The 274637-nt window shown below is 42.4% G+C and overlaps 17 protein-coding genes across 40 annotated transcripts in view; 14 read left to right on the top strand and 3 right to left on the bottom strand.

Annotated features, from left to right (window-relative positions):
• Positions 1-4142: 4142 nt before the first annotated feature.
• Positions 4143-40411, top strand: LOC109907594 (dyslexia-associated protein KIAA0319-like protein). Of its 4 annotated transcripts, XM_020505647.2 has the most exons (23): positions 11680-11786; positions 12396-12834; positions 20003-20180; positions 21368-21496; positions 28671-29047; positions 29339-29573; positions 29834-29932; positions 30196-30293; positions 30485-30572; positions 30903-30995; positions 31412-31544; positions 32053-32281; positions 32522-32645; positions 33060-33192; positions 33632-33780; positions 35843-35994; positions 36492-36630; positions 36923-37082; positions 37425-37567; positions 37983-38105; positions 38305-38395; positions 38555-38649; positions 38745-40411. In XM_020505647.2, the coding sequence occupies exons 4-23, from the start codon at positions 21388-21390 to the stop codon at positions 38939-38941; spliced, it is 2967 nt and encodes a 988-aa protein (XP_020361236.1). In that variant the 5' UTR covers positions 11680-11786; positions 12396-12834; positions 20003-20180; positions 21368-21387; the 3' UTR covers positions 38942-40411. The 4 variants fall into 4 exon arrangements, with proteins under 4 accessions (XP_031649613.1, XP_020361234.1, XP_020361236.1 ...); XM_031793753.1 differs by lacking the exons at positions 11680-11786; positions 12396-12834 and adding an exon at positions 4143-4216; XM_020505645.2 differs by lacking the exon at positions 12396-12834 and having other exon boundaries at positions 11667-11786.
• A 2230-nt stretch (positions 40412-42641) lies between these two features.
• On the top strand, positions 42642-54381 carry LOC109907592 (adenylyl cyclase-associated protein 1). Of its 2 annotated transcripts, none has more exons than XM_020505643.2 (13): positions 42642-43166; positions 48293-48412; positions 48657-48757; positions 48890-48967; positions 49304-49447; positions 49813-49898; positions 50203-50308; positions 50868-51042; positions 51399-51574; positions 52442-52565; positions 52648-52730; positions 53013-53156; positions 53261-54381. In XM_020505643.2, the coding sequence occupies exons 2-13, from the start codon at positions 48295-48297 to the stop codon at positions 53342-53344; spliced, it is 1419 nt and encodes a 472-aa protein (XP_020361232.1). In that variant the 5' UTR covers positions 42642-43166; positions 48293-48294; the 3' UTR covers positions 53345-54381. The 2 variants fall into 2 exon arrangements, with proteins under 2 accessions (XP_020361232.1, XP_031649612.1); XM_031793752.1 differs by lacking the exon at positions 42642-43166 and adding an exon at positions 43500-43580.
• Positions 54382-54660: 279 nt separating this feature from the next.
• On the bottom strand, positions 54661-61885 carry ppt1 (palmitoyl-protein thioesterase 1 (ceroid-lipofuscinosis, neuronal 1, infantile)). The gene is made up of 10 exons (XM_020505644.2): positions 61767-61885; positions 61046-61171; positions 60749-60858; positions 56279-56406; positions 55924-55994; positions 55720-55822; positions 55446-55536; positions 55240-55338; positions 55059-55130; positions 54661-54964 (listed from the first exon to the last, which is right to left on the bottom strand). Exons 2-10 carry the CDS (start codon positions 61161-61163, stop codon positions 54842-54844), a joined length of 915 nt encoding a protein of 304 aa, XP_020361233.1. The 5' UTR covers positions 61164-61171; positions 61767-61885; the 3' UTR covers positions 54661-54841.
• A 75-nt stretch (positions 61886-61960) lies between these two features.
• si:ch1073-513e17.1 (sialin) lies at positions 61961-71808 on the top strand. Of its 2 annotated transcripts, none has more exons than XM_020505641.2 (12): positions 61961-62162; positions 64326-64444; positions 65001-65177; positions 65504-65724; positions 65934-66167; positions 66372-66546; positions 67041-67159; positions 67275-67436; positions 68631-68763; positions 69215-69362; positions 69571-69661; positions 70020-71808. In XM_020505641.2, the coding sequence occupies exons 3-12, from the start codon at positions 65075-65077 to the stop codon at positions 70185-70187; spliced, it is 1554 nt and encodes a 517-aa protein (XP_020361230.1). In that variant the 5' UTR covers positions 61961-62162; positions 64326-64444; positions 65001-65074; the 3' UTR covers positions 70188-71808. The 2 variants fall into 2 exon arrangements, with proteins under 2 accessions (XP_020361230.1, XP_020361231.1); XM_020505642.2 differs by lacking the exon at positions 61961-62162 and adding an exon at positions 63917-64224 and having other exon boundaries at positions 70020-71313.
• A 17367-nt stretch (positions 71809-89175) lies between these two features.
• On the top strand, positions 89176-92772 carry LOC109907587 (elongation factor 1-alpha, oocyte form). Of its 2 annotated transcripts, XM_031793750.1 has the most exons (8): positions 89176-89327; positions 90069-90230; positions 90767-90946; positions 91047-91343; positions 91440-91590; positions 91679-91935; positions 92023-92257; positions 92358-92772. In XM_031793750.1, the coding sequence occupies exons 2-8, from the start codon at positions 90087-90089 to the stop codon at positions 92477-92479; spliced, it is 1386 nt and encodes a 461-aa protein (XP_031649610.1). In that variant the 5' UTR covers positions 89176-89327; positions 90069-90086; the 3' UTR covers positions 92480-92772. The 2 variants fall into 2 exon arrangements, with proteins under 2 accessions (XP_031649610.1, XP_031649609.1); XM_031793749.1 differs by having other exon boundaries at positions 89233-89327; positions 91679-92257.
• A 220-nt stretch (positions 92773-92992) lies between these two features.
• LOC109907589 (elongation factor 1-alpha) lies at positions 92993-96840 on the top strand. Its single transcript, XM_031793751.1, has 8 exons — positions 92993-93117; positions 93701-93853; positions 94370-94549; positions 94652-94948; positions 95128-95278; positions 95379-95635; positions 95818-96052; positions 96370-96840. Exons 2-8 carry the CDS (start codon positions 93710-93712, stop codon positions 96492-96494), a joined length of 1389 nt encoding a protein of 462 aa, XP_031649611.1. The 5' UTR covers positions 92993-93117; positions 93701-93709; the 3' UTR covers positions 96495-96840.
• A 391-nt stretch (positions 96841-97231) lies between these two features.
• LOC109906931 (cyclic GMP-AMP synthase) lies at positions 97232-101813 on the top strand. Of its 2 annotated transcripts, none has more exons than XM_031793748.1 (7): positions 97232-97461; positions 97874-98196; positions 99161-99393; positions 99807-100035; positions 100318-100602; positions 100749-100848; positions 100980-101813. In XM_031793748.1, the coding sequence occupies exons 2-7, from the start codon at positions 97881-97883 to the stop codon at positions 101536-101538; spliced, it is 1722 nt and encodes a 573-aa protein (XP_031649608.1). In that variant the 5' UTR covers positions 97232-97461; positions 97874-97880; the 3' UTR covers positions 101539-101813. The 2 variants fall into 2 exon arrangements, with proteins under 2 accessions (XP_031649608.1, XP_031649607.1); XM_031793747.1 differs by having other exon boundaries at positions 100315-100602.
• A 419-nt stretch (positions 101814-102232) lies between these two features.
• On the top strand, positions 102233-105062 carry rpl11 (ribosomal protein L11). 2 transcript variants are annotated; one of them, XM_020505639.2, is made up of 6 exons: positions 102233-102284; positions 103001-103151; positions 103281-103387; positions 103881-104012; positions 104130-104240; positions 104987-105062. In XM_020505639.2, exons 1-6 carry the CDS (start codon positions 102279-102281, stop codon positions 105014-105016), a joined length of 537 nt encoding a protein of 178 aa, XP_020361228.1. In that variant the 5' UTR covers positions 102233-102278; the 3' UTR covers positions 105017-105062. The 2 variants fall into 2 exon arrangements, with proteins under 2 accessions (XP_020361228.1, XP_031649606.1); XM_031793746.1 differs by lacking the exon at positions 102233-102284 and adding an exon at positions 102336-102717.
• Positions 105063-108641: 3579 nt separating this feature from the next.
• LOC109907585 (kelch-like protein 31) lies at positions 108642-121605 on the bottom strand. 2 transcript variants are annotated; one of them, XM_020505637.2, is made up of 6 exons: positions 121435-121605; positions 111349-112116; positions 110802-111148; positions 110147-110446; positions 109763-109938; positions 108642-109634 (listed from the first exon to the last, which is right to left on the bottom strand). In XM_020505637.2, the coding sequence occupies exons 2-6, from the start codon at positions 111788-111790 to the stop codon at positions 108854-108856; spliced, it is 2046 nt and encodes a 681-aa protein (XP_020361226.1). In that variant the 5' UTR covers positions 111791-112116; positions 121435-121605; the 3' UTR covers positions 108642-108853. The 2 variants fall into 2 exon arrangements, with proteins under 2 accessions (XP_020361226.1, XP_020361227.1); XM_020505638.2 differs by having other exon boundaries at positions 121455-121605.
• Positions 121606-125235: 3630 nt separating this feature from the next.
• On the top strand, positions 125236-134154 carry LOC109907584 (elongin-A-like). The gene is made up of 12 exons (XM_020505635.2): positions 125236-125556; positions 126838-126894; positions 127380-127495; positions 127614-128149; positions 128470-128801; positions 129019-129130; positions 129379-129534; positions 130022-130119; positions 130331-130511; positions 130657-130786; positions 131782-131927; positions 132103-134154. The coding sequence occupies exons 1-12, from the start codon at positions 125422-125424 to the stop codon at positions 132162-132164; spliced, it is 2061 nt and encodes a 686-aa protein (XP_020361224.1). The 5' UTR covers positions 125236-125421; the 3' UTR covers positions 132165-134154.
• A 557-nt stretch (positions 134155-134711) lies between these two features.
• On the top strand, positions 134712-137784 carry LOC109907583 (PITH (C-terminal proteasome-interacting domain of thioredoxin-like) domain containing 1). Its single transcript, XM_020505634.2, has 6 exons — positions 134712-135055; positions 135644-135687; positions 135805-135882; positions 136333-136437; positions 136628-136736; positions 136934-137784. Exons 1-6 carry the CDS (start codon positions 134864-134866, stop codon positions 137033-137035), a joined length of 630 nt encoding a protein of 209 aa, XP_020361223.1. The 5' UTR covers positions 134712-134863; the 3' UTR covers positions 137036-137784.
• A 188-nt stretch (positions 137785-137972) lies between these two features.
• Positions 137973-150290, top strand: LOC109907581 (lysophospholipase 2). 3 transcript variants are annotated; one of them, XM_020505632.2, is made up of 11 exons: positions 138055-138071; positions 139866-139873; positions 140327-140419; positions 142814-142845; positions 143469-143534; positions 143710-143757; positions 144597-144667; positions 147370-147443; positions 147623-147724; positions 147973-148149; positions 148288-150290. In XM_020505632.2, the coding sequence occupies exons 3-11, from the start codon at positions 140342-140344 to the stop codon at positions 148336-148338; spliced, it is 699 nt and encodes a 232-aa protein (XP_020361221.1). In that variant the 5' UTR covers positions 138055-138071; positions 139866-139873; positions 140327-140341; the 3' UTR covers positions 148339-150290. The 3 variants fall into 3 exon arrangements, with proteins under 3 accessions (XP_020361222.1, XP_020361221.1, XP_031649604.1); XM_020505633.2 differs by lacking the exon at positions 139866-139873 and having other exon boundaries at positions 137973-138071; XM_031793744.1 differs by lacking the exons at positions 138055-138071; positions 139866-139873 and adding an exon at positions 139028-139052.
• Positions 150291-156659: 6369 nt separating this feature from the next.
• On the top strand, positions 156660-185665 carry LOC109907580 (splicing factor, proline- and glutamine-rich). 2 transcript variants are annotated; one of them, XM_020505630.2, is made up of 12 exons: positions 156660-157520; positions 164026-164214; positions 164418-164719; positions 164829-164924; positions 166631-166827; positions 166922-167006; positions 167085-167199; positions 167288-167330; positions 167520-167614; positions 173487-184579; positions 184862-184966; positions 185538-185665. In XM_020505630.2, exons 1-10 carry the CDS (start codon positions 156828-156830, stop codon positions 173598-173600), a joined length of 1929 nt encoding a protein of 642 aa, XP_020361219.1. In that variant the 5' UTR covers positions 156660-156827; the 3' UTR covers positions 173601-184579; positions 184862-184966; positions 185538-185665. The 2 variants fall into 2 exon arrangements, with proteins under 2 accessions (XP_020361219.1, XP_031649603.1); XM_031793743.1 differs by having other exon boundaries at positions 156710-157520; positions 184528-184579; positions 185538-185556.
• A 1508-nt stretch (positions 185666-187173) lies between these two features.
• On the top strand, positions 187174-189949 carry LOC116354398 (uncharacterized). Its single transcript, XM_031793742.1, has 2 exons — positions 187174-187470; positions 188955-189949. Exons 1-2 carry the CDS (start codon positions 187247-187249, stop codon positions 189499-189501), a joined length of 771 nt encoding a protein of 256 aa, XP_031649602.1. The 5' UTR covers positions 187174-187246; the 3' UTR covers positions 189502-189949.
• Positions 189950-192421: 2472 nt separating this feature from the next.
• Positions 192422-215246, top strand: LOC109906930 (zinc finger MYM-type protein 4). 3 transcript variants are annotated; one of them, XM_031793740.1, is made up of 28 exons: positions 192422-192972; positions 193325-194933; positions 196003-196152; positions 196339-196400; positions 196590-196742; positions 198526-198577; positions 199224-199539; positions 199723-199912; positions 200173-200376; positions 200599-200749; positions 200898-201013; positions 201201-201371; positions 201567-201717; positions 202907-203079; positions 203415-203565; positions 204494-204628; positions 204889-204926; positions 207176-207311; positions 207627-207736; positions 208163-208364; positions 208734-208943; positions 209303-209427; positions 209589-209766; positions 210018-210169; positions 210250-210364; positions 210595-210852; positions 213401-213533; positions 213720-215246. In XM_031793740.1, the coding sequence occupies exons 1-28, from the start codon at positions 192940-192942 to the stop codon at positions 213952-213954; spliced, it is 5709 nt and encodes a 1902-aa protein (XP_031649600.1). In that variant the 5' UTR covers positions 192422-192939; the 3' UTR covers positions 213955-215246. The 3 variants fall into 3 exon arrangements, with proteins under 3 accessions (XP_031649600.1, XP_031649601.1, XP_031649599.1); XM_031793741.1 differs by having other exon boundaries at positions 192423-192972; positions 195991-196152; positions 199284-199539; XM_031793739.1 differs by having other exon boundaries at positions 192423-192972; positions 195991-196152.
• Positions 215247-227550: 12304 nt separating this feature from the next.
• Positions 227551-235810, top strand: LOC109907579 (CD209 antigen-like protein D). Of its 5 annotated transcripts, none has more exons than XM_020505627.2 (9): positions 227601-228053; positions 230792-230872; positions 232887-233009; positions 233357-233452; positions 233567-233638; positions 234085-234147; positions 234500-234663; positions 234779-234906; positions 235006-235810. In XM_020505627.2, the coding sequence occupies exons 1-9, from the start codon at positions 227984-227986 to the stop codon at positions 235172-235174; spliced, it is 966 nt and encodes a 321-aa protein (XP_020361216.2). In that variant the 5' UTR covers positions 227601-227983; the 3' UTR covers positions 235175-235810. The 5 variants fall into 5 exon arrangements, with proteins under 5 accessions (XP_020361218.2, XP_020361216.2, XP_020361215.2 ...); XM_020505626.2 differs by having other exon boundaries at positions 227633-228053; positions 230786-230872; XM_020505629.2 differs by lacking the exon at positions 232887-233009 and having other exon boundaries at positions 227551-228053; positions 230786-230872.
• A 16832-nt stretch (positions 235811-252642) lies between these two features.
• The window catches only part of LOC109907577 (C-type lectin domain family 4 member A), a 30908-nt gene continuing 8913 nt past the window's right edge, over positions 252643-274637 (bottom strand). The window contains exons 1-9 of one of the 6 annotated variants that reach the window (XM_031793732.1): positions 263207-263337; positions 257952-258038; positions 257604-257688; positions 255202-255324; positions 254779-254853; positions 254339-254401; positions 253823-253986; positions 253578-253705; positions 252643-253478 (exon numbers count right to left, since the gene is read on the bottom strand). In XM_031793732.1, the coding sequence (XP_031649592.1) occupies positions 253310-253478; positions 253578-253705; positions 253823-253986; positions 254339-254401; positions 254779-254853; positions 255202-255324; positions 257604-257688; positions 257952-258038; positions 263207-263212 (900 nt within the window). In that variant the 5' untranslated portion in view covers positions 263213-263337 and the 3' untranslated portion in view covers positions 252643-253309. Of the gene's footprint in view, positions 253479-253577; positions 253706-253822; positions 253987-254338; positions 254402-254778; positions 254854-255201; positions 255325-257603; positions 257689-257951; positions 258039-263206; positions 263393-274637 lie in introns of those variants that run through there. The other 5 variants (XM_031793733.1, XM_020505621.2, XM_020505622.2 and 2 more) reach the window with 5 other exon arrangements.

Raw genomic sequence — 274637 nt, 5'->3', positions numbered from 1 at the left:
CACAGATTCTCGATTGGATTCAGGTCTGGACTTTGACTTGGCCATTCTAACACCTGGATATGTTTATTTTTGAACCATTCCATTGTAGATTTTGCTTTATGTTTTGGATCATTGTCTTGTTGGAAGACAAATCTCCGTCCCAGTCTCAGGTCTTTTGCAGACTCCATCAGGTTTTCTTCCAGAATGGTCCTGTATTTGGCTCCATCCATCTTCCCATCAATTTTAACCATCTTCCCTTTCCCTGCTGAAGAAAAGCAGGCCCAAACCGTGTGTTCAGGGTGATGAGCTGTGTTGCTTTTATGCCAAACATAACGTTTTGCATTGTTGCCAAAAAGTTCAATTTTGGTTTCATCTGACCAGAGCGCCTTCTTCCACATGTTTGGTGTGTCTCCCAAACTTTAAACAACACTTTTTATGGATATCTTTAAGAAATGGCTTTCTTCTTGCCACTCTTCCATAAAGGCCAGATTTGTGTAATATACGACTGATTGTTGTCCTGTGGACAGAGTCTCCCACCTCAGCTGTAGATCTCTGCAGTTCATCCAGAGTGATCATGGGCCTCTTGGCTGCATCTCTGATCAGTCTTCTCCTTGTATGAGCTGAAAGTTTAGAGGGACGGCCAGGTCTTGGTAGATTTGCAGTGGTCTGATACTCCTTCCATTTCAATATTATCGCTTGCACAGTGCTCCTTGGGATGTTTAAAGCTTGGGAAATCTTTTTGTATCCAAATCCGGCTTTAAACTTCTTCACAACAGTATCTCGGACCTGCCTGGTGTGTTCCTTGTTCTTCATGATGCTCTCTGCGCTTTTAACGGACCTCTGAGACTATCACAGTGCAGGTGCATTTATACGGAGACTTGATTACACACAGGTGGATTGTATTTATCATCATTAGTCATTTAGGTCAACATTGGATCATTCAGAGATCCTCACTGAACTTCTGGAGAGAGTTTGCTGCACTGAAAGTAAAGGGGCTGAATAGTTTTGCACGCCCAATTTTTCATTTTTTGATTTGTTAAAAAAGTTTGAAATATCCAATAAATGTCGTTCCACTTTCATGATTGTGTCCCACTTGTTGTTGATTCTTCACAAAAAAATACAGTTTTATATCTTTATGTTTGAAGCCTGAAATGTGGCAAAAGGTCGCAAAGTTCAAGGGGGCCGAATACTTTCGCAAGGCACTGTATGTCTGAGTGTTGGAGTGTGCCCCTAGCAATCCACCTGGTTTGCTTAAAATAGGGAATTTGAAATGGTTTATACATTTACATTTGATACTTAAGTACATTTTAGCAATTCCATTTACTTTTAATAGTTAAGTATATTTAAAACCAAATACTTTTAGACTTTTACTCAAGTAGTATTTTACTGGGTGACTTTCACTTGAATCATTTTCTATTAGTAACCTGTAACATTCCTCGTTCAGTCTCCTCGGGACTTTAAATGGCCCCACAAACCGTGGACCCAGCTTCCGGCAGGGCAGGCGAGGGGCAGGTTTTGGTCGAGAGCCAGACCGCGAGCGCTTGAACCATTCGTACACCGCAGGAGTTTCGATCTGGCTCTGATGCCATGGTGCCAGAACCGGCTGATAACCCAGTATGCACTTGAAAGGAGAGAGGTTAATGGAAGAGGAGCTAGTTATGGGACATCTCTGCCCAGGGGATGAACGCCGCCCACTCCCCTGGCCGGTCCTGGCAATATGACCGCAGAAACCTACCCACATCCTGGTTGACTCTCTCTACCTGCCCATTACTCTCATGGGTGAAAACCTGCGGTGAGGCTGACCGAGAACCCCAGACGTTCCACGAACGCTCTCCAGACCCTGGACGTCTGGAGACCTCGATCAGAGACTGGGGACCTCGATCAGAGACTATGTCCTCAGGCACCCCGTAGTGCAGGAAGACATGAGTGAACAGGGCCTCTGCAGTGTGTAGGGCTGTAGGGAGACCGGACAAAGGGAGGAGACAACAGGACCTAGAAAACCGATCCACAGCGACCAGGATCGTGGTGTTGTCCTGTGAGGGAGGAAGATCCGTCAGGAAGTCCACCGACAGGCGCGATCACAGCCGTTGTAGAACAGGTAGGGGTTGTAATTTACCTCTGGGCAGGTGCCTGGGAGCCTTGCACTGGGCGCACACCGAGCAGGAGGGGGGGGGGGGGACATATGTTACCATAGCCACCGTCTCCTCCTGTGACAGGGGATACACGTGACTCCTGGGAAGTGCTGCGTCTAACAGGAGATTTATCGCACAATCCCCCCGTCGATGAGGTGGTAATTTAGTTGCCCTCTTCTTACAGAAGGCGAGAGCCAAATCGGCATATTCTGAGGGGATGCGCACGGTGGAGACCTGGTCTGGACTCTCCACCGTAGTCACACCGATGGAAACCCACCCACACCTCCCTAAGCACTCTTGGGACCACCCCTTGAGGGCACTCTGTTTCCACAAAATAGTGGGGTCATGACAGGCCAACCAGGGTAGGCCCAGCACCACGGAAAACACATCAGAATCAATAAGGAAGAGACTGATTCTCTCCTCATGACCCTCCTGCGTAACCATGTCAAGTGGAGCGGTGGCCTCCCTAATCAGTCCTGACCCTAGTGGTCAACTATCTAGGGCGTGCACAGGGAACAATCTAAATGGACCAAAAAGAGACAATAGAAAAAAATGTTAATGGCAATGTGAGAAAATTATGGTAACTAGTCAATCTAGTCTAGAGCCTCCAGTGTATGTGCAGCAGACAACGTTTGACGTCCGTACTTTTAAAGGAGGCTAACATTACCGTTACCCTATTCCTTAAGGTTCAAGGAACTTATATAATTTCAGAGGTAGACTGGCTCTGGCTGCCAAAACAGCCAAATACTCCATCTAAAAGTTAACTGATTCTCAATTGCGATATGGTTCTAGAAACATAAAGCACTTCACTTTCACAACACATCAAAATAATTTCACAAATGCAAAAGACACACTTACTGTACACCAGTAGTGGTGCCAGCTGCTGTTTACGATGAGGGAGGACACACAAAAAAAATTCATGAGCATGCCTTTTTTTTATTACAGGATATGGATCATTCATATTCCTTTCACCCAGATCAACGTAACATCGATAGGTTTAGGCTACCTCATGATATTCAAATTTTACCTGCACCCATTATGAGTTTGCTACAAACTAGCCTATGAATTCAAGTTTACAATGTAGGTGCACAGGTTAAGAGAAACATTTGAGTAATCAAGGTGACAGACAGTGACAAATTAAATACCACCTTGCACACTCTTGCCTGTATCTAGCTGATCTAGGGTGTAATCATTAATCCAACAGTTGTAAATGAGTTTTTATTGGACAATTTCAGGTATGTTTATCCCCGTTTCGTTCCATTTGCTTCTGTTTAAGAAATGTTTTCAACAGAATGGGTGGAATGAACACACGCAAACACAGTTCACTTTCATAGCAGCCACATACAAACAGCATGATCACTTTTCTCATTGTATAATTCCTTCTTACATATGCGCTCTCCTTCTCTCACCTTTTCCCTTCTGCTTGTGGACTTAAGTGCAGAACACATCAGCTGTCTGTGATCAGACGAAAAAAACACTTCTTGCACTTCTTCATTTTTTAAATAAATACATTTGTTCAAAACTGTTCATCTATTGTCTCTCTTTCTTTGAGTCAACTACTCATCACATTTTATGCACTGCAGTGCTAGATGAGCCTCTTAATTTTTTTAAATAGTCAATGTACCCAGAGAAGGATGGAAACTAGCTGTCCTCCAGCTACACCATGGTACTACCCTACCAAGTGCTGCTGAGGCTTCTGTTTCATTGCAAAACAGTGTGATTTAATCAATTATTTGGTGATGTGAATATATTTAGGTTAGCTTTATCTAAAAATATATATATATTAAGTTTCACTATTTTTACACTGCTGTACACTGTTTTAACCAACTTTATCGCAGTTGCAGCCAACAGTATTTTTCACAACAGGTTTCTGGTGGCCTTCTCCCTTTACACAGGTGTTAGGCGCATACACAGGTGTTAGGCGCATGCTAGATAGCTAATTAGCATAGGTGGTCTCTCTGTCTCCCATTAAAATACAGGCTGTAACAGGGATATATGGCCGTGTGGGAACACTAACCCTAAAAATGTGTGTATCAATTTAACGTTGTCTTTTGAAAATGATTTCTGACTGATATGAAAGATGAGGTCCTTATGCTTCCCAAACGGTACGTAAGCGATGAGTGGTAATGTTCAGCGGAGCGTTGGGGCTCTTCCCCTGCTCCATACAGAAGACCCATTTCATCACTTTAGTGTAATGGAAATGGAACTGAGAGTCATTCATGGTCTAGGGGCTAAGCTAACTCATATTGTTTACGTTCCGCGTACATATATTTTAGCATTTTATTTGGCATACATTAAAAACTACTGTGATAAAATAATACATGGAAATAGTGCAAGTAGCTACAAATATTCTCACATTTAGGCTAGCTGCGCTCTAGTTATTCATTCAACTTTCCGCACTGCACATGAGAATGAGATCTACGGTAGTCAGCTGTCAAAACAAAGATGGTTACAGCAACCAATCAACATTATGGTTAAAACAACAAATCAACATGATTAAAATATAATAATCGGTCAATCATGATTAGCTTCTTTGACATGTAAGGTCGACATTTTGGTTGGTATTCCGTTCGGGGGACGTTTATTGGCAAAGCGAAATTGCACATTATTTCCAATTTTAATATCCTTTGATAATATTGTGTTTTGTCATGGTAAAAATATATTACTCCAATCGTTTGCAATTACATGGCTGGGCGAGACGGAAATTATTGGATTAACCGTGTTCAGGTTTATTTCCGAGTGAAGGCGCAACCGCTGCAAACAAGACCTCTGAGAAGCCAGCAAGAATAAGCAAGACCTAGCAAGGCCGTGACTTCGGCGATTTTCCTTGAAAATAAAAGTCCCGCAATGAAGATGGTAATAAATTATACAAATGGTCGGAATTCATAACATTTATTTTGGAAATGTTAGCGGAATTTTGTTTAACCATATCAAAAAACGAAAAAAAGTTAATAGGTTTGATAGCACAAATCTTATTATAACAATAGCAATATTGTTAACACCATTAAAAGTAATGATTACTAGATAGTTATTATTGTAACATCAGCAATACAAATAACAAAACATTATTTATAATGCTAGTGTTAATAATAATATATTAGGCCTATAGGCCGCTAAGGTCATTAACAACATTTAATAATAATAATAATAATAATAGGCTAATAAATTAATATTATAATAACATTTAGAAACATTTAAATCCCATTGTTATTTAGCACATTCCTATTGCACGATGTTCAGTATGTAAAAAAAAAAAAAATTGACATGCATATTACACCGTACATAATTGCCTATATGTTGAGTCGTAGTAAAATTGGGGTCAATTCTACTCAGGAGCACTTTTAGTTTCCTAATACAGAGTTTACACTCCAATTAGCGTCGCTGCTCATTTTGCGCCCCTTAAAGAGTGGCCAATCAGTTTAAGAACAGAACGGTTTTTTTTCATATTGGACAGACATATTGCACTGTTCCGTGCCTGAACATTGTGTCGCCACCTTACACCCCGCTACCATCTAGAAGGCCGAGAGAGTACAGGTATATCAAAGTTGGGACCGAGACACTGAAAAGCTTCTATCTTCAGGCCATCAGACTGTTAAATAATCACCACTAGTCGACCTCTGCCCAGTATCCTGCCCTGAACTTGAGTCACTGTTACCACACGGCCCTATGTAGATAGTCATTGAACACTGGTCACTTTGATCATGTTTACACACTCTTTTACCCACTTCATATGGGCTCCCGAATGGCACAGCGGTCTAAGGTACTGCATTTCAGTGCCAAGAGGTGTCACTACAGTCCCTGGTTCAAATCCTATCTTTATCACATCTGGCTGTGATTGGAAGTCCCATAGGGCGTTTCACAATTGGCCCAGTGTCCGGGTTTGGCCGGGGTAGGCCGTCATTGTAAATAAGAATTTATTCTTAACTGACTTGCCTAGTTAAATAAAGATTAAATTAAATTTTAAATATATACATGTGTTTATAAAACTAAAATATGAACGCAACATGCATCCATTTCAACGATTTTACCGAGTTACAGTTCAGGAAATCAGCCAATTGAAATACATTCATTAGGCCATAATCTATGATTTTCACATAACTGGGCAGAGGCGCAAACATGGGTAGGCCTGGGAGGGCATAGGCCCACCCACCTGGGAGCCAAGCTTGTTTACTGCCTTTTAAAAAACCATGGCTGACTTGCTTAAACAAATGTGGTTTCTACTGACAATTGAGATGTACAAACTATGGCATAAGGGGACGACAAGCGGATAAGAGGCAATCCATAATTTCAATTAAGACATTAATGAGCGAGCTAGGACGGACGTAGTCAATATAACTATTTGTTCAGCACTTTAAATGTACAGTGACAGAATTCAGATAATGGGCCGTTCTTACAGTGTTCTTCCTGTACACCAAGTCAGAACCGTATGATAAATAAATCAAATCATATTTTATTAGTCACATGCGGCGAATACAGTGAACTTACGAGCCCCTAACCAACAATGAAGTTATAAAAAATATGGATAAGAATAAGAGATAAAAGTAACAAGTAATTAAAGAGCAGCAGTAAAATAACAATAGCGAGACAATATACAGGGAGGTACCGATACAGACTCAATGTGCAGGGGCACCGGTTAGTTGAGCTAGTATGTACATGTAGGTAGAGTTATTAAAGTGACTATGCATAGATGACAACAGAGTAGCAGTGGTGTAAAGAGGGGGTGACAGGTGGGGGGCACTGCAAATAGTCTGGCTAGTCATGTGACTTGATGTTCAGGAGTCTTATTGGTTGGGGGTAGAAGCTGTTTAGAAGCCTCTTTGACCTAGACATGGCGCTCCGGTTCCGTTTGCCGTGCGGTAGCAGAGAGAACAGTCAGTCACTAGGGTGGCTGAAGTCTTTGACAATTTTTAGGGCTTTCCTCTGACACCACCTGGTATAGAGTTCCTGGATGGCAGGAAGCTTGGCCGTTCACACTAACCTCTGTAGTGTCATGCGGTCGGAGGCCGAGCAGTTGACATACCAGGCAGTGATGCAACCAGTCAGGATGCTCTCAATGGTGCAGCTGTAGAGCCTTTTGAGGATCCGAGGACCCATGCCAAATATTTTCACTCTCCTGAGAGGGAATAAGTTTTGTCGTCCCCTCTTCACGACTGTCTTGGTGTGCTTGGACCATAATAGTTTGTTGGTGATGTGGACACCAAGGAACTTGAAGCTCTCAACCTGCTCCACTGCAGCCCCGTCGATGAGAATGGGGGCATGCTCTGTCCTCTTTTTCCTATAGTCCACAATCATCTCCTTTGTCTTGATCACGTTGAAGGAGAAGTTGTTGTCCTAGCACCACATGGCCAGGTCTCTGACCTCCTCCCTATAGGCTGTCTCATCGTTGTCGGTTATCAGGCCTACCACTGGTGTGTCATCGGTAAATTTTATGATGGTGTTGGAGTCGTGCCTGGCGATGCAGTCATGAGTGAACAGGGACTACAAGAGGGGACTGAGCACCTCATGGCTACAGACGTGAGTGCTACGGGTCAGTAGTTCTTTAGGCAGGTTACCTTAGTGTTTTTGAAGACAGGGACTGTGGTGGTCTGCTTAAAACATGCTGGTATTACAGACTCGGACAGAGAGAAGTTGAAAATGTCAGTGAAGACACTTGCCAGTTGGTCAGCGCATGCTCGCACTACACGTCCTGTTTAAATGTTGACCTGTTTAAAGTTCTTACTCACATCGGCTGCGGAGAGCGTGATCACACAGTCCTCCGGAACAGCTGGTGCTCTCATACATGTTTCAGTGTTATTTGCCTCGAAGTGAGCATAGAAGTAGTTTAGCTCGTCTGGTAGGCTCGTGTCACTGGGCAGCTCTCGGCTGTGATTCCCTTTGTAGTCTGTAATGGTTTGCAAGCCCTGCCACACCCGACGAGCGTCAGAGCCGGTGTAGTACAATTCGATCTTTGTCTTGTATTGATGCTTTGCCTGTTTGATGGTTCATCGGAGGGCGTAGTGGGATTTCTTATAAGATTCCGGGTTAGAGTCCCGCTCCTTGAAAGTGTCAGCTCTAGCCTTTAGCTCAGTGTGGATGCTGCCTGTAATCCATGGCTTCTGGTTGGGGTATGTACGCATGGTCACGGGAATCCTGGAACATATTCCAGTCTGTGCTAGCAAAACAGTCCTGTAGCTTAGCAACTTTTTTGCTGGTGCTTCCTGCTTTAATTTTTTGCTTGTAAGCAGGAATCAGGAGGATGGAATTATGGTCAGATTTGCCAAATGGAGGGCGAGGGAGAGGTTTGTATGTGTCTCCGTGTGTGGAGTGTAGGTGGTCCAGAGTTCTTTTCCCTCTGGTTGCACATTTAACATGCTGATAGAAATGTGTTAAAACGGATTGAAGTTTCCCTGCATTAAAGTCCCCGGCTACTAGGAGTGCCGCCTCTGGGTGAGCATTTTCTTGTTTGCTTATGGCGGAATACAGCTCATTCATTGCTATCTTAGTGCCAGCCTCTGACTGTGGTGGTATGTAAACCGCTACAAAGGACACAGATGAAAACTCTCTCGTAGGTAGTGTGGTCTATAGCTTATCATGAGATACTCTACCTCAGGCGAGCAATAGCTCGAGACGTCCTTAGATATCGTGCACCAGCTTATATGCTCCCTCATAAAGGGGTGCATATAAGCAGACAATGAAAATTCTTACAATATTCAATGATTACATTTCTCTAAAACAGGTTATAGGCTACATGTGCACCACAAAGTCAGAACAGTAGGCAAAATTAAGAGGTGAAAATAGACCAAATTATTAGGGTGAGGCACATGGGATACTGACAGCTTATTACACAACATACACTTAGTATTACTTTCTTAGCTACAGTATACATATCTCCCTGGCATATTACATAATTTATGCAGCAGTATACAAGACATTTTTGGACTCACCTTGTTGTGCTGTGCTCACTTGAACAGGAAGGTGGCGCGGCGGGCCTTCGTGGGTAAATTTTGTCATCAAAGGCTGGCATTTTCTGGATTTATGGTGCTTTCAAAATAACTGGGAACTCAGGAAGAAAAAAAAGGTTGAATCATGATGATGTCAGTGATCTTCAGGTCAAACTCTAGAAAGAGGCCAGAGTTCCCGATTTACAATTCCGAGTTGGATGAAAGTGCAAAACGTATTTTCCCAGTCGTAGCTCGTTTTTCCTAAAGTCAGATTTTGCAGTTCCGAGGTCTTGTTTTGAGCACGGCACAAATCATGCTTCATTGACAACATGACGAATGTTGAATGTTTATAATTTTAAACTAGGAAAAGAAACCCTTAATCTTAGACTTGGGACCACACAGCCACTCCACTGTATAGCAGGCTAATGATTGCAATGCTTGCATTTAGCCACTGTTGAATTAGCCATTTCCAACTTGTTGTGTAATGTTTATGTCCAATTGCCGATGAGCACCGATACGTTTTATTTATAATTTCTCTTCATTATTTCTCTTCACATGACAAGGATTAAAAAGGATTTGCCAGTAGATTGTCGACTTGATTCATTATGATGACTGCTAGCTAAAATTTTGAAGGTATGATGCTGACATGATCAGTCCAATCAAAGCTACAGTAGGTATAACGTGATTTGACGTAATTCTATCTGTGGCCAATGACCTTGAGCCTTCTTGGATGCGCACTTCTAATGTAACTCAATGGCAGCACCCAAGGGGTTTGAGTTTTCAAGATCTACCCTTAGGCTTGGTGGTGTCGTAGTGTCCCCATGAGTGACAGAACACTGAGCCAATCACGACACAACGCTCTGTATTTTCTGCTGGCTTGCCCCACCATCACAGAAAGCACTGAGCTAGGATGAAACACCTGCATTTTGGAGTTGCCTTACTCAAGAAAACAAAAAAGAGACCACTTTTGTATGCTGCTTTATTAACTCAATTATATATATATATTTTTTTACAATGTTTGCAAACTGATATGTGACACGTATTAATGCCCAAATAAAATGCAAAACAGGCAAGCTCCCACCAAAAAAAATCTAAATATTGTGGGGCTCAAAAATGGATTGGTCGCCACTGTACATATTCCAGACTCTGACATTGCTCGTTGTAATATTTTTACATTTCTTTATTCCTTTCTTTATATTTTGGGGGATTTGCGTGTATTGCTTTGTATTGTTTGGTAGCCTATTACTCCACTGTTGGAGATAGGAACATAAGCATTTCGCTACACCCAAAATAACATCTGCAAAGTATGTGTACACGATTAATAACAATTGATTTGATTTGATATAGCACTCTACAGGAAATCTCTTGATTGTTTGTCCAGATAACCAGGTTCCAGTATACTCACTAGAATATATAACAGGTGAGTTTGAACAAACACCTGCGTCATAGGATGCATTGCATTCCAAAATTGCTTAGAATGTAAAAGCCAAATATCTAAATTCTGGTGGACACTTTGGAAAATATACAACAAGTACATATTTTCAAAAAAGCATAATTTATTCAGAACAAATTATATCATGATGAAGTTAATAAATCAGACACTTTTAAAGAAATTGATCATGAACAGTAACACAGAAGTTGCAAATTATATGCAAGATCCTCTCTTGGTAGAGTCAGCCCACTGGGCACAAACTGGTTGAATCAACATTCTTTCCACGTCATTTTTTTTATGTGAATGGGTGATTCTTACATTTAGCAACATGATCTTACTGGGATACTGACTCAAAATATACATTTTATTTGTCTAGCCAAAACTCTTGACCTGATGCATGTTTTGGCACATAAAGCTGGCCTTGGGAAGATTTAAATGTGTAAAGTCCGCAGCCTGCTGATCATCATTAGAATAATGTAGGTTATTTACAGGTATGTCGGTCAGTTAACACTCCACCTACTGATCACATTGTTTGCTTCAGCAGTTAGCTTCTCACCCACATAATCACCTGCTAATAGTAGGAATTTGGCACCTCCATTATAGGGCAAGCCAAGAGTACAAGTCTGGATTGGATGGCGTTTTATTTCACACTGGAAGCAAACATTGAGTAAACTAAAATATTTAATGTATTCCTTTGTAATTAAAATATAGTCTTGAATTTGTCAATCCGTCAGCAGAGTGTTAAAGGGACAGTAGAAAAGTGCAGACTGCACCCTGGTGTTGAGGTTGGGTTTTATGGACACAATTGATAGTTTTTCCCTGTACAGTGTAATATTTGTACCATATTTGTTGGGTGTGCAGAAGCTCCACGCTAACATTTTGTTCAAACTCACTCTGTTTTGTAGGCTACGTACTCTTGTGAATAGGCTGGACCCTGGTTTTATGGACAAACCGATTATCTACTGTGCAATATCTGTCCAACACGAAAAAACTGTTGGATTTAAATTTATTGGCCAAACTTTAAGGGCCTCAAAATGAGCAGCAACGCTATTCGGGGTGTAAACTCTGGATTTGGAGTGCTCATTGGATTTAAGATGATTGGCAACAATAACCAATGTTCTATAATTGTAATTATTAATTGAGAAAGTATACAGGACTGGACTCTTATTCTGAAGGACTCCTAAAATCTGTGACCCGGAAATAGTCAGTTATTCTTGCCTGCTTCACAGCGGTGTCAGTAAGAGATGACCCATAGTGAACAGCGAGAAACTACGACGTATCCTAGCTCAAGCATAGGAACCGAAACATTTCATACAACGACTGGTGAGTTTATGCATATATATATTCCATACATGAAAACAGTGGCGTGACACGTCTTGCGATCGATAAACTGCGTGCATTCGATCAGTGAGTGGGCTAATAATGCCAGGTTCTAAAGCCAAACCATGATAAACTGCTGGTGCCTGGAAGGGGTGATCCATCCAGGATTATACCGAGATATGTCATTGTTACACCTGTCATGCTGAATATCAATAGCATATGTATCAGTATGATTATAATGGTAGAATTGTCTGTATTAGCCACAGATAATTGTCAGTGTCCACTGCGCAACCTTGGCTACTACTAATGTCGACTGTGAGGCAGGTTTTTAGAGATTAGTGGCTTGCTTTGCCTATGGCTAAATTCAGTTTGTAAAACAAAATTGCCTAACTTTCTTATGGGCCATAATTCTGGGCTTCTTCGTGTTTATTATACATTTTGTTTAATTTGCAGGGTTTGAAATGTATATTAATTATCTCAATGTGTCGTCATTTCAAACGAGGCAGCGCCAAAGACTTGGGGGAATTCTGTCATCTGAGAAAGTGCTCCTCTGAATTGTCTGTCTACAGCAGCCAATAGTGGATTTACGAGTGATTTTTTTTTCTTCATTAGCCTGGCTGAGAGAATGGGAGGAGGAAGAAGGAAAAGCCAGTGAAACCTTGCCCGGATCTAAAGTTGACCATCGCATAGATCCTTGTTTGCTTTTTTTCCTCATGAGAACTTGCGTCTAAAAAGTTGATGACAGAGGTGGCCTCCCAGTGACCGCGTCACATGGCAGAGGGAGAGTACCTCTGCAGGCACCACGTCACGACTGATCTCGAGCCACCGCGCTGCCAAAATGCAAATAAACAATTATTTAGAATATCTGATAGCTAAGTATTTTTTTACCTGTGGATTTTTGTGTTATATGAAAGCAACCTAGAAGATCTGGAACGAAGCCATTTGGACTTCTAAAGCCAGAAACAACTTCAAAAAGCCAGGCATTTGTGACAGCTGTCATCGCAGTTCGTTTCATTATCAGGATACAACTGTTGATAAGACTGAGGCGGATGTAAGTGTGGCAATGTCTGCATGCTGTAATGCTGATCCGAGAAATTACCAATATCATGTAGGTTTGCTTGTCATGTAAAGTGGGAGGTTGATATTAAATGACTTTCTAGCGCAGCAGTTGCCACATACTCTCAGTTCGATAATCAGTCAGAAAATGCTGTGTGTGTGTGAGAGCCTATGCTCCATGCCATTGGATTGCTTTCTACTCCAACCTGAACTAAATGTGCTCATGCTGCTCTCTGTTTTGTTTTTGTTTCTCTGAACTTCCTGTAAGAACTTGCTGAGGAATTGTGAAGGGAAAAAATAGTAGCCTACTGCTATTCTACTTGGGTTAGATTTTCAGCATGTGGCGAGCGTTCCACCTTTTCTAATTCTATAGGAGGATAATAGGCATACACTGAGTGTACAAAACATTAAGAACACCTGCTCTTTTTCCATGACAGACTGACCAGGTGAAAGCTATGATCCCTTATTGATGTCACTTGTTAAATCGACTTCAATCAGTGTAAACAAAGGGAAGGAGACCGGTTAAAGAAGGGTTTTTAAGCCTTGAGGCAATCTTTTCAACCTTTTTCTTTAACCACCAGATGACAGAAAGTGAAAGAAAACAGCTGAATTTAACAGTTTGTCAGTGGAAGGGAGAACAGTAGCAGGTGACTGCTATGTATCCAATTCAATTTGGTAACAGAATTTTAAGTTTTAATCACTTAATTCATAAAGAAGTTGATATCAGTAAAAACACTGATTTAATTGATAGGTATACATTTACATGTTACTTCTGTGAAATTTCATTTTCCACATGAGGGCGAGAAATATGAAAATATCTTGAAGAAATTTGTGATTTTGGTAACAGTAATTCAAGGCAATGTTTCCCACATTTACAGAAGGCGTATTTAAACAACAAAAAAATCCTAAACTGAACATAAGTGTTGATAGTAGTTGGCAGCAATGTTCCCTCTAAATTGCATGCAAGCCTTGTTCCAAAATGTTTTATTAGTTTTGGGCTGTTTTGTGGAAGGTGCACCCGATTCTGCTGCCCTGCGAACTGTTCCAATTTTGAAACATTCCATGTGACTGTAGGTCCAAATTCTACCTTCACGAGAGCCAATCAGGTGCACTGTAGGCCTACGGCTGGCCAGTCGGATGGCTCAGATTACCGTGTCTGCAGTAACGTAGCAAGCACAAGAAATCTACAGCAAAGTTGATACTGTGAGATTTCAAAACATGTAAAACCATGACTAGAGGGAGACTGTCAAGGAATACAGCAAAAAACTGCTGTTTTATGAGTGAGTTCATGTTCATTGCCACTCAGCGCTACAACAAGCAGTGCAGCAGTAATGAATGAGTAGGCAAGTGTATCTATAGGCTTGCGTTGTTATTATTAGCGACTTTTGTCTTTTTTTATATCAAGGAATATTTCACTTTCTCTGTTCACGGGAGTAACAACATGCATTTGTGCACGAGGCAGATATAATGCGGTGCGACTCAAGTTTCGCCATCCGCTGGAAGACAGTGTCCCTTTTTTGGTCAGTGTCAGAGGAGGAAAGTCAGAGCGGAGGGATGTTGAGAGACGGACCCTCAGTCTGCTGCTCTCTCCCTCCGCTGAGACTGACCATCAGATGCAGGCACCATCAGCCCAGTAAAATAGAAAGCAAATTATTTAAATGTATGCTCACTCAGGGGTGCTTCATAAGTAATACAACAACGGATCTATTACTGGTGTGTTCATATATCTCAAAACAATTTATATAATAAAAAAGTGTATTATTATTATTATTACTATAGTTTACTGCACAAATCTCATTGCTACAGTACTGTTTTTAATTGGTTGATGTTGCATAGGTTTACATTTTAACATTTTTTTTACATTCATGTCAACAACAAAAAATCTGAGTGGCAGATCTCAGCTTGCATTTTGACTCAAAAGTGATCTTGGTTGGTGACCACTGTTCTAGAGTTTTCCCTGTTAACACTATCAACTTTTCCCTTTACTGTGCCAATTGTGATTGCATCAACACAATATTAACCACTTTCAATGTAACATACTGACACAAAACAAACTTGTTTTAGGCAAAACGCATTGGAGTAGGATTGTATTGCATTGACATGCTTGACTCAGCCGTACTCTACACAGACCGGAGTGGCATAAACAATCAGAGCTGCAGGAGGCCTATATGCAAATAGACCATTGCCATATATGGATCTGTACCATTTACGTTTAACTGGACTGTGTTTACAGCATGAGCGGTTGTGAGTAGATGCACTTGTTTTGAGATCAAAGCGAGAGCTGCATGTAGGCATGGGTACATTTTGTTCTTCTCCTTTGCTAGTTTGTTAGTTATTAGCCAGTTATAGATCATTTGTAGTCAGCAATAGGGGAGTGATTGCTTCCAACAAGAGCACAAAATGTGTACATTTCTAGACACCTTTGAAAAGCTAGTCAGGTAAAGAGATATTTTTTTTTTAAACGTGCAGTGTTGTATTTTGTGGCGTTCAAAGTAGGCCTGCAATCCATGAGACTTTCCATGAGACTTTCAAAAACAAACATGCAGGGCTTGACATTAACCTGTTTATCCACTTGTCCTTCAGACAATGAGACTGAAAATGTTGTGTTTGATGCAAGGAACCACTTTACAAAATAAAATGTATTATTGCTCAATCTAATTCATGCTGATAAAAAAAGAAAGAATCCATAGGCCTAATGGATATGCTCAAACTCGCACACGTTTGATTGCCCCTTTAAGTGTATCTGTAGTTCTTACATAAATTTTTGGATTGACAAATGATTATTATTTACAAAGATATTATTATACGTAATAGAAAGCAATAGGTTATAAGAAGCCAACATAACCATACCATAAAGTAACATGTAACATCCATGTATGGCCATTAATGTAAACCTTAATATTGGTTAATCCTGCAGTAGATGCTGTTCAATTGGTAACATACATTTGGTCTTCTTCTAATGCCTCTAATGCCTTCTAATGCCTGTAATCTAAAAGTAACTGAATGTAATCAGATTACCTTACTGAGTTTTGGTAATTCAAAGGTTACGTTACTGATTGCAATTTTGGACAGGTAACGAACGGATTACATTTAGAAAGTAACCTACCCAACCCAGGTGTTTTGATGTATTTATAATACCTTTTTTAAAAGTGTCAATCAGCAGTTCAAAATAATAACAAAGTGGTCCCCGCCCCTGTTTCTATACAAATATGAGGGATTGGGCAGGGGAAATGTAACTACCTCAAATACTAAATGTATCTACCTCAAATACTTCATAGCCCTGCACATTGATGTGGTACTCGTACTCGCTGTATATAGTGCCTTCAGAAATTTATTCAGACCTCTTGACCTTTTACACATTTTGTTATGTTATGGCCTTATTCTAAAATGGATTAAATAAAAACATTTCCTCAGACAATACCCCATAATGACAAAGTGAAAACAGTTTTTTTTTAAACCCAGATACCTTATGTAAATAAGTATTCAGACCCTTTCCTATGAGACTCGAAATTGAGCTCAGGCGAATCCTGTTTCCATTGATCATCCTTGAGATGTTTCTTCAACTTGATTGGAGTCCACCTGTGGTAAATTCAATTGATTGGACATGATTTGGAAAGGCACACACCTGTCTTAAAAGGCCCCACAGTTGACAGTGCATGTCAGAGCAAAAACCAAGCCATAAGTTTGAAGGAATTGTCCGTAGACAGAGACAGGATTGTGTCGAGGCACAGATCTGGGGAAGGGTACCAGAAAATGTCTGCAGCATTGAAGGTCCCCAAGAACACAGTGGCCTCCATCATTCTTAAATGGAAGAAGTTTGGAACCACCAAGACTCTACCTAGAGCTGGCCGCCAGGCCAAACAGAGCAATCGGTGGAGAAGGGCGTTGGTCTGGGAGGTGACCAAGAACCCGATGGTCACTCTGACAGCGCTTTAGTGTTTCTCTGTGGAGATGGGAGAACCTTCCAGGAGGACAACCATCTTTGCAGCACTCATCATGCTGTGGGGATGTTTTTCAGCAGCACGGACTGGGAGACTAGTTAGGATCGAGGGAAAGATGAACAGCAAAGTACAGAGAGATCCTTGATGAAAACCTGTTCCAGAGCGCTCAGGACCTCAGGCTGGGGCAAAGGATCACCTTTCAACAGGACAACAACCCTAAGCACACACAGCCAAGACAACGCAGGAGTGGCTTCGGGACAAGTCTCTGAATGTCCTTGAGTGGCCCAGCCCGAGCCTGGACTTGAACCCGATCAAACATCTCTGGAGGGATCTGAAAATAGCTGTGCACTGACGGATCTGCAGAGAAGAATGGGAGAAACTCTCCAAATACAGGTGTGCCAAGCTGGAAGCGTCATACCCAAGAAGACTCGAGGCTGTAAGGTGCTTCAACAAAGTACTGAGTAAAGGGTCTGAATAAATTTGCAAACATTTCTAAAAATATTTTTTTGCTTTGTCATTATGCGGTATTGTGTGTAGATTGATTGAGGGTGAAAAAAACAATTTAATAAGGCTGTAATGTAACAAAATGTGGAAAAGGTTAAGGGGTCCGTATACTTTCCAAATCCACTGTATAGCTTAATTTGTATGTATTTTATTCCTCTTTAAATCAGCATCATTGGGAAGGGCTCATAAGCAAGCATTTCACGGTAAAGTCTACACCTGTTGTCTTCACTGAATGTGACAAATAAATGTCATGTGCAAAACAAGCTTATATTTTGGGTTCTGATGGAGTACAACAGTTGATCTAAGCTCATTAGGTATTTATGTTATATTCTTTTAGAATCAATGGGTTCATATCGTTAATTTATTAGTTAAAAAATGTATGTAGCAACTGCATTTTGGCCCTTTAAGACTTTTTCTGGGAGATGTTTTCTAAGACACCATTTTTCCATCTGTTTGACAAGAAATCTAAGCCTTTGCTCATTCCTAATTTTTAGGATGGAAAATGGTGGAAAAAATGTATATATGTCTTTAGTTTTCATTTGACTCCCTATTTGACATGTTCCTATGAACTTCACACGTTGGTGCTTATGGGCCCTTTTACCAGTTACAAAAACGGACTTCTTCAAGAGAAAAAATATTATTGTTGGAAACTCTCCACATGTTGATGTTGTTTTTGAAAGGCCTTTTTCATCATGCGTGTTTGGTACCTGCTGACATTTGATGTTTTCAGAATTAAAAAAATCTTATCGAGGATCGATACAGATAGTTTTCAGCATAAGGACTAATAACCGTTGTAAAATGCAGTCCACCTGCTGTTCTGCTGTCCCTTCAACATTAGAAATGTGCCTTAACCACATTCCATCAGCACCTCACCCTATATACTATAAACAATGTTCAGAAGGAGAGTGCATGGAAGTGAACGCTGAGGTCAGTGGGTGGAGAGACAACACCAACGACTCCTGTCAGGCAGATATTTAACCATGCTCATGATTCTCTCAAACAGAATTTCTGTTAACCCGAAGCCTGTTACAAGTGCTTATAGAACAGCCACTCGTTACTATGTTATAAAACATCTCCAGGAGAACCTCTTTCTTCCAGAGGTCGACCGATTAATCGGAATGGCCGATTTAATTAGGGCCGATTTCAAGTTTTCATAACAATCGGAAATTGGTATTTTTGGGCGCTGATTTCCGATTATTTTAAATTTTTATACCTTTTTATTTAACTAGGCAAGTCAGTTAAGAACACATTCTTATTTTCAATGACTGCCTTGGAACTGTGGGTTAACTGCCTTGTTCAGGGGCAGAACGACAGATTTTCACCTTGTCAGCTCAGGGGTTTCAATCTTGTAACCGCATAGTTAACTAGTGCAATGCTCTAACCATTGCACTCCACGAGTAGCCTGCCTGTTACGCGAATGCAGTAGAAGCCGAGGTAAATTGCTAGCTAGCATTAAACTTATCTTATATAAAACAATCAATCATAATCACTAGTTATAACTACTAATCCAGTTTAGCAGGCAATATTAACCAGGTGAAATTGTGTAATTTCTCTTGCGTTCATTGCACGCAGAGTCAGGGTATATGCAACAGTTTGGGCTGCCTGGCTCATTGCGAACTAATTTTCCAGAATTTTACGTAATTATGACTTACATTGAAGGTTGTGCAATGTAACAAGAATATTTAGACTTAGGGATGCCACCCGTTAGATAAAATACCGAACGGTTCCGTATTTCACTGAAATAATAAACGTTTTGTTTTCGAAATGATAGTTTCCGGATTCGATCATATTAATGACCAAAGGCTCGAATTTCTGTGTGTTATTATGTTATAATTAATTAAGTCTGATTTGATAGAGCAGTCTGACTGAGCAGCAGCAGGCACGTAATCATTAATTCAAACAGCACTTTCGTGCGTTTTGCCAGCAGCTCTTCGCAAGCACAGCGCTGTTTATGACTTCAAGCCTATCAGCCTAATGGCTGGTGTAACCAACGTGAAATGGTTAGCTGGGTGTGCGCTAATACTGGTTCAAACGTCACTCGATTTTAGATTTTGAGTAGTAATTCCCTTTGCGCTGCAAGGGCCGCGGCTTTTGTGGAGCGATGGGTAACGATGCTTTGAGTGTGGTTGTTGTCGATGTGTTCCTGGTTCGAGCCCAGGTAGGGGCGAGGAGGGGGACGGAAGCTATACTGTTACACTGGCAATGCTATAGTGCCTATAAGAACATCCAATAGTCAAAGGTATATGAAATACAAATGGTATAGAGAGAAATAGTCCTATAAATACTATATTAACTACAACCTAAAACCTCTTACCTTGGAATATTGAAGTTTCATGTTAAAAGGAACCACCAGCTTTCATATGTTCTCATGTTCTGAGCAAGGAACTGAAACGTTAGCTTTTTTACATGGCACACATTTTTACATGGCACATATTACTTTCTTCTCCAACACTTAGTTTTTTTATTATTTAAACCAAATTGAACATGTTTCATTATTTATTTGAGGCTAAATTGATTTTATTGATGTTTTATATTAAGTTAAAATAAGTGTTAATTCAGTATTGTTGTAAATGTCATTACAAATAAAAAATAATAAAAAATTGGCAGATTTTAATCGGTATCGGTCTTCTTGGACCTCCAATAAGCGGTATCGGTATCGGCGTTGAAACATCATAATCGGTCGACCTCTACTTTATTCCCCCTCTCCTCCTCCCCCAGGTTGTTCTCTCGTCTGCCAGGGCAGTAGAGGGTCAGAGGGAGTGTCATGTTGAAGCTGCTCTTCCACATAGTGCTGGTGTTGACCTGTCTTCACCCTTCACCTCACCTCCCTCCCCACATAAGCTAACTCCAGCTGCTCTCAGTCTCCACCCTCTTCCACCAATTGGCCAGGAGAAAGGTAAATATACTGTACTGTAAAAGATTGTGACCTTAACGCACGCAATTGTATTTGATCACCTGTCTGACTCTTTTTAATGTCCTGAAATGATACAATGTGTCCATTCGCCTTAGCTGGGATTTACAGAATTTTGCCTGGGGTAAGTGAACTAAATATTCACGCAAGTTGAGCCTGTTCTGAGATTGCTTCATTGGGCAGGTGATTATCTTTTTAAAGAAGTGAAAACCACCAAAATGCAAAGAATTCCAGTAGCCTAAAACTGATCTTTCTGGTTCCGCCCCATTTGTTTAAGTGAAAGACAGACAATTTATGGCAGTCAGAGCCTTTACAGAAAACAATCAAAATACAAAGACTTTCAGTACTGATCTTTCTGATTCCTCCCCTATGTGTAGGTGAAAGGCAGGCAGTATATGGTTCTTCTGTGTGGAAATAGCTCATTTACATTTTCGCAGAAGTGATCATAATTTTCGGGGCAACCAAAAATACTCATGAATTGTCTATCAGACTTTAAAAAATTAATTGACTTTTTACCACTTTTCTCCCAAATTCCGTGTTCTCCAATTGGTAGTTACAGTCTTGTCTCATCGCTGCAACTCCCGTACAGACTTAGGAGAGGCGAAGGTTGAGAGTAGTGCATAATCCGAAACACAACCCAGCCAAGCCACACTGCTTCTTGACACAATGCCTGCTTAACCTGGAAGCCAGCCGCACCAATGTGTTGATGGAAACACCGTACACCTGACGACCGTGTCAGCGTGCACTGCGCCCGGCCTGCCTGCCACAGGAGTCACTAGTGTGCAGTGGGACAAGGACATCCCTGCCGGGCCAAACCCTTCCCTAACCGCGACAATGCTCGGCCAATTGTGCGCCGCCCCATGTGTCTCCTGGTCACGGCCGGCTGCAACAGAGCCTGGACTTGAACCCAGAATCTCTAGTGGCACAGCTAGCACTGCGATGCAGTTTCTTAGACCACTTTACCACTCGGGAGGCCTCCTTTCAGATTTTAAATGTCAATCCCTGCTTAGCGCCTGGTTCGTGTCGGTGTTGAATTACATCAAGGTGGTGTAATGTTGTAGCCTGGAAATCCAGACTGAAGCATACTACGCTTCACTATTGAGAGGAATTTGGTCTGGATTTCCAGGCTAGTAATGTTGTACAATCCTGACAACTGTTTCTGTTCTGTCCAGGTCCTCGGTCCTCGTGGAAAATGTCCTATGCATATCAGAACCTGTTTAGCTGGAGTCGACCTCGATTGACACAGCCACATCTCCTCTTCCTATCACTGAGCTTCTTGTGCCGCTTAGTTGCTCCCGCAGGTAAAACGCACCAATACATTTATCTGGAATTATTTGCGATGTTATGATTGTCCAGGATGTCAGAATGAATGAGATCTATTCATTGAGTTGATTATTTTGTTATACTTACCATAGGCTTTATGGAATCTGAGACATTGCAACATAAATACCAGTGTCTAACAATAGATGCTTGTCTTTATTACATAGTTTGTGTCATAAGTCATAGTTTGCGTCCGCATGCTTCTCAGCCGAAACAGTTCGGTAGAGTTTGTGCATACATTATGAGGACATTTTGTGACGTTTTTGTACGTTTTGAACTTCGGTGAGGGTTATTTTAGCTCTTCGCAGTTTGGATGAAATGATTAAATAACATGTACAGTTAAAGTCTGAAGTTTACATACACTTAGATTGGAGTCATTAAAACTCATTTTTCATTTTTTAACGAACTATAGTTTTGGCAAGTCGGTTAGGACATCTACTTTGTGCATGACACAAGTCATTTTTCCAACAATTGTTCACAGACAAATTATTTCACTTATAATTCACTGTATCACAATTCCCGTGGGTCAGAAGTTTACATTCACTAAGTTTTCCAAAATTATGTCATGGCTTTAGATGCTTCTGATAGGTGACATCATTTGAGTCAATTGGAGGTGTACCTGTGGATATATTTCAACGCCTACCTTCAAACTCAGTGCCTCTGTGATTGACATCATGGGAAAATCAAAAGAAATCAGCCAAGACTTCAGAAAAACAATTGTAGACCTCCACAAGTTGTGTTCACCCTTGGGAGCAATTTCCAAATGCCTGACGGTACCATGTTCATCTGTACAAACAATAGTACGCAAGTATTAACACCATGGGACCACGCAGCCGTCATACCGCTCAGGTAGGAGACGTGTTCTGTCTCCTAGAGATGAATGTACTTTGGTGCGAAAAGTGCAAATCAATCCCAAAACAGCAAAGGACCTTGTGGAGATGCTGGAGGAAACGGGTACAAAAGTATCTATATCCACAGTAAAAACGAGTCCTATGTTGACATAACCTGAATGGTCGCTTAGCAAGGAAAAAGCCACTGCTCCAAAACCGCCATAAAAAAAGCCAGACTACGGTTTGCAACTGCACATGGGGACAAAGATTGTACTTTTTGGAGAACTGTTCTCTGGTCTGATGAAACAAAAATATAACTTTTTGGCCATAATGACCATAGTTATGTTTGGAGAAAAAGGGGGAGGCTTGCAAGCCGAAGAACACCATCCCAACCGTGAAGCATGGGGTGGCATCATATTGTAGGGGTGCTTTGCTGCAGGACTGGTGCGCTTCACAAAATAGATGGCATCATGTGGGAGGAAAATTATGTGGATATATTGAAGCAACATCTCAAGACATCAGTCAGGAAGTTAAAGCTTGGTCGCAAATTGGTCATCCAAATGGACAATGACCCCAAGCATACTTCCAAAGTTGTGGCAAAAGGGCTTAAGGACAACAAAGTCAAGGTATTGGAGTGTCCATCACAAAACCCTGACCTCAATCCTATAGAAACTTTGTGGGCAGAACTGAAAAGAGCGTGTGCGTGCAAGGAGGCCTACAAACCTGACTTAGTTACACCAGCTCTGTCAGGAGAAATGGGCCAAAATTCATCCAACTTATTGTGGGACGCTTGTGGAAGTCTACCCAAAACATTTGACCCAAGTTAAACAATTTAAAAGCAATGCTACCAAATACTAATTGAGTGTATGTAAACTTCAGACCCACTGGGAATGTGATGAAATAAATAAAAGATGAAATCATTCTCTCAACTATTATTCTGACAATTCACATTCTTAAAATAAAGTGGTGATCCTAACTGACCTAAGACAGGGAATTTTTACTCTGATTAAATGTCAGGAATTGTGAAACTGAGTTTAAATGTATTTGGCTAAGGTGTATGTAAACTTCCGACTTCAACTGTATGTATAAATGTATTTTGCAACGCTCGCGCACATAATGCCAGCGGTGAGGTCATCATGTAAGATCTCAGCAAAAATGTGTTGATGACAGATTGGTTGAGTTATCTTAAATTATTTAGGACTGTTATGAGGAATTATATACTGGCTATGGGGTCTCAAAATGGGCAAACGGTACAATTTTTTAAATTTATTTTTAATTTTTTCAAGCGAAGGTCTATTTAAGGGAGTATGCGAGCACACTTGTTTGGTTCGCCTAGCTGATTTCGGCTGGACACCAGTCGAACTGAAGCATACTGTGTGTTTATCGGGTTGTTAGTAATTGTTTGTACTGCCTGCTGGTTCTGAGGCGTGCATGCATATTTCAGTGGTAGTTCCAATCCGAATGGCTGTTTTTACAGTGTGGGTGAGTGATGCCACAAGGCCTGGGGGGAGGAAATGACTAAACAGAGACAAAAGGGCCCATTCTCTAAAAGAAAGCAGAAAGGCTCAATCGCTGCAAGCAGTTTTACAGGGAGTTCAAGTTACACCCACATCCCATAATATTTAGCTCTGGAGCGTCTGGAGCTATGACAACAATAGCCATGGGAATAGGTGCGCTTTCAGTGTCTGAGTTGATGGTTGGTGCCATGTCTTGTCTAGAGACACATCAAATCATATGTATCTATAAAGATCTTTTTAAATCTGCAGATGTCACAAAGTGCTTATACAGAAACCCAGCAATGCAGATGTACATTAGAAGCACGGTGGCTAGGGAAAACTCCTTAGAAAGGAAGAAACATGGAGAGGAACCAGGCTTTGGGGGGTGGCCAGGGGGGGGGGGAGATTATAAGAGTACCTGGCCAATAAGGCCAGATCGTTCTTCAAACGTTCATAGATGACCAGCAGGGTCAAATAAGGATCAGTGGTTGTGGAGGGTGCAACAGATCAGGAGTAAATGTCAGTTGGATTTTCGTAGCCGAGCATTCAGAGGTCGAGAGAGAGAGAGCCAAAGGAACTTAATAATATTAAGAAATGCTACAGAAGGAAGGAAAGTAGTGTGGAAACCCACCAAAAATCAATTAAGCAACAACAAATTCAATCTCTTTTAGACAACGTCCGAGACAACTTGGCAGTAGAAAACCTAAGCGGTATATTTTACCTCTCAGCTTCCCTATCAAATCTAAAAATGTCAAGCAGACAACCTAAGAAAATGAACAACAATGGCAAATAGTTTGATGAAGAATGCAAATGCCTAAGAAAGAAATTGAGAAACCTATCCAACCAAAAACAGAGACCCAGAACCTGAGCCCACGCCTTCACCATGGTGAATCACTAAAACAATAGAGAAATACACTACGGAAAAAGAGGAACAGCACCTCAGAAATCAGCTCAATGTAACTGAAGAATCCATAGACTCTAACCACTTCTAGGAACATTGGAACACACTGAACAAACACAGAGTTATCTATCCAAAATGGGGATATGGATAAACCATGACTCCAATCTTTTTGACCCAATAACAAAGAACAAACAGCAAAAAACATATACATGATCAAATACAAATCTTAGAATCAACTATTAAAGACTACCAGAACCCACTGGATTCTCCAAATCCATTGAATGAACTACAGGACAAAATACAAACCCTCCAACTCAAAAAGGCCTGTGGTGTTGATGGTATCCTAAATTAAATGATCAAATATACAGACTACAAAATTCCAATTGGCTATACTTAAACTCTTTTAACATCATCCTCAGCTCTGGCATCTGATCATCCCAATCCACAAAGTGGAGACAAATTTGACCCCAATAACTACTGCAAAAACACACATTTCTTTCCACTGGGCCGTGGGGTGAGACGGATGCAGCTTAAGCTACATCCTCTTAATCATATCTCAATGAATTGACGAGGGCACTAGAACAGTCTGCAGCACCCGGCCTCATCCTACTAGAATCTGAAGTCGATTGTTTACTGTTTGCTGATGATCTGGTGCTTCTATCCCCAACCAAGGAGGGCCTACAGCAGCACCTAGACCTACTGCACAGATTCTGTCAGACCTGGGCCCTGACAGTAAATCTCAGTAAGACAAAAATAATGTTGTTCCAAAAAATTTCCAGTTGCCAGGACCACAAATACAAATTCCATCTAGACGCCGTTGCCCTAGAGCACACAAAAAACTATACGTACCTCGGCCTAAACATCAGCGCCACAGGTAACTTCTACAAAGCTGTGAATGATCTGAGAGACAGGGCAAGAAGGGCCTTCTATGACATCAAAAATTAAATAAATGTAACATATTTGAATCAATTACAGAACCCATTGCCCTTTATGGTTGTGGTCTGGGGTCTGCTCACCAACCAATAATTCACAAATGGGGGCAAACAGAGCATGCTAGAATGCTATTTGGCCCCAAACATAGAGTAAACCTGACCACTGTGACTGACTCAAACTTAAGGAACACTTTGACGATGTACAGACTCAGTGAGCATAGACTTGCTATTGAGAAAGGCCTTCGTAGGCAGACATGGTTCTCAGGAGAAGACCGGTTATGTGCACACTGTCCACAAAATGAGGTGGAAACTGAGCTGCACTTCCTAACCTCCTGCCAAGTGTATGACCATATTTGAGTTACATATTTCCCTCAGACTACACAGATCCACAAAGAATTTGAAAACAACAAACCGATTTTGATGAAGTCCCTTCTCTATTGGGGGAAATACCACAGTGTGCCATCACAGCAGGGGGCAACCAGTGAATAACAAACACCATTGTAAATACAATCCATATTTTTGCTATTTATTTGCCCTTTTGTATTTTACCTATTTGCACATATGACATTTGAAATTTCTTTTATTATTTTGTAACTTCTGTGAGTGTAATATTTGCTGTAAAAAAAAAGGTTATTTCACTTTCAATAAAGCCCTTAAATTGAGGTAGAGAGAGAGACAGATAGATGGGGGGGACACTGTGACCCTGTCCGACAATAACCCCGGACAGGGCCAACCAGGCAGGATATAACCCCACCTACTTTGCCAAAGCACAGCCCCCACACAAGAGGTCGAGAGAGGTTGAGAGGGAGATAGACGGGTCGGGGGACACTGTGGCCCCATCCAACGATACCCTAAAAGGCCAGCATCCCAGAGTCGCTTAGTCACTGTTGACTTTGAGACTGGTGTTTTGCGGGTACTATTTAATGAAGCTGCCAGTTGAGGACCTGTGAGGCATCTGTTTCTCAAACTAGACACTACAATGTACTTGTCCTCTTGCTCAGTTGTGAACCGGGGCCTCCCACTCCTCTTTCTATTCTGGTTAGCGCCAATGTGCGCTGTTCTGTGAAGGGAGTAGTACACAGCGTTGTACAAGATCTTCAGTTTCTTGGCAATTTCTCGCAAGGAATAGCCTTCATTTCTCAGAACAAGAATAGACTGATGAGTTTCAGAAGAAAGATCTTTGTTTCTGGCCTTTTTGAGCCTGTAATCGAACCCACAAATGCTGATGCTCCAGATACTCAACTAGTCTAAAGAATGACAGTTTTATTGCTTCTTTAATCAGAGCAACAGTCTTCAGCTGTGCTAACATAATTGCAAAAGGGTTTTCTAATGATCAATTAGCCTTTTAAAATTATAAACTTGGATGAGCTAACACAACGTGCCATTGGAACACAGGAGTGGAGGTTACTGATAATGGGCCTCTGTACGCCTAATGTAGATATTCCATTAAAGATCAATCGTTTCCAACTACAATAGTCATTTACAGCATTAACAATGTCTACACTCTACTTCTGATCAATTTGATGTTATTTTAATGGACAAAAAGTTGCTTTTCTTTCGAAAACAAGGACATTTCTAAGTGACCCCAAACTTTTTCCAAAATAATGTGGTGATTGACGGTGTCAAAGGCAGCACTTAGGTTTAGGACAGACGCAGAGCCTTGGTCTGATGTCATGAAAAGTTCATTTACCACTTTCACGAGTGCCGTCTCAGAACTATGATGCGGTCTAAAACCAGACTGGAGCGTTTCGAATACATTATTTGTCTTCAGGAAGGCAGTGAGTTGCCGTGCAACAGCTTTTTAATTAAAAAAAAAAATAATTATTGGAGAGGAATGGGAGATTCCTCGATATAGGCCGATTTGAGTTTTTTACATTTTCTGGGTCAAGGTTTGGTTTTATCAAGAGAGGCTTTATTACTGCGACTTTTATTGAGTTTGGTACATATCTGGTGGATAGGGAGCCATTTATTATGTTCAACATAGGAGGCCCAAGCACAGGAAGCAGCTCTTTCAGTAGTTTAGTTGGAATAGGGTCCAGTATGCAGCTGGAAGGTTTAGAGGCCATGACTATTTTTGTGAATGTTTCGAGAGATACCGGATTAATAACCTTGAATGTCTCCATTTATCTTAGGTGCTGGCAGTTCTGTTTAGACTCAGGACAACTAAGTTTTGGAGAAAGACACAGATTCAAAGAGGAGTCCATAATTGGCTTTCTGATGGTCATGATCTTTCCGTCTAAGAAGTTCAGGAATCCATCATTGCTGAATTGAAGGCCGTCCTCTCTTGGGGGATACTGCAATTTTGGATTGTTTGTATCCTCCTCAATCAGGTTGTAAAAGAAGGGTGATCGAACAGCCGCAGGGGCTCTTCGATATTGCATGGTCCTGTCTTTCCAAGCTAGTCAGAAGACTTCCGGTTTGGTGGAGCGCCATTTCCGTTCCAGTTTTCTGGAAGCTTGCTTCGGGGCTCGGATATTTTCTGTATACTGCCTTTTTGTTTATGTTCTTGAGCCCCTGGTGATAGGACTTTTGACCTTGGTGATAATGTAGCCTAATCTCTGTCTTTTGTCAGGGAAAGGCCTCATTTCCCTTTTACCGCTGTGACTTGGTTGAGCAGTTGAGCTTCATGCATGTCTGGAGTGTTACTGTATGTTAAGAAATTGCGTTTGCAAGGTACATAATGGCTATAGAAAGATAACATGGTAAGCTAAACGCTTGTTTCAAGTTTAAAAATGGTATTGTTAAAAAACGCAACATCCATGCCTTAAATCTGTGGGGCGCAAAACCAGTGTCACCTGCTTTTCTCATCTGCCTAGCACATTAGTGTCACTGATTGCTCTGACTGCATGCAACTGGCTTCCCAGCGCTAAGCAAGAAGGAACTAAAAGCAACGCACTCAGGGGCCCATGTATCTGAAATTACCCATCCTTGACCCAGATGTCACTGATCACATCCTCTTTATACACACACTGTAACAACTCTCTTTCTCTCTCCAGGTGTATCTGCTGAGATCTGCAGGGTGACGGGGGGAGTGTTGGGGATCCACTGGAGCAGCGTGGTCGATTTAGGCTGGCGCCCCCTGGCCGTGGGGAGGGGCAGCGCCAGTTGCTGGGACTCCTGCTGCCTTGAGCCAGCCTGCAGCGCCGTCTGGAGCCTGGGGGGGCACTGTGTGCTGCTGAACTGTTCCAACATAGGAGTCTGTGAAGTCACATCTCTCCCCACAACCCCCCACATTGAGTCCCTGGGGCTCCTACAGCTATTTTCAAAGGGCACCACCACAGCTCGGAGGAGAAGGCTCAGGCGGGCACAAACAGGAAAGAGAAGTGAGGCCGTAAGCCAGAAACATGGGTCGGACCACAAACGTTCTAGCACTGTGAGTCAATGGAAAGTTACTGTTCTGTAGTTGAGTCATAAATGACGGTTTACCTCCGTTCTTCCTTCCAGGATCACTGGGACAGAGTAGATCAATACACATACTAAATACCTTCATATACATTTCTACATGCATGACAACCTTATTTCCCTGACTTGTGTGTTATTGAATATCATGCAATCTCTTAACTGCAGTGGTTGATGTCGTGAAGGCTATTGAAGCCTGAACAATGTAGCCAATGCCTTTAGTCCTCTTTCCATTCTCATCTGAAGTACATCCATGTCTTGGCAGGGAGTTTCCAAGGATGAAGAGCTTCCGGCTCCAACAGTCGGCGGCACCAGCGGAGGAGCTTTCCCTCAAACATCTGATAAGAATCACAGCCAGCTAACTGATGGAAGTGGAGAAGCGCAATCACCCTCACAGCAGAACTCTAAATCAGAGGACACCATAGGCCCAGCATCTTCCAACAGCAGCTCTGTGCTTCCCGCTAATGCTCCTACAATCACTACATCACCAACCCAGGCTGGTAAGGCAGTGGACACGGAAATCTTGACTTAGTATTCCTCAAAACCCACCCTCGGCAACTTTTGGGTTAATAACATACGAATCACAAAATGAATGTGTTGAGGTATGTATTCATGGCAGGTAAAGCATTTGCTCTAAACATAAACTCCCGCTCAGAAACTGGCACCTGCTGCAGATTTCTGTCTACTTTGAATTAACTGCTGTTTCCAGTTGCTCCGTCCTCCCTTTTAGTCCATGTCATGCCTCTGGTTTCCATGACAGTCCGGGAATTGGTGGTGTCGGCAGGCGAGAGTGTGGAGGTCACGCTGCCGCGCAACGAGGTAGAACTCAACGCCTTTGTGGTGCCAGCGGCCCAGCCAGGTACGACTACTCAACCTACCTGGACTTATTACTTTGTTTTACTGTATCATACACCTGTATTATACACACCCTCTGTAGTCCACGTCTCACCCCTAATTCTACATACGCTTATCTGTTGAAGTTGGCATGACGATGACAAAGGGGAGAGCTACTGCTAGAAAACAGCCTGGTACTAAGGATAGCTCTGTATCCCCGCGTGTCATTCCTCGTCGCTTAAATCCTCGGCTTTGACTCGCCCCTCTCTCTTTCTCACTTCTCGAAAGGGACCGACTATGCATTTGACTGGCGCTTGAGGACTCACCCCAAAGACTACAGTGGAGAGATGGAGGGGAAACACAGCGAGACGCTCAAACTCAGCAAGGTGCAGCTCCTTGAATTAGTTCAACCGTTATCTCTCTCTCTCTCTCTCTCTCTCTGTTCAAACCCCGGCCGCTTAACTGAAATTGAATTTGTGACTAGAGCCATTTATACAGTACTGTACTACAATGAGAAACAATTCCTATAGTATTCGCTCTAATTCAACCTTTCTTTGGCTCTTGTTCCTGTGTTCAGCTGACGGTGGGACTGTATGAGTTTGAGGTGACCGTGGACGGTGACGGAGCACACGGAGAGGGCTATGTCAACGTCACAGTCAAACCCGGTGGGGGTTAAACTAACATGACTCGTATTGACTGTGTTTGATATGCTCATTAGTAGGAACGTGCAAACTGTAACATATTAAAGGGCACCTCCCCTGACTCTCCCATTAATGGGCTTATACTGAACTGTCGACAATGACTCATACCTGGGTCATGTTCATTCGAACCAAATGGAAGGTGACAGACTGAAACAGTGATGGATTACCTGGAGTTGTCCAATAAGAAATGCTCATTTTAGTTTTCCATTGCAACAATGTTTTGCTACGCGTTCGCTAATGAACACAACCCAGCTGTACCATTCAGCCAATTAGCTAACCTCTTCCACTTCACAGAGCCACGGGTAAACAAGCTCCCCGTCGCTGTGGTTTCCCCAAAGTTCCAGGAGATATCCTTGCCAACCAGCTCCACCGTGATCGACGGCAGCCGTGAGTACACCTGGCTTTTTGGTCTCAATCAAATCATATAAACTAGAATTGCACCATCTGTTGATGATGTCAAAAGGGGTCTTATGTTGCATCTTGTCTAGTTGTTTCCTGACTAAAAAAAGACAGATTTGGTCAAGGGTGCCTTTATTTAGATTATAGCTTGACCAATTTAGGTCAAGAACCGATATTTGCCCTAGAATACTAATGTTGATCTTTAGCTTGGTGCAAAGGTCCTCCAAACAACACCCTGGGCAGTTTTTACATTATCACCTTACATAAAACAATGGAAGACAAACTTTAGTAGTCAGGGTTGAGACCGGGGCAAAAATATAGGCAGGGTGGCCTATACATTTAACCGGTTCTTTTCCCCTCTTCTTCCTCCTCTCTTCCTCCTCTCGCTGTGTGCGGTCCCTCAGAGAGCACAGACGATGACAAGGTGGTGGCGTGGCACTGGGAGGAGGTGAAGGGCCCGCTGAGGGAGGAGAAGGTCTCTGCAGACACCCAAATCCTCACCCTCACCGGCCTGGTCCCAGGGAACTACACATTCAGGCACAGTTACCTTGTCTTCTCAATGGGCAATGCGTCATCTTGTATATTCTCTACATATTGCTTTATATTCCTTGAGGTACTTCTTTCTATTTTTGTCCCTATGGGCATGCTCTACCTTGTATTCCCCTTCTATCTTTTACTTCAGATGTTTTCGTCATACCATATCACATGCATTCGCCCACGCCCCTCACCCCCTCTCCCCATTTCAGCTGTAGGTGAAGGCTACTGTGGGTCTTAGAAGCAAGGAGGACGTTAGGAATTTGTCTATCTGTCATAAACCGGACCTTCCTGCACGGTACTCAGATTAGCATCTCAGATTTACACATGCCTGGCACAGTACCAAGTAGTTAGAGATTAGGGGTTGGTTTAGAATTAAGCGTAAGTGTTCAGTCAAAAACATCCTCCCGCATCCTTCAATATCACACCTTTTTACTTCACCTCCAAACAAATGAGTTGGTGTGTTTTTGAGTTTGTAGTTTTTATCTGTCCCCTATTTTCTCCCCTTTAGTCTGACTGTTACGGACTCGGACGGGGCCCAGAACTCCACCCAGGCCACGCTGTCGGTCAACAAGGCCGTGGACTACCGGCCGGTGGCCAACGCCGGGCCCAACCAGGTTATCACGCTCCCGCGCAACGCTGTCACACTACATGGCAACCAGAGCACGGACGACCACGAGCCGCTGGCCTACGAGTGGTCGCTCAGCCCCGAGAGCAAGGGCAAGGTGGTGGAGATGCAGGTGAGAGAGGAGCACCAGGGGAAGCTTCAGTTTGTCAGAGACCATGCACAGGGCCTGTCTTAGCAATCAAGGGGATTCTGTCTTTTGTATTATTATTTAATTTTAACTTTATTTTCATGATAGCCTTATTGTGGCAATTGTTGTTTTGAAGGTGGACATTTCTTTGTTTTCGGGCACCAAAAAAAAGAAAAAGGTGAAATTCTTCTCTGCCGTCTTGATAGCATTCTCTTCGTTCGATAGGGCGTCCGGACTCCCGCTCTGCAGCTGTCTGCAATGCAGGAAGGAGACTATACCTTCCAGCTCACTGTCACAGACACAGCTGGACAGCAGGACACGGCACAGGTCACTGTTATCGTCCAGCCAGGTAAGCCAGCAGCATATGTATCATGTGTGTCTATGGCTAATGTCAATACCAATGCTATTGTGTCACTTATCTGAATGTGTGTTGGCTTAACCTTGTTGAGGCTTACATTGGGAATAGCATCAAAGAGAAATGAATGGAAAATGCTGTTACCTCCCTTGTGTGATCTTGCAGTTGCGTGAATATCATGCCTGATTTACATGAAATAAGCCACACATTTTCTCTAATTCTTTGCTATTATATAACATATCTGAATGGATGTTGGTTTACCCTTGATGAAACATACATTGAGAATAGAGACAGGCAAAACTAGCACGATTCTGTACGTGAAAATACACTTCTATATGGATATTGTCCTCCCAGCATGTCACCAAAATCTATGTTCTCCTGAGCCTGCTTGTGTTCCATCCTCCTCAGAGAACAATAAGCCCCCAGTAGCAGACGCCGGTCCAGAGAAGGAGCTGACCCTACCTGTGGACCGCACCACTCTGGACGGCAGCAAGAGCACGGACGACCAGAATATCTCCACCTACCACTGGAAACAGAGCAAGTCAGTATTCGCAGACAGACCAGACCAGACCAGACAGACAGACGACCAGACCAGACAGACGACCAGACCAGACAGACGACCAGACCAGACAGACAGACAGACAGACCCACCCACCCAACATGCACATAGACGCACACGCACTCAACCACATTCATGCTCACTTTCGCTCACGTACGCGCTCATATACGCACACACTCCCGAATAAACACAGAGCACCCTTTGGCAAATGACACACTCGCTGTTCTCTGTATATGAGATTGACACTTGGTTCAACTCACAGAGGCAATATGTTGAGTGGGAGAAGACTCTTTGGAGCTCTCTTCTATTCCATCTCTCATGATGTATGGCCCAGTTCAGTGCTATGTGCTGACAGCGGAGAGTGGAACTGCTGTTTCTCCACTTGTCTGACTCTGTGATGGTCTGTCTGTCTGTCTCTCAGGGGTCCGGACGGAGTGAAGATCGAGAACGCCGATGGCGCCGTTGCCACGGTGACGGGGCTGCAGGTGGGCGAGTACGAGTTCAGTCTGACCGTGACGGACGAGAGGAAGCTGGCGAGCACCGACACGGTCACGGTCATCGTCCGAGAGGGTAATTTTCCCGTTGTGTGTGTTTTGGTTTAAATTCTATTTCCTGATTTCGTAAGAGTAGGTTTTTCCTTAGCCTCTGATTTATTTCTGGGTGCTGAGATTCGTTTTTACCAGACAAACACAGTTATTATTTGAGTTTGCAAGAAAGGCATTTTACTGTACTTGTGACCTTAAAAACTTGAAACTTTATTTAATGTCGAATTGCCGACAAAGAAATGTGTCAGAGATGGAACTCTCTGAAGCTTTCAGAAACAGGCTAGACGAGGTCTCACACGAGACTCACTCAACTATTCAAAACCCCTTTGAAGTATAACTGAAGCATAACTCACACACCTACAGTGCCTTGCGAAAGTATTCGGCCCCCTTGAACTTTGCTACCTTTTGCCACATTTCAGGCTTCAAACATATAAAACTGTATTTTTTTGTGAAGAATCAACAACAAGTGGGACACAATCATGAAGTGGAACGACATTTATTGGATATTTCAAACTTTTTTAACATTTCAAAAACTGAAAAATTGGGCATGCAAAATTATTCAGCCCCCTTAAGTTAATACTTTGTAGCGCCACCTTTTGCTGCGATTACAGCTGTAAGTCGCTTGGGGTATGTCTCTATCAGTTTTGCACATTGAGAGACTGACATTTTTTCCCATTCCTCCTTACAAAACAGCTCAAGCTCAGTGAGGTTGGATGGAGAGCATTTGTGAACAGCAGTTTTCAGTTCTTTCCACAGATTCTCGATTGGATTCAGGTCTGGACTTTGACTTGGCCATTCTAACACCTGGATATGTTTATTTTTGAACCATTCCATTGTAGATTTTGCTTTATGTTTTGGATCATTGTCTTGTTGGAAGACAAATCTCCGTCCCAGTCTCAGGTCTTTTGCAGACTCCATCAGGTTTTCTTCCAGAATGGTCCTGTATTTGGCTCCATCCATCTTCCCATCAATTTTAACCATCTTCCCTGTCCCTGCTGAAGAAAAGCAAGCCCAAACCATGATGCTGCCACCACCATGTTTGACAGTGGGGATGGTGTGTTCAGGGTGATGAGCTGTGTTGCTTTTACACCAAACATAATGTTTTGCATTGTTGCCAAAAAGTTACATTTTGGTTTCATCTGACCAGAGCACCTTCTTCCACATGTTTGGTGTGTCTCCCAGGTTGCTTGTGGCAAACTTTAAACAACACTTTTTATGGATATCTTTAAGAAATGTCTTTCTTCTTGCCACTCTTCCATAAAGGCCAGATTTGTGCAATATACGACTGATTGTTGTCCTATGGACAGAGTCTCCCACCTCAGCTGTAGATCTCTGCAGTTCATCCAGAGTGATCATGGGCCTCTTGGCTGCATCTCTGATCAGTCTTCTCCTTGTATGAGCTGAAAGTTTAGAGGGACGGTCAGGTCTTGGTAGATTTGCAGTGGTCTGATACTCCTTCCATTTCAATATTATCGCTTGCACAGTGCTCCTTGGGATGTTTAAAGCTTGGGAAATCTTTTTGTATCCAAATCCGGCTTTAAACTTCTTCACAACAGTATCTCGGACCTGCCTGGTGTGTTCCTTGTTCTTCATGATGCTCTCTGCGCTTTTAACGGACCTCTGAGACTATCACAGTGCAGGTGCATTTATACGGAGACTTGATTACACACAGGTGGATTGTATTTATCATCATTAGTCATTTAGGTCAACATTGGATCATTCAGAGATCCTCACTGAACTTCTGGAGAGAGTTTGCTGCACTGAAAGTAAAGGGGCTGAATAATTTTGCACGCCCAATTTTTCAGTTTTTGATTTGTTAAAAAAGTTTGAAATATCCAATAAATGTTGTTCCACTTCATGATTTTGTCCCATTGTTGTTGATTCTTCACAAAAAAATACAGTTTTATATCTTTATGTTTGAAGCCTGAAATGTGGCAAAAGGTAGCAAAGTTCAAGGGGGTCGAATACTTTCGCAAGGCACTGTATATTATTACCAGGAGCATGGAGAGAAACAGCATACGGAGTATTTCAGAATACTCTTTGGCACAGCAATATCCTTTAAAAGTGTCTGGTCTTCTCTTTACCAGAGTTAGACCAACCCCCAGTAGCCCATGTCCAGTCCAGCCCGGCCATCTCTCTGCCCCTGCGGACTGCAGCCCTGGACGGCTCCCACTCCACAGACGACAAGGGTGGAGTCGGCTACTTGTGGACCCGTGACGACAGTAGTCCTGCAGCAGGGGTGAGAGAGAGTCCAATCCGTGGTACTATAACGGATAACAGAAATATTTACAGAAAATATTATTAAGTGCTAGGGGAGCTGTGGCAAACATACAATGTACCTATAGTAAGTCAACAGAAAATGTACAATGTAGCATACATTTCCCTCTTCATTGTTGTATTAAGTAAAAGCATTATGATCAAATGCAATCTGCTCTTGCATTTCTCATGATAAACATTCTACTTAATAATATTTGCGTACAATGACCTACTACTGGAAATATTTGTATGTGTATGTGTTCTGGTCAGACCAGTTTTTCCACATTTCTTTTTGCAGTAGTGTAGGCCATTGCATGCAGCTCGAAAATACAACGTTCTGCAATTATAACATAATTCAATGTCTTCAACGTCTTTGAATTAAGAAATGTGTCATCAACATAAGACAAAATATCTTTGTAATTGATCAAATACAAATCAAATGCATCTTGTCTGAAGAGTTGTGTTGTCTTTGTCCCCCAGGACGTACTGAACAACTCTGACCACCAGGCGGTGCTGTTTCTCACTAACCTGGTGGAGGGAAAGTACAGCTTCACTCTGACTGTGACAGACAGCAAGGGCCAGAGCAGCTCAGACAGAGGGACTGTAGAGGTCAAACCGGGTTAGTGGGTTCCTTATAGACTACAAACACAGCCCCAAATCAACCCCTCGACACTTGGTCTGAAATAATTAAATGGATGTGGCTATAGCTACAGCTAGCCTATTGATACACTAGGTTTATTTTCCATTATATTCCTCCCACCCAATCCATTCAGATCTATGGGAAGTAGGATAAATACTATATGGATAACACACACAAGCACAGCAGAAATGGGTCCTACACACACTATCATTATCCCAATGTCTTCCTCTCCTCTCCCTCACTCTGTCCTCCGCCCTCTCTCTCCTGTCAGACGTGTGGCAGCGTGACCTGGTGGAGCTGGTGCTGGAGGTGTCTGTGTCCCAGGTGTCCCACCGCCAGAGAGACATGCTGCTCAGACAGGTGGGAGTGCTGCTGGGCGTGCTCGACAGTGACATCATTGTACGGGAGGTCAGCGCCTTCAACGAGCACAGGTCAGCTCCTTTCCTCTGTTTCGGTCTCTTCATTTCAACTCACTCGACTTTATTGGCACAGTAAGTTACTTAATTGCAATGTAAGTGCAAGAACACAGGAATTCACTCTTTCTCTGACATACTCTTTCTTGTACACGTTTTAGCATGTGGTGTTTTGAACAATGTGTAATTTAAATTTTAAAAATTGCCACGTTTACAATGTGTAACTTTGTTACCACACTTATGAGAGATTCTTTGTTACAAAACTAGGAGTCAATGTTTATAATTACTAAGAATTATTCGTAATTAGGCTGGGTGTGGAAATCTATTAATTTCCTCCCATCTCCATTCCTCTCCTCTCAGTACTCGACTGGTGTTCTTGGTGTCTGGGGGTCCGGGTCGCCCCCCACTGTCCGGTCACAGTGTGGCTCTGGGGCTGCGCAACAAGCTACGCAAACAGAAGAACGACTTCCTCATCTTCAAGGCACGGCGGGTGGACACAGTCAGTGAGTATCCAGACACGTGACAAGAGAAAAGCATGACATGGATGGAGAAATGAATTGAGACTTAATTTGAGACATAATTTACATGACAAGCACTTATTGAGAGTTTGCTGTGAAATTAAACATGCTCTATGAATGAAATATGTATTTTCTTTTTAAATTTTAACATTTGTGATATTTAAAGTATGGGCAATTTAGTTTATTTTGACTTACCCTTACCTCTCTTTTTAACTTACAACTTCAAGTTTGGCTTAATATATTTGTTTTATTCATCTCCAGGTTAAATAGACAAGTCTTAAAAGACAGTTAGGATACGATTGTCGTCTTTGACCAAGAAGATGTCAAGAAGACTCTAGAAAACCTGTGGCCTGACGGAATTTGAAGTTCACGTCTCTTAACGTCTCTCTTCCCCTTGCAGTCTGCCAGCTGAACTGCTCCAGTCACGGGGATTGCGACTCGTTCACGCGGACCTGTATCTGCCAACCCTTCTGGATGGAGAATTTCATCAAAGGACAGCTGTGGGACCAAGAGAGCAACTGTGGTGAGGAGCGGAGTGGACACTCGTGAAATTGAAGTTGATGACATTATACATTAGGATACTGTGAAGACTCATGTCACTGCATGAATTTACTTCCGAGTATGACACACAGTGGAAAGCGACGTAATGGAAATATCAAGTGCTGAATTTGCGCTTTCTCATTCTGACAACCTGCGACTTGTATTGACCCTCTCTCTTTCAGAATGGAGTGTGCTGTATGTGACCATAGCATCCTTCATGATCGTGGTTGCCATCGCGACCTTTGTCTGGGGAATGGTGTGTTGTTGCCGCGGGTAAGAGTGCCATTAACATTTGAGTTTGACATTTTTGTACATTAATATTATGTTGCTTTGTTTACTTTGCATGGCGTGCAACTCTGTTTTAAATACGTGCTTGTTGTCCATCCAGTAATGTGGAATAAGCAGACTGACAGGACTGTTTGTTTTGAACAGGCGTAAGGGTAAAATGCGCCACAAGAGCAAAAGCCGCTATAAGATGCTTAATGGCGAAGAGCAGGACGGCCTGGAGCTACACCCACCCCGAGCTGGTAACACACACACTTTACATGGCCTCTGTGCCTTATTATCTTAGAATATGTTGAAAACAGCACATTCCTATTCCTTTCCCTTTCACCCCCACCAGGCCGAATGAAGCCGGCCCCCGCCCCCTCGTCCTCAGCCCTCATGCGCTCTGACTCAGACTTGGACAGTGACGACGGCCAGGGAGGGGTCCCATGGACAGACAGGGAACGAGGACACCTCCTCCGACCCCACAACGGCACCCTCGAAAACGGCCAGGGCCCCACCAGGAACAAAAAGCAAAGAGAGGAGCTGCTATAGCAACAGAGGGTGGTGGAACACCCCACCCCTAATCCCTCACCACCCACTCTCTTTCACTCTTCTCCACCACACAAGCCGGACACCTCTCCACCCATAGGACACTCAAGACATATGGGTCCTGGAGAATGAGAGAGAACCCTGTTGGGCACAGGGTCAAGCCTCCCACCCACACACCCCCGTATTTAAACTTCCCTGCGCCCACACTGAGCCAAGATTAACAAAATTATGTTTAACCTCTGAGAAGGAAAGACTATTTAAAGGAAAGATTTGTGGGGGGGGGGGGGACACTGAGAAAGTACCCCTCCACCCCCCGGGAGAAAACGGGAGACTGCTAGTGAAGACTAGCCTGAATGTTCCTACTCTACTCTGACAGGTTACAAAATGGTTGACAAGCGACTTGTCTAGATGAAAACAAATCTAGATTTCTGTGCATGAGAGCGCAGTTGTGGTATGTATTCATGTTTGAATGGTGGTTAGGTCTGCATGAGTTATCCATGTCGTGTGTGCCTGAATGTGTCTAAAAATGTAAATATCTGCTCTTTTGGTAATTGTGCCAAAACGTTGTTTCAGAAAAGAGTTGTGTGTTTGACACTTAACCAGCATTGAGAGTCGAAACTGCTTTTGTTGCTGTCAGCCATGCTAGTCAGAGGATCCTGGGAAATGCTGTTTTTCGAGAGCCATGCCTCATACTGTATGAACACACTGGACTACACAACATTGACGCCCCCACCCCTATTACTGGGAGATGATGATGAAGACACCAATGACACATGGGGAAGAAAGGGGCAATGCTTCCTACTCACCTCAGATACTAACAACTGTTCGAACCTGGAAGACCACTTACGGTCTTGTTTGTTTTTAAGATTTGTTTTGGCTGACCATTTTGATCCTGACGCACTTTGTTTTTCACACTCACCGTGGCTGTCTGTATCTCCACTGCTCTCACAGGCTGCTAACTGAACAAGTGCTGATCCACACACATTGATCAGATTAGCAATTTATTCAGTTCAGCCGTAGATACAGAGCAGTGGGATTCTCCATTGCCCGACACGTACCTCCTCCAAACTTGAGTGGTGTTGTCACTTTGCATGAAGATTACTGTGAACCTGACCCTTCAAGTCTGACTTTAGAGATGCTTTTTTTGGTTGTTGAATGTTTAAGAGGAAAGCCCCCCGATCTAATCGGAGGAACGCTCTGTGAAATAAGCAATCATTTCTTTACCAAACCTTTCTCAGTGCAAAGTCATCTCATGCTATTCCTCCAATGCGCTAGTCGAGCACATTTTTATGAAAAATTGGCAGCATTCTGGGAGTCCACTGTGGCGGCAGAGAGGGCGCAGCCACGAAATGAAAGGGATTCTGTGTTCATTTCATTGTTAAATAACAGTCATTTTAGTGAAGGATTCTCCTCACTATGTGACCAGACCTTATTCAACTGGATTATCTGTAAATTAAAATCAAATATGTTTTACTTTGTCCACCTTTATTTTATTTTTTTGTCAAGACTCCCAAAGTCTTTAAAGCTATGGCTAATCTAAAACATCTGCAAAAGTCTAAACATGTCTTTAGCTCTGACCAAGGAGAGACCAACTGTGAACCGCTGAGAAAACACTGCCGCACAGCTATCTATTCTATTGCCACTTACAGACTTCACATTCTCTTTTATGGCTGACCATTACTGACGGTGGTTCCCCTTTAGTGCTTCATAACACTAAATGATGAGATGAAGCCATCTGAGACGTTGGCCGCCTGTGGTCTCGTTAATGTTATTCCGCCTGCTTGACATTGATCTCTCCATAGACTAGACAGGGTGCAGTTTGTACGTCTGTTTAATCATCACAGCACTGAGTGTTGACCTAATGGGCTTTCAATACCCACTCCGTAATGAGATTGAGAGTTTGAGATGCTCTGGTACTTTTGTATGCTTTTTAGCCAGTAGTTCTGAAAGTAGCGCTCATGAGCCCCAAAAATGAAGAGTGAAAAAGACTTGCCAAAGTTCCAGAGCATGCCTTTAAATTTAACTCCCATCAGATTTTGAGTGGGTGGGCTAACAATCAAATTGGTACTTGAAAGTATCAATTCGACAGTCTCTGATCACTGTTATTTGGATGCAAGGTGATTTCTAGATCAGCCAGTCTGTCGCTAATACTTTTAAACACTGCCGTTGTTTCAGTTGGATTGGTGTGTCTTGTTATCCCCTAACCTGAAACGGCTACACAACAGAGACGTGCTCAGACAAGAATTAGGGGGGAACGCTGTGTTCAACTATTTGATTTGACTTGTTTTGATTTAAGAGACTACTTGCAACCAATGATGTTTATTAACCTATTTATTGCAACCTATGAAACTACTAACACCAAGCAAATCAGTTCATTGATGGCAGTCATTCACTCATGTGACTGGCTGTGATACTGATAAAATATATTTACTGGTTGTTATGGCAGCCTAAGGTGAGGGGCAGTGGGGATCTATATGCTGGTGTCTGGGTTTGAACCTGGGTTCAACAAGACTGTTGGCCAATAAAAAAACATTTGAAAATGAAGCTGATTATCTTGATGCCTTCTGAGCTTAGATCTGACCTCTTCAAGTTAAAGGTTGGGCGTCACACTGCAGGCCTCCTCTCCACATTGACCCCGTGATAGGCTGCATCAATTGACTGAATCCCGGTCAATGCACCAATGTGACTCTAGGTTTGAACTCTGTCTGTACACCACAAGACTGTTAGCCCACTGATATGAAGGCTAGACATTGCTTTGGGCCGCGGAGCTTATGCAAGCATTTAGGTCTCACTAGTAAGATCACTCATCAGGCCAGTGTGGTTGACTGAATCACCTCCATTACATAGGTAGTCAAAACTGGCCCAAAATTGTGCTGACTGTGAATTGTGGTGAGGATGAGGGGTAGTGAGTATAGAAGTCACATCAGTAGGCCTACCCTACTACCAGATGCTGATATACAGGGATATATCTGGAGTGTAAGAGTGTGCTCGGCGCTTTCGTAAATTCAGGGTGTTGTCAGATTGTCTGTTGGTAAATTCAGAGCGTGCACTGGACGCTCTGGCGGAGGAGTAGGGTTGATCCGAGCGTTGTGACCTGAACGGCAGTCAAGCACCCAAGCTAACTGGATAATTAACGTTGGCTAGCTGCTTCCAGACACTCGCCCTAGCAGAGCTGGTTAGGCTATTTTCATGTTATCCAGAGCTTTGGTGACTAACTGTGCTGCTGTCAACAATTTTATCATGCTTTTTTTTGCCGACGTTTACTGACACCGGCCATATTCAACGGGTGTTGAGCGTTTGTACATTCATCAGTTATTCTGCCCTCTGGCACACTCAGACGAAAGTACTCTTAATCGGAGTAGATAGCCAGAGCGAATTTACGAACGCACCCACAGTATGACGTTATAAGCTATTTATAACAGTGATGGGGCCATACTGTGTTTCGAACAATGACAGATACATTGCAGTTGAGACCAGAGAATGGGATGACATTTTTATTTCTGAAGATGAGAAATAATGTTTGTAGTGTTCTATTTCATGTATCTGCACTCTCTCTCTCTCTCTCTCTCTCTCTCTCTCTCTCTCTCTCTCTCTCTTATCCTTATAAGGGAAAGGAATTGTTGCGCGAATAAGAGCGGAAACTCCGCGCGGTGACAACTGGGAACGTCCACAATCAATCCACAGAGTTTCTAAACCCAGAGGCCCAACAGAGAGACTTTCGGGAACGTGTGCGTTACAGACCAAACAGAGCAGGGTCGGGGTTTTGGGTTTGAGAAGTCAATGAGAGAAGGGAACAATTCTTCCTTAGTTGTTAATTTTGTCGAAATCTAAAAGCACAACATAAATTTCGAGCCAATGTCTTAAGTAGTTGCACATGTTATTACTCCAACCGTGTGAAAGTGTCAAACTGACACGTTTTCATTTTCGTAAAAACTATTTTATATCGAAGGAATGCCTTTGATTTGACGGCTTGCACGTGCGCAGTTTGACACAAGACAACCGTTAGACCCGATGACGTGTTTCTGCGCATGAGCTTAGCTAGCCAACGTCGCCATGACATCGCCTACAAGCGTGATCGGGGATTTCTATTGGAGAAGCAGTTTTAGCCCATCTTCATACTGTACAGTCTGTTTTATACTGGAAGAATAGGCAGAGCAGTAAATCTGCTAGCTACTACACACAATTGACCGTGATTAAAGACCTAATCAGTGCTTGTCCAATTTAGCAGGTAAGGATGAGGTTTTGTTACTGTGGGACTATGCTGCTTTATATTATTCCTCTGTAAATTGTTTTAGGTGCATAATAGTCCATGTCATAATGCGCCCTCATTGCATGAAGGAATCGTTCCGAAATTATCGTTATGATTTAACATTATGATTGCTGTCTTGATGTCAAATTGTATTAGCTAGACATTATTCCATGATGCATTATTGGAATAGTGTTGTGAATTTCAGTATGTTAAAACGACTCAACCCAAATGTGTAGTTATTTATTTTCGCAGACTAGTGTGCAACACTACAAGGGAGGGGTATGCATTAAAATACAGGAATGCCGAAAGACAGGGAGGGGATCGAGCTGACTAGCTACATCGTTAGAGGTTGTTGTTAACCAACCCATACTCTTACTGTCAGAACAGGGTGTTGTAAGTATACATTACGGAAACCGTTTACGTTACCGTTTAAGAACCAAAGAATAAACCGAGAGTTTCTATTGGGATAAATTCAGGTTTCAAATCCCGTTTCGTTCGGTTTGCTTCCTTTCAATTAAGGTTCTGCAACTAAATCTGCATAATGAATACGCCACAGCTAACGTTAGCCTATGCTAGGTAGCTAGCTGGAAACAATGAAATAGCTAACTATAGATAGCTACCTCGGCCGACTCCCAATCTCATTATCATCGGCTTGTGAAGATTAGCGGTGCTTCGCTAGCTAGCTAGCCATGATAGCTTGATGGAACATTGTCTGGCCCAAACGGTGTGTATGACTCTGGATACCGGTAGGCGCAAGACGCCGGCGTATATTTGCCATAATTTTCTAATTACTAAAGCAGAAAAGTTTTTTATTTTTTTATGTCATTCTTGACCAGAACACACCGCAGACAGACTGCGCCTAAACTCCTTCTCCCTAGTATGTCTGAACGCACGTCTACCCCGAGTGTGTTGGAAAAATTGTGTAGCATACTAAAATCCCTCATTCACAGGGTCTGATATCTATGCTGAAAAGTGAAAATGTTATTGCCAATGGTCCCTTGAATAATAGAACGCTCTTGAAACCTGCAGATGTATTTTCCTTGGACAGGCTAGTTTCCAGGTGCTCATCACTTGGAGGACTTCCAACCGTCCGTAGCTGCAGTGCGCAATTAGGCAATTAGAAGATGTCTTCTTCCTACTTTCCATGTGCACTGTTTCCTAACTGTCCATAAGTTGACCCACCCTGCTTTAACCACAGCAGCAGGCCTAGGTTGCACGGAAGTTAAATAAATTGGACTCTGGGTCCACCAGCCCTTGAAGAGCCTTTTTTACAAGCACAATGCCTAGCCCATACATTTAATGCACTGATACCAAATTTGACAAGATAAGATTACTTTATTATGCACATGGAAAGTTTGGTTGCGGTTCTGCATACATAACACATTCAAAGATGGGCAAATGATATACAGTGCATTCGGAAAGTATTCAGACCCCTTGACTTTTTCCACATTTACGTTACAGCATTCTAAAATTGATAAAATTGTGTTTATTCCTCAATCTACACACAATACCCCATAATGACAAAGAAATAACAGCAATAACAGGTTTTTAGAAATGTTTGCAAATGTATATTAAAAATGTAAACAACATTAACATAAGTATTCAGAACGTTTACTCAGTACTACTTTGAAGCGATTACAGCCTTGCCTCTTCTTGGGTATGACGCTGCAAGCTTGGCACACCTGTATTTGTGAACACCTATTTTCTCCCATTCTTCTCTGTAGATCCTCTCAAGATCTGTCAGGTTGGATGGGGAGTGTCGCTACACAACTATTTTCATGTCTCCAGAAATGTTTGATCGGGCTCTGGCTGGCCCACTCCACGACATTTAGAGACTTGTCCCGAAGCTACTGAGTTGTCTTGACTGTGTGCTTAGGGTCGTTGTCCTGTTGGAAGCTGAACCTTCGCCCCAGTCTGCTCTGGAGCAGGTTTTCATCAAGGATCTCTGTACTTTGCTCCGTTCGTCTTTCCCTCGATCCTGACTAGTCTCCCAGTCCCTGTAGCTGAAAAACATCCCCACATCATGTTGCTGCCTCCAACATGCTTCACGGTAGGGATGGTGCCAGGTTTCCTCCAGACGTGACGCTTGGCATTTAGGCCAAAGAGTTCAATCTTGGTTTCATCAGACCAGAGAATCCTGTTTCTTATAGTCTGAAAATATTTTGTGCTTTTTGGCATACTCCATGTGGGCGGTCATGTGCCGTTTTACTGAGGAGTGGTTTCCATCTCGCCACTCTACCATAAATGCCTGGTTGCTGGAGTGCTGCAGAGATGGTTATCCTTCTGGAAGGTTCTCCCAGCTCCACAGAGGAACTCAGTGACCATCAGGTTCTTGGTCACTTCCCTGACCAAGGCCCTTCTCCCCAGATTGCTCAGTTTGGCTGGGCGGCCAGCTCTAGGAAGAGTATTGGTGGTTCCAAACTTCTCTCATTTAAGAATGATGGGAGGCCACTGTGTTCTTGGGGACTTCAATTCAAGTTAAATGAAAATGCTGCAGAAATTTTTTTGGTACCCTTCCCCAGATCTGTGCTTCGACACAATCCTGTCTCGGCGAGCTACATGCACTGTCAAGTGTGGGACCTTTTATATAGACAGGTGTGTGCCTTTCAAAATCATGTCCAATCAATTGAATTTAACACAGGTGGACTCTAATCAAGTTCTAGAAACAGTAAAATCAATGGCAACAGGATGCACCTGAGCTCAATTTGTAGTCTCATTGCAAAGGGTCTGAATACTTACACTACCGTTCAAAAGTTTGGTGTCACTTAGAAATTTCTGTGATTTTGAGAGAGAAGCTATTTTTCTTGTCCATTAAAATAACATGAAATTGATTAGAAATACAGTGTAGACACTTTTTTAATGGAATATCTACATAGGCGCACGGAGGCCTATTATCAGCAACCATCACTCCTGTGTTCCAATGGCTCGTTATGTTAGCTAATCCACTTTATAATTTTAAAAGGCTAATTGATCATTAGAAAACATTTTTAATTGTTAGCACAGCTGGAAACTGTTGTACTGATTTTAAATGAGCAATAAAACTGGCCTTTAGACTAGTTGAGTATCTGCCGCATCAGCATTTGTGGGTTTGATTACAAAATGGCCAGAAACTGACGTATTTCAGAAGAAAGTTATTTGTTTCTAGCCATTTTGAACCTGTAATCGAACACACAAATGCTGATGCTCCGGCTACTCAACTAGCCTAAAGGACAGTTTCACTGCTTCTTTAATCAGAACAACAGTTTCCAGCTGTGTTAACATAATTGCAAAAGGGTTTTCTAATGATCAATTAGCCTTTTTAAAATGATAAACTTGGATTAGCCAACACAACATTCCATTGGAACACAGGAGTGAAGGTGGCTGATAATGAGCCTCTACGCCTATGTAGATATTCCATAAAAATCAGCCATTTCCAGATACAATAGTCATTTACAACATTAACAATGTTTACACTGTATTTCTGATCAATTGAATGTTATTTTAATGGACAAAAAAGTTGCTTTTCTTTCAAAAACACGGACATTTCTAAGTGACCCTAAACTTTTGAACGGTAGTGTATATAAATAAGGTATTTCAGTTTTTTATTTTTAAATGTGCAAACATTTCTAAAAACCTGTTCACTTTTTTCATTATGGAGTATGGTGTGTAAATTGATGAGGGGGGGGCATTTTAATCCATTATAGAATAAGGCTGTAACATCACAAGGGGTTTGAATACTTTCCAAATGCACTGTATACAGTCAGTAAATACAGAAAGTGCAATTTGAGTGATCAATGATCATCTGTACACTATACAGAACACAAATGTTTATTTCTAACCAAATGAAGAGCCATTGAATCATTTGGTAGCGTTTTTCATACCCTGTCATATGTCACAAGCATTGCTTTGCTCTGGGAAAGTGAATGATGAGGGTATTATCCCAGGAGAATAGAGCGACATGGACCCATTGTCATTAATGGGATGAAGACTGTGTTTCCACTCAGCTGACAGTACCTGAGACAGTCAGTCCGATGAAAAGGGGATCCGGTTTCTATTACACAATGTCAGCCTATAGGGTGTGTCTGTTTGTGTCTGCACTCCTGCAAGGGCATTTCACAACAGTAGAGAGGCTCTAACAACACTTATCACTTCCCACTTTGTCAACACAGAGGACTGTTGTTGAGTATAGATTTAGCTGTGTTCAATTAGCCTAGACATGCATCAGGTCCCATTGAGCATGTTTAGGATGTTCTGGATTGACGTGTACGATAGCATGTTTCAGTTCCCGCCAATATCCAGTAACTTCGCACAGTCATTGAAGAAGAGTGGGACAACAGGCCACAATCAACAGCCTGATCAATTCTATGCGAAGGAGATGTGTCGCACTGCATGTGGCAAATGGTAGTCACATCAGATACTTACTGGTTTTCTGATCCACGCCCCTACCTTTTTTCTGATCCACGCCCCTACCCTTTTAAGCTATCTGTGACCCAACCGATGCATATCTCTTTTCCCAGTCATGTGAAATCCATAGATTTAGGACCTAATGAATTTATTGACTGATTTCCTTATGAATTGTAACTCGGTAAAATCAAAAAATTGTTGCATGTTGTACTTGATATTTTTTGTTCAGTGTAGTTATGAGTGGTTGCTTTGGTGTAATCTGGCCCAGGTGAAGGTTGCGTCATGGGAATGACAGGGAGGGAAGGCCAGTATTATTCCCTGCATACCTGTACTCAGGAGGTCTTGTCCCCCAACCCCATTCCAGTACTCATTGTTTAACCACTAGGTTGGTTAAAGTTACAACTCGTCTTCCCCCTTTTGGTTGTTCTCTGTCCAGTTGTATCTATGGCCATGATCTCTGATTTTTATTGCCAAAATAGCAGTAGGCTGCCTATTTTTTTTTTTTTATAGACAATGTGTGAGTAACGGAATGACAAATGACAGACTAACATACCGAGACAAGTAGGCGTACTAATGCACAACTTAATGAACAACTTTAAATGAAAAGCCGACATGATTCAGACAGTCTCAACCACTTGCTGTCAACGACCGCTTGTGATACTTTTATAGTAAAACGAGCAGTGACCACTGAGCCCATCAGCTGATGTGTCGTCTGTCCCCAGGAATGGCGGCGTTGGCAAGTCTGGTGCAGCGGCTGGAGGTGGCTGTGAGTCGTTTGGAGGCGGTGTCGGGCGGTGGAGGTGGCGGTGGCTCTACTGGAGGCTCTACTGGAGGCTCTGGAGGTAACCTTTAGGATATTTCATATTGTAACCCTTTTCACGGAAACACGGATGCGAGAAGCCAGGGAAAGACTGAGACTGAATTGCGAGTCCAGGTCCTAATAATGCTAAAGAAACTTCCACAGTACCAGTTGTCATCGTTTGTTTTGTCTTAGATAATGGAGGTAAAATTAAAACATGACTCACAAGCAGAACAAACATCGTATAAACATTGGTATCTCTGCCCGTTGCCACCCATTCCTTGCAGTCGTGGCAGCTTACGTGGAGGCCTATGATGCCATCATCACGGGCTCTGTTGGCCAGTACATGACCCTCAGCCAGCAGATAGGGGGCGACGTCCAGAAGCATGTAAGTTGAATTGCGGAAAAGTTGGCTAGTAATGCTCCTCAGGTCTCATGTCACGCTTATTGGTGGATGTGTACGATTCAGTTAACCAAACCTGGACCTTTTCTCATCCCTTTCTGTCTCTCCCTCTCTCAGGCGGACATGATGAAGCAGGCGTTCTCATGTCAGAGACAGCTCCTTGTCACCGCCTCCAGCTCCCAGAAGCCCTCTGATGTGAGTTGGTTCACCCGTCAGCGATCACCTTGACCCTGGACATGACATAGTTTTCAACAGAATGTCATTATTTAGATCAACTCAACAGTGCATTTACTGTAGTTGTCTCATTAACGGACATATTGGTATTGAATCAGCAGTGTAGCAATTAGGTTAACTGATTCCAATGGCATGGCTTTCCTACATTCTCTTGCCACATATATTATTCAAAGTAATTAATTGCACGTTATTCCACCCTGGTTGGTGATTTATATTTTGTCTTCAGGTGCAAATACATTCCTTTATTTGCATCTCTAGGATGTTATGATTTAAGTAATGTTTATTTTCCCTTTATAGGCATCCTTGACTGCTCTCCTGACCCCCGTCTCCAAAGTGATCCAGCAGGTGCAGACGTTCCGCGAGCAGAACCGCTCCTCACCCCTCTTCAACCACCTCTCGGCCATCAGCGAAAGCGTGCCTGCCCTCGGCTGGGTCGCCATGGTGAGTGGAGGGCCTTGGCGCTGTAACCTGTGTGTGTGTGTGTGATTGCTGGAAACAAGCACGTCTTTCATTCTGCGGAAGTTCTGAGACGGTTGTTTGGCAGTGAAATTGAAACAGTCCCTTTTAGCAACAGTGCATCAGTGTTGAAACTCTGGAATTCTGATGATAATTTTGAGTAATGAATATGAATGAGAACTGCTGCATATTAGTCTGATCAATAATGAACTAAGTTAAACCTAGACTTTGGTATGCCAGTGGATGCAATGCACACATCTAATAAACCCTCGTAAGCCATCGCACGAGCCGTGTCCACACAGGCTGTTTTGAAGAGCAATAAATCTCCTGCGACGTTCTTGCTCTTCCAGGCTCCTAAGCCAGGTCCCTATGTGAAGGAGATGCAGGATGCTGCCCAGTTCTACACCAACCGGGTGCTCAAGGACTACAAGGAGAAGTAAGGACCATCTGCTGTTTGTTGGCCTTTTAACCTTTTTCTGACTGCCAAGTGGGTGGCAGGTAGCTTAGCGGTTAAGAGCGTTGAACCAGTAGGTGAAGAATCTGTCGATGTGCCCTTGAGCAAGGCACTTAATCCTAATTGCGCCCGTAAGTCACTCTGGATAAGAGCGTCTGCTGAATTAAAACCAAAACCCCAAAAAGTTTTGGTTTTAATCTCATAGTTGAATACTGTATATTTTCTTCATCTTTTTGGTCACCCTCCTGTTGTGCTAAGCTAAATTGCCGTGTGTCCTACTCCTCAGGGACCAGAAGCATGTGGACTGGGTTAAGGCCTACCTGTCTATCTGGACTGAACTTCAGAACTACATCAAACAGCACCACACCACCGGACTGGCCTGGAGCAAGAGCGTGAGTCATTTATACCCTATTCTCGCTCTCTCTTTACTTCTCATGTCACTACAGGAGGGATACACGTTATCGGCTGCTCATAAACAACAGACTTAGTGCTGGGGGTTATCGGCTGCTCATAACCAACAGACTTAGTGCTGTGGGTAGGGAAAGGTGATCCAAACCGTTACCATATGAGTGAAGTAATGACATGGGCGTGTTTAGGAAGGCGGAACGGATCCAAATAGAAACCTCCTAATTCTGTTTATCTAACATATATGAATATCTGTCATGCAGAGTCAGACTGGGCTCTGTTTGACTTGTCTATCAGCACAGTACTCAACATCCCACCCAGTTGTCAAGTAATGTCTTTAGTTTTATGTGCAACAAGAAGTCTGTTTGTGTGATAGAGAGGGCGGATGGTAAAATCACCAATGTGTTGGTTTCTTGTCAGCCGTTCCTATTCTCACAGTTCCAAACATTGCGCCTTATTGAATTAGACCCAGTTGTTAAGAACAGGAAATGAGCATGTCTAGGCATGTGTATAACCAATGTGCTGTCTGTTTTTTGTCCATCCCAGGGTCCAGTAGCCTCGGCCTCTGCAGCTAACCCTGCCGGTGGCGCTCCTCCTCCCCCCGGCCCTCCTCCCCCTCCCATGGACTTCAGCGGGTCGTCTGGCGGTGGCGGAGACCAGGGGCCCGACACCCGTAACGCCCTCTTCGCCTCCCTCAACAAGGGAGCTGACATCACCAAGGGTACTTGTCGAATAATGCATCAGCAAAAATTCTCAAAAATCAGAAGCTCAATTGATTAAGAAGTACTTTGAAACATACAGGGCTCACTTGAAAAAGATGTTGATCTCAATGTGACTTACTTGGTTAAATAAAGGATCAAGAAAATAATACAATGTGAGAAGCAAATTGACCCCAGCCCTTACATTCATTATACAGTCTTCCATTATGTAAAGGCATTTCTCCTTATCTACCAGGACAGTAGCACCATGTCTGACCATCTTACAGTATATTTGTGCTTACTATACTGGATAATAGCGTCTGGTAAATGTCAGTATTTGTGTTCCCCTCTCCTTCCTACCTTTACTTTTTGTCCCTAGGCCTGAAGCACGTGCCCAAAGACCAAATGACTCACAAGAATCCCAACCTGAGGACCCAGACCGGTCCGGTGTGCACAGGGCCCAAGCCCTTCAGCTCCCCCAAGACAGAGGCCACCGCCGCCCCCTCTCGCAAGCTGCCCCCCGTTCTGGAGCTTGACGGCAAAAAGTGGAAAGTGGTGAGATATTGGTCCTTGTCAAGTCGTTTACACTGGTATACAATAATTTAAGTTGTATAGCGCTTTTCATTACAGAAAAAAATCTCGAAGCACATAAAAAGCAAAACAAACAACATTTTAAATTGATATTGTAGAGATGGAGATTGAATGTCTATATTTGGCTTCAGATGTAAGGTTGGGAGTTGAGGCAGTTAGGATTGGAAAGGCAATGTAGCTTCAGTGGAGCGGGCTTCGACGGTTCAGCCAGAGAGAAACAAAGACAGTCTGACAAACAGGCCCAGAACGCTGCGTCAGTGCACCACATCGGCTTCTCTGACAGTCCGTTCCTCCTATAGGAAAAGGGTTCCTATGGGCAATGTTCTCTCTCCAGAAGCCCTTAACCTCTACAGGATCGATGTCTCCCCTATGGGCAGAAAGCTTAGATTCTTGTTAATCTAACTGCACTGTCCAATTTATAGTAGCTATTACAATGAAACAATACCATGCTATTGTTTGAGGAGAGTGCACAATTATTAACTTAAATGTATTAATAAACCAATTATGCACATTTGGGCAGTCTTGATACAACATTGAACAGATATGCAATGGTGCATTGGATCAGTCAAACTTTCCACATGCCCTGCTGCTACAAAATCAAAATTGCGCCTTGGCTGGAATAATACATTATGGCCTTTCTGTTGCATTTCAAAGATTCATTTCAGTGAACTCACGAAGGGCACATTTCAGATAAGTGGGCTGTTGGTTTACCCCTGAGCTGAATGCACAGGCTTCGCATGCACTGATCACTACTGAGCCATTTGCATTTTCAGGAGTGGAGTGTATTTCCTCTCTAACCCCTAACCTCTTCCTCTGTGTAATGACAAATAGGAGAACCAAGAGGGTGTCCAGGGCATAGTGATCAGCGACACAGAGCTCAAGCAGGTGGTCTACGCCTTCAAGTGTAACAACAGCACCCTGCAGATCAAGGGCAAGATAAACTCCATCACTTTAGGTAAGGACGTACCCGTGTGTGGACACATTTTAAAGTCAAAGGTCAACGAAGGGCATTTGTTAATAGGGTTCCTCTCTTGTAGACAACTGTAAGAAACTGGGTCTGGTCTTTGACGACGTCGTGGGCATCGTAGAGGTTATCAACTGCAGGGACGTCAAGGTCCAGGTGTGTATTTCTAATCTCCATCAATGAGAAAATGGACACTGTGAAAGAAGCTGGTCGTACAGTCAATGAACATGGCAATATCACACAACGGTGACAACTGATCAGATCAGCTTTTGTCTGATTGTCATTTACATATTAAAAGTCTCCAGTTTGATTGTGGGTGTGACATTTTACAGATTACTCTGCATGTTTACTAAACTTATGGCTGTTTTATCTCTGCACGGTACCAAACAGATTTATTTAATCATAGTAGAATCACACTTGACCCTCTGGTTTGTTCAGGTCTTGGGCAAGGTTCCCACCATCTCCATCAACAAGACTGACGGTTGCCACGTGTACCTGAGCAAAGATTCGCTGGAGTGTGAGATCGTCAGCGCCAAGAGCTCAGAGATGAACGTGCTGGTACCTGGTAATGATGGAGACTATGTGAGTACATCTATGGGGGAATCTTGTCTAATTGGCATTATAAAAGGCAATACATGTGATGTGGAAAAGTGATGATAAACTACCATTTCTCCTTTGTCTCTCAGACTGAGATCCCTGTTCCTGAGCAGTTCAAGACTGTCTGGGATGGCAAGAAGCTTGTCACCACTTGTACAGAGATCGCTGGATAGAGGCGCAGCACTCGAAACAGCCTCCCCTTTGCAAATGCCTACCTGACTGATCAACCGACCAGCTAACCAAACCACAAAGTAGACTGAGATGCCAACCGCACCCATATTTTTCCATTCTGCCAATCAAAGCTTTAGCGGTTTCCTCCTTCAGCCAATGAGAGGACTGCTTGCTTTATCTGGAGCATTCCTTCAGCCAATTGCAGGGAGCGGCTTGTTATTCGATTCGGTTATCCTCATGACCAGTGAGCGTATTCAAATGGGTTTGCCAACAGCCAGGTTGATTTTTGATTTCTTGCTAATGATAAACGTAATAGCGAACGTGAGGGAGCAAAGCTTTGATCACACCTGTGGTTAATGCATCAGCCAATATTTCCTAAAAACCAATCGTTAATTGGATTTCCCCTCTGGTCAGGGGGAGGCATGTGTTTAGGGGTCCAAGGTTTCAGTTCCATTTATGCAATTCAGCCGTGAAGCACATGTACAACCAACCCCTCTTTACAGTCGACAATGGTAACATTCATAGAGATTGACTAAATATAACATGTGTCATCACTCTTAAAATAGGTAAAATGACAAGTTACGTGCAGGATCACTGTCTTTTTTTATCATAACACTGAAGCAAAATGGTGAAAGATGAAATGTAAAAAATAAATGTTAATTCCTTGCTCAACCTCCAAGACACATTCCATATTATTCAGACAATATGGAGGTGAATGATGTGGAAGTGGTTTTAGCGACAAGACGTCAAAATACTGTTTGATCGGTAATGGTTAAGTTTGGGGTTGCCTTGATCTCGGAATGATTTTTGGATTATCTGCTGTAATCATCTGTATAGACAATTCTTTTTAATGCTAGTTGTCTTAACCCCACTGTCGCCATCATCAACCCACCTATCCACTTATGTCTCTACTACAACCTCTGGTTATCCTGTTCTTGTAGCTGTCATGCTCTGATGTGGAGTTTTTCATTTGGGTCAAGAATCTAAATTTTGCTCATTAGCACTGGAGGAATACATTAAAATAATGTTGCAATTATAAGTCAGTCTTGAGTCTGATAATGTGGGGGATTTTTCTTTATTGGCTGACTAGACCGTAAGAGCAGGCCAAATATGGGGATGATGAGCCCTTATGTTTTGCTCTATCTGGGAAAATGTGCCATTTTTCACAAGGAGAGCTTGATAATTAACTCCGTTCAGAACCAGTGATTTCTTAACATGTTATTTACCATTACACTACTGGCGAAGAAACACCCACACTTTTATTCCAAATTATCCTACATTTAAACTTGAATAGAGATCTCCAAATTAGACTCATGCATCTCTGAGAACCAAGTAACACCAACTTTATTTCTCTGTGGTAGTACGTTAACTGGGTAAAAGTTTTTAAAATCATAAATAGTGCATTATCTGATTTAAACAGCAGGATGGTATCGGAATGATCAGTGCAATAGTAATGTGTGTGTACGTCAACTCATGTCAGTGTAGCTAGCTAGGTGTTTTTAGTGCAGGTAAGGCACTAGTTTGGCATTGAACCACTCATCGGTGAACTGAAGGTGATCTCCTTCTGTGGCCAGGAAATCCAGCTTCCCAGCTGCCTCCATCGCTGCCAGTCCCAGACGATCCTTAAAACCGATAACATTTATCAACACAATATCAGAATCTGTATTATTGAAATACGTGTCTGTTTGAAGATGCGTAAACATGATGGGGTTTTACCTCTTTATAGAGGACACTCTCCTGAAGGGTCTCGGTCTCTTTCGCCTGACCAGTTTTCAGAAAACCAAACCACTACGACAAAGATATTGCAAATGGAAAAACATCTTGTTCATAAGCAATTACAGTGTAGGAGGAGGAGGACAGTACATCAAGAGATTGTCACGATGTGTCCAGTATTTACCTCGGTGTCAACTGGATCAACAACGCTGTCCTGCAAGAACTTGACCATCACAAACTTGTCCAGCAGTTGGAGGTTCTTCTTGTAAGTCTCATTCACCACCTGTGAGGTGAAAATGCAGCAGATCATTGGAATACAGTTCTGGAGACAAACAGCACTGTATGAACAATCAAATAACGTCCAATTCTGAAAATGAGCACCATACTAACCCGCTCCTGATTGATATCAGCCAGGAAGAGGCTGTGTTTTTTGTACAGGTCGTCATTCAGTGGGTCGTGCCAGTACTGTGCCTGCACCAAGCTGATAAAGACAAGGATTCCAAATGTACCACTAGATAACAGCCACAATACATATACAATGCACTGTCTTTTCTTTGCGCATCCTCTCAAAAACGTACAGTAACTATGTCATACTGATTACCTGGGTACTGCTGACTTGTCTCAAACATAACAATTTCCTTCTGAGTTGTAAGCCTACACTCACTGTTTTTGCACAATATCGGTATAGGCTCCGGAGTTGAGTTCCTTGCGAATCCAGTCACAGATATGGGAGCTCTCTCCAGGGCATCTAGGGAGACCATACACCCCTGTGAATGTGGAGAATAGAATCATTACACAACTGTCAGGAAGTGAATGAAAAACAATGTTGCTGAATAGAGACAAGGCACTGTTGCCATGGTGCCGTTACCTTGTTGTTGTCCCCCAACAGAGATCAGGGTTTTCATTGGAGGAGATGGACAGCGCTGCGCCACTGCCCTCCTAGGGGGAAAAGAGGTGGAAAGGTGAAGAACTGAGAATGACAGCTTCTTGTATAAAGTATATTCCTCCGCTTACCAGGGATGGGCAACTCCTTGAGGACCGGAGACTCCGCAGGATTTTGTTCCACCTCGGCTATGAGACACCTGATTTAACTACATTGGTTGAATAGGTGTCAAAGTGTACTGCAGCTCTCCAGAACCGGAGTGGCCCTTCCCAATCTCTAACATTCTATTTTAAAAAAACATTCTGAGAGGCTTTGCGAGTACGGGTCCAGATACACTTACAGGAACTGCCCTCCCTGGGAGAAGCCCATGGCATTGTAGCCATCCTTCAGCTTGGGATCCTGGGCCAGCTGGCTGCACACCATGGACACCTGCTCATTGACGTCCATGAAGAAACCATTCTCTGTGTCCTGAGGGGTAGATAGGAGGCAAGAAAGTTAATGGTGGGAACGTAACAAAGTTGGCAAACAGGAATATCACATTTCAGAAAATAGGTCAGAGGTGAGTTATTTTACCCTACAAAGGCCGGTGAGTGCAAGCACCGCAGTAACACACTTGATTCTATTAATCAACTTCAATCAAAGCTTTCATTAGTAGGAACGTGTGCGTTACCGCTTGGCTGGAGAAAAGGCAAGCATCCACACTGGTCACGGCAGATCTTGACTGTCCACCACTGAACAGGGCCGGAGTTACGGACAGGCCTTAGGGGGCCTGGCCCACCTTACCGTACCTCCTTGCCAGTCTAAATAATTATCATTTATTTGACCGAGATGTGCGCCGACAGAAGACGCTTCAATCACAGAAAAAGCATCAGAGCGAGTGAAACAGTGCCACGCTGTCTCAGTATGTGTAGACCATGTACAGTTGAAGTCGGAAGTTTACATACACCTTAGCCAAATACATTTAAACTCAGTTTTTCACAATTCCTGACATTTAATCCTAGTAAACATTCCCTGTCTTAGGTCAGTTAGGATCACCACTTTATTTTAAGAATGTAAAATGTCAGAATAATAGAGAATTATTTCTTTCAGCTTTTATTTCTTTCATCACATTCCCAGTGGGTTAGAAGTTTACATACATTCAATTAGCATTTGGTAGCATTGCCTATACATTGATTAACTTGGGTCAAACGTTTTGGGTAGTCCACAACAAGTTGGGTGAATTTTGGCCCATTCCTCCTGACAAAGCTGGTGTAATTGAGTCAGGTTTTTAGGCCTCCTTGCTCGCACACGCTTTATCAGTTCTGCCCACAAATTTGTGGCCATTTAGCCACAACTTTGGAAGTATGCTTGGGGTCATTGTCTATTTGCAAGACCCATTTGCGACCAAGCTTTAACTTCCTGAATGTCTTGAGATGTTGCTTCAATATATCCACATAATTTTCCTACCTCATGATGCCATCTATTTTGTGAAGTGCACCAGTCCCTCCTGCAGCAAAGCACCCCCACAACATGAGGCTGCCACCCCCGTGCTTCACGGTTGGGATGGTGTTCTTCGGCTTTTTGTTTAATCAGACCAGAGGACATTCATCCAAAAAGTACTATCTTTGTCCCCATGTGCAGTTGCAAAATGTAGTCTCGCTTTTTTATGGCGGTTTTGGAGCAGTGGCTTCTTCCTTGCTGAACGGCCTTTCAGGTTATGTCGATATAGGACTCGTTTTACTGTGTGTGTGTGTGTGTGTGTATATATATATACACTTTTGTACCTGTTTCCTCCAGCATCTTCACAAGGCCATTTGCTGTTCTGGGATTGATTTGCACTTTTCTCAAAGTACGTTCATCTCTAGGAGACAGAATGCATCGCCTTCCTGAGCAGTATGACAGCTGCTTGGTCCCATGGTGTTTATACTTGCGTACTATTGTTTGTACAGATGAACGTGGTACCTACAGAAGTTTTCTTCCAAGGATAAACCAGACTTGTGGAGGTCTACAATTTATTTTCTGAGGTCTTGGCTGATTTCTTTTGATTTTCCTATGATGTCAAGCAAAGAGGCACTGAGTTTGAAGGTAGGCCTTGAAATACATCTCCAATTGACTCAAATTATGTCAATTAGCCTATCAGAAGCTTCTAAAGCCATGACATCATTTTCTAGAATTTCCAACCTGTTTAAAGGCATAGCCAAATTAGTGTATGTAAACTTCTGACCAACTGGAATTGTGATACAATGAATTAAGTGAAATAATCTGCAAACAATTGTTGGAAGAATGACTTGTGTCATACAAAGTAGATGTCCTAACCGAATTGCCAAAACTATGGTTTGTTAACAAGAAATTTGTGAAGTGGTTGAAAAACGAGTTTTAATGACTCCAACCTAAGTGTATGTAAACTTCCAACTTCAACTGTATCTGATACTGTCTGGATCAAAAGAGTATGGCATGTCATACTATTTCTGGCCAAACAGCATCAGATACATGGGCTACATATATTAAGACAGAGGGGCGCTGTTTCGCTAACTCAGATGCTTTCGCCGGTGAGAGTTTCAGCAGAGTAAGAGGGCTCACTATTTGTGAAAATCTGTCCAAAATAAGCCTAATGCGTTTCTATGGGCATAATATGCAGACCGTAGCTTGTCGCCTGCCTTCCTGCCTCTGGGACGACTCCCGTTGTTAGGGCAGAGACATGAGAATCTCATCATTATATACAGATCTCAGGTTTCAGCCTCTTCAAGAGGAAAGGAAAGTTGCCATGTGCACAGTGCACTGTGACAATGGCTTCCCCTAAAGTATGATGTTTTGCCAAAATTATATAATTACTCCTGTCTAAATAAAATCATTCAAAATCCATCAACCACAGAGCACGACTTAGCCACAGGGGATGATTAGCTTCTTAGGCACATGCCTATTTAGGCAGCCAGTATTTGGGCAGCACGCGTGACAATAAGCCTAGCTGATTATTGAGTTGTCAGTGAACAGCATCTAAATGATGTGCTTAGATAATGTCTTGAGTATCATTTTAAAATGTTGAGAGGAAAAAAAGTGGAGGGGTATGGGATGAAGATATGGCACGTCTTGCTCAAACGAATGTACTTGGTTCTCTAGGATGCGCGCAGCTGTCTCCTGCCAATTCTTGCGCATTTCCTTGTGTGAATTGTTTGCCCATTGATTGTTTATTTGGATCAATTCCCAATTACATACAGTGCATTCAAAGTATTCAGACCCTATTTTTGCTATATTATAGTGGCCAGTATAGACATCGATCAAGTGCACAAGATTATGTATGTGCAAAAATAATGTTCACTGAGTAAAAACATATATAATCCCTCCTCACTCTCACGCACACAGTTCAACACAACAAAAACGATATCTTTGAGCTACACTGCACATTATTACATTGTACATTTTTTGCTTTTGTGCCAGCAAAAGTGAGAAAGTGTGTGGTGTTCCTTTCACCTCTATAGTGGCATCCAGCTTAAGCCAGGCCCGGCATCAGCTACACTTGATCCCTGAATCCACTTGTTTAACAAGCAATGCCTCATTTTCACCTAATTCTCTCATTCTGAAAATGAACCACATACTGTAGAGGGAAAACATTAGTTAACAGATAGTTGTTAGTTCGTTAACATTTCACACAGATTGCCAGGGTCCAGTAAGCAACTAAAGCATTATAACTTGAGGAACGATGTTGTGCCGAAAAGCTCCCCCCTGCCAGAATCCCCCCCTTCGCGTGAACGCACTCAATTCTTCATTGCTGCAACTTGCTTTCTCGTTGAGATTTCTGATCACGTTAGACTGCGTTTAATTTTATATGTTGATTTGATCGTGGGGGAGGCACTGGTAATGTCTGCAGTTCTCGGTTTGACTAATTGTTTCAACTGTATTAGTCTATAAATAAATCTCTTTGCCAAAATTCATCATCTCTCCCATGTCTTATTTGACTAGTAGATGTTCTGAAATGTTTATCTTGCCTACATTTTACACCCTCTGTTTAATATAACACACATACATGAATTATTCATTTTGGTTGCCTATCCTGACGAAGTTTGTTCTATAGAATGTTTTTGACTCTGACTTGATTTGGCCTCCGTATGCTCCGCAATTGCATCAAATCCTTCGTACGCAGCCTCTGGTCCACATTGTATAAATCGACATTAAGTCAACAAAGTCCTTTTTGTTTTGAGTCATTGGGAATGATAATAGTTCCTCACAATATTAGAAAAATCTTCACTAGCTATAGCTCAAGTCAAGACAGATGGTAAGAGAGGCAGAGTACAGAGATGAATGCGATTGAAAGAACCTGAATAGAATCAGCATATTTTCTGTTTTTATTTGTTTGCTTTAGGTTTTATTTTACTTAGTTGACAATGGAAGTTACATGCGCTCTGAGTTCCATGCGCTCATTTCTTTAGCTGCTAACGGCTCACGGTGTATCAGTGTCCATTTAGCTCTCTCATTAGTTGAATTTTAACTTTGAGATTTGTATCATTTTAATTATGATTTTTATGATTAACTACGTGACAATGATTTTAAGAAACAAAAACATTATAGAAATATAACTGTTCCACAAAAATGCACATATAAAAATAATCATAACTGGCACACAGATCGGTATTAATGGTAGGGTAAATTGTAAGCTTCACCAAATTTGAAACTGGTCTTTACTATAACAACCATTAAAAAATAAAAATAAATTAAATCACATAGGAGGTTCATCCGAAAAAAACTAGCCTACCTATGGAAATCAAATGCCCGTCCAACTTATTCATTTTGGCGCTAGCCCTGCCACAGACATAGGTTCAAGTAGAGTGGAAAGTACCTGAATGACAGTCTTGCCAATCATCAGGGACAGGACGTCAATGCCAGGGATTGCTTCCTCGATCATCTTCTTTATGGAGCCCATGCTGAGAGGGTTGCAACAGCTATCTCCTGTATTCAAACAGAAACAAGAACAGGGTCTATATACACTATCTGACATAGCATGACTTATCTAAGGGCCACAGGCAAATATAGGAAGTGGCCTCCCCTTCCTTGCTTAGCCATTCTGCCAAACTGAGAAACCTCATTGCTGTATGTGAAAACATAATGTTCTAGTATTATGCATCTAAGTGCTTACCCATTCCATGCCACATAACCAATGGGAGGGTGGCATTGTCAGATCCATGTACCGGGCTGAGAACAAGTTGTGACAGCAGGGGGCCAGCCCCCAGGAGCAAGCAGAGAAGTGTGGTCATCTTGAACCCTGAAATCAATATAAAGAAGAGGACCAGAAGTGAACTAATGTAAATTCAAGGCTATCTATGTAATCAGTCATGTGATACAACAGGAACGTTAGTGGGCTATTAGCGGTGTTAAACGGAACAATATGTGTTAATGTTAAAAGGCACAATGTGTAATTTCAACAGCCTGGCCCTGCCATTTTGTTTGGTAAACTGAGCGATGGGGCTGAGAGAAAGTAATCTCTCAGATGCAGACGTAGTTATTATGAATGCAAGGACTGGCAGAGTGTGCCTTTAAAGCCGCGATTCTTGTTTGGTAGGGGTCTTCCATGTTGTCAAAATCATGGAATATGCCTGAGAGTGCTTCCCAAAATCAAAGACAAGTTTGGGAGGTGCCTTTCTTTTATAACAAACCAGTTAACATTAGCTAGCACGCTACGCTAGCTTCCCAAATGTGGGAAGCTAGGGACGTTATTTTCCTAGCTTGATAGGTATCTATGTCTGACCAAGCAACTGTCTACATTTCTTGCTAGTCGTGTTTCACTGAATATTGAAACTATACACATTTGCTGAGCAATAAACACTCAATCTGAAACCGAGCAATAAACTACTACTTACTTTTCAGAATCGCCACAGTTTGTCACATGACATGCTAGCTACCCGGAAGAAACTTGAGAAACAATCATCAACTTCCACATCATACGGAGCAGCATATCGCGCGATGTGTACATTAGTTTAGTTTATCTTGTGTTGTAGAGTTCAGTGTAAATTAAAAATAACGTCACCGAATAAAAAAATATTATTGATCATGTGACTACCGCTTTCCCTGAATCGCAAACAGTGTACAACAACACTTTTACCAGTTTTTACTTGGTCTGTGCCAAGTGGAAAGGCTACAAGCAGTAAGGACGCTATACCGCTATAAGGCAAAACAGAGAGTTCTTTACACATTTATTAAACACGACAGGTGCAACGTAAACCAGAGGTTTGTGTTGAAGAGTCCATTCGTTCTAGGTAGGTTTGCTCTATAGCTCAAATTCAACTAAAATGCACTAGGAGCTGTACTATTTTGGATCTACTTATGAGACCTATCTAGCTATCTATTCTCGTTATGTACCAATGTGGCCAGCTGTTTCAAGTGAATGTTTCGATTCACATGCATGACTGACTGCTTATAAGCCTCCAGTGTTGTAATAACCTTGTTTTATTATTTTTATTTTATTTAACCTTTTTTTTTATCTTGGCATGTTAGTTCAGAACAAATTCTTATTTACAATGACGGCCTACCAAAAGGCCTCCTGCGGGGACGGAAGCTGGGATTATAAATACAAATAAATTAAATAAAAATATATGGCAAACACACATCAAAACAAGAGAGAGAGCAGAACACTACATAAAGAGAGCCCTAAAGACAACAACATAGCATGAGAGAAACACATGACAACACAGGATAGTCAGAAGCCATAGAAGTCAAAGATATTCCTGTAGGTCTGTCATGTAAAAGAAAACAAGTTGTCACGTAATGAGGCTATTGTAATGTGAGCATAATTCATTGCATTGTTTGTTGTCATTATAGACAGTGATGGCGTGTGATACCCATTAGTTATGTCGAACGGGTTGGATTTAAAATCCCCTTTCCCAAATCTCATGTCAGAAAATGGAGAAGTTATGATTGAAAGAAGAAGCATAGAGTTACTAAAACTACACACAGTTATTATACCAACTTTGGAAGAAGTGAACTTTACAGATAACACACTCTGTTTTGCCTTATAGCGGTATAGCGTCCTTACTGCTTGTAGCCTTTCCACTTGGCACAGACCAAGTAAAAACTGGTAAAAGTGTTGTTGTACACTGTTTGCGATTCAGGGAAAGCGGTAGTCACATGATCAATAATATTTTTTTATTCGGTGACGTTATTTTTAATTTACACTGAACTCTACAACACAAGATAAACTAAACTAATGTACACATCGCGCGATATGCTGCTCCATACCAATGCCCATGTTTTTTTTTACTGTGTCCGTTTGTAATGGGAATTTCCAGGTGAAAAAAAGGAGAGCAGTCGTTGATCACATCAATCAAAATAATGTTGGTTTAATTACAAGATGCAACAGGGAGACACCTCTAGTACAGAAGCAGAGAAAATGTCTAACGGGCCTCTTGGAGACAGGCCCTTTATATTCAGACAGTGCCAAATGTTCTCTTAACATCAGCCCGAGAGGCTTGTGCGAAGTCAAAACAAAAGACAGTGACTTTGCCTGCTGCTACAGAATCACACAGTGCATACTGTGCATAATGTAATCAATACAATTAGAATCAGTGTCCTCGGTCCTTTTACAATCTGTAGCTCTGCCGTCAATCACTATCAAACGATATGAGAATAATCCATAACATTCAGTACAAAAATCTAGTGACTATCAACTCAGACACAAATATGTCACAAATAGAACACTGGAAATTATGTATATTACAGAATAGCAAAAACATATAAATATGCTAAGCATTGTGTTAATCACTCTAAACTGAATAAGAACTCGGGCTCCTGAGTGGGGCAGCAGTCTAAGGCAATGCATCTCAGTGCTACAGGCATCACCACAGACCCTCGTTCAATTTCAGGCTGTATCACAACCGGCCGTGATTGGGAGTCTCATAGGGCGGCGCACAATTGGCCCAGCATCATCTGGGTTAGGGTTTGGCCGGGGTAGGTCATCATTGTAAATAAGAATTTCTTCTTAACTGACTTGCCTAGTTAAATAAAACATTTAATAAATATACTTTATTAACCTTAAATGGCCACTACACCATGTCAAAAGGCACTACATTATGTCATTCTATTCCACCCCCCTCATCAGCTGACTTGTGTAACACACTCTCTGTTCCTCCAATGTTAACCTTTTGAGTGTGAACGTTTTATTAGTCAGCAGATACACTAGGTTCACATCTGCTTTTAATCAGTCTGCACAAGTCACAGTCAGAGTGAAGGAGAGGCCAAGACTACTGGTTTATTTCATTTAGCGGACAGACCTGTATTCTGAGATCAGATTTATAGCGTACTACTGGTTCAGCTCTAAAAGAGGTAGCTATGAAAAATCATTGAATTCATGATTCTGTGACTGACTTTACATAGGCCATAATTCACAGACTGGTATTTGTTTTCCATCTTGTTTTTTTCTTCAGGATCAACATGTATAAGCCACACCACCAGCCAGCCTAAAACTATTTGGAGCATCATCTGAAGAAGAATGTATGATGCTCCCCAGTCCTATGATCTAGGTCTAGAAACTCAATAACAGCAAGTGAGTAACATTCTGGTCCAACCAGTTCTACTTGTGATAATTGGTCAAACCTTTTTCTCTATCTAAACCAGGGCTCTCCAACCCTCTTTCTGGAGAGCTACCATCCTGTAGGTTTTCGCTCCAACCCTCATCTAGATTACCTGATTCTAATAATTAGCTGGTTGAGAAGCTGAATCAGGTTAGTTACAACTGGGGTTGGAGTGAAAACCTACAGGTGGGTAGCTATCCAGGAACAGGGTTGGAGAACCCTGAATTCTGAACATTCCTCAAAATAAAGAGCTAAGTCTACTGTTATAATGCATGTCTACAGTATATTTGATTTCTTTGACTTAGTCAGGTGTTTTGTAATGGTTGCACAAGCACCCATGGATTTATTTGAACACCATAAGGACCATTGACCTGTCCGGTCATGGTCATTCTCATATCCAGCCTGTGTCTGTAGTCTTAACCCATGTGTGTGTGTGTGTGTGTGTGTGCGTGCTTGCGCATGAGACTGAATGTCTAGCCATTTTTCCTGCTGACTCTTGCTCTCTGTCTGTCCTGCATATTTTCTTAGGACACTATGGTTAGGTGACCTCAGATCACAACCACTTCATTCCATTTCTGGCTGTCACCTGACTGGTGGTTGCCATGGCTTTACAAAATGGATTCTCCATCAACTCCACCCCACTGGACGAGAGTGGAGAGACAACACCCCTACTTAAAAAACAAGTGGTGGATGTTGATGATTCAGGTGTCTACTATTTTTGGGTTGCTCTTTTGCATAGTCAGCACTCAGCAGCATGGATGTGCTAGAGGGTGATTTATTATGTAATGATAACTTTTTATGATAGTTGAAGGAAGTCATATCAAGTGAAAATTTGACCTACCTGGAAGTTTGGATATGTCCCTATGCTTTAGCTTAGTGCTAGTGAAATAGGTCATTTAAGTGTCAAGTACTCCTCGTTTGCTAGTGTATATGTTCTATCAGCGCTGTTTAAATAGTCATCTTTAAAGTCTAAGTGTTTTCAGATCAATTGTGAGATGTGATTGTGCACTTGTTGTCATCATGTCTACCAGTACCTCCACAATGCTGCTCTGCACGCTACAATCTGGCCATCATGATGTTCTTCGGATTCTCCGTTGTCTACGGTCTCCGTGTCAATCTAAGTGTTGCCATGGTCGCCATGGTCAATGGGACCAATAGCCAACCAACTCTCAACAGCTCAGTTGGCCATGAGTGCCCAGTGTCCTCCCACGGGAACAACAACGGCAGCCAAACCCCTGACCAACCAGACGGGGTAAGTACCAGCTTTTCCAAAGTATCCACAACTAGACCTATAGTATACTGTACATCCATATTAAAGCTCATATATTACAGTACATCAACAAACATGATGCATGCGTACTGGACATACTGCACATGCAAAGTATGCACAGTAGATACAAGACACTCACAAACTAATACGTAACACTATTGCTCATTTACCTCTCTCTCTCTCTCTCTCAGATACCTCAGTACTCGTGGGATTCTCCAACTCAGGGCCTGCTGCTGGGGGCGTTCTTCTTTGGTTACCTGGTGACTCAGATCCCCGGGGGTTACCTGGCCGGCCACTTTGGAGGGAGTATCTTCTTGGGGGGAGGGGTGCTTGGCACCGCAGCCCTCACCCTCCTCACCCCCCTGGCAGCCCAGTTAGGACCCTACTGGCTGTTTGGCTTACGGGCACTGGAGGGATTTGGGGAGGTAAGAGGCTTCATGTGTGCAGAGTAGGGGTCAATCTCATTCTGTTATCAGCATTGAACTGGATTAGCTTAGCATTCGATTTATGGGATACTTACAGTATAGCCAATTTGGCCATGTGGTCATTATTTTCTCTAAAACTCCAAGGTATATTGTTAATTTAAGTGACAAATCAGTGTGTATTGCTCTGTGTTTGTGTGTCGTCAGGGGGTGACATTCCCGGCCATGATGGCCATGTGGGCTCGCTGGGCTCCCCCTCTAGAGAGGTCTCGTCTTATTTCCCTGTCGGGGTCAGGGGCAAACTTTGGGGCTTTTGTAGCCCTGCCCCTCACCGGCTTCATATGTCACAGTCTGGGCTGGCCCGCTGTCTTCTACATGTGTGGTGAGAGTTGGATAGCAATTACACTCCCCAAACATATACACTGAGTGTTCAAAACATTAAGGACACCTTCGCAATCTTGAGTTGCACCCCCCCAACCATATACATTCCTCCTACACACACCATTATCTGCATTGTCAGCTCTTATTTTATTCTCCTGTTTTCACACACATTATACTTTCCTATTTTTGGATCATTCACAATTCTTCTCTTCAACACTCAATCAATCAAATGTATTTATAGAGTATTTCTATTTTTTTACAACAGTAGTTGAGAAGAAAAAAAAAGGTGCTTATACAGAAACTGAGCCTAAAACCCCAGAGAGCATGCAATGCAGATGTAGAGGCACGGTGGCTAGGAAACACTCCCTAGAAATACAGGAACCTAGTTCAGCACAAACACTGTTCCAACACAACCTCTTGCTTTATAAAGATGTCAACATAACCAGTCTTTTCTCTCATTCCCTCCCTCTCTCTCCCTCTTTCTCTCGTCACCAGGGGGTGCTGGTTGTATTTGGGCAGTTTTCTGGTTCATTCTGGTGTCTGACCAGCCTGGCACTCATCCACGAATCAGCACAAGAGAAAAACATTACATCATCAACTCCATAGGAAAAGATGTAACAACAATATATCTGTGGTATCCTTTATGCCACTTTATCAAGCATTTGTCAATCACTTTTACAGTCAATCCCCTTTCTCTCTCTCTCTCTTTCTCTATGCCTCTTAACCCAGGGTGGTGCCCATGGCTGGTCAGTGCCTTTGTTACCCATGGTGCTCTCTGTTCCCCTGTGGGCCATCATAGTGTCTCAGATGTGTGCCAACTGGGGTTACTACACTCTGCTCACCTCACTACCCACCTACATGGACACGGTGCTTCACTTTGACCTCCGACAGGTGAGACCCAAAGAAATTGTACATTAAGTCATACATCATAGATATGGACATATGACTTCTATGGATGATGCCAGAAGAGGGGAGAGACAGAGTGAGATGCTCAATTCCAGAGTGCTGTCAAGACTAGATAACTATAAGAATATGGTAATAGCTCTACCGGGTGGCAAACTAACTACCTGCCCTCCGAGACACCTTCAGCACCCGATGTCACAGGAAGGCTAAAAAGATCATCAAGGACAACAACCATCCGAGCCACTGCCTGTTCACCCCGCTATCATCCAGAAGGCGAGGTCAGTACAGGTGCATCAAATCTGGGACCGAAAGACTGAAAAACAGCTTCTATCTCAAGGCCATCAGACTGTTAAACAGCCATCACTTGGTGGCTTCCACCCGGTTACGTAACCCTGCATGTTAGAGGCTGCTGCCCTATATACAGAGACTTGAAATCACTGGCCATTTTAATAATGGAACACTAGTCACTGTAATAATGTTTACATATTTTGCTTTACTCATCTCATATGTATATACTGTATTCTATTCTACTGTATTTTAGTCTATGCCACTCCGTAATGGTTCATCCTAATATTTATATATTTAATTCCATTCTTTTACTTTTAGGTTTGTGTGAATTGTGTGTATTGTTGTGAATTGTTAGATACTACTGCACCGATGGATCTAGAAACACAAGCATATCGCTATACCCGCAATAACATCTCCTAAATATGTGTATGTGACCAATACAATTTGATTTGATTTTGATATAAGGGAAAGGGGGATAGCTAGTCAGTTGTACAACTGAATGCCTTCAACTGAAATGTGTCTTCCGCATTTAACCAAACCCCTATGAATCAGAGAGGTGCGGTTGGCTGCCATAATCGACATCCAGGCTCCATAGGTAGAGTTTTGTCATATTTCTTAGACAAGTGTATACATACTTTAGGTGGTAGGAATAAAGAATGACTGACTAAGATTTAGTGTCGTATCAGTATATCACACTGTACAGGGATAGTACAGGAGTCTCTGGACTTGAATCATGTTGTGTTGTTACCAAGGCCTGTGCTGCTGTAGCAATGTTTGAATAAAACATTGGTGAAAGTGATGCCATTTTATCGGGATATTTTATTCCTACAATGTAGTTGCAATTATTTTTGTCATTGGTTAATATAGTCTATTTCTTTCTGTTTCTCTATGTAGAATGCCTTTCTCTCAGCTCTGCCCTATCTGGGTGGCTGGGCCTTCTCAGTGATATCAGGTGTAGTAGCAGACAGCCTCCTGGAGAAGGAGCTGTTGAGTGTAACAGCGGTCCGCAAGATCTTCACTATCACAGGCAAGGAGGGGACTTTTATTTTGTAAGGAATTGGTCTTGGTTACTTATGGAATGGGCTTTACCAGATGTTGATTGATTGGCTGTTAAAACGTATAAAAGTTTGCAACATTTTTGGGGGGATTCTTTGGTACTATTTAATGCAGTTGATATTTTAGTCTGTAGAAATATGTTTATTAGCGAAATATGAACTTACAGAGTTTTACATTTTATATTGACATTTTAGTGATTTATCAGAAGCTCTTATCCAGAGCAACTTACAGTTAGAGTATTTTATATATATATATATATATATATATATATATATATATATATATATTGTGTGTGTTGTTGTTGTTGTTAATTGAATGAATGAATGGCCACACTTATATGTCTCTTATCAATAGAAAGTAAGTGCAGTGTTTGAACATTCAACATGTGTATTGATGTATATTGTTGACTCCTCCTCCCTTAGGTCTGCTGCTGCCTGCAGCGTTCCTGGTTGCTGTGGGCTTCTCCGGCTGCAGTGGGGTGTTGGCTGTGACCTTCCTCACCCTCTCTACCACTGTAGGGGGCACCAGTGCAGCCGGGGTCTTCATCAACCAGATAGACATTGCTCCACGGTGGGTGTTTCTCTATTTGACATGTCGTCACTTCACTTGTTTCTCTTCACTTCTCTCCTTTACTCACCAGTCTTTTCTGGCATGTTTTGGACCTTCACTGAACTCTCTTGCACTCATTCTATCACACTCTCAGTCACTTACTCAGTGCCTTTTCACTGCTTTTGGATGTATTTGAACCTCTTTGTCTCACTCTTCCTCTCATATTCAGGTATGCGGGGGTGCTTTTAGGAATCACCAACACTTTCGCGACTATCCCAGGTGTTGTCGCGCCCATCATCACAGGTTACCTCACCAAAGATGTACGCTTTAGCTTTTCCCTCATCATCAAATTGATTCATTCTGAATCTGCTTTTCAAAATAATTCAATATATTTAATATAGCTACTTAAATACTTGTTTCTGTAAAAAGTATTCGACCGAGGCTGCGTCTACACAGGCAGTCCAATTCTGATATTTTTTTCACTCATTGGTCTTTTGACCAATCAGCTCTGAAAAAGATCTGATGTGATTGGTCAAAAGAACAATTAGTGGAAGACAGATCAGAATTGGGCTGCTTGACACGAGGACAATGCAATGGCTCATTTCTAAAAGTTACTGCACCCTTGAAGACTGCTATACATACGATTGTGACTCATGTCTCCCCTCCCTCCTCAAACAGCACTCCTTGGCGGGATGGAGGAATGTGTTCTGTCTATCAGCCGGGATCAGCGCCGGAGGAGCGCTTGTCTTCACCTTGTTTGGCAGCGGGAAGATCCAGAAATGGGCCCTGGCAGAGGAGGATCAGGAGCAGGCAGAAACAGAGAGAGATGGGTTAATCCCTACATGAAGCCCTACAAGACAAGACAAGACAAGACAATGACATGACCTAAAGGGAATAGGGCCTGTAAGAAATAAGCTGACCTCAGGTTAACTTAACTCCCCATCAGGTGGTTTTAAAAAGGATGGACCAGTGCATTTTAATAGTCTCTTAGTACACTGTGTTGGGAATGGGACCCTATATATATATACATTATTCATTATTCATTATTATATACATTATTCATGATAGAATTAGGGACTTTTTAAAATGGCCTCTTTATATTCCAAATACCTTTCTTTAGTATTGTTTACAACAATCTGTTTCTGACCACGTTTCATATTTATACTGAACAAAAAAATATAAATGCAACAAGTGTTTGTTTCATGTTTCATGAGTTGAAATATTTCTCTGATTTTCTGCACAAAATTTGCCAAAATAATCTATCCACCTGACAGGTGTGGCATATCATGAATCTGATTAAACAGCATGATCATTACACAGGTGCACCTTGTGCTGGGGGCAAAATGCCACTCTAAAATGTGAAGTTTTGTCACACAAATGCCACAGATGTCTCAAGTTTTGAGGCAGTGTGCAATTGGCATGCTGACTACAGGAATGTCCACCAGAGCTGTTGCCAGAGAATTGAATGTTCATTTCTCTACCATAAGCCGTCTCCAACGTTGTTTTAGAGAACAGCCTCACAACTGCAGACCACATGTAACCATGCCAGCCCAGGACCGCGACATCTGGCTTCTTCCCCTGCTGGATCGTCTGAGACCAGCCACCCGGACAGCTGATGAAACTGAGGAGTATTTCTGACAATAATATAATAAAAAAAATATAAATATAAAAAATTATTCTGATTGGCTGGGCCTGGCTCCCAAGTTTGTGGGCCTATGCCCTCCCAGGCCCACCGATGGCTGTGCCCCTGCCCAGTCATGTGAAATCCATAGATTAGGGCCTAATTAATTTATTTCAATTGACTGATTTCCATATATGAACTGTAATGTTTTTTTCTTCAGTGTATATATACAGGATGAGTCATTATACCTTTTTTTACTTAAATCAAAGAGCTTTACATGTAATAATGGGCTACCCCTAGTGGTATAAGTAAATACACAGGCAACTTCTAATAAACTAGATTATTCTCTAATTGATCACTTTTAAGTGCTCTTATACTTTTATCTGCCACATTTTATAAAAAATACCTGTGCTCTTCCCAGGATTCATTGCCTATGAATAGCCATTGTCTGGTCTGTTGGCTATATAACAATTACTGCCCCAAACCGTTTGTGCTTTGAATATTTTTTTATTGGACGACAGACAGACGTACTTACAGAACTTGAACAATTGATATTTTACCGCTACCTACTTGACCTCCCGGCACTTTGCCCTTAAGGACATTTACTGCACAAAAAAAATATGGTTTCCAAAAATGTTTAATTTGAGGAAATGTACATTCATGTAAGAATGTTTTGTTGGTCAATGTAAATTCATGCAAGGACATTTTGTAAGTGTTAGGTAAAAACAAATCAATGTGAATGTTCATAACAGAAAAAAATCTGTTAAATCAAAATGTCATGCTATTTCCAGTAGCCTACTGGTTTAACTTTCCACTAAATAATATACCAAATGTTCACATACTGAATTTTTGGGTTGTCATGTGTTGTCATTTTAATACCTTTGAATAATTATATTAGTGGCAATTTTATCCTAATTGTGTTATACATTTTTTATTCGCATTTATATTGCGTCAAATATTTTTATTTTGAAGTTTTCAAGCTCCATAACCTGGTTCCCATTTTAACTTCCAACCCGGATGTTGTTAGTTGCTAGCGTGAACGTGACGGAGTGAAACGAGTGCTTCCTTTACATTTTCAGACTGCAGGGCAACAACATTTTTGTACGTTGTTTTTTGCGGGGAGGCAATTTTCGGAATACTCCAACTACTAAAAAGGCATCACCTTAACCCTGAGTAGAGACATTTTAAGAAGGCTAAACGAAAACGCGCCGCTGAGGCTCATGAAATGCCCCCAATACTGAAGACGATTCAGATTCCAGCAGTGAATCTGAGCCTGACAGTGATGTATTTTGGACTAAACTTCGTGAATGTTCCACTGGTAGTGAGGACAGTGAGATAGAAGCGCCATCAACCGAGAAACCTCGGCTGAAGAACCCAGTCACTTCAACAGGAAAACCGGTTCCTCCAACAGAATGGGGATCACGAGACTGGCAAAGATGGCACCGTTCGGCGAGGGTTAAAATCCCATTGGAGAGGCAGTGGGCCAGAGAGCAACATGTTTTCATGGTCGCTCCAGGGCCAGCAAAAAGCGACATAGACAACAGCCCACTCAGCGCCTTTCATTGCCTGTTTGACATCAACATGTTGCTCCACATCAAAGAATGTACAGTTGAAGAAGCGCACGGATGACAGTTTTTAATGATATGTCTTTGGATGAGCTTCAAGCCTTCATTGCGGTCCTTTACGTTCGTGTGGCAATTGCGCGAAGGTGGAGAGCTTTTGGAATGACCAGTGTGGGGTGATTATTTTTGGACAAACAATGCCAAGGAACAGATTTAGAGACATCATGCGATATTTATGTTTTGGCCAAAAATAAATAAAGAGTGAAAGTGTTAAATGACAAATGTTCCCCCTTGTCACACGTTTTGAACAGTTTTGTCAAAAAAAGCATCACCTGCTACAACACAGGGACGAATATTGCTGTTGATTCGCAGTTGTTTCCCACAAAAGCACAGGGCGTTTTCTCGCACTTAATGGGAAACGAGCTCGACCGTTATGGAATCAACTTATGGCTGGCAGTGGATGCTGACTCCAAATACATCGTGAATGGGTTCCCGAACTTGGGGAAAGAAGATGACTGGCAAATAAATTGCCGCATGACGCGAAGCTGTGTACATGTGTAAGCCAATGAAGACCATCAGTGTTCTCAGCACCCTGCACCTGTCTGTTGGCACTAGTACCTGCAGAAAGAAAACCCCAGAATCTCTTCTGCCTTTCAACAACTCCACTAAAGTCGGGGTGAATGTGTTGGATAGGCATGCGTGCACGTAGTGTGAAGGGTGGTTCCCAGTGTTGGCCGATGGCCGTCTTCTACAACGTCCTGGACTTGGCAGCCATCAATGCCTATGTGCTTTACAAAGAGTGCATGTGGGACACTATGCGATATACCCGGAGAGAGTTTATCCTGACCCTAGCATCAGCGCTTCGGGCAAACTATGTGATGCTAAAAGGAGCTATAAAGTCAGATCCCGATCCCCGCCCTGCCAACGAGGTAGTGAAAAGAAAGAGTTGTCAGGGGGCTAGTACTCAATGTAGGAACGTAACTCTTGAGGGATGTTCAGAATGCAGGAGATATGTTTGTGGGAAGTGCGCCAAGACGGTAAAGAAAATCATTCTCTGTCACAGATGCTTATCGCAGGACACTTTACAAAATCCCCAAATTTGCGGCATGTGTAAAAGCGCGCGCCCACGAACTGTGAAGACATGTTAATGCGTTGGCTGCATTTTCATCGACATACTACCTACCTCAACATGACTTCACCATATACATTTGGCAACGCGTCATGAATATACAAATACAGTATAGGCTACAGTGTTTGATGGAAGAAGTTATGTGTTCATGGTTTACATTGAATTTACAACCAAGTACTGACTGTAATTTGTAACCAAAACGAGTTAACAAAATGTATTTGATTCCATCAAGGTTACGCATTTAAAATTAAAGGTGTTGTAGATTACTTTTGACTAATATTCATATTTTAATCTCTCCCCCAAAAAAAGAGATTAAAGAGTTGAATCTCTGACGAACTGCACATTATAAAATAAAGATACATTTTTGAGTAATCAAGAATTAAGATATGCTCAAGGTGGGCAGCAAGGCTTCTGTCTTTCCAAATTCAAAAGTGTGTGTAATGTTGAGATGGTTAGTGCTATTCAGGACCCTACCCTAAAACCTTAACCATAACCCTTACCTAACTATTTTAAATGTCTACTTCAATGGGGTGACGTCAGAGTTGCGACAGTTGCTAAAACTCTCAAGAGGGCTATGAATAAAGACATTTCTATGGCTGTGCATCAGGCACTTGCCTCAGATTTAGTGTGAATGATCTGGATGTACATTGCGGTAAACTTCACTGAGCTATAATTAAGCAACAAGGCCAGAGGTGTGGTATATACCAATATAACACGGCTAGGGCTACTCTTACACATGATGCAATGCGGAGTGCCAGGATACAGCCATTAAATGCGCTGCATGGTCAATCCGATGTCTGCAGTGCCCATACAGCATTTTCTGCCATACAACCTCTGCAGAAGTCAGGGCATTCATACTTGTTGAGTTTCGCAGAGCTGTTGTCAAGGAAGTGAGTTTGTGTTTATACTGGACCCCCGCCCCCACCTACCGTCAACCAATCATGGCAATGCAGCGAGCTGTATGGAGCCATCCACATTGTTACAAATAAATTGGGTGGTGCACATGCAGTACAGAGCTCAATTTGGCCTCTGCATGCCTCCAGAGGCTTCACACCATCCATATGGCACATTCAACCACATTTTGATCAAGCATTCCACAAACCCCAAGGTTCCTTATTGCTATTAGAAACTGGTTACCAACGTAATTAGAAAAGTCAACCGTTTTTGTCATACCCCTGGTATATGGTCTGATATACCACTGCTTTCAGCCATTTAGCATTCAGGGCTTAACCCACCCAGTTTATAATCATAAGAAAAAATGCATAAGCTACTCGTATTATATTGACAAGACAGTGGAGTGACCGCTATAACAATGAAAATACAGTGCCTTTGGAAAGTATTCAAAACCATTAAGTTTTTCCACATTTTGTTACGTTACAGCCTTAACATAAAATGTATTAAATAAAACCAAATCATCAGCAATCTATACACAATACCCCATAATTTACAAAGCGAAAACAGGTTTTTAGAAATGTTTGTAAATTCTTTTTTTTTAAATAAACAGAAATACCTTATTTACGTAAGTATTTAGACCCATTGCTATGAGACTCGAAATTGTGCATCTTGTTTCCATTGATCATCCTTGAGATGTTTCTACTTGATTGGAGTCCACCTGTGGTAAATTCAATTGATAGGACATGATTTGGAAAGGCACACACCTGTCTATATAAGGTCCCACAGTTGACAATGCATGTCAGAGTATAAACCAAGCATTGAGGTCGAAGGAATTGTCCGTAGAGCCCCGAGACAGGATTGTGTCGAGGCACAGATCTGGGGAAGGGTAGCAAAACATTTCTGCATATATTTTTTTAAACCTTTAACTAGGCAAGTCAGTAAGAACAAATTATTATTTACAACGACTGCCTACACCGGCCAAACCCGGACGACACTGGGTCAGTTGTGTGCCGCCCTATGGGACTCCCAATCACGGCCGGTTGTGATAAGCCTGGAAGCAGTAGAGAATGTGAGGTGCTGGTACTCCGCTCCTGTGAGCTCCTGCCCATGTCATGCACTGCCTGTCACGTATTAAACCAGATTCACACTACAGGCAAATGGTTACATGCATGTCATCAATAATAACGGAGAATGTGACTGCACTTCCTGATTTGGCATGGTTTTAGTTCTGGTCAGAGAGGAAGAGTTGACACGCGAGAGGATTTATTCTGCCAAAATTTGTCTGCGTGAGAAAAGCCCTTTTTTTGTATGGAGGTCGATAAATTAGTGCCGAATTACGTGAGGTTTACTTGATCGAGTATAAGTTTTGTAATGTTTAGGCTGTTACAAATGTACTGTTAAGTGTATGCATGTTGCATTCTGGCAATTTTGAGAAATAACTTAGTTGTGCCTGTTATTCACACGCGTATCAACCCTCTCATTGGCTAGAATGGTCCCACCTGACCTCACTTGCTGCCCAGTGACACGAGCCTACCAGATTAGATAAATGCCCTCTATGCTCGCTTCGAGGAGAGCAACACTGAACCATGCATGAGAGCACCAGCTGTTCCGGATGACTGTTCACACTTTCCTTAGCTGGTGTGAGTAAGACCGTTAAACAGGTTAACATTCACAAGGCCGCAGGGCCAGACAGATTGTAGGATGCGTACTCTGACATTTTTTAAATTTTATTTTTCTCCCCAATTTTGTGGTATCCAATTGATAGTCTTGTCTGCAACTCGCTGCCACTCCTGTGTGGACTGGGGAGAGAAGGTCGAGAGCTGTGCGTCCTCAGAAACACAACCCTGCCAAGCCGCACTGCGTCATGACACAATGCCCACTTAACCCGGAAGCCAGCCACACCAATGTCTCGGAGGAAACACTGTACACCTGACGACCGTGTAAGCGTGCACTGCGCCCGGCCCACCACAGGAATCGCTAGTGCGCGATGGGACAAGGACATCCCTGCCGGCCAAACCCTCCCCTAACCCGGATGACGCTGGGCCAATTGTGACATTTTCAACCTCTCTCTTACCCAGTCTGTAATACCTACAGGTTTCAAGTAGACTACCATAGTCCCTGTGCCCTAGAACGCAAAGGTAACCTTAAAACCATAGTGCATTCAAAGCTCTTTATTAAACTAAGGACTCTGGGATTAAACAGGTCCCTCAGCAGCTGGATCCTGGATTTCCTGATGGGCCGCCTCCAGGGTATGAGGGTAGGCAACAACATCTCCACCACGCCTATACTCAACACAGGGGCCCCTCAGGGGTTCATGCTTAGTCCCCTCCTATATTCTGTGTTCACCCACTCCAACACCATCATTAAGAAAATATTTGGCAAATATTTGGCATGGGCCCTCAGGTCCTCAAAAAGCACGCTGACTTGGTACCCGCACTCATTGTATATAGCCTCATTTAAAAATATACAGTTGAAGTCGGAAGTTGACATCACTTAAGTTGGAGGTCATGAACTTGTTTTTCAACCACTCCACACATTTCTTGTGAACAAACTAGTTTTGGCAAGTCTGTTAGGACATCTACTTTCTGCATGACACAAGTCATTTTTCCAACAATTGTTTACAGATTAATTTACTATCACAATTCCAGTGGTTCAGAAGTTTACATACACTAAGTTGACTGTGCCTTTAAACAGCTTGGAAAATTTCAGAAAATTATGTCATAGCTTTAGAAGCTTCTGATAGGCTAATTGACATCATTTGAGTCAAATGGAGGTGTACCTGTGGATGTATTTCAAGGCCTACCTTCAAACTCAGTGCCTCTTTGCTTGACATCATGGGAAAATCAAAATAAATCAGCCAAGACCTCAGGAAAAAAAAATGCAGACCTCCACAAGTCTGGTTCAATCTTGGGAGCAATTTCCAAACGCCTGACGGGAACACGTTCAACTGTTCAAACAATAGAACACAAGTATAAACTCCATGGGACCACGCAGCCATCAGGCCGCTCCATAAGGAGACTCGTTCAGTCTCCTAGAGTTCTTTGGTGCGAAAAGTGCAAATCAATCCCAGGAAAACAGCAAAGGACCTTGTGAAGATGCTGGAGGAAATGGGTACAAAAGTGTGTGTGTGTAGAGTAAAACAAGTCGTATAGCACCAAAAACCGCTCGGCAAGGAAGAAGCCGCTGCCAAAACCGCCATAAAACCCTACTACGGTTTGCAACTGCACATGGGGACAAAGATCGTACTTTTTGGAGAAATGTCCTCTGGTCTGAAACAAAAATAGAACTGTTTGGCCATAATGACCATCGTTATGTTTGGAGGAAAAAGGGGGAGGCTTGCAAGCCGAAGAACACCATCCCAACCGTGAAGCACGGGGTGGCAGCCTCATGTTGTGGGGGTGGCAGCATCATGTTGTGGGGGTCCTTTGCTGCAGGAGGGACTGATGCCCTTCACAAAATAGATGGCATCATGAGGCAGGAATATTATGTGGATATATTGAAGCAACATCTCAAGACATTAAAGCTTGGTCGCAAATGGGTCTTCCAAATGGACAATGACCCGAAACATACTTCCAAAGTTGTGGCAAAATGGCTTAAGAACAACAAAGTCAAGGTATTGGAGTGGCCATCACAAAGCCCTGACCTCAATCAAATATAAAATTTGTGTGCAGAACTGAAAAAGAGGGTGTGAGCAAGGAGGCCTACAAACAGACTCAGTTACACCAGCTCTGTCAGGAAGAATGGGCCAACATTTCCTCAACTTGTTGAGCTTGTGGAAGGCTACGCAAAACAATTTAAAGGCAATGCTACCAAATACTAATTGAGTGTATGTAGACTTCTGACACACTGGGAATGTGATGAAAGAAAAAAAAAGCTGAAAGAAATCATTCTCTCTACTATTATTCTGACATTTCACATTCTTAAAATAGTGGTGATCCTAACTGAACTAAAACAATGAATTTTTATGAGGATTAAATGTAAAAAATAAATATATTTTAGAATTTATATTCTTCAAAGTAGCCACCCTTTTCCTTGATGATAGCTTTGCACACTCTTGGCATTCTCTCAACCAGCTTCATGAGGTAGTCACCTCAATCATTTCAATTAACAGGTGTGCCTTCTTAAAATTACATTTGTGGGATTTCTTTCTTTAAAGCATTTGAGGCAATCAATTGTGTTGTGACAAGGTAGAGGTGGTATACAGAGGATAGCCCTATTTGGTAAAATACCAAGTCCAAATTATGGCAAGAACAGCTCAAATAAGCAAAGAGAAACAACAGTCCATCACTACTTAGACATGAAGGTCAGTCAATCTGGAAAATTTCTATAACTTTCAAGTGCAGTCACAAAAACCATCAAGCACTACAATGAAACTGGCTCTCAGGAAGACCGCCACAGGAAATGAAGACCCAGAGTTACCTCTGCTGCAGAGGATAAGTTCATTAGAGTTACCAGCCTCAGAAAGTGCAGCCTAAGAAAGAGCACCGAGTTCAAGTAAGACACATTTCATTAACTGTTCAGAGGAGGCTGCGTGAATCATGCCTTCGTGGTCGAATTGCTGCAAAGAAACCACTACTAAAGGACACCAATAATAAGAAGAGACTTGCTTGGGCCAAGAAACACGAGCAACATGTTTTAATGCTTTATTTTGGTTACTACATGATTCCATATGTGTTATTTCATAGTTTTGATGTCTTCACTATTATTCTACAATGTAGAAAATAGTTTAAAAAATAAAGAAACCCTTGAATAAGTAGTTGTGTCCAAACTTTGTCTACTTTACACAAAAATACTAAAACAAGCGTATACTTACAGACACATACAAACAATGGCTACATTTCTTCTGCCCAGACCTGCATGCTCACACCCCCATCCCTAGTGTCTGCATTATAGTTTGCCACTTGGTCTTAAATTGTAACGTAAAATGTTTAAATAATACATCATTAGATTTTTCCATTGTGTCAATGATGGCGGATTGATTGACTTCCAAGTATTTTGTATACGTTTTTTCGTAATGAGAAAATAATTGTCCAGCCTCCTGGGTATCTCACTCCACCCCCATATGTCATGTCTTGAAATATGCAGACAGACGAACTGAAAGTTTACATTGCAATAATTCTATTTATTGAGTCATTCTTTTTTTACTTGAGAAATGACTCTGCAGTCGTGCTGTGGAATTTGTGAAATTTGTCTCTTGTATAATAAATTCAATACATTTGTTTATACTGGATCAAACATCCTTTTTTTTTCTCGTTAAAAAAAAAACGAATTTCATTAGTTATGCTCTAACTTTCCCTCCATCTTGTGCCAACATCAGCACAACTCTGCATTGTTGGGAAAGGGCTCGTAAGTAAGCATTTCATGGTTAAGTCTTACACCTGATGTATTTGGCTCCTGTGACAAATTTGATTTGACCGACTTCATGACCAAAATATATCCTATTTACACTTTGTAGTCAATTTTGACCTGTTTCGGATGTATACGTTTTTCTGACTCGTGTCTGTCACGTAGGCCATTTTCAAAACAAGAAGTTGCTTTTTAGGAGCAGTCACTCTAAGAGGACAGTTACATGAAGCCTATGAATGAGGGTCTTTAAAGCCCTTTTATTCTTCACTTCTTGTGACAACCTTTTTTATTATGCATGAAATCATCATGAAAAGATCATAGGCTATTGATTTATTTTCATCAAGAAAGGTATGCAAAACAGGACATTGACATAACTTGTTTTGATAATAGGCCTACCTCATTTGTGGGAGTTTTTTGCATGTTGATGTAATTATATTCTTCTCTTGGCAGACATCTCATAGTTAGATAATATTCAAATGTTTTCTCATGGTCAGTAGATTCATCCTTCTGATACTTTGCTCAGACACTTCCCACTGGTCATTTCAACAACATGAAATCTAATGTGATGACATTGAATTCATGTGGAAAGCTGTTTGGATTTGCAAAAGGTCCTCAATTTCTTTTTTTTTCCTCCAACCAACTTGTAACCTAAATCCAATGTCATGGTGACATATAAAAAATACATGTTTATTCACATTGACATTTTTGCACATTTATAAAATATTGCATTTACTTGTATGTTACCCAGTCATCTTCAACTAGGCAAACTTGACATTTTTGCTATTTTAATTGGATATTTAAAAGTGGGTATTTGAGACAAATATCCAGATATGATTTTCTAATAATCCTCACATTTAATTCAGTTCCATTTCAATTCCAATGTGTGCCCCCCCCCCCTAGTCTTTCACTCACATTTGAAACACATGTGAAGGTGTTCTATTGAGCTCACCTCTTCCCAAATGTGCAATCAAGACATGGGACAACTGGGGCCCAGAGTCATATGCATGTGTTTAGACTTTCTCCCTTTCACACTTGGCCTGAGGCCAAACCAAAGAAAAGGCTGACCAAAAGGACTTTGTTTGCAAGTGTGAACCAACTACTTTAGATTACCAGAGGGTGACGGGAGGTCACTGTCTTGCAAAATATTCTATTTGCATTAGCAATTAGCCCCTTGAAGGTAGAATGACACTGAGTACCTTACACATACAGTATATTTAAGATATCAATCATTTCATTTTGTGGCTTTATCAGTAGGCTATAAAAAGAACATGACTTATTTCACTGACCATTTTGTGCTGACACAATTTTTCACTTTTCATGCCCCAGTTTTGTCATGACTAATGTTTATCTTCCTTTAGAGATTGGAATCTACACTAAACAAAAATATAAACTCAAAATGCAACTATTTCAAAGATTTTACTGAGTTACAGTTCATATAAGGAAATCTATCAATTGAAATAAATAAATTAGGCCCTAATCTATGGATTTCACATGACTGGGAATACAGATATGAGTCTGTTGGTCACAGATACCGAAAAAGTAGGGGCGTGGATCAGAAAACCAGTCAGTATCTGGTGTGGCCACAATTTGCCTCGTGCAGTGCAACACATCTCCTTCATATGGTTGATCAGGCTGTTGATTGTGGCCTTTGGAATGTTGTCCCACTCTTTAATGGCTGTGCGAAGTTGCTGGTACCCTCAAAGCTCATCACTAAGCTAAGGATCCTGGGACTAGACACCTCCCTCTGCAAGTGGATCCTGGACTTCCTGACGGGCCGCCTCCAGGAGGTGAGGGTAGGTAGCAACACATCTGCCACGCTGATCCTCAACACTGGAGCTCCCTAGGGGTGCGTGCTCAGTCCCCTCCTATACTCCCTGGTCACCCACGACTGCATGGCCAGGCACGACTCCAACACCATCATTATTATTATTTGCAGACGACACAACAGTGGTAGGCCTGATCAACGACGAGACAGCCTATAGGGAGGAAGTCAGAGACCTTGCCGGGTGGTGCCAGAATAACAACCTATCCCTCAATGTAACCAAGACTATGGAGATTATTGTGGACTATAGGAAAAGGAGGACCGAGCATGCCACCGTTCTCATCGACGGGGCTGTAGTGGAGCAGGTTGAGAGCTTCAAGTTCCTTGGTGTCCACATCAACAACAAACTAGAATGGTCCAAACACACCAAGACAGTCATGAAGAGAGCATGACAAAGCCTATTCCCCCTCAGGAAACTAAAAATATTTGGCATGGGTCCTGAGATCCTCAAAAGGTTCTACAGCTGCAACATCGAGAGCATCCTGACTGGTTGTATCACTGCCTGGTACGGAAACTGCTCGGCCTCTGACCGCAAGGCACTACAGAGTGTAGTGCGTACGGCCCAGTACATCACTGGGGCTAAGCTGCCTGCCATCCAGGACCTCTACAGCAGGCGGTGTCAGAGGAAGGCCCTAAAAATTGTCAAAGACCCCATCCACCCAAGTCATAGACTGTTCTCTCTACTACCGCATGGCAAGCGGTACTGGAGTGCCAGGATAAAAAGGCTTCTCAACAGTTTTTACCCCCAAGCCATAAGACTCCTGAACAGATAATCAAATGGCTCCCCGGACTATTTGCATTGCCATCGATAAAATGAAATTGTTTGTTGTCTGTAGCTTATGCCTGCCCATACCATAACCCCACCGCCTCCATGGGGCACTATGTTCACAACATTGACATGAGCAAACTGTGAAAAGCACACTTCTCCAGCATGCCAGTGGCCATTGAAGGGGAGCATTTGCCCACTGAAGACGGTTACAAGGCTGAACTACAGTCAAGATCCTGGTGAGGATTACAAGCTTGCAGATGAGCTTCCCTGAGACTGTTTCTGACAATTTGTGCAGAAATTCTTCAGTTGTGCAAACTCACAGTGCAAACCCAGCTGTCTGGTTGGCTGTTCTGAGACAATCCAGCAGGTGAAGAAGCCTGATGTGGAGGTCCTGGGCTGGCATGGTAACACATAGTCTGCGGTTGTGAGGGCAGTTGCACGTACTGCCAAATTCTCTAAAACAATGTTGGACATTCAATTCTCTGGCAACAGCCCTGGTGGACATTCCTGCAGTCAGCATGCCAATTGCACACTACCTCAACTTGAGACATCTGTGGCATTGTGTTGTGTGACAGAACTGCACATTTTAGTGTCCCCAGCACAAGGAGCACCTGTGTAATGATCATGCTGTTTAGTCAGCTTCTTGATATGCCACACCTGTCAGGTGGATGGATTATCTTGACAAAGGTGAAATGCTCATTAACAGGGATGTAAAAAAAAATGTGCACAACATTTTGGGAGAAATACCTTTTTTGTGCATATGGATCATTTTTTATATTTTATTTCAGCTCATGAAACATGGGACCATCACTTCACATGTTAGGTTTATATATTTGTTCAGTATTACTATTGCTTATTAAGACACACTAATATAAAAACAAGACTGTTGCCTGTGGTCACAATCTTAACTGCCTGTTAAGCCATCAGGAAGATTCAGAACTGATATGAGCGGACACCCAGCACCATGACACTCTGCCAGACACAGCCCACTCTCTCTTCCCGAGTTAGTGTGTGAAATAAGACTTCAGCTGTTGCTTGTTGTAGCTGTGTGTGCTGCTGACATTAAATCAAATCACAACTCCAGCACTGAATGGGAATCACTGTCTGAGGTTGACTTATCTGTCTCTTAGTCTGTGCCGCTCTGACATTGCTCGTCCATATATTCTTATTCATCATTCCTTTACTTAGATTTGTGTGTACTGGGTATATGTTGTGAAATTGTTAGATATTACTGCACTGTCAGAGCTAGAAACAAGCGTTTCGCTACACCCACAGTAACATCTGCTAAACATGTGACCAATCGAATTTGATTTGATGTATAATAGTGCTACCACTGTGAGGCAATCTGAATGTCATGAGATTCTCATCTACAGTGGCTACTGACGGGGAACAAAGGTGGTGTGATATATTTATATGCTGGTGTGAGCCACTCCGGAACATGGTGAGTAATTGGTGAGTGTAAGTATGTGTCTAGGAATGGGGAGGGGTGTGTGGGTTGGATAGCCAGCCACACGGACAGCTGCAGTTATTTCTTTCAACTGCCTCCAATCTCCCTGAGTCAAGTTATCCGTGGCATTTCAGTGTGTGTGAGTGTGTGTCGTTGTAGATGACTGTGTGTTTTATGTACGTGTTCTTTATCTGGGTGTCACTGAGTGAAGAGGTAGGGTTTCAGATGTTTACAGAAGAGGTTGGACTGGGCTGAACGGGAGCTGCCCTCTTGTAGGGCTATAGGAGGGCCAAGAGATCAGAGGTGACAGAACGGAGTGTTTGAGCATAGCCTGAATGTACGGAGGGGCAGTTCTTCTGGCTCCTGTAGGCAAGTACCATGGTCTTGTAGTGGATGCAAGCTTTGACTGGAAGCCAGTGGAGTGTGCAGAAGAGCGGTGTGACATGGAGAACGACGGTTGAACACCAGGCGGTTGCAGTATTCTGGATAAGTTGCAGGGGTTTGATGGCATAAGCGGGGAGCCCAGCCAACAGCGAGTTGCAGTAGCCCAGACGGGAGATGACAAATGCCTGGATTAGGACCTGTGCCGCTTCCTGTGTGAGGTAGGGTTGTACTCTACGCATGTTGTAGAGCAACCTTCCCCGGGAGGAAGTGTAGCTCCGTCTTGCAGAGGTTGAGCTTGAGGTGGTGGGCCGACATCCAAGCTGAGGTATCGGCAAGGCACGCAGAGATGCGTGTCACCATCTGGGTGTCAGAAGGGGAGAGGTAGTGGAGTGTCATCCGCATAGCAATGATAGGAGAGACCATGTGAGGATATGACGGAGCCAAGTGACTTGGTGTATAGAGAGACGAGAGGGTCTAGAACCGAGCCCTGCGGGATACCAGTAGTGAGAGCACAGTGCAGACACAGATCCTCTCCACGCCACCTGGTAGGAGCGGCCTGCCAGGTGGGATGCAATCCATGAGTGTGCAGAGCCTGAGCCGCCCAGCCCTGAGAGGGTGGAGAGGAGGATCTGATGGTTCAGTGTTGAAGAGAGCGGATAGATCTAGGAGGATGAGAACAGCGGAGAGAGAGTCAGCTTTGGCAGTGCGGAAACAGCACGCTCAAGTGTTTTGCAAAGAAATACCAGGATACCGGTCTGTCGTTTTTCATGTCAGAGGGGTCTTTTTTTTTTACTTAAAAAAATAGTTTTACCCTGGCCATTTTAAAGTCAGAGGGAACGCAGCCAATGGTCAGGGATGAGGGAAATTAGGAATGGGAGAAGGTCTCCAGTGATGGTCTGGAGGAGGGGATGGGGTTGTCGGGCGGCCGGACATAACTAGTTGCAGGATTTCATCTGGAGAGAGAGGGGAGAAAGAGATCAAGGCATAGGGTAGTTCTGTGTGAGTGGGACCAGTGGACTCAATAGGCTGAGTTAATGAGGAGCAAATGTTGTCAACCTTCTTTTCAAAGTGATTGATAAAGTTGTCCGTAGAGGGAGAGTTTCCTAGGGTTAGAGGCAGAAGCTTGACATTTTGAATGATAGAGGCTGGCTTTAGCAGCAGCCCCAGAGGAACATAAGGTAGAGAGGAAGGACGGAAAGGATGATAGGTCCTCCAGAATTTGTTTCCATTTTTGCTCAGCTGCCTGTAGCCCTGTTCTGTAAGCTTGCAATGAGTCACTCAGACACAGAACAGGAGGGGAGGGGAGTAGGCTCCATGGGGGGAAACCTGTAATTAATGTGGCACTCCAGTCTCCTTTTCACCTCCATTTAACACCTGCTTTACTTAACAAAAGGCGGTACAGGTAAAGTCATCAGCATATGCTTCAGTCCTAACCCGGCTAGCCGAACTGCATACTCCCTTAAAATACCTTCACTTGAAAAACGAGAAAAAAGCGACAATTGTACTATCTGTCCCTTAATAGTCAGAATGAATCCAAGATCACTCAGGAAATCTGTCATAAATTGGAGGGAGGCTGATGACATCGACTTCCCATCAAACCAACTCCTTGATTGCCATACTCATTGAAGTTTGCTGTTGTGTCTGAAAGAAAAGAAAAAAACGTTCTTAAAATGCAATTTAATTATTTATTTATTTTATCCTTTTGTGTGTGTGCTTTAATGTATTTATACTTGGGATATTGCTTTTCAACAGTAAAAGTTCAAGAGTCACTGGAGGATGCCTTACAACATAGTTTTCTCCTAGTCCCTCTTTGTCAGTCATACCTGCTCTTATCCCCTTCCCCTTTCTGGTGGACTGCATTTATTCAGTCCTTTAGTCTGTAATCATAGCACTACAGTGAATGCTCAAGCACCTCCTAACTACTTCCCACTTTGTTTCACCTACTTGTAAAATAAACTTAGCTGAATATTCATAACACAACATATGATTGTCATATTTTATATGTCACATTTTAAAGCTGAATGCTTATTGTTGTCACTGCGTCCCTATTAAAAAACGGGAATAGATCTAGGAACCGAGAGTGTCTCTTCATAACATTGTTGGGTGTGGTTTAGCAATGGTTTCATTTTTCAAGTTTGGGTGGCATTGGGCGTTAGCAAGCCAACCCAAGGGTGTAGATTCAACAAATTGTCCTTTTGTGAAGACTGTAGTTAAGTTCCATTCGCCTGCTCTTCTGGTTTTAGTGCTGAAACCACCCTTTGCTTGTTGGCCTTTTTTACTGTTTTATTCTGTACTAGATCCTTCCTCATTCTTAAAGGAAGACGCAGTACTGTATCATCTTTGGGGATTAGGGACAACCATGGCACATTTCCTGTGATTAGTGCTAAAATGCTAACATTTTTGACATGTAAAACCCAGCCAAATATGTGGGCCAAAGTAATGTAATGGGGAAACGCTAATGGAATAAACCATTTGTCCTGTTTTCTGATATATCAGACCAACACTTCTTAAAAGATCCTCCTGAACCTTCTGAGGAAGGCGATTGACACGCTGAAATGTAAGCCTATTAGTTTGTCCTGAATAAACCTAAAGATCCATGCAGCTTTCTGAGTGCTCCTCTTTCTTCTTTGGGATCGTCAACTTATAGCTGGCAGGGTAAGATGTTTTTTTTTCTGGTCCCCTGAAATCCTGTTCCTGGCCAATGCATCTGCACTTCAATTCACCTTTGCTTCCCCCTGTTTTTTTTTCAACCTCTTCCGGCTTCCCATCCTATGTCTCCTCTCTTCCTCGGACACTATCTGTGCATTCGCCCACTATCTGTGACGTGGTTTGTGAGTACCCTTCTCTCTCGCACTCACTCTCTCACCCACTCTCTCTTTCCCCCTCTCACTGTGCTGTGAGCTGATTGAAAGCAGCAGCTGAGCTCTGTGACTGTTACCTGAACTGAGGAAAAGATAGTCGGGGGGTGCCGTCACCACGCCAAGGGATGCCAGCTGTTCTATATCAGGAATTCAACGGTGATGGGGAGAGTACGGAGACTGCAGGGCCCTGAGTCTGACCTCTGTGACCTCTCCACAGCACCCAAAACACAGAATGGACTTCCACAGCATCCTTTGGAATAGGCTCAATAGATCAGAATATATTGATCATATATTGGGCAAATGTCAATATCCACATCATCAAATCTTTGTGGTGCTGGGAATGAAATAAATCAATGTTTATATTGTAGTTTGTTTGTTTTTTGGAAAAGGTTGACTGAAATGTTGATCTAAAAACATGCATTTTCCTCACTAATATTTATCATAAAACACACTCACTGACTAGGCTATGGGGAAAAGGAACTGTAGAATGTAGAACTGTAATCAGGTACATCACCCAACTTTGATCCAGTGTTATAGAATTTAACATTGCTTGTGGACTGTGTGGGCAACGCAACAGAGGTTTAACATGGTGAGGTTTAACATGGCTTTTGCTATATTTATTGGAGAATTGGCTTGATATGATCATTATGGAAAGCACTCAGTGTTAGCATTATACTCTGCGAATGTGAGTGGAGAATCTAGCAGGACTCCCTCACACTCATTGATCACTGTAGTCACTCATCTTGGCCTTGTCTGAATGTCTTTAGAATCTGAATGTGTGTGAGATGTGGTGGAGGTGCCCTCCAGGCCATTGAAACAATGAGCCTGGCTCTCCCTTTTCAGTGCACTGTTTGAGTGAAAATCTCTGGATTTGTTATGCTGATTGGGTCACCTAGAGTCAATACAGGTGGATGGTGATAATGAGAAACTCAAGGGCATTTATTTTCTGTCTTGTGTAGCCTGCTCCTGAGGCAATAATCCAAGAAATGTGATTCTCTTCATTGACAGTTTATGGTCCACAGAGGAAAAATTTATAATTTAAATTTGATATGACAATTGTGTAAACACTATGTACTAATGTTGAAAAAGATGTATGAAATAATTGATTTTCCTTTCGAGAAAACAGGCTTTGATCAGCTCACTCAGGTTTATGAGACAGAGTGGGGATTGGATTGTTGAGATAACTAATCACATTCAACATACAGTGGGGAGATTTATTTTCAGATTACAGTTAACTCTGTCAGTTGAGTTATTGAATGAATCTCTGGCTTATTGTTCATGTTTTTCTAATGCCAATAAAGAGTGTGTTTGAACAGTGTTATAGGGAAAAAGACAGAGACAACATATTAGATTGTATACAAATAATTATACAATTCAAAACATTTGAGGAGAAGTAGAATGGTTTGTATTGACAATTTTTGTTTCATTGTAGAAGAAAAGCCAGAGTGAGGCTGACAATTAGGATGGTAATGCAGCAATGTATCAAGTAGCCCCTTATGGGAATCATCAATGTTCTCAAACCTCCAGCATCATCATTGAATATGATAGATTTTCAAGAAGAAGCAGACATCCAGAAAATCAAAATATTTGAGGTCCAATGATAAGCTAGTCTTGACCACTTGGGGTTATTTAATCAATTTATCAATTACCAAGCTATGTTCTTTTTAGATTATTTGATTGAATCAGAAAGGATTACTTTCAAAATTGAAAAGATTTTAAATCATGACATATTAAGACAGGCGAGGATCGTTTTTCTGGTTTCGGCTAGAAGGGAGACAGTTTATGTATGATCAGAAATTACTTTTGTAGAAGGTTATGAGAATATACGAAGCAGGTTATGAGAATTAACGTGGTAAATTCTGAGAATTAGGTAAAGGTTCGGAAAGGGGTTAGCGAAGAGCTAAAAAGAAGACAGAAAATTTTGATGTAAACTTGAAATAACCTGTATTCCCTCTATCCTTGACCAGTTTTTCGCTGAATTGTGTGTGATTTGCGGATTCGAATAGGGAGGGGAAAGGAAGCGGGGGTGCAACCCAATCTGGCCACCTCCCCGTGTATAAAACTCCAACTCAACCATCATTCTTTCTCTTTCTGTTACCTGGTTAAGGGCAACAGCAGTGGTAGTAGCAGTGTGATTTCGTAGTGACACCGGTAAGCGCGTTTATCATCAAGTGGTTTCAAAAACGGGCCTAATCTGTTCTTGAATTTACAAGTGGTTATGTTTTTACATTTTTTTTTTCTTCATAGCTAGCGGTATTGCGAAAATGTACTATAGCGAATACATTTGTTAGCTTTCTGTCTGTCGTTTCAATTAACCTGTGGATTTGATGGTGCATCGTCAAGGATGCTGTGATTAGTTACTGTATACAAATGGCCATAATGTTGTCTTTACTGAAGTTTTTAGTTTGTCAGAAAATTTACTTTTCGGTTGGGGGAGGGGAAACTTGGGGGGAGAACAAAGGATACTAAAGCAGTGGTCTGTGTGGCTGAGTAGCTAAATGGAATGTCTGTCTTCCATTAAAGTGAATTGCACGGTAGCCCAGGCGACAGTTGTCGAGTTGTGATAGCTAAATTCCTCTCGGATATTTGGAAAGGTTTCTGTAACTTAACACGACGTGGCCCAGAAGTAACACGTGTCTCGTTTGGCCCATGGCGGACTAAGGCCTACGTGGTCATGGCTCATTCACCCTTTGTCAAATCGCATCGGTTGAGTTAACATTGTCGAGTGGTGACTTTTTAAAAACATTTTTATGGGGCCCTATTCTTATTGGGATATGTATTATATTTTTGGACCATCGACAAAAGATTGTTAGACAGTGACCTGCGTTTTATTTGCAACCATATTCCAAGAGGCAATGTGGCTTAGCTAAGTGGTTTCTCATTTTATTTCAGAAACTTAAGTAAGCGACCATGGGAAAGGAAAAGATCCACATCAACATCGTGGTCATTGGCCATGTCGACTCCGGGAAGTCCACCACCACCGGCCATCTGATCTACAAATGCGGAGGCATTGACAAGAGAACCATTGAGAAGTTCGAGAAGGAGGCTGCTGAGGTAAGCATTTCCAAAGCTCGTTGGTTACAAATACTTTGGATTAAATGGCGACGCCAGCATGGTCTTTGAACGGCGAAGCCGGTAGGGTGTGTAACGAGTACGCGCATGTGGGGTGGCGCTTGTGCGCGGGCCTAACGTCCGGGTGATGACGACGCACTTTGTGTAATGGTGGCCGAGGCCTTCGTGGCTAGAAGGGTACAACGTGTGTGTGTATATATATATATTTATATATTAGTTTTTATAGCTAATAACTTACTGAACACCGGCTACGGAAAGCCGACTCTAAGAAGTTGTCCCATCTCTACTACACAGCCTCTATTTCCACTTCATAAAATGCATAAATTACGTTTCGGAAAGTAGACTGAACAATCCATTTCAATTTCGTTTTTTAAAGTAGTGTAAATTATTGGCTTAGTTTCCCATAACATTCTAGGCTTGACCCTGAATGTTGTACTTGCTCACGATGCAATTTAACATGTCGCTTGATCACATTGAAGTAATTTAATGTAAGAATGATTTTGACTTCCCATTTTTAGATGGGCAAGGGCTCTTTCAAGTATGCCTGGGTGCTGGACAAGCTGAAGGCTGAGCGTGAGCGTGGTATCACGATTGACATTTCCCTGTGGAAGTTTGAGACCGGCAGGTACTACGTCACCATCATTGATGCCCCTGGGCACAGAGATTTCATCAAGAACATGATCACCGGTACATCTCAGGTAAGTGGGGCCCACTGCAATTGGACTGTACTGTTAATCTACAGCCTATTAGTTTCAGTTTAAAGTGGTGGGCTGACCAACTGTAATCCCCCCCCCCCAGGCTGATTGTGCTGTGCTGGTCGTTGCTGGTGGTGTTGGTGAGTTTGAGGCCGGTATCTCAAAGAACGGGCAGACTCGTGAGCACGCTCTCCTTGCTTTCACTCTGGGAGTGAAGCAGCTCATCGTTGGTGTCAACAAGATGGACTCCACAGAGCCCCCCTACAGCCAGAAGCGTTTTGAGGAGATCCAGAAGGAGGTCAGCACCTACATCAAGAAGATCGGCTATAACCCTGCCACTGTCGCCTTTGTGCCCATCTCTGGGTGGCATGGGGACAACATGCTGGAAGCCAGCGCCAACGTGAGTAGTCATCCCGAGAGTACACTACTGTGAAATAGTTTTGCCTGTCATTTGCATACATATTACAGTTTCTAAACGCTTTTTCTCTTATTCCAGATGGGCTGGTTCAAGGGATGGAAGGTCGAGCGTAAGGATGGTAACGCCAATGGTGTGACTCTGTTGGAGGCCCTGGACAGCATCCTGCCCCCATCCCGCCCCACAGACAAGCCCCTTCGTCTGCCCCTCCAGGATGTTTACAAAATCGGTGGTAAGGATCTGTTAAACTTCATGAAAGTGGCTGACACGCAAAGGTTTGGTTCTGCTCGTTGGTTAATCTACTCCCCTGGTTTCCTCAGGTATTGGAACTGTACCTGTGGGCCGTGTGGAGACTGGAACCCTGAAGGCCGGTATGATCGTCACCTTCGCCCCCGCTAACGTCACCACTGAAGTCAAGTCTGTGGAGATGCACCACGAGACCCTGGAATCGGCTATGCCAGGCGACAACGTCGGATTCAACGTCAAGAACGTGTCCGTCAAGGATATCCGTCGTGGCAACGTAGCTGGAGACAGCAAGAATGACCCTCCAATGGAGGCTGGCACTTTCACTGCTCAAGTAGGCATACTGTTTGTAGTTGGGCGGGGCAGGTTACTTCCCATGACAATTGTTTTTGTGCTAATTGACCACGCCTTGTTTTTCCAGGTAATCATCCTGAACCACCCTGGCCAGATCTCCCAGGGCTATGCCCCTGTGCTGGATTGCCATACTGCTCACATCGCCTGCAAGTTCAGTGAGCTCAAGGAGAAGATCGACCGTCGGTCCGGCAAGAAGCTTGAAGATGCCCCCAAGTTCCTGAAGTCTGGAGATGCTGCTATCGTTGACATGATCCCCGGCAAGCCCATGTGTGTGGAGAGTTTCCAGGAATACCCCCCTCTTGGTAAGTTATCCACAGGCTCTCATCACCAAAACATTGATAATCCTCAAGGTCCTCTATGCTTCTGGCAAAATAGTAACGCTGCCTTTTCAATCTCCTGCAGGTCGTTTTGCTGTGCGTGACATGAGACAGACAGTCGCTGTCGGTGTCATCAAGGCTGTTGACAAGAAGGCCGCCTCAAGCGGCAAGGTCACAAAGTCTGCCGTTAAGGCCGGTAAAAAGTGAATTCCCCTCCCACAGGACGTCCCTCAGGTAGCGGGGTCTGCTGCCCTACATCCTGCGGCGTCTCAAAACCTAAGCTCTATACTTAAGGACTGGTTAATGCTGATTAAAACTCATCGTAAAAGTTTCCGCAGGAAAGGAACCCAACGGAGACACTTGTGGATTCGTCATTACAGGCGGTGCCTCTTTCAGTTAAATTGTGTAAATGGTTGAACGGAACCTGTTATGATTCTACTATTAAATTGGAAGGAAACTGCTGATAACTAATAAAGGTCTTTAAATGTCTTGACCAAAAATCCTGCTGTCGTTTTCCTTAATCCTTTGTGTGCTTGTAGTTCAGTAGGAGCTGCTCCATAGGGTAGGACAAGTGCAATGCTGTATGTAACTGGTCTTTGCAGCTGTTTTGACGCATCCTATCCCTGACAGCTGCAGGGCTGTGCCCAGTACTGGGTTTTTGCAGTCCAATCACCTTGGTGGGTTACACTGGTGCAACCAATAGCACCCTATTTTATTGATGACAGCAGTGCTTTAGCATTTGCTATTCTCCCGCCCCTCACAGCACCGGTATATAAAGAAATGTGAGATCAAATTCTTCCCTTTTTCTCCGGTCTAAAGCAGGGATAACGGTTAACCTATCGCAGGTTAGTGTAACAGAATGCTTATTTCAGGATATACTGGTCGTTAATGGCTTGTGGCTAAGCTACTCTTAACACTGTTAGCTTAAAATTGTGATACTGAGATGGTCATGAGTCGTGCTAGCCTAACAAGTATTTCATCTTCACGAGCATGATTAAGGACCGGTCTAATTGTACTAGAGATGGGTGTTTCTAACTGCTCGCTCTCTTGGATTCATAAATGGTCATGAGTCCACTGCTCGGTCCAACATAGCCACTGAACATGATGCGGTCAACTAGCTACTAGCGAACTATTCGCCTGAACTAAAAGGTTACTAATGGGTTAGACGTGTGGACTAACTCCACAACTAGGCGGGGTGTATGACTTTGGCTGTGGTAACTAGTGACGACCCAACATGGCCGGCTCGCTAGTCCCCCGATTTAACATGGAGGACGATTTGCGGATAGCACATGGTGCATGAGTCAGTGGTGCCGCTGGGCGTCAAAGGCATCAACATTGTATGCATCTCCTGCTACCATGTTATTTGCATGCGTATTTTGTGTAAATGTATTTGTGCATCGGTAGTTACGTCAGTTTCCTTTCAATCAGTAAATCATAATGGGAAAGGAAAAGATCCACATCAACATCGTGGTCATTGGCCATGTCGACTCCGGGAAGTCCACCACCACCGGCCATCTGATCTACAAATGCGGAGGCATTGACAAGAGAACTATTGAGAAGTTCGAGAAGGAGGCTGCTGAGGTAGGTTTGGGCGCCCTGACATTTTTTTTTTTTTGTCTGCAGCTATGAATAGCGACATAACGGGCGTGGTTACAGCTGAAAATCATTGGAAAGATTGCTTTGACACAAGCGACACCTACTGTACGAAAGTGTGTATCGCTGTCAGTTGTGGCCAGTCATTCTGCGGTAACTAAATGCAAAAATGCCTTCTAAAAATGGTTTAATTGAGTCATTGAACTGCAACTCGTTTAGTCAGGGGAAAAAGAACTCAAAATGAAGGTATGCAAATGATATGGTGGTCAAACGTATTTGGGCATCAGGAAATTGCTGGGAAAAAACTTGCTCAACTAGCAGAATAAATATATTAATCTGATTTGGCAGTCAATTTGTGTTATGGATTTAAATGACAAAACTGCCAAAAAATTATATGCGTTTGTAGTAGGCCTAATTGGGTAGATATGACCTAAAAAATATTACAACTGTGTAGGCAATAGACTTAAGTGAAATAAACGCAAACTTGATTCTCTGCTTGTGTAGATGGGCAAAGGCTCTTTCAAGTATGCCTGGGTGCTGGACAAGCTGAAGGCTGAGCGAGAGCGTGGTATCACCATCGACATTTCCCTGTGGAAGTTTGAGACCGCCAAGTACTACGTCACAATCATTGATGCCCCCGGACACAGAGACTTCATCAAGAACATGATCACTGGTACCTCTCAGGTAAAGAAAAGCTTTAATAACCATTGCTGGTTTCCTAATTATGAAATGATCAGTAGTGGCATTTTACCATGATGTTTGAAGTGTGTCATGTCTTTGTCTCAGGCTGATTGTGCTGTGCTGGTCGTTGCTGGTGGTGTTGGTGAGTTTGAGGCCGGTATCTCAAAGAACGGGCAGACTCGTGAGCACGCTCTCCTGGCCTACACTCTGGGAGTGAAGCAGCTCATCGTTGGTGTCAACAAGATGGACTCCACAGAGCCCCCCTACAGCCAGAAGCGTTTTGAGGAGATCCAGAAGGAGGTCAGCACCTACATCAAGAAGATCGGCTATAACCCTGCCACCGTCGCCTTTGTGCCCATCTCTGGATGGCATGGGGACAACATGCTGGAAGCCAGCCCTAACGTGAGTAGTCCATCCCCACAGTACACTCCACCGCAGCAGTGTTGTTTTAGGTGGTCATATGCCTAAATGATTAGGGCTGGAACATTATAGAAGGTAAAGCACTGACAGGTCAGCAAGCCTCATCCTAATTTTGATCCACACAAGAACAGTAACATTGTTTCTTCTGTTTCCCATTGCAGATGGGCTGGTTCAAGGGATGGAAGGTTGAGCGTAAGGAGGGTGGCGCTAATGGTGTGACCCTTCTGGAGGCTCTGGACTCTATCCTGCCCCCCTCCCGCCCCACCAACAAGCCTCTCCGTCTGCCCCTGCAGGACGTCTACAAAATTGGAGGTAAGAACCAGTTATAGATCAATATGTTTCTATATACTGGTTATTTCCTTTAGACATGACGAGGTATGGCTCTTGTGGGTAAATACTTGTTTCCCTTTAGGTATTGGAACAGTGCCCGTGGGCCGTGTGGAGACTGGAACCCTGAAGGCCGGTATGATCGTCACCTTCGCCCCCGCTAACGTCACCACTGAAGTCAAGTCTGTGGAAATGCACCACGAGACCCTGGAAGCGGCTCTCCCCGGTGACAACGTCGGATTCAACGTCAAGAACGTGTCCGTCAAGGATATCCGTCGTGGCAACGTAGCTGGAGACAGCAAGAACGACCCTCCAATGGAGGCCGGCAACTTCACCGCTCAGGTGAGAGATGGGACTGATTTGAAATATTTCCAAGTCTACTTTCCTTCATGTCTCGTTTCTGGCCAAACATTTGCACTTTTATTAAACGTTTTTCTAAATTCAGTTTACCCACGTTCCAACCCCCTGTCAATGTAGTTCTAGATTCTATCCCATCCTTACCCAACCTTTACCCCAATCCTCAGGTCATCATCCTGAACCACCCGGGCACCATCTCCCAGGGCTATGCCCCCGTGCTGGATTGCCATACCGCTCACATCGCCTGCAAGTTCAGCGAGCTCAAGGAGAAGATCGACCGTCGTTCCGGCAAGAAGCTTGAGGACAACCCCAAGGCCTTGAAGTCTGGAGACGCCGCCATCATCGTCATGGTGCCAGGAAAGCCCATGTGTGTGGAGAGCTTCGCCGCCTACCCTCCCCTCGGTGAGTCACACACCAATTCCTTATGATGACGATTATGGGTCTTATTTATGCAGTGCTATTGAAAAACTGAATGTTACGTGGGGGGGGGGGGGGTTATCATCACTGTATAGGACCCATCTGGGTAATGTAGCCGTTTGGTGTTGAAAGAACTCGCCACACATTTACTGTTGATTGCTTGTAAGAAGGTGAAGAGATCTTACTCGCCTCAATACCTTACAACGTCACTTACAAAAACTCTTTAGGAACTACAATGACTTCTGGAATATTCTGACACTCCATTCCAGTAACCATATCTCTTTGTTGCTGCATCGTTGCAGGTCGTTTTGCCGTGCGTGACATGAGGCAGACCGTGGCTGTTGGTGTCATCAAGGCCGTCGACAAGAAGGCTGCCAGCACTGGCAAGGTGACCAAGTCCGCCGTTAAGGCTGCCAAAGCCAAATGAATTCCTGCTCCAGACATCCAGCAACAACAAACCGTGTCACAGGCATCCCATCCTGCAGTGTCTCAGAACCTGAGCTCTCTACTCAAGGACTGGCTAATGCTAATAAAAACCCATCGCAAAAATTTTCGCAGGAAAGGAAAGCAAATGTTCGAAGAATAATGCTTTAGGGAAAATTATGATAAAATAAAAAACCATGAACATGAACCGCCAAAACGCTGCTGTTTTCTTGATTCTCATAAAGCCAAAACGCTGAATCAGTTACTGTTGGATCCATACTGCTATCTACCATGAAATTATATGTTGTGTTAGAATATTAAAATAAAGTCTGGTTTCTGTTGCTGTGAAACATTGAGCTAATTGTCAAATTTTGGATTGATTTGCTGAATACACTCCATTGGTTTACAATATTGGCTACAAACAGAAAATAATAACAACTTTGGGGAATATTCAATAGATATCATTCACTGCCTCCGTTTTAAGCATTCTCTCCTTTGAGTTACATCAGAAATGTACGTGAGAAATTTAAGTGCTGTTGATTCCTATTTTCAGAGAAGAGTGATTTCTCAATAGGGGAAATTGTACCCCGGTAAATGTCGGCTACTGTCAAGGTAAGGGGTTCTGACAGAAGGAGAAACTAATTGTGTGGTTTTTATATACAAAAGCCTTCACAAGCCAGGTAGAGCATAACAAATCTTTATGGAATGACGTCACACTGGTGAAACCTCTTCCTTACTGTGTCCCTAGCAACACCGCACCTAGAATTCAGTTGTGCAATCCATGATCCACTGCTACAGAGACAGAGGGAGAAACAATCTATTATCTTTGAGTGATATGTGACATCACAGTTGGGAAATAGAAAGGGAATAGTGTCCGGAACCAGAAATACTTGAGCTGACAGAGAGGAGCAATGGAGACGTTTCAATGTCCCCCTAGCAAGCTGCAATTTGTGTCAACGACTGGGCAATAGGTAAGTCTTAACAACCCCTGTAAAATGTCACAATGGTTGAATGATTCTCTTAACAATCAGTCTGGGATTATGAAGAAATGGTTGCAAGCGAAGTTGTCGAGAGTAACATGTAGCCTGGTTTAGGTAAGGTCTAGGAAATCACAATCACATTCATTCCTCTGGGCAGGGCCTCAGCATTTCAGTCATTGTACATTGTATGTACTGTGCTTAAAATGACATAGAACTTAGTAACATGATCTCTGATACTACGTTACTATGCACCCACTAAAGACTGAGCAAGGTTGTTTTTGTTATTGCGCGGTCCCGTCCCATATACTTTCAACCTAAAAGGAAGAGGATATTCAAATTCCATTTATGTCATTCTCGTTTCTCTGAATCGATTGATGTGTTTGTGTGCGTGTGTTGATCACAGTAGAAAGATGAACAGAACCACACCTCAGAGGAGGTCATCCTCCAGGAGACAGACCTCAGTTCCATCCACACCCCCTAGAGAGCCCCAGACAATTCCTCAATCATGGGCCCTCGCCAGGACCTCGTCCACCCCCGTCGACCTCCAACCTAGCCTGGGCAGAGAGGCAGAGGAGGGTGAGTATCTGGACAGACAAGATGGAGATGGAGGTAGCCCCATAGAGGACTCTCAGACTGGGGCATCATTGGGTCAGGAGACTGATGGAAACTCCAGTACCCCAGCCACACACAACTCACTCCTCCCTAGGCAGAGACCACACCTGACAGGTAATAGCACGGTCAACCTGCTCGCTTCAATGGTATTGTTGATTGTCCTCATCTGATGTGGGTATCATTGTATGTCAAAGACGCTAAGACAATCAGTCAGTAACATGTTACATTCATTCATCTTGCCAGAATCCATATTCTGAGTTGAGTGACTTTTTGCATCTGCAATGTTTTGGAGGCCTCCCAAGTGGTGCAGCGGTCTAAGGCTCTGCATCGCAGTGCTTGGGGTGTCACTACAGACCCAGGTTCGATCCCTGAGGCAGGGTTTGGCCGTCTGGGATGTCCTTGTCAACTAGCGCTCTTGCAACTCCTTGTGGTGGGCCAAGTGCATGCACGCTGACTTCGGTTGCCAGTTGTACAGTGTTTCCTTCCTCCGCAAGCACCGGCTTGGCAGGGTCATGTTTCGGGGGAACGCGTAGCTCTCGACCTTCAACTCTCCCGAGTTCGTACGGGAGTTGCAGCGATTGGACAAGACTGTAACTACCAATTGGGTTGAAAAGGGGTACAAAGTACAAAAAAAATATTTGTTTTGGAGATTAAGTTCATGTGTGCATAATCCTGTAAAATGGGGCGAAAATTGCACCATTCATGCTTCTTTTTTATGAGTCAGATTCAGAAGACTTTAATGTCCTCAGAGGCAATTCATCTTGCAGCAGTCATAAAACATACAACATCTAAAAATGTCAAATAAATCCCAAAGGATATTTTACAAACAAATAGGCAAACATATTCTGAATGCCCAACCAGGCCGACCCGAGAGTCTCCCTGTAATATTATCTGTTGCACCTTATTCTTGTACTGGCATCTCACCTTTTTTTTAAATGTCTTTGTTCACTCTCTGTGCCTCTTGTCCACTTGTTTCTTCTTATTAAGCACCACTTTCAATTCTTTGGTCACCCATGGTTTGTTGTCAGGAAATATGCTCATCTGAGACAGTCCTGCCAATACTTCGATCTGTCCACAGCCCAGAACCCCACACCAGGGTATGAGCTGGCCCCTATCACCCCAGAGCTGGCCCGCTGGATCAGGCTTCGGTCACAGAACCTCAAGCTCCGCCAGAGTGACCGCCAGTGGGCCGTGGACTTGGTCAACCATCTCCGGGACAGCCTGCTGGTCTTCCTCAAGAACAGTGACGAGCAGCCCTACTTCCAGTCAGCCTCTGTGCTCAACAGTGGTTCATACTACGAGATGGTTAAGGTAACTCACACCATGAGACGGGAATTGTCTCTGGCTGGCGGCTCAATTAAAACCCATGAACACAAAATAATTACCGGCAGCAAATTATCCACATTTTCACTAAAGGTGTGTTTTGATCAACATGGATGAACATTGAGCGACTGATTAGGCCGTATCTATGAGTCAATACTGAAGCTTATCACTGACATACTGTACATAATAAGAAACATGACATGCAAACATGGAGGTTGTTGTTCTTCTTGTGTTGAATGCTAAGTGTTGCTGTTTGTAAGTCTTCTGGACTTACAAATCTGGGTCTGTCAAACCTGCCTTTAGCATTCAGTGAGTATACTTTACTGTTATTAGAATCCTGTGAACGAAACGAAATAGCATGTAAATAATGCATAGTACCTTTTACCATTGTGTGCCAACAGATACACAACCCAAATGAGTTTGACATGATGCTGAAGCTCCAGTCTCCTTCCCGCCTCAAAATGACTGAGCTGGACCAATACCACGGCCTGTTCTACGAAGTTGCTCTATCCCGACCGACGCGTGCCCACATACGGTCTTTCCTATTGGAAGATGGGCTCACCATCTCAGCCAGCAAGATCATAAGGGAAATGCACCGTCTGGTCCGAAAGTTCATCAGCACCTACAAAGGTGTGGTAACAGGTCTATATTCACCTGATTGTTTGGAAATGCAGTCATACAAGTGCTCACCTACCCATACTGTGTGTTTATATGCTGTATCTTGTCCGACTGGTTTATCTGTGGATGCTATGTTGTTAAGGGGTCAATATGAATCCTTGAGTCTTAGAGGTCAGTGGTCGGTGTCCACATCTCCAGCCACCTATACATATATATATATTAGTAATATAAACTGTTTGTCTAAATATGACGTGGCACATACCTGTAGGTTTTTGTGTGTTCTTTGATCAGCAGTGCCTGGAAATAGCTGGCGTTGGGTTGTGAAGAGGAAGCGTCCAAACTCCCCAGCGGTGACCCTTTCCCTGTTGGAGTTGGATAATGGGAAAGAGGAACTACTTTCTGTGGATGTGGTGCCAGCCTTGGAAGTGCCGTCCTCACAGAGCTGGCCTCTGGCTGCCCGCGCAGGCCCAGATGTGAACAACTGGCTGGGGAAGAAGACCCGGCGCTCTCTCACCCACCAAACTTGCTTCTTTGTGCCCAAGAAACCGCCAGGGCGTAACCTCAGTGAGGCAGCTAAAGGTGTGTGTAACATTACATTGTTCTTGTGCCAGAGCCATAGATGTATGTGGATAGATTTTGTCACGATTGATACAGTGAATGTGAATGCTATTTTTCCTTTTATTGAAAATGATTCCCTTTTATTTGTGGCTCCTTGTCTGCTGCAGAGAGTTGGAGGATTTCCTTTTCTCACATAGAAAAGGAACTGATCAAGACTCATGGGAACAAGAGGACCTGCTGTGAGAGCTCTGCCACCAAGTGCTGCCGGTCAGAATTCACTCTACTACAGCATTTACCAGCACCTGTGACTCATTTATCCCTAATACTGAACAAATACCTTTATCTGAAGTCATCAACATCATGAACAATACCTCTCTTTCTCTCCTCCTCTTCTTTAGTAAGCAGTGCTTTAAGCTCCTCAAGTGTCTGATCGAGGGACTGAAGAAACGCTACCCTCAGGAGCTGGATGCTCTGTGCTCCTACCATGGGAAGACAGTCTTTCTACACACCCTTTCCATCAGGGCCCAGGACTCCCTGTGGACACCGCATCATCTGCCTGCCTGCTTCATGCACCTCCTAGGGGCCCTGGAGGGCCACGCAAGGAGTGGCCTGCTACCCCACTTCTTTGTCCCCACCTCCAACCTCTTCGCCGCACCGACCTTCCCACGCAAAGCTCTGGTGTTTCTGACAGAGGCTCTGGAGGAGCAGAGGAGACAGGGGCTTCCCCTTTTAATGCCCCCGGCTCCTGCCCCACCACTGGCAGTACACTCCCCCAGTAACTCCCAGTCCCAGCCATCCATTGTTGTACAGCAGATTCATGTTATCCAGTCTACTATTATTCAGCCACCCAAAGTTATTGAGACAAAAGCTTTAGTGAAAATGTTCAACATTTTAGCTTTGGTTGTGGCTTTGGTCTGTGTTGTTTGTTACCTCTGCCCATCAGTGGTAGGAAGGTAGCAGAGACAGTCCAATCTACAGCAGAGGGTGCTAAAATGTTATGCAGATGTAGAGAATGATAAGCCATTTTTAAACAGATTTTTATTTATCTCTAAATTATGTCTTTGCTCTTAATAATAAACACAATGAAAAAATGGTCTGTATTTGTATGTAAATGCTAAATATATGCAAATTACCAAGAATATAGTAGCTATACAATGTATTGTTTACTACTTCTGTCCACTATCCCAATGTACCCCAAACTTTTAAATAAAATATATTATCTATCAATGAAATACTTGTCCATCATGCATGATCCTATATGATTTATCATAGTGTGCGTGTGTGTGTGCGTGCGTGCATGTATAAAATCCTTGTGCGTTGCAGTCCTTCTATAACAGAGTTGCTGGTCTGTTTTGAAGTCTGTATTAGGGCAGGACCTTCCAAAATCTGTATGGAAGGAAAGGTGATGGCAATTCTTTAAATCAAAACTAATGTAATGACATAACTGAGATGGATGACTAACTGATGGACGTCCTAACTGATTACCTTACTGATTTTGAATTCTTGAATCTAAATATTATTATATAAGCCTAATTTAATACTGATAGATACAGTTTTACTGTACTTTATTATTGACTTTGGGCGCTTATGGAACCGTCCTTCAAATTCAGTATGTTATACGTAGGGCCCATTTATTCGAACACTTCCCTATAAATATGCTGCGCCGGAAACGTCTCGTCCTCTTCTAGTGATTAAACATGGCGGTAAGTACAGCGTTTACACATAAAATGGCGAGATTTCTCGGTTTACAGTTTAAATCCACAATCATCAGCGTGATATGGCCAACATCTCAATGTTTTTATAGCCAGATATGAGTAGATTCATGTTCAGCATTGGAATGAAGTTGTATTACGGCCAAGATGTTATGGACCACTGATTTAATTGAAGCATCAGTAAGGGCTAGCGACATAGCTGTTGTAGTTGAGGTCTCTCCCCGAATACGTTTTTTCAATGCTTTGTTAGTTACCGCTAAATAGGTAACTGGAACGTCCGTAAGCGAACCGTGCGAAAATATTGTAAATATTCTGTAAGAAGTTGTGACATTTGATTCCGCAACATTTTAATAGCTGTCTATTAGCAGTCGGGGATATGCACGGGCATGTCCGTGTGGCAGCTTTTAGTGGTTCACTTAGGAAGGTAAATAACACATTGAATCACGTTTTTGAATGGATTTAATTCGGTGTGAACACGTATGGCTTTTTGGGAACAGCTTAAAGATGGACTGTTGTCTATTGACCAGGATTTATTAGCTAGCTAACAAACGTTAACAGTAGTTAGCAACATGTTGCTAGTTCGGCTGCTAGCTAACTTAACCAGCCTGCATAACAGGCAGCTGATGTATCCAAACAGAAGTTTCATTATTGGCTACAGTGTGTAAATGTCAACCTTCCAGCCTCATGATATCTGTATATTTCAACAGGAACAGGGCGAGAAAAAGGAGAACCCCATGCGTGAGCTTCGCATCCGCAAGCTCTGTATGAACATCTGTGTTGGGGAGAGTGGTGACCGACTGACCCGTGCTGCTAAGGTGCTTGAGCAGCTGACAGGACAGACGCCTGTCTTCTCCAAGGGTAGGTAAACTGTCTTGATTCTGTGCTTTTAATCAGTGGCAGGGTGTTTGACTGTTAGGTAAGACTGACACGTTCTGTTTGTCAGTGAAATGTGTTATGATTACAATTTCTTTCACCTGTCCCCCTCAGCCCGCTACACTGTGCGATCCTTCGGCATCCGCAGAAATGAAAAGATTGCTGTCCACTGTACCGTACGTGGAGCTAAGGCTGAGGAGATCCTGGAGAAGGGACTCAAGGTGCGCTTTCAATATTGCTTATTTATTAGAAACACTATTACATTTTTATGGATGTTTTAATGACCTTGCACATGTCTTAATCGCCATTAATTTGTCAAGGTAATGTTTCTGACACCTTTTGGTTGGGGCTTAGTGTAGTGTGGTAGCCTTCATAACATTGGCTGCTGTTCCATGCGTTATTGAATTATGCATACTTTTAGGGCCTCAGGTAGCCCAGCGGCTAAGGGCGTTGTGCCAGTAAACATAAGGTAGCTGGTTTGAATCCCAGAGCCGACTAGGAGAGGTTTGTCAATGTGCCCTTGAACAAGACCCTTAAACCCAATTTGCTCTGGAGAAGTGTCTGCTAAATGACTAAAGTTTTGCATTGTATCACTCATGTTCAACTATATCTAGGGTGTGAACTTTGTCCACATGGTTAGGAATGTATTTAGTCAGATTGCTTGAAGTTGCTATATGTTGCCCTTCCTAATTGGTGTAAGGCATCCTTCCAAAGGTGCGTGAGTACGAGTTGAGGAAGAACAACTTCTCCGACACTGGGAACTTCGGCTTTGGCATCCAGGAACACATTGATCTGGGAATCAAGTACGACCCCAGCATCGGTATCTATGGACTGGACTTCTATGTTGTGAGTGGCTTCAAATTCTTTTTAAATAACTTGTCTTTACATGGCTGTTGGTATACAATAGTGTTTTGCATGCCTTCTAATCTCAACCACCCTCTTTCTCTCCTTTCATTCTGTCAGGTCCTTGGCAGACCTGGCTTCAGCATCGCTGACAAGAAGCAGAAAACCGGTCGCATCGGTTTCAGGCACCGTATCCGCAAAGAGGAGGCCATGCGCTGGTTCCAGCAGAAGGTGAGGCTGTTTGAGCTATGATCTGACTGACTTTGTTTGGTTTCTCTAAGGGTGGTCAATGTTACCTGCAAATGGCTGGCGTTGATTTTTATTACAAGTACATCAGAAAGATGAATGTGACATGTGTCTGAAGGAGCAGTAATGCTTGAGTCTTTTTAAAGCTGCAATGTCACTTTGGCAACCTGATGAAATTCACAAATGTTAAATCTGTCATTCTCATTGGAAGTCTGAAGTGGTAGATGTGTTCTATTTACAATATTTCTACGCTTCCTGTTAAGTTTATGCAGAATTGACATTGTGTACACCAGCTGAAAATATAATTACTTTTGGTGTCATAAATATTTCACAGCAGTTTAGATGGTACAATGATTCTTTATGCTATACTTGCTTGTTTTGTCACAATAACTGACATAGGTGAAATGTAAATTTTTTAGCAATCAATAAATGGTGAGCTGTAACTGCATAGCCTGTCAAACAAGCTTTGAGGCAGGTGTTGCCATTTGGCAGGAATGAACTGCATTCACTGCCTATTTGCCTTTAAGATTGCCAATACCTGCTCTAACGCTATTGGAAGAGAACTGTCAGTTGACCCTTCAACATTTCTGTTGCAGGGCTATTGGTTCAAGATTAAGTACTTCATTGAACATCTTGTATTTGGTCTGGATTTTTGACAAGTCTGCCATTTCTCCTGATTTGAGTAGACTTCTTTTCTGAGCATTGTAAGCTAATTGTTCTCTTCTTTACAGTATGATGGGATCATCCTCCCCGGGAAGTAAAGGATCACCATTGGCCTTGTTCATAACAATAAAATTTTAAAAATAACTTTGTTCTGTGATTATTAAGTAATGTGTTATGATCTTATGCTGGCTTTATAGTTAAGTGAATCCATATTTTGTTTAATCGTTCATTAATGGAAATGTATGTTAATGGGGTTACAGGAATGTGTATTAAATTGGAAGAACAGCGCTTGCTATTTTAAAGGGTAGATATTAATATGCAACATTAGTGTTGTGGTTAAGAGCAGGCTGTATGGGTCTGTATCACTGTTTTTGCCTCGGAAGCTTCCATTGTAAAATAAGCTATACATGCAACAATATTTGCAGTTTGAGTACAGGATGGGAAATCTAACTTTTAATTTGTATTTAATAGAATGAGCTGTAGCAAAGAAAGCTGCCAATATTTAAGGTTGGTTGAAGTTCTACAGTTGCACCATGGAGGGGGTTCAAATGGTTGCATCATTGCCTGGTATGGCAACGGTTCAGCCTCTGACTGCAAGGCACTACAGAGTGTAGTGTGCAGGGCCCAGTACATCCCTGGGGCTAAGCTTCCTGCCATCAGGAGGCTCTACCAGGTGGTGCCAGAATGGCCTGATAGTCACTAGCAACCCTAGTCAGCTGGTTCTCTGCTACTGCACAACCAGCAGTACAAGAGGCAAGGTCCTAAGGTCACTTTACCTCCACCTACATGTACACATTAGCTTGACTAATGTGCCCCTGCACATTGACTCTACCAGTACCCCATGTATATAGCCTTGCTACTTTCATTTTATTTGAGTAATTAACATTTTTAATTGCATTGGTTATTGGCTTGTAATTAAGCATTTGGCGCATGTGACAAATTAGATTTGTTTGCATGCAGTTCATGGTGGGTCAGTCATCTGCCAAATGATGGCATTAATTTATGGCGAATGTCGGTATATTGATTGTCAGAAGTAGATACTAGCTGGTTGTCTAGTTCAACCCCCAGTCTCATCACTTAAGGATGCCATTTGGAGTAAATGGCTGTTTCCCAATGCTGGTCCTGGGGACCCAAAGGGTGTGCACATTCTGTTTTTGCCCTAGCCCTAGTTGAAGGTTGGTGTTTTTGCTATGGCAAAAACTAAAATATGTGCACTTTAGCATCCCCAGGACCAGCATTTGCAAACACTTGTTTTCACCACTTAATCTGAGTTTACCATGGTTGTCTAGATGAATGACAAAATGGACAAATGTGGTTATATCCTGGTGTGGCAGCTTGTGTATACATTACCTGTGAGGGTTGATGTTAAATAAAGAGAAACACCATTTAGATCCAATTGGCTTTATTCAGTGAAACCAAGGTTAGAGCCTCTGGCACCAGACAACACACTTTACCCCCTGTGCCAGCCTCTGCTCACCTCTAAAATCAAAATACAGGGATTTCTCCATTCAAATTAGCCTCATTAACATCAAATTGTAATGGTTGAGTCCTCAGCCCTTTGAGTCCGCCACAACCCCTAGGTCTGCTTATCTTTAGGAGTTTCACTGATTCCCATACCCTGGTAGCTTGTCATTGTATCACCTGGATGGAGGACGCTGATCGAACACAAACACGTGAGCAGGAGCTGAAATCCAGGGCCTAACTACAAAACGACCTGAACCAAATCTAAAGAGAAACCCATTAATTTCCAAAAAGGTCTGCTTTATTGTTATGTTGGATGTCTTTGGTAGGTGGGAATTCTGAGGTCTATGAATCTGGGCCGTAAATGTATCATACTAGTTTGCCAGGCCATGGTCTTGCTCCTACATTCTCTACCTGTTTAAGTCAGTGGATGACATTGTAAAGTTACTTTGCCCTATAAAGTTGTCTCCAGCAGTCATTACAACTCTTGTATTACATTGCACTTAACATGTTTAAATACTGTTAACTTTACTTTTATTGAGCTAAACTACTTAAGAAAATTTTTACTGGGAAGAATTTTGCTGAAAATTGTATTGCACTATTTGTCAAAAGCTTATGTCTCCATTTCTAACACCCAAACACACATTCACTCTAGTATGTACATTTGCACGCACATACACAAACACATTTGCGTAATCATATCACAGTTCCACCTTGCTAACTGCAATACATATTTCATACATACCGCAAATGGATTGTCATTTTCACATTCATCAACCATAGGTTGATGCCTTTGGAAAGTATTCAGACCCCCCCCATTTTCTAAAATAGATTAAATAAAAAATCCTCAACAATCTACACACAACCCATAATTAAAAAGTTAAAACAGGTTTTTAGCAAATGTATTAAAACATACCTTATTTACATAAATATTCATACCCTTTCCTATGAGACTCGGGAGCTCAGGTGGATCCTGTTTCCATTGATCATCCTTGAGATGTTTCTACAACTTGATTGGAGTCTGCTTGTGGTAAATTCAATTGATTGGACATGATTTGGAAAGGGACACACCTGTCTATATAAGGTCCCACAACTAACAGTGCATGTCAGAGCATAAACAAGGCCATGAAGTCGAAGGAATTGTCCATAGAGCTCAAAGACAGGATTGTGTCGAGGCACAGATCTGGGGAAGGGTACCAAAAAATGTCTGCAGCATTGAAGGTCCCCAAGAACACGGTGGCCTCCATCATTCTTTATTGGAAGAAGTTTGGAACCACCAAAACTCTTCCTAGAGCTGGCCAAACTGTGCAATCTGGGGAGAAGGGCCTTGGTCAGGGAGGTGACCAAGAACACGATGGTCACTCTGACAGAGTTCATCTGTGGAGAAGAAAGAACCTTCCAGAAGGACAATCATCTCTGCAGCATTCCACCAATCATGTCATGCCTGCTCCCGCTCCCCCTCTCTGGCGCTCGAGGGCACACCTGTCACCATTGTTACGCGCAACAGCGCTTCTTGCTTCTCGTCTCCCAGCGTCTGTCCTCACAAATCAGGCCTTCGTGGTAGAGTGGCCAGACAGATTCCACTCCTCAGTAAAAGGTACATGACAGCCAGCTTGGAGTTTGCCAAAAGGCACCTAAAGGAGTCTCAGATCATGAGAAACAAGATTCTCTGGTCTGATGAAACCAAGATTGAACTCTTTGGCCTGAATGCCAAGCGTCAAGTCTGGAGGAAACCTGTTACCATCCTTACGGTGAAGCATGGTGATGGCAGCATCATGCTGTTGGGATGTTTTTCAGCGGCAGGGACTGGGAGACTAGTCAGGATCGAGGGAGAGATGAATGGAGCAAAGTACAGAGATACTTGATGAAAACCTGCTCCAGAGTGCTCAGCACCTCAGACTGGGGCGAAGGTTCACCTTCCAACAGGACAACGACCTTAAGCTCACAGCTAAGAAAATAGAGGAGTGGCTTTGGGACAAGTCTCTGAATGTCCTTGAGTGGCCCAGCCAAGAGCCCGATCGAGACCTGAAAATAGCTGTGCAGCAACGCTCCCCAACCAGACAGAGCTTGAGAGGATCTGCAGAGAAGGGGAGAAACTCCCCAAATACATGTGTGCCAAGCTTGTTGCGTCATACCCAAGAAGCCAAAGGTGCTTCAACAAAGTACTGAGTAAAGGGTCTGAATACATATGTAAATCTGATATTTCAGATTTTATTTTTAATAAATTAGCAAAAATGTCTAAAATCCTATTTTTGCTTTGTCATTATGGGGCATGGTGTGTAGATTGATGATAACGAACATGTAATCAATTTTAGAATAAGTGAATAGTTATCCCTTCCATCTTTCCTGTTCTACGGCTCTGCTTCTCTATCGACAGCTCTCTGTTCCTACCTCTCCTCAACTTCTTGCTCTCTGTCACTCCTCCCTTCTATCAACCTCCCTTCGCTCTCTTTACCTCACTTCTTCTAAATCTCTCAGGCAGTGATGGGCTGTGGGACCACATGGATCTTTCTCTGTGGCTGCTCCTCCTTGGTTGCTGGAGTGTTGTGGTGCTGTTGCCTGCGGGGGGTGTGGCGGGGTGGGAGGGTCAGGGCGCAGCAGGATACACCCACAGTGGCCTCGGGCAGATCCTCCCCCATGGACCAGCTGTCTGTTGCCGGGGTGTACTTCTGCACGGCCGCCTTGTAGCGCTTCTCGGCCTCGTTCCAGCCACCCATCAGGTACAGCTGTTCCCCGAGGGGCGACAGGCCTGCCGTGCTCACGCCCAGGGGCAAGGGGGAGGCCCGGCTCCACTCACCGTTCTCTGGGGAGAACACCTCCATGGACAGGACGTCCACGCGGTCTCCGCTGGGGCCCAGCTGGCTACCACCCACCACGTACACCTTCCCTCCCAGGGTGGAGGAGCAGTGCCATCCTCGGGGGCTCGCCAGGCTGGCCTTCTCACTCCAGGTGTCCGTCTCAACGTTGTAGCAGGCCACGGAGCGCGAGTAGGCGCAGTTGATGTAGCCGCCGGTCACCAGGATGTCTCCGGAGGGCAGCACGGCACTGGCGTGGCAGCAACGTGGCACCTCCATGGGCGTCTTGAGCTGCCAGGTGTTGGAGGAGGGCAGGTAGCTCTCGGTGGTGGCCAGCAGGCCCTCCACGTTGCGGCCGCCAATGGCGTACAGGCGCCCGCCAGTGGCCACCAGGCTGAAGTGGGTACGGCGCTGGCGCATGCTAGCCAGATGCAGCCAGGTGTTGAAGCGAGGGTCATACCTGAGGAGCAAGAGATGGACAGTGATTTGTATAAATGGAAATTAAATCTACCCATAATCAAGGAACAGTCAAGTATGCCACATAACACTGGCTCATTATATTTACAGTATGATACATTTACGGTGTACCTGCTGAGGGTGCTGACAGCGTGCTTGGCCTGGTTGCGTGCATCGTTCTGGTCCTCTCCTCCGGCCACGTACAGGAAGCCGTCCATCACAGCCACACACTGGTTGAAGCTCTTAGCGGGCAGCTGGGACAGGTGGCGCCAGGTGGCCACACCCTCACGTGGGTCTCTCCACAGCACCTGGAAGGGAACCAACGTCAACAACGTAGCACTTCTCATTTTGGATAATACGGTTGAATCACGGATAATACTGTTGAATCACAGATAATACTGTTGAATCATGGTGATTGGTGGTGCAGAAGTATTCTAAAATGTTGGTTTACTTCTTCATCATGCGTTTGACCTCTGCCTAATGTTTAGCCCACCATCAGATCCCCCCCACACTCACCACTCTACTCAGTGCCCGCTCGGTGACGGAGGGACGCCCCCCAACAGTCAGAAGGGTGGCCTGTCCGCCACGCACCTGCGTGCGGCGAGACTGCAGCGTGTTCTGCTGGTAGGGCAGCAGGTGGTAGTTCATGGCGTCCACCAGCAGGCGGTGGCAGTGAGGGTCCATCATCATTCTCGCCACAGGCTGGATCTCGCTGACCAGCTCGCTGGCAGGGATGGTCTCGAAGCGCACGTGGGACAGCAGTTCGGCGGCGTGCACCAGACGCTTGGGGTCGAAGTCCAGCCATTTCATGGCCAACTGTGGTCGAATGAAACCAGTTCTATACTTAGAATTCTGTTTGTTTTATAAATACCGCTCCCTCTCTGCCTTCTTGCTATGTCTCTCATCCCTACTGGTATTGTGTATTAATAACTATACATACAGTGAGTTATACTGACTGAGTATTTCTATTCATAGTAGGATGTCACAGTCTGGCAAGTGTCTGTGTACTAAGGTCATGTGGCTATATCATGTCCCTAACAGCTGGTCTGAGGCTGGATTTAGGTTGAGCTCAAAATGGCTGCATCTGGGGGTAGGGAACGAGGAGACCTGATCCTAGGTCAGTTATTACAGGCAGAAAAAGTAGGGTTAAAGCGTGGTGAGCGGAGCTGACCTGGAAGGCGGTGACTTCAGATGGCAGCAGCAGGCTGTCCTCCTGGAGGAAGGCTGTGATCTGTTCCAGGGTCAGCTGGTTGAACAGGGGCGTCTCGGTGAACGCGACAAAGTTCTCCAGCACAAAGCGGCGGGCCGCGTCGCGCACGGGAAACAGGCCGTAGGCGGCGGCGATGTTCCACACGTACACGCACGTCTGCACGTTCATCTCGGCCAGCAGGAAGTCCATGCACATCTGGAGCAACTGGGGGATCTGGAGGGTGGCAGCGGCGGACACAGTGCAGCCGATGGTGTACAGGGACATGTGGACGCGGCCCAGGTAGGCGAAGGTGATCACGTTGGCCAGGCCTGGGAATAAGTGGAAAACATTATCGCTTTATCCATGTGTTTTTGTCTATTGATGCGGACTTTGAGAAATATTTGGACTGAACACAGTCCTTAAGTTCCCAAACAAGACTCTTGCTGCTGCCTCTAATAGATAATAGATAGATAATAGATACCTCTAATAGATAGCAGCTATATATTAGGCGGGTTAGTTTGAAACCTACCGAGGGGGGAGAGTGAAGGTAACTCTAGACGCTTCATTCCGGGGTCCTTGGCCAAGATCTCCCGGAAGTACCGGCTGATGGAGGAAATGACCAGCTTGTGCACGTCGAAGGCCTTGGTCTTACAGGCCAGCTCCAGGTCGGTGAGGAAGCGCTCCTGGCGCATGCGGCTCAGCTCCTCCAGCAGGGCGTTGCCGTGGAGGGGGCGGGTCACTTCACAGCCCAGGCCCAGGCCCTTCTCTCCGGGCTTGATGACGGGAGGGGGCAGGGGGAGGTTGAAATGGTTAAGCTGTACGATGTCCAGTGCGGCCATCTCCTCGATCTTCTTCACACCTTCCACCACCACCACTCCTCCTGCCATCTGTGTGGTGACAGTGGTTACCTGGGAGACGACTGGCTCCGGGGTAATCTTCTTTGTGCGATTGGCCTTCTTCTTGGGGGCCATGGCGACAGTTACTTTGACAGTATGGTTTTAAAGGTTTTGGTTCTTGAGCGCTGACTGAAGCACTGAGGGATGAGGACTCTTACTCACTTGCTGACGGACCAACTAATCAACAAACTGACAAAACTGACTCTTTACTGACTGTGATAAGGTGGACTTTCTTTACTGATTTACACAACCACTGAAACACTGAAGAACAGTCAGACAGATTAGACTGGCTGGAGGGTTAACTATGTATTCCTACTGCTGACAGAAGGGGTTCGAAGAGGACAGATTGACAGACAGTGTTTAGGTGGGTTGGTTTGTTTCAGTGAGACAGCACACAGGACCTGAAAAAAAAGAGAAAAAGCACTGAGTATCACAGAGAAAAAGACCATGGCAACACAATAACAACATACTGTATACTCTTTAAAAAAGAGGGGGATGTGACTGACAGGTGCGGGTGTTTGGGGGGGGGGGGGGGGGGGCTCCCGGCTTCCAGAAATCCAGTGTCAGGTTCATGGTTTATAGCAGCCCGATGTGCTTGTATTCATACTCACACACCGACTCCCAGTGTATTTCAGCAGCAGAACAAATGGGAATCTAATTCATGTTTTAAATGACCCTATAGAAGAACTTGAGAAATACGAGGGGAGTTTTCCTGAGGTAAGTTTAGCCACACTATGTAAGGCTCTGCTTAAATTAGCCAACTTCCCTTAGAACCGTAGATTGTTGTACTACTAAGCACATTTGAAAAATATGGATCTATTTATATTCCCTTAGTTTCCTCTGACTGTTTTAGTAGTTTTGAATTTGAAATTCTGTATAAAAGTTGGTTATACATGCTGTGTATACATGTTTCTTACAAAAAAAATTTAAACTTAATTTCAAAGTGTCTCACTCATCACAGCAAATTAAGCAACACATACCTGGAAAAATACACACATCTCGCTAGCTCAAAACATCCAAATCAAATGTATTTAGAAAGCTATTTTTACATCAGCAGATGTCACAAAGTACTGAGGGCTCTGAGGGGTGGCCAGTCCTCTTCCAGCTGTGCTGGGTGGAGATTATGGCACATTCAGTCACAGACACACAAGATATGCTCATGTCACCTAAAAACACACTAAGGGCAAAGCAAGCATGACAGCGTCCCTGTTGCTTGGATTATTACCCAGTATACCCCCTCTCTGGTTCCTCATCATACCCTCCCAGTGATTTGACTCACTACACCAAAATAACCTTAATTTAAACCTTAATTGTAAACAAACACAGAAGGACAAGCTGTGGCCTTCATCGACATAAAACTCTGATCTCTATGGTGGCCTTGCCTCCCTGTTACAGGATACAGTCCAGGCCCAGTTACCATTGACACTCGAGCAATTCACCCCATTTGCTCTGACAACAAGACAAATACAATCACTTTTGTATTCAGAGGCAATACAAAAAGGATCACAGGCAATTAAAAGGGTCATACGGAGGAACAACGTAATCATGACTCACCCTTTGATTACAAAAAGGTACGGATCATTATCATCAACATTAAAGGACCAAAACTTGGAAATGCTCCTGCTACTCTGTTATTTAAAAATAAAATAAAAAGATCTATCCTGATGCCTAGTCACATGCCTTACCCTGCCTTCGTGTACATATCTACCTCAAATACCTCGTACTTCTGCACATTGATCTGGTACTGGTACTCCCTGTATAAAGCTTAATTCTTGTGTATTTTATTCCCTGTGTTATTATTATTTTTAACTATGCATTGTTGGGAAAGGGGTTGTAAGTTTGTATTTCACTGTAATGTCTACAGCTTTTGTATTCTGCGCATGTGACAAATAAAATTTGACTTAATTTGATTTGTTGTGAAATTGACCCGAGTGTTCTACTCTGGGCAAAGAGTCTCATTTTGCTTCATGCCTCTGTTATTTTTTTAAGGTTTAAGTTTTTTTTCTAGGTTTGTAAAAAGCATGTTGAATTTCTGTTTCTATTCGTACATGTTTGTGTGAAAGGACATTTTTTACTCTCTCTCAAAAACCAAATCAGATGTTTCACTCCATGCTGCTGATGTTCTCAGTAAACAGAATATATTTCCATGGCTAGAGCGTATAACAGTATGTCAGAGTACAGGTGCTTTCCACCACGTGCGTTATGAAAACACATACATGGGGATCCTGCCGGAAATTAACTCTCAGCCAACGCTATTTATGTCCAGACTGTTGTTTAAAGATCACCCGCAGAAACAGTGGATATATGGGTCACCGATCATCCTTGACCTATCAAAATGGTGTACATCTCCTCAATGTGCTATGATATATTAAGTACCAGTTTTAAGTGACAGGCTTATGCATTTCATTTAATAAATAGATGTGGTGCTATTGTTGGTTCCCTTGATGACGTCTGATTTTGTGATACTGTTGTGTCTTTGCCATGGGGCGCCCAGTGTGGAGGATGACACAGCAGCTGTGACTCCCACCAACCTTGATTCTAGATATTTGTGAGGGTTATGTGCCATGTGAAGGTTCTTTTCATTTGATGCCATCCCATCACATTGTTAGCTACACTGGTAGAATTTTGTTGAATATTCTAAGGCCTTTGTAAATGGCTTCCTTTGGTGGTCAGGTTCTTGCACACCAGGAGAGACGATCTAAGAAAGGGATCTCAGGTACTTTCTTAAGCAGCCTAAACTTGCGTTGTTGACGTTTCAAGGTGGATGCTTATCTTCACTTGCACTTTTCTCAATGCCTGGCAGATGAACAATTTAGGTCAGACTCTCAGGGATCTCTTTCCCCCATCATTCCAATAGCTCTCATCTCTGGACCAGCTATAGGTCAGTAACAGTAGGCTATAATTTTGGTACCCAGAACAAATCTTACGTAAGGGGTGGCCTTTCGCCTCTGGCCATCTACTCGATTTTGTAAAGTATTTTACTAGTGGTATGGTACATCACTGGTGACTGCTGTTTCATTTCTTTGGGGGGGGGGGGGGGGGGGGGTCTGACAGTTCTAATTCCTGATTCTATGGTTGCGACATCCTCCTAGGTGGCTCCTCACACCCTCCCTTTGGCCTGTAACTTACTCTGTGTCAGCTCTCTTTCATATGACACCAGCAACAGCTGCTATCCTGTCCCCATCTCCATGTGGGGGGAACACAGCTCAGTCACAGGCATCGTTCACTGGACTGACCGGGGCTATTTTAAAACACAAAGTTCAGAGAAAAATTCTACGAGGTAGTTGAGGTCTGAGGCAGAGTTTATTGTTGGGAGGATGGGGTGTCGGCTACTTCTCAAATGTGTATTGGAGTGTGCAGAGCCGGCCCTAGCTACTAAGCAATAGCTTGGGGCCCGACCAAAAGAAATCAGGCAGAGTCTCAACTTACTGTTGAGAGTTAGAATAGTTGAACACACAAGGTGCGATTTCTAAATGTGGTTGTGCATCAGCAGTTTTTCTCTTGTTATGTCAGCAACTGACAGTCACTCAATTGGCCCATGTCAGCCACAATTGTTTAGATTGGTAAATTAGTCTTACCAGCTATCTGAACTTGTAGTAATCATGGTTGAATTACTGACCGGGCACTCTAGGGGTCATGTCAAAATTTGCTTAATCTGCCAATCCGGACTCGTGCGTCAAAGTGCTGAGGTTTGATGTGAGGAGATTTTTTGAGATTGAAAAAGTAGAGCCAAGTCTTTGCAATTGAAAGTATTTTTCCCACATTTAGTTACGCAACAGCCTTATTCTAAAATGGATTAAATAAATAAAAATCCTCCTCAATCTACACACAATACCCCATAATGACAAAGCGAAAACAGAAATACCTTATTGTCACGAATCCCTCCAGAAACTATCACGCACACCTGTCGCCTATTCCCACTGATTAGTACTTGTATGTACGGTCTCCTGAATCATTTATACCAGTGTGACACTTATTTACATACCAGTCAAAAGTTTGAACCCACCTACTCATTAAATGATTTCTTTATTTTTACTATTTTCTACATTTGTAGAATAATAGTGGCGACATGAAAACTCACATATGGAATCATAAGGTAACCAAAAAAGTGTCCGAAGATTTTAGATTCTTCAAAGTAGTCACCCTTTGCCTTGATAACAGCTTTGCACACCCTTGGTATTCTCTCAATCAGTTTCACCTGGAGTACTTTTCCAACAGTCTTGAAGGAGTTCCCACATATGCTGGGCGCTTGTCAGCTGATTTTCCTTCACTCTACGGTCCAACTCATCCCAAACATTTCAATTGGGTTGAGGTCAGATGATTCACGCAGTCTCCTCTGAACAGTTGATGTTGAGATGTGTCTGTTACTTGAACTCTGTGAAGCATTTATTTGGGCTGCAATCATAGGTGCAGTTAACTCTAATGAACTTATCCTCTGCAACAGAGGTAACTCTGGGTCTTCCTTTCCTGTGGCGGTCTTCATGAGAGCCAGTTTCATTGTAGCGCTTGATGGTTTTTGCGACTGCACTTGAAGATTTTTGGGGGGATTGAATGACCATGTTTTAATGTAATGATGGACTGTCGTTTCTCTTTGTTTATTTGAGCTGTTCTTGCCGTAATATGGACTTGGTCTTTTACAAAATAGGGCTATCTTCTGTATACCACCCCTACCTTGTCACAACACAACTGATTGGCTTAAACACATTAAGAAGGAACTAAATTCCACAAATTAACAAGGCACACTTGTTAATTGAAATTAATTCCAGGTGACTACCTCATGAAGCTGGTTGAGAGAATGCCAAGGATGTGCAAAACTGTCATCAAGGCAAAGGGTGGCAACTTTGAATAATCTCAAATATAATATATATTTTAATTTGTTTAACACTTTTTTGTTTAATACATGATTCCTTACGTGTTATTTCATCGTTTTGATGTGTTGACTATTACTGTACAATGTAGAAAATAGTTTTAAAAAATAAAGAAAAACCCTTGAATGAGACTTGAAATCGAGTTTAGGTGCATCCTGTTTCAATTGATCATCCTTGAGATATTTCTACAACTTGTTTAGAGTCTGCTTGTGGTAAATTCAATTGATTGGACATGATTTGGAAAGGGACACACCTGTCTATATAAGGTCCCACAACTAACAGTGCATGTCAGAGCATAAACAAGGCCATGAAGTCGAAGGAATTGTCCATAGAGCTCCAAGACAGGATTGTGTCGAGGCACAGATCTGGGGAAGGGTACCAAAAAATGTCTGCAGCATTGAAGGTCCCCAAGAACACAGTGGCCTCCATCATTCTTTATTGGAAGAAGTTTGGAACCACCAAAACTCTTCCTAGAGCTGGCCAAACTGTGCAACCTGGGGAGAAGGGCCTTGGTCAGGGAGGTGACCAAGAACACGATGGTCACTCTGACAGAGTTCATCTGTGGAGAAGAAAGAACCTTCCAGAAGGAATCATCTCTGCAGCATTCCACCAATCATGTCATGCCTGCTCCCGCTCCCCCTCTCTGGCGCTCGAGGGCACACCTGTCACCATTGTTACGCGCAACAGCGCTTCTTGCTTCTCGTCTCCCAGCGTCTGTCCTCACAAATCAGGCCTTTGTGGTAGAGTGGCCAGACAGATTCCACTCCTCAGTAAAAGGCACATGACAGCCAGCTTGGAGTTTGCCAAAAGGTACCTAAAGGAGTCTCAGATCATGAGAAACAAGATTCTCTGGTCTGATGAAACCAAGATTGAACTCTTTGGCCTGAATGCCAAGCGTCAAGTCTGGAGGAAACCTGTTACCATCCTTACGGTGAAGCATGGTGATGGCAGCATCATGCTGTTGGGATGTTTTTCAGCGGCAGGGACTGGGAGACTAGTCAGGATCGAGGGAGAGATGAACATGAAAAGTACAGAGATCCTTGATGAAAACCTGCTCCAGTGCGCTCAGCACCTCAGACTGGGGCGAAGGTTCACCTTCCAACAGGACAACGACCTTAAGCTCATAGCTAAGAAAATAGAGGAGTGGCTTTGGGACAAGTCTCTGAATGTCCTTGAGTGGCCCAGCCAGAGCCCGGACTTGAACCTGATCGAACATCTCTGGAGAGACCTGAAAATAGCTGTGCAGTGACACTCCCCATCCAACCAGACAGAGCTTGAGAGGATCTGCAGAGAAGGGGAGAAACTCCCCCAAATACAGGTGTGCCAAGCTTGTAGCGTCATACCCAAGAAGACTTGAGGCTGTAATCACTGCCAAAGATCCTTCAACAAAGTACTGAGTAAAGGATCTGAATACTTATGTAAACGTGATATTTCCATTTTAAATTTTTATTGTATTTTTTTAAAATCAATTTTAGAACATGGCTGTAACGTAACCAAATGTGGTAATAGGAAATGTGGAAAGAGTCAAGGGGTCTGATTACTTTCTGAATGCACTGTATTCAGGGTCATCACACTGCTGGGGAAGGACTTCTACTTCATCTCAGAAGTTATGTTCTGTGAGGTAATGCAATGTGGTATTGGATGTTTTTGTGTTTTATAAGTGTACATTTTTTCAGTCAATGCACCATCTCTGTGTGCATTCTTATGTTACAGGTCACAGTGTGGATTATGCAGAAGCATGAGGGGTTTAGTTTGGCAAGGCTGTACTTAGTTATCCTTACACATATTGCCTCCCCATAACTTTAAAAAATGTTATTTCACTATTTGGTTGCATGTTCATTTGAGAGGCTAAGCGGGCCATATCGGAGCTAGACAACATTCTATGCCTTGTCCGATGTACTGTACATCGTGTTCAACTGTAATCATCATAAGTGTGGTGAGGTAGGTTCAACCTAAAATGTATTGTTCCTCTATCGTATTGAAGTCCAGGTATCTTGATATCAAATTGTCTTGAAAGGGAAAGATGCACATCCCCATTGACATGTAGGCTGCAGCACACCAGTCTTACAGTATGTCTCGCTCATCACGTCACGTAAGTCTCGTCAATGTGTTATAGTTGCACATAGGATTTCATGACTGTTTTGTTTTCTTAAAATATAGCCTATATTTCTTATTTTCCTCTTACTGTTTAGGGGTCTGCTTCTTGTTACTTTGTTACCACTTGGCTCAAAGTATCCTAAGGGTTTGTTTACTTACATAATAATAAAGTCAGACACGCAGTGTATACTCTAACCATTTAATGCACATGTATCAAACTCATTCCACGGAGGGCTGCGTGTCTGCGTGTTTTCAGCCTAACCCCTGGCCTAGTGTCTGCGGGTTTTAGTTTTTTCCTTTCAATTAAGATGTAGACAACTAGGTATAATAAGTACAAGGAAGGAGCGAAACCCCACCGACACTCGACCTTCCTTGGAATGAGTTTGCCACGTGCTCTAGGGCCTCCATGGAATGAGTTTGCCACGTGCTCTAGGCCCTCCATGGAATGAGTTTGCCACGTGCGCTAGGGCCTCCATGGAATGAGTTTGCCACGTGCTCTAGGCCCTCCATGGAATGAGTTTGCCACCTGCTCTAGGGCCTCCATGGAATGAGTTTGCCACGTGCTCCAGGCCCTCCATGGAATGAGTTTGACACCCCTGATTGAATGGAAAGAACCTACATTTCAGCACCTTTTTCAGGGAATGTTGAAGAACCCACATTGGCTGCTTTTACACAGGAAGCCCATTTCTAATTATTTTCCTACTAATTGGTCTTTTGACCAATTATTATTTATGGCAATAGTTCAGAATTGGGCTTCCTGTGTAAAAACAGCCATAGTGCTGAACCTTGGTTAATTCTATTACCCTAAATGGTTGTAAGTGTACAGAAATGTATTACTTAATTTTTGTAGGTCAGCATCTCAATTTGGTGTGGGGTGGGGGGGCATATCTACTCATTGTATTTGTTTTCTAAAGTGTCAAACATCTGCTATACGATAGCAGATCACTGAGACGTGACTTGTTTATACAGCTAATTATTTTGGTCTGGTATCTGCCAGGAGGGACGATGATAGTTTTCTTTTGGATAGCCTGTAATGTCTCTTCCCTGTAAGGAAATAAAATCTGTTCGCTCAAATATTTCACTGTCATTTTCAGGATATCAAGGACTTGCTTTCTCTTTGGCAATATTCTGGCGACAAAACTTCAGTTCCACATTACGGTAGAGCTCACCCAAGTGACAAATGACAGCAGAAACAGATGCTTTTGGAGAAATTGCAGTACCATGGGTTAGTTATATACATCTTTGGTAGTTGATTTGGCTTTACCACAAATTAGCATTGCATTTATTTGCAGTGCTGCCATTTACTTTCCACTCAAGGTTTGCTTCAGCAGAGGCTACCACGGTGCTGTAGGCTTTTGGTAATGTGAGAGGCTGTGGGTACATTTATAAGCTAGCTAGTTGTAGAGCAAACAGGGCACTTGCCCAGGGCCCCTGACCTCCAGGGGGTCCCCATTGATTTTGTTTGTTACTCTTACTCAGATATCATATTAACATAGCATAAGTCGGGGCAAAATGTGTAGAATTTCAGAACATTTTCTTTAAAATTGCTAAATGTTCTCTATGCCCCATGGCAAAATGTGTAGAATTGCAGTTAATTAGCTGTTAAACTGCAAATAATTTTCTCCGCTCCATGGCACAATGAGTAGAATTCTCTCCACACAATGGGAAAATGTTTAGGATAACAGCAAAAGTGCTTTAAAACGGCAAAATCTTCTCTATGTTCCATGGAAAATTTTATAGAATTGCAGGAAATTAACTATAAAGCATAGGGCCTCCAAAAGGCTAGGGCTTGCTCTGGGACTGTGCCAAAACATCACTGAAAATGTGTCTTGAGGATGAGGAGAGTCAGAATTGGAAGACAAGAAGGATCATAATATGAAGGAAAGAATTACTACCAAATCCTATGAAAAATATCAAATGGTTTATTTTAAAAATTTAACTAGGCAAGTCAGTTAAGAACAAATTCTTAATTACAATGACTGCTTTACAGGGGAACAGTGGCTTAACTGCCTTGTTCGGGGATTGGATCTAAAAACCTTTCGGTTACTGGCCGAAAGCTCTAACCACTAGGCTACCTGCCGCCCCCAGATGTTTTGTTTAGTAACAGAGAACAGTTTATAACGCTAAGGCAAAAGGAGAAAAGAAATTAAAATGGGGCATGAACTTCTGAAAAATAGCAGAGATGGAATAAAAGTTGGCGGGAATGATATTGGAACATGGCCGAGGTATCTGAGTAGGTGACACCGTGACAAAACACATCTCTGTGCGGTACACAATGCCATCATGTGCCTGACTCCCACCTCCCCAGTGTCAGAATTCCTTTGTGTAGCTCCAGAGTCCAGAGATTATTTATAGATGTTGAGGTCAGAGCTGGAATGAGTTACCCCTCCCAAGTAGGCTATCACTTGTATGCATCCTAATATCAATTTGGCCTCGCATGAAATGTGTTTGAGCTGTGAATGTTTGTGAAAAAAAATGCAATTTCAGATTCTACATAGTGCCTAGTTGAGGCTAAAATGAATGCGTTTACATCCACTTTTTTAAGTGCTTGAAAGGGGACTTATTTGGGTGTCTGCACACTTTGTATTTTGTGTTACTGGCGATGGTTAAATTGTACAGTTCTGGTGAAATTCAAAACTTAAGCATATTACATATAAATGCTTTATGATTAGGCTGTCTAATCAAGTTGGATAAATCATGACTCAAATTAGACATGCAAATAATTTGATGAAAAATTCAGTCAATATGCTTTACCTCTCTCTCTCTCTACTCACTCTTCTTCCTTATCTTTCCTCGTTTCTCTCTTGGCTTTCTTTCGCTTTGTTGATTTTCGCTCACAGGTTACTCTCTCTTCCTCTTTCCTCTGTCCCTCCGTCTGCTGTCTGTCTGTCAGTGGACTTTGGTTCAGTGTTTGAGTGATTCAGGGTCCAACCAAGTCTATGAAATGAGACACCCTCCCTCCCTAATTTCTAGCTCCCACCACCTACAACTCCAAATACAGGCACCCCCTCCCTCCCCACCAAAAATACTCCATATGTGGCCAGCCCTCTGCTATCCTGCCCCCTTCAGTCACCCTTCAGTCACTCGGCTGGGCAGACAGGAGAGGGGCTATTTTCTCTCTGTATGCTCAAGTTTCTGTGTTTGAACGGTTGTCTCACAGTCTCTCTCTCTCTGTGTTGTGTGTGTGTGTGTGTGTAAGAGGCTCTGGTGCTATTTTCACAAAGTAGTGGAAAAACTTGGAGTTGTGTTATGTTGACACACCGAACATGGCAGAGATTATATCAACAAGAAAGGATACATGCACTATGACACTGACAACAATATTATTTTATTTGTATTGATTATGAACACATTATGAATACATCTCAATACCAGTATTGTAAGGGTAATAATTAATGGTCAAAAACATTTCTATAGGACCATAACAGTACATTATCACCAATATCATTATGATGACACAAAGATTATTAAAGACCCAATGCAATAAAAACATGATTTCCTGTGCTTTATATACAGTTGAAGTCGGAAGTTTTCATACACTTAGATTGGAGTCATTAAAACTAGTTTTTCAACCACTCCACAAGTTGCTTGTTAACAAACTATAGTTTTGGCAAGTCGGTTAGGACATCTACTTTCTGCATGACAAGTCATTTTTCCAAAAATTGTTTACAGACAGATTATTTCACTGTATCACAATTCCAGTTGGTCAGAAGTTTACATACACTAAGTTCACTGTGCTTTTAAACAGCTTGGAAAATTCCAGAAAATGATGTCATGGCTTTAGAAGCTTCTGATACACTAATTGACATCATTTGAGTCAATTGGAGTTGTACCTGTGGATGTATTTCAAACTCAGTGCCTCTTTGCTTGACACCATGGGAAAATCATAAGAAATCAGCCAAGACCTCAGAAAAAATATGTAGAACTCCACAAGTCTGGTTCATCCTTGGGATGGGAGCAATTTCCAAACGCCTGAAGGTACCATGTTCATCTGTACAAACAATAGTATGCAAGTATAAACACCATGGGATCACGCAGCCGTCATTCTGCTCAGGAAGGAGACGCGTTCTGTGTCCTAGAGATGAACGTACTTTGGTGTGAAAAGTGCAAATCAATCCCAGAACAACAGCAAAGGACCTTGTGATGGTGCTGGAGGAAACAGGTACAAAAGTATCTATATCCACATTAAAATGAGTCCTATATCGACATAAACTGAAAGGCAGCTCAGCAAGGAAGAAGCCACTGCTCCAAAACTGCCATAAAAAAAGCCAGACTACAATTTGCAACTGCACATGGGGACAAAGATCATACTTTTTGGAGAAATGTCCTCTGGTCTGATGAAACAAAAATAGAACCGTTTGGCCATAATGACTATAGTTATGTTTGGAGGAAAAAGGGGGCGGCTTGCAAGCCGAAGAACATCATCCCAACCATGAAGCAAAGGGGTGGCAGCATCATGTTGTGGGGGTGCTTTGCTGCTGGAGGGACTGGTGCATATCATTCAAATAGATGGCATCATGAGGAATTAAAATTATGTGGATATATTGAAGCAACATCTCAAGACATCAGTCAGGAAGTTAAAGCTTGGTCGCAAATGGGTCTTCCAAATGGACAATGACCCCAGGCATACTTCCAAAGTTGTGGCAAAATGGCTTAAGGAAGCTGTGCCACCAGAGACTCTGGGTTGGAGCTCAGGCTATGTCGCAGCCGGCCGCGACCGGGAGGTCCATGGGGCGACGCACAATTGGCCTAGCATCATCTGGGTTAGGGAGGGTTTGGCAGGTTGGGATATCCTTGTATCATCGCGCACTAGCGACTCCTGTGGCGGGCCGGGCGCAGTGCACGCTGACCAGGTCTCTAGATGTACGGTGTTTCCTCCGACACATTGGTGCGGCTGACTTCCGGGTTGGATACGTGCTGTGTTAAGAAGCAGTGCGTCTTGGTTAGGTTGTGTTTCGGAGGACGCATGGCTCTTGACCTTCGTCTCTCCCGAGCCCGTACGGGAGTTGTAGCGATGAGACAACAATTGGATACCACGAAGTTGGGGAGAAAAAGGGGCTGTTTTAAAAAAAAAATATATATATATATATATTTTTTTTTAATGGCTTAAGGACAACAGTCAAGGTATTGGAGTGGCTATCACAGAGCCCTGACCTCAATCCCATTGAAAATTTGTGAGCAGAACTGAAAAAGCATGTGCGAGCAAGGAGACATACAAACCCGATTCAGTTACACTAGCTCTGTCAGGAGGAATGGGCCAAAATTCACACAACTTATTGTGGGAAGCTTGTGGAAGGCTACCCGAAATGTTTGACCCAAGTTAAACAATTTAAAGGCAATGCTACCAAATACAAATTGAGTGCATGTAAACTTCTGACACACTGGGAATGTGATGAAAGAAATTAAAGCTGAAGTAAATCATTCTCTCTACTATTATTCTGACATTTCACATTCTTAAAATAAAGTGGTGATCCTAACTGACCTAAGACAAGGAATTTTTACTATGATTAAATGTCAGGAATTGTGCAAAACTGTGTATAAATGTATTTGGCTAAGGTGTATATAAACTTCCAACTTCAACTGTATATTTCCATACTATGCGGTTGGAATAATACTGTTTAATTGTGAAAATTATGATAATGCCCTTTTAGAGTAAGAGCTATTTGAAAAGACTGCCTGAACGTTCAACCTGTTTTGGTGGGATGGTGTTTGGCCAACCTGGTGACATCACCATGCTGTAAATTAGTTAATCAGATCAAATTTTATTGGTCACATACACATGGTTAGCAGATGTTAATGCGAGTGTAGCGAAATGCTTGTGCATCTAGTTCGGACCGTGCAGTAATATCAAGCAAGTAATCTATTTCACAACAACTACCTTATACACACACAAGTGTAAAGGAATGAATAAGAATATGTACATATAAATATATGGATGAGCGATGGCCGTGCGGCATAGGTAAGATGCAGTAGAGTACAGTATATACATATGAGATGAGTAATGTAGGGTATGTAAACATTATATAAAGTGCCATTGTTTAAAGTGACTAGTGATACATTTATTACATCCAAACTTTAATTATTAAAGTGACTAGAGATTTGAGTCAGTATGTTGGCAGCATCCACTCAATGTTGGTGAGGGCTGTTTAACAGTTTGGCCTTGAGATAGAAGCTGTTTCTCGGGCCCAGCATTGATGCACCTGTACTGACCTTGCCTTCTGGATGGTAGCGGTGTGAACAGGCAGTGGCTCGGGTAGTTGTTGTCCTTGATGATCTTTTTGGGCTTCCTGTGACATCGGGTGGTGTCGGTGTCCTGGAGAGCATGTAGTTTGCCCCCAGTGATGCTTTGTGCAGACCGCACCACCCTCTGGAGAGCCTTACGGTTGTTGGCGTTGCAGATGCCGTACCAGGCGGTGATACAGCCCGACAATTGTGCATCTGTAAAAGTTTGTGAGTGTTTTCTGTGACAAGCCAAATATGTTCAGCCTCCTGAGGTTCACCACGCTGTCTGTGTGGGTGGACCATTTCAGTTTGTCCGTGATGTGTACGCCGAGGAATTAAAACCTTCCACCTTCTCTACGAATAATTGTTTGGCCGAAATGATTTGATATTGAGATGAAAACGGCTGCATTGGATCTTTAATCCTCAAAGAGGTGTCTGGTTAATACTCTGTCAGCTGTTTTATTACGTAGTTCCGCCAATCTCCAAGTCAACTGTAGGCTGAGTGAAGCTGTGGAGAGGATGGCACTGACCCTATTCTGCTGTAATGAAGCAGCTTCCGGGCACAGGGCACCAGCAGTAAACATGGCGGAGGAGCTGTTGGAAGCGGTGGAGAGACTTCAGTCTCGGCTCTGCGAGAACTTAGAGCCTCGCAAGGTAATAATCGAAAGGCCCAGAATGAAATGGCAAGGTTGAAGCGGATGACTTGCGCCCCATAAAATGTTTAGAAATATTGTCGCATGGGAGGTAGTTCCGCTAATGTAGGTAGTTGCTGCTTTTTCTAAGAGCACGTCACGATATGTAGCCTAGCCAACTAACTGGGTTTCTTAACCATAGTTCATGTTAAGTTTAACCTAGTCCTCGAGCTACCTGCCGAGTCCGCAGAACTGTACTTTATGCCATGGAGTTATTGTAGCTAACGGACATTGCCACTGCTAATAAAGTGCTAATAATGTAGCCAGCTAGCTAGTGTTAAAGAAACAACCACAAAAAGCGAAAGCGAAGAGCGGGCATGGCTAAAAGGGATCCAGCTTTTGTCAAATTAACGTCAGATTTGATTTTTCGTAGCAGATTATGATAATTTACGCAGCAGGTTAGAATTGACGTAGTAGGTTAGGCGGATTATGTTGTTTGGGAAAGGGGTTTAGAGTGAGTTTAAATGTTTAAATGTAAAACATTTCAACTTTTGACGTTAATTTGACAAAAGATGGATTATGTCTAGACATGACCCCACAGCGATTGTATAAACTCCACAATCGAGCAACAGCAGCACGGGCCTAGTTATTAGATTGTTGCACTTCACTCAATGGATCAGTCCAAGTTTAAGGACAACAACAATACATTTGGTCGTAGTGCCTTACTGTGATATCGGCTGTGTCTCATTGAACAAAGCAATCCCTGCACACACTGCCATGTCGTGGTGGGTTTTTGTCAGCTGATCAACTTTAGTAAACACAACCACCTCTCCATATATGTGTAGTTAGCCTACCCCCACAACCCCCTTCAAATAGGCCACCGCAAATCTTGATGACTCCATGACTGTGCAATTTAGGCAAAATTGGACTACACAAATATGAATCAAGCAAAGTCTGACAGTACTAGACAGTTTGACAGCCTACAAAGTCAAACTACCCGTAAACCTACACTTTTACACATACAGCGCACACTTTTACGCAGTAGACAAATGTCATCAATACTGTGATTATGTAAATATTGTTATGTGTCTTTATATTTCCATTCATTCAATGATCAACAACCTTGAATTAACCTGACCCGTTACCTTTCACAAACTATATCCTTCCCTTTGGCATACCTGAATTGTGTGCACTTTGCTAATGTGTAGACTGTTTGGCTCTTCTCAGAATCAGGCAAGCTAGGTCGATCAGTGCAGAGGATGTAGTAAGCACTCTGTAAATCTTCTGTATTGGTGCTATCTAGCTCCAGAAGACCCTCAAAAGGCTGGGGGAGCTGCCTATGACTGTGGATATCCTTGTGGTAAGATTTTGGAAACAGTGTATGCTCATGTCATGCTTATTCTTTCGTTAGTGCAAAAGTGATCGTATCTCTTTCTTTAGTCTCCAAGACTGCACACATTGATTGCATTGCACCATAGTTCTTCACTCACCGCAGTGTTATTTAGAAGAGGAATCCAAGTACAGGCTCTGGTTTTGCAGCAGGATGATGTGACCCTCTGCTCTACAGGAGTTGATTGTGCTGTTCAATATTGTCACGCAACCTTCAGAGCATGCTCACTTCCTTTTTATGATGGGCAATAGCGCTAATATGGTCTGTTTTATGTGCACTACTAAGTGTACAGGCCTGCTCACTTAACCATTAGAGTGCCTGAATCTATACAAACCACCCACGTTGCTCTCCAAACATGACCCACACGACACCAGTGTCAAAAACATAATGTACTGATAATGAGGACACCCGACTACTATCTATGGCATGCTTATATTTTATTCTCGCCGGTGCAGGAAACTGGAGTAGGAAAAACTGTGAATTCGTTCCGGAAACATGATCTTGCTGGAGATCTTGCGAAGAGCCTTGTGGCCAAGTGGAAGAAACTGGTTCCCACCCCGTCTGCTGAAAGGTATGTTATTACTGAGGGATTGGGGGATTTCTTCTGATTTGTCTTCTTTGTCTTTTTCTCAGCGTATCGTCATCTGAATTCTACTGAGGTGTAGCTTTGTTTTTGTTCTTCCTCACAGACCCGGCAACGCCAAGGACGTACGGACACATGCGCACCCTCACAGCTCTGAGGGAAGGGACGTAAGCCACAAACGTGTCCGGGAACTATCCCCAGAGGAGCCTCCTCATGTAGAGGAGGAGGATGAAGAGGAGGAGATGATGATAGAAGAGGAAAGAGGCTACCGCACCAACTACTCCCCCTCCCCCCCTCAGCACCACTACAGCCCCCCACAGCTCAGCCACGGTGGCCAACGAGTGGGATACCAGTCTGAGGGCTACGAGAGCCCCATGGAGGAAGAGCCAGAGCCCGCGCCCAGCCTCCTTCACAAAGAGGTCCGACACACCAAACCACACAAAGAGCCTGGCAGGGAGCATCACGGTTCCCACGGCGACCGGGATGAGGAGAGGCGGCGACGTCATGTCCAGGCGAGCGGCGGTGGCGAAGGGAAGAAGCGCAGCGCGGAGAGGGAACCGCAGCACACTGGCAAGGCCTCCAAGCACAGTCGCCACTCCACCCCGCACGAGAGCAAGAAGGACAAGAGAGGTGGAAGTGATGGTGAGTGTGCTGCCAACTGAGTTGGCTGAGAATTTCGCTGTGACTTCTGTGTCATTATGACATTTACAGAGAGGGTGGTTCTCAAATGACAGCCTATTCCATAGATGCCTCTTTCAAGCTTTGAGTCAGTGTTGGGTTGCTGGCTTGTTAATAGATGGTTTTCCAGTCATGTATTATTTATTTAACCATGTTGGATAATGAGAACCATTTTCCCATTGACCTGTTCCCTAAAGATGTGGGTTGTCTCTCACCCACTTCTCTCTTTAAAAAAAACGACATCCCATTAACATCATTCCCTCCTTGTTCTCCTTAATCTCTAGGGAGGTCACGTGAGCCTAGGGACTCCCCTGTATTAGTCCAAGTGACTGAGGAGCAGGCAGAAGAGGCATTTGATACCCCCACCATGTCGTTTGAATCCTTCCTCACATATGACGCCCCTACGCCCACTAAGAAGAAGAAGAAGCCCGGCAGCAGCAGTCGGCCCTCCTCCCACCACCACACACCTCCTCGTCCGCCTGTCCTTCCCTTGCCTGCTGCTCCTTCCTCCTCCAAGGAGTCCAAGCCCAGCAAGGCCAACGGGAGCCGCAGCAAAAGGGCTGATCCAGCCCAGAACCCGACAGCAACGACTCCGGTGCCTGAGAAGCGCCGGAAGGTAAGAACAGACCTACATTGACCTTTTCTTCTCGCAAGATGCGTATGTTCAATTGGAGAATGTTGTATTTGCTGTCATATTTTTGGGCTGCGGGACAGTAAGTCCTTACAATCCACCTTCCTGTATGTTTTTATTAACCAGGTGCCCTGACCCTGATGTTCTCATTATGAGAGTCCTTGTTCTCAGGTTCTTGACTGAACTCTTTCTTTTACCTCAGGTGGTCGAGGTTGTGTCCACGCTTCCTGATATCTCTCTGCCGGCCATCCAGCCTTTCTACAGACCTCTGCCTTCTATTGATCTCACACCATTGTCTCCTCAGCGGCGTAAAGGTACTTATTGTTTTTTTATGTTGGTTCTTTCGCACTGTGTGGGTGCGTTCTAATGTCCATACAAGTGTACAACTGAGAATGCATTGGTTCATTCTATGTAGTATGCTAGTGTGTAAGTACAGTTTGTGTGTTGGACTTGTCTGGACTTTGGGGACATTTGTACATTTGCGTTTATTCTCTAGGCCTAATACATTTAGTTGTGATTGTCAGCAATTTTTCATGTTTAACTTTTGGCTTCTTTCCTGCAGGTCCTGTGTCAAATGACGCCGAGGAGGACACCGGCTTCACTGGGAGACGCTTTAACTCTAAAATGACGGTCTACTCGGGTTCAAAGACGTCCTATCTGCCTAAGATGATGAGTCTGTACGAGCAGTGCATCCGGGTGCTTCAAAACAACATTGACTGTGAGTGTTGTCTCCTAGCGACACTGTGAATGCCATGTAATGGCGTCGTTATCATAATGCTTAGGTTTTATTTCAGTTTCTGTTACCACATTTGGTTAGTTTAGTCAAGTGTAAATTTTTTGTTAATGTAGTACACCTAACATCTCTCAAAAGAGAGAAGGCAAAGGCATGGATCACTGAACCCATTTTATAATGGGCTGTTGTTCAAACACCACCAACTTAATTGTCTTGTGGATTCTTGTGGCTGCTGATCCACTTTCTCACGGTTTTAAAATAATTTAAACTAAAACTAAGAGCAACACGTGACTTCCTCTTTAACATTACACCCACATTGAACACTGACTGTTAGTGTGACTGTTATGTATTCTAACCACAGTGCTGTCCATGCTATATCCACGCTATCATTCTTTATCTGCGAGGTATTTAACACCCTGCTGATTGTGTGAGTCTCTGTATAATGAGATGGTTACTGTATGTTTTTTCCCAGCAATTGATGAGGTGGGAGGTGTGCCATTTGAGATTCTGGAACCAGTACTAGAGCGATGCACCCCAGAACAGCTTTACCGCATTGAGCAGTGCAATCAGGTAACACACACACACCCACAATCAAAGTAGCGTCTCACACATGAACGCACAAACCGTCACCCAGTACGAGATGGTCAGTGAGCATGTAGTACACAAGCTGTTAACTGTTAGGCTTTGAACAATGAATGGTGTTTACTCTCCCTACTAAATTGTAGGATATATTTCATGTAAAAAACGTGATCAATTTGAACACTCTTTCTTTTCCCCTCAGTGTTTTATGGAGGACTCTGATGAGCTTTGGCATCGCCACTGCCAGCGGGACTTCAAGCGTGAGACGCCCCAGGAGTACGAGTCGTGGCGGGAGATGTACCTGCGGAAGCACGACGAGCGGGAGGAGCGCCTTCGCAAGCTCACCCAGAACATCAGTTCGGCCCATGCCAACAAGCCCAAAGGTTCTTTCTCTACATCCTATCTATGAGCTGAATTCTACTATAGCGTAGTTATTACTAGGAGTTATTGTTATCATCAATGAAAGTGTACAGAGGGTGTTGATTTTGAGTGAGCATGTGTTTTATGTGTGTGTATTTTTCCTGGCAGGTCGACAGGTTAAAATGGCATTTGTGAACTCCGTCGCCAAACCTCCGCGTGATGTCCGCCGGCGACAGGAGAAGTTTGGCACCACAAGCACCTCCACTGCCAGCTCCACCGCAGCTGCAGCTCCGATCAAGTATGTGGACACTAGTGTGCATATCACTATCACACACTGCATAGTAGTGCACACTCTTCATGTTGGCACTTCCATGTTTATTTTTTCCTACTTACATTTCCATATACGAAGACATGATTGGCTGAGTGGTAACTTTATTTGCTAACACGTAATTCAGACTCTCAAACTTATTCTCAAAGGTCCACTAAATCATATTTTAATCTACAAATTGACCGTTCTGATTCTATGTGAATTGTTGCAATGTCATCATGGGGAACCAAGTTCACGCAGAGGGGTTACGATTCCTAACGTACATTGAATTAAAATGCGAAACTCGCCCTGACGTGTTCTGGACTATCCGACCTTGTAGGATGACACATAGCTTCAGGGATGCCAGAGTAGCCAGAGATTTTGTTAAACAGAAAGGGCACAAGAGAGAAGCCACAGATTCTCCGGTGTTCAATCCGACAACTGGGTGAGGCTAGAAGAGCACATACAAACATTCTGGAATTTCTTTCATGTCCCCACCACCATCAAACAATTTGTTATATTGCCACTTACATTTTCATATACGCAGAAATGCTTGGCTGATTGCTAATTTAAGATGATATGCACTACATCATATTTGTATCAAATTTGATCCAAATATGTTTTGTTTGAGGAATGAACAGTCATAAGATATTAAAAAGGTTCAACACAATGGAGGATGAAATGGAAGAGACATTCTGACGTGTTCTGGACGTTCCGACCTTGCAGGATGACATTGTGAAAGCTAGGTGGGGAAAATAAAACGAGACAGTTGTTCAATCTGAGGATATAGCAGCTATGCTACATGAGTAAAAAAGAGCGCATAGAAACTTTCTTGAAATGTTCCTCGCATTGCTTACTAGTTTTCTGAGTATTCAGAGATGGCGCATATAATGCCCCCCAGATTTGAAAAACACTATTAAAACTATACTGTTTTTTTATTTTATTTTTCTGTACACTGATTGGATTTACCTTATTTTATTTTTTAGAATAAGGCCAGCCTTGTCGTATAGCTCTCACTCGGATGAGCCCAGCCACTCCTCCTCTCACGACAGTCCCCCTGAGACCTCTCGCTCCTCAGGCCCCAGTGGTGGGGGTGGCCCCAGCGCCAGAGACAACAAACCACAGGTCAAAAGTCAGTATCGTGTGTGTGTGTGAGAAAATGGGTTCAGATATTTCTATTAGACCCAACATGCATGTAAAACAAAAGTACTTTCCTGATTTAACACGTGTTGACTTTAATCTCTGAGAGGACATGTCTGCGTGGTTAACTTTTCTGTTTTAAAATGTCACGTCTGTTTGTCTTGCAGAAATCGCCCCCATGATGGCCAAAACTATCAAAGCTTTCAAGAACAGATTCTCCCGCCGATAGAGCTAGAGAGAGATGAATGTATGACGTGATTGAGAAGGGGAGGAAGAGATTGTAGGAGCTAAGATCTTTTTAATTCAATGAATTATGGGTAATTTACAAATACCCACCAGACATGTGCACACACATACAGTCGTGGCCAAAAGTTTTGAAAATGAATATACATTTTCAAAGTTTGCTGCTTCAGTGTCTTTAGATATTTTTGTCAGATGTTACTATGGAATAGTGAAGTATAATTACAATAATTTCATAAGTGTCAAAGGCTTTTATTGACAATTACATGAAGTTGATGCAATGAGTCAATATTTGCAGTGTTGACCCTTCTTTTTCAAGACCTCTGCAATCCGCCCTGGCATGCTGTCAATTATCTTCTGGGACACACTGATGGCAGCCCATTCTTGCATAATCAATGCTTGGAGTTTGTCAGAATTTGTGGGGTTTTGTTTGTCCACCCTCTTTAGGATTGACCACAAGTTCTCAATGGGATTAATAAGGTCTGGGGAGTATCCTGGCCATGGACCCAAAATATCAACGTTTTGTTCCCCGGGCCACTTAGTTATCACTTTTACCTTATGGCAAGGTGCTCCATCATGCTGGAAAAGGCATTGTTCGTCACCAAACTGCTCCTGGATGGTTGGGAGAAGTTGCTCTCAGAGGATGTGTTGGTACCATTCTTTATTCATGGCTATGTTCTTAGGCAAAATTGTGAGTGAGCCAATTCCCTTGGTTGAGAAGCAACCCCACATATGAATGGTCTCAGGATGCTTTACTGTTGGCATGACACAGGACTGATGGTAGCGCTTTTCGGGATGCCCCAAAAAAACAAAAAGGGGATTCATCAGAGAAAATGACTTTGCCTCAGTCCTCAGCAGTCCAATCCCTGTACCTTTTGCAGAATATCAGTCTGTTCCTGATGTTTTTCCTGGAGAGAAGTGGCTTCTTTGCTGCCTTTCTTGACACCAGGCCATCATCCAAAAGTCTTCGCCTCACTGCATGCAGATGCACTCACACCTGCCTGCTGCCATTCCTGAGCAAGCTCTGTACTGGTGGTGCCCTGATCCCGCAGCTGAATCAACTTTAGGACACGGTCCTGGCTCTTGCTGGACTTTCTTGGGCGTCCTGAAGCCTTCTTCCAACAATTGAACTTCTTGATGATCCGATAAATGGTTGATTTAGGTGCAATCTTACTGGTAGCAATATCCTTGCCTGTGAAGCCCATTTTGTGCAAAGCAATGATGACGGCACATGTTTCCTTGCTAGTAACCATGGTTGACAGAGCAAGAACAATGATTCTAAGCACCACCCTCCTTTTGAAGCTAAGGCAGCAGACTTTGTGAAAAATAATATTTGTGTCATTCTCAAAACTTTGGGCCATGACTGTACACACACACACACACACACACACACAGATTTTCTCCATTATTTTAGCGTTTCTTAAATACACACACAATTATGTCCTCCATTTTTAAATGTTCCCAGATAGACCCTGGCAAACAAACACACAGACAAAATATTTCAAATGCGAAACTAGTCATTTGTTACAAGTTCATACACTACAGAGGAACTCTGACACAGACAGAACTATGCTTTTATGGTACGCATAAGTTAAGACATCAAATGACAGTGCTGTTACAGGCAGCATGTGTTTACGTACAATTGAATAGACCCATTTTATTCCAGTGCATCCACACCTTGTTTTCTTACTGTGTTCAGTGTTGAACCACATGTGCATCCCTACTTTTATCTGGTTCACTGTGATGAGTGAGGAATGAAGTGAGTGCGGAAAGAGGAAAACACAAAAAGGGAGAAAGAGGAGAGAGGAAGTGATAGGACCCTGCAGCTTCACTCTTATGTATTTATTTTCATCTCTGGGACCCCTGGCTCCCCCTGAACCTGGATCCAAATGGACGTGGATGAAATAGTAATTTTAATAGATTTTAATAAATGTTATATGGACATTTTCAATAAAATTGATGTTTTGCCCTCAAATGTATTCATGTTCTATTGTGTCTTGTGTTGATGTTGAAATGAAAGAGAAAAACAGTGCTCAAATCTATCAAGGGAGCCTGTCCACAGTGCACTGAATAAGTTGCTGTATGTAGTAGTGTACATTCTGTATTCCCAGCACTATTGAGAACATAGAGAATATGTAATTGTTCAACTTAATATTGTATCACTGACTGTAATAATGACTACTGAAAGAAACATGCGATGGATGTTGGGTGCAAAACAAGTGAGAGCAGCTTTCCACTAGACAAGGATCAAATATCAGTTATGAGTTTTACAGGTTTGTGTGCTTGGGTCATGGCATAAACCCTGTCAATTTCTACAATCTTAAAATGTGATTTTTAAACATTCTTAACCACACTGCTAACCTTATATCAAAAAGCACATTTTTGTAGCCAATTTTGACTGGAATCTAATATTTTGGGTGTGAAAGCTAGTAAACAAATAGCTAGTGGAAACCCTGTGCTTGGTGTTGGCCAGGCCAATCAGAGAGCACGTTGATGTTCTGCATCTGTACGTCCATCTTGATTGGCTATTAACGTACATGTGGTTTTGAAAGGTTTCCTCTCCAGAATGTTGTGGAAAAGTGAAACCAGCCAGGTCAGTCTGAAACAAACAACTTAGCTAGTTCGACAGCTCCTATCATCACCAGCTAGGACGTACATTTCTCTAAAGTGCGATATTTAGTACCTGTGATGTCTGGTCACGGCCATGGTGGGCACAGCCACGGCTGCTGTGAAGACGAGCATGAGCCAGCGGAACGGGGCCTGGAGTATGCACTGTATCAGCGCATTGACATCGAGAAACTGCAGTGTCTCAACGAAACAAGAGAAGGCGACGGGAAACTCGTGTTTAAACCATGGGATCAACGGACTGACAGGGAGAAGGTAATGTTGTCGACTCCTTGCGTGTATAGTACATCTCAATTTAACCATTTTTGAGGGTGTAGAAGCCCTGAATTATCATCTGAAATTATGAAACTCAGCTGTGGCAGCTGCCATTTTGGCTCCTCGGTAAAACAAAACGTTGCAAAAATGTATCGCGTAATTGTCAAGGGAAATTGGTATGCAGCGATACTGCAGTTGTCAGTAAAGGATGATATGATGCGCCCTTCCAGAAGTCCATGATACACGTTCACTTGTAATATTAAAAACCCATGTTGACTTGTTTTGTACACTGAACGAAATATGTAACTTACACAGGTGGTGGAACATTTTGGTGTCAGTGAACTTTTCTTTAGAGCTGATCTGGACGACCTCTTCCATTAGTGAAAGCCAATTTCTCATAACCTTTCTAATGTGATGGGTTTAGGCTGGGTTTCTGTACAGCACTTTGATATATCAGCTGATGTAATAAGGGCAATCTAAATGCATTTTATTTTAGATTTGATGAAGGCCCACTTAACTTTCTCATACCTGTTATGTGAAACGTTTTCTCTCATTTAATTATCTGGAAATGGTCTCTAACCTCTGTAGTTTGTTGAGAGTGATGCTGATGAAGAGCTCCTGTTCAACATCCCGTAAGAACCCCACCCCTCAACCCCCTTTTCACCCTTTCTAATCTTGTAATATTAACTTAAAACTTGTTTCATCATATTGTGTTTTATGCATTCTGTCACAAATCATATTTTTCTCAGGTTCACTGGAAGTGTCAAGCTGAAAGGGATAATCATCGCCGGTGAAGACGATGAATCGCATCCTGCTGAAATGAGACTGTGAGTACTGTTTCTGCCTTTCAGAAACACCTCGGGTCCTGACTGTGGGATTGCATTGAGCCAGTGTAGCATGTAGCAACTCACTCTGAGATTTGATATGATGCTTATTACTCACGACTCAACCAGGGGAGTATTCATTTTTTGCAAAACAGGTCACAACAGAAAATGTTTTGCAATGAGTTTCTATTGGACAGATTCAGGTCGTTTTGTTCCGTTTGCTTTTGTTTGGTTCATAGTGAATACCCCCCTAGCTCAGGGCAAACTGAAAGAGCAAGTAGCTAACATATTGCTCTGTCAGTGACATTTGACTCACTCTTCACACGGTGAGACAAGACAGCTAGTGACAATTAGCTATGTTCCGCTACATTGGCATGGAAATACATGTATTTATTGTCACCATGTGTGGTTTTGATAACTGTTTGTCACTTTGTTGTTGCATTGTCCGTGTAGGTACAAGAACATACCCCAAATGTCCTTTGATGACACAGGCAGAGAACCTGAACAAGCCTTCCGTCTCAATAGAGATCCACTGGCTCAGCTGGAATACCCAACTAAGTAAGAGCAATAGTATTGTTTTCCCAGAAAAAAAATTGGTTTGGTCACTGCTCACCCATAGACTATTTCCGAGGCAAGATAACAAAACATTTGTATAAAAAAAAATCACATTTCAGTTTACTGTGCCTAAGTACCCACCCAACCTAAAAACCCACTAAACGAATCAACCCTAAATTATCATTCTTTCCAGGATTGCCCGTTTCTCCAACGTTAATCACTTGTCCATTCACATATCACGGAACTTTGGGACAGAGTCCACACGGGTCTACTACATTGGGCTGAGAGGGGAGTACTCCCAGGTGAGAACAAATTAGACCCACCTCCAGTAAATTATCTGAGGCGCTGAATGTTTTATTTGTTTCTTATCGTTCTATTGATTTGCAGAATTATGTTTCGCTTTTGTATCAGGCTTTACTTTGACTGTTCCATGTTGTCCATTTGTGAAATGGCAAAACACCTCACCTCTGTCTCATCTGTTTTGCATTCTTCCTCCCAGGCTCACAGACATGAAGTGACTATCTGCAACTACGAGGCGTCCGCTAACCCTGCAGACCATAAAGTCGACAGCATCATCCCACAAACAAATTTCATCTCCTGAGAGAAAGGAGGGGTGGGAAAGTTGCATTGACAGATATGGGTCAAAAGGAAGTGGTGATGGATACTTAGGCCTGGTGGGTGAACTTTCTTATTGGAGGTCAGGTATGACTAATACTGAATATCAGTGTCTAATCTGGATTTGCTCAGTTGTTGCACTTATTGTACCACAAACAGTGGAGGCTGAAAGGAGTCAGTTTTCATTTGGGTAATGACTACATTTAACGCCACTCACTGGCAACCCTGTGATAAAGCATCAAAAGCTTCAGTGCTTTTATCTAAAATATATCTGGGTACTGTGCCACCTAGTGGTTTGTTGTAATATGACAACTTGTCTCAGCAAAACTGGAACGACTCCAATGTCACCTGCAGTGGGAGATCACTCATATTCTTTCTCATCCAAGCTCTGAATGGTTTAGCAATAATGTGAACATTTTGACACAACCAAAGTAGATCAGCATAAGGTTTTCATTTGAATAGATTAGATTTGACTCATATACCCAAGTGACTTGCTCACTATACCACACGGCTTCCTTTGACACTCACCAAACACAAAAGCTGTTTAACTCTGATTTCATTGCATTATTAATGAGCTGTCACATTGCTGCCAGTGGCTGAATGTGATTGCTTTGTGCAACATGTTGGGAATTTGAGGAAAATGCTGTATGCCTAGTCTAAGGAATAGAAAATGCCCTCTGCTGTTGTGTGTGTGATGTAATTATTTGAAGAATAAAGATGTTATACATAAGAGAATAGTAGTATTTTTTAAATTTTATTGTGAGAATAGAATCGTATTGAAATGTAGATGATTTTGGAGTGATAAAAGGCTACAGTATTGTTATTTGTATTGAAAAGATGCTCTTTGGATTTGGTAGTGCAATTTGCACTAAGCAAATATTTTATATCAATGGATCAATTGATGTCGGGGTGTACAGCGCAAGCAGGAGAAAGGGTGTGGACATGATGACGTCACTAAAAAAATAATCCCGCCCTTCTACACCAGTAGCGGAAGTTCCGTTGAGATTCTGGGACAGCAAGTGGTGAGTGTATGAATTTGTATTAGCGGGCCGCGGTTTTACAATACTCCTTTACCCCATCCGAACCGAACCCATATGGGCCTTTTGGTTACCGCTTTGGTTGAAGGGCATGGGGAATGTGATGTATTCAAATACCTGGTCGAATTTAGCCCACATGTCAATCAAACCAAGCTCGAAAGGTATCGGAGGGCATTGTACTACAGATTGCTGCTGTGTGATTAGCTTGCTGGTCATCTTTGAGGATGTGTAGCTAGTTAAACAGGATTAAGCTGACTGCTTGGATGGAGATGGCAACGTTTTGAAACAATCTAGCTAGCGGATTTGCACTTAACCTCTCCTGAATTTCCCCACCGGGTTGCACAACGCAACGGCTGTTAGCTAGCAGCGAGCTAAATTGCATCTCTCAGCCCCCATTGTTTCTTCATACCCACCCCCTTCCTTTAGCTAGCTACAGTAGCTAATTAACAACATATCCGTACCCTCGATCGCTAGTTGTCAATGTATTGCCACATATGTCTACGTCAAATAATTTAACTAAACTAGCTAAAATATAAAAAATATAACTGACGTGTTGCAGGTAGCCACACCAGCTAATGCGTTAGCTAGCATGCGTAACTTGGCTTACTAATAAAATCAGGTGTGTAAAATCATAAATCCAAATGATTTAATTTGCCAACTAAAACGATATTTTATATTGGAAAGTTTCAGGTATGTCCCTCCCCGATTCGTTACGTTTTTAAGAAACATTTAGCAACAGAATCAGCGGAATTAATACCACCTAGTGTTGCTGGTGATACTGACTGCCGCATATTACTCGATGCTTGCCTGGTGGCTAGAATTTACGCACTGTTTAAACCTTACAAGGTTTTTATTCCCAGTAACAATTGCGCTTGACTACTGAGAAAATGGAGCCATTATCTGCTGTGAATGCAAGTAAATAAAGGCGGCACATTGTTTTTACGCCATCCACTGAACCAGTCAAAGGTTGGTTTCTCAGTTTAATACCAGTCAGATGCGAACTCGTGATGTTGTAGCGGTGCATGGACGGCATTGTTTGTGTCGTTAATAGAAGGCTTGCTGATAGAGCTGACCGTGAAATCGGTGCATTTCCTTCCGTCCATGCTTAGCTATTTAACAACTGCTGACAGGGTTGTGCAGGACAAGCAGCGATTTTGCCTTTATATTTGAAGGGACTGAGGATTTTTGCCTTGCAAATACAATTACAGGCAGGCTAACGTTAAGTGACGGCATGAAGTCAAAGATTATACAGGCATGCAGGAACAAAGCCTTCACTTTGTCATTGATACTAGTATCCAATTCACCAGCGAGGGTTAGTGCTATCCGGGATACTTGGGACGTCCCTAACCTTTACATAGCCCAAGCCTAACCCTTACTTTAACCATTTTAAATGTTAACTTCAATGGGGTCGGGATGTCCCAAGGATCCCGGGTTGCAAGGACAGAGTGCTGTAGGCTATCCTGCATGGGGGAATCATATAGCTTGGTTGTTTTGGAGTGGGCCACAATGAACAAAACAGATATTAGCTATTCATCACCTCTTGAAGGTACAACCTTTTTTAAAGGTAGGCACTTAGCCTATTAAAGTGTACAGTAGCTGACAGTAACAAGGAAATGAGGCAAAGGTATAATGAGCATGCGTGTCATTGCAGTGCAGAAAGTTATTGTGATGCGTGACCCACGGTCCTGTTCTTTCTCCCTATTGAGCCTGTCATTATCATTCCCCTGATTTGGCTCTTTCTCTGTCTCCCTTCTCTCTGTCTCCCTTCACTAACTACAGGTCATTAGGTGGGTGGAATTGTAACTAACTCTGTGTTTAATCTCCCTGAAGGTTTATACATTAACCTCCTCACTTTTCCTTTTCATTTCTCCTCTCATAGTTTTTTTTGTCTTTTGCTTGCCTCAATCTTTTTTCATATGTCGTTCAACCTGACGCTATGAGGGTATTAAATGTTGACTTTGAAAACAATATGCTCTAGCTAGCCGATATCCGTTTTCAGTGTATAGGCAGTGGCGCTGATACTAGCTTTTTTGCATTTTGGTTAATAACAGATTTGCAGTTAGGAGTGCATTTATTAGATGAGTTTTGGTACTCTCTCAGTACTCAGCCTGTCTCATTGGTTCATAGCAGCCATAAACTGCGGCATGTTCAGGTCTTTAGTCATCATGTCTGTCCCTGTGATGAATAGCAGCATTGATAACCAGCCACACCATTGATATGCCCTTCCCCCTCCTCTCTAGCACTCCTTGCAGTGTATGTGTGGCAACAACATGTCTGTGCCGCTGCTCGCCGAGGCTGTGACGGTGTCTGGGACCGAGAAGGAGACCGCTGCGGTGAGAGAGCACACCAACACCATAGTGTAACTTAGGGCATCCATCAGCAAATTTGGCCACTTCTTGCAAAGCTTGCCATCCTGAAGCTAATTTGTTGTTCAGAGGTTCTGTGAACTAGGGCAGGAATGATACCAGTATCACAATAGTCCTATAAAAACCTGCTGTATATAAAATATTGTCTGCTTGAATTGGAAAATAAATGTGACTCTGGATGACATGGTAAGGATGTTTGTTTCTAACATTAGGGCATTTTCTTTAAGTTATATCCTCTTTGTTTTATTTACTTGCCACGATACTAACTAATATTTTTCACTCAACTTTTTACCTATGTCCAACAAAAGGCTGGTAATGGCTCACATCAACACCATTATCCCAGAAACCCTAGACACACTCCAATTTTCATACCGCCCAAACAGATCCACAGATTACGTAATCTCTATTGCACTGCCCTTTGCCACCTGGACAAAAGGAACACCTATGTGAGAATGCTATTCATTGACGAAAGCTTAGCGTTCAACAGCATAGTACCCTCCAAAGCTCATCACTAAGCTAAGGTACCTGGGACTAAACACCTCCTTCTGCAACTGGATCCTGGACTTCCTGACGGGCCGCCCCCAGGTGGTGAGGGTAGGTAGCAACACATCTGCCACGCTGATCCTCAACACTGGGGCTCCCCATGGGTGCTTGCTCAGTCCCCTCCTGTACTCCCTGTTTACCTACGACTGCATGGCCAGGCACGACTCCAACACCATCATTAAGTTTGCAGATGACAACCGTGGTAGGCCTGATCAATGATGAGACAGCCTATAGGGAGGAAGTCGGAGACCTAGCCGGGTGGTGCCAGAATAACAACCTATCCCTCAACGTAACCAAGACTAAGGAGATGATTGTGGTCTACAGGAAAAGGAACACCGAGCACGCCCCCATGCTCATCGGCGGGGCTGTAATGGAGCAGGTTGAGAGCTTCAAGTTCCTTGGTGTCCACATCAACAACAAACTAGAATGGTCCAAACACACCAAGACAGTCGTGAAGAGGGCACACGACAAAGCCTATTCCCCCTCAGTAAACTGAAAAGATTTGGCATTGGTCCTGAGATCCTCAAAAGGTTCTACAGCTGCAACATCGAGAGCATCCTGACTGTTTGCATCACAGCCTGGTACGGCCTTTGCTCAGCCTCCGACAGCAAGGCACTTCAGAGGGTAGTGCGTACGGCCCAGTACATCACTGGGGCTAAGCTGCCTGCCACCCAGGACCTCGACACCAGGCGGTGTCAGAGGAAGGCCCTAAATATTGTCGAAGACCCCAGTCATAGAATGTTCTCTCTACTACCGCATGGCATGCGGTACCGGAGTGCCAAGTCTAGGACAAAAATGGCTTCAACAGTTTTTACCCCCAAGCCGTAAGACTCCTGAACAAGTAACCAAACGGTTACTCAGACTATTTACATTGTGTGCCACCCCCCCCCCCCCCCCCCCTTATGCTGCTGCTACTCTCTGTTTATCTTATATGCATAGTCACTTTAACTATACATTCATGTACATACTACCTCAATTGGCCCGACCAACCAGTGCTCCCGCACATTGGCTAACCGGGCTATCTGTATTGTGTCCCGCCACCCGCCAACCCCCTTTTTTTACGCTACTGCTACTCTGTTCATCATATATGCATAGTCACTTTAACCATACCTACATGTACATACTACTTCAATAAGCCTGACTAACCGGTGTCTGTATATAGCCTTGCTACTGTTATTTTCAAATGTCTTTTTACGGTTTTATTTCTTTACTTACCTACCTACACACACGCACCTTTTTCTTCCCGCACCATTGGTTAGAGCCTGTAAGTAAGCATTTCACTGTAAGGTATTCAGTGTATTCGGCGCACGTGACAATTTGATTTGATGACGTGACATTTTCGTTGATTTCACATTGAATTCACGTTAGTTGACAACTCCACCAAATGTAAATAAAACATGTTTAACCGGGCTATGTTAAAATGTTGTCCCTGAAAGGGATAACAAACCGATTACCCCAAAGTTGTGGTTCTGCAAGCACTTGTTAGGTCAAAACCAAATCCATTAATTTGAAGGTGTGTATTCGATGTTTACGTAGTGTACAAAAAAATCTATATGGCTCACCAAATTCAGATGTCCTCTTATGATGCCTCTGATAAATGCTATTCTTTAGAGTTGACCAGCAGTAATATAAACTGAGAGTCGTCTTGGCAACAGCAGGAATTTTCCCTTTTTTTTGCTGTTGGGCATGATTCACTAGAACCTGGTGTTCATATGCAAATACAGTGCAGTAGCCAGTAAACTGGCATGCTCTTTGATGTTCATAATGCACCATTACCCAATGTAGAACTGTCAATCTCCCTCCCTATCTCTACCACAGGTGATCTTCCTTCATGGTTTGGGTGACTCAGGGTGAGTTTCCTGTCTTAAGCCTGTCTCAGGCTTCCCAGCATTTCACACTTTTTCCTGAGGCAATTCGAAGTTCAGTAGCTGAAGTCGAAGCTCCTTCGTCGGTGATTTGACAACAGTACTACTCCTATTAGGTTTGGGAACCATGGACGGGATTCTTCAATGAACTGTTTGTCATTCAACAAAAAACTGTTAGTTTTCATGCAAATGTTTTCACTAGAGAAATACTGCACCAAACATTTTAGTTAGATGTAAAATGGCGTGACTAAGACCTCACCGGCAAAAGCGTCAAAATGAATTGCAGATTTCCTGATTTATTTTCGACTAATTCAGACTTTTGAGGAAGTGTATATCAACACTTCTATTGTCATTGATGTATACTGCCTATGTTGCTACAGCGCCTCAAGGGGGACAAACAGTAAAATTTCATTTAAAAAAGAATTGCCTTTCAAGCGAAGGTCTTTTAACGGGAGTATGCGATGCACAGACGTTCGCATCGCCTAGCCAAGTTCTGCTCGGAGCAAGCCCAACCTAGTATGCTGCGGCTTTATTCTCTGTATAAATCTAATAGCCTCATCTGTACAGAGTACCACTTTCTCTCTCTAAATTGCTCTTCCTCTTTTCAGACATGGCTGGGCAGACACCATGACTGCTATCCGACTGCCACATGTAAAGTATATCTGCCCCCACGCGTAAGTCTTTGTATTCTTTTTCTGACATGTTTATTCCTCTTCTTGAGTGCCTCAGTTTCTGGAGTGTTGCAGTCAGTCGAATCTTGTCTTTGGTCGTCTCTTCTCTTTCTACACAACCATTTAGTCCTCTAACCTAGTATAGCATGTGTCCATTGATTCATTTGTTTCTCCACAGGCCCAGAATCCCTGTCACTCTTAATATGAAGATGACCATGCCTTCATGGTGAGTCATGTTTGCACTGATCTAAAACATTTGCCATTGGCCAATGGCTTGACTGTAAACTATACTTCAGTGGAAAAGAGATTTCCTTTTGGTAAGAGATTTTGTGAACATGAAATTCCTTCAAAGACACGCGCACTACCAGGATACCAGGGGCACATAAGATGTACAGTGAGCGCCAAACATATTGGGACAGTGACATTTTTGTTCTTGTTTTGGCTCTGTACTCCAGCACTTTAGATTTGAAATTATACTATGACTATGAGATTAAAGCTGACAGTGCACTTTAATTTGAGGGTATTTTCATCCATATCGGGTGAAATGTTTTGAAATTACAGCACTTTTTGTACATGGTCCCCCCCCATTTTAGGGGACCCAAGGTATTGGGACAAATTCACTTATGTGTATTAAAATAGTCACGTTTTGTATTTGGTACCATATTCCTAGCACACAATGATTACATGAAGATTGTGACTCTACAAACTTGTTGGATGCATTTGCTGTTTGTTTTGGTGGTTTCAGATTATTTTGTGCCCAATAGAAATTAATGGTAAATCATGTATTGTCATTTTGGAGTAACTTTTATTGTAAATAAGATTAAAACAAGTTTCTAAACACTTCTACATTAATGTGGATACTACCATGATTACGGATGGTCCTGAATAAGTTGTGAATAATGATGAGTATGATATTAATGCGTGTAACTTTCACTCATTTCAAATCCAAAGTGCTCGAGTACAAAGCCAAAACAACAACAACATGTCACTGTTCCAATACATTTGGAGCTCACTGTTTGAGATGAGTATTACATCGTCTGAACATGGATCTGTGTGTTTCTGTAGGTTTGACCTGATGGGTCTCAGCCCAGATTCTCCAGAGGACGAGGCTGGCATCAAGAGGGCAGCGGAGAACAGTAAGTCATTCAGTGTGGCACAAGTATTATGCATGTTATAACGACTGTGTTCAGACCCCTTGAATTTTTCCACGTTTCATTACAGCCTTTATTTTAAAATGGATGAACTCATTTTCCCCCTCTACATTCTACTTACAATACCCCATACTGACACAACAAAAACAGGTATTTAGAAATATTTGCATATGTATTGTAGCGGTATTTATTAGAGAGGGTAAAGAAAGATTTTGTTTGGTCGCCAGGCAGGTATTAACCATGCCGAAAGGAAAAGAGTAAAATAGAGAGAGTACCACTACCAGACACACACACATCAGCAGAAGAGACTGCCTAGAGTGTAGCCTGTTTACCAGATAGCCAGTGGAGAGAAAAGAGAATACACACCATATAAAACCCACATCACAACACAGGGGTAACCCAAACAAGAATACCTCATACAATAATACTAATACTAATAATGGCAGAGCAATTCAACAGCAACCTCATACAAGAACGAACCCAGTCATCAACATAGGATTTGCAATAATCTGTATTATTTTCTAGTGGATGATTGCAGAGGGTATGAATGTGGGGTGTGTTCATCGACACAAAGGCCTTAAAAATGTCCACAGTCTTCTCGGCCCCATGTCATTAGTACACCCCACCTCAATACAGTTCACATAATATACAACTTGCAAGCAACCTACTAAAATGTCCCTCCAAACACTTCTGGCAGGGAAATAATAGTCCAGCTCTAATGAACTTCAATGGGAAGTGCATTTGAAAAATAGAGAGTCTGTTGCAGGGTAAAGCACTGGAATGAGAGGGAAGAGAAAGAGAAAAAGATAAGAGAGATCTTAGCTGTGGTCTTCAGGCGTGCAGGTGTACTGTCTGACTGTCCGATGGTTTGTTGGTTTGTATGGTAAAGCTTCGCAACAATGTTGCTACTAATCCATGCGATCCATAACGGGCGCGGTCCCAAACGAAAACAACCCCGACCTAGAGCGATTACACCGATGATTGTGTTATATACTCTATAAACTACACACGCTGAAAACAAACAAAACTTCTGCAGCACAGCACACACAATCAAACTGTCGCGCCACCCAAGAGCCCCTCCCCAAAGAGCTGAACGAGCTCTCTTTATCTCCTCCTTCCTTACTGCTCATGCGCTCTTAAAGTGGCAGCGCACGGTGAAGGCTCCGAGCAGATTTCGCCACAGTATCATTTAAAAAAAACGTTAAAGCCTTGAGTCTTAATGGGTATGACGCTACAAGCTCGGCGCACCACTATTAGCAGAGTTTCTCCCATTCTTCTCTGCAGATCCTCTCAAGCTCTGTTAGGTTGGATGCTAACATTGCTTGCTGCATTGCTTGCTGTTTGGGGTTTTAGGCTGGGTTTCTGTACAGCACTTTGAGATATCAGCTGATGTACGAAGGGCTATATAAATAAATTTGATTTGATTTGATTTGGATGGGGTGTGTCATTGCACTGCTATTTTCAGGTCTTTCCAGAGCTGTTGAATCGGGTTCAAGCCTGGGCCCTGTCAGGGCCAATCAAGCACATTCAGAGACTTAAGCCACTCCTGCATTGTCTTGGCTGTGTGCTTAGGGTCGTTGTCCTGTTTTGAAGGTGAATCTTCACCATAGTCTGAGGTCCTGAGTGTTTATCTGTGCCTCGATACTGACCGGTCTCCCTGCCGCTGAAAATCATCCCTACAGAACGATGCTGCCACCACCATGCTTCACCGTAGGGATGGTATTGGCCAGGTGATGAGCAGTGCCTGGTTTCCTCCAGGTGTGACGCTTGGCATTAAGGCCAAAGAGTTCAATCTTGGTTTCATCAAAGCAGAGAATCTTGTTTCTCATGGTCTGAGAATCCTTTAGGTGCCTTTTGTCAAACTCCAAGTGGGCTGTCGTGCCATTTACTGATAAGTTGCTTCTGTCTGGACACTACCATAAAGGCCTGATTGGTGGAGTGCTGCAGAGATGGTTGTCCTTCTAGAGCTCTGTCAGTGACCATCGGGTACTTGGTCACCTCCCTGACCAAGGCCCTTCTCCCTTGATTGCTCAGTTTGGCCGGGCGGCCAGCTCTAGGAAGATTCTTGGTGCTTCCAACCTTCTTCCATTTAAGAATGATGGAGGCCACTGTGTTCTTGGGGACCTGCAATGCTGCAGCCATCTTTTGGTACCCTTCCCTAGATCTGCGCATCGACACAATCCTGTCTCAGAGCTCTACGGACTATTACTTCGACCCTATGGCCTGGTTTATGCTCTGACATGCGCTGTCAACTGTGGGACCTTATATAGACAGGTGTGTGCCTTTCCAAACCATGTACAATCAATTTAATTTAGAGCAAGTGGACTTCAATCATGTTCTAGAAACATCTCATTGATGATCAAAGTCTCATATGGTCTGAATACCTATGTAAATAAGTTTTTTTAAATTTATTTTAATTTTTAAGTAAACATTGTAAATAAATAACTATTTTCGCTTTGTCATTATGTGGTATTGTGTGTAGATTGAGAGTTAATTTAATCAATTTTAGAATAAGGCTGTTGGGTAACAATGTGGGAAAGGGTCTGAATACTTTTCGAATGCACAGTAGATGCACATAGATATCATGCCAAGATCTATTAACATAACCATGATAGCTAAAACTGTGCACATCATAACTAGACATTGGGTATATGTTCAGCCTCTGATTTCACCCTACTTCTCCACAGTCAAAGCCATAATCGACCATGAGGTAAAGAATGGGATACCCGCCAATCGCGTGATGCTTGGAGGCTTCTCTCAGGTGAGGTTACTCAATGTCTCAATCGCTCTGAATGATGATGATTTTTCCATTTCCTGATTGTCAGTGACTTTTCAACATTTGCTGTTGAAACTGTGTAAACTATGTGAACCATGAACATCTCCATAGGTCTAAACACATTCTACCTTTTTACTTTCCCTCTATTTGTCACTGTCTCCCAGGGTGGGGCTCTGTCCTTGTATACCGCCCTCACCTGTCAGCAGCAATTGGCAGGTGTGGTTGCCCTCAGTTGCTGGCTTCCGCTTCACAAGAGTTTCCCACAGGTACATTTACACAGCTTACCTGTTTCTCTACAATTTCCGGTACTCAGTCCCCTGAACATTCCCCAGAGCTGTTTCTTTTATTACTGGGCTGGATTCCAAACTGGGAAATGTTTTTCTCTCCATTGCTCTTAATGATTTTGCTGTATAGATATGAATAAACTGAATAAGTTATTTGACGTTAGGACCTGGTCTTGGTCTTCACTTTTTGCTTTTAATAATTTAATGTAATGGTCTGTTGTGCCCATTAGGCGGCGAGCACCAGTGGGAATAGGGACATGCCCATACTGCAGTGTCATGGGGAGATGGACCCCATGATCCCAGTGCAGTTTGGGGCCATGACAGCCGAGAAGCTCAAGGTCATCGTCAACCCTCAGAAAATCACCTTCCGGACCTATCCGGGACTCATGCACAGCTCCTGTCCTCAGGTAAAAAGTTTGTTTTTGATTGTAACATGCATGAGTATCCATGTTGTTCTGTGTGTGCTAATGGTTTTCTATGAGTATCAGCGTGGAAGTATTCACGATGTTCGGTTTCTTATATGCTTCTTTATTTTGATCTTACAGGAGATGGCAGCAGTGAAGGAATTCATTGAGAAGCAGTTGCCCCGAATCTGACCTCACCTCAACCCCACTGTGACTCTTAGACGCTGACCTCTCACCTCTGACCTGCCATTCTCTCACAGGAAACAGCCATGAGCACCTCCCCCTCCACACACACAGTAACACAGTAACACGTACTTTCACATAACATCATAATACATGCCTCATTCCATAAAAATCCAACGCACATCATACTGGACACACCTTTTTATAAACGCACAGTTTTGAACACACTGAAGTGGGCAAACAAGTCTTCGCTTTGAGGGAGAATCACTGATAAACACAGTACATACCCCTGGGATTCTTTTATCTTACCCAACCCACCATTATCCCCTCTTTCTTTCTCTGAACCGTCACTCCTGTTTCCCTCCATTGCTGTGTGTGTCAGTGAGTGAAGCAGTAAGTGGGCAGGGGGGCTCCTCCTGTTCTTAGATGCCACCCAGTGTCAGAGCCTGACCCAGGCTGAGGAAATGGCAGGTTCAGCAGCCTGTGGTTCTGGACCTCAGGCCCCGAAGTCTGGTGCCGTCTGGAGTGACTCTGGTGCCATGCTGCTGTGTATGCTGTTCCCAACGGGTTCACGGCCACTGGTGGGGTTGTGGTCACGCCACAGCTATCCTTGGGTGCCCGTACTTGTGCTGATTCAATTATCTGACGTTATAAAAACCCAGTTGAAATAAAGGAAACCAATGGATCATTACTTTTGCCACAATGTTCTATTCTTTACCACAATTTAGGGTTATTGATGATGTGGGTAATGTGTACATTTATGTGATTTATTTTGTTTGCCATAAATGGGCCATGATAAAACTAAATGTATAAAATCAAATATTTCCATTGCCTGAATCCAAAATGATTGTTGCGGGATTGAATTAAATGGATTGACTGAAATTATTAATTTCATACACCTTAAAGGGCTTAGGGCTTAAAATCATAATTGTTTTTGCTACAAGTATTTGTCTATTCCACAAAAGAGATCATGTGTTGCTCCAGATGGTACCAGAACCAGACCAGAACATAAAATGTAGTTCACACAACTTGACTCATTTGACTGCAGCTCTTCCTAGCCGTTCCCTCTTAGCATCTGGCATTTGACCAGTGAGCCATGTTCTATTCCATCCATGTCCAGCACAAATAAGTTTCCGCTCTCTCACTGACCAAGGTCATTTTTACTGTCAAAGCAAAACTATTCACTCATTTGACATCTTACCTTCACCCACTAATACAGTGTGAAAGGTCAGAGTTAACTTTAACCAGGTCTTGTTGTTTGACTCTTAAAATTGGTATGTGGTGGGAAGGCTGAGGGGAAAAAAGCTGTTCCTTTTATTAATTGAAGGGTGATAAGAAAACAAAAAAAGCATTAGTCTTGAACCACTTGCGGAGCTTGGCGTAGGACTAACTGAGTCGTTGTGCTAAAATCAGGTGTTCTGTATTTTTCCTTTTGTCAATGTTTCTCTTTATGATGACCTATTCTGTATTACTGAAACCTAATTTAAAATGGTAGACATTGGAGAATAAAATAACTGTATTAATTGTTCCGCTATTTAATGAATGTCTCTTACTCCCTCTTTGTCTCATTACATCTTTCCCCCATGTCATTTTCCTTAACCCAGCACGTTTACTTTTCACTTGTATTAGTGGATGACATTTTGTATGCTTTTCTCTCTTCCATCCCTTTTTTTTTTGCCTTCTAGTCCCATCCTGTCACCTAATTCCCTGTGGGACAAGGTTGAATAAAGTGTCTCATGTCTGTTCTCTTGAGTTGTACTTTGTCATTGTTAGATTTGTTTTTTTACAGTTGTGGCTCATTTAGATTTTTCATTTGGTCTCTATGTGTATTGTCACTTTGTCATCTCATCATTGTGTCTGTTAATCTGATTGGCTAAAATGTGTTGAGCGACTGCTGGTCCCTCAGGTTATTTTACTTTCTAAGACACCTGTATGTGGAATAAATGATGCAAATAACCGTGCATTTGAACAGTTTTTGTTTTTGTCGAACATAATCACAGTATTAATGTGTCTGGTCTGTGAACTGTATACCATATTGTTCAAGAAAATACGGACAGACAAAGGGTGCAATTCTTTGTTGCGGACATCTGCAGACCATAGAGAATGATAGAGGCCTCTAGTGGCAGTTTTAGAATGGGCAGAGCCATTGAGGTCTTCCATCATGCTTCTGCCCCTCTTAAAGTCATCAAAGTAGTCACCTGGGTGGGGATTCCTATGAGTTGTAGCCTCAATGGCGCTGCCCATGCTGTCACAGACGTTACATTAGGACAGATATAAAGATGAGTCCTCTATCTCTATGGTGCAGACACTGAAATATGTATGAATTCGGGTGGTTTAATTAACCTCTACAGGATTGGTGCCCTTCCCCCCTGCGGGACGGTTGAGCTAACGCAAGCTAATGTGATTAGCCTGAGGTTGTAAGTAACAACATTTCCCAAGACAAAGACATGTGATATGTTCAGAAAGCTTAAATTCTGCACCCTTCCAATTTATAGTAGCTATTAGTGAAAGAATACCATGCTATTGTTTGAGGAGAGTGCACAGTTCTGAACTTGAAGATGTATCAATAAACCAATAAGGCACATTTGGGCAGACTTGATACAACATTTTGAACAGAAATGCAAATGTTCATTGGGTCAGTCTAAAACTTTGCACCTACACTGCTGCCATCTAGAGACGAAATCGAACCTAACCTGAAATAATACATTGTGACCTTTCTCTTGCATTTCAAAGATAATATTTTTTTCCCATCTTGTATTATCTTTTACCAGATCTAATGTGTTCTATTCTCCTACATTAATTCCACATTTCCACAAACTTCAAAGTGTTTCCTTTCAAATGGTATCAATAATATGCATATCCTTGTTTCAGGTCCTGAGCTACAGGCAGTTAGATTTGGGTATGCAATTTGGGTATGTCAAATTAGTTGTGTTTGATAGTCTGTCACTGAAGTGTAGCATGATGACATGCATGAATAGATCTAATACTACAATGTCGTCATCAAGGTAAACATGATGTTTATTGAGACATTTAGCAAAATAACAGTTTCTCCTTCGCCTTCTCTCTAATATAAACCTTTTTATTTGCCTTTGAGTTGTGTTTCAGAAAGTTTTTAAAAAGTAGAGCTGTCCTCAAGAGGAGTGAGGTGATTTCAGAAACTCTGGTAATGGCATCCGGCTGCAGCGCTGCATTGTCGACAATTGTTTTATAATTCAACACATTTCACAAGCCTATTTTGGTTAAAAAATGCACTTTTAGTATATTAACCTGTGCAGCCGTCTTCATCGACCTTGCCAAGGCTTTCGACTCTGTCAATCACCATATTCTTATCGGCAGACTCAGTAGCCTCGGTTTTTCTGATGACTGCCTTGCCTGGTTCACCAACTACTTTGCAGACAGAGTTCAGTGTGTCAAATCGGAGGGCATGCTGTCCGGTCCTCTGGCAGTCTCTATGGGGGTGCCACAGGGTTCAATTCTCGGGCCGACTCTTTTCTCTGTAATATCAATGATGTTGCTCTTGCTGCGGGCGATTCCCTGATCCACCTCTACGCAAATGACACCATTCTGTATACTTCCGGCCCGTCCTTGGACACTGTGCTATCTAACCTCCAAACGAGCTTCAATGCCATACAACACTCCTTCCGTGGCCTCCAACTGCTCTTAAACACTAGTAAAACCAAATGCAAGCTTTTCTGCCTGCACCCGCACGCCCGACTAGCATCACCACCCTGGATGGTTCCGACCTAGAATATGTGGACATCTATAAGTACCTAGAGTTCTGGCTAGACTGTAAACTCTCCTTCCAGACTCATATCAAACATCTCCAATCTAAAATCAAATCTAGAGTCGGCTTTCTATTCCGCAACAAAGCCTCCTTCACTCACGCCGCCAAACTTACCCTAGTAAAACTGACTATCCTACCGATCCTCGACGTCGGCGATGTCATCTACAAAATAGCTTCCAACACTCTACTCTACAAACTGGATGCAGTTTATCACAGTGCCATCCGTTTTGTTACTAAAGCACCTTATACCACCCACCACTGCGACCTGTATGCTCTAGTCGGCTGGCCCTCGCTACATATTCGTCGCCAGACCCATTGGCTCCAGGTCATCTACAAGTCCATGCTAGGTAAAGCTCCGCCTTATCTCAGTTCACTGGTCACGATGGCAACACCCACCCGTAGCACGCGCTCCAGCAGGTGTATCTCACTGATCATCCCTAAAGCCAACACCCCATTTGGCCACCTTTCGTTCCAGTTCTCTGCTGCCTGTGACTGGAACGAATTGCAAAATCGCTGAAGTTGGAGACTTTTATCTCCCTCACCAACTTTTAACATCTGCTATCTGAGCAGCTAACCGATCGCTGCAGCTGTACATAGTCTATTGGTAAATAGCCCACCCAATTTTACCTACCTCATCCTCATACTGTTTTTATTTATTTACTTTTCTGCTCTTTTGCACACCAATATCTCTACCTGTACATGACCATCTGATCATTTATCACTCCAGTGTTAATCTGCAAAATTGTAATTATTCGCCTACCTCCTCATGCCTTTTGCACACAATGTATATACTCTCTTTTTTTCTACTGTGTTATTGATTTGTTAATTGTTTACTCCATGTGTTACTCTGTGTTGTTGTCTGTTCACACTGCTATGCTTTATCTTGGCCAGGTCGCAGTTGCAAATGAGAACTTGTTCTCAACTAGCCTACCTGGTTAAATAAAGGTGAAAAAAATAATAATACAAAATAAATCAAATAAAAACCAAATCTGTCAAAATAGCATGTGTAGGTTAGGAGATAGCCAACCACAGATGCATTCTTGTCACTGATGCAAATTGTAGGTATTTTTCCAGACATGGGGGTTCTTATATGGGGGCAGGGTAGCCTAGTGGTTAGAGTGTTGGACTAGTAAACGGAAGGTTGCAAGTTCAAACCCCCGAGCTGACAACGTACAAATCTGTCGTTCTGCCCCTGAACAGGCAGTTAACCCACTGTTCCTAGGCCATCATTGAAAATAAGAATTTGTTCTTAACTGACTTGCCTAGTAAAAATGTCAGTAAAAAAATAATAATTACATCAAAAAATGATAAGACATTGTTATAAATTCACAGATAAGCTAATGATGTGAGGGAATGAAAACATGTATTAATGGTGTCATTATTAGACTATAGGCAAACAGTGATTTGACAAAAATTGTAAGTGCATTGCAGCTGTGCTTTTACATAGGACTTGCACCTTTGGTAGTTTGTCAAATTATGAATGGGAATTGTTTTTAATCCTGCATCTCCACCATGGGTCTTTGGGTAATTAAAAAAAACTTGAGACAATAATATATTTAAACCTATTCCTGGGCTAAAAAGCAAAAGTATGGATATTCTCCATAGAGTATCCTTTTTAGTCCAGTGGGTAAATCTTGGTCCAGGAAACCGGCAGAGAGTGCACTGATTCTTTTGACAAGACATGAACCTTTCGCAACGCTTCAAACTCAACTCTCACAGAACACTGTTCTGGGCATGTCCCACTGGCAACTTCCTGTGCGAACGTTGAGTAACTTTCATTGCCATTCAGGACAAGGAACAGGTCATATGCAATTTCCTGTAAATGACTACTTTATTAGTGTCCCCTTTCAACTGCCTCTGACAACAATGGTTTAGGTCTGCTGAGGCCAATCTAACCCTCTGTGTCTGGGTTACTGTCATTTCTGATTATTGGTCCAACCTTGAAATGGCAATGCTTTTAAATTAAGACTGACTGAGTGAATCACAGAGCACAAAATAGTTCAAAATAGTCAAGTGGACCTGTTGGTAGTATTGATTACTGCACTGTAAAAGTAATCCCATATCAGAAAATAATAACAAATGTTTGTTGTAATTTTGGATGTATTTAAAAATATATATATATATATTTAACCAGGCAAGTCAGTTAAGAACTAATTATTATTTACAATGACGGCCTACCCCAGTCAAACCCAGACGACGCTGGGCCAATTGTACGCCACCCTATGGGACTCCCAATCACGGCCGGATGTGATGCAGCCTGGATTCGCCTCTTGCAATGAGATGCAGTGTCTTAGACCACTGCGCCACTCAGGAGCCCTGTATAGACTCATTCAAATTGAATATTGGGTATCACCCTCACTATCCAATCACTCTCCGATAAGCACTGGTGGCCTACCTTGGCGCAGGACGTTGCCCACTATGTCAACTCTTGCTCTGTATGTGCCCAAACCAAATCTCCCGGCATGGTCCAGCAGGGAAACTACTGATAGTTTTACCACTGTTATGGTTGTCGTTGACAGATTCTCAAAATCCTGACATTTAATCCCTTTCTCTGGTCTACCTACCACTCTCCAGGTTGCTGGGGCACTATTCCAGCAGGTCTTCCGGCACTAGGGCAGCCTCACATCTGGGTACCGGCCTCAGTCCAACGGGCAGGTGTAGAGGACCAACCAGGAGCTGGGGAGTTTCCTAAGAAGTCCCTGCCAGGACCGGCAGGGGGAATGGGCCCAGTTCCTGCGGAATACACCCAGAACTCACTTGGTCACTCCTCCAACCGGCTGACTCCCTTCCAGTGCGTCCTGGGATATCAGCCGGCCCTGGTTCTGTTGAATCCGAGCCAGACCAAGGCCCCTGCAGTGGACTAGTGGTTCAGAGGAGGTGTGGAACGCCGCCCACATCAAGGATCAAGGATCTCTCTGTACGCATGAGGCTCCAGTGCGCCGTCAGAAGGAACAGGCGGACCACCACCGCAGTGAGGCTCCTGTGTGCCATCCTGGTGATCGCGTCTGGCTCTCCACCAGGAACCTGCCACTCCGCCTACCCTGACGGAAGCAGAGCCCCCGGTTTGTGGGGCCCTTCAAGGTCCTCCGGATGGTCAATGAAGTAACCTATTGTCTAAAACTCCCCAACAACTGCCGGATCTCACCCTCCTTTCATGTTTCCCTCCTCAGGCCAACAGTTCCTGGTTCCCTGGCTGATGCTGTCCCCCGCGACACCCGTCCGCCACCCCTGGACATCGATGGGACTGCCGCCTATGCCGTTAGGTCCATCCTGGACTCCTGACGTCGTGGGGGTCAGCTCCGGTACCTGGTGGACTGGGAGGGAAACGGTCCTGAGGAGCGTTCTTTGGTCCGAGTGGTGGACATCCTGGAACCCGACATCAACCCGGAATTTCCATCTCCGCCGTCCGTACCGGCCTGCTCCTCACCCTCGGGCCGTCCTCCTGGCCAGCGGGGTACTTTCACGCCTACTCCTGCTCCCTCCTTCTGGTGTTCGTCGTCACCGGTCTACTAACCACTGGCCAAAGGGTTGTTTCTCATGGTCTGAGAGTCCTTTAAGTGCCTTTTGTCGAACTCCAAGTTGGCTGTCATGTACCTTTTACTGAGGAGTAGCTTTCGTCTGGCCACTCTTCTATAAAACCCTGATTGGCGGAGTGCTGCAGAGATGGTTTTTCTTCTGGAAGGTTCTCCCATCTCCACAGAGATACTCTGGAGCGCTGTCAGAGTGACCATCGGGTTTTCGGGCACCTCCCTGACCAAGGCTTTTCTCTCCCGATTGCTCAGATTGACCGAATGGCCAGCGGCCAGCTTCTTCCATTTAATAATGATGGATGCCAGCTTATTCCATTTAAGAATGATGGATGCCACTGTATTCTTCGGGACCTTCAATGCTGCAGAATTGTTTTGGCTTGGTTTTTGCTCTGACATGCACTGTTATTGTGTGTAGGTTGATAAGGATTTAATTTTTAAAAATCCATTTTAGAATAAGGCTGTAAAGTAACAAATTGTAGAAAAAGGGAAGGGGTCTGAATACTTTCCGAATGCACTGTATATACAAGGAGTACCAGTACTGTGTAAATGTGCAGGGGTACGAGGTAATTGAGGTAATTCAGCATGTACATGTGGCACTGGCAGCTGGTGGGGGAAACTGTAGGAGGATGGGCTCATTGTAATGGCTGGAATTTAAGAAATGGAATGGAGTCCAGTGAGTGTGATGCCAGTGCAAAAACAATTAAGATAATGAAATAAATAATAAAGTGGGTAGGCAGTCTCATGGCTTGGGGGTAGAAGCTGTTCAGGTGCCTTTTGGTCAGGGACACATTTTTTAAACCTTAATGTGCCTTAGACTGCAGCACTACTCGGGAGCCCAATATTCAATTTGAATGAGTGTATGAGATTATCAAACTGATAAGGGTTACACGGACCGTTAATGTGAAATGACTATGACTTACATCAAAAAATTGTTTAAAAAAAACACAAAGAAATGCTTGTTTACAAAAAAATCACATCCGGAGATTCCCGATATGTAAATACTTCTGGGCGGAGATACGCATGCGCAGGTGCTATTCCTGTCTAAATCGGGAGATACGTCGACGTTATTGAATCGCCATTTTAGAAAGAAGGAGAGCTGTTTGGAACAACAGCAGTCAGTTAGCTACGTGCTTCAACGTTATAGTACATATTTTTATTTTATCCAGTGATCCTACAACGCAGAAATGTCTCGGGACAGATTTAACCTTAACGTTAGAGGAAATAATCGTGGAGTTGGATTTCAACGCCGGGGAGGTGCTGGCCCGATGCGAGGTGGAATGGGTAACATGAATAATTTCAGACAAAACCAACACCCTTTTCAAAGAGGGCCTCATCCCGGTAACTTTGGAAAACCACCCAACCAGATACCTCAGATAACCCCTCAGAAGCCACCCGCACCAACTCTTTCCCAGCCAGGCGCTCAAGCGATTCGGCCACCACCTACTCCTGGCCCTGCGCTAACCATGAAGGGCCCCATACAGCAACAGCAGGCCGCTGCCACAGTAGCTCCGGCCACCGCAGCAGCAGCAACTCCGACGGCCGCAGCAGCAGCAACTCCGAAGGCCGCAGCAGCAGCAACTCCGATGGCCGCACCTCCCGCGGCCGCAGCAACAGCGCCTGCGGCTCAACCAAAAATGCAGTCCCCACCTCCGAAGCCTGTTCCTCCGAAACCCGCACTTTCATCTCCCCCACCAAACCAAATAAAAAAAAACGCTTTCTCATCTCCCCCACCAAACCAGATGAATAGGAACCAGCAAAGACCAGGACCCGGCAACGCCAATGGGAATGGGAATAAATCTGCACCCGCGAACAAAAAACCTGAACCTCAAACGCAGAAGAACACTTCAAATGAGGCCGAGGAAGCCCACCCCCCCAATGTGAGTAACGACGTTAGCCAGCCATGCTAGCTAACATTCCGTAATTAGTATTTTAGCTACTTAGCTAAAAGACAGGTTATTATATCTAACGTTAGATATGCGAAATAAGTATTATGTGAAATAAGTGGGTCAATGGCATTGGGCTAGTTAAGCGTTCCATTCACACGCTGCGGAGTTAGCCTGCTAACGTAACTAGCTAGGCTAGTTACGTTAGCCTGCTAACGTAACTAGCTAGGCTAGTTGGCTACATGGGAGGCACGTCGGCCATTTTGTGAGAATCGGGTAAATTTCCACAATGTTACTGAAAGCGGATTAATAGATATGCATCCACACACACTACGTGCAGTTTCGAGGAAAGCCACCGTGGAGACGCAAATGTAACATTTGTGGTGCCGCGGGGAATCATTTGTTTGCAACAAAATTACACATCAATACATGGCCATTGCTGTTACACAGTGAGACAGGCAACCGGTGGAAAAAAAACAAAGGATTAAGAAACAAGGCGATGAGACATTAATTAACTGACATTCAGAAACATTACTTATAATAATTAAAGTTTAACAAGTTTGAGGGATTTATATAATTGTTGCAGTTCAATACGGAGAAAACGCTCATGTTATTTTCCAAGCCCATTTTCATTCGTTAGTATATTTGACCAGGAAAATAATTATTTTAATATGCTAGTTGTGCATTACAAGGATGGGCATAATGCCATTTAATATCATCAAAGGTGAAGATGGATATGTTGTAAGTATTTATATACGACCATTCATGACTTTCAAGTTATAGTTTCCTAGAATGGTGGCATAACTGCTCAATAGATTCTCAATCAGAATGTTTTTTAACCTTTTGTGCAAGAAATCGTGAACTGGGCAGGTGGAGGAAACTGATCAAATTGAGCGCTTTATCTTTTGGGTAAACCGGACAATTGGGGTGAAGGGTGTCTCTTTTGACTTATTTTTAACCATTTAATCTTAAAACTACCCACTAACAACTCAATCAATAGCCTATAAACAGAATTGACCTTTTTGATTTTAGAAGATGATAGGGGACTGACTTGGGTAAATGGTTCCAGTTAAAATTCCAGCTGACTTAAATAACAACAAGATAAAAAAAACATTCAGATAGGAAGGTGGGGACAATTTCTGTGAAAAACATAAGAGGGCAACAGTACTTGTGCAGATTAAGTCACCCAGGTGTCCCACACAAGTAGCCCATGTGGCCAAATTGGTGAAGTTATACATTTTGAAACAAATAACTATATACAAAATACCAAAATGGTATTCTAACCCCCCCCCCCCAAAAGAAGAAAACAATTCTGGAGGCTGAGACCGGAGGGGCCAGGAGACACTGTGGCCCCATCCGATGAGACCCCCGGACAGGGCCAAACAGGAAGGATATAACCCCACCCACTTTGCCAAAGCTCTATTGTGCTGCTGATGCCAGGTGCCATAGCAGTCTCTTTCTGCTGTAAAGCAGAGGGTCACCAAACATGTGGTGCATGTGATGGGGGACTTCATCTTGCAAACAACAGCGTCTCCATGCTGTGCCCTTTTGGCCCTTTGGCAAATCCATGCCTGCAGAAATACATTTGGGCAGATGAACACTTGTGGCAGGAGCAGAAGGGACTTAGGTAGAGGGGCCAGAACGTGGTGCTGTAGCTAGCAAGCTCCTTGATGAGCAGCTCTCTGAAGGCTTTCTGTGAGAGGAAGGGCTTTCCACAGATCTTAGCCATTTCCTTGTGTAGGATTAATGCATTTACCACAGCAATGTCGATGAAATGATAGAAGAAAGTCTTGTACCATTTCATTGTCTTATGGAGAACATTGTAATAGCCTATGAGCGCATATGATAGGTCCACACCTCCCATGCTCTTGTTGTAGTCTTTTACTGCAGTTGGAATGGGGTCATTTTTGGTGGCCCATGGCCCGGCACCGGCCTTCACAAGTCTGACGACATGATCCACACTGAAGGACTTGTGGATTGTTGTGCACATCACCACCTCTCTGGTATCCATCCACTTTACAAACAGCAGGCCATCTTCACCGATCCATTGCATGGTCCCCCGCTTAGGCATGTCGTTCACCTTCGTCTTCGGAATGCCAACCCTGTTTGTATGAATGGTGCCACAAGCCCACACTTCCCGCTTCCTACAGTCTGCAAACAGGGTAGGGCTTGTGTAGATGTTATCCACAAACAGTTTGTAGCCCTTCCCTGGCAGTTGAAAATCCAATAACTCCATTACAGAGTCAAAGCTAAGTCCCTTACCGGTAGCAAAACTGTTCTTCCCCTCATAGACAAAAAAATTGTTGGCACACACAGAATCAGCCAACACATACAGCTTGTAACCCCGCTTGGATGGTTTGTTCCTCATGTATTGTTTAAGGCAATTCTGGCCTTTGAGGCTACCATCCTCTCATCTATTGACACATTCTGGGCTGGCTGAAAGTAGGTTTTGCAGGCCTCAACAATGCTGTAGTAGTAGAAAGGTTTTATTTTGCACAGTCTATCAAATGTTGCTGTGCCTCTCTTGTCATTCGCTTCATCAACCTTTGGGTCACTGATGTGAAGCGCCTGTGAGCTTCACCAGCCCCATGTAGACAACCAGTGAAAGGTAGCAGAAAAAGTCTGACATGGATATGGGCTTCCATGCTACCTTTTTGCCTGCTTGCTTCTTCTCCCCATACTTACTCGTGTTAGACACGAATCGACGACGGATTGGGTGAAAAACAGCTGAAAAAGCTGAAGGGGGCTGTACGTTGCAGTCATGTTCAGCTGAGGTCCTGGCTTCCTTTTTGGCCTAAATGTTGGTTGAGGTGGCTCCACATCATCTTCTAGGACAGTGTGCCAACGCCCTTCTGTCCCTTCGTTAGCAGGTGGCACACTTCCCCTCCTCCGCTTTGTCAGTGCCTTCACACCTCTAGATGGCCCGGGAGGTGTGGAGCTGGAGACAACAGGTGTCCGGCAAGATGAACCAGCTTTAGTGGGGGATGGACACCTTGGCACTGTGGGCTCCCATTCGGAGTCAGTGTAACTGAAAGAAGCTGTTCAGTTAGAATAGTTTCACATATCAGCCCTGTATCAACAGGTATAATTAACAGATATATAGAGTACAGGGAACATAAAGTGCTGTTCCATTTCACTTTGGCCATTGTTGTGGGCCTGCCTCAAATAGGCTGTTTCATGTGGGGTGGAGCGGCAGACACACGCATCTCGACCATGCTCCCTCTAATCCATAATATGTAGACTGCGTGGAGGAAGCATGGTCGCTGTGTTGCGATGTGTGGGTTTTGTGTTACATTCTACTCCATTCTATTTTTATTTATATATATATATATATATATATATATATACACACATACACACATATACACACACACACACACACACATACATATAGGCTATGGGTCATTCACATACATACAAACATAGCCCTACAACGCATAGCCAATGTGTACATGTGTGTACATTTCATTACATTTTTATATATTGCAAATAAAATGTTTTTAAAAAATCGCAAATAATATTTTATATGGTTAATTTCAAACAACGGCATTAGCCTGAGCAAAACAATCTCTTCTCCGTTCAAAAATGCTTCCATTTTGGCGTCATAGCTATGGTCGCTAACTGAATCGTCTTCCAAAAGCAGATCTGTTTCTCTATCACAATCAATTTCCTCTATAATTTTGTCTACACTCGTATATCTAGTCTTAGATTGAGCTGATTCGCCATGGTGTTCGATATATAAACAGCTGAAGATGTGCGTTATCGAAATAGTGCTGTGCGTAACAAGCTTGGCTCCTTTCGGTATGAATCTTCAATGGCGAATGACCGTCTTTACGCAGGAGTTTACTACATGGGTTGGTCTTCCAACACATAATCATTACATATTGCCGTTTAGCTCGGCTCATTGGCTATCTGCCCAGCTAGATTTCAAGACGATCAGTGGTCATTGGGTTAAAATAGTCAATCAACGAAACAGCGGTCATATCATTGGTGCACAATGATGTCATTACTTGTTGTCTTCAAATCAGTTTCTTTCAGTCAATACGTCCTGCGAAATGACCCATCAAGTTGGATAAAGTCACGTTTTGTGTGTGTATTTACATCGAATGTATCGTCGAACGTTGAATGAGACGGAATTCACGACACAAGCAGTTCACAAAATGTTTTGTGTTAGGCTATAAAAATGGATTTTATCAAACAAAAGACCATTCATTGTGTAACAATGAGCATTGGGATTGCAAACAGAGGAAGATTGTCAAAGGTAAACCATTTTATTTGATTGAAATTTGTGATTTTGTTACTCCTGTGCTGGTTGAAATAGTTTTTTTTATGGGGCTCTGTCCTCAGATAATCACATCGTATTCTTTCGCAGTAAATCCTTTTGAAAATCTGACGACACAGTTGGATTAGCAAGATTCTAGGCGTTCGAACCATGTGAGGCACTTGTATTTTCATGAATGTAACCTGTAACTACCCGTCCGGGATCGTTGTCATCATCTGGCACTAATTAGCAAAACGCAACGGACATAAATATTACTAGAAAATATTCCTATTCAAGAAATCACAAGTAAAATATATTGAAACACAGCTTAGCCTTTTCTTAATCACCCTGTCATCTCAGATTTTGAAAATGTGCTTTACAGCCAAAGCAAGACAAGCATTTGTGTAAGTTTATCGATAGCCTAGCATAGCATTATGTCCAGCTAGCAGTAGGCAACTTGGTCACAAATCAGAAAAGCAATCAAATTAAATCGTTTACCTTTGATGAGCTTCGTATGTTTTCACTCATGTGACTCCCAGTTAGATAACAAATGTTCCTTTTTTCCAAAAATATTATTTTTGTAGGCGAAATAGCGCCGTTTGTTCTTCACGTTTGGCTGAGAAATCGACCGGAAATTGTGGTCACGAAAACTACTATCGAAAAATATTCAAAATTAGCTCCATTATATCGTCAGAAACATGGCAAACGTTGTTTATAATCAATCCTCAAGGTGTTTTTCAAATATCTATTCGATAATATATCTACCGGGACAATTGGCTTTTCAGTAGGACCGAAAGGAAAAATAGCTACCTCTGTATTTTACGCAAGAATCACTGAGAGCCATCAGGTGACTACTTACGCAATATAGTCGCTTACGCTCATTCTTCAACATAAATGCGTGAAACTAGGTCAAAATGCTTTAGACACCTTGGGGAATACGTAGAAAAAGGAATCTGGTTGATAGCTCAATACGGACACATCGGAACGCAGAGCTTTCAAAACATGAGTCACTTCCGGATTGCATTTTTCTCAGGCTTTCGCCTGCAATATCAGTTCTGTTATACTCACTGACAATATTTTTACAGTTTTGGAAACTTTAGTGTTTTATATCCTAAGCGGTCAATTATATGCATATTCTAGCATATTGTCCTGACCAAATAGCCCGTTTTACTTTGGGAGTGTAATTTTTCCAAAAATGAAAATACTGCCCCCTAGTTACAAGAAGTAAATAACTATTTATGTAGCGATCACCGTATGTTGTCGAATTTAATCTCTCTAATGGGTTCGGTGCGCAGGGAGGTTTAAAAAAAATCTCCCCGAACCCAAAAGTAGAGTTCTAAATAAAGATGTGCTCTAAAGTGTCAAAAGCCCTTAAAAAACAGTATAACTCCATCTTCTATGAACTGTCCTAATTTATTTATTTAAATTGACTGATTAACTAACTGATTGTTTAAATTGTTTCATGTTTATTTTCGTTCACTATCAGAATCTTAACTTTCTTAACACTGCTCTAGGCTTAACAGAGTTTTATCAAAAAAGGATTTGAAGTCTCCTTCTGATAGATGAGGTTGATACAGTGAAAGTGTATTTAGTTATTAATTAGTTATTATTGAACTTAACTCAACTTTCTAGAGTTTTTCCCCTGTTAACACTATCAACGTTTCCCTTTACTGTGGCAATTGTGATCGAATCAAAACTATATTAGACACTTTCTCAATGCAACAGACCAAAACAAACTATGCAATAGATTTGGTTGTAGGCAGAAAACGTCGTAGTAGGATTCTATTGTATTGACACGCACTACTCGGGCCATTCTCGACCCAGACCTGTGCAGCATAACCAATCAGAGCTGCTATAGGCCTGTATGCAAATAGACCATTGCCATATACTTTGAACTGGACTGTGTTTACAACTGTGGTCGTGAGTAGATAAACTTGTTTTGAGATCAAAGCAAGAGCTGTATATAGCCATGTGCACATTTTGTGCATATCCTTTGCTAGTTAGAGTTATTAGCCCAGTTATAGATCATTGATAGTCAGCAATAGGGGAGTGATTGCTTCCAACAAGAGCACGAAATGTGTACATTTCTAGACATTTGAAAAGCGAGTCATCAGGAGCGACATAATCACCTAATTAATGTTAACCATAGTTATGTTCTAGTAACAGAATATCAAGGGCATTTGTCAGGCTAAACATTGTAGTATTGGAATCTGAACTGAACGTTGAATCTGTCTGTAGGAGTTGAGAGCGACATTGTCCTCGTTGCGCAGACCTGGCGAGAAGACATACACTCAACGATGCCGCCTTTTCATTGGAAACCTTCCCAACGATATCTCAGATGACACATTCAAGAAGCTGTTTGCAAAGTATGGCGAGCCCAGTGAGATTTTCATCAACAAAAACAAAGGCTTTGGCTTCATACGCCTTGTAAGTGCACTACACTAGTTAACATAAACATTGTCCTTTTGGTAGTTATAAATGTTGTAATTTTTGATCTTTAATGCCTTGTCTAGAGTAAACCGGACAATTAGGGTGAAGGTTGTCGCTTTTGACTACTTTTTAACCATTTAATCTTAAAACTACCCACTAACAACTCAATCAAATTAAAAGCAAAATTTCTACCATTCCAGGAATCCCGTGCATTGGCTGAGATAGCTAAAGCTGAGTTGGATGATGTACCCATGAAAGGCAGACCGCTTCGGGTGCGCTTTGCAACTCACTCGGCTGCACTGTCTGTGAAGAATTTATCACCTTTTGTTTCCAATGAGCTACTGGAGGAGGCCTTTTCCCAGTTTGGAGTGGTGGAGAGGGCTGTGGTAATTGTAGATGATCGCGGGCGCTCCACTGGCAAGGGCATTGTCGAATTTGCCTCTAAACCTGCTGCACGAAAGGCCCTGGATCGTTGCAATGATGGAGTCTTCTTGCTCACCACGTAAGTGATTTAGATGGATTTGGTACCATTCAGTAGAACATGAAATGCAAATGAATCTTTCTCCTAAAGGCTCACATGCTGTAATTAATTGGTACTTTTGATGTCTTAGGTCGCCTCGTCCAATCGTCGTTGAGCCCCTTGAACAATACGATGATGAGGATGGTCTGCCAGAGAAACTGGCACAGAAGAACCACAACTATCATAAGTAACCCTCACCTCATATAACTAAATAGCCTTAAATCAATAGCATATGGCTTTTTGTGTTTTCTTATTACAAATGGAGGGTGGGGGAGACCTTTGTCTGCATCTCTTTACTCTGGAGTAAAGGTGGTGTAGGATTTTTTCCCCCAAGGTTGCACAAAATTTGGTGACACTGATTTGCCTGGATTATCAGGTCCCCGGGCCACTAGGAGCGCCGCTTCTGGGTCAGCATTTTCATCTTTGCTAATGACCTTACAGCTTCTATCCCCCGGTTGGTAGGATAATCTTAGGTCATCAATTGTATTTGCCATTGATTAGCAGGTTAGCAATCATGATGATTGAAATTGGGCTCCGGTGCATCCTGTTTCTTGATGTTTCCACAACTTGATTGGAGTCCAACTGTGGTAAATTCAATTGATTGGACATGATGGAAAGGCACCCACCTGTCCTATATAAGATTCCACAGTTGACAGTGCATGTTAGAGGTATTGTCCGCATAGCTCTGAGACAGGATTGTGTCTGCAGCATTGAAGGTCCCCAAGAACACAGTGGCCTCCATCATTCTTAAGTGGAATAAGTTTGGAACCACCAAGACTCTTCCTAGAGCAGGCTGCATGGCCAAACTGAGCTATTGGGGGAGAAGGGCCTTAGTCGGCGAGGTGACCAAGAACCCTATGGTCACTGACACAGCTCTGGAGTTCCTCTGTGGAGATGGGATAACCTTCCAGAAGGACAAGCATTTCTGTAGCATTCCACCAATCAGGCCTTTATGGTAGTGGCCTGAAAAATGCCACTCCATAGTAAAAAGCACATGACAGCCAGCTTGGAGTTTGCCAAAAGGCAACTAAAAGACTCAGGAAAAATATATTCTGGTATGATTACACCAAGATTGAACGCTTTGGCCTAAATGACAATCGTCACTTCAGGAGGAAACCTAGCACCATCCCTACGGTGAAGCATGGTGGTTGCAGCATCATGCTGTGGGGATGTTTTTCAGGGACTAGGAGACTAGTCTGTGCCACTCCTCCCGAGTGGCACTCCTCCCGAGTGGCACAGCAGTCTAAGGTACTGCATCCCAGTGTTTGAGGCGTCATTACAGATCCCGGTTCAAAGCCGGGCTGTTTTGCAGCCGGCCCTCGACCGGGAGACCCATGAGGCGGCGCACAATTGGCCCAGCGTCGTCGGAGTTAGGGGAGGGTTTGGCTGGCCGGGATGTCCTTGTCCCATTGCTGTAGCGACTCCTGTGGCGGGCTGGGCGCATGCACGCTGACACGGTTGCCAGATGCATAGCGTTTCCTCCGACACATTGATGCGGCTGCCTTCCAGGTTAAGCGAAGAAGAAGCAGTGCTGTTTGGCAAGGTTGTGTTTTGGAGGACCCATGGCTCTCTAGCTTCACCTCTCCCCAGTCTGTACGGGAGCTGCAGCAACAGGACACAACTAAGTGCCGAAGTGGATATTACAAAGTTGGGGAGAGAGGGGTAAAAAAGTATCCACCCCAAAAAAGTCCAAATGTGCCTGCAGTACAGTGGGTATTCATTGGGCTAAAGTCACCGGGTAGTGTTTACCAGAGGTCGGGGTTTGGGTTAGCAGATACCACAGTTAAAGACCCATTGCGGTTGATTTTTTTTCAGAGAATGATTACCCCTCTTGAGTACCACTTTTTGTTGTATGTCTTGATTACAAGTCGGTTTCTATTCTAACACCTGCAGGGAGCGGGAGGAGCCTCCCAGGTTTGCCCGTCCTGGCACTTTTGAGTTTGAGTACTCTAAGCGTTGGAAGTCCCTGGATGACATGGAGAAGCAGCAGCGACAGCAAGTGGAGAAGAACATCCGCGAAGCCCGTGAGAAACTGGAGGGCGAGATGGACGATGCTTTCCATGTGCACCAGGCCAACATGATCCGCCAAGGCAAGCTTTATTGGACCAGAAACAACCCCTTCTCAAAATGGAAGGCTAGTTAGATGTTGCTGTGTCTTACATGTATGTTCGTACACTGTTTTAGATCTGCTGAGGCGTGAGGAGGAGCTACGACGCATGGAGGAGATGCACAGTGCGGAGATGCAGAAGAGGAAAGAGATGCAGCTCAGGTATTGAAACTGGTTTGAATAACTGTTTAACACACAATTTATTGGAGTGTTACTAAAACGTGGCAGTGTGCTTTACAGGCAGGAGGAGGAACGTCGCATACGTGAGGAGGAGACGCTCCGCCAGAGGGAGATTGAGGAGCAAATCCGGCGCAAGCGGGAGGAGGCCTACAGAAGTGGGAACTTCATGGACAATGTAAGCTGAGCAGAGTACCGTATCACCATTCAGACCTTTACATTTGCATTTGAGGAAAATGCGTGTTCTTACGGTATTGATTTTACAGAGGGATATGAGATTGACTCAGGGTGGCGCCATGGGCATGGCTGGTGAGTAGTGAATCTTTATATTTTTAATGATTTGTAAAATAAAAAATAGATGTATTTTCAGCTTGTTGTTTTGAAATGAGAGTAAGAAGTTTGAGACTGGTTTATAAACATATATATGACAACATTGCCCCCTAAGGGCTGCCATGACTCATTGTAATGTTTGACATGTAGTCCTGTTGTCCCAACTAGACAATCAATTTGGCTCACCCAACCAGAAGTTCCCCATGGGACTCCAAGGCATGGGTGTACCTAACGCTGGGGGAGCCATGATGCCCAACGAAATGGTAATGTATTCCAAATGGAGTAGGAGACTAATTGGGGGTGGTTTCCTCCACTGGTTGCTGTAGTTGTCATCTGGGAGAGTGAAGTGGATGGTTTTGCTCCGGTCGGCCCAGGTTCGAAGCTTGTGTGCTGACAGTGTCTTCATAGGCGTCTGTACCATGTCGATATTAAATTTGTGCGTAGCAGCTTTCAGCAGCAGCATGTCCCCTCAGTTCCTCCACTCTTACAGCCTGTTTTTCAGCTGAAAATAATCAACCTGTACTAAACCCAGTGAATTGCTTTCTTAAAGCTCCTACTTTGTGTAATAGACCTATTGCAAGCCCTGTCTTGTGTGAGCCAGACAGGCACATTTTCTTGGCAAGTGGAAAGATGTCATCTAACAGCATTTTTTTGGGTGGAAAACCTTTTTAGTTGAAACACTTTACCATACTGTCATTGAACTTCAAGCGATCACATGAAATGGTGTCTTGGTGTAACCTGGAAGTATTTTTTTAGGGGCTTCAGTGTGAAAAGTGAACTTCCTGCAATGTTCTCTTGTGGCATGGCAGTTGTTTTAACATTTTCCCGGCCACCACCATGTCCAAGCAATTCAAATGATGGGTTTTTTAGTGCAGGTTGCTTTTTGAAGCAAACATGTCTTTAGACATAACATTAAGCTAATGAGTAAGCTCTTTTAGTGCAACTTGCAAAACACAATACGAAGAACTGATGGTGACAGGCATTGCCCTGGGACTGCTTGCTGGATACCTGTACTATTTGTACCCTGTGGGTGAAATAATGCCCAGAATGTGATTAAGGCATCCACATTAGGCCTATGGCAGGCAGGTGTATTAATGTCCTTTTGTGTTATAGGTTACATACAATTAGTAAGTTGACCAGTTAGATGTCTGGTTGGTAACTTAGAAATGGTCTGACACAAAGCTGTTCAAGTCCATTAAAATGGATACAGCTTGTGCTTTGTATAAGTTGTTATACTGTCAAGGATATATCAATTAATGTAATGGAACACAGCTATTTTGATGTAAGGGTGGCAAACGATCTGATAGAAAAACAACACAGCTGGTCGGCTGCTTTTGCAATGGGTGAGCAGTTATTGGTATTCAATAATGGATTGTACAGTTCGACAACGTATCTAGTGTATTTCTTACTGATAGCACCACATCCGTTTTTCTGTTCTTCACTGCAAGCAATGCAGTATGAACCTTACTTTTAGTGCAGTGATCGCAGAGATCCTCTTACCCAGAATGTAAGATGGCTAGTAGACATGTTACTGGCTTGACTAGCTGTTCTTGCCGCTACACACATGGAAGCTATGACAAATCAGGATCCATTTAGTTAAGTTCACAGTAGAACTACCATTAATCGGCCAAGTATTTATTAGTTTGAACAAAAGGGCTGATACGACTACCTTCCAAATAGAATGAACAATTAATACATACACTTTTTACACCATGTGCCTAGATCAACATACCTGTATGTGATAACTCATTTTGAGTTTTGGCATTTTAAAGTGTGGGGGGCTCTGTCTACAAATTTGTAGAACACCTAAAAGGAGGATTTTCCTATTTCTAAAGTCAATCTCTATTTCTGATGTAAATGTTATGTTCTAGAAGGGTCCAGACACCATTTTTTATTTTGTGCATTTTGGCTTGTTTTTGACACTTACCCAAGCTGCGATACACTTCTTGATTGCTTGTTGTGCCATATCGGGTCGCACAAAAGATTGTAACAAAAGTGCTCAAAAATGTATTTTAAGAAATGGACACGCTCTCAGTGTAGTTGTATAGGTCTTCAGATGTGTACACATGAAATTGTGTTATTTCGAACTTTATTCCACAACATTCTAATCCAGGTTAGGAATCGGTTCAGGGAACAGACTGCAAACTGGAACCAAATGTGATCTATACTGTTCCGGAACAGAACCATTATTCTAAAAGCATGGGAACTGGTTAATAATGTAATTTTACGTTCTGGGCAACAACAAAAAAAATCTGTCCCACAATAATTAGAACAAAGCTCCTATGCAAAGCCTTCACTGAAACTTATTCCAGCCTCTGCCTGCCAGCTGGAAATCTGTGAGTGTGTGTTTCCCCTCTGAAGAATAGGTTAGTTACTGTAGCCTACTGATGCATGATTTGGAAATTAGGGAGATGTTTAAAATAATGGATTTGCTTTTTCAATGCTAGTTAAGTTCTATACTATATGATGTTTCACATTGTATTTATTAAAGCTGCAGTAATTAACCGTTTGACCGACATTACCAAATTAACATAGAAATGTTTTTGTAGAGTTGTCATTCTCATTGTAAGTTTGTCTAAGAAGCGGTAGATCTGTTCTATGTGCACTTTCTATGCTTTCTCGTTCTTAAGTTTTGTTTTTGCATCTTTTACTTTTGGGTTTGTACACCAGCTTGAATACAATTTTTGCTTCTAGAGCATTTTTCGCAGCGCTTTAGAATGTACAATGGTTAGCTGTACTTGCTTGTTTTGTCACAAACTGAAATTAGGCTTTTAGCAACCAGGAAATGGTGGAGCGTAGGGTGTCTTTAACTACAGTAAGGTAAGATGTGTTTTTATAGTGCTGCACTGCGCACAGAAGCTTGCGAGCTAATGTTTGCTCTTGTCCAACGTTAAACCAACTCAGAAGTTCAGACATTAAAAGTCCCTCCATAGAAGCCACTCCGTATGTATAATTGTGGGATTAATTCAGATCATGCATGTGATAAGATGCCCAGCGCTTCAAGGCACGCTTTCTCATTTAAGTTGCATCTCGCACCCTCACTGTGACTGGCACAGTGTGTTTCTTTAATTATGATTAAACCATGCTGTTTACGGCAAAATATAATTAGATCTTAACGACTTTATACAGATTAACTCGCTGACCCGTTCAATAGCACGCTGCTCTATCCGCACTGATTGGTGAAGTAGTTTGTCGCACTAAATTTAAAACATTCCAGGAGTTTAACCAATTAAGTGTAATCCATGTGATCCAAATTAAAACAAAAACTAATGCTACATACTCAAAGGTTTAAATCTCACCTTTTGAAATTTACGTTCACAGATTGATTAATAGGCGTAAACGTTTTGGTCGGTACCAGAACCTTGCAGGTCCCCTAAACAGGGGACTTTACATCTGAAGCTTTCAAAAAGGAACAAAAAATAAGTAAATGCACCTGCAATTGTTTATGGTTTTGCTGGTTGGAGCAGTGAAATAGAACAAAGACAGAAAATGATATATTCAGAAGGAAACGATTGGTCGGCTTCATTTATTTGTAATAATGACAATTACAACAATACTGAATGAACACTTATTTTAACTTTATATAATACATCAATAAAATCAATTTGGCCTCAAATAATGAAACCTGTTCAATTTGGTTTAAATAATGCAAAAACAAAGTGTTGGAGAAGAAAGTAAATGTGCAATATGTGCTATGTAAGAAAACTAACGTTTCAGTTGCTTGCTCAGAACATGAGAACATATGAAAGCTGGTGGTTCCTTTTAACATGAGACTTCAATATTCCAAGGTAAGAGGTTTTAGGTTGTAGTTAATATAGTATTTATAGGACTATTTCTCTCTATACCATTTGTATTTCATATACCTTTGACTATTGGATGTTCTTATAGGCACTATAGCATTGCCAGTGTAACAGTATAGCTTCCGTCCCCCTCCTCGCCCCTACCTGGGCTCGAACCAGCAACACAAAGACAACAGCCACCATCGAAGCAGCATTACCCATGCAGAGCAAGGGGAACAACTACTAGAAGGCTCAGAGTGAGTGACGTTTGAAACACTACTAGCGCGCGCTAACTAGCTAGCCATTTCATTTCGGTTACACCAGCCTCATCTCGGGAGTTGATAGGCTTGAAGTACAACGAAAAGCTGCTGGCAAAACACACACAAGTGCTGTTTGAATGAATGTTTACGTGCCTGCTTCTGCCTACCACCGCTCAGTCAGATACTTAGATGCTTGTATGCTCAGTCAGATTATATGCAACGCAGGACACGCTAGATAATATCTAGTAATATCATCAACCATGTGTAGTTAACTTATGATTATGATTGATTGTTTATTGATGATTGATTGGTAAGTTTAATGCTAGCTAGCAACTTACCTTGGCTTACTGAATTCGCGTAACAGGCAGTCTCCTTGTGGAGTGCAACGAGAGAGAGGCGGGTCGTTATTGTGTTAGACTAGTTAACTGTAAGGTTGCAAGATTGGATCCCCCGAGCTGACAAGGTGAAAATCTGTCATTCTGCCCCTGAACGAGGCAGTTAACCCACCGTTCCTAGGCCGTCATTGAAAATAAGAATGTGTTCTTAACTTACTTGCCTAGTTAAATAAAGGTATACATTTTTTTAACGATTTCCGATTGTTATGAAAACTTGAAATCGGCCCTAATTAATCTGCCATTCCGATTAATCGGTCAACCTCTAGTTCCAACCCATGGTTTCTAATCTGTTTTGGTTTAGTTCCCCATGCAGCTGTGCAATGCCGAGCGTGTGCCTGTAGTACATGGGCATAGACAGCGCAGCACAGCTGGTAGGTCTTGAGTCCCAAAAAAAAGTTATATAAAGTTGGGAATGATACCATGTCATGTGTACAACATCTAAAGACTTATATCCCTATACTTGGAGTGTCTGTTTCTAAAAGGACATTTGGGGTAATTTTATTTTGTTTTTGTTCGTGTCTTTTGCATGCCCTGAGACTGAGCAATGAGGAAGTGAATTGCAGCTGCTATTCTCAAAAACAAGCCAAATCACTAAAGTGTGTAGACCCTATAACATGCCATTTACATAAAAAATGTAGCGCTTAAGAATGATAAGATTGTGTTGTGCAGGAGCAGGGTGACCATTTTGTGTGTGTATACAAAATGAACCAAGGTCTTTTTGGTCCAGGAACTTAGATCAGGATTTGCCACAAACGCTGTGGAACTTCAGTGAAAAGAGTCTTAAGCAGTGTTGGCATCATTTGCCCAACTGACGGCATATTTACACATATGTGATGCATAGTAAATTGTAGAAGGTATGGTTGGAGAAATGGCACTATAAAGCATTGACCAACCGAATAACATGGCAGGATTAGGCCAATGAACAGCTATTTGAATTAGGCCTAGTCTATGGTGAGCCAGTAGACTCAAGCTTGTAGTTTGTAATGTGAAATTCATTCCTGCCTTAAGTTGTTCCGTTTTTTAACTAAGGCTATGAAAGTTAAGTTTAACAACTGGGCAAGACTTGATGTAGGCTCATTGATTAAAATCCTATATTTCCCATTTTTATTGCGGTTTGGCAGGCCAGCATTACTGTAGTTGTTCAGTATTACTTGTGTAATTAAGCAATAGAGGCAAGACGAGCAACAAAGGGGTTACAGCTATATCTGAAAATAGGCCTGATATAAGTATATTTTAAAAGCGTTTAAGAAAGTGGAAGTATAGCACTGAAGTGCATTTATCAACAGACAGTCTGGCCAACCTGTACATTTTGGCATTATACTTAATCTTTGAGCCTTTGGGCCATAGCAAACTGGCAGGCTTCCCCTCAATGCTCCATATGATGCCAGTAGTGAGTGATGTAGCCCAGCCTTTGGCATGCACAGCAAACTATGGTAGGACATAACTAACGAAAACATTACCCTTTCTTCCTTCTCCGTATGTTACCTGTGGCACCTGTGGATCTACGTATTGGAACTATTTCAACGAACGTTTCCCTTGGACATGTCTTCTGCTGTTTATTTTGTCATGGCTCTCAAACAAAACCAACTCTCTTTCTACCCCCCCCCCCTTACTTCTCCCCTGAATATGGACTTGAACTGCGTGCCATCGCACTGCCTTCCCCTCAATCTGCTTCCTTGGTATGGTTGTTGATCCCTATAGCGCAACGAGCGGAACTTCCCTCAGGGAGGCCGGGGGGCAATGGGTCCTAACAACCAAGGGTTTGGCAGGGTCCGTGAGGAGTTTGATGGGCCTGCCAAGAAGCCCCGCTTTTAAATCTTTTCAGTGTCCCTCATAGCAGTGTTTTTGTGTAGGTTCTCTGAACATCTTCACATTGAGTCATTGTTATATTTAAGTTGAAAGTGTTCTTGCACTTTAGCCGGAGTACTCATTCATTTTATGGCAAGTTAGGTTTTTCTTTTTTTCTTTTGTATTTGTAGTGTGAAATTGATGAATTGGTCACCCTCAGTAATCACATAGCGCTATCCCACCTAATGTATAACTTTCTTTCCAGTTGTATCGTGCCCGTGTCGTAAATGGTGATAAGTGTAAACTTTTCTCACCTTTCTATGGCTGTGTTTTGTGCCATTTAAGATTTGAACTAAAAACATGTAACTTTACAATAAAGACCTAATTTGGTTCTTTCCAAACCTTCTTAAAGTTTATTTTAACCCAATTTTGAGTCGTTATCCTAAATAAGCCCAGCAAGAGTTGACAAGCCTTTTTCCCTAGATGTTTATTATGTTGGGCGCCGGGGGTGAACAGCAACTTTATAATGTAAATGATCACCATGTGAACTAAATGGAACAACATATGCATACTGGACAGTATTGATTAAGAAAGTTGACATTTTAGAGCACAATTAGGTCTAGTAGAAATTGTACTTTTGGGGCCCTATTTTGACAATGAAAATGAGCAGTGCTGGTGTCAAACGCGATTAATGCTACTAGAATAGTTTGTTTATAAAAATACCAGATTTTTAAAATTCCCTTTGACTTTTACGACTTAAATTAATGATTGTTTTAAAAGTATAATTTTTGTCTAGCTCTAAATGAAGTGTTATGGTTTTTGACAACTGTTCTGCTTTCTTTGCGTTGACAAAAAGGTAGTATGTTTGGCTCGTGTATTGTTCCCAAGTCGGCTACATATTATTGAACAGAGGTTGAAAGTCCTCTTAGACCACATTTAACATCTCAAAGCATTCATCCACTGTCTCTTGATATTGCATCATTCAATCTGTTTAATTGGAATGTATATCATACACGAATGTATGAAAACGATTTAAGAATGTTACCCTAAATAATTCCAGTTTCAGCCACTGTCTGACAGATGTTCTTAGGTCATAATTCAAATGGCCATGTTATTATGAGAAACAGGAACTGTGAGAGAAGTGGTACCCTTCAAGCTACCGTAGAACTTTTCAGCCTTCCACTTTGTCCATTTTATTTATGGCTCCTTCGCTGAATTTCTTTAGTGTCTTTCATAGCCTAAGTACTGATAAACCAACAGGGATGTGAACTGATTCATTCCAGTGACTATAGTCACTTTGAAGTTTCACATTAACAGATTGTTACAGCTAGGTCTGAAACATCATTAAAGGGATAGCTTGGGGTTTTAGCAATGAAGACCTTTATCATATTCCCCAGGGTCTGATTAATTTCTGCCTACCATTTTACTTCCATTAAGAATAAAGTTAGAGGTAGTTTTGTGAGCCAGTGCTAACTAGTGCTAGCTTAGTGCAAAGACGAATTCTTGAGGATGCTAGCTGTACCTGTACTTCCAGTCCTTGCGCTAAGCTAGTTAGCATTTCCTCCCAAAATGACCTCTTATACTGGACGCAGAGACTAACTTGTGACCACCATTTTACGTCTCACTGGGGAAGTATATAAAGAGCTTCATTGCTAAAACCCCAAGCTATCCCTTTTAGGATTAGGGCACATTGTTTAAAAACTGTCAACATTATCTTTCACGCATTTATGAAGATTTATGTTGAGATATGAAAACACCAGCCCCTTGCAATACATTTTCTTGATTTTTAAGACTGCTCGATTAGACTTCTAAATCTGTGAGACTTAAGACACAGCACACCAAAGGGTAGATATGTCAGCGATGTAAGCAACAACAAAAAAAAGATATATAATTACAAAGAAAGCTACAGAGAATGGAGAACATTGTCCGTGTAGTTACATTTTTATTTATTGAAGATCAAACTTGTGCTCCTACGAGATGTTTAAAAATAATCTCATCCATATTTTTTACATCGCTGTTGAAATTGCACTAGTCACTATGTACTTGAACTCAATAGGCTCTTAGAATTTTGTCAATTTCAAACAATTACAGCACAAAGATTGATTGTGGTTGTGCTCAATGTTACTCAAATGACTACAAACAGTTTATCAAAACAGTTGTCTAAACAAATCTGATTGGATACCTTAACACAAGTAATGTATACCATAAAACATTCAATGTTATTCCTGTATGTTTGTTTTGTGTACATTTCTTCTTTGACAGGTTTGGCCACTTTAAAGGTTGCAGTGTGTAAGGAGACATTTCTAAAACAAGAAGTCCTAGGCCTAACTGAGTTGCACTTAATACAGTTTACTCCCGTGACTTGTCTTACACAGACCAACCTGATGAAGAGTCTTGCCTTAGTGAAGAGTTTTCAGCAGTTTTCAGTAATGTAACAGGGATTCCAGTTGGTGAAATGGTTGTTTGATTAACAGAACAGTAAATAGCAACCCCCTGTGACTGAAATCGGAACTGACACCCCATCTAAAATTCTAACTGGGTGTTGTCAACGTGTCTAGGTGATTTGGAATACAATGAATGAAGCCAGTTTGCCAGAATGGCTGACTAACAAGAAGACTGGATCTGGCTGTGTTTCATAGGGTGTATGTTTCTAGGTGAACTTTTAGTCAGCTCTTCCTGGACTACTCACCATGTTGGTCAACTTGCTATAGTAATGTTGACCTACAGTCAACTCGGTGGGATGTAGGCCTAGAAGTAACAATGTACTGGGAAAGAAAGATCAGACTCATTTTAAAATAAAATTTCAACTCAATCTGTGGTGATCTTATGTTAACAAAGGCAATGACCACAGTTGCTTTGGGCTGTTTTTACAGGCAGCCCAATTCTGATATTTTCCCCACTAATTGCTCTTTCGACCAATCACATCAGATCTTTTCAGAGCTGATCTGATTGGTCAGAAGACTAATTAGTGGGTGATAAAGTTTAAGAATTGGGCTGCCTGCCTAAACTCAGCCATGTCATACTGTTTGCAGATGGAATCACAGATCAGGACACAAACTAATGGTTAAAATAAATGTAGCTAGCTTTGTTTATGCACCTGTAGTGGGAATGTAGATCACCCCTTAGTTAGTTTTATATATATATTTGTTGTCCTGGCTTTATATGGATTATTGAAGTACTCTGAAATAGTTGCCAGACTTGTATAACCGATGGAAGTCTATAGTAGAACTTCCCCTTATTCCCCGTCACCATTCAGCAGACTGAGGAGACCTGCGTACCTATAAGGAGTGAGAAGCTTGTCTTTGTCAAGTGTCTTGAGTGCATGGGCGTGCAGTAGCTGTGCAATAAAATCCAACAGCCAGCCTGCCCCATTCCACAGTAGAGGCTCCAAGTAAAGGCTCCGGCAGTTGGTTACGTTGAGGATGAGTAGTTCTGCAGAAGTCAGTGGACAGTAGAGCCTGGACTTGTGTGCAGCGAGAGGTATGCTTACAGAGCCACTGAAAAGGTAAGTGTTCCTGTTCATGATTTGTTTAAATGCCAAACATGTACTGCTCTAACTTCCTCTGTCACCTGACGTGATGTGACAGTACAGGGGTTCTGGCATCACACTTCTGAAAAATGGAATCACAGTGCAGTACTCATTCCTCCCTCCGTATGTGAACGTGTGGCAATGTGTTTTTAGCCTGTGCATTATCTGGTATTTTTCCTTCATTTCTGACTGAAGCTGGTCTCTGTATGAAACAAACTGTATATGGACTGCTGTGTCACTGGCTCAACAAATAGTGTGTGATACCCACAACTTGACTTTGGTTCAATCAACACAACTCCTTTTGTTGAGACTTCTTTCAAGCTGTAATGACAAGTGCAATGGGGGGGGGGGTGTTACTGGCAATAGTTTTTTTGACATTGAATTATCTGGTTCCTTGGCCCTGTAGAAGGGAATTTTGGTTGTTGGTGGGGATCTTTATTGTTGATCTTCACCTCCTGTTTAATCAAGTAATAGAGGAAGCAATTTGTGAAGCTTGTCCAATGTTTGCCTAATATTATAACATAATTTATTTTGCCTTTATTGCAAACCTTCGTAAATCATGTAGACCAAGGCCAAAATGTAGCCGCTAAGGTGTATCGTAGTACTCGAGCACAGGACTCTGACTCAAGTCGGACTAGTTATTTTCAATACAGAAACGATAGCTCGACTCAAGCAATATTCAGCACTAGACTTTTTGTGTGTGTGTCGAGGGATGTGAGAATCAAGTGGACTGGCTTTTTTTGGACGTCTACAGTGCAACACTGGCAAGTGATATTTGCCCAGTCGATTCAATGTTACGGCAAAGAAACTCCTTAAAGACCCCTAACAAGTAATTGTCAATGTATTTTATCAGCGCTTCAGACTTGCTATGTCCGAATACCCATACTAGCGTACTATGTGCTTAAACTGCATACTATTTAGCACGTACCTTTTAGTAATAAGTATGCCACAGTCGCAACGCAATAGTGGCTCGTGACTGGCTGAGTAGGTGGGACGGGGCCGAGTGCGGGTGGGTTTTTCCAGCCTGATAATAGCACATTTTTGATACATTTCTCATCTCTGAATAGGAATGGCGTAATATGCCTACTCAGGATGGTTATAGGCAGACTACCACATTCAACCTATACTATAAGCCTATACCATAAGTCTTAACATATTTTATAGTGAAACCAAAGGGCTGTGAGATCTATATACATGCAACAATTTAAATGATTTTACTGATGACATTTCATATAAGGAAATATTCTATTGAAATTCATTCAGCAATAATCTATGGATTTCACATGACTGGGCAGGGGTGCAGCCATGGGTGGCCCTGGGAGGACATAGACCCACACACTGGGGAGCCAGTCCCAGCCAATGCCCCCCTAAAAAATAAGCCCCCAACAAAAGGGCTTATTACAGAGAAATACTCCTGAGTTTTCTGCTCTCCGTGTGGCTGGTCTTAAACAATCCTGCATTCGAAGCCAGATGTGGAGGTCCTGGGCTGGTGTGGTTACACATGGTCTGCGGTTGTGAGGCCGGTTGGACGTACTGCAAATTTTTGACAACTACTTTGGAGGCAGTTTTTATGGTAAAGAAATGAACATTAAATTCTCTGGTGGACATCCCTGCCGTCATCAGCATGCCAATTGCACACTCCCTCAAGACTTGTGACATATGATAACTGCAGATTATATCGGGTGTACCCGTGTAAGGATCATGCTGTTTAATCATCTTGATATCCCACACCTGTCAGGTGGATGGATTATCTTGGCAAAGGATAAATGCTCACTAACAAGGATGTAAACACATCTGTGCACAAAATACTCAAACTTTAAGGAGAACAGAAACGGCTTTGCCTACATTTGAACACTGAGTCTTCCCAATTTAAGTAGCCTAGTTTTGTTTGACTACTTGACAAGAACTAGAGCCCATCTCTCGCAGTCCCCCTGTTTCATTGCATTCTGGAAGTGTGCATTGAATTCGACTAGATGAAGGGCAGAAAATGAGCGTAGTGTCCTGGCATTTAAACAATACTTGAAAATGAACACGCTGTAACATATTTTTGCGTACTGGTAATGCGACATGTGAGATTGCGTTTGCTATTTGTTTATTTTCGGTAGCTCATTCACATCTAATTGATCAGTTAATGTCAAAGCCAAAATGAGTATGACACCCTGGATTTAAAGTGCTCGATTTTCGAAATGTTACATACTATTAAACTTTATTTTTCTGCGTACTCATGCGGCCTACTGTTTAGGATGAAAGTATATTCGGTCATGTGGAGCAGTGAATTGTACTTGTATTTGGGCTCTTTCAGTCCTCTTACCTGCCTGTCTTGTCACATACAAGTAGCCAAGTTTTTTTGGGGGGGGGGGGGGTGTATGTGATCGGCAACCTCAAGTCCAGATTTTCTTGGTTGTGTGGTTCATCATTATGGGTTCTTAAACTTTTTCAGTTGCTCCCCTAGGTCATTTAGGAAGGTTTTAGTTTGACTTTTGTTACACCCAGCTTTCATTTATTTACTCTGAGATTGTAATGGAAATGGCAAACATGAGCTTTTTATTTTATACTTGACAACTGGGTAGGCTGGGAACAGCCTCTACTTTTGTAGAATGTGACTTTGGTGTATTGCTAAGATCAACTAGAACGTGTCATTTTCAAGCTTTAATCCACTGGGCTATTCTTGGGCCGTTGGACAGTTGTGGGACTGGGTTTGGGTCTATCTGGGTCATTCACAGCCTAGCTATTCATAAAGAGCACTTGGTCACTTCACTTAATACTATAGTGTGGCAACTACCATACACAAGAGGGCACTGTCTCTTTCTCTCTCCTGTACTTTGGAAAGACCTGTGACTCTGTCCAAAAATGGCAGCCTGTCCCCCCCCCCCCCACCCTCGTGTATTTTAGGGCTGACCCCATTTAGTCGATTGTTTGGTCGATAGACAATGTATGTTGACCGAGATTTCTTTGGTTGAGCAGCAGCAACAAAAAATAAGTTAATGGTGTACAAGACACCTGTCTGGTTCGTGCCTGTCTAAGTGGACAAATCCATTATGGAAGCCCTGTGGGGATGGCCCAGTCCATCACTCTCAGACATGTTCTACTGAAATTGTGTACTGTTAAGGACAATGGTGCAGCACTAAAATTAGATTTTTTTACTTGCGCTTTCTCCCTCGTTTGCAAGCGGTCGCTGTCAGCGCTTTTGAAATATCAGTCCTCCATTTTATTTAAATTATTTCACCTTTTTATTTAACCAGATAGGCCAGTTGAGAACAAGTTCTCATTTGCAACTGCAACCTGGCGAAGATAAAGCAAAGTGGTGCGACACACAAACAAGTTACACATGGAATAAACAAACGTACAGTCAATAACACAACAAAGTCTATATACGGTGTGTGCAAATGTTGAATTGCCGCCTTTTCCCAGACCATGTTGCTATGTGCATAATAGAAATGTTAAACGCATTGGTGTTGAGAGAAATGCAGCGGAGGCAGCAGCGGAGTTAAGTGACACAACAGCCCTTGCCATAATTGACTAGGAAAAGTGAGAGGAAATCCCAACTTAAATAGGTATTTAATCAATGGCCTAAATGTGCTATATATAAATTCTCTAAGCGGCCTCAAACGGTAGTGTTGTTACCTGTTTGAATAATAGCCTACTTATTCCCATGTAACCACGTGGAATAAACAACTTCACAAATTCGTCTTTTTATTCATTGCTATATGCTGTAATAAAGGCGTTACACTTTTTGTTAGAACAGCCGCTGATATTATTTATTTAGTGTGTACACTGTTCCATATGATCAGAAAGGATGTATAATAACCCCCGATCTTGATATTAGTATGATCATTATAATAAGTGATGTCATTATCATTAGGCTTAGTATAACAGCCTTGTATAACCAACATTGAGCAGTAAGGCCTAAGAGCGCATCCTGTTTAGTCTTATTTGTTCATGTCATCACACAGTGTACGAGTCATTCGGATTTTAAATGCAATGAAGCGTATAAAAAAAAATATATATATATTATAATAATAAAGCAACCGTTGAATAATTAGCCTAAACAGTAAATAAACCGCTCTATTGCTGCAATTGCATTCACAAATGCATGCGACTGTTTTTAGTCTTGCTGTAAAAGGCTTTACAAAAAATACTTTCTGGTATGCATATTTGGTTAGTGTTTACATTTTTCCAAACGGTCTGAAATGTTTGGAATCTAACCGCACCAGTTTGGCACACATAATATGCATATATATATATATATATATATATTCCTTTTCTTGATCTCCAAGATTTTCTACAACTATTCAGTTATTCCACATATGACTTCCCTTTTTCCTGAGCAACCAGTAAACATTCATGTTTTGACTTAATTTGTCAAATACTCTGCATCCATTTTGCTGTCACGTTAAGGAGTTAGTAGTTTCTAACCAATTTATTGATGTGATTATGATATTGTATAGGTCATGCCCAATTGGTCACGTGCATGCTATGCATAGGCCTACATGTGTCACGTAAGGAGAGCACGGGTTTAGGGATTGTTTTAACCTAAACATTTGGGTAACTGAACTTTTCATTCAGAAATAGCTCTAATTATGTTGCTGCTTCAGCAACACGGACGATAAACTGTTCTGTTTGTGGTCGCTGCAGCAGGGAGGAGGACACAACAGGTGCAAGTCAAACAAACACTGTCTTATATTTTATTTTTTTAGTGTGCAGCAGGTCTGAGCCCTGCCCGGCACAAATCAATTGTGGTCGGAGTCCCTCTAGTCATTTGTCGGAATTATTTCATCCAACAGTGTGCTTAAAGCATCAGACAAGCTCCGTGCATATAGTTGATTTGATTAAAACACACAATGTCTATATATGGGAAAATATACTTTTTTTTCCCATTTTGACCTATTGATTAGTCGAAAGAACAGACTACTCTCAGTCGACCTATATATATATTTTTTGTTGGACAGACCTAGTGCATTTCATGCTTCAAGGTATCATCAATCCTCCTGTCTTATATCAGTGACATTCTCAAGCCAGTGACCAGCCAGCCAATTATAAAGGGTTCAGTTCACAAGGACTGTGCCAACCTCCTTGGTGTAGCAGTTTGTATGTAAACGGTGTCTCATGCAGCAAACTTAGTGTTGGTTATCTTGGACTGTACGCGTCTTGTGTAGAGAACTACCATGAGCAGTGAAATCAGCCCTAGGGCTGTCTAGTGTGTCTGTCTGCACTGTGATCCATTTCCCCTCGGGAGTTTCCTCTTTGAGTGGCCAGTCTACTTCTCCGTATCCCCTTCAGAGTGTGATGCCAGAACTACCCTCCAGGGCCTCTACTGGAAAGGGCAATGCCTTTTCCAAACTCGTTCTGCAAGATCGACGTCGCAAATGCCCATCATGATGTATAAGGTGAAAGCGTCTTCATAGGTGCAACTCCTGACGTTTTGGGGGGTTTGCTATAACAATACTTTTCCAGTGTCAACCAAGTCAAGCTTACCTTGCTTTGTAACTGTTTTCAGTCCTCATGTTTTTGCATGATTGGTGTCATGGCTCTTATGCATTTGCCTGTTCCCTCTGGAGTTAATAAATGTTGCTATAAAGTGACGTAGCCTACATACCTAACTACAGTGGGGAGAACAAGTATTTGATACACTGCTGATTCTGCAGGTTTTCCTACTTACAAAGCATGTAGAGTTCTGTAATTTGTATCATACGTTCACTTCAACTGTGAGAGACGGAATCTAAAACAAAAATCCAGAAAATCACATTGTATGATTTTTAAGTAATTAATTTGCATTTTACTGCATGACATTAGTATTTGATACATCAGAAAAGCAGAACTTTAATATTTGGTACAGAAACCTTTGTTTGCAATTACAGAGATCATACGTTTCCTGTAGTTCTTGACCAGGTTTTCACACACTGCAGCAGGGATTTTGGCCCACTCCGCCATATAGACCTTCTCCAGATCCTTCGGGTTTCGGGGCTGTCGCTGGGCAATACGGACGTTCAGCTCCCTCCAAAGATGTTCTATTGGGTTCAGGTCTGGAGACTGGCTAGGCATCTCCAGGACCTTGAGATGCTTCTTACGGAGCCACTCCTTAGTTGCCCTGGCTGTGTGTTTCGCTTCCACGACCCATCTTCAATGCTCTTACTGAGGGAGGGAGGTTGTTGGCGAAGATCTCGCGATACATGGCCCCATCCATCCTCCCCTCAATACGGTGCAGTCGTCCTGTCCCCTTTGCAGAAAAGCATCCCCAAAGAATGATGTTTCCACCTCCATGCTTCACGGTTGGGATGGTGTTCTTGGGGTTGTACTCATCCTACTTCCTCCAAACACGGCGAGTGAGTTTAGACCCAAAAGCTCTATTTTTGTCTCATCAGACCACATGACCTTCTTTCCTCTGGATCATCCAGATGGTCATTGGCAAACTTCAGGCCTGGACATGCGCTGGCTTGAGCAGGGGAACCTTGTGTGCGCTGCAGTATTTTAATCCATGACGGCGTAGTGTGTTACTAATGGTTTTCTATGAGACTGTGGTCCCAGCTCTATTCAGGACATTGACCAGGTCCTGCCGTGTAGTTCTGGGCTGATCCCTCACCTTCCTCATGATCATTGATGGCCCACGAGGTGAGATCTTGCATGGAGCCCCAGACTGAGGGTGATTGACTGTCATCTTGAACGTCTTCCATTTTCTAATAATTGCGCCAACAGTTGTTGCCTTCTCACCAAGCTGCTTGCCTATTCTCCTGTAGCACATCCCAGCCTTGCGCAGGTCTACAATTTTATCCCTGATGTCCTTACACAACTCTCTGGTCTTGGCCATTGTGGAGAGTTTGGAGTCTGAGTGTGTGGACAGGCGTCTTTTATACAGGTAGCGAGTTCAAACAGGTGCAGTTAATACAGGTTATGAGTGGAGAACAGGAGGGCTTCTTAAAGAAAAACTAACAGGTCTGTGAGAGCTGGAATTCTTACTGGTTGGTAGGTGATCAAATACTTATGTCATGCAATAAAATGCAAATGAATTGCTTAAAAATGTGATTTTCTGGATTTTTGTTTTAGATTCAATCTCTCACAGTTGAAGTGTACCTATGGTATAAAAAAAAATAGACCTACATGGTTTGTAAGTAGGAAACACTGCCGATTTTGCAGGTTATCAAATACTTGTTCTCCCCACTATGTCAAAATTTACTTTAAGAAAAATTGTAATGTCTGACATTAATTGGCACAAGTTCTTTTAACATTTTTAAACATTCTGTCATTTACATCTAGTGCATGCATGTACTGTAGGTTTTGTAATTTAAATTCCAAAAAGCCTAATCCACTTTCAAGTCCTCTACATCCCTGTAGTTTAGCACTCATATCTACAGTTATTTGTGTACTAGTGTCTTAGGATACATTTTCAAAATTCATAGCTTTGAGCTCATTGTTTCTCTCTTACTGCAGGGGCCTCGAGTGATTGTAGGAGGCTGAGGAGCTGCTCCTGGTTTAACATATGGTAAGCTACCTGCAGAGGGGCTAGATGGAAGCCTTTTAGTCATTGCACCAAAGGGCACTAGTCTGAATTGATGTAATGTTGCTAAGACATTGTTTACCTTTTTGAAGCCTTAAATCTCTTAAGTGCTCATATTAAACAAATGGAAATGTTTTTGTGGGGATTGTCAAGATTTCATTTTTGGGGGAGGGAGAGCATGCAATCCTGGACCCCCCCCCCTGATTTTTGACAATGTTGCTTCATTCTTAGTGGAAGTTGTTGACTTATGTTTTTATTTTGTTGCAGGTTAACTGAATAGACTGATGTCTGTTCAAACCTGTGCAGGGGCGCCTCTGGTCCATCCTAAAACAAGGATGTGGTCTATCCTAAAGCAAGGAAATGGATCTGCAGGTTGGTTGAACTATTCTCAAACACATTAGTTTAAATAGTGTGGTTGCTTGTTCCTGAATGGCGCAGTGGTCAAAAGCACTGCACCGCAGTGCTGAGGCACCACTACAGCCTGAGGTTTGATCACATGCTGTGTCACAACCGGCTGTGACCGGGAGCCCCATAGGACTGCGCACAATTGGCCCAGCGCTGTCCGTGGTAGGGGAGGGTTTGGATGGTGGGGTTCTCCTTGACTCATCGTGCTCTAGTGACAAGCTGACTCTGGTTTTCAGTCTAACAGTTTTTCCTCCCACACATTGAGGCTGACATCTGGGTTAAGCGAGCAGTGTGGTAAGTAGGGGGCCGGGCGGGTCATGTCTCGGAGGACGCATGACTCGACCTTTGCCTCCGAGCCCATTGAGAAGTAGCAGAGATGAGCCAAGGTAATTCGGGGAGAAAACTGGGTTAAACATTTTATTTTTTATTTTTGCTTGTGGCCATGGACGGGCCTGATTTGATGTTTGTCGATCATTTCCAATGGATGACGTTATTTGTATCGACTCAATAAATGTTTCATATTTTTTTCTCCCATAAGAACCAGGCAGAAGTGAAGTGTGACGACGCCCCAGCATCCAACCAGCAGAAAAGCTAGAAGTTCAACAGGAGACTTTAAATACAATTTTTTTATTTTCTGCACAAAATTGCAATAAAAGGTTAAACTTGGAGATTTGTCCAGTTTTTTTTGTTTTGATTAAACCTGTAATTGTCCTAGTGCATCTCTAGAGAACTGGCAACTATCCACAGGGATGGTATGGCTATCTAATAGCACTGGTAACACTTCATTTTATGGCACGGTTTCCACTGGAGTTTACCACACAAATTCAATATTCTTACAATTCAACACAATTGGTACTAAATTGTGCCTAGTGGCGCTTGTTAAATTACCATAAATCAGGTGCCATTGAGTGTCAATGTAAAATAAGGGGAATACCAGAGGCAGTACTTTATCTCATTCAACAGTTGAATAGAACTGATTGAACTTAAATGTGCAGGTTTAACATGGAAGTCCTCCTACCATTATCAACAAGTATGAAAGTTAACATGTTTATTGTTCTGCCATGAATATATTTCGGTATACCTATTTAGCTTGTTCTAAAGTGTGTGTGTGTGTCTCAGCTTTTAAACTCGCTGAGACACTCCTATTCTGACCTGTCTCGGAAGCCTCTTGTCCGGTTACAATTAAGGGCAAGGTACAATGTTTCCATGTGCTGGATCACGCTTGTATCCTGTGGGTTGGCTGTCACTGCTGGAGATGGTCCAGCGAAAGGGGCACCGTGCTGGAAGCTGAAACCGAGGAAACAGAAGGCATGGAGAATGTGTGCCTGAAATTTCCCCAAAGCCCATGCGCTAGAAATGATTTGAACGTTATCATTTACGGTAGACATTTCAAGATGATCGAAGAAATGTTCTCGGTATATCTCACGAAGACCTGTTCTGATGTTGTTGCTTTCGTAAAGCTCAACTACACTAAGAGCTGGAAATATTAATCATTCTTACATGGGGCGTTTAGAAAGTATTCAGAACTCTTTCTCCACATTTTAGAATACGGCTTAATGTATTTAAATTATGTAAATAAGGTATTACTGAATATTTTTAATACATTTGCTCAAATGTCTGAACCTGTTTTCACTTTGTCATGAGGTTGTGTGTCGATTGAGGATTGCTTTTTTTATTTAATACATTTTAGAATTAAGGCTTTAACGTAACAATGTGGAAAAAGAGGCGTCTGATTACTTCCTGAATGCGCTGCATAACCATTTAATTTAAAGAACCCAAAAGCAGGTGTTTAGGACTCTGCTTCATGTTGAATCGGAATAACACTTAATTTGTCAATGCTCCGACTTGAATGCTTTCAAGTTTCTAAAATCTGAACAAAAACATTTATTGGAAAAATAATAGGTATTTCTATCACGCTGCCCTACAATTTTTGACTACTTTCAAGTTTGAATAGCGATTAAGTATGGCGCACACATACACTATTGCTCCCCACACACTTTTTTGTTGCTTAATATACACAAAGTTATGAGTGGATCATCAGATCCTTCTGCAGCCCAGTACCCAGTTTCACAATAGACTATTTAATCTTATGAATATATAAAGTAGGTGGCGTCCACCTGGGCTGCCTCATCGATGCATCTTTAATGGGCATGAATTATTGATCAGCCTCACCTGGCTGCATGCACCCCCGGGTGCGCCAGTGCGCACACAGATGGGCTTGTGCAGTCTGCTGTTTCTGGGGGAGACATGAGCACCGCAGGAGCCGGTCCTGGCCTCAGCCTGGACAGCGGTAGGCTGTGGCACTGGAGAGCCATGCAAAGGAGCAGAGCTCTTGTCCGAACCTACCTCAAGTCCAACTCTGTGCTCGTACTGCCTCAGCCCAATGGAACACGACAAAGGGACAGTGTCCGACTGCCTTCCCTAGCTACCTTTAAAGCCTCGCACAGGCAGACAACCACGACTCCACTCAGGTAAGCTGATACTCATACTAGGACCAGCCTGGGGCCCATGCAACCAGCAGCTTGGCTGCTGAATGCATTATTGTTATTGGAGGACTTAATTGCGTAAGTGTTTGCAAACCAGATATAATGGAGGACCTCTATAAATTAGTTTTGTGCTGTATTCTTATTGGTGCAATTTTCAAAATATATATTGTGTAAGAATCCTTCGTAATAAACTATTGCCTATGTATGTGAAATATATCCTGATATTGATTCATCATACAGTGAATTGATTAGATAATGAGGAAAGGAAAGATTATTTCCTGAATTGTCTGGAAATTGTATTTAATTGCCCAGATTTAACTTCTGTAGGCAAATAGTATAGTTCCCAACAATTAGTTATCAAATTAGGTAATATATACACAACATGTTTTGATAACAGAAGTCTTTCTCTATAAATCTCAGGTGTACGAGGATATATTTCTGTTTGGGACGCTGTGTAACTACAATGTAGTGCAAGAACAATTCTGAGTTTGTGTCTTGGAGGATTGGAGGAGAAACCTGAGTGAGGCACTAAAACCCCTCACGACTGGGAACACTCCCCCTGATACCACACCGCTGCAGTCAGTTAGAATGCAGATTTTGAATAACAAAAAAATGATTAAATTCACCCCCTGTCAAAGGAAGCTGTTGACCAGTAATTGTTGACATTCATACTGTACATCTGTTATTTTCATTGAGGAAGTACAGTATCGAGTCTCATTGAAAGAGACCGTGTAGGACTAAAATGCTTGCTTGAACGCAATTGTTTTGTTTCTGTTTAGGCCCTTGATACGCAAATAATTACAGGAAGTTTAAAGTGTGTGTCGTGGAAATTTCCTCTATTTACCAAATCATGGGAGCAAACCACACACACAAGTCAGAGTTAGTTATCAAAGTCCATCTTTAATTATATCAGCTCTATCACAATCCGGTGACTCTCAGATAAATTCAGTGTCTCTCAATGAATTCTCTGAGAGCCCCCCTACAATGCAACTGAGATCCTTTAATAGCAAAGAACACACATAGTCAGACAGCATAGACATAATAAATAATTCAGCTTTGTCTCCTTACTCAAACCCCAGAACCATAAACCAATCCTCCATATCAACAGGCATATATCAAATCCATCCTATCTTGACAAGATCACAGAGACACACTGACTGGTACACAGACATTGTGGAGCCAAGAGATATGTTTACACATGATGATACTTTGACCTCTCCCCTCTCTGCGGCCCATGCAACTTAGTCTTGACATAGAACAGATACTGCAACCCTGCCACAGTATTATACAAAAATACCATTCTGATGAGAAGTAACTTACACACATTTGATGAATATAAAACATCTTACATCTTACCAACAAATTCTGAATCTCCCATGACGTGTCAACATTTCATATCATTTCACACCTTCACAGTGTCTATCTTTGCCACTATCCCACCTCCACCTGTCTGATTCCTCTCCACACAGCATTAGCGAGCCCTCCCTCTTCACCCCGGGAGAACGAGCCGTGTTCGATGGTTTTTCCCCTAACCGCCGCCCTCTGCGGAAACGACCACTGCCTCTCTGCAAGTCCTGTGACACAATAGTAGGAAAGAACCTGAACCAGAGCAACAGACCAGTGTACAGCCACTTCTCCTACCCCATCAGACCCAACCCAAAGCTGGGGAAGCCCAGATCACAAAGTCTGACCCTGGCCAAGGAGCAAGGCGAGCTCCGTCCTCCTGTGATGCAGCACTGCCATTCGTCACACTGGGAGGGTCTAACAGTGAGAGGAAAGCCCTGCCTGAGCCTCCCCAGCCAATCTTCGCCTCCCGCCGCTTCTATGCCAGCACGCACACAGCTTCACATATTCTTGCCCACGGAAGGAGTTGGAGGGAGGGAGGAGGGGGACAGTGAATCTGTGGATGAAGGGTTTATGGACGAGCTGGATAGTAAGATCACTTCCCTAAAACTCCAGCAGGGGAAGGCCAAGATTCACACACACCCTGATAAGGTCCCTGGAAAAATAAAGTGACTTTCCTCAACCCACTGAGCAAGTTGACTGGGTTTCACGTTTTACGAACAACAGGTCTTAAATGATGACTGCTCAGTTATCTGTAGGTTTAAAAGGCTCCAAAGTATTGTGATGGGAACACTAGTCCTTTTTTTGTGAAATGTGTCAGCTCAGAATAGAGGGATTCTAAAAATGCATGAAGCCCTCCACTGGTATTTTGTCACAGAAGAATAAATAAATCCAACAACTTCTATGTTTTTTATGTGCAGTACCTGTAAATACTTGTTAGTTATGCATATTCCTTCAATGAATCTATTCTATAAGAATATTAAAAGGTACAATATGTAAGGTTTCCTGTTGTTCAATAGCAGTTTCAATAAATTATATATGCAGTTGTTCTTGGGGAATATTACAGTGCCTATAGAAAGTCTACACTCCCATTGAACTTGCTTTTACATTTTGCTGCATTAAAATTCAATCTAAAAGGCGATTTAATTCAATGTTTTTACCACAGAGCAAAACAACATACTCCACATTTTCAAAGTGAAAGCAATTTGTAGAAAAAAAACTGTAAAGATCAAAATAAATATTAATGGAAAAGGAAATATGTCAGAGGAAAACCTGCCTCAGTATTCTGATCACCTAACCCTGCGATATAGTTTTATTTTTCAGTGAGACAATTGCAAAATTTCAATGGCAAGCACACACCAGAATGGCTTTCCTAGAGGTGTTGAGTGGTCTAGTCTCAGTCCTGACTTAAAGAAGCTACTGGAGAAGGGGTTGAGAGAGCCTCCTCATGTTGGCTAACGTTGTGGAAACAGGGTTTTCATTAATGAGCAGGAGCAGAAGTTGTCAGAATATCTCTTGAGGGTAGCTGATTTATATTATGGATTGTCTCCCCATGAGGTAAGCACTTGATAGGAATTAGTGAGTAGTCAGTCATTGCTAAGTTAGCAGTTAATGTTGGTGGAAATTAAGGTCAAGGGAGGGAGTACTCATGTAAATTATTAATGTAAAGTATTAACTGGGGGAAGTATTTAACATTTTATTCTATTGTTACAGGTCAGAAAATTTGCATACCAACTCGCTGTACAATCTGGTTGCAAGCATTCTCAGTCATGGGATGAGACCTCTATGGTGGGAGCAGACTGGTTCTTGTCTTACCTAAAGCGGCACCCTACTCTCTCCATTAGGAGTGCTGAAGCAACTAGTCTGTCACGGGCCAGAACAAAACAAATGTGGTACAGTTTGTCTGCAAACTTAGAGGTGCTAAATAAATACAGCTTTGATGACAATGACATATCGAATGATGACGAGACAGGAAGAACCACAGTACAAACACCTGACATGCTGACCAGACCGCATGAGTGCGACTGGAGTGTGGATCTCAGTTCATCTTTCAATCACTCACGTGGGTGTATGCTCCTAAAAACCAATGAGGAGATGGGACATGGGTATATGTTCCTAAAAACCAATGAGGAGATTTCAGAGGCAGGACTTGCAGCAGTTGAGCGTCACAAATAGAACCAAGTTCTATTTTAGAACCCGGCTACGCAGACGCTTGCGAGCAGTGTGGTTAGCATGTGAGTGGTTGCAAAACAAGGGATGTTGCAGGCTAGATGTTGATCTGATCAAGTTTATGATAGCCATAACTGAGTCCTTGGTGTTTTTTAACTTGCTGCTGAGTTGAAGCCAATCTTCGGGATTGGTGTCCAGAGCTAATGTAGGCTAATGCGAATAGCATGAGGTTGTAAGTAACAAGAACATTTCCCAGGACATAGACATATCTGATATTGGCAGAAAGCTTAAATTCTTGTTAATCTAACTGCACTGTCCAATTTACAGTAGCTATTACAGTGAAATAATACCATGCTATTGTTTGAGGAGAGTGCACAATTTTGAACATGAAACATTTTTAATAAACAAATTACGTACATTTGGGCAGTCTTGATACAACATTTTGAACAGAAATGTAGTGGTTCGTTGGGTCAGTCTAAAAGTTTGCACATACACTTTCATTTCAAAGATGATGGTACAAAAAATACAAAAGAATGGTTGATTTTTTTCTTTGTATATCTTTTACCAGATCTATTGTGTTATATTATACTACATTCCTTTCACGTTTCCATAAACTTCAAAGTGTTTCCTTTGAAATGGTACCAATAATATGTATATCTTTGCTTCAGGGCCTGAGCTACGGACAGTTAGATTTAGGTATGTCATTTTAGACGAAAATTGAAAAAAAGTGGTTAATTATTTTTATTTATTTTACTAGGCAAGTCAGTTAAGAACAGATTCTTATTTTCAATGACGGCCTAGGAACAGTGGGTTAACTGCCTGTTCAGGGGCAGAACGACAGATTTGTACCTTGTCAGCTCGGGGATATGAACTTGCAACCTTTCGGTTACTAATCCAATGCTCTAACCACTAGGATACCCTGCCGCCCCAAATCTTAAATTAAACTTGATCTGAAAATGTGGTCGGAGGATGTGACGCAATTTTCATAGCCTCCGGAGGTATGCAGAGGCCAAATCAGCTCTATACCACATCGCAGTGCTCCTCTCAAATGTTGTAATAATGTGGAGGGCTCCGTATAGCTCCGCATTGACATGACTGGCGTGGTACATCCGTATAAACGCAAGTATGAAAGGTCTGACGTCTGCTAAGGCACCATCAACAGTGAATGCTGTACCACCACTTCAAATTTCAGAATGACCATGCAAAGGATACTGGCGTATCAGGCAGTGGAGCGATCTAATGTGCTGTGAAAAAAGCGGATAGGCGGGCAGGCAGACCCTGTACTCCTGTTAGCAGCTCTGATTGGCTGTAACTGGGACGTTGGGTGATATTGATTGACAGCAGTTAATGGGCGGGACTACAGGAAAACAAATTCTGCCATTGGAGAATATTAACAACGGCTCCTTTTGGCACAAAACATCGGGGTTTTGCGGGGAAGTGATCAACGTGCCTTTTTAAATTGATAAACGGAACAGTTTAATAGCCCTGCAGTACAGTATGGTTTAGAAACTCTGTTGTAGCTTGCTAGATGTCAAACAGGAAATGACATAGCCAGGTCTGCCATGTTTACGCAGGCGACGGGCGTGTGTTGTGCGAGTTTCTTTGATGAGCTCTGCAGAGTGAAAATGCAAAGGACTTGACTTCTGTAAAGTTATAACTCACCGGCATTGGTATAATTGAAGTTAATGTCTTATGCATGGCAAAGCTTAAGAACCTTATTCGGTCATTCAAATTAAGAGTAGTTTTAGCTGGCTACATATCGTTGCTATTTAGCTCGCTAGCTTTCTCCACAACAAGGAGGCGGGCGGAAGTAGCTAATGCATGGTAGCTAGCTGGTAAGCCTCAGTTCCGTTTTTAGTATAGTTTGGTGGACATTGGTTAACCTATATTGTGAGTGAGTGACAATAAGAGCTAGCCGACTTTCGCCGTTACAAGCAAGCCATGGCTGAATTCCAGAAAGCTGACCATTCAGAGGTAATTTACGTTTTTGAATGAATACTAACGTTAGCTAGCGATGACCTATTCTGCTAGTTAACAAGCTAGCTAATTATGTAGACCCTCCCCTTCATTTCCCGCGCAGATTTAGTTAGCGTGAGCAAATCAACAATCTAAAACAAACACTGCACGCTCCAACTTGGTTCTATTTGGTTCTCCCAAAGTTGGTATTTGATTGCAAGCATGAGTTAGACTTTTCCCTCAATAGCCATGACACTTGATCAATCTGTAAACTGGGGTCTTTACTTTTTCCTGGTCAGGTCACGTAGTAAGGAAAAACTCAGGACACTACTTGTAGGACTATTACTAATAGAATATTAACTTTCCTCAGCATAAAGGCGAGCCAGACAAAGAGACAGAGCAGCCATCTCAGGCTGGAGCATCAATGGATTCAGTGGACCCTGGAGCCTCACACAGCAATACAGCCTCGGCAGATGGGAACAATGGGGATGATGCTACCAATGCAGTCAGTGCATGTTCCTCCTCAATTATAGACGGGGCAGGGGATGCTGGTAATTCAGGACATGTGAGGGAAACCGATGCAGAGGATTCACAGATGGTGGAAGAAACTGTAAAAACGGATGCCTTGCTGACTGTGGTAGAAATGGACATTAAAGAGTATTCACAGACTGAAAGAGAAACAGCCAGTGTGGATGTTCCACAGACGGAAAGAGAAACAGCCAGTGTGGATGATCCACAGACGGAAAGAGAAACAGCCAGTGTGGATGTTCCACAGACGGAAAGAGAAACAGCTAGTGTGGATGTTCCACAGACGGAAAGAGAAACAGCCAGTGTGGATGTTCCACAGACGGAAAGAGAAACAGCCAGTGTGGATGTTCCACAGACGGAAAGAGAAACAGTCAGTGCGGATGCCTCACAGACGGCCAGAGAAACAGTCAGTGCGGATGCCTCGCATACGGCCAGAGAAACAGTCAGTGTGGATGCCTCACAGACGGAAAGAGAAACAGTCAGTGTGGATGCCTCACAGACGGAAAGAGAAACAGCCAGTGCGGATGCCTCACAGACGGACAGAGAAACGGCCTGTGCGGATGCCTCTCAGACGGAAAGAGAAACGGCCTGTGCGGATGCCTCTCAGACGGAAAGAGAAACGGCCTGTGCGGATGCCTCTCAGACGGAAAGAGAAACGGCCTGTGCGGATGCCTCTCAGACGGAAAGAGAAACGGCCTGTGCGGATGCCTCTCAGACGGAAAGAGAAACGGCCTGTGCGGATGCCTCACAGACGGATAGAGAAACGGCCTGTGCGGATGCCTCACAGACGGACACAGAAACGGCCTGTGCGGATGCCTCACAGACGGACAGAGAAACAGCCGGTGCGGATGCCTCACAGACGGACAGAGAAACGGCCTGTGCGGGTGCCTCACAGACGGACAGAGAAACAGCCGGTGCGGATGCCTCACAGACGGACAGAGAAACAGCCGGTGCGGATGCCTCACAGACGGACAGAGAAACAGCCGGTGCGGATGCCTCACAGACGGACAGAGAAACAGCCCCTGTGGATGCCTCCCAGACGGAAACAGCCCATGCGGATGCCTCTCAGACAGTCAGAGAGAAAATTGGTACAGATGCACCCCAGACTGTGGAAGAAATAGGCAGTACAAGTGGTTCACAGACTAATGGAGAAACAGACATACCCCTGGACATGGGAGTAGTGGATGCTGACGATGAGATGGAGGTCAATGCTATCAAAGTGGAGGATGACCAGATGCAGGAGGAAGACAACTTGGAGGGGATGCCTGTGATAACAGCTGTGGAAGAGGGAGTCAACATGGTTGCTTTTAGCAGCAACTCCCTGGATCATGGGGATGAGGTGGAGAAGATGGACACGGGGACAGACTCACTGACAGAGAATGAGGTAGAGGAGCCCAGCAAGACCGGGCAAGTGGAGAAGACTAATTCCATGCTTTCTATCATGGATACAGGTAAGAAGAGAATGATGCCTGCAGCTTTTTGTTGGCTTTATGACCTTAGGATCAGGATTGTCAATTGTTTCCATAGTTTGCTGAATTCATTTCTTCAGGTTGGATTTGTTTGTGTTTTATGTGTGTTGCTACCCTAAACACTTTGTTGTCTTGCTTGGCACTCTACTCCAGGGGTTCTTAAACTTATTCAGCCTGGGACCCAAATTAGAAATGTTGTGTTTTCCTGGAACCCAAGCTTATGAAAACTATACATAAATATTGGTTCCTTTCATTGCCGTTATGCCAAAAACAAAACAAATATAGACAAAAACAAATAACAATGAAATTAAATATCCATATAAATATCTGTTTATTTCCACCTAGCGATGACCTAGGTGATACAGATACACTCACGTATCTGTCTAGGTTGGAACGGTTGCTATTAAAATACAATAAATAAGCCTCCCGGGTGGCGCAGTGGTCTAACGGACCTGCAGTGCTAGCTGTGCCACCAGAGATTCTGGGTTCGAGCCCAGGCACTGCCGCAGCTGGCCGCGACCGGGAGGCTCATGGGGCGAAGCACAATTGGCCCAGCGTCGTCCGGGTTACGGAGGGTTTGGCCTGCAGGGATATCCTTGTCTCATCGCGCACTAGAGACTCATGTGGCGGGTCGGGTGCAGTGCACGCTTACCAGGTCGCTAGGTGTACAGTGTTTCCTCCGAGACATTGGTGCGGCTGGCTTCCGGGTTGGATGTGCGTTGTATCAAGAAGCAGTGCGGCTTGGTTGGGTTGTGTTTCGGAGGACGCATGGCTCTCGACCTTCCTCTCTCCCAACCCAGAGTCTCTGGTGGCACAGCCAGCACTGTGATGCAGTGCCTTAGACCACTGCGCCAGCCGGGAGTCAAATAATTATACATTTACTCTGACACGTCGCGATTCACCATTAACAGGTGGGTCGCAACCCATACTTTAAGAGAGGCTGCTCTACTCCGTTGCTACTGGAATGCCCCAGTGTCGAAAGTCCTCAGAGTTCAAACATGTCACCTTACACACACTATCCCACCTCTCAAACATGAAGTCTCCATGACAGGAGACACAGAGCAACCTGCTGAGGAGACCAGCTTTGTGAAGGCTAGCAGCTCGTCTCTGCCTATGGAGGAGGACCAATCTGAAGATGTCAAACCGTTTCACCCCAGTCCCACCACCTCTAGCGAAGCTATTCACCCACAGAACAGTGAAGGTGAGAGGCCACAAATATACGGTCTTTGGCTGCATAATGCATAATGTTCCCACATGACCCGAATACCTGAATGTTAGTGTGGTCCTTCACAATATTCAGATGCTAATGAGTGCACTTCCTCAGTAATGGTTTTACAGTTTGTTTTGGTTTTTAAATTCACACGCTGAATGACCTATTGTTTTGCAGGCATCGACTGTCCTGCAGGGCTGGAGAATGGAGTGGCAGGACAGCCAGTCAAAGTTGTGGCTGTGAGTATCCTCTCTCCGTCACAAACGATAGTGAATTAATTTCTGCCCAAGAGACTAGACGAGCTTAAGCATGGCAGAAATCTGGTCACTGCTTATGAGTGTTAAAGGTTTTCAGGTGTTGTGAAGGCTTTGTCAGAATACCTCGGTCATTTGTCGTCTGTTGTTGAATGTTCTCTGCGGTCGACCCAGTTTGCCCAGTTGGCAGCTGAGCCTGTGTCCACCAGCGCGGAAACCATCTCCATGGTCAAGGTGAAGGATGAGCCCGTGGACGAGGAGTATGATCAGGCCCTGGCTCCAGCGGTCCTCTCAGAGGGCGTCAAGGATGAACCAGACGCAGCAGAGGTACGGCATCTCTAAACTCACTGGTCCTCAGCAACGGCCAAGTCTTAACTGGACATTTCTGTTGTGAGTTACATGAAAGTCGTCCGTTGAAATTAGAGGTCGACCGATTATGATTTTTCAACGCCGATACCGATTATTGGAGGACCAAAAAAGCCGATACCGATTAATCGGCCGGTTTTTATTTATTTATTTATTTTATTATTATTTTTATTTTAAATTTGTAATAATGACAATTACAACAATACTGAATTAACACTTATTTGAGCTTAATATAAAACATCAATCAAAATCCATTTAGCCTCAAATAAATAATGAATGTTCAATTTTTGTTTAAATAATGCAAAAACAAAGTGTTGGAGAAGAAAGTAATGTGCCATGTAAAAAAGCTAACGTTTCAGTTCCTTGCTCAGAACATGAGAACATATGAAAGTTGGTGGTTCCTTTTAACATGAGACTTCAATATTCCAAGGTAAGAGGTTTTAGGTTGTAGTTAATATAGTCCTATAAATACTATTTCTACACCATTTGTATTTCATATACCTTTGACTATTGGATGTTCTTATAGGCACTATAGTATTGCCAGTGTAACAGTATAGCTTCCGTCCCCCTCGCCCCTACCTGGGCTTGAACCAGGAACACATTGACAACAGCCACACTCGAAGCATCGTTACCCATCGCTCCACAAAAGCCGCGGCCCTTGCAGCGCAAGGGGAATAACTACTCCAAATCTAAAAGCGAGTGACGTTTGAAACAGTATTAGCGCACACCCAGCTAACTAGCTAGCCATTTCACATTGGTTACACCAGCCATTAGGCTGATAGGCTTGAAGTCATAAACAGCGCTGTTCTTGCAAAGAGCTGCTGTCAAAACGCACGAAAGTGCTGTTTGAATGAATGATTACGGGCCTGCTACTGCTCAGTCAGACTGCTCTATCAAATCAGACTTAATTATAACATAATAACACACAGAAATACGAACCTTTGGTCATTAATATGATCGAATCCGGAAACTATCATTTCGAAAACAAAACGTTTATTATTTCAGTGAAATACGGAACCGTTCGGTATTTTAGCTAACGGGTGGCATCCCTAAGTCTAAATATTCTTGTTACATTGCACAACCTTCATTGTATGTCATAATACGTAAAATTCTGGCAAATTAGTTTGCAATGAGCCAGGCAGCCCAAACGGTTGCATATACCCTGACTCTGCGTGCAATGAACGCAAGAGAAATTACACAATTTCACCTGGTTAATATTGCCTGCTAAACTGGATTAGTAGTTATAACTAGTGATTATGATTGATTGTTTTATATAAGATAAGTTTAATGCTAGCTAGCAATTTACCTCGGCTTCTACTGCATTCGCGTAACAGGCAGGCTACTCGTGGAGTGCAATGGTTAGAGCATTGGACTAGTTAACTATGCGGTTACAAGATTGAAACCCCTGAGCTGTCAAGGTGAAAATCTGTCGTTCTGCCCCTGAACAAGGCAGTTAACCCACAGTTCCTAGGCAGTCATTGAAAATAAGAATGTGTTCCTAACTGACTTGCCTTGTTAAATAAAGGTATAAAAAAGAATAATAATTACAAAAAAAATTATAATCGGTGCCCAAAAATACAGATTTCCGATTGTTATGAAAACTTGAAATCGGCCCTAATTAATCGGCCATTCCGATTAATCGGTCGACCTCTAGTTCATATCAATGCGTATAGTTCAAGCTGTGTGTGTTTTAATCCCAAATCCTGTGTGCATGTTAAATGTATGTCACCGTTGTTATTTACAGGAGTTGAAAATCAGCAACGTCTTCTCTGTGGGCGGCTGCCCAACTACGAACGGTGAGCAGGGGACTTTAATATTTGTACACAACAGGACCCATTAGTGGTCGGTCAAGCCCTAAGGGGGCGCGCCAATGGGTGAGGTCGGCCTGTAGCCGCAGCTGAATTTTGGAGAACATTTTAAAGGCCATTATCTTGGCAGTGTTTAATTTTTAATTACATTTCCTGCAATTCTACAATTTTCTCCATGGAGAAAGCTAATTTCTTGTGATTATACATATTCTGCCATGGATGTGAGAATTTTGCAGTTTTAAATCTAATTTCCTACAATTCTATGCATTTTGCCATGGCTAATGCTGTGTTCTTTTGCTCAAACATAATAACAAAAATGAATACTGCTAAATAAATTGTATTTGTAATTTTAAAATCTCCTTCACTTTCTAGGTCTTATTTTGGTAATTGTTAGTTCTCAAAGATTGTTATAAAAAATATCTAGGGCTATTATCTTTTCTACACGCTTTTATTTCTGGTATTAGTCGTTTACACTGAAAGCGTTTTTAACATCCCCAATATGTATATAAAAAAAGATTATGCAAGCCCGCCCAATTATTTCCAATGCCAGAAAAGTCTCTGGGCTTTGGAGTGTATTTTTATAGTCTACCGCAAGCTCTCCAGGAGCAAAAGATGACTGACTACCACCTTACAGGTTATGCATCCCCTTCCCTCAATCTCCACCCATCCTCGCCATCCCTCTCTCCACTATTAGCCGTATCCACGCCAGTGGCTGCCCTGCCTAAGACTGTAATACCTGCCCCAGCCTCTTCCTCCATCCCTCCGCTGATCCCCATGGCTATGCGGGTGGCCTGCTCGGCCTGTAAGAAGGTGCTGCTGAAGGGCCAGACGGCCTACCAGAGGAAGGGCTCCTCGGACCTCTTCTGCTCCACATCCTGCCTCACCTCCTACAGCCCCCCGCCCGTCAAGATGACTGGCCCAGCCAAGAAACCCTGCCACTACTGCCTCAAGTGAGTCCTGCTGTTGTCGTGCCGATGGCGTATGTAGATAATGAATAAAGATAAGATAAAAGACTGTAAAATAAGAAGCCTTCTGACATTGCTAAGCTTTAATGTATTGTTCTCCTGGGAATATATTCCAAACTATTTACAAAGGTAAATTATGTTTTTATGAGCTTATCACCCCCCCCCCAGGGAGATTGCTAACCCCAAGGACGTGATCACAGCTCCTGTGGACACCATGGGCACGGTGAAGGACTTCTGTAGCCAGACCTGCCTCTCCTCCTTCAACTTCAAGCGGAACTCTGCCGTCTCCACTCTCTCCTCCTCCCTGTCCACCATGACAGGGGCCGTCAAGTGCAGCATGTGCAAGAAGGCCTGCGTTGTAAGGGGCTTAAGATCTTTGCGCATTTCAGTGTGGTAGTCGCCTGAAGTATCAAAATTGGCAATATAGAATTGGTGATGTCAGAGCTGACAAGGAAGTGAACATTTTGGATGAATTACACTTTTATAGTGGGCCGATGCCACAGAGACATACTTGACATAATTAAGTATAAAACTGTACTTTTGCCTTTTGTCTTTTTCCTGCACCTCTTCCATTGACGTCTCGTCTCAACATCTGCTCCTTGTTCTTTTCCCCCACAGAGTAAACACGAGGTGATCTTCCAGGGCAGTATGCATAAGCTGTGCAGCGAGGTCTGCTTCACGCGCTTCCGCTCCACCAACAAGCTGTCCATGAACAGCTGCCAGAGCTGCAACAACTACTGCTACGGCAAGGTCACCGTGCTGGTCGTGCAGGGGGTCAATAAGACCTTCTGCAGCGACGGCTGTGTCGCCACCTTCAAACAGGTAAGAATGGGATCCCTGAGATGCAGTTCACGCAGTCAGAAGAAGCCAAGTCCTTGCTTTCCACCTCTCTTGTTTTCTCAATTGCTCTTAAAACTCTCAGAGGAGGTCCGAGGGAGGGACCTTGGATCTTCTCTTCCAGTACCTAAGAACCATCTAGCTGTAAGTTGAAGCAAGCAAAAGCAGTCACCCTCACTCCCTTTTGTGTTCGGTCTGGTTTTTCAGAAAGCTAAGAAGCCTGTGCCATGTACTATGTGCCGCAACTTCCGCTCACCGGTGGAGATGTTCGACAGCGCCGACTCTGACGGCAAGCTGGAGATGTTCTGCTCTACTGGCTGTGTTACAGCCCACAAAGTACAGACTGTCAGCTCCTCGGGTATAGTTAGGCTAACCACCTCAGCAACATACCTCACTGTCACAAACACACTCATTCACTCTCTCTCTATCATTTATTCACTCACTTACACACTCTTTGTTTCACGCACTCATTCATAACTCACTCTCCTTCCTTCATTTCAACCCAGGTGCTCGGGTAGAATGCAACACCTGTGGTCAAAAGACAGTGCCCTCCTTCCACCTGGCCATGTCGGACGGCTCCATCCGGAACTTCTGCACCATGAACTGTGTCGTCACCTTTCAGGTAACACCACCTCTGGGTTAATCCATTAGCTCAGTTGAATTAGAATATAAATATTGAAAAGACGGCAACTTAATGATTCACTGCGGCTCGAACACTTACTTTTGATATTTTACACCTCTTTTACCCTGCACTCTACTCTTTGTTGTCCTGCACTGACACCACAATGTTATGTTTCTGGGACCTGTAGGAGCAGTTCAATAAGAGCAACTCCCAGAGCCAGATTAATGTGGCCCCCAGCACAGGGTCCACAGCTCCGCCCGCGGCCCAGACCAGGGACAAGGTATCCCAAGGGACCCGACTGCCCTGCTTCCATTGCCACCGCCTCTTCTCCTCCAAGCCCGAGCTCATTCAGTTCAAGGTACTTAAATGGTGTTTTCTTTCTCTGCCTCTATCCCATCTCTCATTCTGACTCTCTCTTTTCTCATTGCCTTTCCCTCTTTGTTCATTTTGTTGAACTCCCTCACAAACTCACCTCCCCTCTATTTAGGTAGACACAACTCCCTGTTAAAACTGCTATAGAATTGATTGAATGTGTGTCTGCGCAACCCTACAGGATAAGATGGTATTCCTCTGTTCTGTAAATTGCTCTGAGGAGTACAAGAAGATCAACTGCGAGATGGCACGCTGCGAGTACTGCAAGATTGAGAAGCCAGCCAAGGAGGTCAAGAGAATCAATAAGAGGGACTACACCTTCTGCAGCGAAGGTTAGGAGGGTGATTCAAAAAATGGTCTTTAACCTTTTACTGCAGTGGGCTAAGTCAGGGTCTCACAGTGTTTCTTGGTAGTCTTAAACAAATCTACGTTGAAACGAAAGCGTACACCTCACACACATGGTTATGGGCTTAAAAAAGGAGACACCTGTACCATGTCAGATAAAGAGTTTAAATGTATTCCATTTTGAGTTTGCATCCCAATATGACACTTTATATACATCACAGAAGACTGAAATATAACAAACCTTGTTTGACATTGAAACACCAGATTTTCTGCAGGTGTAAAATAAATAATAAAAAAATCAAATGTTTTTGAAGCCACTAGAGGGCGATTTGTTAATTTGACAGCAGGACATGGTTTTAATAGGTCTGCTGCCTCAAGGTATACATTTTTATTTATTTATTGGTTTCCTTTGCCATCATAACACAAAATAAGTTGACAGCCCCAACAAATCACTTTTTTTTCTACTTTTATCATCACGACTTATGTTTGTCAGAAATGGGTATTATTTATTTGGAAGACTATACCCCCTTGAGGTGTTGCAGTCTGACTGTGTTGAACCTGTGTCATGAAGCGGAGCGTGACAGGGCGAGCAGAGAGTGGGGACCAAGAGCGGTGGGAGCGTCGAGTGGTTGATAGCACCGACAGATGGCAAAAAAAGACCATACCGATCATAATAGAGATGTATTTATATATATTTTTTTCCCCCAAGTAGCGTTAGCTAGCACTAGTCGGCTGTACCTGCGCCAAAGCTGGTTTTCATCCTATAGCTCGTTCTCCATCTTTAAGTTGAGCCAACGTGTTTTCAACACTTTCTCTTCTTTTTTTTCGTGACTGATCAAAACAAATGTTCTCATGCTTTCTCTGGTCTCTCTGCAGCAGACATAGTATAGTGAGCACTATATTTGGAACATCGAATCGCAATGAAATCACAGTATCAAATCGCAATACATACAGAATCGTGAGAATCGCAATGCATATCGTATCTGCACCTAAGTATCGTGATAATATCGTATCGTGAGGTCCCTGGCGATTCACTAGTCATGGCTATCATGAATATGCATTACTTTTTTCATTTGAAAGACTATTCTGATCATCATAGTCGAACTGATAAGAATTTTGACTTGGTGTACAAAGCTCAACTTCCCTGTCTTTCTCCCTTCTCTCCTCCATACCCAGGCTGTAAGCTGCTCTACAAGCACGACCTGACCAAGCGCTGGGGGAAACACTGCAAAATCTGTGCCTACTGCGCCTCCACTGCGCAGAAGGCCGTCACAGGCCAGTACGGGGGAAAGCTGGAGGACTTCTGCTCGGACGAGTGCAAGTCCCACTACACCCTGCTCTTCTGCCAGGTAAGAGAAGGAACCACGCTAAGGAAATGAGCAAGACACCTAGGGCTCAATGAGGCTCAATACTTAGGACTCGTCTCCTGTGCATGTCTTTTTCGTCTTTAACACTGACCTGAAAATACTTACTTTTCTAGAAAATACATTCTGCTTTGATTACTGTCCAGTTCTCTCATATTAGTGCAGGAGGGAGAAAGGTGGGGATAGGAAACCATGTTCATTTTATGAGTGAATTAAATGTTACATCCAGTGTGGCAAGTGGAATAGCTGTTATGTGAGTTCTTATTCTATGAGGTACGCTCTATCTGGTATTTCTACATCATGCTTGTCTCCTCACTCAGGTGGCTAAGTGTGACGCGTGCGAGCGCCAGGGGAAGCTGATCGAGACCCTGCCGATGTTGGGCGAGGTGAAGCACTTCTGCAACCTCCAGTGTCTGCTCCAGTTCTGCAGCCTGCAGACCCAGAACCAGGGCAAACCCCAGGGAGAAAAGGGTAGGATTTATGTAGTATGTTATAGGACATTGTAATGTGTCATCATGGGTTATTACATGTCATTTTGTTGCCTGTCAAAGCTCATGCTTGAGAGGTACACAAATTGTCATAAAGACTTGGAGTCCCACCCCTCCCTTTAACAATTTGTGGTAAAATAATAATTACTTGAGATTGTGTAAGAAGATAATTTCCTTGTTTTATCACAACTATGTAAAAGTATAAAATTAAACTCAACTGCAACTTTCTGTTCTGACTAGTCTACATCCGCTGTATATAACAGTAAAGCCAGTCTACACCCCCTTGAATTTTTATCACGTTTTGTTGCATTAAAGTGTTAATGAAATATTTTTTTTTGTAATTTTTCGTCATTGATCTACACAAAATACTCCATAATGTCAAAGGGAAAAAATTTGAGTTTTATTTTTAAAATATTAAATAACTAAAATATATAGTTGTTGCATAAGTATTCACCCTCTTTGTTTAGTCAAGTCTAAATTTGTTCAGAAGTCAAATTTGGCTTAACAGTTGACATAAGTTATAAGGACTCACTCTGTGAAATTATAGGGGTTGACTACCCCTTCCTCTGTCCCCCCAAGAAGACTCACAGCTGTAATCTTAGCCAAAGGTGTTTCTAACATGTATTTACTCAGGGAGGCGAATACTTGTCTAATCAAGGTATATCAGTGTTTTATTTTTCATTCAATTATTTTCTTAAATGTTAGACTTTTTCTTTCGCTTTGACAAAGTATTTTGTGTAGATCGCTGACAAAAAAAATGACAATCAAATACATTTAAATCCTACTTTGTAACTAAATGTAATAAAATATGAGGAAATCCAATTGGCGTGTAGACTTTCCATAGGCACTGTATAATAATGACTGCAACATTTATCTCATTATCTTTCTTTCTCTTCCACACATCCTTCCAGTGGCCATCTCAATCGCTCCATCCCCCTCCAATACTACCACTGCTACGAGTGTGTCTGATCCGGTCATCGCCAATGTAATCTCACTAGCCAGCTCCCCCACTGGCCAGCCCAACTACGCCAACACTTCCCTGCAAGGTATACACACACACACAGTTATCAGTTACTCAATACACACAAGGCCTTAAACACTATCAAGTTCAACCACAGAGGGGTTAAACCATCCTTAATCATCTCTTTGAGTAGGTTTGAGTTGTCCTTGCTAATAGCATAGCCTGTTGACGTCCATTAAGCTACAGGTTAAGTACAGCTGATTTAGATTGAACAATTATCTACTTAGCAGGCCTGACTGGCTGTGGTGTTTTTCTACTGACTCATGCTCTGTTGCTTCATGACAGGGACTGTTCCCAGCAGACATGTGAAGTATGTTGGAAATGTAAGTTGTGCATATGTGTTCTTTTGTCTATATGTTTATGTATTATGCGTATGGGGCTGAATTGTAACTTCCACTTAATTTGACTTTAATGTAGGGGAACTGAAATCTATTTGACCTCACGGGATTCCGGCAGGGATGGGAGTGAAGTTCTAGAATCAAGTTCAGGACAGGATCGACAGTCCACAGGACCGGGCAGTACCGGAATAGTTATAAACATAGGTTGTAGAAATATGGAATGTGTGGAGCATTCTGTTTAAAAAAAAAACTGTCTAGGCTAATATAGTTAAGAAAATAAAATAAAAATCTATATATGTTACAAGGTCATTTCCCCCTCCCCTTCCATCGGCTCAGTCTTCTGCGCCTTGCTCCAGTTGTAGCTAGTCACTACTTTACCCATTGACTTTACCTCCGATGCACATGGAGACAGACACAAATGTCCATATCATGAGTTCATCCGACTCTGGCTAAGTAGAAGGGCTGCCTTGATTACCAAATTCTCGTAATGTGGTTGTCATCAGCTGTGTGTGGCACTGTGCAGGCAGCTGTCTCGTGAGCGCTGAGCAGCAGCCAAACGGAGCAGTTGCTTTGGCTACTCGCACGCAGGGTGCACTATCGCGTTAGTGGATACTCAGACTGCTCACATGGCAGGTCTGCCAGTTTGGATGAGCAGAAGTGACTTTTCATTCAAAGTTAGGAGAATTAAATTGGCAGGTCAGGATAATTAGGTTAAGGTTAGGAAAAGGGTTAGCTAAAATGCAACAATTGTCCCTGACGTGACTCAAACATATCTAGCTACAACCAGGCCTGTCTTGAGAGCGGTCTTGGATTCCTCTTATGCACTTATCCACTTATGTCGCTCTAAACCGCCAGATTTACAGTATCAGTCAAAAGTTGAAACACCTACTCATGACAGGTTTTTCTTTATTTTTACTATTTCTATTTTCTACATTGTAGAATAATAGTGATGACATCAAAACAAAATATTTTAGATTCTTCAAAGTAGCCACCCTTTGCCTTGATGAGTTTTTTTTAATGCGTTTTAGCCAATCAGTTGTGTTTTGACAAGGTAGGGGTGGTATACAGAAGATAGCCCTATTTGGTAAAATACCAAGTCCATATTTTGGCAAGAACAGCTCAAATAAGCAAAGGGAAACGACAGTCCATCATTACTTTAAGACACGGTCAGTCAATCTGTAAAATTTCAAGAATTCTTAGTTCATGTGCAATCACAAAAACCATCAAGTGCTATGATGACTGGCTCTCATGAGGACCGCCACACTAAAGGAAGACCCAGAGTTACCTCTGCTGCAGAAGATAAGTTCATTAGAGTTACCAGACTCAGAATTTTCATCCCAAATAAATGCTTCACGGAGTTGAAGTAAGACACATCTCAACATCAACTGTTCATAGGAGACTGCGTGAATCAGGCCTTCATGGTCGAATTACTGCAAAGAAACCACTCCTACAGGACACCAATAAGAAGAGGAGACTTGGTTGTGCCAAGAAACAGGAGCAATGGACATTAGACCGGTGGAAATCATTCCTTTTGTAAGAATTTTTTGCTTCCAACCGCCGTGTCGTTGTGAGACGCAGAGTAGGTGAACGGATGATCTCTGCAAGTGTGGTGTTGTGATGGTTCTTTGCTGGGGACACTGTCTGATTTATTTAGAATTCAAGGCACACTTAACCAGCATGGCTAGCACAGCATTCTGCAGCGATACGCCATTCCATCTGGTTTGTGCTTAGTGGGACTATATTTGTTTTTCAACAGGACAATGACCCAACACATCTCCAGGCTGTGTAAGGGCCATTTGACCAAGAAGGAGAGTGATTGAGTGCTGCATCAGATGACCTGGCCTCCACAATCACCCGACCACAACCCAATTGAGATGGTTTGGGATGAGTTGGACCGCAGAGTGAAGGAAAAGCAGCCAACAAGTGCTCAGCATATGTGGGAACTCCTTCTAGACTGTTGAAAAAGCATTCCAGGTGAAGCTGGTTGAGAGAATGCCAAGAGTGTGCAAAGCTTTTGACAAGGCAAAGGGTGGCTAATTTAAAGAATCTGAAATATATTTTGACTTGTTGATCACTTTTTTTGGTTAATACACTCCATGTGTTATTTCATAGTTTTGATGTCTTCACTATTATTCTACAATGTAGAAAATAGTAAAAATAATGAAAAACCCTTGAATGAGCGTAAAATAGGTTTGGCCTAAGGTTACTAACGGTCTGTCTTCATTGTGTGTCAGGCCAGCACCCAGACACAGGCCCCCCGGGCACCTCCACCCAGGGCTCAGAAGAACAAGGCCCTGCTCTGCAAACCCATGGTCCAGAACAAGGGCATCATGTGTAAACCCAACTTCACTACCACAGGGTGCCAGACAGGTACAATATCATACACGCATGTAGCCTTTATACCACACAGTTTATTTATATTTGTATTTATTTGTACAAGAAAATACAAAACAAAACAAAAATAACACATGCGGGAAAAGGCTTAAGGCACCTCCCCCTTTCAAATGGTTGTAAAACAAAACAAGCATTTATAAAATTAAAATAGTGTTAAATGAATGCTTTATGATACAGGCCATTGAATACACACACACACACACACACACACACGTGTAGCCTGTATATAGATATTCAGAGACACTCTACTTTCTATTTCTATTTATCTTGAAATTGTTTGTTGGTCCACAGATGATTTCCCCAAGGTGATCATAGTGCCTGTACCAGTGCCAGTGTATGTCCCAGTTCCCATGAACCTGTACACCCAGTACACCCCCCAGCCTGTTGGACTTCCCATCCCGGTATGTTAACACCCCACATCTAGCACTACCGACCCTTCACCTCGGTCAGTCACATAGTCACACAGATTTCTCCTCAAATTCTCTTTAAGAGCTGTGTGCTCTGGACTAATTTGAAACCAACTACCATTGAATAGTAGTTGGAGGTTGGCTGGTACATGCTCTTGCAGAACATAATAGCAACATGAACAAATGATTACATCCCTCATAGCCTCCACGGGGCGGCAGGGTAGCCTAGTGGTTAGAGCGTTGGACTAGTAACCGAAAGGTTGCATGTTCAAATCCCCCAGCTGACAAGGTACAAATCTGTCATTAGTTAACCCACTGTTCCTAGGACGTTATTGAAAATTAGAATTAGTTCTTAACTGACTTGCCTATTTAAATAAAGGTAAAATAAAGAAAATAACCCTTTATTTGTCCTGTTTCCAGCTGCCCGTGCCCATGTTTCTCCCGGTGACCCTGGATAACGCCGAGCGCATTGTGGAGACTATCCAGGACATCAAGGAAAAGATCCCCTCTGACCCTTTCGAGGCCGACCTCATCCTCATGGCTGAGATGGTGGCCGATGAGGGGAGGGAGAAGTCCCCTGAGCGACCCCCTGAAAGGCCTCCAGCCCCAGTAGTACAAGACGGTAACCAGGGGAGGGAGACAGGGATTGGAATGAGATCTGGGTCATGTTCATTAGGTGCCAAATGGAAGAAAATGGACTGAAACATGGAGGGTAAAAGGGTAACATGGAGGATAACCTGGACTTGCAAAACATGTTCTGTTGCGTAGCCTTATAAGCTATTTCGGTAATCAGAGTTAAAAACAGTAAGCACTGTCTTTGAACCCTCTCTATGGCTCCATAGGCCAAGCTACAGCTTTGAGAGCTTGTTTCTTTGCTCTTCCACCAAGTCTCTTTTTTAAATGCAATTTATGAGATTATAAAAAGCTATTATTAATTTGAATTCTGTCCCATAACTTAAATGCTTTTGTTTTTTCTATCTCCGGGGACCAGACCAGGTCAGCACCTACAGTGGAGACCTGGACACAGACGAACTGAGCAACTTCCTCACCACTTGGGATGACGAGCCACCCCCCACCCCTGGCGTCTCATCGCGCCACAGTCGACCCTATGCCCACGAGACGCTCCGACCCATTGTGGACATCAATGTCTCCGCCACCCCCCCACCCCCCATCATGGACATAGAGGCTGACTTCCCAGTCCGTGAGTGATGCTCGACTTTTACACCTCCACAGTTATTAGGGATTCCTGATTTGAGCCATGTTTATCTGTTAAGAGTTTTTAGACTTTTTTTCCTGAAGTATAACTTGTATAAGTTATAACTTGTAGAATACTTATACTTTGGTTGAAGGCTGTCAATCTTTTATTTTAAGGTAATTATATGGTCAAAACATATTGAGACTTTATAGTGAATGGCTTCTAGCTTTCTGTCCTGTTATGTTTTCAACATGTAACAAGCAGCAGTAAGTCAAACGCTTCTTTCATTCAACACACTACAATTCAGCTGGCCTCGCTGTCATTGTCGTCAGTTTGTTTTCAAATATCTGCATCGGTTTTGTCAGAAACCCTGGAGCTGATGGCCCATTGGCGGGATCAGGAGAGGGATAGAAGTCCCAGTCCACCTCCTTCTCCTCCACGACGAAGAGCCAGAAGGAAAGCTCGGGATGGCTTGCCACAGAAGAAAAAGGTACGAGCCCAAAACAGTAGTTTAAATAAGACCCTTTTCAAAGAGCGCCTTCAGCCATTTATTTCCATATTTCAACTCCCGGCAGTGCTCCTTTTTTAAAATACTTTGTAAATATTTTGTCTGTGGGTGTGTCTCTCTTGCTCTCTCCCTTGACCCCACAGAAGCGTAAGTCGAGAGCAGCAGAGACTGTGTCAGTTGTGCCTTCGCTGGCTGCGGCCAAGAGTGACGTGGTGCCCGGCGAGCCCCCCAAACTGCAGCACATGTACGGGGTGGACGCCTGGAAGAGATGGGTCCAATGGAGCAAGACCCAGCCTGACCTGGAGAAACCTCGATTTGGCTGTGGGTCTGCTCACTGATACACTTGTGCATGCACGAACACCCAACCCACTGCCCTGACCATATCACACTCTCGCACAGGCAAACATGACTATATTATAACTGTTCATTTCCTGAAAACCCTGATATCACACATTTTGTTGCTTTGCTTCTTAATTTACTGCCTCTTTCTAGGATTAAACCTGCCTCCTTAATTGCTTACGGGAATCATATAACTCTGTACAGTGAATAACGTTCTGTTCCCCCTGTTACAGCGCGGCCAATGGAGATAAAGGAGGATGTTTTAAAGTGCACAACAGCAGAGCTGAGCTACGGTCTCTGTCGGTTTATTTGTGAAGTTAAACGACCCAACGGCGAGTCCTACAGCCAGGACAGTCTTTTCTATCTCTGCCTCGGCGTCCAGCAGGTAGGACACACACCCACACACACACATTCAAACACTCACTTCTGATAATATCATTCTGTTGATTGCCTCTCCTTCTGCAGTACTTATTTCAGAATGGGCGCATGGAGAACATATTCACTGATCTCTTCTATGGCAAGTTCACCCTGGAGATCACCAAGCTGCTGAAAGACTTCAAACCTACCATAACCGCCAGTGGTAAGAAAACGCAAACACACCGTGTATAACTCAAAGGTTGTAATAAGGCCTTTTGATTATTCCACTGTTGTGAATGACCTCCCACTTGTCGCCTGTCATCCTTCACCTTAACTCACGTTCTCCCCCTCTCTTGTGTTCCTTTCATGTATTTGAGGGTGTTGGGTCTGTGATCTGTGTTTTATTAGTATGCTTAATGAAAGGGCTTTAATGTTGGAACCTCTCTCTCCCAGGCTACCTGCACTCGCGGGTGGAGGAGGAGTACCTGTGGGACTGTAAACAGCTGGGGGCCTACTCTCCCATCGTGCTGCTCAACACGCTGCTCTTCTTCTGCACCAAGTTCTTCCAGTTCAAGACGGTGGCTCAGCACCGCCAGCTCTCCTTCGCCCACGTCATGCGCTGCACTAAGTCCATCCACGACAACACCAAGTCCAACTTCCTGCGCTTCTACCCGCCCATCCCCAAGAAGGACCTCGCTACTGAGACAGCAGGTGCTTTGCCTATTCTCCTTCGCTCTATGGAGCAAGTTCAGTTGCAACAGAAACTGTATTCGAATTCCATATGTTTTTTTAATTTTAAACACACAAGTTGAATCATTGAATTCATAAATGTACCTTGTATTTCATGATTTGAAAATGAATTAGATGAATAGTGCATAAAATGTCTATGTAATTACATATTCAAATATACTACTTATATATTCAGTTTCAATATGGTAGGCATTGCATTCATTGTCTGTATCAAGTTCATAAACTATCATTTCAAGTTTTCGAAAGTTTAATTTTAAATTTCTCAGATGCGTTCAGATTCAGTTCTCTAGATTGATTCAAAATCACAGACAAAATCCTGCTACTGTTCCTGCAAGGAATGGTAGAAGAGAATAGATAGATTCAAACGATCTGTGATAACAGGTCTCTGGCAGTTTCTGAAGCCAATGTTACATTTATTGTCTTCTATGAATTTCGCTCTTGCGTTTGAATTGTTTGGGCTAAGCTAAGATTCTCTGGAATTCCCCTCTGATGCTCACAGAACGTGCAGGACGCGTTAGGACTGTTACAAAAACAGCAATTTGGTTTTGCCTACTAATCTAATTGGCATAATAATAATACTTTTTAAAAATAAGTGAGAGATCTCATTTTTTGCATAGGATGCGTCTCTCATCCATCCATCTGTCGCACTTCTGCATCTGTGGTGACAGAGCTAGAGAGGTTTTTGTCAGACCATGAGACATCCCGAAAATCGGTCTTCTCACAAAAACATCTGTAGCGTCCGAACGTACAACTACCCCTTTATGGAAAGATGAGACTCTCACGAACGCGATGGTGTTTTCCGTTTTGCTGTACGAAAGTTTGGACACCTACTCATTGCAGGGTTTTTCTTTATTTTTACTGTTTTCTACATTGTAGAATAATAGTGACGACATCAAAACTATTAAATAACACATATGGGAATCATGTAGTAACCAAAAAAAAGAGTTAAGCAAATCTCAAAATATTTTATATTTGAGATTCTTCAAAGTAGCCAACCTTTTGCACACTCTTGGCATTCTCTACCAGCTTCACCTGGAATGTTTTTCCAACAGTCTAGAAGGAGTTCCCACATATGCTGAGCACTTGTTGGTTGCTTTTCCTTCACTCTGCGGTCCAACTCATCCCAAACCATCTCAATTGGGTTGTGGTCGGGTGATTGTGGAGGCCAGGTCATCTGATGCAGCACTCGATCGCTCTCCTTCTTGTTCAAATGGCCCTTACACAGCCTGGAGGTGTGTTGGGTCATTGTCCTGTTGAAAAACAAATATAGTCCCACTAAGCGCAAACCAGATGGGTTGGCGTATCGCTGCAGAATGCTGTGGTAGCCATGCTGGTTAAGTGTGCCTTGAATTCTAAATAAATCACCAACAGCGTCACCAGCAAAGCACCATCACACCTCCTCCATGCTTCACGGTGGGAACCACACATGCGGAGATCATCCGTTCACCTACTCTGTGTCTCACAAAGACACAACGGTTGGAACCAATCTCATATTTGGACTCATCTGACCGGTCTAATGTCCATTGCTCGTGTTTCTTGACCCAAGCAAGTTTCTTCTTCATATTGGTGTCCTTTAGTAGTGGTTTCTTGGCAGGAATTCGACCATGAAGGCCTGATTCACACAGTGTCTGAACAGTTGATGTTGAGATGTGTCTGTTCAACTCTGAAGCATTTATTTGTGCTAAAATTTTGGAGGCTGGTAACTAATGAACTTATCCTCTGTAGCAGAGGCAACTCTGAGTCTTCCTTTAGTGTGGCTGTCCTCATGAGAGCCAGTTTCATCATAGCGCTTGATGGTTTTTGCGACTGCACCTAGAAGAAACGTTAAGTACTTGAAATGTTCCGCATTGACTGACCATGTCTTAAAGTAATGATAGACTGCCGTTTCTCTTTGCTTATTTGAGCTGTTCTTGTCATAATATGGACTTGGTATTTTATCAAATAGGGCTATCTTCTTTATACCACCCCTACCTTGTCAAAACACAACTAATTGGTTCAAACGCATTAAGTTCCACAAATGAACTTTTAACAAGGCAATCTGGTTGAGAGAATGCCAAGAGTGTGCAAAGCTGTCATCAAGGCAATGGGTGGCTACTTTAAATCAAAATCCGCAGCATATTATGCGCATTTGCAAGCATAGCAGCAAAGGCTGGACAAATACTATTTATCTCTTTTTAGTTTTAATATGTTAAAATGCTATATACAACATCCTATGTACATGAGTGGACATTATAAAGAGACGTGTATTTTTTCTAATAAAACCATGGCCAGTTTGTCGCAGTTTGTTGTTGTTGGTCAAAACAAATAGGTTGTCTGGTCCGCAAATTTGTTGTTTTTCCAATACGGCCTGATTGAGTTTGACACCTTTGGGCTATCTATGTAGCTAGCTATTTATTTAGCAAGCTAGAAACATTGAGCCTTAAGTGTGAGCTGCTGTTTTTGCTAATGGAGAAAGTACAATATAGATCACTTTTGATTCCTATGTAATCATGGACCTGTGTGTGTGTAGCCGATGCAGACGGTGTGGCAGCGAAGAGGAAGAGGGAGGACGAGGAGAAAGAGGAGGTGCTGGAGATGATGGAGAACAGTGAGAATCCCCTCCGCTGTCCTGTCCGATTGTACGAGTTCTACCTCTCCAAGTGGTGAGTGACACACAAATACTGCATGCCTTTATTCTCCCCATTCTGCAGGACAATCTAACCAAGTACTGTAACCTAATATCTTGTTCTTGAAAGTGCTTTTCAAAAGTGCTTTCTGAAATCTTTCCTCATTAAAAACTAGCCCCCTCTAACACAGAGCTCTCCTCCTCGCCCTCTTCTCTCCTCCAGCTCGGACTCGGTAAAGCAGCGCACCAACGTGTTCTTCCTGCTCCCGGAGCGCTCGTGCGTCCCCAACAGCCCCATGTGGTTCTCCTCCCAGGGCCTGGACGACCACACCTTGGACACCATGCTGACACGCATCCTCACCGTCAGGGAGATCCATTTGGGAGACCCCCAAAGAAACGAGCCCCAATCCAAGGACCCTGAGTGGACCCCTGACCAAGACAGTGACGAGACTGATTGACTATGAGGAATGGTGCCCACACACACACACACAGTTAGAAGCTCTTGTTTGCATACATACACACACGCACGCACACACACACAAACTACGTGTTGATCCGTAAGGACTCCAGCCATGTGTGAAGAGTTGTGTGATCGCACATGGTGTCTAAGGTATGGACTGAGAATGTGTCGTGTACACAAAATGTATAGGGAATGTGTGTAAACGCAATTATGAACTGACGCTCAACCACACAACTGGGACTGAAGAGAGACACTGTTCATGCTGTCTGGTCTTTCAAAATCAAGTGGAGTAAACCGAAGGAATCACTTTAAGAAGAATCACATTACTGCATTTGTGAGCGTGGTTGGGGTCAATACCATTTACATTCCAGTCAATTAAGAAAGTGAACCAAACTCCCATTCAAAGTGTTACCAATTGAAAAGCATTAAAGAGAATTTGAATTTTAGTGTACTTCCTGAATTGAAATGGAATTGACCCCAACCCTGGTGAGCATAATTGTGGTCATAGAAAGAAACGAGTTTGGTTAACAAGTTCTTTCACTTCACAATACGATGCAATGCTCTCCAGCCCTAATTAATATGTACTCCGATTGGGAAGACGCTTTTAAGAAGTTGCCTATCACATGGAGCATAAGTCAATCTGACCAAGTCCTTTCTAATGCAGAGTTCTTATTTCTGGGATCACTACAAATGAGGACGCTTTGAAAATGTTGTTTTTTATTATTACAGATGTCATTCAGCCATGTCAACAACGTTGTTTTAGTGATTTTGACTATTTCTGGTGTTTGCTGTTGTTTATGGAATGAGAACATTGACCAAACGCCGAGGGATATAACATGCTGTCAATAGTGTTGTCCAAGTCCATTGCCTACTAAAATTGGTGGGAGGCAGACCCATGCCATTTAATTGTCTATTGCGTTATATTTGGAGTCATTTGAACTTGTCAAAATGCTTTGACACATTAGTGCTCCCACATGCATACACAAGAACGCATGTGTAATGTTGTTTTGGGGGGGGGGGGGGGACATTGTCATTCTGTGTTTCCCTATGTAGAATATCCAAACACTTGTGATTTGGTGTGATATCAGGAATAAGGAGAGAACCCTGAATCCTCAAAGTGGAATTAGAAATGAGTATGCTGTAGTTTGAGGCCATATTGACAGTTTATTCTGCAAAGACGAGCAATTTTACATTAAGTGCCCCCCATAATGGTTCTCAGCGTCTCTTCGACTTTGTTCTGAGAAACTTTTGTATCCAAATATTATTTTTAAATAAATGCCGAAAAACTAATGTTTCGTTTTTGAAGACTTATTTATCCAGTTAATTCCAGATTGTTTTAAAATAATACATTTCTTGTGGTCATATGTTTTAAGCGTGAAGATCTCTGATCAATTCTGTTTGCCAGTTGAAGGTGGCTAGATTCACACCCTAGCAGTTTATAAAACAGGAAGTGTAAAACTTCACATACACTAAGAAAACCCCTTAACTCCTCATTTATCAATGTTAGGAAGAAAATAAGTGCTTGATACTTTGGTACTTAAAATGTACTTTGGCTTTATGAGCACATTTCAAGACACAGGGTTTTTTATAAAGATACTGTGTCATGCCCTTGATATAGTCACATTTTGTCTGTCTGGTAAAACCCAGCTGACATCAAACCAACTCTTGGGTATTTCCAACTTACGAGGTACTTTTCTCCCATTCTAGCACAGTCTTCACCATTGGGATATTGTCTTTGGACTCCTCTCCACATATCAGGCTCATGATTACCCCACTGGAAGTTAGAGTAGAAGGCTGGGTAACGCATAATCAGAGGAATCATACGATCCATGTCCTCAAACAAACTACATTGTTTGGATAAACCTTTTGACTTCCATTTTTTTTTTTGGGGGGGGGGGTGTCATGGAAAAACATCACAATATACTTTAATTGAAGCATTGTGTGACTGAATGATCATGCTTTATAGTTTACATCTAAAGTGAATGAATCACAACAATATTCTGTCCTTTTATTTGGAGCTTGGGATGTGTTGTCCACCTATAACCACGCTCCCTCTTGTTCATCTGTTAACCCAATCCAGCACCAACTTGCTCATCTAAAAAAGATCTTTAAAAAAACAAATCATTTCTGAATGCTACTATGGTTTAAGTAGAAAACATGCAATGGTTCCTTGAATGATTGTAGAAAATGTACAGTATCATGATTTTCGCATAGCTCACATGTTACCTTGTACACTATGGACAGTCACAAACTCCTCTATCATAAATCTAGATATGAGGCTTGAGAATATGGTGCTGAAATACAGATTCAAACCACCGGGATTCTTGAGCAGAGCTCTCATACAATGTTACGCCCCTTTGAGGCTGTAGTGAAATGGGCTATATTGGACTACTGTCCTGTATTACATGGTCTGTCAATAGTCATACTTGTCCTGTTTGTGATGAACAGGCCCCTTCCCCCACATAAAGACACAGTTATCACGACTATGAGTCCAGGCCACTGTCAATAAAGAAGAAATGGTACTTTCCCAGCCAATCGCACATTTCCGATGATGTTCACTCCCTGTGCGATTGGGAAATTAAATACCCCTAAATGTTAGTTTCAGTTTCCTGAACCAATATATTGTGTAAAGGCCCATATCAAAAGGGAATATAACATGGAAATATGAAACATTCGTGCGTACTAGAATCTCACTCACCCGTGTTTGTGCAGCAAATGGGTAGAATTCTCAATTCTTCATTTGATTTCAAACGGGTGGAGAATGAAGCAATAAAGTACCTTCCCCTTTTCTCATTTGTACAGTGTGAAATCACCATTTCCTCAAAACACTGAAGCGGTTAAGGCCATAACATGGTAGCACCGTTTTCTAATAAACTTTAGGGATGAAAATGCCACTGAGTTCAATTGAAATGCTCTATTGATGACAGACAATACTATTTGTTTACCATAGCAGAGCATACTCGTATAGAACGCTGATTGCTCACCTGCTGTTAGATTTTACATTAAGTCTTTGAGATTTTTTTTGAGCTCTGTTCTCGGCTTGCATATCTTGTGGCTCACCATTATTGATAGTTAAAGCTAGTTGCAAAAATACATACAGTCCATCAGAAATATACAGGAGCTTGGCCCATTTTCTCTACATCCAGATGCATTGTCAAAAGCACTTATTTTAGGAAATAAATGACAATATTTTGTCCCATGAAGCTCCTGTGATAAAATAGTGCTCACTCGTCAATTCTCTACATCTCACTAGCCAGCTCCTCCAGAAGGGTGAACGCTCACAGACAATTCTCAGAACAATGATGGCACGCATCGGAAGAACACCGAGAGTCGCCGGAACCACTTTCACAGAGTCCCATCCACATGCTCTGACCTTTGACCCCACTTGATGTTGGGAGTCAGGGTCACCAGCTGAGGAGACAGATAATTCATATGATGAATTAGACTACCACCAACCTATAGGGGATGTATTATTTGGTTTGACATACAGTGCATTCGGAAAGAATTCAGACCCCTTCCCCTTTTCCACATTTTGTTAAGTAATTGAGCTCCGGTGCATCCTGTTTCCATTGATCATTCTTGAGATGTTTCTACAACTTGATTGGAGTCCACTTATGGTCAATTCAATTGATTTGACATGATTTTGAAAGGCACACACCTTTCTATATAAGGTCTCTCAGTCTCTCAGTTGACAATGCATGTCAGCGCTAAAACCAAAACCAAGCCAAGAAGGAATTGTTGGTAGAGCTCCGAGACAGGATTGTGTCGAGGCACGGATTTGGGGAAAGGTACCAAAACATGTCTGCAGCATTGAAGCTCCCCAAAAACACAATGGCCTCCATCATTCTTAAATGGAAGAAGTTTAAAACCACCAAGACTCCTTCTAGAGCTGGCCACCTGTCCAAACTGAGCAATTGGGGGAGAAGGCCCTTGGTCAGGGAGGTGAGCAAGAACACTGATGGTCACTCTGACAGACTTCCTCAGTTGTGTGTATTCATGGATGCCAAGGGAAGCCAGGCTTCACATAAAATAATTAATATTTTTATCCATTTTCCTTCAATTTGCAAGAGGCTGAATGTATCTCACAGGAGAAAGCATTCGACCGTGAAACAGTGCCCCTCTGTCTCTCTATGTGCAGGCCATCTATCTGATGCTGTCTGGTCCAAACGAGTATGACATTGTTGAGGCTCGTATAATTGAAGGCAAGGGAAGGCAGCGAGCATCTGACCTCCCTTGATTAAAATACGTTTTTTTTTTTTAAATGGCCAATCAGTGTTGAGCTAAAATGAGCGCGCTCAACTGTGAATGGTCCTGGCGCACCAAAAAACAAGTGTCAACCGAAGCCAGCTTGGATTTGGCTTCACTCCTATCAAATTCCATTGAGAGCAGATGTCATTGACAAAAAATTGTTGCATCTGGTTGTGTTGTTATCCTCCGGTGGCTAACTAGCTAAAATTGTCCCTTTCCTAAATAAGCCATGGAGACAGGGATTTGGACTTGTGGTTTTACTTAATTCACCGTACTGGCCAATGATTATAACAGGGAATCTGATCCAACCATTAATTCATACATTGTTGTGGCCCTGGCTTTAGAGGATGGAAGTTCAATAGCTAGATGTAGAAGGTTAATGTTAACTAGCTAAGGTTACTGATAAAATAATGTATATGTGAAAGATAATGATAAACTAATTCCACTCTGAAACCTTATAACTGTATGAAATTGATTAGAATCATAAAATTATAATCTGTGTAGTTTTAGTCAGAATTAGGTTAAACAATGTATAGTGGAAAAACACAGAATGTCTGAGCAAGGCGTAGTTTAGGATTTGAACTTGTGTGTGCCTAGTAAAATACCGAACAACTAAAACTGTGTTTGGACCGCTCTGGCTAGGCCTCTGAGAGACTTGGGAGAGATCAGGGAGTAAGTCTCAAGGTTTCCCTAATCTCGGGGGAATGGAACTGTCGGCTGGGTAGTGATACACAGTGGTGAGAAGGATACAACTCACCTACTGTTTGTGTGTGTGTATGTATGTGCGTAGGATACCTACTGTTTGTGTGGAAGTATGTGTGCAGCTATAAAATCGATGTTTTTGTATTCTTGACTTTAGAAAATTCTCTGAATAAACTGTACTAGCCTTTTGCATAAGCTGAGTCTTTGCCTAATTATTATTATACCCATGGTCTTACAAACCTCGGGGATTAGTCAAAGCTATTAATTGTTCGTAATTATCATTGGGATTGAAAATTCTCGTGACCGTTGCCCATGAAAATAAAGATTTGTTCCTAAGGGCCTGCGCTCAAAGTCAACATACAGACCACTAGGGGTCAATGTTTTTGGATAGGATATCCAGTAAGACTCCCTTTGTAGGTGTAGGATCTCGATATTACCTCCTCTCCTTGGTAGAGCAACATGCTCAATGCCTGTGTATTTGAGGGAGGAAATTGGATAGTTAGCTTCAACAAAGTGAGCTGCTACTGGATTGTCAATGTTCTTACACCTGATTGAGCTGTGGTGTTCAGCTATGCGTTGTTTTAATCGTCTTTTCGTTTGTCCTACGTAGGCTTTTCCACATGAACAGGTGATGAGATAGATTACTCCCTTGGTCTTGCATGAGATGATACCCCTAACAGCGATTTTTACATTTAAAAATAGAATGTATTTGTTTTTTCTTCTCGACCTGTATGTGTGTGTGTCTGAAGAAAGATGTTTTAATTATGCTATTGCATGAGCCATATTTGTAGTTCCCATTTGGGTTAGGTGTCAAGAGTGTCTGAGTGGGCTTAGGGGGCATGTCAGATCTCATCAAGCTATCTACAATATTGTGACCATGCTGATAGTGGGGGTTCCTTGAAGAGGTGTGCTTTTTTAAATATATTTTTTTATCTTTCATTTTTTTTGTCTGATTGCAGAATATGCCGGTGCTTTTTCAGGATTGATTTCATTTTCTCTGAACCCCCGGTGTACTTAGTGCAAAACAACGTAACCGTCCTTCTGTGGTTGAGTTTTAAGTAATTCCTCTCTTGGTTTGAGATATTTTCATCATTGCAGCATCAAGAGTTTTGTCCTTGTAGCCTCTCATTTTGAATGTATCTGTCATTCTTTTTTAGCATTTCTGTCCATCTGTCTGTTGGACAGATTCTTTTAACCATGCGTAACTGGCTATATGGTAGACCATTCTTGAGGGGAAGGGGATGCATACTATCCGCACATAGCAAGGTATTGCGATCTGTGGGCTTTGTGTGTAATCCATCATTCTCTTTGATAATCAATCATTCTCTTTGATGATCCATAGGTCCAGGTAGTTTATTTTTCTCTCATCAGTCTGCATGGTGAATTTGAGGTATTCAGAGCTCTTGTTTAGTAGTTTGGAATTCATTTAGTTCCTGCTGACTTCCTTCCCAGAGCACAAAGACATCATCTATGTACAGTATCTCTTCCATATTAGTATTTTAGAAAGTAAGGGGTGTGTCTCTGTTTTAGAAAGGAATGCTTCTTCAAATTGTCCCACATACAGGTTTGCATAGTTGGGGGGGAGCCATTGCTACACCCTGAATTTGAAGGATAAAGTCTGACTCAAAGACAAAGTAGTTATTGGATAATACCAGTTCAGTAAGTTGTAAGATGGATGGAGCAAGGATAGAGTCTCTCTGCTGAAGGAAGTGTTGTAGTGCCTGCAAGCCTCCAGTGTGTGGGATGTTAGTGTACAAGCTCTCCACATCAAAAGTGGACAGCAGGGCGTCCTCTGGTATCCTTCCTAAGCTCTCTATCAATGAGATCATGTGACTAGTGTCTTTAACATAAAATGGGTGATTCTCAACCATCGGTTTAATGTGGTAATCCTCAAATTTGGAAATGTTAGATATTAGTCGATTGCTGCTACTTTAATGCAGGGCCAACAGACAGGTTCCTTACTTTTCCCCCCTTCTACTTGCCTCTTCCATTTTTGTGGTAATGCTGCAATTAGTTGGTTGTGATTTTGGGTAGAGCAGACATTTCCATATGTCTGTGTTAGCTGCATGTGTGATACAACTCCACCAGTCCTATTTATGATATCATTTACAAAAATTATACATTTTTTAAAAATGTTATCAAAAAAAATGTTTTTCTTTAATCAATTAGTATATCTGAGTTTAACCACTATTTGTTGTATTATTTGTTCTGTCTTTTCAGGTGGATTACAGAAAAATGAAACCAACTTTCTATGGCTTGTTTAAAAAATAACGATATATTGGAGATTATTTTGTTTTCAAACAACCATAAGTGAGCAGTTGTAATCTGAATAAAGGGAAAAGGCCATTCTTGAACATGGGGTGATACATTCCTACCAATTTACTAGAGAACCATTTCAGATTTAAGTATAACTTTTGTATGGCTGATGCCTTTAGTGAGAGGTCTAATGCTGTCACGCCCTGGTCGAAGTAGTTTGTATTTATCTTCATGTATTGGGTCAGGCCAGGGTGTGGCATGGGTTTTTTGTAATTGTGGTGTGTTTGTCTTGGGGTTTTGGTGGTGGTATTGGGATTGTACCTTAGTGGGTTATCTAGCAAAGTCTATGGCTGTCTGGAGTGGTTCTCAATCAGAGGCAGGTGTTTTTCGTTGTCTCTGATTGGGAACCATATTTAGGCAGCCATATTCTTTGAGTTTGTCGTGGGTGATTGTCCTATGTGTCCTTAGTGTCTATGTTAGTTTGCACCAGTATAGGTTGTTTCGGTTTTCATTACGTTTATTGTTTTTGTCAGTTCGTGTTTCTTTGTTTTGATTAAACATGAATCTCAATCTACACGCCGCATTTTGGTCCGACTCTCCTTCACCACTAGAAAACCGTAACAAATGCTTTGATATTTAAACATTTCTGCCCTCCAAATTCCTATTCATTATATAAATAGGCCCTTTTAATTTTCTGACTTCCCATTCCAAATAAAATAGTTTTTTGTTCATATAATTGAAAAATTACACACACACAAATAGACAGGTATTTTCCTTTCCATGGAAGCAATATCTTACCTATTTTTGTTAAATTTCTATAAAAATGTATTGGAGTGAGAATTTCTTTATTTTGGGACTTGTATACCGAGTATGTCCATATCCCCGTCAGACCATTTTTATTGGTAAACTACACAGTAATGTAAATGTTGTTATTTTTAGTGAGCCAATACGTAATATAGTTGTTGAATTTATTATGGATAAATGAATAAACAATATCCCCATTTTAAATAGAATTGTATCTAGGTAAACTTATACTCTGTATGTTTAATAGACAATATGAGTTCATAAGAAGAAATTGTGGGACAGGAAAGGAGTAATAAAATGTTAAAGAACACCATTCCAACTGGGCAGGAACAAATGGGTTGTGGACTGTGTAAACACATAAGGTCGTTAGCCTATGGTTGACCCAACCTGAAACTTAGCTCTGGGTTTTTTAGATTAGGCAGTGAGTGCATTCCTAGGGTTTCTGTTAAATAAAACTGTCAGTTCAGTGGTGATCGATAATGTTGAGGGGTCAAAAGTTATCTGGGAGTGTGTTAGTAAGTTAGAATGAACTTTTCACCTTACTTTGTCCTGTCGAGAGGGGGTTCGGTTAAGGCAGTGAAATGACGTCATGATCTGTATTTAAACTGATGCATGTGTTCGAGTGGTAGCACGCTCCGAGAATAAATTCTATTACCTAATATTTAAAGACTGGTCTGCGTCTATTTTATGCAAATAAGAAATCTTACAAATTCTCATAAAATAGATTAAGTGCTTTCAATTGATGAAAGCACATTGGCATAATTAAATTATACTAACAATAGTACACGTCATAATTTGGTTTTAATCCAGAGAGGTTAGCAAAAGTATCTAGAACCTCTGAGGCTGTGGAGGGATTCTAATTGCTTAAAAGAAAACAATCATCAGCGTACTATGACACCTTTGGTTTTAAGCCACGGATTTCTAATCCCTTAATATTATTGTTGGATCTAATTTTAACAGTTAACATTTCATTGGCAATAATTAAAAGATATGCCGATAGTGGACAACCTTGTTTAACTCCTCTTGACAGTTTGAAACTTCCTGAGATGTAGCCATTATTTACTATATTATACCTAGGGTTACTATACATAACTTTAACCCATTTTACAAGAGATTCTCCAAAATTGAAATATTCCAGGCATTTATATATAAACTCCAGTTGTACTTGATCAAAAGCCTTTTCAAAATCAGCTATGAAAATCAGGCCTGGTCTCCCCGATATTTCTTAGTATTCTATTGTTTCCAGTACTTGTCTTATATCTTCAATGTATCGTCCATGTAAAAAAAACGTGTCTGACTAGGATTAATGTCTGACAATACCTTTTTTAATTCTATAAGCCAAGCATTTAGCTAGAATTTTTGCAACACAACACTGAAGTGTAAGAGGCCTCCCATTTTTTTTAATGGACTGGATCTTAATATATATCACTTGATGCTGTTTCAGTAATAATGAAATCAGACCGTCTTGTTGCGTGTCTGATAACCACTCCTATATAAATTGTAGATTAAAACATGCTAATAATGGTTGTCTGAGTATATCAAAGAAAGTTTGTTATACCTCCACTGGTATGCCATCCAACCCTGGAGTTTTCCCAACCTTAAAGGCTTTAATTGCATCAAGAAGATCCTCTGTAATGTGGCCTTCACATGTGTCTTTCTGTACAGATGTTAATTTTACATTATTAATAGGAAAAACATCCATACAATTAGCTTCAGTTAGTGGAGATGGAGGAGACTGGAAAAAAAAACATTCTTAAAATACTTCCTCTTTCAAAATATAATTTGGTGAATCATGCATAACTTCATCATTTGTAACGAGTTTCTATGCATTTTGTTTGGTAGCATTTCTATGTTGAAGATTGAAAAAGAATTTGGTGCATTTTTCCCCATATTCCATCCAGTTCCAACTTCAAACATCAGCTATCTGAGCAGCTAACCGATCGCTGCAGCTGTACATAGTCTATTGGTAAATAGTCCACCCTTTTCACCTACCTCATCCCCGTACTGTTTCTATTTATTTACTTTTCTGCTCTTCTGCACACCAATATCTCTACCTGTACATGACCATCTGATCTTTTATCACTCCAGTGTTAATCTGCAAAATTGTAATTATTTGCCTACCTCCTCATGCCTTTTGCACACATTGTATATAGACCCCCCCCTTCGTTTTCTACTGTGTTATTGACTTGTTAATTGTTTACTCCATGTGTAACTCTTTGTTGTATGCTCACACTGCTATGCTTTATCTTGGCCAGGTCGCAGTTGCAAATGAGAACTTGTTCTCAACTAGCCTACCTGGTTAAATAAAGGTGTTCTCAACTAGCCTACCTGGTTAAATAAAGGTGTTCTCAACTAGCCTACCTGGTTAAATAAAGGTGTTCTCAACTAGCCTACCTGGTTAAATAAAGGTGTTCTCAACTAGCCTACCTGGTTAAATAAAGGTGAAATAAAAAAAAATTAAAAAAAATAAAAAAGTTCGCTTTATTATTATAATATATTACACAAGATCTTTCTTGAATAAATTCCTCCATTTCTTTTTGTTTTTCCTTTAACTTATTCTGTGCCTCTATAGTACTGTTTTTATTGCTATCTAACTGTACTGTTAGTCCTTCAATTTCCTTTGTTAATATGGACTCTTTTGATCTAAATTGCTTTTGTTTTATAGATGAATTGCATGGCTTCTAAAGGCACATTTAAAAGTGTCCCATACAATAAGGGGATCTGCTATGTTCTGTCGGAAAAAGTCAGTTATACATTTTTCTGTCCTAGTTATAAACAAGTTATCGTCCAGTAGGCTTTGATTACGTTTCCAATATGCCAATTATATGATGATCCGACCGCATTCTGTCCCCTATCAACACTTTTAAAAACGTGTGGTGCCGGATAGAATGATATAAGAAAGTAATCAAGAGGACTAGCTTGATTAAGCCTCCGCCATGTATATCTCACTAGGTCAGGGTATTAAAGCAGGGTATATCCACTAATTCCAATATATCCCTGACATTCATGATTTCCTTAATTGCATGAGGGTGATAGTTTGTAGTGTGATTTCCTTTACGGTCCATAGAGGTATTTAAGACCGTATTAAAATCCCCCACCATAATATTAGTCTAGTGTTGCTTGTAGGGTTGATAAATTCTTCTATATATTTACAAAGAAGCTTGGACCATCATTATTTGGACTGTATAGGTTAATAAGACATATCTGTTTATTGTCCAATAACATATTTATTTCTATTTACCTCCACCCCCGGTCCTTTTTCCACAACTTCATCTAAAATTGTTGAATGAGTTTCCTGTAAACAATAGATATTATATTCCTTCTCTTTTAGCCAGGTGTCACACCCTGATCTGTTTCACCTGTCTTTGTGATGGTTTCCACCCACCTCCAGGTGTCACCGGTTTTCCCCATTAGTCCCCTGTGTTCCCTGTCTGTTGCCAGTTTGTCCTGTCAAGTCAAACAGTGTTTTTTTTCTGTGCGCCTGCTTTTTCTTATCTTTCATTTGCTAGTCCTCCTGGTTTTTACCCTTGCATGCCTTGGCTCTGAACCTGCCTGCCTGACCATACTTCCTGCCCTGAACTCGAGCCTGCCTGCCACTCTGTACCTCCTGGACTCTGACCTTGTTTATCATCTTTTGCCTGTCCATGACCATTCTCTTGCCTGCCCCTTGGATTATAAATATCAGAGACTCAAACCATCTGCCTCCCGTGCCTGCATCTGGGTCTCGCCCTGTGCCCTTATACCAGGTAAATACTGATATTCTTTTGTCATCTGCTAAGCCATTACAGTTATAACTGGCTATACTAATTAAAACACTAACCATAATGTTAGACAAGTTTCAATTCTATTTATCAAAATATATGTTTGTGAACGTACTGTTAAAGAAAAATGATGATTGAGTGTCTACATAGCTGTACCATGATATTTGCGTTGCTACTAAGTAAACCTCCAATTGGTCCCCACTATTCCACCCGCTAAAAGCCCTCCTCATCCTGAGTTGGGTTGCCATCCCAATGCCCATGGAGACCCCCCCCCCCCCAACCATAAAATGCATTTCCATCGCCCTCACCTCGCATTATATGGAGCCATATATTTTACATCTTATTTATCTTTTCCATAATTAACTATTAATATTTGTTGTAATGTAGGCCATTTATGCAAAGTGTTTTTACCTCTCACCATTACAAAAATGACATTATGGCAAGCAATTATTATATTAGCAAACAATTATTGTGAATCATCCTAACTTCTTTAACTCCCTCGCAACAGTTGTGGGATACACACACTCATACACACTCAACCCCTTTACCCCAAACAACCATAGACTCACATTCTCAACAGTTGCACCATCCCAGAGACCAACTCCAGAAAGGTCTTGATTTACAAATGCATATACAGTTGCAGCTGTATGAGAAGGCCTGTGAAACTGTGCAAAAACTATGGGGAGATTTTATTAACCATGGTCAGATGTACCCCCTTCCCCTGAAACACCCACAACATGGTCCCCTGTATTGACGATATTCCCAAGCATCTCTGTGCAGTCAGACATTTGATTGTGGGCCACCATGGCCATTGCCTGGGTGGGGGCACCCCACCGGAATCCCCCCCCCACACACACACCCCCCCCCACCGGCTAGGTACAAGGTCGTCAAGGTTCTCATTAGCAGCTTTTAGTATTTATTTTTATATTATGCTCACCCTTAAGGGGGCTTTGGCTTTGCAGGACCAACCCTTGCAGGCAGGCTCAGAACCTTGAGGGGGCGTTGCTGCTCTAGTTCTTTAACCGCGTTTCGCTGCATACTGGCCGTGTACAGCAGGCCCATATAACAGATGGGGACTTCTTAGTATCTGGGTCGTTCAGGTGGGTGTCTAGGGTATAGGGTTGTGGACTGTTCCATCAATATAGGATCATAAATGAGATGTATAATTTATTTTTTAACATTTAGTTCCTCACGATAGGACAATAAATGAATTAGATGTATAATTTATTTGAAAATACTGTTCCATCATGAAATGAGTTATTTTTGAAGATACAAAAACAAGCTTTTCTATTACAATCCATAACCGGGCTAGAATTCTGTGTTTCCTTATTTGCCGCCTCTGAGAACGTTGTCATTTTTTTAATAGCCATGGAGTAGTCTGTCTCTGCACATCTGGTTATCAATATACAGTTTATCGACGACGAGAGCTACGCGTTTCCCTTTAAATCTATTTTCCTTAAATTGGTTACAGAACTTTACCCCGTTCTTCAATTTCCTTCAGGAACTGGTCATTCGTGCCAGCAAGTCTTTTACCCAGGCTTTTAACCATGATTTTATCTTTAAAGAAAGTCTGACACAACTTGCTTAGGCAGGGAAATTAGAGGAATTTCCACGCTTTAGTGCATTAACTATTTTCCTAAATGTTGACGGATCACCAGCAGACTCCGAAATAGAAATTAGAAAGTAGCTTGAGTTAGCTTTCTTCATTGAGGAAGTACATCTACAGCATTTCACAATAGCCTGAAACACTTGGCCCAGGCCTAATTTCTCATCATAATGAGATCTGAAAGTTCTATAGGGAACCAAGGATTTGTTCTATTTTGAATTCTAAGGCGTTTTAAAAGGAGTGTGATTGTCTACCAGAGATATAACAATAGATGAGAAGTTCTAGAGCCAATTCAGTGTCAGACAAGAAAGCTCTATCAGGTGTGTGTGTGTGTGTGTGTGTGTGTGTACCACCTGCTGTTATGGTAGGTTTACAACAATAACGCCTTTCAGCAGCTTGGTGAGTTCCAGTGTGGAATACAAGGTCGCTACGTGTTGGGTTAAGGTCTTTACCACTTAATTAGTACTTGTAGTAATAACTGAATTTAGTTGGTTAGTTAAATTAATGCCGCAAAGAGAGAAAAGAGAAGTCCTGTCATTGAGCAGCTGTTTTTTTCTAAACACATAGTCCCACCCTCAGTCCCCATTAAATAAAATAAGTGTCTATTTGGGTTGATGTAATAAGTGTCTGGTATGAGTGTTTAGATCAGTATGTCTGAAGGAATAGTCCACGCTGATGTGAAGTTCAAAAAGCACCAAAAGACTGAAGGAAAAGATGGTGGTAAGTTCTAAACTAAAATCTGTCACTAAAATCTATTTTTATAATCATGCTGTATGCTCAGGATGTGCAGAATGTTCAACAAAAAGCTTCCTCTATCTGCCAATATATATATATATCTAAAATCTTTAAGGGGCAATCTAGGATCCGTTTTTGAAATGAATGCTATATAGCCGTTGATTCTTGAAGAATATTACTTATAAACGCCTCATCAGCTTAGTTCAACTGTATTACCCCATCAGAACAAATGTAAACTTGTTTTACGGTGTTTGTATATGATGTAATTGTAAACAAACACGGTATGGCTTTAAATCATGGTTAAAACTATCGTTTGTATCTCGGTCATGGATGGTCCGTCCCCATAGCTCCGTCTATGAACTTGAGAATGGTTACATTCCTCCAGCCCCATCCCCCAGCAGTTTACCCAAAAAATACCCAGATGGCCCCTTTAAAATTTTATTTATACTTCACTGTCTTTATTTGACAACATGTATTGATACCCTATTTCAAAACATGTTCGCTAGGACAAAAATGACTTGGCAGAGATTTTATCACAGATTTTATCACAGAGATTTTAGAGACTACAATTCAAAGGGTTTGCAGGAAACATATTTGTTAGCCGGTTTGCATGCAATACTTCATGCCTTATCAGTGATCTGTGCTGATTATTTTACATTAGTTTGTCACTTTGGTCAAATTTAAACAGGGATCTGGTGCATTTTCACAACTCTTAGTACAATACTGTCAGCTGGTCACACTTGTAACTCAGCCAGTCGTTCACTCAACCTGTCATTGTGCATTCATTTGGATTGTAAACATCTCTCACCACACAACCATTGATTCAACATATGTTTATTGTGAAATGTAATGAGAACATTGGTTTAATCACCATAACATAATATATTTTCTATTTAGTCATTTTAACTACCAGTTAATCCAATAGAAAACAATGCAAGATGCGTGTTTCAAATCATCCTTAAAGTGCTGAAAGTAAAATGCTACAGTACTGTAGATTACACGGTTTTCATATTAGGCAATACACTTAAATGACCCAACAAAATTGACAGAATTTCTATGGCACGCTCATAGGGATGGCGATCGTACAGCTTCCACCTCCATGCTGAAAAAGATTCCTCAATAGGGTTGAGGAAAGAAGAGTATAGGGCCACGAATTGGGGATGGGCCCAAAACCATGCCTGAACCACCTCTGCAGGGTGGAACCTGACATTGTCACACTCAGTGACATAGGTTACCCCTTCACATTGACAGGCCTGCTCAATTTCATTGAGAAACACAATGAGATGTGCAGCGTTGTAGGATCCAAGTAATGCCCTACATCCTGCCACACCATCCTCAGAAATGGCTGTGTACATTGAGATGTTTCCCCCACATTGTCCAGGCCCTTGGACGGTTGCCCATTGGACGATGAGTTCCCACCCATGGATCTGAGTTTTGGCCAGGTTGAAGCCCACTTCATCAACAAATATATATTTGTGATGGTTCACAGCAGCATCAAGCACCATCACCCTCTAAAATATATTTAGGTTATTTTTACAATATAGTTACCATTGTTGGTGGGCCATTGTTGGTAGGCTGATGGATGTCACATTGGCAAAAGGTGTCATCGTTCTCCTCAATGGCCTGCTTTATTTCGGACAGCCGTATGTCATTTCTGGCCCTCACCATTTCCACCACTGTCCACTCCTTCTGGTCAGCACACGGCCAACCCCATGGGGTCTTCTGTCCATTCTGAGGGTAGAACAGAGTCTACTGTCAATAGATCATACTGTAAGACTCTTGTAACATGTTTTGTAAATTTACATGCATTACAATACGTCATTTACTGTAGATGTAAAGCATAGTACATGTCCTCCAGACTTACCGGTTTTCTTGGTAAAATTTTCTCAGGATCAAATTGACAGTTGATCTTTTCAGATTGGGGTGAACTAATCTGTCAGCCTCTGCCATGGTAAGGCCTCTGTTTATCATATGTTCAACAACGATGGCCCTGATTTCATTAGACACAACAGTTCCCTCCCTCCCTCTCTCTGATGCCCAACTCTTTGACCTCTTTAATGGGGCCCAGGCCCACCTCTCTTAACAGGCCCCTTGTCCACGAGCTCTTTGATTTCCACCTTTACCTTGCGGTCTTTCCTGCTCCATGTTGAAATCGATTAGCAACAACTAGTAGTCATTATGTATGGTTATCATGCATCATACATGTCATTTAAATGTTTATACTTTACAAACACACTTTATTTTTGTACTTCTCAAGATACTTATATAGTGGACAAACCAGTTTAAAATTCATAGGTTTACCAAACGGTTAAGGGGTTAACCATTAAGCTCAGTTGGATTAAGTGATGGTCGAATGAATTTGAACAAATTAAGAGAGAATCATATGAAAAGTATTGTGAGCATTGCATTGTGAAAGGCAATGACTTTATATGAAAGGTATTTCTAGATGAAACAGTGATCAGGTTTGGTGAAAAGGTTACTGTGTGATTTTGTGTGTTGTACGTAATCAATTGAAAATGTGCTCACATTTTTGAAACAACAGCCTTTGTCATGATCTGTTTTGAGTTTGTAAAATTTTTTACCGCATTCTTGTGAAAACAGGACCAAAGTGCTAAAATAAAATAAAAATAAACTGAGTGTTAAAAATGCTGGTTCAGGAACAGCCAATGTGATGAGAGGAGTTGTCTTGTGCTCACACTTTCATGGTTACATTTCAGCAACAGCATCCACAGGGAATGATGCCACGTACTCTGAAATCTCAATTCCCAAAGCCGGACGCAACCAGACATCTACCGACACTGATGGTATGTGTGTGTGGGTCAGATGAAGTCAGTGAAAGCTCGGCAAAACAATGAGGAAGTTTCCTACATATGGGTGGAAAAAAGGTTTAATAGATGCAGAACAGATTCTATTTAAGCATTTTCGTCAAACCATGTTCCTTGTTCCTACGAGTCATACACTGAGTGTACAAAACATTAAGAACACCTTCCTAATATTGAGCTGCACCCCCTTTTGCCTTCAGCACTGCCTCAATTTGTCGGTACATGGATTCTACAAGGTGTCAAAATGTCCACAGGGATGCTGGACCTTGTTGATTCCAAATCTAGTGTCAAGTTGGCTGGATGTCATTTGGGTGGTGTGCCATTCTTGATACATGCAAGAAACTTGAGCTTGAAAAAAGAACAGCAGTGTTTCAGTTCTTGACCCACTCAAACCGGTGCGCCTGGCACCTACCATACCCCGTTCAAAGGCACTTAAATATTTAGTCTTGCCCATTCACCCTCTGAATGGCACACATACACAATCCATGTCTCAAGGCTTAAAAATCCTTCTTTAACCTGTCTCCTCCCCTTAATTTACACTGATTGGCGGATTTAACAAGTGACATCATTAAGGGATCATAGCTTTCACCTGGTAAGTCTATGTCATAGAAAGAGCAGGTGAGCAATCCCAGGTACTGCCACTACAACTATTTTCTGACTTTCGATGCATTTCTGCTTGACCTTATCTGGTAACGACTCTGCATCAAAACTCAGCATGACAGATAATGTCTTCTCCGGTTTGCCCACCGTATCTACGTCTCATCAAGTGGCAGGTGTCACAGACACTGGGACACTGACAATTCTTGTCCCTAATCTCGTAATCCGGAGCGCCCTCTCCCTCTGGGGATAAATCATCACGAGTCCATTCCGAGTTACTTTCACCAACTCAACAGTCCCCAACCTCTCCTCCACCCAACCTGACACCACATGTGGATCAACCAAATAACAGGATCCTTTTCCTTCGGGCTCCCAAGTGGCGTAGAGGTGTAACGCACTGCATCACAGTGCTAGAGGTGTCACTACAGACCCTGGTTCAATTCCGGGCTGTATCATAACTGGCTGTAATCAGGAGACCTGTAGGGTGGCGCACAATTGGCCCAGTGTCATCCTGGTTAGGGTTTAGCTGGTGTAGGTTGTTATTGTAAATAAGAATTCGTTGTTAATGGACTTGCCTAGTTAAATAAAACATGTCTCACCACAACTGGGCCAAAATCAGCCTTGGGACAATCTTCGCCGCAGGTACTTCACTCTCAAGTTCCGTCTCTGAACTACTGGAGCACGTATCCCTGTTTTTGCACTTGACGCCCATCTTCCTCACCTCACTACTTCCCTCTACACTCAACATATATGCAGCAGTCATCACTGCACCTGCCGCCACATTTAATTCATCCTCATTCTCCTCCTGTCCCATTTCCTCCTCAAGCGCTTCCACAACTTCTGTGCAATCCTCCATTCCATATTCACTAAAAATCTTCCATGTCTCTCCTTTTTCTGTCCATCTTCTCCTTCACCAGATCTTTCAGAAGGCCTGTGTAATCCCCCACTCCATGTTTATTCATATGCTGCACTTTCTTCCTTATTTCCTTTTCCGCCATCTTCCCCACCGTGGCCTTCGCCCAACACCCCGACCGCCTCTCCGCCCACTAAGGATTTAGCCGGAGTGTATTTTCTCTCGCTTCAGCTCAAAAAATGTTGTGGTTGCATCATATTTCCTTGCATACTTTCTGACGCTTGCATCGATGGATGCTTCAAAGTATGTACAAACAGAGAACGCATTTGAAGTGTCCTAAATGCTCAGTTTTTCATACTTTGATTTTGAATCATTCTCTGACCCTCCTGTGTTCCAATTTGTGTGCTCTGAGTACGGTAGTATGCATTATGAGAAACACCCACAGCTGTACGTTTTCTTCATGTTTGATTTCATGTCTCGCATACAATAAAATGAAGTAGCGGGTCTTATAGGTCAGTTTAATTCATTCTCTTTCTGTCTCCTCAGCTGGTGACCCTGATTCTCAGGAGGGGTCAAAGGTCAGAGCAGGTGGATGTGACCCTGTCAAAGTGGTCCTGGTGTCTCTCTGTTTTCTTCTGATGGGGATGGTCATTGGACTTCGGTTTCTGTGTGTGTGACCTAGACAGTGGAGGTGGCTAGTCTAAAGCAGACTCTATATTGGAGACAGATTCATAGAGGCTCTTGTCCAGAACTATGAATATAGATAAATATCTAGGCACATTTTTTGCGCAAGAGCTGGAAAATCCCCACAGTACTGCTTCAAATGGATAAATGTTTTATGCCAGGTCATTGTCTAATTTCTGTGACAACATAACTGATAAAATATAAAAATGTTGGTGAATAAAATGAATAGCTATTTGTAATACTTTTCACAATCAACTAATATTACATTATTATGCAGAAGAATGTTGGGGTCAGATTCCTACAATTTAAAATGTATGTATTTTTGCAATCAGATATCAGCAACCTGCCAACCAAAAACACAGAGCTCCAAATTCTGCAAGCGGCTTACAATCTAAATCTTACAGATTTGGAAAAAGCTTTTACCTCAGGTGAGTTTAGTTCACACAAAGAAAATGTTCACATCGATTTTCAAATATAACTGTTGTTTATATGTAGCTGAATGTAGGGAACTTGAGTCAGAGTTGTTATCTTTTGGCAACTAGCTTTAATGATCACAAGAGAGCTTCAAGAACTGCAAGTCAAGAACAAAGATCTTCAGGAGAAGGAACGTGCAGGTGAGTGACACAGATATGACCATCCAATTAAATTGTGTTGTCTGCCACTAATACAGCCTTTCCATTGAAATTTTCCTCCTTATAGAATAGAAAAAAGGTGCTGCTTTTGTTATTGTTGGTTAATTCCAAAAAGTATGGATTCCAATGTCACGCTGTGAAAACGATGCAGGGTGGCATTTATTGTCATAAATCTTGCCCTGGAGGCAGCTCTGCAGCGTGGTCATCAGCTGGCACAAGCCACAGTCATAAAATCTGATTTTAAACCTAACCCTAATCTTAACCACACTGCTGGTCCAAACCGTAAATGAAGACCAAACAGCTCATTCTTGTTTTCATAATCGTTGTGAGGCCCATCTAGCGGGAGTCGCTCAGTTCTGCCTTCAGGGCAAGATTCATGGCAATAAACTTCAACCTGCGAAAAGCATAATTATCTTTATTCACAACAGTTTGGCAACAAAATGAAGAATTGAGAAGGCAGAGAACTCCACCCTCTTGCCCTACAAACACAGGTGAGATTATGCTATGAGGGAATGTGTTTACTCATAGATGTAGTAGGTTGTATTATGACCCAAGATAAAAACCTGTTTCAGATAGCAATCCTGAGTTAAAGTCAAAACTACTTCAAATCAAGTTGTCAACTTCAGGGGCAGTCTGTTTTAGTCCCTCCTTATTCATTGATGCAACAATATAGCATTCTTGAATAGTTGTGAGATGATCATACAGTATACAGTCTCATATCCACATGGATTGTACACTATCAGTAACACAAAAACAAAAGACATTTGACTATAGGTTGGCATAGAGATGAGTAGTGCACAGGGCACTGACAATGGCATTGGGTTAAATCTGTTCTCTCCACAGGGAATAATGACTGTCCTCAACCTATGAACTGTGCTGAAGGCTGGGAGTATTATGGGGGGAAGTGCTATTACTTCTCCCCTGATAAACTGACCTGGGCTCAGAGTCGGGATGAGTGTGTCACCAGGGGGGGACACCTTGTCATCATAGGGAGCCAAGAGGAGCAGGTATGACTCTTATTAATTCTCTCAGTTGTTTTGATGCACATTTTTCCTTTCCTCTACTAACATACAAATGACAATAAATCTTGACATAATTCTTCATACAATGTTTCTGGTGTAGAAATTCTTAGATCAGAAAATTGGTACAAAAATAAGTACGGATCCTGAAGACAAGTTCTGGATTGGGCTGACGGACAGTATAAACGAGAATGAGTGGTTATGGGTGGACAATTCATCTCTAAGCACAAGGTTTGAATGCATGTTTAAATCAATATCGTAATACAATCACCCTAGATTAAAACTTATTGTGATCATACCTCTTATGTATTATCATCCTTCAATCCATAGCTTCTGGCTTGGTGACCAGGAGCCAGATGACTGGAAAGAAGAGAATCCCGACGGTGAAGACTGTGCTAGAATGGGGGTACAGGGTGGTACTAAAGACGGCAAGAGTTGGTTGGATGTCAACTGTAATAAGACTCAAAGAAGAATATGTGAGACAAAATCCCCCTTGTGAAACAGTATCTTTAAGAAACTCAAAAGTTCCTAAATATGTCTCTGAATAACAAAATGATTTTTTACTGGCATTGATAAGAAGTGAGGAGAAACTGTATTATGACTGGTTTACAGGAGATTACTGCTGATATTCACATCTTTCTTTGTACATATCATTTTTAATGCTTTTTATGCTACGGCGTAAAACAGTCTAATGAATGTCAGATATATTCAGTTCACGCCTCTTCACTTCTCAGTAGGCTACAGGTGTTGAATCTTAATTTGCAGAGTATTGTTGTTACAGCAACAGGATTTGAACTTTAGTCCTTCAATTATATGTTGCTTGATTGGTGGTTAAGCTGTTAACTGGCCAAATTTAGGCTACATGAAAAGTGTAATATTGTTAAGTGTGGGTTTTAGTGTGGGTTTTCAATGAATTTATGTAAATCATGAAGCATATCTGCATTTTGCGGTGCATGAAAATTCTCAGCAACAAGAGTGATAAAAGATCCTGCACCTGTACAATCATCCTCAGTGTGTTTTGTACATGTATATTTCTGCTTAACAGTGCTGTCTCTAGGCTAGTCATTTGAGAAAAAAATATTGTGTGTGTGTCTATCCAAACCATTGAATTAATAAAGTGTCAAAAGTAAAATTAGTTTTTTTCAGCAGTATATTTATTAAGAAGCCTTGTTGTCTTACCTACAGTAGTTCAGGGGCTAGAAAAAGATGCCAGAATGCCTACTGTTCACTTCTCTAGTGGTGTATCATGAATATTCAAAAGGTAGAAAATAAAGAATTGTCATTTGAGGTTTGACACAAAGCTTTAAAGTAGGTGTATTAAAGGGATTTATTAGTGTCTCCATACCCACCACATTTACATGCTGCTTTGCAGTAGTCTGAGAGATCACTATTCATTATTAGATTACCAAGATGGTGAAATGGAGCCTCATACATGGTCAGTGGTAATTTTAGCATGTAAATCTTGGTGGGACAAACTCAACTTTTTTTTTTTTTTTTTTAGATGCATGCCAGCAAAGCCACTACACAACAGAACACAAACGGTGACAACCTGTTAGGGCCTACCTAAAGCTGTCCCAACAGCAGTCCCAACACCTTATCACTGCTACACCTGGCTATTAGGAGAGCCTTGTCTGGCAGCGAAACAGTTCATTCAGCCTCATTTACTGCCTTAAAAAAAAAAGCTGCTATTTTTTAAATTTAACTAGGCAAGTCAGTTACGAACACATTCTTATTTTCAATGATGGCCTAGGAACAGTAGGTTACCTGCCTTGTTCAGGGGCAGAACGACAGATTTCTACCTTGTCAGCTCAGGGATTTGATCTTGCAACCTTTCGAATACAAGTCCAACACTCTAACCGCAAGGCTACCTGCCGCTGCCTTGCTTAACAAATGTGTTTTCTACTGACAATTGAAATCTAGAAACTATGGCATAAGGGGACGACAAGCGATTAAGAAACAATCTGTAATTTAGATTAAGACATTAAGGAGCGCACTAGGACAGACGAAGTCCATTCAGACCCATTTCCTTTTTCCACATTTTGAACCCCCAGAAAGACCCTTTGCTATGAGACTCGAAATTGAGCTTAGGTTCATCCTGTTTCCATTGATCATCCTTGATGATATGGAAAGGCACACACCTGTCTAAAAAAGGTCCCACAGTTGACAGTGTATGTCAGAGCAAAAACCAAGCCATGAGGTCGAAGGAAGTGTCCGTAGAGCTCCGAGACAGGATTGTGTCGAGGCACAGATCTGGGGGAAGGGTTCCAAAAAACGCCTGCAGCATTGAAGGTCCCCAAGAACAGTGACCATCATTCTTAAATGGAAGAAGTTTGGAACCATTAAGACTCTTCCTAGAGCTGGCCACCCAGCCAAACTGAGCAATTTGGGGAGAAGGACTTTGGTCAGGGAGTTGACCAAGAATCCGCTTGTCACTCTGACACAGCTCCTGAGTTCCTCTGTGATGATAGGAGAACCTTCCAGAAGGACAACCAACTATGCACCACTCCACCAATCAGGCCTTTATGGTAGAGTGGCCAGACGGAAGCCACTCCTCAGTAAAAGGCACATGACGGGGCACTTGGAGTTTGCCAAAAGGCATCTAAAGGACTCCCCATGAGAAACAAGATTCTCTCGTCTGATGAAACCAAGATTGAACTCTTTTTGGCCTGAATACCAAGTGTCACGTCTGGAGGAAACCTTGCACCATCCCTACGGTGAAGTATGGGGGTGGCAGCATCATACCGTGGACCGTGGGGAAGTCAGCGGAAGGGATTGGGAGACTAGTCAGGATCGAGGAAAAGATGAACAGAGCAAAGTCCAGAGAGATCCTTGATGAAAACCTGCTCCAGAGCTGAAAATAGCTGTGCAGCAATATTCCCCATCCTACCTGACAGAGCTTGAGAGCATCTGCAGAGAAGAATGGGAGAAACTCAACAAATACAGGTGTCAAAGCTTGTAGCGTCATACCCAAGAAGACCTGAGGCTGTAATCGCTGCCAAAGGGGCTTCAACAAAGTACTGAATAACGGGTCTGAATACTTATGTAAATCTGATATTTCAGTGTTTTTAAAAATTTTATTTGATAAATTTACAAAAATGTCTAAATGCTTGTGTCATTATCGTGTGTTGTGTGTAGATTGCTGAGGGGGAATAAAACGATTTTATCCATTTTAGAATAAGGCTGTAATGTAACAAAATGTGAAAAAGGCCCCGGGGTCTGAACACTTTCCAAAACCTATGATTCTAGGGAGCAAGACCAAGGCTCTTGATACTGTCCTGTCCCATCTTAGAGGTGACAGAGAGAGACCCTTCTTGTGTTTGTGGTCCGTATAATAAGGGAACCAATATTCTCATGTGAATGTTCTCATATTCTTCTTCCCTGCCCATGTGGTAGAGATGTTTGATGTCTGCAGAAAGAACTTCGCCATTTGCACTACAATTACACTATGTACAACCCCATTAATTCATGATTTTTTTGTAATGGTAGTTCACATTGAGGGAGGTATAATCTTGATTTCCCCCCCTCCAACTAGGCCTACCTATACCATTTGTCATCACTGTATAAATCAATACATACAACCTGTCAATAGACCAATAGCCTAACAAAAAGCAATATGACTTGAATTCAAGAACAGTATGTTTGGAATGTCGAATTTAGCATTTTCTCCATTTGGGCGTGTAACTTTGTCCAGGTGACATCTCCTAAAACAGGTTGAGAATGAAGGACACTTGCCAATGTTATTAATTAGGTGACAGAGTACTAATACTGCTTGTGTGAACTTTATATGCACTATAAACTAAGTATTATTTAAGAATCTTGGTTACCTTTATTGTGAAGTTGTAACTATCCGTACTACAGTATAACCTGTTTGAGGATCTCTGAAGAGACCTGAAAATAGCTGTGCAGCGACGCTCCCCATCCAACCTGACAGAGCTTGAGAGGATCTGCGGAGATGAATGGGAGAAACTCCTCAAATACAAGTGTGCCAAGCTTGTAGCATCATACCCAAGAAGACTCGAGGCTGTAATCGCTGCTAAAGGTGCCTCAAACCAAATACTGAGTAAAGGGTCTGAATTCTTCTGTAAATGTGATATTTCCATTTTTAGATTTTTTTTTAATACATTTGCAGAAATTCCTAAAAAACGTTTTTTTGCTTTGTCATTATGGGGTGTTGTGTAGATTGATGAGGGAATAAGGCTGTAACTTAAAAGTCAAGGGGTCTGAATACTCTCTGAATGCACAGTATGTATTGCTATATACATAGGCATTATCATCAAGTTCTGAGTTTGAAACTAAGCTTAATCTGCCCCCTCAGTCATTTGTCGATTTTATTGTATTAATATAGACACTTGCAGTCTCGGACATTGTTGATTCTCTCCGCCTTTCACTAAGTCAAGATGAAGACTAGTTCTGAACACTCATGCAGAGACACTTACAGAAGCCTATACATCTCCCCAGAACAAAACACAGCAGTTCCTCTATAGCGAGTCTTCTCATTCTCTGTAATACAGTGCCTTGTCCACATTTTATTGTGTTACAGCCTGAATTTAAAAATAATTCAATTGAGATGTGTCACTGGCCTACACACACAATACCTCATGTCAAAGTGGAATTACGTTTTGAGAATATTTTATCAAATGAATAGAAAACGAAAAGCTGGTATGTCTTGAGTCAATATGTATTCAACTCCTTTGTTGTAGCAAGACTAAATACGTTCAGGAATGAAAATGTGCATAACAAGTCCATGGACTCACTCAGTGTGGATTTTTTTTATTTATGTCTTCATCATCTCTGTACCCCACACATACAATTATCTGTTGAATTGTATTTAACTCGGTAAGTTGACTGAGAACACATTCTCATTTACAACAACAACCAGGGGAGAGGAATGAGCCAATTGCAAGTTGGGGATGATTACCTGGCCATAATGGTATAAGGGACAAACTGGGAATTTAGCCAGGACACCAGGGTTAACACCCCTACCATAGGATCTTTAAAGACCACACCTGTTTTAACATCCCATCTGAAAGACTGCACCCTACACAGCAAAATGGTGCCTAGTCACTGTCCTGGGACATTGGGATATATTTTTAGACTGGAGGAAAGAGTGCCTTCTACTGGCTCTCCAACTTCAGTGGGATGCAGTCTGGTATGCTGCTGGCATCTGTGAGGTCACTCATTCGAGCAGTGAATTTCAAACACAGATTGAACAAAAAAAGACCAAGGAGGTTTTCCAACGCCTCGCAAAGAAGGGCACCTAATTGTACCACCAGTCACTACGAAGATATAGGCGTCCTTCCTCACTCAGTTGCCGGAGATTTCACCATGAGGCCGATGGTGACTTTAAAACAGTTACAGAGTTTAATGGCTGTGATAGGAGAAAACTGAGGATGGATCAACAACATTGTAGTAACTCCACAATACGAACCTAAATGACAGAGTTAAAAAACAAAGCCTATAAAGAATAAAAAATATTCCAGAAACATACATCCTGTTTGCAATAAGGCACGAGAGTAAAACTGCAAAACATGTGGCAATGAAATGAACTTTATGTCCTGAATACCAAGCGCTATGTTTGGGGCAAATCCAACACAACACATCAGAGTTTCAGAGTTATTGTACTTACCCAGGAAGACTCACAGCTGTAATCACTGTCATAGGTGATTCTAACATGTCTTGACTCAGGGGTGTAGATATTTTTGTATTTCATTTTCATTCAATTTAAAACATCAAAAAAATATTTTTCACTTTGTCATTATTGGGTAATGTGTGTGGATTGATGAGGGGAAAAAACAATTTAATACATTTTAGAATAAGGCTGTAACTTAACAAAATGTGGTATAAGTCAAGGGGTATGAATACATTCTGAAGGTGTAGGCTCCATTTTACTAACTTGGTAATCTAACAATGAATAGTGTGACCTCTCAGGTTACTACAAAGCAGCATGTATGACACATGTGGTGGGTAAGGTGACACTAATCAGACTTAAATCCATTTGAACTTTGAAGCGGAGTCAAATCCTACAACACAATATTGAATTGCCTACCTTTTGAATATTCTTGATACATCACCATAGAAGAAGTGTACTGTAGGCGTTCAGTCATCTCTAGTTTTTGTTGTCCCTATTACTGTAGCTAATCTTCAAATAATTTTAAAATAAAATGCTGAACAACAAACCTTTTACACTTTATTAATGATGTTTAGATATTGTATGCACACAACATTCTTGTGTTCAATTGACCTTGGTCTAGAAACAACACTGAAAAGCACAAATACAAATGTATAAAAAACACACTCAAGATGGTGTGCATAATTCTTGCATAATCAATGCTTGGAGTTTGTCAGAATTTGTGGGGTTTAGTTTGTCCACCCGCCACTTGAGGATTGACCACAAGTTCTCAATGGGAGTAAGGTCTGGGGAGTTTCCTGGCCATGGACCCAAAATATCGATGTTTTGTTCCACGAGCCACTTAGTTATGACTTTTGCTTTATGGCAAGGTGCTCCATCATACTGGAAAAGGCATTGTTCGTCACCAAACTGCTCCTGGATGGTTGGGAGAAGTTGCTCTCAGAGGATGTGTTGGGGGGTACCATTCTTTATTCAATGTCTGTGTTCTTAGGAGTGAGCCCACTTCCTTGGCTGAGAAGCAACCCCACACATGAATGGTCTCAGGATGCTTTACAGTTGGCATGACACAGGACTGATGGTAGTGCTCACCTTGTCTTCTCCGGACAAGCTTTTTTCTGGATGCCCCAAACAATCGGAAAGGGGATTCATCAGAGAAAATGACTTTACCCAAGTCCTCAGCAGTCCAATCCCTGTACCTTTTGCAGAATATCAGTCTGTCTCTGATGTTTTTCCTGGAGAGAAGTGGCTTCTTTTCTGCCCTTCTTGACACCAGGCCATCCTCCAAAAGTCTTCGCCTCACTGTGCGTGCAGATGCACTCACACCTGCCTGCTGCCATTCCTGAGCAAGCTCTGTACTGGTGGTGCCCTGATCCTGCTGCTGAATCAACTTTAGGAGATGGTCCTTGTGCCTGCTGGACTTTCTTGGGCGCCCTGAAGCCTTCTTCACAACAACTGAACCGCTCTCCTTAAATTGGAGATCTTGATGATCCGATAAATGGTTGATTTAGGTGCAATCTTACTGGCAGCAATATCCTTGCCTGTGAAGCTCTTTTTGTGCAAAGCAATGATGACGGCACGTGTTTCCTTGCAGGTAACCATGGTTGACAGAGGAAGAACAATGATTCCAAGCACCACCCTCCTTAAGAAGGTTCCAGTCTGTTATTTGAACTCAATCAGCATGACAGAGCGATCTCCAGACTTGTCCTCGTCAACACTCACACCTGTGTTAATGAGAGAATCACTGACATGATGTCAGCTGGTCCTATTTGTGGCAGGGCTGAAATGCAGTGGAAATGTTTTTGGAGGATTCAGTGAATTTGCATGGCAATGAGGGACTTTGCAATTAATTGAAATTCATCTGATCACTCTTCATAATGTTCTGGAGTATATGCAAAATGCCATCAAACAAACTGAGACAGCAGACTTTGTGAAAATTTATATTTGTGTCATTCTCAAAACTTTTGGCCACGACTGTAGAATCTCACCTATGTTTGTGCGACAAGCGAGTGGAATTCTCTGCTCAATCAAGTCTTGACTTCGTTTCAAAACTGTTTAGATTGTTTTTACGTTTTGTACCTCAGACTTCAGTTTTTATCTTATTCTTGTTGAATCATATTAAAATGGTTCAGTAATAGTTTATATAGGTATATACAGTTGAAGTCGGAAATGTACATACACTTATGTTGGAGTCATTACAACTCGTTTTTCAACCACTCCACAAATGTCTTGCTGACAAACTATAGTTTTGGCAAGTCGGGTAGGACATCTACTTTGTGCACAAAGTAAACAAGTAATTTTCCCAACAATTGTTTACAGACAGATTATTTCACTTAGAATTCACTGTATCACAATTCCAGTGGGTGAGAAGTTTACATACACTAAATTGACTGTGCCTTTAAACAGCTTGGAAAATTCCAGAAAATGATGTCATGGCTTTAGAAGCTTCTGATGGGCTAATTGAGTCAATTGGAGGTATACCTGTGGATATATTTCAAGGCCTACCTTCAAAATCAGTGCCTCTTTGCTTGACATCATGGGAAAATCAAAAGAAATCAGCCAAGACCTCAGAAAAAGATTTGTAGACCTCCACAAGTCTGGTTCATCCTTGGGAGCAATTTCCAAACGGCTGAAGGTACCACGTTCATCTGTACAAACAATAGTATGCAAGTATAAACACCATGGGACCACGCAGCCGTCATACCGCTGAGTAAGGAGATGCATTCTGTCTCCTAGAGATGAACGTACTTTGGTGTGAAAAGTGCAAATCAATCCCAGAACAACAGCAAAGGACCTTGTGAAGATGCTGGAGGAAACGGGTACAAAACTATCTATATCCACAGTATATCGACATAACCTGAAAGCAAGAAAGAAGCCACTACTCCAAAACCGCCAGACTACGGTTTGCAACTGCACATGGGGACAAAGATCGTACTTTTTTTGAGAAATGTCCTCTGTTCTGATGAAACAAAAATAGAACTGTTAGGCCATAATGACCATTGTTATGTTTGGAGGAAAAAGGGGAAGGCTTGCAAGCCGAAGAACACCATCCCAACCGTGAAGCACAGGGGTGGCAGCATCATGGTGTGGGGGTGCTTTGCTGCAGGAGGGACTGGTGCACTTCACAAAATAGATGGCATCATGAGGTGGGAGAATTATGTCGATATATTGAAGCAACATCTCAAGACATCAGTCAGGAAGTTAAAGCTTGGTCGCAAATGAGTCTTCCAAATAGACAATGATCCCAAGCATACAGTGGGGCAAAAAAGTATTTAGTCAGCCACCAATTGTGCAAGTTCTCCCACTTAAAAAGATGAGAGAGGCCTGTAATTTTCATCATAGGTACACTTCAACTATGACAGACAAAATCTGAAAAAAAAATCCAGAAAATCACATTGTAGGATTTTGAATGAATTTATTTGCAAATTATGGTGGAAAATAAGTATTTGGTCAATAACAAAAGTTTATCTCAATACTTTGTTACATACCCTTTGTTGGCAATGACAGAGGTCAAACGTTTTCTGTAAGTCTTCACAAGGTTTTCACACACTGTTGCTGGTATTTTGGCCCATTCCTCCATGCAGATCTCCTTTAGAGCAGTGATGTTTTGGGGCTGTTGCTGGGCAACACGGACTTTCAACTCCCTCCAAAGATTTTCTATGGGGTTGAGATCTGGAGACTGGCTAGGCCACTCCAGGACCTTGAAATGCTTCTTACGAAGCCACTCCTTCGTTGCCCGGGCGGTGTGTTTGGGATCATTGTCATGCTGAAAGACCCATCCACGTTTCATCTTCAATGCCCTTGCTGATGGAAGGAGGTTTTCACTCACAATCTCACGATACATGGCCCCATTCATTCTTTCCTGTACACGGATCAGTCGTCCTGGTCCCTTTGCAGAAAAACAGCCCAAAGCATGATGTTTCCACCCCCTTGCTTCACAGTAGGTATGGTGTTCTTTATATGCAACTCAGCCTTCTTTGTCCTCCAAACACGACGAGTTGAGTATTTACCAAAAAGTTATATTTTGGTTTCATCTGACCATATGACATTCTCCCAATCTTCTTCTGGATCATCCAAATGCTCTCTAGCAAACTTCAGACGGGCCTGGACATGTACTGGCTTAAGCAGGGGGACACGTCTGGCACTGCAGGATTTGAGTCTCTGGCGGCGTGGTGTGTTACTGATGGTAGGCTTTGTTACTTTGGTCCCAGCTCTCTGCAGGTCATTCACTAGGTCCCCCCGTGTGGTTCTGGGATTTTTGCTCACCGTTCTTGTGATCATTTTGACCCCACGGGGTGAGATCTTGTTTGGAGCCCCTTGTATGTCTTCCATTTCCTAATAATTGCTCCCACAGTTGATTTCTTCAAACCAAGCTGCTTACCTTTTGCAGATTCAGTCTTCCCAGCCTGGTGCAGGTCTACAATTTAGTTTCTGGTGTCCTTTGACAGCTCTTTGGTCTTGGCCATAGTGGAGTTTGGAGTGTGACTGTTTGAGGTTGTGGACAGGTGTCTTTTATACTGATAACAAGTTGAAACAGGTGCCATTAATACAGGTAACGAGTGGAGGACAGAGGAGCCTCTTAAAGAAGAAGTTACAGGTCTGTGAGAGCCAGAAATCTTGCTTGTTTGTAGGTGACCAAATACTTATTTTCCACCATAATTTGCAAATAAATAAATTAAAAATCCTACAATGAGATTTTCTGGATTTTTTTTTCTCATGTTGTCTGTCATAGTTGAAGTGTACCTATGATGAAAATTACAGGCCTCTCTCATCTTTTTAAGTGGGAGAACTTGCACAATTGGTGGCTGACTAAATACTTTTTTGCCCCACTGTACTTCCAAAGGTGTTTCAAAATGGCTTAAAGACAACAAAGTTAAGGTTGTCTTTAAGATAATATTTTTTACACTTTTTTGGTTCCTTCATGATTTTTTCATAGTTTTGGTGTCTTCACTATTATTCTACAATGTAGACAATAGTACAAATAAAGAAAAACCACACTTTTGACTGGTACTGTATAAACCTCACTTGCAACTCATAATAAGAGTTCATGGGTGAGTTATTATTTGGTTTTTACATTATTCAGTATATTGGACATGTACAGCACCAACACATAGGTTTTTGATACTGCCCCATCTCAGAGGTGACATACTGTATAATTGGGGGACCAACGTTCTCTTGTGAATGTCCTCATATTCTTCTCCCCCGCACATGTGGTTAAGATGTTTGATGTCTGCAGAGAGAACTTCCTCATTTGTGCTAACCTCTGTGCTGCCTAATCTGTTGTTGTTCATGTTAGTAAAGTGTGAATATCTTCATTTCCCTGTTTTCCAACTAATGATTAAATATATGATAAATTAATTATCACCATTATGTCATCACTTTGTAAATCAATACAACAATAGCCTGAAAAAAAAACCAATGTGACTTTAATCCTTGATTTTCAAACTATGTTTGAGCTGTAGATGTCTGTTTTATTCTGTGTCTCTTTTGCCTGTGTGAAGCAGGATGTGAATTCTGACAGCACAGCTGGGATGTCCCTCCTACTATTTCATTTGATCTTCCGACTGTCCATCAACTCCTGGCTGAACCCTTTTTCACAGCCACTTAAAATGCATGTGCTTTGAATCCTTACATGATAGCAGGAGAGAGTGGCTTCGTCCCTGTAGCACATTCAGAGGTCGATTTATAGACAGCAATCTAAAATAATTAATAAAAAAACAACACTTTCTGTTTGTCATAGACGGGCAAGATACATATGAGATGAAAGAGAGAGCTCTGTGAGATGTTTACAGCAATGTAGTCAAGTGTTTTGATCAAGAGAGAGACCTTAAGAGAGACCTCTTCAAAATATGCACATTTTCTCTAACTAAACGTACAGATATGTATTTTACAGTTAAAAGGAAGGTGACATCTTATAGTTATTCATTTTATAAGTTGTTTATACTATATTCAGAAAGCGTATAAGTAATTTCAAGTCTTATTCATACAGTTTTGTTGAATAGGAAATACATCATATGAAATATTTCATATTTGTATAATGTTTGTACTGTGTACTTGAGTTTGAGTCCTCAAAGCAATTTCTAACTATTTTTACCAGAAAGGTGAGATTTTAACCTTTCTTGGGGTTTGCACCATTTCTAGTTATGGTTTATGGCATTCTCATGATAAATAATTACTTTTGGGGATTACGTAGATTATATTTTCGATTCCATTTAGTTTAATTTAACTGATTTTATCAATCATTGATTATTGTATTTGCTGATAGCTTAGTAAACATGCATACAATTATTATTCAAAGTGAATGAATGTCAAACGAATGCATTAAATCATTTTAATTCATGTACCCTCATTGTAAAGTGTTACCAATCATACTGGCTTAATTAATGGCTTAATTTATTAATCAATGTGCTTAACTTGCACTTCAGTGTCTAGCTCCTACATTCTGAACCAAAAAAGTTCTTACAATGATCCTGAACATTCATTATATGTGTCACGTCTACTCCCGCTCCACCGCCGGTGCTCAGCGTCACCGGTTCACTAACCACCGGTCCTGGCAACCCATCTTTACGCACACCTGGCAACCACCATTATGCCTGGACTTTATCCCTACCCTGATTACTCCCCTGTTATTTAGCCCTTAGTTGTCATCTCATCAAACCTTAGGTGTTATTGGTGTTCTATCAAGGTTCAGTACGCTTCCAATGTTTGTTATTTTGTATCTGTTCCGTATTAAACTCACCCTCTGCACCTGCTTCCTGACTATAGAATAACACCTCACAATATGGAAGCAGCAGAAGATTCAACTCTCTTCCAGACAGTTAACAAACAAGGTCATCTACTCCATCAACACCACGACCAGCTGGCGAAACTGGTATGGCCATGGAGGAGGTCCTCCTCATCCTCCACCGCCTCGACACCACCCGAGAGGCTCTCCATACCCCTATCAGAAGGCCTCCTACCACGGGTTGTCACTAGGAGCTAGTCTCCCAGCCTACCCAGCTGCCCGCCCAGGTCAGCGATACCCAACTGTCCCTTCCGGAGAAATATGACGGCACTTCATCGAAATGCCATGGCTTCCTACTCCAGTGCTTCCTCTATTTCGCCTATCGGACGGGAGACCCACCACCGAGAGGTCCAAGGTTGCTACGGTCATTTTCCTGCTGACTGTACGGCCGTTGGAGTGGGCTATGGCCATCTGGGAGAGAGGAGGAGCTGGGTTCCTATGAGAGGTTTATGGAGCTTCAGCGGTGTCCGGTGCGCCCTAACCTGGGGTCCACTAGAGCAGAGGGGCGGCCCCCTGTAAACACAACCATTGGGATCCGGCACAATTACGCACATCACCTCACCACTCACCCTCACCATGGGACACATGCACCAGGAAAACCTTCCCTTCTTCATCACCACCGCCCCCATACACAAGGTAATTCTCTGCCTCCCGTGGCTCCAACATCACAACCCCACCATCTTATGGTCGAGCAGGAAAATCACAGCCTGGGGACCAGGATGTCAGAGGACCTGCTTCCCCGTACCCTGTGGTTCCACACCGGTTGAGTGCCTACCAGCTCATCAATTGGTCCTTCTGTATCGTTGGCCCCATGTTTTCGGATGTATATGTGGACATACGCCAGCTCTGGAGAGGGAACCTGCTCCCCAAGGAGGTGAGAGATTGGGTGTTGACCTGGGTTTCACACCATCCAATCCCTCTCAGACAAGTACTGGTGGCCCAGCTTGGTGCAGGACGTCGCCCACTATGTCAACTCATGCTCCATATGTACTCAATCCAAATCTCCCCGGCACGCTCCAGCAGGGAAACTCCTTCCCCTTCCCGTGCCTCAGCGGCCTTGGTCACATCTGTCCATAGATTTTGTTACTGATCTTCCCCCGTCTGATGGTTTCACCACTGTTATGGTTGTTGTGGACAGACTCTGGTCTCCCTACAGCTCTCCAGGTCACTGAAGGGCACGGTTCCAGCAGGTTTTCCGGCACTATGGCCTTCCAGAGGACGTTGCGGATATGGAGAGCATAAAATTCACGTTACGGGTATGGAGAGCCTTCTATCAGAATATGGGGGCCACGGTCAGCCTCACGTCCGGGTTCCAGCCTCAGTCCAACTGGCAGGTGGAGAGGACCAACCAGGAGCTGGGGAGTATCCTTAGGAGTCACAGTGTTGTCTCTTGAATGTGTACACTAATGGTAAACATTGTACATTTTATTTCAAAATCAGAGAAAGTTTCATGTGATTTAGGCATATATCATTTTGCAAACAATGTAAAAAAATATATATATTATTGAGTTAATAAAGCCGCATACAAACCTTTTTTCTTTCTTGAGTAAGGCAGCTCCAAAATGCAGGTGTTTCAGCCTAGCTCAATGCTTTCTGTAGTGGTGGGGTAGCCAGCAGAAAATATGGAGCGTAGGGGATGGTAATGTTCTCTAGTTGGCTCAGTGTTCTGTCACTCATGGGGACACTACGTCAACGCAAAATCTACAGGGAGAGTTTGAAAATTCAAGCCCCTTGGGTGCTGCCATAGAGTTACATTAGAAGTGCCCATCCAAAAAGGCTCAAGGTCATTGGTCACAGATAAAATGACGTGAAATCACGTTATATCTACAGTAGGTTTGATTGGACTGATCATGTCAACATCATATTTTCAAAATATTAGCTAGCAACCTAGCAGTCATCATGAATCAAGTTGTCAATCTACTGGGAAATCCTTTTCATCCTTGTCATATGAAGAGAAATAATGAAGAGAAATTATGAATATAACGTAGCGGTGCTCATCGGCCATTGGACATAAACATTGCACAAGTTGGAACTCGCAAATTCAACAATGAGTGGTTTTGAAGGAATCTGTAGCTAACAGCAATCTCTAGCCTGCTATTCAGTGGCGTGTGTGTGTGTGGTACAGGTCTACGTGTAAGGGTCTGTTTTCCAAGCTTAAAGGGATAAACATTCAACATTGGCCACACTGTCAATCCAGCATGACTTCTGCCACACTCAAAACAACGGGAAACTAGGAACTGGAAAATCTCAGACTTCAGTGAGTTCAAGAGAACTGGGAACTCTGAAAAAAACTAGCTCCAACTGGGAAATTACATTTTTTTAAATTCCTTTTTTCGCCCCAATTTCATGGTGTTCAATGGCAACTCGCTGCAACTCCCGTATGGACTAGAAAGAGGGAAAGGTCAAGAGCCATACATCCTCCGAAACACAACCCAACCTAGCCTCACTGCTTCTTGACACCATGCACTGCACCCAGCCTGCCACAGGAGTCACTAGTGCACAATGAAACAAGGATATCCCTGCCAGCCAAACCCTCCTAACCCGGACGACGCTAGGCCAATTGTGCATCGCCCCATGGACCTCCCGGTCGCGGCCGGCTGCGACAGAGCCTGGGCTCAAACCCAGAATCTCTGGTGGCACAGCTAGTGGCACAGCTAGTGCTCCCACCCGAGAGGCTCGGAAATTGAGTTTTAAACGGTCATCCAACTCGGAATTGCAAGACGGGAACTCGGCCTCTTTCTCGAACTCCGAACTGAAGATCACTGACGTCATGATTCAACCTTTCACAGTTACATTGAAAGCATCATAAATGCAGAGAGAATGGCAGACTTTGATGACAAAATTTGCCCACGAAGGACCACCGCCCAACCTTCCTGTTCATGTGAGCATACTGTAGCACAACAAGGTGAGAACCAAAGATTTACTGTATGCTGCTGCATAAATTATGCAATATACCAGGGAGATATGTATATTGTAGCTAAGAAAGTAATATTAACTCTATGTTGTGTAGTAAGCTGTTAGTAGCCCATGTGCCTCACCCTAATAATTTGGTCCATAACTTAGCCTAATGTTCTGACTTGGTGGTGCACATGTAGCCTTTCGACTGTCTTAGAAAGGAGAATACTGTAATAACGGCCCATGTTCTGAATTCTGTCGCTGTACATTTAAAAACAGCTGAACAAATAGTTCCAGTGCATTCGGAAAGTATTCAGACCCCTTGACTTTTTCCACATTTTGTTACCTTACAGCCTTTTTCTAAAAATGGAGTAAATAGTTTTTTCCCCCTCCATCATTCTGCACATAATACCCCACAATGACAAAGCAAAAAACAGGTTTTTAGAATTGTTTCAATTTTATGAAAAATAAAACTGAAATATGACATTTACATAAGTATTCAGACCCTTTACTCAGTACTTTGTTGAAGTACCTTTGGCATCGATTACAGCCTCGAGTCTTCTTGGGTATGACGCTACAAGCTCGGCACACCTGTATTTGGGGAGTTTCTCCCATTCTTCTCTGCAAATCCTCTCAAGCTCTGTCAGGTTGGATGGGGAGCGTCGCTGCACAGCTATTTTAAGGTCTCTCCGGAGATGTTCGATTGGGTTCAAGTCCAGGCTTTGGCTGGGCCATTCAGAGTCTTTCCCCGAAGCCACTCCTGTGTTGTCTTGGCTGTGTGTTTGGGGTCATTGTCCTGAGAACCTTTGCTCCAGTCTGAGGTCCTGAGGTCTCTGGAGCAGGTTTTCATCAAGGATCTCTCTGTACATCTTTTCCTCGATCCTGACTAGTTTCCCAGTCCCTGCCACTGAAAAACTTCCCCACAGCATGATGCTGACACCACCATGCTTCACCGTAGGGATGGTGCCAGGTTTCCTCCAGACGTGACGCTTGGCATTCAGGCCTAAGAGTTCAATCTTGGTTTCATCAGACCAGAGAATCTTGTTTCTCATGGTCTGAGAGTCCTTTAGATGCCTTTTGGCAAACTCCAAGCAGGCTGTCATGTGCCTTTTACTGAGGAGAGGCTTCCGTCTGGCCACTCTACTATAAAGGCCTGATTGGTGGAGTGCAGCAGAGTTGGTTGTCCTTCTGGAAGGTTCTCACATCTCCACAGAGGAACTCTGGAGCTTTATTAGAGTGATCATCGAGTTCTTGGTCACCTCCCTGACCAAGGCCCTTCTCCCCTGATTGCTCAGTTTGGCCGGGCAGCCAGCTCTAAGAAGAGTCTTAATGGTTCCAAACTTCTTCCATTTAAGAATGATGTCGACTGTTTTTGGGGACCTTCAATGCTGCAGACGTGATATGGAGCCCTTCCCCAGATATGTGCCACAATCCTCTCTCGCTCTACGGACAATTCCTTCGACCTCATGGCTTGTTTTTTTCTCTGACATACACTGTCAACTGTGGGACCTTATATAGACAGGTGTGTGCCTTTCCAAATCATGTCCAATCAATTGAATATACCACAGGTTGATTCCAATCAAGTTGCAGAAACATCTCAAGGATGAACAATGAAAATAGGATGCACCTGAGCTCAAATTCGAGTCTCAAACCTGTTTTCTCTTTGTAATTATGGGATATTGTGTGTAGACTGATGAGATTTATTTTTATTTTTATGCATTTTAGAATACGACTGTAAAGAAACAAAATGTGGAAAAAGGAAATGGGTCTGAATACTTTCTGAATGGACTTCGTCTGTCCTAGTTCGCTCCTTTAATGTCTTAATCTAAATTACAGATTGTTTCTTAATCGCTTGTCGTCCCCTTATGCCATAGTTTCTAGATTTCAATTGTCAGTAGAAAACACATTTGTTAAGCAAGGCAGCGGCAGGTAGCCTTGCAGTTAGAGTGTTGGACTTGTATTCGAAAGGTTGCAAGATCAAATCCCTGAGCTGACAAGGTAAAAATCTGTCGTTCTGCCCCTGAACAAGGCAGGTAACCTACTGTTCCTAGGCCATCATTGAAAATAAGAATGTGTTCGTAACTGACTTGCCTAGTTAAATTTAAAAAATAGCAGCTTTTTTTTTTAAGGCAGTAAATGAGGCTGAATGAACTGTTTCGCTGCCAGACAAGGCTCTCCTAATAGCCAGGTGTAGCAGTGATAAGGTGTTGGGACTGCTTTATGTAGGCCCTAACAGTTTGTCACCGTTATAGTGCTATTTATGTATTGTTTAGTGTTGTGTTGTGGCTTTGCTGGCATGCATCTAAAAAAAAAATGGTGTAGTTTACCACATCAAGATTTACATGCTAAAATCACCACTGACCATGTATGAGGCTCCATTTCACCATCTTGGTAATCTAATAATGAATAGTGATCTCTCAGACTATTGCAAAGCAGCATGTAAATGTGGTGGGTATGGAGACACTAATAAATCCCTTTAATACACCTACTTTAAAGCTTTGTGTCAAACCTCAAATGACAATTCTTTATTTTCTACCTTTTGAATATTCATGATACACCACTAGAGAAGTGAACAGTAGGCATTCTGGCATCTTTTTCTAGCCCCTGAACTACTGTAGGTAAGACAACAAGGCTTCTTAATAAATATACTGCTGAAAAAAACTAATTTAACTTTTGACACTTTATTAATTCAATGGTTTGGATAGACACACACACAATATTTTTTCTCTCAAATGACTAGCCTAGAGACAGCACTGTTAAGCAGAAATATACATGTACAAAACACACTGAGGATGATGTACAGGTGTAGGATCTTAATTTTATCACTCTTGTTGCTGAGAATTTTCCTGCACTGCAAAATGGAGATATGTTTCATGATTTACAAAAATTTATTGAAAACCCACACTAAAACCCACACTTAACAATATTGCACTTTTCATGAAGCCTAAATTTGGCCAGGTAACAGCTTAACCACCAATCAAGCAACATTTGACATTATTGAAGGACTAAAGTTTAAATCTTATTGCAACAACAATACTCGGCAAATTAAGATCCAACACCAGTAGCCTACTGAGAAGTGAAGAGGCGTGAACTGAATATATCTGATATGTTTTTAATTAGACTCAGTTGGGGATTTGGTTTGTTTTACACCATAGCATAAAAAGCATAAAAAATGTATGTACAAAAAAAGAAAGATGTGAATATCTGCAGTAATCTCCTGTAAACCAGTCATAATACAGTTTCTCCTCCTTCTTATCAATGCCAGTAAAAAAATATTTTGTTGTTCAGAGACATATTTAGGAACTTTTGAGTTTCTTAAAGATACTGTTTCACAAGGGGGATTTTGTCTCACATATTCTTCTTTGAGTCTTATTACAGTTGACATCCAACCAACTCTTGCCGTCATTAGTACCATTCGGTTCCCCCATTCTAGCACAGTCTTCACCGTCGGGATTCTCTTCTTTCCAGTCATCTGGCTCCCGGCCACCAAGCCAGAAGCTATGGATTGAAGGATGATAATACATAAGAGGTATGATCGCAATAAGTTTTAATCTAGGGTGATTGTATTACGATATTGATTTAAACATGCATTCAAACCTTGTGCTTAGAGATGAATTGTCCACCCATAACCACTTATTCTCGTTTATACTGTCCGTCAGCCCAATCCAGAACTTGTCTTCAGGATCCGTACTTATTTTTGTACCAATTTTCTGATCTAAGAATTTCTACACCAGAAACATTGTATGAAGAATTATGTCAAGATTTATTGTCATTTGTATGTTAGTAGAGGAAAGGAAAAATGTGCATCAAAACAACTGAGAGAATCAATAATGGAGTCATACCTGCTCCTCTTGGCTCCCTATGATGACAAGGTGCCCCCCCCTGGTGACACACTCATCCCGACTCTGAGCCCAGGTCAGTTTATCAGGGGAGAAGTAATAGCACTTCCCCCCATAATACTCCCAGCCTTCAGCACAGTTCATAGGTTGAGGACAGTCATTATTCCCTGTGGAGAGAACAGATTTAACCCAATGCCATTGTCAGTGCCCTGTGCACTACTCATCTCTATGCCAACCTATAGTCAAATGTCTTTTGTTTTTGTGTTACTGATAGTGTACAATCCATGTGGATATGAGACTGTATACTGTATGATCATCTCACAACTATTCAAGAATGCTATATTGTTGCATCAATGAATAAGGAGGGACTAAAACAGACTGCCCCTGAAGTTGACAACTTGATTTGAAGTAGTTTTGACTTTAACTCAGGATTGCTACCTGAAACAGGTTTTTATCTTGGGTCATAATACAACCTACTACATCTATGAGTAAACACATTCCCTCATAGCATAATCTCACCTGTGTTTGTAGGGCAAGAGGGTGGAGTTCTCTGCCTTCTCAATTCTTCATTTTGTTGCCAAACTGTTGTGAATAAAGATAATTATGCTTTTCGCAGGTTGAAGTTTATTGCCATGAATCCTGCCCTGAAGGCAGAACTGAGCGACTCCCGCTAGATGGGCCTCACAACGATTATGAAAACAAGAATGAGCTGTTTGGTCTTCATTTACGGTTTGGACCAGCAGTGTGGTTAAGATTAGGGTTAGGTTTAAAATCAGATTTTATGACTGTGGCTTGTGCCAGCTGATGACCACGCTGTTCTTGAAGCTCTCTTTTGATCATTAAAGCTAGTTGCCAAAAGATAACAACTCTGACTCAAATTCCCTACATTCAGCTACATATAAACAACAGTTATATTTGAAAATCGATGTGAACATTTTCTTTGTGTGAACTAAACTCACCTGAGGTAAGATTTCGATTGTAAGCCGCTTGCAGAATTTGGAGCTCTGTGTTTTTGGTTTGCAGGTTGCTGATATCTGATTGCAAAAATACATACATTTTAAATTGTAGGAATCTGACCCCAACATTCTTCTGCATAATAATGTAATATTAGTTGATTGTGAAAAGTATTACAAATAGCTATTCAATTTATTCACCAACATTTTTATATTGTATCACTTATGTTGTCACAGAAATTAGACAATGACCTGGCATAAAACATTTATCTATTTTGAAGCAGTACTGTGGAGATTTTCCAGCTCTTGCGCTAAAAATGTGCCTAGATATTTCTCTATATTCATAGCTCTGGACAAAAGCCTCTATGAATCTGTCTCCGATATATAGTCTGCTTTAGACTAGCCACCTCCACTGTCTAGGTCACTCACATAGGAACACAAGTCCAATGACCGTCCCCATCAGAAGAACACAGAGAGTCACCAGGACCACTTTGACAGGGTCATATCCACCTGCTCTGACCTTTGACCCCTCCTGAGAATCAGGGTCACCAGCTGAGGAGACAGAGAGAGAATGAATTAAACGGACCTATAAGACCCGCTACTTCATTTTATTGTATGTGAGACATGAAATCATCAAACATGAAGAAAACGTACAGCTGTGGGTGTTTCTCAAAATGCATACTACCGTACTCAGAGCACACAAATTGCAACACGTGAGGGTCAGAGTATGATTCCAAATCAAAGTATGCAAAACGGAGCAGGGAGGGCAATTCTCAAGTCCGTACTCCGTTTGTACATATTTTTTAAGCATTGATGCAAACTTCAACAGAAAGTATGCAACGAAATATGACGCAACCACGTAAAAAATGATGCAACATTTCTTGAAATCTATGGTGGCCATTATTTTAACTGAAGCGAGAGAAAATACACTCCGGCTAAATCATTCTGAGTCGACAAGTAATCCTTAGTGGGCGGAGAGGCGGTCGGGGTGTTGGGCGATGGCCACGGTGGGGAAGATGGCGGAAAAGGAAATAAGGAAGAAAGTGCTGCATATTATGAATAAACATGGAGTGGGGGATTACACAGGTCTTCTGAAAGATCTGGTGAAGGAGAAGATGGACAGATAAAAAGGAGAGACATGGAAGATTTTTAGTGAATATGGAATGGAGGATTGCACAGAAGTTGTGGAAGCGCTTGAGGAGGAAATGGGACAGGAGGAGAGTGAGGATGAATTAAATGTGGCGGCAGGTGCAGTGATGACTGCTGCATATATGTTGAGTGTAGAGGTGAGGAAGATGGGCGTCAAGTGCAAAAACAGGGATACGTGCTCCAGTAGTTCAGAGATGGAACTTGTTGAGTGTGAGGAGATTGAGGAGGAGATTGCTGAGTTCGGGCTTCGTCCCAAGGCTGATAAGGATGATTTTGACCCAGTGGGGGTGAGATTTGTAGAGAGAATTGATTTATTTTATTTAACTAGGAAAGTCAGTTAAGAACTCATTCTTATTTACAATGACGGCCAACACTGGCCAAACTCTAATCAGGATGACACTGGGCCAATTGTGTGCCACCCTATGGGACTCCCGATCACAGCTGGTTGTGAACCAGGGTCTGTAGTGACACCTCTAGCACTGTGATGCAGTGCCTTACACCTCTACGCCACTTGGGAGCCCGAAGGAAACGGATCCTTGTTATTTGGTTGATCCACATGTGGTGTCAGGTTGGGTGGAGGAGAGGTTGGGGACTGTTGAGTTGGTGAAAGTAACTCGGAATGGACTCGTGATGATTTATTATGTTTCCTCCCCCCAGAGGGAGAGGGCGCTCCCTATTACGAGATTAGGGACAAGAATTGTGCCGTGCTTTGTTCTCTGGAGCAGGGCTCCGTCGAAAGGAGTGATAACGAGAGAGGCATTAAGTGTTGAGGAGGAGCAGTTGAAATGGAAGATTCCCAGTGTCTGTGACACCTGCCACTTGATGAGACGTAGATACGGTGGGCAAACCGGAGAAGACATTATCTATCATGCTGAGTTTTGATGCAGAGTCGTTACCAGGTAAGGTCAAGGTAGGAAGTGTCAGTTATCACGTGAGAGCTTATGTTACGAAAATATTACTGTGTTTTAGCTGTCATGTTTATGGGCATATTGCAGCAGTGTGTAGGAGGGACATGCCCAGATGTGAGAAGTGTGCAGGAGGGCATGAGATGAAGGAATGTGTGGTATCGGTGGAGAAAGTTGTGTTAGTTGTGAGGGTGACCATCGGGATGGAGATCGGAGGTGTCCAGTGAGAGAAAGGCAGATTGAGGTTGCCAGGGTTAGAATAGAACAGAAAGTGTTGTATGCCTAAGCAGTGAAGAGAGTGACAGAGGAAGATGGGTACAGGGTGAGAGCATTCCTGTGAGTAGGTGGAGGTCAAGAGTGATGGGAAGAATACGTGCTTCAGTACGGTGGGCTTTTTAGCATTTATAACCATGGTTGTTAATTGTACCGCAGAAATGAATTGAAAGTCAGAAAATAGTTGTAGTGGCAGCGGCAGAGAAGTACCTGGGATTGCTCACCTGCTCTTTCTATGACAGACTTACCAGGTGAAAGCTATGATCCCTTAATGATGTCACTTGTTAAATCCACCAATCAGTGTAGGCGAAGGGGAGGAGACAGGTTAAAGAAGGATTTTTAATCCTTGAGACAGTTGTGACATGGATTGTGTATGTGTGCCATTCAGAGGGTGAATGGGCAAGACAAAATATTTAAGTGCCTTTGAACGGGGTATGGTAGGTGCCAGGCGCACCGGTTTGAGTGGGTCAAGAACTGCAGCAGTGTGTATCAAGAATGACCCACCACCCAAAGGACGTCCAGCCAAAGGACATCCCTGTGGAACGCTTGACACCTTGTAGAATCCATGTACCGACAAATTGAGGCAGTTCTGAAGGCAAAAGGGGGTGCAGCTCAATATTAACTAGTTGTTCTTAATGTTTTGTACACTCAGTGTATGACTCGTAGGAACAAGGAACATGGTTTTTGACAAAAAGCTCAAATAGAATCTGTTCTGCATCTTGTAAACATTTTTTCCACCCATATGTAGGAAACTTCCTCATTGTTTTGCCGAGCTTGCACTGACTTCATCTGACTCACACAATCCCACGCATATTCACCCACGCACACACCTATCCACACACACACACATACCATTAGTGTCGGTAGATGTCTGGTTGCGTCCGGCTTTGGGAATTGAGATTTCATTGTACGTGGCATCATTCCCTGTGGATGCTGTTGCTGAAATGTAACCATGAAAGTGTGAGCACAAGACAACTCCTCTCATCACATTGGCTGTTCCTGAACCAGCATTTTTAACACTCAGTTTATTTTTATTTTATTTTAGCACTTTGGTCCTGTTTTCACAAGAATGCGGTAAAATTTTGTACAAACTCAAAACAGATCATGACAAAGGCTGTTGTTTCAAAAATGTAAGCACATTTTCAATTGACTAAGTACAACACACAAAATCACACAGTAACCTTTTCACCAAACCTGATCACTGTTTCATCTAGAAATACCTTTCATATAAAGTCATTGCCTTTCACAATGCAATGCTCACAATACTTTTCGTATGATTCTCTTCATTTGTTCAAATACATTCGACCATCATTTAATCCAACTGAGCTTAATGGTTAACCCCTTAACCGTTTGGTAAACCTATTCATTTTAAACTGGTTTGTCCACTATTTATGTATTTTGAGAAGTACAAAATAAAGTGTGTTTGTAAAGTATAAACATCTAAATGACATGTATGATGCATGATAACCATACATAATGACTACTAGTTGTTGCTAATCGATTTCAACATGGAGCAGGAAAGACCGCAAGGTAAAGGTGGAAATCAAAGAGCTCGTGGACAAGGGGCCTGTTAAGAGAGGTGGGCCTGGGCCCCATTAAAGAGGTCAAAGAGTTGGGCATCAGAGAGAGGGAGGGAGGGAACTGTTGTGTCTAATGAAATCAGGGCCATCGTTGTTGAACATATGATAAACAGAGGCCTTACCATGGCAGAGGCTGACAGATTAGTTCACCCCAATCTGAAAAGATCAACTGTCAATTTGATCCTGAGAAAATTTTACCAAGAAAACCGGTAAGTCTGGAGGACATGTACTATGCTTATCTACAGTAAATTACGTATTGTAATGCATGTAAATTTACAAAACATGTTACAAGAGTCTTACAGTATGATCTATTGACAGTAGACTCTGTTCTACCCTCAGAATGGACAGAAGAACCCATGGTGGTGGCCGTGTGCTGACCAGAAGGAGTGGACAGTGGTGGAAATGGTGAGGGCCAGAAATGACATACGGCTGTCCAAAATAAAACAGGCCATTGAGGAGAATGATGACACCATTGCCAATGTGACATCCATCAGCCTACCAACAATGGCCCACCTTTTGAAGAGGCACCAGGTATCTATGAAACACATTTACCTGATGCCTTTGAGAAACAACGACCGGGTGAAACAACTGCAGGCCAAGTATGTTCAGATATAGCACTATATGCTGTTACTATTTGATGCACATGATACATCACACTATCATGTTGTAACTATATTGTAAAAATAACCAAAATATATTTTAGAGGGTGATGGTGCTTGATGCTGCTGTGAACCATCACAAATATATATATAAAACTCAGATCCATGGGTGGGAACTCATCGTCCAATGGGCAACCGTCCAAGGGCCTGGACAATGTGGGGGAAACATCTCAATGTACGCAGCTATTTCTGAGGATGGTGTGGCAGGATGTAGGGCATTACTTGGATCCTACAACGCTGCACATCTCATTGTGTTTCTCAATTAAATTGAGCAGGCCTGTCAATGTGAAGGGGTAACCTATGCCACTGAGTGTGACAATGTCAGGTTCCACCCTGCAGAGGTGGTTCAGGCATGGTTTTGGGCCCATCCCCAATTCGTGGCCCTATACTCTTCTTTCCTCAACCCTATTGAGGAATCTTTTTCAGCATGGAGGTGGAAGCTGTACGATCGCCATCCCTATGAGTGTGCCACCCTACTACTGGCCATGAATGAGGCATTCGATGACATCAATGCAGACCAATGTCAAGCTTGGATTAGCCATGTCAAAATGTTTTTCCTGTGGTGCATGAGTAATGAGGACATTCACTGTGATGTGGATGAGAATTTATGGCCAAATGCTCAAGACAGGCTTCATGCAAACTAATGCATGCTAAACGTTCTGTTTTATTTTCATTCATTTAATTAGTTTCATTTACTTTCTTACATTTGCAATTATGAATGATTGTAGAGGATGTCTTCATTGATCACACCTTTGATTACACATTGGATAGATATTATGGAAATTATAGAATTTCTGTCAATTTTGTTGGGTAATGTAAGTGTATTGCCTAATGTGAAAACTGTAATCTACTGTAATTTACAGTCCTGTAGAATTTTACTTTCAGTACTTCTAAGGGCGATTTGAAACACGTATCTTGCTTTGTTTTCTATTGGATTAACTGGTAGTTAAAATGACTCAATAGAAATTAAACCAATGTTCTCATTACATTTCACAATAAACATATGTTTTGAATCAATTGTTGTGTGGTGAGAGATGTTTACAATCCAAATGAATGCACAATGAAAGGTTTTGAGTTAAAGACTGGTTTGGTTACAAGTGTGACCAGTTTAGAGTGTTGGAATTGGCTAAACTTTGCACATTGAGATATTAAATAAATGATATAGACGAAGCCTTGAATAGAAAGAGTCTGTAGGGAGCCAGAAGGCTTTGGAATGTGTTTGAAGGAGGAGAAGAGAATGATGTGTTGATATAGGGAAGATAGATGAATAGCTGGGGATTAGGTGAAGGAGGGGTTGAGGTCAGTTCCCCTTAAGGGAGTAATCAGGGTTAGTATCTGGTCAGATTGGAGAGAGGGAGTGTCTTAAGTAGGATGTATATAACTGTGATATGAGAAGTTTCGCTGTCTGATTACAGCTGTACAGAACCTTTGGGAAGAATTAAACTTGGTTAAAGCTTCTCTAGTGTCCGTGGGTTATTTACTCTGAAAAATAAGAACCTAAACAAGAGTTTTGTGGTAAGAGTTGTGAAAATGTACCAGATACTTGTGAAAATTTGACCAAAGTGACAAAGTAAAACTGTAATGTAAAATAATCAGCACAGATCACTGATAAGGCATGAAGTATTGAATGCAAATCAGCTAACAAATATGTTTCCTGCAAACCCTTTGAATTGTAGTCTCTAAAATCTCTGTGATGCAAGTCATTTTTGTCCTAGCGAACATGTTTTGAAATAGGGTATCAATATGTGTTGTCAAATAAAGTCAGTGAAGTATAAATACAATTTTAAAGGGGCCATCTGGGTATTGTTTTGGTAAACTGCTGGGGGATGGGGCTGGAGGAATGTAACCATTCTCAAGTTCATAGCTATGAGGAGCGAGGACGGACCATCCATGACCATGAGATACAAACGATAGTTTTAACCATGATTTAAAGCCATACTGTGTTTGTTTACAATTACATTGTATACAAACACCGTAAAACAAGCTTACATTTGTTCTGATGGGGTAATACAGTTGAACTAAGCTGATGAGGCGTTTATAAGTAATATTCTTCAAGAATCAACGGCTACAGTGCCTTGCGAAAGTATTCGGCCCCCTTGAACTTTGCGACCTTTTGCCACATTTCAGGCTTCAAACATAAAGATATAAAACTTTATTTTTTTGTGAAGAATCAACAACAAGTGGGACACAATCATGAAGTGGAACGACATTTATTGGATATTTCAAACTTTTTTAACAAATCAAAAACTGAAAAATTGGGCGTGCAAAATTATTCAGCCCCCTTAAGTTAATACTTTGTAGCGCCACCTTTTGCTGCGATTACAGCTGTAAGTCACTTGGGGTATGTCTCTATCAGTTTTGTACATCGAGAGACTGACATTTTTTCCCATTCCTCCTTGCAAAGCAGCTCGAGCTCAGTGAGGTTGGATGGAGAGCATTTGTGAACAGCAGTTTTCAGTTCTTTCCACAGATTCTCGATTGGATTCAGGTCTGGACTTTGACTTGGCCATTCTAACACCTGGATATGTTTATTTTTGAACCATTCCATTGTAGATTTTGCTTTATGTTTTGGATCATTGTCTTGTTGGAAGACAAATCTCCGTCCCAGTCTCAGGTCTTTTGCAGACTCCATCAGGTTTTCTTCCAGAATGGTCCTGTATTTGGCTCCATCCATCTTCCCATCAATTTTAACCATCTTCTCTGTCCCTGCTGAAGAAAAGCAGGCCCAAACCATGATGCTGCCACCACCATGTTTGACAGTGGGGATGGTGTGTTCAGGGTGATGAGCTGTGTTGCTTTTACGCCAAACATAACATTTTGCATTGTTGCCAAAAAGTTCAATTTTGTTTTCATCTGACCAGAGCACCTTCTTCCACATGTTTGGTGTGTCTCCCAGGTGGCTTGTGGCAAACTTTAAATGACACTTTTTATGGATATCTTTAAGAAATGGCTTTCTTCTTGCCACTCTTCCATAAAGGCCAGATTTGTGCAATGTACGACTGATTGTTGTCCTATGGACAGAGTCTCCCACCTCAGCTGTAGATCTCTGCAGTTCATCCAGAGTGATCATGGGCCTCTTGGCTGCATCTCTGATCAGTCTTCTCCTTGTATGAGCTGAAAGTTTAGAGGGATGGCCAGGTCTTGGTAGATTTGCAGTGGTCTGATACTCCTTCCATTTCAATATTATCGCTTGCACAGTGCTCCTTGGGATGTTTAAAGCTTGGGAAATCTTTTTGTATCCAAATCCGGCTTTAAACTTCTTCACAACAGTATCTCGGACCTGCCTGGTGTGTTCCTTGTTCTTCATGATGCTCTCTGCGCTTTTAACGGACCTCTGAGACTATCACAGTGCAGGTGCATTTATACGGAGACTTGATTACACACAGGTGGATTGTATTTATCATCATTAGTCATTTAGGTCAACATTGGATCATTCAGAGATCCTCACTGAACTTCTGGAGAGAGTTTGCTGCACTGAAAGTAAAGGGGCTGAATAATTTTGCACGCCCAATTTTTCAGTTTTTGATTTGTTAAAAAAGTTTTAAATATCCAATAAATGTTGTTCCACTTCATGATTGTGTCCCACTTGTTGTTGATTCTTCACCAAAAAAATACAGTTTTATATCTTTATGTTTGAAGCCTGAAATGTGGCAAAAGGTCGCAAAGTTCAAGGGGGCCGAATACTTTCGCAAGGCACTGTATATAGCATTCATTTCAAAAACGGATCCTAGATTGCCCCTTAAAGATTTTAGATATATATATATATTGGCAGATAGAGGAAGCTTTTTGTTGAACATTCTGCACATCCTGAGCATACAGCATGATTATAAAAATAGATTTTAGTGACAGATTTTAGTTTAGAACTTACCACCATCTTTTCCTTCAGTCTTTTGGTGCTTTTTGAACTTCACATCAGCGTAGACTATTCCTTCAGACATACTGATCTAAACACTCATACCAGACACTTATTACATCAACCCAAATAGACACTTATTTTATATGATGGGGACTGAGGGAGGGACTATGTGTTTAGAAAAAAAAACAGTTGCTCAGTGACAGGACTTCTCTTTTCTCTCTTTGCGGCATTAATTTAACTAACCAACTAAATTCAGTTATTACTACAAGTACTAATTAATAAGTGGTAGGCATATTGATGTTGTAAAGACCTTAACCCAACACGTAGCGACCTTGTATTCCACACTGGAACTCACCAAGCTGCTGAAAGGCGTTATTGTTGTAAACCTACCATAACAGCAGGTGGTACACACACACACACACACACACACCTGATAGAGCTTTCTTGTCTGACACTGAATTGGCTCTAGAACTTCTCATCTATTGTTATATCTCTGGTAGACAATCACACTCCTTTTAAAACGCCTTAGAATTCAAAATAGAACAAATCCTTGGTTCCCTATAGAACTTTCAGATCTCATTATGATGAGAAATTAGACCTTGGTCAATTTCAAAACAATACAGAAACTCTGGGAAAGGAAAGAAATAGGGCTATATTTTACTGTTAACGAATATACAATTTCTGAACTTCAGAAGTATTTTGAATACATTTCCTTGGTCCAAGAGTCATGAAATGTTCAGTGTACACTTTTACACCGCTTTCAATATATGCAATAGAAATTGGCAGAAATGGAGTTGAGGTTCTCACCAGACCGTGACAATATGATTATGAAATGCATTTAGAATCATAAACAACTTTTGTATTTTTGGTTCTTGATGATGTTGTTAAAGACCATTAAGGACTGAAAAAAAAGAGAAGAAAAAGAAATTAGGCCTTGGGATAAAGGCTTGAAAAACTGACACAGTAACTGATTGGCAGTGTTTCAGGTTATTGTGAAATACTGTAGATGTACTTCCTTAATGAAGAAAGCTAACTCAAGCTACTTTCTAAGTTCTACCTCATAGTTTGTATTATTCATTCCAACAACATTTTACTTGTGATGTGCTATATGCCTTGCTTAAGAAAACATCTACTGGGGCTCATTTGCTGGAGAAGTCATTGGCACATTTTTTATCTGACGATTATCTCGGGTGCTATCCCCACGGTTTGGAAGGCAGCCCATGTGGTCCCTCTCCACAAAGGTGGTGACCCCCCCTGACCTAAATAATTGTCGCCTGATCTTGAAATTGTCTTGCTTAGTAAAAATGGTAGAATCATAAATTAGCTGTCGTCTTAGATTCTTCCTAGCTACGAGATGTATTCTAATTGTACACCAGTCTGGTTTCAGGGCGGGTCATAGCACCATCTCTGATGCAACCTTGGTGTTAAATGATGTGGTAAAGGGTATGGATAGGAGGAAGCACTGTGCTGCCCTCTTTATTGAGTTATTGAAGTTGTTGTTGACCACACTTTATTGATTCAAAGATTGTCTGCAATCAGTATGGATCAGGTATCATGTAATTGGTTCGAAGATTACAAAAACAACTTTGCTGACATGGCCGAATGACATCTGTAATCACTGGCATTCTTTTCAATACATGTTTTTTTTCCAGATGGTGTTAAGTCAGGTTTCCTCGATATTACGAAAGGTGTCCCACAGGGTTTGATTTTAGGTCTTGTACTTAATCTGGTTAATTTAAACAATGTTGGTCTGTCTGCAAAGAAATGTAACATATACCAATATCCAGATGACACTGTTCTGTATGCTGTTGCCCCCACAGTTGACCAGGCTATTTTGGAGCTTCAATCTACCTTCATTGCTTTGCAGAAACCCATTGTTGAACTGAAATTAGTACTTAATGCAGGTAAAACCAAGTCTATGTTATTCTCCAAATCACGTAAAAATCTATCTGATGATTAATGCATATGTACATTTGATGATTACCTTGTTGATAGTGTCCCCGCTTATAAACATCTGGGTATCTGGATTGACGAATAGCTGTCTTTCAAAAAGCTTGTTGATGACATAAGAAATTCAGATTTAAAATGGGCTTCTTTAATAGGAATAGGTCATGGCTTTCATTAAATAGCAGTCAGTCAACATTCATACCAGTTATAAACTATGGCAATATTGTCTATATGAATGCAGCTTCCACTGTATTTATTTATTATGGCAGATAGGTTCAGTACACATCACTGCATTCTGTATCAGAATGCAAATAGTCTGGATAGCCATTGGATTAGATGTTCAGGAGTCTTATGGCTTGGTGGTAGAAGCTGTTTAGAAGCCTCTTGGACCTAGACTTGGTGCTCCGGTACCGCTTGCCGTGCGGTAGCAGAGAGAATCGTCTACGACTAGGGTGGCTGGAGTCTTTGACAATTTTTAGGGCCTTCCTCTGACACCGCCTGGTACAGAGGTTCTGGATGGCAGGAAGCTTGGCCCCTGTGATGTACTGGGCCATACGCACTACCCTCTGTAGTGCCTTGCGGTCGGAGGCCGAGCAGTTGACATACTAGGTGATGATGCAACCCGTCAGGATGCTCTTGATGGTGCAGCTGTAAAGCTTTTTGAGGATCTGGGGACCCATGCCAAATCTTTTCAATTTCCTGAGGGGGAATAGGTTTTGTTGTGCCCTCTTCACGACTGTCTTGGTGTGCTTAGACCATGTTAGTTTATTGGTGATGTGGACGCCAAGGAATCTCAACCTGCTTCACTACAGCCCTGTAGATGAGAATGGGGGTGTGCTCGGGCCACCTTTTCCTGTAGTCCACAATCATCTCCATTGTCTTGATCACGTTGAGGGAGAGGTTGTTGTCCTTGCACCACACGGTCAGGTCTCTGATCTCCTCCCTGTAGGCTGTCTCATCGTTGTCGGTTGTGTCATCGGCAAACTTAATAATGGTGTTGGAGTCGTGCCTGGCCATGCAGTCATGAGTGAACAGGGAGTACAGAAGGGGACTGAGCACGCACCACTGAGGGGCCCCCGTGTTGAAGATCAGCATGGCGGATGTGTTGTTTGTCCAGGTGTGAAAGGGCAGTGTGGAGTGCAATAGAGATTTAATCATCTGTGGATCTGTTGGGGCAGTATGCAAATCGGGGTGGGTCTAGGGTTTCTGGGATAATGGTGTTGATGTGAGCCATGATCAGCCTTTCAAAGCATTTCATGGCTACAGACGTGAGTGCTACGTGTCGGTAGTCATTTATGCAGGTTACCTCAGTGTTTTTGGGCACAGGGACTATGGTGGTCTGCTTGAAACATGTTGGTATTACAGAATCGGTCAGGGAGAGGTTGAAAATGTCAGTGAAGACACTTGCCAGTTGGTCAGCGCATGCTCAGAGTAAATGTCCTGGTAATCCGTCTGGCCCTGCGGCCTTGTGAATGTTGACCTGTTTAAAGGTCTTACTCACATCGGCTGTGGAGAGTGTGATCACACAGTCACCCAGAACAGCTGATGCTCTCATGCATGTTTCAGTGTTACTTGCCTCGAAGCGAGCACAGAAGTTATTTAGCTCATCTGGTAGGCTCGTGTCACTGGGCAGCTCTCAGCTGTGCCTCCCTTTTTAGTCTGTAATAGTTTGCAAGCCCTGCCACATACGACGTGCGTTGGAGCCAGTGTAGTAGGATTCGATCTTAGTCCTGTATTGATTCTTTGCCTGTTTGATGGTTCTTCGGGATAGCGGGATTTCTTATAAGCTTTCGGGTTAGAGTCCCGCTCCTTGAAAGTGGCAGATCTACCCTTTAGCTCAGTGCGAATGTTGCCTGAATTCCATGGCTTCTGGTTGGGGTATGTAGGTACAGTCACTGTGGTGACGACGCTGTCGATGCACTTATTGATGAAGCCAGTGACTGATATGGTGTAATCCTTAATGCCATCAGAAGAATCCCAGAACATATTCTAGTCTGTGCTAGCAAAACAGTCCTGTAGGTTAGCATCTGCTTTGTCTGACCACTTCTTATAGACCGAGTCACTGGTGCTTCCTGCTTAAATTGTTGCTTGCAAGCAGGAATCAGGAGAATAGAAATATGGTCAGATTTGCCAAATGGAGGGCAGGGGAGAGCTTTGCACGCGTCTCTGTGTGTGGAGTAAAGGTGGTCTAGAGTTTTTTTCCCTTCTGGTTGCACATTTAACATGCTGATAGAAATGAGGTAAAACTGATTTAGGTTTCCCTGCATTAAAGTCCCTGGCCACTAGGAGCGCCACCTCTGGATAAGCATTTTCCTGTTTGCTTATGGCGGTATACAGCTCAATGAGTGTGGTTTTAGTGCCAGCATCAGTCTGTGGTGGTATGTAGACAGCTACGAAAAATACAGATGAAAACTCTCTTGGTAGATAGTGTGGTCTACAGCTTATCATGAGATACTCTACCTCATGCGAGCAAAACCTTGAAACATCCTTAGATATTGTGCACCAGCTGTTGTTTACAAATATGCATAGGCCCCCGCTCCATGTCTTACCAGAGGCTGCTGTTCTATCCTGCGGATAGAGTGTATAACCCGCCAGCTTTATGTTATTAATGTCGTCGTTCAGCCACGACTCTGTGAAACATAAGATATTTCCATTTTTAATGTCCCGTTGGTGGGATATACATGCTTTCAGTTCGTCCCATTTATTTTCCAGTGATTGAACATTAGCTAACAGTACGGATGGCAAAGGAAGATTAGCCACTTGTCGCCTGATCCTCACAAGGCACCCCGATCTCTTTATGCGACATCTCTGTTTCTTTCTCCAGCGAATGACGGGGATGAGGGCCTGTACGGGTGTTTGGATTATATCCTTCCCGTCCGACTCATTCAAGGAAAAATCTTTGTCTTGTCTCATTCATGCATTTTTTTTGTGCTTTCGAATACTGCACATGTTTCTGCATATGCATACGTTTATGTTGTCATGTGAGAGTGTTGCCCTCAAGGTTTATTCCTACCTAGGGAGTTATTCCCTTGCCACTGTTGCCAAGGCAACAGGGATTTAAGTGTGGGTTGCTGGGTTTACTAATGCATTTAGTAAACTGGTATAGATCAAATTTGATTCATATGTAATCATGGATCATCCGATTGTACGAGTTCTACCTGTGGTGAGTGGTGAGTGACACGTACACAAATACTGCATACCTTTAATCTCCCCATTCTGCACTGTAAAGTCAAGGGAGCAAAGACCATGATTTTTTATACTGGGTTGATGAAAATCCTCTGGTTTATACTGTTTGCTGTGCATTAACGCAGCTCCTGTATCCCATCCTGTCAGGTTTCCTCATTAGACCCTGCACTATGTGCTATTTAAGATTAGTCTACATTTGGTCTGCTGAGAAATCCCCTCATATTCTTAACAGAACCAAAGATATCATCTTTATGTTCTAATCTTCTCCCCCTTCTCCTTCTCCCCCCTCCTCTTCTAACACCACCAGACACACCCACACACTAACTCAACTAGCTGCTTCGATCACTTCCTGTCAGGTCCCTATAGGATGCTAAAAACAAACATTGTTTGCGAAAACATTTTTTGCTTGTTTCAGCAAGGAGCAACAAAGTTTCATCACTTTGTTAAGAGTCTACGTTACCACAGAAACAGACTCAAACACACTCATGCCCAGCTTCCCCGTTTATGTCGGTTATTTTATTTTAGTGGCTGTCTTCATCCATAACTGTCGGTCACAGGGTTATACTGTAATTGTGCCAGCCCTTAGCTGTTATGTGAGTTCTTATTCTACGAGGTACGCTCTAACTGGTATTTCTACATCATGCTTGTCTCCTCACTCAGGTGGCTAAGTGTGACGCGTGCGAGCGCCAGGGCCAAAAGGTTAGGATTTATGTAATATGTTATAGCACATTGTGATGTGTCCTGTCACAGCCAATGTTTTGAAAAGAGAGGTAGACATAAAGTCATACAGACTTGGAGTTCCCCCTAAGACCTTCTACCGGTAAAAAAAGGAATTACTTGAGATTGTGTCACACATTATATTTAAATAAACCTCAAGTGCAACTTCCTGTTCTGTTCTGACTAGCTTACATCCCCTGTATACCACAGTGAAGACATGGTAAAGAAAAGAATGTATAACATTGTTCTTGAGTGGTAAAGAATCACACATGTAAGAACTACTCTCAACATTTAGCTTCCTACTCTCCCTCGTTCCCCTCTCGCCCTGACATTGGCGGCCTCCATCGCTCCATCCCCCTCCACTACTACCACTGCTACGAGCATGTCTGATCAGTCTCCCATGGAGACTAATCCAGCCATCATCATTGTAGTCTCACTAGCCAGCTCCCCCACGGGCCAGTTAAATACTAGTTACTGTATACGTCATTTAGTGTAACTGTACAGTATTAAACTGTAGATTGTTATACATTAGTGTTCAACCAGAATGCTTTAAACTGGTCAAACAGGATGACCACCTCCACAGAGCAAGGCTTTGTGAAGGGTAGCTATGGAAACCATAGTTCTAGTCATCAGTAATCCTGTATTTGAATGGGGTTGAGTTACCATGGCCAATAGCGTAATAGTGCCTGTTGACACTCAGGTCAATTGCAGCTGATTTAGATTGATTAGCAGGCAGTGTTTGTGGTGTTTTTATACTGACTCATGCTTCATGACAGACATGTCAAGTACAGTATGTTGGAAATGTACAGTTGAAGTCAGAAGTTTACATACACTTATGTTGGAGTCATTAATACTTGTTTTTCAACCACTCCACAAATGTATTTTTAACAAACTATAGTTTTGGCAAGTCAGTTAGGACATCTACTTTGTGCATGACACAAGTAATTTTTTCAACAATTGTTTACAGACAGATTTTTTCACGTATAATTCTCTGTGTCACAATTCCAGTGGGTCAGAAGTTTACATACACTAAGTTGACTGTGCCTTTAAACAGCTTGTAAAATTACAGAAAATTATGTCATGGCTTTAGAAGCTTCTGACAGGCTAATTGACATCATTTGAGTCAATTGGAGGTGTACCTGTGGATGTATTTCAAGGCCTACCTTCAAACTCAATGCCTCTTTTCTTGACTTGAATCATAAGCGGCAGCGTAGCCTAGTGGTTAGAGCATTGGGCTAGTTCAAACCCCCGAGCTGACAAGGTACAAATCTGTCGTTCTGCCCCTGAACAGGCAGTTAACCCAGTGTTCCCAGGCCGTCATTGAAAATAAGAATGTGTTCTTAACTGACTTGCCTAGTTAAATAAAGGTGAAAAAAAAAAAACTTATAAAAAATAAGAAATCAGCCAAGACTTCAGAAAAAATATGTAGACCTCTACAAGTCTGGTTCATCCTTGGGATCAATTTCCAAATGCCTGAAGGTACCACGTTCATCTGTACAAACAATAGTACGCAAGTACAAACATTATGGGACCACACTGCCTTCATAACGCCTTCATTCTGTCTCCTAGAGATGAACGTACTTTGGTGCGAAAAGTGCAAATCAATCCCAGAACAACAGCAAAGGACCTTGTGAAGATGCTGGAGGAAACAGGTACAAAACTATCTATATCCACAGTAAAACGAGTCCTATATCGACATAAACTGAAAGGCAGCTCAGCAAGGAAGAAGCCACTGCTCCAAAACTGCCATAAAAAAGCCAGACTACAGTTTGCAACTGCACATGGGGACAATGATCATACTTTTTGGAGAATGTCCTCTGGTCTGATGAAACAAAAATAAAACTGTTTGGCCATAGTGACCATCGTTGTGTTTGCAGGAAAAAGGGGGAGGCTTGCAAGCCGAAGAACACCATCCCAACCGTGAAGCACGGGGGTGGCAGCATCATGTTGTGGGGGTGTTTTACTGCAGGAGGGACTGGTGCACTTCACAAAATAGATGGCATCATGAGGGTGGAAAATTATGTGGATATATTGAAGCAACATCTCAAGATATCAGTCAGGAAGTTAAAGCTTGGTCGCAAATGGGTCTTCCAAATGGACAATGACCCCAAGCATACTTCCAAAGTTGTGGCAAAATTACTTAAGGACAACAAAGTCAAGGTATTGGAGTGGCCATCACAAAGCCCTGACCTCAATTCTATAAAACATTTGTGGGCATAACTGAAAAGCGTGTGCAAGCAAGGAGACCTACAAACCCAACTCAGTTACACCATCTCTGTCAGGACGAATGGGCCAAAATTCACTCAACTTATTGTGGGAAGCTTGTGGAAGGCTACCCAAAACCTTTGACCCAAGTTAATTTAAAGACAATGTTACCAAATACGAATTTGAGTGTATGTAAACTTCTGACCCACTGGGAATGTGATGAAAGAAATAAAAGTTGAAGTAAATCATTCTCTCTACTATTATTCTGTCATTTCACATTCTTAAAATAAAGTGGTGATCCTAGCTGACCTAAGACAGGGAGTTTTTACTCTGATTAAATGTCAGGAATTGTGAAAAACTGAGTTTAAATGTACTTGGCAAAGGTGTATGTAAACTTCCGACTTCAACTGTAAGTTGTGTATACAGTTGAAGTCGTCTCATTGGCTGATAATCATGACGTACATTCCATGCGACAGTCTATCTGTTCATACTAAAATGTTTACGTTTATAATTAAATGTTTTTAGGCATGACGTAGCTCGTTGATTAAGAAGACATAAAAGTTGATTAAAAATGACCAGCCAAGGATATCCAAAATGTTTATGAAATGATTTAAAATAAAGAATACTGCCGTTGTCAGGTTATGAGTAAAGAAGGCAATTTATCCTCGGAGTAAGGGGAGTACCATATGGCCGTTCTGTACTCGGGGATGTGGTCACGTTAAGCCCTGCCTTGCCGTGTGTATCTTGTGGATCCATCTTCTGTTTTCTCCTATCACAGCCATTAAACTCTGTAAACTGTTTTAAAGTCACAATTGGGCGCATAGTGAAATCCCTAAGCAGTTTCATTCCTCTCCAGCAACTGAGTTAGGAAGGGCGCCTGTGTCTTTGTAGTGACTGGGTGTATTGATTCACCATCCAAAGTGTAATTATAACTTAACCATGCTCAATGGGATATTCATTGTCTGCTTCTTTTAAAACATTTTTTTTTTACCCATCTACCAATAGGTGCCCTTCTTTCCAAGGCATTGGAAAACCACCCTGGTCTTTGTGGTTGAATCTGTGTTTGAAATTCACTGCTCGACTGATCGACCTTACAAATAATTTATTTGTGGAGATGAGGTATTCATTCAAAAATCTGGTTAAACACCGTTATTGCACAGAGAGTGAGTCCATGCAACTTATTGTGTGGCTTGTTCAGCGAATTGTTACTCCTGAACTTATTTAGACTTGCCTAACGGGTTTAATACTTGACTCAAGAAATTTCAGATTTTCATTTTTAATACGTTTTTTTAAATGTAAAAAAACATAATTCCACTTTGACGTTATGGGGTATTGTGTGTAGGCCAGTGACAAAAAAATATTTCAATTTAATCCATTTTAAATTCAGGTTGTAACACAACAACATGTGGAAAAGGTGAGTGGATGTGAATACTTTCTGCATGCACTGAAAATCCTGTGTAACATCTAGCGACAACCTTGTACTTATGTAGATGTTACGTACTCTATGGTGTACTAGTGTGTTTATTTTCTCACTTGGGGCGTCGCTTTGAGAAGCTGACGATTATATTGTCAGAATGGGTAACGTACTTTGTAGGTACACAATAATTATACGTAAGTACACCTCAAGATACATTTCATTTGAACCCCCTAGCCTGGAGTCTATTGATGCACCTGTGTGTCAACCTAAGTAACATAATATAAAACTCCACATCAGAATCCGTCAGTTTAAGCTAGAGATATCTTTTTTGTTGCATGGACTGCGTCTCAATCCACCACATCTGCCTACGGCCTTCCGCATCTGCGGTGGAAGGTGGTCGAGCTACAGCAGCGTTTATCAGACCATGAGACATCCAAAAAATCTGTCGTCACACGAACACGGCTGTAGTGCCGGGACTCATCTGAAGTCGATACCATGGGCTACAAATTAATGTAACCCCACTGTGGAAAGGGGAGATTCTCACAAACACAATGTTAGTCTCCGGTATAAATCATTTATGGAAGTATGGAGGTAGTTTTGTGCAAACACAAAAAAAGGGTTTAAATAAGTGTAAAGAACTAACACAAATATTTCCTGAGCTTTCTTATACACTACATGACCAAAATTATGTGGACATCTATATTATTTTTATAAAAAATTGTGTAGAATGTCATTGTATGTGGTAGCGTTAAGATTTCCCTTCACTGGAACTAAGAGGCCTAGCCCGAACCATGAAAATAGCCCCAGACCTTTATTCATCCTCCACAAAACTTTACAGTTGGCACTATTCTAACCTTAAAACAATTATACATGTCAGCTTATAACCCATCAAAACTATGAAATAACACATATGGAATCAAGTAGTAACCAAAAACAAAAAGAGTATATATTTGAGATTTTTCAAAGTAACCAACCCTTTGCCTTGTGTTAGGAGTGTGTATTGGAGGCGAAGTCAGGTGCAGGAGAGCAGAGTGTCGTGAACAGGCACGAAAATAACATAAAATGTGCCCAAAACACAGAACATAGACAAAAAGTAATGAGCGTAACAATATCCACAATATCAAAATACATGTAACACAAACAATCCTACACAAATACATGATGGGGAACAGAGGAATAAATACATATGAATTGTTTGGGGAATGAAAACCAGGTGTGCAGAGAACAAGACAAAACAAATGGATACATGAAAAATGGAGCGGCGATGGCTAGAAAGCCGGTGATGTCGACCGTCGAATGCCGCCTGAACAAGGAGAGGAGCCGACTTCGGCGGAAGTCGTGACACCTTGATGACAGCTTTGCACACTCTTGACATTCTCTCAACCAGCTTCATGATGTAGTCACCTGGAATGCATTTAATTTGACAGGTGTGCCGCGTTAAAAGTTCATTTATGTAATTTCTTTCCTTCTTAATGTGTTTGAGCCAATCAGTTGAGTTGTGACAAGGTAGGGGTGGTATACAGAAGATAACCTTATTTGGTAAAAGACCAAGTCCATATTATGTCAAGAACAGCTCAAATAAACAAAGAGAAATTACAGTCTATTATTACTTTAAAACATGAAGGTCAGTCAATACGGAAAATTTCAAGAACTTTGAAAGTTTCTTCAAGTGCAGTCACAAAAACCATCAAGGGCTATGATGAACCAACTCTCATGAGAACTGCAACAGGAAAGGAAGACCCAGAGTTACCTCTGCTGCAGAGGATAAGTTCATTAGAGTCACCAGCCTCAGAAATTGCAGCCCAATTAAAAGCTTCACAGAGTTGAAGTAACAGACACATCTCAACATCAACCGTTCAGAGGAGACTCCGCGAATCAGACCTTCATGGTCAAATTGCTGCAAAGAAACCCCTACTAAAGGACACCAATTAGACTAAGAGACTTTCTTGTGCCAAGAAACACGAGTAATGG

This window comes from Oncorhynchus kisutch, linkage group LG17 (assembly GCF_002021735.2).
Source record: "Oncorhynchus kisutch isolate 150728-3 linkage group LG17, Okis_V2, whole genome shotgun sequence".
NCBI classification, from domain to species: Eukaryota; Metazoa; Chordata; class Actinopteri; order Salmoniformes; family Salmonidae; genus Oncorhynchus; species Oncorhynchus kisutch.
Note: the sequence above shows the minus strand (reverse complement) of the source record. Positions and strands in the feature narration are given on the sequence as shown.

Excerpts from the sequence above, each read along its gene's own strand:
- LOC109907594 (XM_031793753.1), top strand. The coding sequence starts at position 21,388 with ATGTCCTATGCATATCAGAACCTGTTTAGCTGGAGTCGACCTCGATTG. Across the intron at positions 29,933-30,195 it reads GGTGCCAGCGGCCCAGCCAG|GGACCGACTATGCATTTGAC; the intron begins GTACGACTACTC and ends ACTTCTCGAAAG. Across the intron at positions 30,294-30,484 it reads AGACGCTCAAACTCAGCAAG|CTGACGGTGGGACTGTATGA; the intron begins GTGCAGCTCCTT and ends TCCTGTGTTCAG.
- LOC109907592 (XM_020505643.2), top strand. The coding sequence starts at position 48,295 with ATGGCGGCGTTGGCAAGTCTGGTGCAGCGGCTGGAGGTGGCTGTGAGT. Across the intron at positions 48,413-48,656 it reads CTCTACTGGAGGCTCTGGAG|TCGTGGCAGCTTACGTGGAG; the intron begins GTAACCTTTAGG and ends CATTCCTTGCAG. Across the intron at positions 48,758-48,889 it reads GGGGCGACGTCCAGAAGCAT|GCGGACATGATGAAGCAGGC; the intron begins GTAAGTTGAATT and ends TCCCTCTCTCAG.
- ppt1 (XM_020505644.2), bottom strand. The coding sequence starts at position 61,163 with ATGACCACACTTCTCTGCTTGCTCCTGGGGGCTGGCCCCCTGCTGTCA. Across the intron at positions 56,407-60,748 it reads TTGGCAAGACTGTCATTCAG|GACACAGAGAATGGTTTCTT; the intron begins GTACTTTCCACT and ends TCTACCCCTCAG. Across the intron at positions 55,131-55,239 it reads TTGATCCAGTTGACACCGAG|TGGTTTGGTTTTCTGAAAAC; the intron begins GTAAATACTGGA and ends TCTTTGTCGTAG.
- si:ch1073-513e17.1 (XM_020505641.2), top strand. The coding sequence starts at position 65,075 with ATGGCTTTACAAAATGGATTCTCCATCAACTCCACCCCACTGGACGAG. Across the intron at positions 66,168-66,371 it reads CACTGGAGGGATTTGGGGAG|GGGGTGACATTCCCGGCCAT; the intron begins GTAAGAGGCTTC and ends GTGTGTCGTCAG. Across the intron at positions 69,363-69,570 it reads CAGATAGACATTGCTCCACG|GTATGCGGGGGTGCTTTTAG; the intron begins GTGGGTGTTTCT and ends TCTCATATTCAG.
- LOC109907587 (XM_031793749.1), top strand. The coding sequence starts at position 90,087 with ATGGGAAAGGAAAAGATCCACATCAACATCGTGGTCATTGGCCATGTC. Across the intron at positions 91,591-91,678 it reads GGATGTTTACAAAATCGGTG|GTATTGGAACTGTACCTGTG; the intron begins GTAAGGATCTGT and ends TGGTTTCCTCAG. Across the intron at positions 92,258-92,357 it reads CCAGGAATACCCCCCTCTTG|GTCGTTTTGCTGTGCGTGAC; the intron begins GTAAGTTATCCA and ends AATCTCCTGCAG.
- LOC109907589 (XM_031793751.1), top strand. The coding sequence starts at position 93,710 with ATGGGAAAGGAAAAGATCCACATCAACATCGTGGTCATTGGCCATGTC. Across the intron at positions 93,854-94,369 it reads TCGAGAAGGAGGCTGCTGAG|ATGGGCAAAGGCTCTTTCAA; the intron begins GTAGGTTTGGGC and ends CTGCTTGTGTAG. Across the intron at positions 96,053-96,369 it reads CGCCGCCTACCCTCCCCTCG|GTCGTTTTGCCGTGCGTGAC; the intron begins GTGAGTCACACA and ends GCATCGTTGCAG.
- LOC109906931 (XM_031793747.1), top strand. The coding sequence starts at position 97,881 with ATGAACAGAACCACACCTCAGAGGAGGTCATCCTCCAGGAGACAGACC. Across the intron at positions 100,603-100,748 it reads CCTCAGTGAGGCAGCTAAAG|AGAGTTGGAGGATTTCCTTT; the intron begins GTGTGTGTAACA and ends TGTCTGCTGCAG. Across the intron at positions 100,849-100,979 it reads TCTGCCACCAAGTGCTGCCG|TAAGCAGTGCTTTAAGCTCC; the intron begins GTCAGAATTCAC and ends CCTCTTCTTTAG.
- rpl11 (XM_031793746.1), top strand. The coding sequence starts at position 102,670 with ATGCACGGGCATGTCCGTGTGGCAGCTTTTAGTGGTTCACTTAGGAAG. Across the intron at positions 103,152-103,280 it reads GACGCCTGTCTTCTCCAAGG|CCCGCTACACTGTGCGATCC; the intron begins GTAGGTAAACTG and ends TGTCCCCCTCAG. Across the intron at positions 104,241-104,986 it reads TGCGCTGGTTCCAGCAGAAG|TATGATGGGATCATCCTCCC; the intron begins GTGAGGCTGTTT and ends TCTTCTTTACAG.
- LOC109907585 (XM_020505637.2), bottom strand. The coding sequence starts at position 111,790 with ATGGCCCCCAAGAAGAAGGCCAATCGCACAAAGAAGATTACCCCGGAG. Across the intron at positions 110,447-110,801 it reads CTGAAGTCACCGCCTTCCAG|TTGGCCATGAAATGGCTGGA; the intron begins GTCAGCTCCGCT and ends ATTCGACCACAG. Across the intron at positions 109,635-109,762 it reads GCTGTCAGCACCCTCAGCAG|GTATGACCCTCGCTTCAACA; the intron begins GTACACCGTAAA and ends CTTGCTCCTCAG.
- LOC109907584 (XM_020505635.2), top strand. The coding sequence starts at position 125,422 with ATGGCACTGACCCTATTCTGCTGTAATGAAGCAGCTTCCGGGCACAGG. Across the intron at positions 130,120-130,330 it reads GCATTGAGCAGTGCAATCAG|TGTTTTATGGAGGACTCTGA; the intron begins GTAACACACACA and ends TTTTCCCCTCAG. Across the intron at positions 130,787-131,781 it reads GCAGCTGCAGCTCCGATCAA|AATAAGGCCAGCCTTGTCGT; the intron begins GTATGTGGACAC and ends TTTATTTTTTAG.
- LOC109907583 (XM_020505634.2), top strand. The coding sequence starts at position 134,864 with ATGTCTGGTCACGGCCATGGTGGGCACAGCCACGGCTGCTGTGAAGAC. Across the intron at positions 135,688-135,804 it reads GAGCTCCTGTTCAACATCCC|GTTCACTGGAAGTGTCAAGC; the intron begins GTAAGAACCCCA and ends TATTTTTCTCAG. Across the intron at positions 135,883-136,332 it reads CATCCTGCTGAAATGAGACT|GTACAAGAACATACCCCAAA; the intron begins GTGAGTACTGTT and ends TTGTCCGTGTAG.
- LOC109907581 (XM_020505633.2), top strand. The coding sequence starts at position 140,342 with ATGTGTGGCAACAACATGTCTGTGCCGCTGCTCGCCGAGGCTGTGACG. Across the intron at positions 147,725-147,972 it reads TTCACAAGAGTTTCCCACAG|GCGGCGAGCACCAGTGGGAA; the intron begins GTACATTTACAC and ends TGTGCCCATTAG. Across the intron at positions 148,150-148,287 it reads TGCACAGCTCCTGTCCTCAG|GAGATGGCAGCAGTGAAGGA; the intron begins GTAAAAAGTTTG and ends TTGATCTTACAG.
- LOC109907580 (XM_020505630.2), top strand. The coding sequence starts at position 156,828 with ATGTCTCGGGACAGATTTAACCTTAACGTTAGAGGAAATAATCGTGGA. Across the intron at positions 164,720-164,828 it reads GGAGTCTTCTTGCTCACCAC|GTCGCCTCGTCCAATCGTCG; the intron begins GTAAGTGATTTA and ends TTGATGTCTTAG. Across the intron at positions 167,331-167,519 it reads TGGCGCCATGGGCATGGCTG|ACAATCAATTTGGCTCACCC; the intron begins GTGAGTAGTGAA and ends TGTCCCAACTAG.
- LOC116354398 (XM_031793742.1), top strand. The coding sequence starts at position 187,247 with ATGAGCACCGCAGGAGCCGGTCCTGGCCTCAGCCTGGACAGCGGTAGG. Across the intron at positions 187,471-188,954 it reads ACAACCACGACTCCACTCAG|CATTAGCGAGCCCTCCCTCT; the intron begins GTAAGCTGATAC and ends CTCTCCACACAG.
- LOC109906930 (XM_031793739.1), top strand. The coding sequence starts at position 192,940 with ATGGCTGAATTCCAGAAAGCTGACCATTCAGAG. Across the intron at positions 198,578-199,223 it reads CGGCTGCCCAACTACGAACG|GTTATGCATCCCCTTCCCTC; the intron begins GTGAGCAGGGGA and ends ACCACCTTACAG. Across the intron at positions 200,377-200,598 it reads GTGTCGCCACCTTCAAACAG|AAAGCTAAGAAGCCTGTGCC; the intron begins GTAAGAATGGGA and ends CTGGTTTTTCAG.
- LOC109907579 (XM_020505626.2), top strand. The coding sequence starts at position 227,984 with ATGTCTGAAGGAATAGTCCACGCTGATGTGAAGTTCAAAAAGCACCAA. Across the intron at positions 233,639-234,084 it reads TCAGGAGAAGGAACGTGCAG|TTTGGCAACAAAATGAAGAA; the intron begins GTGAGTGACACA and ends TATTCACAACAG. Across the intron at positions 234,148-234,499 it reads CTCTTGCCCTACAAACACAG|GGAATAATGACTGTCCTCAA; the intron begins GTGAGATTATGC and ends TTCTCTCCACAG.